The sequence below is a fragment of the Microtus pennsylvanicus genome, chromosome X, assembly GCF_037038515.1.
Source record: "Microtus pennsylvanicus isolate mMicPen1 chromosome X, mMicPen1.hap1, whole genome shotgun sequence".
Classification (NCBI taxonomy): domain Eukaryota; kingdom Metazoa; phylum Chordata; class Mammalia; order Rodentia; family Cricetidae; genus Microtus; species Microtus pennsylvanicus.
Window position 1 is genome coordinate 128,594,702 of NC_134601.1, and position 288,358 is coordinate 128,883,059.

The 288,358-nt window shown below is 41.3% G+C and overlaps 4 protein-coding genes, 1 long non-coding RNA gene, 1 other non-coding gene and 1 pseudogene across 15 annotated transcripts in view; 4 read left to right on the plus strand and 3 right to left on the minus strand.

The window, feature by feature from the left end:
* Positions 1–88,892: 88,892 nt before the first annotated feature.
* LOC142840932 (glutathione S-transferase A2 pseudogene) lies at positions 88,893–89,403 on the minus strand (annotated as a pseudogene).
* An 18,013-nt stretch (positions 89,404–107,416) lies between these two features.
* LOC142841220 (uncharacterized) lies at positions 107,417–118,806 on the plus strand. Of its 5 annotated transcripts, none has more exons than XM_075958032.1 (13): positions 107,417–107,753; positions 109,012–109,083; positions 109,369–110,523; positions 111,122–111,226; positions 111,335–111,398; positions 111,588–111,667; positions 112,121–112,212; positions 112,845–112,924; positions 113,016–113,058; positions 113,457–113,519; positions 113,977–114,091; positions 114,847–118,403; positions 118,579–118,806. In XM_075958032.1, exons 2-12 carry the CDS (start codon positions 109,039–109,041, stop codon positions 118,390–118,392), a joined length of 5,388 nt encoding a protein of 1,795 aa, XP_075814147.1. In that variant the 5' UTR covers positions 107,417–107,753; positions 109,012–109,038; the 3' UTR covers positions 118,393–118,403; positions 118,579–118,806. The 5 variants fall into 5 exon arrangements, with proteins under 5 accessions (XP_075814147.1, XP_075814145.1, XP_075814146.1 ...); XM_075958030.1 differs by having other exon boundaries at positions 107,417–107,666; XM_075958031.1 differs by having other exon boundaries at positions 107,418–107,666; positions 118,609–118,802.
* On the plus strand, positions 113,694–113,818 carry LOC142841899 (small nucleolar RNA SNORA11). The gene has a single exon (XR_012909140.1). It is a non-coding gene; the product is annotated as a small nucleolar RNA SNORA11 (small nucleolar RNA).
* Positions 118,807–120,570: 1,764 nt separating the features above from the next.
* On the minus strand, positions 120,571–185,124 carry Pfkfb1 (6-phosphofructo-2-kinase/fructose-2,6-biphosphatase 1). 6 transcript variants are annotated; one of them, XM_075958037.1, is made up of 14 exons: positions 180,282–181,110; positions 154,391–154,516; positions 149,242–149,335; positions 148,188–148,254; positions 147,170–147,244; positions 146,665–146,721; positions 143,793–143,914; positions 137,495–137,702; positions 132,361–132,507; positions 130,098–130,202; positions 125,585–125,714; positions 122,742–122,804; positions 121,565–121,629; positions 120,571–120,927 (listed from the first exon to the last, which is right to left on the minus strand). In XM_075958037.1, exons 1-14 carry the CDS (start codon positions 180,370–180,372, stop codon positions 120,910–120,912), a joined length of 1,368 nt encoding a protein of 455 aa, XP_075814152.1. In that variant the 5' UTR covers positions 180,373–181,110; the 3' UTR covers positions 120,571–120,909. The 6 variants fall into 6 exon arrangements, 5 of the variants coding, with proteins under 5 accessions (XP_075814152.1, XP_075814154.1, XP_075814151.1 ...); XM_075958039.1 differs by lacking the exons at positions 120,571–120,927; positions 180,282–181,110 and adding exons at positions 120,934–121,235; positions 185,007–185,124; XM_075958036.1 differs by lacking the exon at positions 120,571–120,927 and adding an exon at positions 120,934–121,235 and having other exon boundaries at positions 180,282–181,109.
* A 6-nt stretch (positions 185,125–185,130) lies between these two features.
* On the plus strand, positions 185,131–201,380 carry Apex2 (apurinic/apyrimidinic endodeoxyribonuclease 2). Its single transcript, XM_075958035.1, has 7 exons — positions 185,131–185,268; positions 186,840–187,200; positions 187,803–187,886; positions 188,737–188,917; positions 189,485–189,631; positions 190,488–190,557; positions 200,219–201,380. Exons 2-7 carry the CDS (start codon positions 187,047–187,049, stop codon positions 201,125–201,127), a joined length of 1,545 nt encoding a protein of 514 aa, XP_075814150.1. The 5' UTR covers positions 185,131–185,268; positions 186,840–187,046; the 3' UTR covers positions 201,128–201,380.
* Positions 201,381–202,244: 864 nt separating this feature from the next.
* On the minus strand, positions 202,245–226,509 carry Alas2 (5'-aminolevulinate synthase 2). Its single transcript, XM_075958094.1, has 11 exons — positions 226,423–226,509; positions 221,428–221,623; positions 220,130–220,252; positions 219,122–219,232; positions 215,814–216,036; positions 214,861–215,045; positions 212,145–212,324; positions 208,331–208,495; positions 207,081–207,349; positions 205,506–205,668; positions 202,245–202,533 (listed from the first exon to the last, which is right to left on the minus strand). Exons 2-11 carry the CDS (start codon positions 221,606–221,608, stop codon positions 202,370–202,372), a joined length of 1,764 nt encoding a protein of 587 aa, XP_075814209.1. The 5' UTR covers positions 221,609–221,623; positions 226,423–226,509; the 3' UTR covers positions 202,245–202,369.
* A 61,192-nt stretch (positions 226,510–287,701) lies between these two features.
* Positions 287,702–288,358, plus strand: part of LOC142841224 (uncharacterized) — a 14,507-nt gene continuing 13,850 nt past the window's right edge. Inside the window, exon 1 of the long non-coding RNA XR_012909033.1 lies at positions 287,702–287,811. This is a non-coding gene — a long non-coding RNA (uncharacterized LOC142841224). The remainder of the gene's footprint in view (positions 287,812–288,358) is intronic.

Below are 288,358 nucleotides of genomic sequence, written 5' to 3' on the forward strand. Positions count from 1 at the left end.
ATGAGTATATGAGGTAGAAAAGGACCAGTGTGTCGGGAGGGGGGGTCTATGATTAGGAATCTTAAGTCCAAGAATGGGGCACCAAGCTAAATAAACATCCATGGTGGCTGCTGTATGTCTGATGGCATTCTAGGTGTTGGGGGGGGGGGAAGAGTATGGAGAGAACTTTAGCTTAGTCACACAGGATAGTTGTATGCAAGAATATGATGACTTGGAGGCCAGGATATTAGTTGAGCTATCCATATGGGAGTCAAATCATCTGTAGAGTAGCAAGAGTGCAGATGAAGGGGACCACTATGAACCAGGGAACCCAAAATCCTCTCCTGTAATTAAAGGTGGTCTCTGCCATTGCTCACTAAGGGCTAGTGGAGATTGACTTGAGTGAATGTGGGAAGAGTCTTGCCCTTTTCTTTGTGGGAAAACTTACCATCTCTAATTCCTATGATAGATCCTCAGTCACTGAGAAACTCTTGTGGGTAAGGGGACCCTTGTAATCGTCACCTCTTCCATTCTACATAAAATTAAAGCAACATTTATTGCTTAGGAAGAATGATTGGGGGAAAAGAAACCAACTACAAAACACCAGGCAGAGAGGAACCAGTCTTACCTATATGGCCATCACTTCAGATCTACTTTCACTCCCGGGGAGGTCTGCACTAGAAGCAGGTCCTTCTATTGGGGTACAAGGCATGGTCTTCTCAGAAGGCTGGATGGTACCTATGATCTGCAGTTGGAGTCAGCCTTGGCATCCGAGGAAGGAGTCAGTGGATACTGTGTCAAAGGTTCTTTCATATGTAAAAATGGGGACTAGCAGATAATGGGAGCACTGAAGAACTCCAGGACTATGGGTCTAATAAGACTGGACTTTAAAGAACTTGACAAAGCTATGACTGAGTGAGTGTGAAGAATCTGCCCTTGCTATGTGTCCTCCACAGGGTACTGAGCTTGTAGGGTTCCCCACTTCTCAGGAAACTTAGGGTTGGCTCTTTTCCAAATGTCAGGCCTTGAAGGCAGGTGGGATAGGAAGAAAAACATCATCCCTGGCAAGCAAGGTTCTAGCATGGAAGAGGATATGGCAGAGAAAATGACAGAAGACCTTGTTTTGGTCACCTTTTCAGCCTAGATGCCATTATTGTAAGAAGTGGACACTGCAGTTTCTAGTCCTTCCTTTAGGGCATCATTAGTTAAATCCAAATTCTACATTATATCCTGTATTTTCTCCCTGGCTACGAGTAGGAAGAGCTCTTTGAACAATTTCACCTTCTAAAAAGCCTGCAGATATTGATAGTGGATTGTAATATTGTGACATAATTATGATTCATGTATAAAGAAAAAGTAAGCATGGCCTGCAGTCCCAGCTTAGGAGTCTGAGGTAGGAGGACTGTAAGTTCAAGAGCTGCCTGGTTTACAGAGTGAGTTCACGGCCAGCCTGGGCAAATTACTGAGAACCTGTCTTCAATAAGAAGTGAGAAGAGGAGAGAATGTAGCTCAGTGGGCAGAGTGCTTGCCTACCGTTGTAGCAAAAGCTACAAGGCCTTTGCTTCAACCCCCAGCGCCACTTTAAAAAATCCAACAGAAGGTTAATAATGATTAGATAAATGTTTTAAGCGAAAAAGTAAACGTGAGTGACAACTCGTAGAGAAATTATACATAACAACTATTGTTGCACTGGGGCAATTTGTACACTAGTTGATGAACAAGCATGGAGTTGTATGAAGAGAGCTGTTTGTAAGTTGGTAGGACATCAATATTCCCACACAGCCCGTTTTGAGAGAGTTGTTCGCTTACTACTCAAAAGATCGACAGGCAAAGCAGTTAGAACTCTGCCTGGTACACAACATGCGCCCCTTGAAGTATTCTGTTCCAATATCATCATCACGGTTCTCCCAATATTCTCCCTATTTTCTGGCCCTCTATCGTGACTCAACTGTCATTGATTAGGGTGTCTGACCAGGTTGCTTTCTTGTTTGTTTTGTGTTAGTTTTTGAGATGGCGTCTCAAGTAGCCCAGGATGGCCTCGAACACCCCTACGTAGCTTAGACTGGTCTTAAATTCCGTATACTTTTGCCTCTGACACCCTCTAATGTGCTGGGGTGACAGGGTACTTTCCAGATAAATAGACCAGGCAGATGTGCGTTCCCCAGACGGATTGCTCCTTTGTGCTTCCTAGCAGGGTCACATTGAGCAGGGCTGTGACAGCTCAAACCCCAGCTGGGTCCTCCTTGTCATGTTTCATCTACAAACCATGTTCCCAGCTTCTTTTCTCCTAGAAGTTAGTTGTCAGGAGTTCTGAACTAGGCCCTAGGGGTGAGCTACACAATGAAGGGCACACGTAGGTGTTAACAGGGAAGCATGAGCCTAGTGTAATTCACAAGCACATTCAGGGCCTACTCCACTCCCATATGCGCCACTTCTCTCTGGTCACGGTCACTGCCTGCCACATTTATGTTCGATGGATTACAGAACAAAATTTGTATGTGCTGTCTATAGTGCATGGTCACTTGGGGGCCCCTGCATTAGGCATTTGAAATATACTAGGATCCAGTCATTTAAATTGGTTAGGTAATTTTCAGGTTAATTTCAAACAAAACAGTTACGTGAAGAGAGCATGAACTCTGGGAGCCCAGAGGGGGATCTGCTCTCCTGCATACAGGGTATTATTAAGCAAAGGTGGCATGTGCTAGGAACATCTACACAAATTCACACAGGCACTGATTTGTGTAAAGTCACAGTCGGCGCTGCTTACCTGAGAACTCTACAGATGAAGATGATTGGCTTTTGAAATGAGGGGCAGTGGGAATGGCTCTGTGGGTAAAGCGCTTGCTGTCTAAGTGTGAGATCTTCACTTAGGAGCCTTAATGTCCACACAAAAACCCTAATGGGTATGAGAACCCGCCTGTAACCCCGATGCTTCAAGAGGCAGACACAGAAGATCCTCTGAGTGAGCTGGCCATCTAGCTGAATCGGTAAACGCTGGGTTCAGGAAGAGACCTGGAGCAGTAAATAAAGGAGAGAGCAACTGAAGAACACACCTGTCATCAACCTCTGGCTCCCGCACATGCACCGCCACACATGTGAATGGACATGGATGCCCATTCCACATACATGAAAGACAGAAAGCAGGCCTGGTACACTGTGCTGAGGAGTGTAAATTGAAGGTTTAGGTCTGGTGTGTACACACATGCACACATTTGTATGTACAAGAGGTACTCATATACTCATATGGACATGGCCAGCCATCAAACGGAAGAATGAGTTGCATAGGCAGGGCAGGGTTGGCTCCAGTGAAGAGACCGGGAGAGGTAGACTGATGCATCAAGTTGTTTCTTTACCTGCTTGAGAGAGTGGGAGAGCTGAGAATCAAGTCAGAGGATACCTCCAGGAGAGACCTCCAGCGTGGGAGATGCAGAAGGCTAGCATAGGCAGGGCTTCAGAGGGCAGTTCAAGACGGGACATCTCCCACCTACCCAGCAGAAGTGCCCAGGTCAAGCAAGAAGCCTTGGTTTTCAGTCTTGCATCTGATGCCATGTGCTGGTCATGAGACCTGGGGCTGCTCTCTGCTCCTCCGTGGCTCAGCTTCCTCCTCCATAAATGATGAAAGTTATTCCCAGTTCACATTGCCATTGTCAATCAAATGGGCTCACACACGTGGAAGCTGATCGTGCCATGACTGCGTATAGGTGTCTGATAAAAGACAATAAGGGCAACGAATGCCTTTCCTGCAAGCCATTCCCAACCTGTGCCACACAGACAGAGGCTTTTCAAGCAATATGTATCCTCACAAGCCCAGGCAAAGGAACAGATGCTGAAAACTGAATGTCTTTATGAAACTAGTACCTAAAGTTTATGTTACTGAACTGGGCTGGGGGAAAGGCATACTCATGACATAAGAGAATCAGAAACAGAACAAAAAAGGAAGAGATGTCCAAAGGCCAGTGACCTCTGGGATAAGGAACGAATAGGGAGGACTTCCTGAATGACTAGATCTTGGAGCAGGATCAGGGCCTTGGAAGGAATGGAGTGAGCAAGAGGCAGGAGGGTGAGGACAGTGGGGTTTCTCAAATGAGTTAGGCGGCAGCATCAACACTGAGTCATGAAGAAGAGGGATTCAGGCTGAGATCCAAAGGTCACTTATCTATGTACTTGACAGTTACCAGCTAACAGAGGGACCAAAGAGGACAGCAAGGTGGGCATGGCCTAAGGGCAGAGTGGTGAGGATGATGAGGAGAAACATCCAGTAGGGGAAGGGTGGTCACTGTGATGGAGCTTGAGAAGAAGTCAGATTTGTGAAGCCGTGGAGCACCATATGACAGGTCTTGCAGAAGCAGTAGGTATATGGGAGCCTACAATGGCACTCCTAACACTGTAATGACCAATGTCCAGGAAAAGCTTTTTAAACATTTGTTATTATTTAGCTATATATTTTGTTTTTGTTTTTTCGAGACAGGATTTCTTTGTGTAGCTTTGGAGCATGTCCTGGAACTCGCTCTATAGACCAGCCTTGAGCTCACAGAGGTCCGCTTGCCTCTGCCTCCCAAGTAAAGGGATTAGAGGCATGTGCCATCAATGCCCAGCCCATGAACACTTTTTACCACAACATGGGGGCACCTGTCTTAAGAATTTCCATATGAAACCACTTCAAAGAAACTTGAATTTTCAACCAAGCTGGGGTATCACTGGACCAATATAAGCATTTCCCTGGGAGTTCAGTAGACAGAAACAGGGAAATTACATAATTCAAGAGGCTAGCTACCCTGGCAAAGATTTTAAGCACAGATCCGACTGATGGGAGCCTGCTCAGCCAGAAACACAACATGGTGTCCTTGGTGCAAGTTGGGTTCCAAGCCAAGATGGACTTTGTCATTAAGACAGAGCCATGTGATCAAGGCTTCAGTTTGTTGATCTGTCGAATGAAAGAGACAACTATGACCCAAGACCACAAGAAGAGGTTTATTTTCCAGGGCTGAGAATGCATCCTAGGGGCGTGTTGATGCAGGAGGTCATTCTCCCACAGAGCTACTCCCTAAGACCCACTGCAAAATGCGGGCCAATCCTCCCTCCACGGGATTTAATGAATGCTGGCCATGGTGCTATCCTTCAGTTCCATTGGACACTCAAGGAGGTCCAGGTGTACTTCCAACTGTCCTGCCCATGAGCTCACATCTGACCCTCCAGTAACCCCTTCTGATCAAAGAGCTACTGTCCCCTCTATGCTGTTCCTAAGGAGACTGGAGCTCAGAAAAAGAACAAGTGGAGGAGAAAGGGAACAAGTGGCCCTGGGCAAACAGGCCACTATCAGGGACCTGGGCCCATGGGCCAGCTGAGTCTGACAGCCTGAATGCTTAAGCCCCAGCTATAAATGGCAGCTCCCTCCCCCTTCTCCTTAAAGGTTAAAACAGAGGATAGAAGTAGTCCTGTGGGGATAAAACAAAACAAAGAGCCCTGGAAGGAAGGAAGCCCAGGGAATGTATGTGAGCAGGCTTCTCAGAGCATGGGGGCTCGGTTTGCCCCTAAGCTTCCTGACAGCTGTAGCAGGAAGGAGGGGGGGCAGAAGTCCCAAGTCTCCATTTTCTGGAGAAAAGTAGACATTTCTAAATGGACACTTGTCTTGAAAGAAAATTCCAGAGGAGTTGATCTTGCAGTTGGTTCAGAGAACGTCCAGAAGCAAAAGGCAGAAGTGATTTCAGGAGACCCTACAAGGCTCATTCACATGGTGATTCTCATTCACATGGTGATTCTCATCCATATGGTGGCAGGGGCAGAGGGAGAAGAAGAGCCAGGCCATTGTGTCCCAGAGGAGATCCCTGTTAGCCTGCCCTGTCTCACAGCAGGAAGGACAGGAGAGGAGCCCAGCCCTACCACTGTGTCTGTCTCTGTCCTCCCCACCCACTACACTGTCCCTCTAGAGGAGGACACTGAGATCCTGGTGGAGCTGGGGACAAGAGAGTCCTCCAGAGACAGGACTTGGGTTGGGTGCAAAGTGAGGCATGGAGGTTATGAGTGAAGGACAGACCCTCCACCTCCAGTGCTGGACCTGAGGGAGGGCTGGGTCTGGCGGGCAGGGTGTGATGAGTGGGAAGGGCAGGAGCTGGCCTCAGGGCTTGTGACAGAGTGGCAATGGGGAGCTGGAAGGGCAGGCTAGGCAACTGGAGCAGCTGCGGGAGCGAGGGATGGCCTCTCCACACTCCCCACACATTGCCCCTCTCACTGCACCCCTTCCATGGCTTTTCTCTCCACTGAGCCCTCCATGCCACCTCAATGCCCATGCAGGTGAGGGTGACTTGCCCCCATCTACCAGGATACAGAGGGCGGAGACCTGTGTCCTCATCACCTTCTCCCCAACACTGCAAGACCAGTCTGCCTTCTCCAGCTCAGGCATCATGGCTGACTTCACGGTCCACTATGATGTGGTCATGGAGGACATCATTGGAGACGTGCAGGTACATGGACCTGGGACATGCAGAGTTCTTTGGTAAGTAGTCACTCGGGTCATGGTCTGGGCTACAGGAAATGTCCCTCTGAGCCTTACAAGGTACCTGTGAGAGCCAGTCATCAGGGACAAGGTGAGTGACTTCATTCCTTGGGAATCCTGGAAGCAGGCCACAGGGACAGAGAACTGGAGGACTTGAAGCAGGGTCCGAATGGACACCTGTAGCTGTGTCCTTCATTAGCCAGCTCAGAAGCAGGCGAGGCATTGCTGAGTATTCGGCCTTCCATGCTTTCTGTAGCTCCCAGATTGTCCTGTTGTCCTTGGCTTTCTTGTGTGGTTGGCTTCGGAACACTTGTTCCCCATCATGAGGCCCTTTCCTGCACAGGAAGTGTGTCAACTCTGAGCCTGCACACCCCTGGAGAGAGGGGAGCTCCGGTGTTACAGCTGACCAGGGCAGCAGCCCTGACCCAAGACCTCACCCTTTCCCCACCCCGGGCTTGTTGGTGAGGTTGGCCAGTGACTGAGAAGTCAGTTCCCGAGGCCTTTCCTGCCTTTCCTCCTTCCAAGCACAACCCTACCCTGCTGAAAGGTTCCAGGCCACCAAGCACCTTTCTCTACCACTACCTGAGCCAGTCCCGCAGAGCACAGGAGCAATGATTTGCTCAGGCTCACTGCTGCCCTGGGTGGGATTCCTCTACATCCTTGACTACTCATCATCTGCTTCTCCACCCTGAGTCCCTGGTAAACTCCTTCCTATCTATATCCACTCCAGATCTCAGCATCTCCATCCCCTCCTCATGTCACCATCTCCATCCCCTCCTCATCTCACCATCTCCATCCCTCCTCATCTCAGCATCTCCATCCCCTTCACATCTCAGCATCTCCATCCCCTCCTCATCTCACCATCTCCATCCCCTCCTCATCTCACCATCTCCATCCCTTCCTCATGTCAGCATCTGCATCCCCTCCTCATCTCACCATCTCCATCCCCTCCTCATCTCACCATCTCCATCCCTTCCTCATGTCAGCATCTGCATCCCCTCCTCATCTCACCATCTCCATTCCTCCTCATCTCAGCATCTCCATCCCCTCCTCATCTCACCATCTCCATCCCTTCCTCATGTCAGCATCTCCATCCCCTCCTCATCTCACCATCTCCATCCCCTCCTCATCTCACCATCTCCATCCCCTTCACATCTCAGCACCTCCACCCCTTCTCATCTGATAATCTCCATTTTCTCCTCATATGATAATCTCCATCTGCTCCACATCTCACCCACAGTTGAACTCCTTCACCCCATACAGTACAGGGGACAATCCTGTTCCTTCATCCCTCTCTTGATACCCTGCAGCAGAACTACTCCAGCCTAGGGCCCAACTCATTGGTACTGGACACTCAGAAATGTTTGGACTGAACTCCCTATCTCTCTCTTGGCTAGCTCCTGATAGTGTAACAGACAGATCCATGTTGATATCAGAGATAAATACCTTGTAGGTGCCATGTTATTCTGTGTTCCCAGGCCTGGAGGCTCAGGACAGTCTCAGAACAATCACAGTTCTAGGCTAAAATGAGCAGATCTTGCTCAGAGTACAGGAAAAGCCTCAAGGGTGGGGTGGGGCATGAGAGCAGATGCAGGCTATGGTAGAGTCACATATGGAGACTCATGGAAGTCATGACTGTTGCAAAGAGGCAGGGATGGAAGGACTCCATTAAGACCAGGAATCTGACAAAGGTCAGTCTCCACTGTATGTCTCGAGTGCCCGGATCCAAATTCGAAGGGCCTGCTCAGAGCTACCTGTCCCCAGCAGCTTCTTTCACTCTCTTAAGCTTTCCCTGTGCGGGAAACTATCTGGAAAACTTTGGAGAGCTGTATTGACTGGGCTGGGGATGAAGAAACCCAGAGAAATAGCTCTGAAGAGGTGGTCTGTGATAGCAGGAGAGAGCTCAGGGTCTCAGAATCCCGAGGTTACAGGTGGGCAGCACATCAGTGAGGTGAGGTCTGCTCAGAGCCCAAAGGCATCTACTGGCTGGAAACCAGATTGTCCCAGGTGCCTTTGGTGTCAGAAGCATGAGTCCAGGGAGGGAGTAGCACATGCTGTGGGTTCAGCAGGAATGAATTATTGGTAGGGAACTGTTGAGGCTACCCATGTCTTCATCCTAGAATGCTCCCAGTGGGAAAGAAGCTGGTTAGCAGTCTGAGGGCAACTGGGAGCAAGGGCTCGTGTCAGTGTGTGGAAAACACTCACTTGCCCACACTCTGGGACCTAGTGAGCTGCATGCTGGGAGAGCAGTTGACACAGAGATGAGTGGTTGGACTCATGCAGGGTCCATGGCTAGAAGGCATGGCCCTCATCGGGAGGCATGTGACTTCCCACAGTCCAGGTGGGCTGTGCAAGTACTTATGACCCGGTGCCCTTCAGAGTTCTCAGGGGCTGGGAGCATGGCCTGGTTGACGAAAAGGGCTGTGGGAGTTGCTGGGCACTTTGTTGCTCCCAGGCTACAAGCTGGCCGCAGAGATCTGCTTAGAAGGCAGGCCAGCATGGTGGGCACACAATCATACCCCATGTATGCCAGGTACATGGGAGCCCCCAAGGATTCTGCCCTGGTGCCTGTGAATTAATTCAGAGGCAAGGATGGAGGGGCAAATATTTTCCTCTTCCCATTATCCTGTCCTCTGGAAAAGAAGGGAGCTCCCAGGCTGACTGAAGGAAGACGGGAGCAAATCCTGCTTTCCCTTGGAGGCCTCAAGCCTTAGGCAGAGCTGTAGGCTCAGGGATTGCTCAGACCCGACCCCTAGGCAGCCTAGGCCTCCCTGGCTGGAGAGGACACTGGTCCTGAGGGGCCTCCAGGCCCATCTCCTTCCCTTCCCATCCACTGACCCAGCCCCCAGGCTCTGCAGAGGGAAAGATGGAGTGTGGGGGCAGGGGGCAGGCAGCCAATCACATCAGGACAGCCCAAGGCATCTGTACCTGGTGCTAACCAATCCCCTCTGCACAGACAGCTCTGCTGGCCTCTGCTTCCTCCTCCCTCCCTGCTCTGCCCAGCAACAGCAGAAAGGAGTGTTTAGGAGGAGAAGGAGGCCCTGCAAGCTCCCAACCCTTGGCAGCAATGAGCTGGGCCCCCGGCTCACTGTGTTGAGGGAGGTTAAAACAATACTTTCCGTTCCTGGAGCCCAGACAAACGTCCCCGGGGACTCTCAAGCCTGTGCAAGTCCGGCTGTCTCAGGGACGGGAACTCACATGGTACAGAGATGCTGACCCTCGTAGGCCTGGGCCCCAAGCTTGTCTTCTCCTCTCTGCTGCTCTGGACAAGGCCTGGGACGAAGGGCTCAAGAGCAGAGGCTCAGTTCTGGCATGCAGACCAAGGTTGAGCCAACTGACAACCAGGGAGAGGGAGCTGGCCTGGGAAGGAGAGAGCAGGGTGTTATGCAGGAGGTTGAGGGGCCTTATCTGGCCTAGCTTTCACCCTTCTTCTTGGCTCCTTTCTTTTTGTCCAGATCTATGGTGGCTATTTCATTCACTACTTTGCCCCCAGAGGCCTCCCGCCAGTGGAGAAGAATGTGGTATTTGTTATAGATATCAGCGGCTCCATGTTTGGAACTAAGTTGCAGCAGGTAACAAGATTTCCCCTGCGTCCTCTGAAATTCATAACTGTCTCCCCTTTTTTTTTTTAATTTTTTTATTGATAAAAGGAGGATAAAGAAAAGAAAAAAAAAACAAATTTCCACCTCCTCCCACCAGCCTCCCATTTCCCTCCCCCTCCTCCCACTCTTCTCCCCCTCCTCCCACTCTTCTCCCCCTCCTCCCACCCCTCTCCCCTTCCCCCCACTCCTCTCCCCCTCCCTTTCCAGTCCAGAGAGCTGTCAGGGTTCCCTGCCCTGTGGTACGTCCTAGGTCCTCCCCCCTCCATCCATATCTAGGAAGGTGAACATCCAGACTGGCTAGGCTCCCACCAAGCCAGCACAATACTGACGAATATATTGCATACCATCCTAGAACTTGCATCTGGCGATGGATGGAGATAGAGACAGAGACCCACACTGGAGCACTGGACTGAGCTCCCAAGGTCCCAATGAGGAGCAGAAGGAGTGAGAACATGAGCAAAGATGTCGGGACCACGAGGAGTGCACCCACCCACTGAGACAGTGGAGATGATCTACTGCGAGCTCACCAAGGCCAGCTGGACTGTTACCAGAAAAAGCATGGGATAAAACTGGACTCTCGGAACATGGCGAACAATGAGGGCTGATGAGACGCCAAGGACAATGGCACGCGGTTTTGATCCTGTCTCCCCTTTTGATAGCTTCCAATGACTGTTGGTTCTCCTTTTTTAAACACCTGGTGCTCTTTTTCTGAATCGGGGTTTCTTGTACTAGCCCAGGCTGCCCTCAATCTCATTATGTAGCTGAGGATGACCTTGAAATTTCATCCTCTGGCCTCCGCATTCTAAGTGCTGGAATTATAGGGTGCACAACCATGCCCAGTTTATGTGCTGCTGTGATCGAATATTGGGCTGTTCTATTCACTGCTGTGCCCTTTGAGGCCTCTGGCTCCTGTAAAAGAATGTGATGTTTCTTAGAGATGTGAGTGGTTCCATGTTCAGAACTAAGTTAAAGCAAGTGATTTGTGTCCTGTTCGTGTTTCTTAGTTCATGCATTAGACAGCACAGAAAAATACCTGGCTAGGACAGTGGGACTCTGAACCAGGTGTCTTCCTTTCTCCCAATCCTGGGTTTTATGTGTCCCCTCTCAAGCCCTGATGCTTTACATGATAGGAAGACTATAGTTCGTCAGCCACAAAATCCTAGTACAGCGATCTCTAGGCTGGACACTATGCAGAGCCTCATCCATTTGGTCCAGTCTCGGTTTTGTCCTCAGTTCACAGATTACCCAAGCTTGAGTGTTCTGCCATCACAGGCTTCTCTTCCAGTGCAACCTTAGTTATGAAGACTGTGATTCTTCCTGAGGACATGGGTTTTGGTACCTTTATTTTTTTTTAATCTCCAGATTTAATGGTTTGCTCTGCTACCATTATTGTGCTAATAGCTGTAGAGTTCCGGGGCCATAAGCTTCAATATATTTGCTATCATATCTGCTACCCTTGAGTTAGCCAATTAGACCACAGATCAAAGACAACTGCACTCCATTGCCTCCTTTTTGTAGTGTTCCTGGTGTGATGTTACAAATCACGATGCTTGTATCCCTAGATAGAAATTTCAAGTGTCCTGAGACACTAATCCTTGATACTGTAAAACTTTTGGGTTCAGAGTCCTTGAGATATAAAGAAAATGTTCTTTTTAGCAGAGTAAACTAAGCTGTGGGAAGCAATGGTCAGAATCCAGGAAGGCAATGCCCAACTCAGGCCCTCTCTAGCCTCCGTTTCCTACTTGAACAGTTCAGGGGTCTGAAGCACTGGTGAAGGTCTTATCTCAGAGTCACTAGCTCCCTAAACAGCTGAGGCCTAACCACGGAATTACTTCCTGTCCCCACAAGCTGGCATAGCACATCAAGTGGGCTCTTGTGACTAGCTTAAAGAGCTATAATTCTTGGGCCTTATTTAAGAAACAATTCTGGGGATGGAAAGATGGGAGAGTTCAAAGTCCATGCTGGCCTTGTGGAGGGCAGGAATTCTGTTCCAAGCATCCGTGTAAGGTGGCTCCTAAGTATCCATTCTCCCAGCTCCAGGAAATCCAGCACTCTTTTCTGGCGCTGTGCCCACATCTACATCCACACACAAGTACACATAAATTTGCATGGAAATGTTTCAAAGCATCAGTCATTAGGGAAGGGCAAAATCAAAGGTTTATATGAACCAACAGACGCTGAAGTGAGTTTTAGCTTCTGACCCCTATAACTACTACCAAATGTGTGTAACTCCTAGCCAAAGCAGGACAGGGCCTCGCATTAATAGTCTGTTTTCCACATTTTCGTTGGTCTGATGCATTAGGTCTGCTTTGGCTGTAAAATTATGAAGGCATGCTGAAAGGAATGAGACCCCCCCCGCCATATAGAGATAAATATGGCAATATCAGCATTCTTCAAAAAGTGAAAGAGCTTGGGATTTTCAGAGCAAGAATTTATTTTATCTTCATAAAATAAAGCGAACAAAAACATGTCTGACAATCTTCCACATGAAAGTATTATCATCAGTTTGTAACCTTTGTCTATTCTGTCAGAGCTAGGCATTTTTTAAATTCAGGGTGCTATGCCATTTATTGTCTGTAAGTCATTACTCTTAGTATTTCAGACATATAAGTTTACCAACCTATTTAAATATTACTAACATGATCATAGCTAACTTATAAATGTATAATTAACACATAATTTCATCACTTTCCCCCTTTCCTTTCCTCCCAAGTCCCCTCCTTCCAAATCCCTCTATGTTCCTGGCCTCACTCTCAAGTTGATAGCCTCCTTTTCTCTGATTATTATCTTTATATGTATGTTTGTAACAATTCGTAGAAACATACATGTATAAGTACTCACAAATATTTAAACTCAGCCTGCTGAGTCTGTTCTTGTTTTTTACATATATGTGTTGCAGGCTGACCACTTCATCTTGGATAATCAATCCCTAGGAGAGGTTAATGCTCCCTCTCTCAGTAGCCATCAGCTGCCTGTAGTTCTTTGTCTAGGGGTGGGACCCAGTGAGGTTTTCCCCTTTAGTGTCTTTCCCTTTTAGCATCTCTCTTGATATGGCTATTGTTCCAGTCTTGTTTGTGCAGCCATTCCTAGGAGAAACTGTTTCACAGTAGACTTTCTGGTGTTCTACCTCTTTCAATCTTTTTCACCCCTCTTCTAAAATATTCCAGGTCATCCTTGTAGGAGCTAGGATTCAGATGTATCTACTGGGACTGGGGTCCTCGCATTCCAATGATCTGTGCCTTATGTCCAGTTATAATTTTTATGATGATTTCCATTTTATGTAAAGAAAGGCTTCTTTGAAGAGGGGTGATAGTTATACTTATCAGTGGGTATAAGAATAAGATTTATTTAGAATGTAGTAAGAAGCGTACTGGTTAGCAACGTAGCGGTAGTAGATTCTCTTCTACGATTCTCTACCTTACTAGCCCTGGGAAGTTAGTTAGGCTCCAGTACCAGGCATGTTTTCCCTTCTCTTCAGTGGGCTTTAAGGCCAATTAGACATCTGTTGGGGAGCAGCAACATGGAAGTGCTGCTATTGCTCCTTTATAGATAGGTCTTCTCTGGTGGTCACTGGAGCAACAGCTGTGTAGGCGTAACATGAATAATAAAAACCCAGAGATAGATATAGGGCTTAAAGTTGAAGATCAGAGAAGCAGAGCAGTAAGCCACTAGAGAGACCTTTTACCTGTCTCAAGTCTTCAAACTGAATCCTTAGACTCCACACTTCAGTGAGTTCCTGTCTCTTCCCTTTTATATTCCTCTCTCCACCCAGCCGCATCGCTCCTGTCTCCACTTCCCTAGTGCTGGGATTAAAGGTGTGTGACTCCAAACACTGGGATGAAAAGTGTGAGCCACCACCTGTATCTGTTTCTGGATCAATCTTGTGTAGCCCAGGGAACTCACAGAGATCTATCTGCCTGTCTCCTGAGTCCTGGGATTAAAGGGTGCGTCACCACTGTTTGGCCTCTAGTGGCTTAACTCTGCACTCTGATCTTCAGGCAAGCTTTATTTATTAAAACACAAATAAAATACCACTACAGGTAGGACTATTAATTGATTCCCTCTCTTGGCAGCTTGCATGGTACTTTCTGGTGCCATGAAAGGCAGACCTCAGGAAGAGGCTTTTACATTAGAAGCAGGAAGGAGGCTTTCACAATAGATCAATCTCGAATAATCGAGTCCTGTGTCCTAAGTGCAGCATTTTTAGCAATAGGGACTTAAGAGTCTACCTCTTAGAGACAGTCAAAGGCAAGAGCCATAGTCTACATTGTTTGTGAGTCAATTGCATCTTGACAAACTATTCTAAATGAAGTTTCTCATCCTTGGTATTGGAGTTTTTGTTAGTGTATGGTTCTTGGGGGAACATTGTCAGCTCTAGTATATATATATGCGCATGCACACACTTCTATGCGTTGTGTATAATTTTAGGTAAACATAAAATAAGATTCCCAATTTGGACCTCCTCCATTCCCAGTGACTTTAATCAAAATAGCAGCATATATAATTAACATGTAGAAATCAGTAGCTTTTCTACATGTCAATAACAGACATGATGAAAAAGAAGTTAGGGGAAAATCCCATTCATAACAAAAAATAAAATAAAATAAAATAGGAACAAACCTAAACTAAAGAAATGACAGACTTTTACAATGAGAATTCTCAGACAATGAATAAAGAAATAGAAGAAAACACTAGAAGATGAAAAAACTGTAGTATTAATACCGTGAAATGGCCATATTACCAAAAATGATCTACAGATTCAATGCAAGTTCTCTCACAATCACAGTAGAATTTTATTCTTTCTTACCATCTACTGCATTTGGGTTTGGTTTGTTCTTGTTTTTCCAAATTTTTGAGTTTTGAGATGAGGTCAGTTATTTGTACTTTTCTGATTTCTTCTTTGTCTCAGTCATTATTCAATAATGTGTTGTTTAATCTTCACAAGTTTGTGTTATTACTAGAGATTCATTTGCTGTTGCCTTTAAGCTTTATTGTATTGTGGTCAAACAGGGTATATGGAGTTATTCCAATTGTCTGAGTTTGTTAAGATTTTCTTTTTTTTTTTTTTTGATTTTCGAGACAGGGTTTCTCTGTAGCTTTTGGTTCCTGTCCTGGAACTAGCTCTTGTAGACCAGGCTGGCCTCGAACTCCCAGAGATCCGCCTGCCTCTGCCTCCCGAGTGCTGGGATTAAAAGCATGCGCCACCACCGCCCGGCTGTTAAGATTTTCTTTGTGCTTAACTGTGGATCTCTGCATCTGCTTCCATCAGTTACTGAATGAAGGTTCTATGATGACATTTAAGGTGGTCATCAATCTGATTATAGGGGAAGGCCAGTTCAGGCACCCTCTGCACTATTGCTTAGGGTCTTAGCTGGGGTCATCCTTTTTGGTCCTGCATCAAAGTGAGGAGCCAGACTTGTTGAGTCCCCCATGGGAGTGCTGAGAAATGGATGGGTGGTGGAGTGGGGGGAAGTGGGGTGGGGAGAGGAAGGAGGGGAGGGAGAACTGGAATTGGTATGTTAAGTGAGAAAAGATTTTTTTTTAAAAAAACAAAAGATTTCCTTTGTGTCTCAGTATGTGGTCTATTTTAGAGAAGCTTATTTGGTGTTCCTGTGAAATACTCTATAGATAACTGTTAGTTCCACTTGATGTCATTTAATTATGATATTTTTGTTTATTTTCTGTTCAGAAAATAAACATCTATTAGAGAAAGAGGAGTATTGAAATCACCCACTCTTATTGAGTTGGAGTTAATCTGTGTCTCTGAGTTCAGTAGTGCAATTTTTATGAAATTGGGTGCACCAAAGTTTGGTGCATGTATATTTAGGATTGTAATGTTTTGTGGGTTAATTGTTTGTTTATTAAAATGAGGCATCCCTTAAAAAAATCTTTTGATTAGTTTTATTAGAAGTCTCTTTTGTCTGACACCAGAATAAAGACACCTTTGTTTATTTCCTGTGCCCATTTGCTTGGGATAGTTTGTTGTTTTAACCATTTTTTTCTCTTTTTTTGCAGGTTGTATTTGTGTATTTAAGAATATATATATATACACATATGCACATGTATATACATATATAATACAACAGCAATAAAAAAGAGGCCATGAATTTGAGAGAGAGCAAGGGGATGCATATTAAAGGGCTTGGCAGGGGGGAGAAGAAATGATATAATTACATTATAATGTCAAAAATTATTTTTAAAAATGTATATTGTTTATCCTTGTATTTTCAGCATTAATTTAAGGTTGTGAGTTTGAAGGTAAGATGAGTTTCTTGTAGAAGATAGAAATAAGGATTTTGTTTATTTTTGTTTTTCTTGAGCTATATATTTTTCTCCACTCTCCTCCCTTCCTTCCTCCTCCCCTTCTACCCTCTTCCATGATCCCCATGCTCCCAACTTACTCAGGAGATCTCATCTTTTTCTATTTCTTATGTAGATTAGATCCACATATGTCTCTCTTAGGGTCGTTTTTGTTATCAAGGTTCTCTGTGATTGTGAATTGTAGTATGGTTTTCCCTTTGCTTTATGTATAAAAGCCACTTATGAGTGAGTACATATGATATTTGTCTTTCTGGGTCTGGGTTACCTCACTCAATATGATGTTTTCTACATCCATCCATTTGTTCACAAATTTCAAGATGTCATTATATTTTTCTGCTGTGTAAATGGACCACATCTTCTTTATCCATTCTTCAGTCGAAGGAGCATTTAGGTTGTTTCCAGGTTCTGACTATGACAAATAATGCTGCTATGAACATAGTCGAACACATGTCTTTCTGGTATGATTGCTCATCTGTTGGGTATATACCCAAAAGTGGTATTGCTGGGTCTTAAGGTAGGTTGTTTCCTAATTTTCTGAGAAATCACCATACTGATTTTCAAAGCAACTGTACCATTTTGCATTCCCACCAGCAATGGAGGAGTGTTTCCTTTACTCCATATCCTCTCCAGCATAAGTTCGTCATCGGTGTTTTTTATCTTGGCCATTTTTACAGGTGTAACATGGAATCTCAGAGTTGTTTTGATTTGCTCTGATGGCTAAGGATGTTGAGCATTTTCTTAAGTGTCTTTCAGACATTTGAGATTTGTCTGTTGAGAGGTCTCTGTTTAGGTCTTTACACCATTTTTTTTATTGGATTATTTGTCCTTTTGATGGCCAATTTCTTGAGTTCTTTGTTTATTTTGGAGATTAGACCTCTGTCCGATGTGGGGTTGGTGAAGATCTTTTCCCATTCTGTAGGCTGTCATTTTGTCTTGTTGACTGTGTCCTTTGCTTTACAGAAGTTTCTCAGTTTCAGGAGGTCCCATTTCTTAATTGTTTCTCAGTGTCTGTGCTGCTGGGGTTATAATTAGGAAGTGGTCTACTGTACCAGTGCATTCAAGTGTACTTCCCAGTTTCTCTGCTATGAGGTTCAGTGTGGTTAGTTTTATGTTGAGGTCTTTGATCCATTTGGACTTGAGTTTTGTGCATGGTGATACATATGGATCTATTTTCATTCTTCTGCATGTTGATATCCAGTTATGCCAGCACCATTGGTTGAATATGATTTCTTTTTCCATTTTATATTTTTTTGCTTCTTTGTGAAAAATTAGGTATTTTTAGGTGTGTATGTTGCTATCCAGATCTTGAATTCGGTTTCATTGGTCCTCCTGTCTGTTCTTATGCCAATACCAGGCTGTTTCCCATACTGTAGCTTTGTATTAGAGTTTGAAGTCAGGGGGTGTGATGCCTCTAGAAGTTCCTTTATTGTACAGGATTGTTTTGGTTATCCTGTTTTTTGTTTGTTTGTTTTTGTTTTTTCTTTTCCATATGAAGTTGAGTATTATTCTTTTGCTGGGCTTTTGATGGACATTGCATTGAATCTGTAGATTGCAGGACTTTATTTCTTAACTCATTCGACTAACCTTTGTCCTTCAATTCAGGAATTGAGACCATTAATATTTATAGTTATTATTGAAAAGTGTATTGACAGTAGTCATTTGGTTGTTGTTTTTCTGCTTGTTTTCTTATTCGTATTTTGTGCTTCAGTGGTTACAGATTCATTTGCTTCTATAATCTTAGCTATCCTTATTCCTCTTTTGGTCCAGTGTATTGATTCCAGCATTCTCTAAAGGGTTGGATTGATGAAGACAAATTCTTTCATAGCTTCTTTATATCATGGAAAGTTTTTCTTTTTATCTTCAACTATGGCAGATGCTGTGCTGAGTACAGTAGCCTAGGTTGACACCCATACCCTTTCAGAACTTGTATATTGCTTCAGGCTCTCCAGAAGTTTAAATTTCTCATTGAAAAATCAGCTATTATTCCTATAGGTTTTTCCTATATATGTGCTTTTTAGTTTTTCTCTCAAAGCTTTCAATATTCTTTCCTTGTTCTGTATACCTATTTTGTATTTTAACTATTGTGTGGATTATTTGTATTAGTGATTAACTCTGAGTTACCAAAATGTATTGGTGTTAGATTAAGGAAAGAAATAAAAGCTCTTCTTGGAATTCTTACAAGCAAGACCAGATTTGAATTCTTTACTTCATGCTCTCTGTGAAGTCCCATCTTCAGTCTGTACATGAATCTGAACCTGTGCCTACCTGAAGAAGGCTGTCTTGGGAATCATATCTGCGTCTTCTGTTTATGTGTGTTTGTTCCTAACAAGAGGTTTCAGTCTTTATTTATTGAAGAGCACAGAAAGTATCACATGGGGGAAGGAATGGGATCATTTACAGAATTCTTTAACAGTTTTACAAGGGATTAAGTCACTGGCTCTAACTAATCCCAGCTGATAAAGACATTAAACATTATTGTTGATCAACCGATATCCACAAATTGTTGCTTTCAGCCTTTAGGGCAGATTTTAGGAAGTTGTTTTCAACTTCTGTATTTGCTGCTTTCAGAAAGTGACACACATGCATTACTCTGGGTCAGGGGCATGAAAAAAAGTAAGTAAATAACTTAAGATTGTAGCTAGGCATTGCCTTAGGTTGTAAAAGTTGATTACATGGGAAATCCAAGGCAAATAAGGTCGGTTGTTAAAGGCAGGTTAAACAAACAGGGAGAGTACACAGGATAGCAGTCTTAAGTGACCTCAAGGTGTATCATTAACTTCGGCTGTGAGGTCCAGCAAAAGTTCTAGTCTGTTAGAATATAAGAGATATTTTTATCATAATGTATCACCACAAACTGTAATATGGGAAGCTTCTTTTTCTGTTCCTGTCTATTTTGTGTTCTGGATGCTTCTTGTATCTGAATGGGTGTATCTTTCCTTAGTTTGTGAAAACTTTCTTCTATAATACCATTAACCTGGGGTTCTTTTTATTCTTTTTTAAAAAATATTTATTTATTTATTTATTATGTACACAATATTCTGTCTGTGTGTATGTCTGCAGGCCAGAAGAGGGCACCAGACCTCATTACAGATGGTTGTGAGCCACCACGTGGTTGCCGGGAATTGAACTCAGAACCTTTGGAAGAGCAGGCAATGCTCTTAACCACTGAGCCATCTCTCCAGCCCTCTTCTTTTTATTCTACATGTACAGTTTGAAGGTTTGGTCTTTTCATGGTATCCGATAGTTTCTGCATGTTTATGTGTTTAATTTCTTTTTTCATATCCTTTTATCGAATGGTCCAAATTCCTCTACTTTATTTTCAAGTCTTGATATTCTAGTTTTTACTTGATCCATTTTCCTGGGATGGCTTTCCCCAGAGTTTTCTAATTTGATTACTATTTGGGGGGGGGTTCACTTTTGTTTCAGTTTGAATTCTCTTCAATTTTTAAAATCTTCATTAAAGTCAGTTTTTAAAATCTGATTTTGTCATTTGATCTATATACACACATACATACATACACACACACACACACACATATTTCCCTGGCCCTCACTCAAGCATTATTTCTGACCTAATTGGTCATGACTTCTTAAAATTGCATGCATTCTTTATTAAGTTTATGATTAAAGTCTGTGTCCTGAAGTTCATCTAGGTAATTCTAATTGAGAATGTGTCTGTAGAAGTAGTGGGTTGGCAGGAGGAGCATATTGCCTTGTCTTTTCATTTTTGTGCTTTTGCAGTGGGACCTGGCTATGTGGTCTTCTTTCCTTGGTTGTGTGTCTCATGTGAGAGTCCAGCCTGCCTCAGGCTGGGCCACTGTAGGAGTGGCATGATCAGAGATAGACTTGAAAGTGTAAGGATGGTGAGGGCAAGCTTGGCTCTAGGTTATTTTCAGTATCTGGAGCAGGCATCTGTCTCTGCATTCACAGATTTTCTTGCAGAAGAAAGTTTCTCTTATGAAGAATGAAAGTACAATTTGTCTAGGTATAAACATAAATATATAGAAGATAGCTTGGAAATTTAGCTAAACTATAATTGTACATACCTCCTAGGACTTAAGACCTCTTTAGTCATGGGATCCCCTCTTGTGAATTTAACCTCAAAACCACTCAGAGTGCTTGATTGCTCCCTTAACTGTCATGTCGCTATTGCACCAATGGGCACATCTTGCCTGGTAGGCCTGTATTATAGTCCACAGAATTCTCATTTGGATAAGACCACTGGATGCATTTACTCTCTTAGCAGACTACATAGCCTGTACTGTTTTGGGAGCCACTGGGGCTCTTGACTTAGAACTCACAAGGAGGCATCCTGAAGCTGGCACTGAAATTTATTTCTTTTAGGCAGGGAAGAAATAGATTCTGTTATCTGATCCAATCAGCCAGTCTGTGTATTTTGATAGGGTAATTGAGACCATTGATATTCAGACTTATTATAGAAAGGTGTGTCATATTGTTCCTGTTATATCATTGATTGTTTAATGTTTGTTATTTTCTTAGTCCTCATTTGCTTAACAACTTTCTTAGAATATTTCTGGCCTACCTACATTGAGTGGGTATTTGAATATGTACTACCTCAGCTTGGCTAGTTTTGGATCAGCTAGGTAATGTTTCAAGTTTAGTCAAGAAAATACTCAGTACAGATTTATGAGTGGGGTTACTGCACTGGTCCCTGTTCACCTAGTGAGTGTGTCCAATCTCTTACTTCACTAGCAGGCATGCTGTGTGAGATGTCCAGGGTCAGTAAAGCATGGGTTCTGACATGAGTAAGAGGAGTTCCAGTGGGGTATTTTGCTTAGAGTCATGGAGGTTGAAGTGCCATGGACCATCAAGGGAATAATATTGATCTGGGGAGCAGACAAGTGATGTGGGAGTGTCATATATCAATCTTTTGATTTCATTGGTTAAGTAATAAACAAACTGCTTGGGCTCATAGCTTAGAACATAGGTGGGTGGAGTAAACAGAATAGACTGCTGGGAGGAAGAGGAAGTGAGCTCAGAGACGTCATGAGACCGGTACTCACAGATTATTAGAGATGGGTTGATCCAGATATCAGAATTAGCCAGTAAGGGCTAGAGCTAAAGGGCCAAGCAGTGTTTAAAAGAATACAGTTTCCGTGTAATTATTTCGGATAAAGTTAGCCATGCGGGCGGCTGGGTGGCGGGACACAGCCCCGCCACTCTTATTACTACAAATGGCACCCAGACGTGTGGACAACTGAATCCACAGAAAGCCTGAAAAAGCTTGGGAAAGAGTAAAGCATGTTTTATTGATAGCAGCGATTTCTCGGGTCTGCTCTGCTTGCTAGAGGCAAGCAAGCGCTCTCATCTAAGAGAGGCTTCCTGACTCAGCTTTAGCTGCAAAACCCTGCAGCTCATTAAGAGGTCCTGCCACGAAACACTTAAATGGTGTTGACGAAAAGCTGAATGCATGCTTTTCGGTTTTCAGCCGTAGCAGGAAAAAAAGCTGCCCCGTTTAAAAATGCCGGCTTTCTGGGCTGTCCTGCCAGGGCAAACTCTGACTCTTTTACGCAGGCGGTTCGTGCAGTTTGCAAGCACAGGCTACTGAAGCTCGCTTGCTGGCAGGGACATTGAAACACTGTAGACTTGTGGCACTGAAAGTGTGTGGTCTCTGACCTAGGGAACAGGTAGCACTCCATGGGATCCTGCATTTGGACTGAGGTGGGAGCTGGAAAGCTGGACATTGGTGGGGTTGTGTGGTGTAGGAAGTTTTTCTGTCTATGTGTTACTTTCATTGGCCAAATAAAGAGACTGCCTTGGCCTTTTGATGGGGCAAAACTTAGATAGGTGTGGAAAAGAGAACTGAATGCTTGGAAGAAGGCAGGCAGAGAGAGCTGCCCACCATGAAGCTGCTAGGTCAGACATGCTGAACCTTTCCCAGTAAGCCACTGTCTCGTGGTGACATACAGATTATTAGAAATGGGTTGAATCAAGATGTGAGCATTAGCTAATAAGAGTCTAGAGCTAATGGGCCAGGCAGTAATTTAATTAATACAATTTCCGTGTGGTTATTTTGGGGGGTTAAGCTAGCTGGGTGGTGGGATGCAGCCCGCTCCCCCAGACTACAGTTGTGGTCTCTGACCTGGAGAGTGTGATCTTTTCAATATGTTAAATTTGATTTCTTGGTATCTTATTGAGTTTTTTTGTTGAGTTTATGTTCATCAATTACATTTGCCTATAGTTTTGATGTTGTTGTTGTTATATCTTTACCTCATATATCCAGCCCTGATTCTATTCTTATACAGTGATCTTTTGTAGTATTTGGTGGTATTTTATAATATTAAAAATGAGAAAAGATCTGATATTGATTCTCTGTGTTTTAAAATATCTACAATAGAGCCAGTGAGATTTCTCATTAAAGGCACTTATACACCAAGCCTCAAGATCCAAGTTTGATCCCCAGAAATCACATGGTGGAAGGAAAGATCCAATTTCAAAGAAATGTCCTCTTACCTCCATATGTGTGCTGTAGGCCATGCATGTATACATGTGTGCACACATATATAAGCATAAATATAAATGAATACAACTCCTAATGGCATGATATTTTAGCTCATATAGTTTTCCTTCTTCTTTAGGGTGTGGTAAACATGAATACAAGAATCAGTGCTTTTGCTTTTCTTGCTAAGGAAATTGTCAAAAGTGATTGATAAGGTTTTTATAGTATAGCTTAAGGACATACTTTTCCTCTAGTTTTTGCTTTCAAACAAAATTTTCCAATTACAGATCATGTGATAGTTACTTGGGTCTCTTCAGAGAATTTATCCTGTTGTACAGGAACTATTTAATTCTGAACAAGGACTATATCTATATGTGTAGATGTGTAGATGGCTTATGACTATGATAATGAATTACACTTATATTTCCTATGCTATCTATGCTACACTGGGATACTATTTCTTATGTGGACATATGAACATATACTGGTCTATGAACCCTATCATACCTTTCTTATTCAGAGGAGGGTAGAATCTTTTAGATATCTAAACTCTAAACTTTTTAGTGGGTAATATAGCCTTCTAAAGGATGTTTAAAAGCTTCCAGAGTGAAGCTAGCACATATTATTTAGGAAAACTTTTAGGATTCATGACTCATTCTCTTTTGTGTATACTCCCCAAATTGTAATTCCCACACTGGACTAATACAAATCAAAGAGGGGCTCAAACCTTCCTACTAAGAGTACTGTAAGATATAACTAATACCATGTCTGCTCTTGCAGCTCAACAAATTCACATAATTATATGGTCATATAGCTCTTTATTCTCAAATGAAGCAGCCAAGAAGGAATTTGATCTGTGTCAAATCCTTTTTATTATATCTCTATAAAACTTCCTAGTAAAGTAGGACAATCTGTGAGCAGGTGAGGAGAGAAAAAGATGGGATCTCTAAATTAGAGATGGATTCTGTGGCAATTTGTATTGCCTATATTTTGTAATTTAGGTACATGATATAGAAACCAATGACAAAGTCTAATGGTTTTGTTTCCAATGGTTCTTTTACCAATAGCAGCCTACAGATTTGGTACAATCTTTGTAGAATTCTAGTGACATTCTTGTAGAACAACAACAAAAAAAACCCTTAAAATTCATATGTAAACTCCAAATACCCCCAAAAGCTCAAAGTAATCCTAAGCAAAAAGGACAATGCTGAAAGTAGCACAATATCTAAGTTCAAACCAAACTACAGATCCATAGAAACAAAGACACATTGTATTGGCACTAAAATACATAGTCAAGTTAACTAGAACTAGAAGGCCAGGAAATAATTGCACACAGCTACATCTTTCCAATTTTTGATACAGGTGCTGTTTTAGCTAGTGATAAGAAATGCTGTGATAAGACACCATGACGAAAGAAACTAGGAGAGGAGAGGGTTAATTCAGCTTATGCTTCCACATCACAGTTCATCATCAAAAAAAGTCAAGACAGAAACCCAAACAGCAGGATCCTGGAAGTAGGAGCCAATGCAGAAGCCATGGAATGGTGCTGTTTAATGGCTTGCTCCCCATGGCTTGCTCAGGCTGCTTTCTTTTTTCTTTTTTGTTTTAGTTTTAAACTGATTGGCCCATTAGCTCAGTCTTAACTCTTATAACTTATATAGCCCATTATTAGCTCATTATTCTTATCTGTGTTAGCCATGTGACTCAGTACTTTATTCAGCGGGGCAGTCACATCTTGCTTCTTCTGTGGTCAGGTCAGGACTCTGCTCAGGCTGCTTTCTTATAGAGCCCAGGATCACCAGGCCAGGGATGACACCACCCATAATGGGCTAGGCCTTCCCATATCAATCACCAGTAAGAAAATGGTCTATGTACTTGCTGATATCTCTATCTTATAGAGGCATTTTCTCAACTGAGGCTCCCTCTTCTCTGATGACTTTGGTTGTGCAAGTTGACATCAAACTAGCCAGTACAGGCATCAAAACTTCATTCTGGAAAAAGACAGCTTCAGCAAATGTTTCTGACAAAACTGGCAATTTACATGCCAAACAATGAAATCGCATTCTTATATCTCAATTAAAAAAGAATCAAAGACCTTAATATAAAAGCCCAACCAGCGAAACTGCTGGTCTAAAACAGGTAAACACCCCAAGATGTAGGCATGGGATCCCATAGAACACTCCAGCCTGGGAAGCAGGTAGGCTGACCGCAGGACTTCGCCTCTCCTTGAAAATCTTCACTTCCCCTTTTGCTCCTCCAAACATAACCCCCCAGTCTCATCCCCAGCTTTATAGCAGACCACCTGCTGCAGCCTCCTTTACCCTCTACCCCATCTCCAGTGCTCATGAAGATCTTCCCTTCCAAACATACTTTGACCTACTCATTGCTTTATCCTAGACTACAACTCCAGTAGGCATTCTCTAGGAACCCTCCAGCCAAGCCTGCCAGAGAAGCAAGTTGGCCAGCAAAGCAGGTAGGGAGCTTCAGCTCTCCACTTTCCCTCCTTTCCTCCATAGCTAATCCTCCAGTCTCACCCTCAGCTCTGTAGCAGACTACCTGCTGTTCTTTCTCCTCAGACTCTGCTCCCATTTCCAGGGGACGAAACAGATCCTGGTGGAGCACCCTGATTTCCCCCCTCCTGTGGACTCCCTCAACCAGCCCCTCAAAGCCTATCCCGATTTCTAAGTGTCAATTCTTCAAACCTAAGAACACATTTTATTAGGAACCTCCAGAAGCCACACCTATCAAGATCCCAGATGAATTTCTTACCAGGTGACCCACAGCCATCACACCCTCTGAAAATCAGAGAAGAAACAGACACCAAGGAAGAAAACACCACCCAACAAAGACAAAACCACATATCAGCCCCTAGAATCACAACCTTCCCAAACCCAGATGCCCAGATACCAGCATAAACACACAATTAATAACAGCCAGGACAATATGTCTATACTAGAGCTCAGGATCCCTTCTACTGGAGACTCTGAGTATTTCAACATAGCTGAAACATGAAACGAAGACTGTAAAATACCCTTTATGCATATTATAGTGGTCCTTAAAGAAGAAATGAATGAATTTCTAAAAGAAATCTATGAAAATACAAACAGTGGGAGAAATGAATAAAACTATTCAAGACCTGAAAGTGGAACTAGAATCAACAAAGAAAATTCAAATTGAAGAAAATATGGAAATGAAAAAATTAGGAACTTGAGCAGGAACCACAGGGATAAGCTTCACCAACAGAATGCAAGAGATGAAAGAGGGAGTCTCAGGCACTGAAGGCATGATAGACAAAATGGATACTTCAGCCAAAGAAAATATTATATATAAAAAAATCTTGGGGAAAACATCCAGGAAATCTGGGACACAAAAAGACCAAATTTGAGAATAATGGGAATACAGGAAGGAGAAGAAACCCAGGTCAAAGGCCCAGAAATGATTTTTAACAAAATCATAAAAGAAAGTTTTTCTAACCTAAAGAAGGAGGTACCAAAATAGACTGGACCAAAAAAGAAAGTTCCCTCAGCACATAGTAATCAAAGCTTGAAATGTACAGAACAAAGAAAGAATATTAAAAACTTCAAAGGAAAAAGACCAAATAAACATATAAAGGTAGATCTATTAGAATTACACCTGACTTCTCAATGGAAACTCTAAAAGCTAGAAATGGCCTGGACAGATGTGCTGCAGACTTTGAGAGACCACAGATGCCAACCAGCCCAGACTACTACAGCAAGAAAACATTTCAATCACAATAGATGGAGAAAATAAGACATCGCATGAAAAAAGCAAATTTAAACGATATCTGTCTACAAATCCAGCCCTACAGAAGGCAACAGAAGGAAAATTTCAACCTTAGGATCATTATATCCAAGAAAACACAAGGAATAAATAACCCATCCCCCCCTCACACACACACACTACCAACACCACCACCACAAATAACTGAAATCAATAAACACTGTTCATTGATAGCAATAGTCTCAATTTCCCAATAAAAAGGCACAGACTAACAGAATGGTGGCATCCAAGAAACACACCTTAACCTCAAAGATAGGCATCACCTCAGGGCAAAAGATTGGAAAAAGATATTTAAAACAAATGAACCTGGGGTACAGGCTGGTGTAGCCATTTTATTGTCTGATGAAATAAAATTCAAACAAAAACTAATCAGAAGAGATAGAAAAGGACTGATTCTTATCAAAGGGAAAATCCACCAAGAGAACGTTGCAATTCTTAACACCTATGCCCAAACATAAGGGCACCCAAGTTAATGAAAGAAACACTACTACAGCTTAAGTCTCATATTGACCCTCACACACTGATAGTGGGGGACTTCAATACCCTGCTATTGCCAATAGACAGGTCATGTACACAAAACTAAATAAACAGAGAAATGCTGGAGCAAAATGCTTTTATAAACTAAATGGACCTAACAGATATCTTACAGAACAAACATCCAAATACAAAAGAACATAACTTCTATTCAGCACCTCATGGAACTATCTTCAAATTTGACCACATTCTCTGTCACAAAGCAAGTCTCAATAGATAAGAAAATTGGAAATAACTCCCTGCATCCTACCAGACCATCACAGATTAAAACTTCATATAAACAACAGAAACAACAGAAAGCTTACAAGCTCATGGAAACCAAACTACTCTACTGAATGAAAAAATGGGTCAAGACAGAAATTAGAAAAGAAATTAAATATTTTCTATAATTAAATGCAAATGAATAGACAAACTTACTCAAACTTATGGGGCACAATGAAGGCTGTTCTAAGAGGTAAATTCATAACACTAAGTACCTACATAAAATATTGGAGAGATTTCATAATAGAAAATTAACAGCATACAAGAAATAACAGTTCTACATTTAAAGAAGAATTAATGCCAATACTCCTTAAATTATTCCACAAAATTTAAACAGGAGGAACATTGCCTAATTCTTTTTAATAGGCCACAATTACCTTGACACCTAAACCATATAAAGATCCAACAAATAAGAAATTATAGACCAACTTTCCTTATGAATATAGATACAAAAGTTCTCAATAAAATAAATTCAAACTGAATCTAAGAACACACCAAAAAGATCATTCTCCATGATCAAGTAGGCTTCATGCCAAAGATGCAGGAATGGCTCAACATATGTAATTCTGCACTGAAACCATCTGGGTTTTTGTTGTTGTTGTTGTTTTTTGAGAGGATTTTGATAACAGCTTCTACTTCCTTGCAGATTATAAGTCTATTTAAATTGTTCACTTGGTCTTGATTAATTTTGGTGTGTGGTACCTATACAGAAAATTGTCCATGTCTTTTACATTTTCCAATTTTCTGGAGTACAGGTTTTAGTAGTACAACCTAATGATTCTCTGGATTTCCTTGGTGTCTGTTATTATGCCCCCTTTTCACTTTTGATTTTATTAATTTGAATGTTCTTTCTCTCTCTGCCTTTTGATTAGTTTGGATAAGGGCTTGTCAGTCTTGTTGATTTTCTCAAAGAACCAGCTCTTTGTTTCATTGATTCTTTGGATTGTTTTCTTTGTTTCTATTTTATTAATTTCAGCCCTCAATTTGATTATTCCCTGTCATCTACTCCTCCTGGGTGAGTCTGCTTATTTTTTTTGTTCTAGAACTTTCAGGTTTGGCATTAAGTTGGTAGTATAAGACTTCTCCACTTTATTTATGTAGACACTTAGTGCTATGAACTTTCCCCTTAGCACTGCTTCCATAATGTCCCATAGGTTTGGATATGCTGTACCTTCATTTTCATTAAATTCTAGGAAATCTTTAATTTATTTCTTTATTTCTTTCTTTATCCAGGGGTGGTTTCAATAGTTCACTGTTCAATTTCCATAAGTTTGTAGGCTTTCTGAAATTAGTGTTGTTGTTAAATTCTAACTTTAAACCATGGGGATATGATAAGATCCAGGGGGTTATTCCACTTTTTTTGGTATCTGTTGAGTTTTGCTTTGTTACTGAGTATGTGGTCAGTTTTAGAGAAGGCTCCATGAGGTGCTGAGAAGAATGTATATTCTTTTGTGTTTGGGTAAAATGTTCTGTAGATGTCTCTTAAGTGCATTTGAGTCATGACATCTGTTAGCTCTCTTATTTTTCTGTTAAATTTTGGTCTGATTGACCTGTCCATTGGAGAGAGTATGGTGTTGAAGTCTCCTACTATTAGTGTGTGGGGTTTGATGTGTGATTTAAGCTTTATTAATGTTTCTTTGACATGTTGCTTTTGTATTTGGGGCATAGATATTCATGATTGAGACTTCATCTTGATGGATTATTCTTCTGATGAGTATAAAATGTCCTCCTCCAAAGAAGGGAAACACACACACTACAACCAAAAAATAACAGGAATTAACAACCACTGGTCATTAATATCTCTTAATATCAACGGACTCAGTTCACCTATAAAAAAATCACAGGCTAAGAGAATGGATATGAAAACAGGATTCAGCCTTCTTTTATATACAAGAAACACACCTCAACCTCAAAGACAGACATTACCTCAGAGTAAAGGGTTAGGAAAAGGTTTTCCAATCAAATGTACCTAAGAAACAAGCGGATGTGGCTATCCTAATATCTAACAAAATAGACTTCAAACTAAAATCAATCAGAAGAGATGGAGAAAAGGACAATTTTTACCTTCCATGGAAAGAAAAGAGTCTAGGATAGCCAAAGCAATGCTTAATAATAAAAGAATTGCTGGAGGTATCACTATATCTAATTTCAAGTTGAACTATAGAGCTATTATAATTAAAACAGCAAGTATTGGCACAAAATAGGTTTATAAATCGGATCAAATTGAAGATATAAACAGAAATGCACTCACCAATGGACTCCTGATTTTTTTATAAAGGAGCAAAAAAAATGGACAATGGCAAAAAGACAACATCTTCAACAACTTCAGCTGGTCAAAGTTGATGACTACATGTAAAAGAATCCAAATAGACCCATACATATCATCCTGAACACAACTCAATTTCTGTTGGATCAAAAACCTTAACATAAACCAGGTACACTGAACCTTAAAGATGAGAAAGGGGGAATAGCCTTGAACTTATTGGCACCGGAAAAGGCTTCTGAACAGAACATCATTGGCACTGGTAATAATAAACAATTAATAAATGGGACTTCATGATATTGAAAAGATTCTGCATGGCAAAGGATACTGTCATTCAGACAAAGCAAATGCAGAGAAGGTGCCACTAAGGAGTGGGCAGGGGATTGAGAGAGGAGGACAAAACAAACAAATAATGCAAAAAGCATGTGTGAAATTATCATAATAAAACTGATTATTTTGTATACTAATCCATAATAAACAAAAATAATTTTATTTCTGATCATTTCCTATTTTGCAGTTAGCTGATTTATACTATCCAAAGTCTTAAATGCTATACACATCTGCTGTTATGTCAGAATAGCCAATAAATAATCTTCCAATAACAGGAGCAGGAAAGACTAACCTTGAAACAACTACAAGTGACATTCAGGAGATATCCTTCTTATCTTAATTAACCAAATCTTGGCAGTGGTGAAATCTGCATACCGTAGATTAATGTCCTACAGTCTGACTTTGTCCTTCAATGAAAGTGGAAAAAAGCCAGAAGGAAGAGAGCAGCTACTGACATCCAGTAACTGTTCTGGATCTAAGGCCACATTGTTCTCTTACTAGACATAAATAATTCTGCTAAGTTTTGACTCTACTTTGATATTATAATAAAATGAGACCTAGCTTATAAGTAACAGAAATGTGCTTTCCACTGTTCTGGTGACTGTAAATCCTGACAGGAAGGTACTGGAAGATTTGATATCTAGCAATGGCATGCTTACTGGTTTGTAGGTGGTCATCTTTTTGCTGTGTCCTTACATTGCAAAAAGGCCAAGAAGAATTACCGGGTGTATTATATGTAAGGAAACACATTCCATTCACAAAGGCCCTATGCTTATGAGCTAATTACCTCCCAAATACATAACCTAAGTTGCCATGTTGGGAATTAGGATTGTAACATACAAATTTTAGGGAACACAGATATTCAGTTCAGGACAAAAATACTGTTACAAGCTTATGTATGCTATAGAAAATCCTACAGCCAGTAACCTTTAAGTTACCCTCCAACTTGGGCAAGGTTTCTTATACTGTTTATGCCGATGTAAAGTGTACATCTGCTCTCTTTTCCAGCTGCAGGATTCAGTTTCTGTTCTCCGTTCCAGCAGAGGATTCTGATTTGTGAGTCTACCCCTAAAAAAATAACCCTCAATTATTTTCAATTCTGAGCTAGTGTGGAATTTCTTTTAAGTGTCCATCTTCATCTGGCACCCATGTGGATTCGAATGCCACACCTACCAGGTGGACAGCCTAAAGGCCTAACACGTCCATGGCCCAGAAAGTCTCCCTTCTTGGCTTGCTTGTACCTAAGCAGCTGTTTGTAGAACTCCCACCACAGCAGAGCTTACTGCATGCGGCGACTTGGAAATTTCCCAAGCTCATGCATGGCCCCCCACTGCCATATTCCCTGATGCGGTTCCCTGGCATGGTTCCTTGCCACGTGGTAACTTGTGCAGCTTTTGGTTTGTGCTCCCTTCCCATGAATTCTGTGTTTCTTGCTCTGTGTATTTCTTATTATTTAACCAGTACCAAGGCAGGAAACTTAAGTGGCTCAGAACCATTCCTATCACCACCGGTTGCATCACTGCTAGACACAATTCTGCAACCACGACACCTGCTGGACAATAAAGATTATTACACATAAACCAATTTACCGGCTCTCATAACTGGTAATTAATAAATCAATATGGCAAACTACATTAATATTGAAACCTTTAGTAACTTTTTTTGCTAATACTATTGATTGTATTCTGCAAGGCTTATATGGTTATGGTGATACTTCCATTTATTGGATATCGGGACTCAGTTTTTTCATCATATTATATCCTTAAAAAAGAATGTGACACTTTTAGGAATGATACAGTCTTTATAGACTAATAATGAACAGCTATTTGACAAGATTAATACCATAAAAAATAAAAGTTACCTGAAAAAATTAATATATTAAAAAGGGTAACATTAATTTGACAGACAAAATTGAATCTATGTCTACAGGTACTGAGAAATTATCTGAAAGAATTCATAGTGTTGAATTTGACAATCAAAATTTGTTTAAAAGTTATGATAGGTTAGCAGATAGAGTATCTCTCCAGGATGGCAATCTGCGTGCTATCCAAAAAAATGTCCAAGGATGAGGTGTTATTTTTAAAGGAGAAAATTCAGACCTTAGAATCACATATGCAGAATGAGGACCAGGTACCTCAATGAAATCACTAGAAATATGTACAGGCCAGGAGATTCAGGCTTTACAAAAAACAATAGTAAAAAGATTTGAAATGATTGAGGAAATTATTGGAACTGATGAAATTCAGTAAGCTGTCATAACTTATGGCTTGCATTCCACATTTGTTAGGGAGATGATAAAGGCATTTTAGCATTAAGGTGACACCACATGACTGGCTTCAGTTAGCTTCAGCAGTCCTGGATGGCAGGTCTCAATTGATGCTTAATTGTTACATCAGGGAAGAAGCTAAAATCTTAGAACAACAGGAAAAAGCAAAATGACTTGAGAATTCCCAAGATCAAATTTTTGGTGAGGGCACTTATGCTGACCCACAGGTTTAAGCTCTTTACGATGAACAAATCTTGTCCCTACGCCAAAAAGCAGACTTAAATGCTTGGGATAGAATTCAGGAACTAGGAAAACTAATTAAATCATATACCAGGATTAAACAGGGGCAGAGAGAAACTTTAGTGAGTTTTTACAAAGATTAACTAAGGCTGTACAAAGAGGAGTAACAGACCCAGATGCTAGATGAGTACATATTGAATCTCTGGCTTTTGAAAATGCCAACTTAGAATGCAAAAGATACTTGGGCCTTTAAAGGTTAGATTGGCACCTATGGATAAATAGATCCTGCATACAATGAATATTGAGACATTTGACTATAATACTGAATCTTGGGTAGGAGAAGCAATTTCCAAAGGAATGAAGAGACATCAAAATGCCAAACGTTTTAACTGTGGTAGAATAGAACATCTGAGATGGGACTGTAGACAAGGAATAATATCTCCTCTGGGAATGGCAAGAATAGGAGGACTCAGCCTTCAAGTATATGTAGAAGGTGTGGCAAATGCCAACATTGGACCCATAAAAGCAGATCAACAAAAGACAGACAAGGCAACTCAATACCATCAGGAAACTCATTGAGGGGCCTCTCACAGGCCCTCAAATCACAAGTGGCCCAGTCAATCCCAGTCACAGTGGAGGACATGTCTCACCAGGAAAATTAAAAAATCCAGAGCCTTCTTTTGAAAACCATACTGTTCTGGACAATGGACTAAACATGGATGATAAATCAAAAATTCCGATAGGAAATAGGAAATGTGTATTCTGTCAGACTTCTATAAATGATCAAAGACCAAAGCTAAGAGTGCATATAAATGGCATTGTAATTGTTGGCTTGGTAGACACAGGTGTGGTCGTATCATTACTCCAGAATCTTGGCATCCAAATTGGCCTCTTCAAGAGGCAGATGTTCAATTACAGGAACTGGAACCATATCTCAAGTTAAACAAAACATGAGATGGGTTGACTGCAGAGGGTCAGAAGGTCAGAGAGAGAAGCTAAGGCCATAAGTGACTAATATTGCAGTAAATTTATGGGGTTGTGACCCACTGCAGCAATGGAATACCTATAATAACATTCCTGAAGTCCCAGGAACTCATAATTCTGGGACGGATATTATAAGGTGCTATACACAAAGGTCACCAGCCATTCAGGCTGTACAAGAACACAAAGCAACTAGCAAACTTTTAGAGGTACCAACATCCCTACCTTTAAAAAGGTTAAATGAGAAACCAATTTAGGTTAAGCAATGGCCTCTAGCTGAAGAAAAGCTGCAGGCTTTAGAACAACTGGTAAAAGAGCAAATATATACTTGCCATATTGAAGAATCAACTAGCCCTTGAAATTCTCCTGCATCTGTTGTTAAAAAGAAATCTGTTAAATAGAGAATGGTGACATATCTAAGAGCTGTCAATAAGGTTATTCAACCTATGGGCCCTCTACAATTTGGAATTCTCTGCCTTCTCTATTACACAAAGAATGGCCTCTTATGCTTATTGATTTTATAGATTGTTTCTTAAATATACCTTTACAAGAAAAGGACAGAGAAAACATTGCCTTCACTTATAATAATTATATATATAATTGCTTACTTATAACAATTCTCAGCCTGCTATGAGATATCAATGAAGTATCCTCCCACAAGGAATGCTCAATAGCCCCCCTCTGTGCCAATACATTGTAAGTCGGCCATTGAAAATAATATGTAAGCAATTTCCTAAGTCTATAATTTACCACTACATGGATGGCATTTTGCTATCTGATTCAAACATAGATACTTTAGAAAGAATGTTCAAAGAAGTAAAGAAAGTTTTGCCTAGAGACGCACAGAGGTGGAGCGGTGGCCAGACGCACAGAGGCGGAGCGGCGGCCAGACGCACAGAGGCGGAGCGGCGGCCAGACGCGGCGGAGCGACACCGCATTCAGGAAGAGGCTTTGGGAGACCAGCGCGGCAGCAGACGCAAGCGACAGGGTCAGGCGTGCAATAAGGAGAGCAGATTGCCCTACTACAATCAAATCAAAGAGGTAGGCCTTTGTTTAGCCGGGTCACTGGCAAACGGGGAGCCTGGTCCTGTCCTGAAGACCCATCGGAGGGGTGAGAGGGTTCTTGGCCGGCGGCAGGAACCAGGAAACAGAGCGAGGGCATTTTGTAAGCGGAGCCCTGGGCCAGCAGGGAAACCTGATCCGGTTTTTAAAACACCCATTAGAGAGGATTAATAGGAGGAGATGGGCAGACGCCAAGGCAAGAACTCACCCAATAATCTGAAAAACAACATGAAAACACCAGAACCCAAGGATCTTACAACAGAAGTATTTGAACAATCTAACACAGAAGAAGTGGAAAAAATTGACTTTATGAACGCAATAGAGTCCCTTAAACAACATGTAAAAAATGCCCTTATAGAAATGGATGAGAAGTATAACAAAAAGTTTGAAGAAATGAGTAAATATGTACATGATACCCTGGGAAACCAAGATAAAACGATCAAACAGGTAATGGAAACAGTTCAAGAATTGAAAACTGAAATGAAGGCAAGGAAGAAAATACAAACCGAGGACCAGCCGGATATGGAAAATCTAGGTCAACGAGCAGAGTCTACAGAAACAAGCATAATCAATAGAATACAAGAGATAGAAGAAAGAATCTCAGATGCTGAGGACACCATAGAGAAAATAAATGAACAGATCAAAGAAAACAGCAAAGCCAACAAATTCTCAACACAAAACATTCAGGAAAAATGGGACACAATAAAAAAAACCAAACTTAAGAATAATAGGAATAGAAGAAGGAGAAGAGTCACAGCTCAAAGGCCCAAAAAATATATTCAACAAAATTATGGAAGAAAACTTTCCCAACTTAAAGAAAGATATTCATTTAAATATTCAAGAAGCATACAGAACACCAAACAGACTGGATCAAAGAAAAACATCTCCTCGCCATATAATAATCAAAACACAAAATATACAGGTTAAAGAAAGAATATTAAGAGCTGCAAAGGAAAAAGGGCAAGTAACTTATAAAGGTAAACCGATCAGACTTACACCTGACTTCTCTATGGAAACTATGAAAGCCAGAAGGTCCTGGATAGATGTACTGCAGAAGCTAAGAGACCATGGATGCAAACCCAAACTACTATACCCAGCCAAGCTATCGTTCATTATCAATGGAGAAAACAAGACATTCCAGGATAAGAATAAATTTAAACAATACGTAGCCACAAATCCAGCCCTACAGAAAATAATAGAAGGAAAATCACAACCCAAGGAATCCAACACTGCCAACACTGCCTACAATAACCCAGGCATCTAGTGACCCTTCACCAGCACATCTCAAAGAAGGGAGACACACAATCTCTACTACCAAAAGCAATAAAAATAACCGGAGTAAACAACCACTGGTCATTAATATCACTTAATATTAATGGGCTCAATTCATCTATAAAAAGGCACAGTCTAAAAGATTGGATACGAAAACAGGATCCAACATTCTGCTGTTTGCAAGAAACACATCTCAACCACAAAGACAGGCACCTACTCAGAGTAAAGGGTTGGGAAAAGGTGTTTCAAGCAAATGGTCCTAAGAAAAAAGCATGTGTGGCCATATTAATTTCTAACAAAACTGACTTCAAACTAAAATCAATCAGAAGAGACCGAGATGGTCACTTTATACTCATAACAGGAACAATTCATCAGGATGACGTCTCAATTCTGAATATCTACGCCCCCAATATAAAAGCACCTACTTATGTAACAGAAATATTACTAGAACTCAAAGCAGACATCAAACCACACACACTAGTAGTAGGAGACTTCAACACACCTCTCTCTCCAAGGGACAGGTCAATCAGACAGAAACCTAATAGAGAATTAAGGGAATTATTGGAGGTAATGAAGCAAATGGACTTAACAGACATCTATAGAACATTCCACCCAAATAGGAAAGAATATACCTTCTTCTCTGCAGCTCATGGAACCTTCTCAAAAATTGACCACATACTTGGAAACAAAGGAAACCTCCACAGATACAAAAAAATATCAGTGTCCACCTGTGTCCTATCTGATCACCACGGATTAAAGTTAGAAGGCAACAAAAATGCTACCCACAGAAAGCCGACAAACTCATGGAAACTGAACAGTCAACTACTGAACCACACCTGGGTCAAGGAAGAAATTAAGAAAGAAATTAAAGTCTTCCTTGAATTTAATGAAAATAAAGAGACAACATACTCAAACCTATGGGACACAATGAAAGCAGTGCTAAGAGGAAAGTTCATAGCACTAAGTACCTACTTAAAGAAAACGGAGAATGCATACATTGGGGACTTAACAACACACCTGAAAGCTCTAGAAAAAAAAGAAGCAGACTCGCCCAGGAGAAGTAGAAGACTGGAAATAATAAAACTGAGGGCCGAAATCAACAAAATAGAAACACAGAAAACAGTCCAAAGAATCAATGAAACAAAAAGCTGGTTCTTGGAGAAAGTCAACAAGATCAACAAACCCCTATCCAAACTAGTCAAATGGCAGAGAGAAAATTTGCAAATTAATAAGATCAGAAATGAAAAGGGGGACATAACCACAAACACAGAGGAAATTCAGAGAGTCATTAGATCTTACTACAAAAGCTTGTATGCCACTAAACTGGAAAAGGTAAAAGAAATGGACACTTTTTTAGATAAATACCATTTACCAAAATTAAACCAGGACCAGGTGAACAATCTAAACAGACCTGTCAGTCGCGAAGAACTAGAAGCTGTTATCAAAAACCTCCCTACCAAAAAAAGCCCAGGGCCAGATGGTTTCAATGCGGAATTCTACCAGAACTTCCAAGAAGACCTAATACCTATACTCCTCAATGTATTCCACAATATAGAAACAGAAGGGTCATTACCAAACTCCTTCTATGAAGCTACAGTTACTTTGATACCAAAACCACACAAAGACTCAACCAGGAAAGAGAATTACAGGCCAATCTCACTCATGAACATCGACGCAAAAATCCTCAACAAAATACTGGCAAACCGAATCCAAGAACACATTAGAAAAATTATCCATTATGATCAAGTAGGCTTCATCCCAGAGATGCAGGGCTGGTTCAACATACGAAAATCTATCAATGTAATCCACCATATAAATAAACTGAAAGAAAAAAATCATATGATCATTTCATTAGATGCTGAAAAAGCATTCGACAAAATTCAACACCCCTTTATGATAAAGGTCTTGGAGAGAATAGGGAAACAAGGATCCTACCTAAATATAATAAAAGCTATTTACAGCAAGCCAACAGCTAACATTAAATTGAACGGAGAAAAACTCAAAGCCATCCCACTAAAATCAGGAACACGACAAGGATGTCCACTCTCTCCATACCTCTTCAATATAGTGCTTGAAGTTCTAGCAATAGCAATAAGACAACATAAGGAGATCAAGGGGATTTGTATTGGAAAGGAAGAAGTTAAGCTTTCGTTATTTGCAGATGATATGATAGTATACATAAGTGACCCCAAAAATTCTACCAAAGAACTCCTACAGCTGATAAACACCTTTAGTAATGTGGCAGGATACAAGATCAACTCCAAAAAAATCAGTTGCCTTCCTTTACACTAAGGATAAGGAAGCAGAGAGGGAAATCAGAGAAGCATCACCTTTCACGATAGCCACAAATAGCATAAAATATCTTGGGGTATCCCTGACCAAGGAAGTGAAAGACCTATTCGACAAGAACTATAAGTCTTTGAAGAAAGAAATTGAAGAAGACACCAGAAAATGGAAGGACCTCCCTTGCTCTTGGATTGGGAGGATCAACATAGTAAAAATGGCAATTCTACCAAAAGCAATCTATAGATTCAATGCAATCCCCATCAAAATCCCATCAAAATTCTTCACAGATCTGGAGAAGACAATAATCAACTTTATATGGAGGAACAAAAAAACCCAGGATAGCCAGAACAATCTTATACAATAAAGGATTGTCTGGAGGCATTACCATCCCTGACTTCAAACTCTATTATAGAGCTACAGTATTGAAAACAGCCTGGTATTGGCATAAAAACAGAGAAGTCTACCAATGGAATCGAATAGAAGACCCTGACTTTAACCCACAAACCTATGAGCACCTGATTTTCGATAAAGGAGCTAAAAGTATACAATGGAAAAAAGACAGCATTTTCAACAAATTGTGCTGGCAAAACTGGATGTCAATCTGTAAAAGAATGAAAATAGATCCATATCTATCACCATGCACAAAACTCAAGTCCAAATGGATTAAAGACCTAAATATCAGTCCGAACACACTGAACCTGATAGAAGAGGAAGTGGGAAGTACTCTACAGCACATGGGCACAGGAGACCACTTCCTACGTATAACCCCAGCAGCACAGACACTAAGGACATCATTGAATAAATGGGACCTCCTGAGGCTGAGAAGCTTCTGTAAAGCAAAGGACACTGTCACTAAGACAAAAAAGGCAACCCACTTACTGGGAGAAGATTTTCACCAACCCCGCAACTGACAAAGGTCTGATCTCCAAAATATATAAAGAAATCAAGAAACTAGACCGTAAAAGGCTAATCAATCCAATTATAAAATGGGGCACTGAGCTGAACAGAGAATTCTCAACAGAAGAACTTCAAATGGCCAAAAGACACTTAAGGTCATGCTCAACTTCCCTAGCGATCAGGGAAATGCAAATCAAGACAACTTTAAGATACCATCTTACACCTGTCAGAATGGCTAAAATAAAAAACACCAATGATAGCCTTTGCTGGAGAGGTTGTGGAGAAAGGGGGACACTCACCCATTGCTGGTGGGAATGCAAACTTGTGCAACCACTCTGGAAAGCAGTGTTTCGGTTTCTCAGGAAATTCGGAATCAACCTACCCCTGGATCCAGCAATACCACTCTTGGGAATATACCCAAGAGAGGCCCTATCATACAACAAAAGTATATGCTCAACTATGTTCATGGCAGCATTGTTTGTAATAGCCAGAACCTGGAAACAACCTAGATGCCCTTCAACGGAAGAATGGATGAAGAAAGTATGGAATATATACATATTAGAGTATTACTCAGCAGTAAAAAACAAGGACTTCTTGAATTTTGCATACAAATGGATGGAAATAGAAAACACTATCCTGAGTGAGGTAAGCCAGACCCAAAAAGAGGAACATGGGATGTACTCACTCATATTTGGTTTCTAGCCATAAATAAAGGACAATGAGCTTATAATGCATGTTCCTAGAGAAGCTAAGTAAGAAGGTGAACCCAAAGACAAACACATAGTCATCCTCATGAATATTAACCTTCATCAGGCGATGAAAGGAGACAGAGACAGAGGAGCACGGGACAGAAATCTCAAGGTCCAAATCAGGAGCAGAAGGAGACGGAGCACGAGCAAGGACCTCAGGACTGCGAGGGGTGCACCCACACACTGAGACAATGGGGATGTTCTATCGGGAACTCACCAAGGCCAGCTGGCCTGGGTCTGAAAAAGCATGGGATAAATCCGGACTAGCTGAACATAGAGGACAATGAGGAATACTGAGAACTCAGGAACAATCGCAGTGGATTTTTGATCCTACTGCACGTACTGGCTTTGGGGGAGCCTAGGCAGTTTGGATGCTCACCTTAGGAGACCTGGATAGAGGTGGGCGGTCCTTGGGCTTCCCACAGGTCAGAGAACCCTGATTGCTCTTCGAGCAGATGAGGGAGGGTGACTTGATGGGGGAGGGGGAGGGAAATGGGAGGCGGTTGCGGGGAGGAGGCAGAAATCCTTAATAAATAAATAAATTAAAAAAATAAAATAAAATAAAAAAAAGAAAGTTTTGCCTAAATAGAGATTATAAATTGCTCCTGAAAAAAATACAGAGAGGAGATTCTGTCAGTTACCTAGGTTATAAAATAGGTTTACAGAAAATTAGAACACAAAAGGCACAAATTGGGAGAACTGGTTGCAGACTCTTAATGACTTTCAAAGATTGTTAGGAGACATTTCCAGTCTACAACCAGCTGTTGGGATAACACCAGATCTAATAATTCATTTAAACAAAACCTTAGATGGTGATAAAGCCTTGAATAGTCCTAGAGAATTAACAGCTGAATTAGAAAAGAAATTGACAATTGTTGAGGAGAAATTATAGGAGGCATATGTGGATAGGGTGAATCCAAATCTTAATTGTATTCTAGTCATGTTGCCTTCCAGAATTTTTTCTTGTCTTGTTTCATTTTTTTATTTTCTTTTTTATTAGATTTTTTAAAAAAATATACCAATCCAAATTCCCACTCCTTCCCCTCATCCCTTTCCCTTTTCACACCCTCCTACCCCATCTTCCTCTAATCTTAAGAGAGAGTAAGGCACTTCACTTTGTGGAAGGTCTAAGGCCCTCCCCACTACATCTAGGCTGAGCAAGATATACCCTTTCCAGAATTTCTCCTACAGGAATTTTAATGCAGAGGGACGATATTATCTTAGAATGGTCCTTTTTCTCACATAGATCAAGGAAAAAATTAAAAACTTATGTGGAAAAGTCTCTGAATTAATTATAGAAGATAAATTGAGACTTCATCAACAAGCAGGTATAGACACAGCAGATATTATAGTGCCTTCACTATTGATGAAATAAAAAGTTATGGGAAGACAATGAACCATGGCAAAGAGCTTGTGCTGATTTTTTTGAGAAATTAATAGCAATTATCCCAAAGCAATAGACTTATCCTTATAATGAGAACTTCTTGGATTCTTCCCCAAACTGTTCGTGATGCTCCATTAACTGGAGCCTAGACATTTTATACCAATGCAAATAAATCAGGGAAGGCAGGTTACAAATCAGAAGAATTAAGTAAGGTGGAACAAAGCCCTTATAATTCTGTCTAGAAAGCAGAATTATAATTCTGTCCAGAAATCAGAATTATATGTTATTCTCATGGTGCTAAGGGATTTTAAAGAACCTCTCAATATAGTTACTGATTCACAATATGCAGAAAGTTGTCTTTCATATTGAAACCGCTGAATTTATACCAGATGATGCAGAACTGACTTCATTATTTACCCAAGGTGCAAGACATAATTAGGAATAGGCTTTGTCCTACATACATAACACACATCCGATCCCATACAGGTCTGCCAGGTCCTCTAGCACAGGTAATGCAGAAATTGATCAATTATTGATTGGACGCATGTTTCAGGCCTCAATATTTCATAAAAGACATCATGTCAATCAATAGTAAAGGTTTAAAAAAGAGTTTTCTATTACATGCAACAAGCTAAGGAGATTATAGAGAAATGTCATATTTGCTCTTTCTAAAACCAAACATCATTGCCTGCAGGGACTAACCCAAAGGATACTCAAAGGAATAAAATCTGGCAGATGGATGTGTTCCATTTTGCAGAATTTGGAAAATTAAAATATGTACACCACACCATTGACATTTATTCATGTTTTCAGTGGGCAACTGCTTTAAGCTCAGAAAAGACTGATTCAGTTATCACACATTTATTAGATGTTATAGCCATCATCGGTATACCTGCACAAATAAAGTCCAGCACATGTCTCTAAGAAAATGAAACAGATTTTTACTTATTATAATCTAAAGCATATTACAGGTATACCACACAATCCTACAGGACAGGCAGTCAAAGTAAGATCAAATCGAAGTATAAAAAATATGTTAAACAAACAGAAAGGGATGGAAAATACCCCCAGAAATAGATTACATAATGCTTTATTAACCTTGGATTTTCTTAACACTAACAATAAAGGGACAAGAGCAGCAGAGAGACAATGGATAATAGAAAAGTCTTCTGAATTAAATAGCCAGTGTATTTCTAGGATGTGTTGGCCTCACAATGGAAGTCAGGAGATGTGCTACGTTGGGGAAGGGGTTTTGCTCTTGTTTCCACAGGAGAAGAAAAACTATGGATACCATCAAAATTAATAAAGATTTGTCTTGAAAAAGAGAAAGCTCTTGAGAAAGAGAAATGACAGCTCATCCACAACAGTGACAACCATACAAGCAGTAAGGAAAGCATATGGGGTTGGGCAGGGCTCTGCTCTTATCTTTACAGAAAAAATACACATTTTCAAAAATTCAAGTGACCCTTGATGTTTGAATGCTGATAAATGAAAAAATAACTATCCACTAAGGATCATCGAGAAAAAGGAATTCGACTTATGAGGTTCAGGTAAATGATACACATACATTTAAACACACACACACACACACACACACACACACACACACACACACGAATATATAGAGTTGGCTTTGGAGTTGTACACTGACACTGTGGTTAAATAAAAATTCAGAGTTTCTGTCTCATGTCAGGAGCCATGATATGGGACAGAAAGAAAAAATAATTTAGAAAAAAATTTTACTTTTTTTATACCTATTTTTGTCTCTATCGTGCCTTTTCTTGAATATATATGTCTGTATATGTATATATAAATAATGTTTAAGTTTTCCACAATGAACAATGAATGTTCCTGCAGTAATCTTTGAAGTTTCCAGAAAGAAGATGAGGCCCCACAGCAACGACTCCACCTGGTTGATATGGCATCATGATGCTGATAGCGCTATTATAAGACTTGTTTTGAGTACCAGTTGCTCAAGATGGTTCCAACTTGGCTAGCTGAAATGGTATACCTTTTTTTTACAACATTCTGGCCAGGACTCCAGATAGGAACCTCAGAAAACCCCTACCAAATACTCAGAGACTATTTGCAATTATTCCAGACAGTAATCTTGGAACTTAACCATCATTTTACTTTCACAGGATCCCATAGAAAGAACATCGCCCCCCTGACAGCTGGAAGTAATTCTGTAAGACTATGTCCCTCTCGCAACAAAGTTTGTCCTCAGGGTTAGGAACATCATTTAGGGGTTGATTATAATTGGTATGGGGTTGGGGCTTGGAGGGAAATTATATAGGCTCAAGGATCTCCTTGCAAAAGGTGGGGGGATTGAATGGGATAATAATAATAATAGTGAGTAATAGGGTGAATACTTGTGAGTTATTATTTATAGGCAACTTACGTTGGTGTAGATTCTTGTATATTGATACAAACTTAAATTATATTGAATATGTTCCTATTTTTGTCCACAATATTTGTATACCTAGGAAAAGTTATTTTTGTTATATTGTATGTATGGATGCTTCTACCTCTGCTTAAGATATTTTGTATATTGATACAATTTTAGAATATATTTATCATATTCCAATGTACATTTCTACCTCTGATCAAGATACTTATACATCATTTACATTTTGAGGTCATGGTCCTCATTTGTTGCACAGTTGTTTATTGTATAATCTTTTAATATGAAGTCTTAGTCTTTAAGTTATATAGGTATTAAGATTTATAAATCAATAGTCATCTATGTTTGTCATACTTATATTTAGACTAATCATGTTCTTTAAATACATAGAGATTGTATTCTGCATAGATAAGTAATGTTCAACCACTTCAAAGAACTGTAGAATATGACGTTTAAATAACTTAGGGGTCTGTTTACATGACACACAATTGCTCCTGGCAGCACCTATATATTCCTGACAGAATGCTGAGCACCAAAGACGCTCGCCTTGGAGCTTGTTTTCTTCTTGGCAAAATTGGCCTTTGGGTAAGGAACTGCCCATGCTTCAATCACTGACAAGGTACATGGTATCCAGAAATGGATAAGCAGGACTGTCAAATCTTGCCAAGACAGGGTAAGACGATTTTGAAAAATTTCCTGCCTCTGAAAATCGTCTGTCAGTTATCCTAGGCCTTAGCCAAAGTTGGTTGCTTCGACGTTGCAAATGAGACTTTGGGTGATTGCCCAGGTAGCCAGTTGTCTCTGTCATTTGTTGCACATTTTGGAAGTTGTTTGATTACACTTCCTTCTTACTCAAGTAATAATATTTCCCTTCTCGGATCTTCAATGAGTTTGGAGACTAGATAGTTGTAGTTACTTTCCTCTCATGATTTGGCCAAGTCATTTATTTATTTATTTATTTATTTATTTATTTATTTATCCTAAGTTATTTATTATACAAGACTGAAACTCTTTAGGATAGGATAATTATTGAATATATTTGTTCTTATTGCATATACTTTTGTATTAGGCTTAGAGTGCTTTTATTTTAACAAAAGAGGGAGGTGACGTAGCAAAACCTACAACCAGTAGCCTTTAAGTTACCCACCCACTTGGTTGTGGCCTCATACTATTTATGCCAATGTAAAGCGTGCTTCCAGCCTCTTTTCCGGCTGCGGGATTCGGTTGCTGTTCTCCGTTCCAGCAGAGAATATTGATTTGTGAGTCTACCCCTAAATAAATAGCCCTCTATTATTCTGAATTCTGAGATAGTGTGGCATTTCTTTTAAGCATCCATCTTTACATGTATTTCCAGATAGACTCACAGTTACAAACATAAATGCATACATACGCCAGGGAATTAAGTGAAAGGTAGAAGCATAAAATAAAACAGAAATCTATGGAACTATGCTGACAAACTAAACAAGTGAGGCCATAGAGGCTAAGGGAAAGCTTTTTTGCTTTAGTAAACTGTTGATTAATAAATGTAGGCTAATAATGAAATTAGAAAATTACTGTTTGGAACATACCATGATTTTAAATGAACGGATCATCAATGGATACTAAAATAATTAGATAAAAAGTTGATGATCACCAAGATTTTATATGTTCAAACAACTTCACAAAACATACTTACACAGTTGAGACTGGCAGGTTAGAAGGGAGAAAGGAGGCAGACATACTAACAAAACAATCAACGCTACTAATGGTACAAACGTGTTCCTCTTGAAAATGTACTGAGGGCACAGCATTGCTTATGTGATAGATACTCCAGCAGAACGTGAACCTACTTGCACATAAGCAAATAATCAAGTGAAAATTATTTGTGTCCCCCAACAAAGAAAGCCTCGTGTGGCTATAATGAAGATGGAACCTCAAAAGAAGTAAATAAGGCTAAATGGTACCAATCATTGGAAGGTCCTGATTTAATAAGCTCACAGTCCTAACAAAATGAAATACCAGAGAACTCTCTTCTCTCTCTCTGTTCATGTGCATATGTGTGTGTGTGTCTGTCTGTCTGCTTGTCTGTCTTAGTCAGCGTTCTAGTGCTGTGAATAGACACCATGACCAAGTCAACTCTTAGAAAATAAATCATTTAGTTGAGGCTGTCTTATAGTTTCAGAAGATTAGTCCATTGTCCTCATGGAAGGAGCCAGGAGGCATGCAGGCAGACACTGGAGCAATGGCTGAGAGTGCTACATTAGGACCTGCAGGCAGGAGGAAGAAAGAGAGTTAGGCCTGGTTTGGACTTTTGAAAACCTCAAAGCTCTCCTCCAGTGACACCCTTCTCCCAACAAGACCACACCTTTCAAATAGTGCCACTCCCTGGTGACCAAGTATTCAAATGTATGAGCCTGTGGGAGGTCATTCTCATCCAAACCACCATGCTGTCTGATTCTCTCTTTTTGAAACAGAAAGAGAGAGACAGACAGAGAGAGAGAGAGAGAGAGAGAGAGAGAGAGAGAGAGAGAGAGAGAGAGAGAGAAAGAGAGAGAGCACAGCACATGAGTGGAGAATATTTCAAGGTAATTTCACCAGAGAACACAAGGACACTCTTTAAAGCCTAATAGAAAGTCTATATTGCTGATGAGCAGGATGAGCAGCTTCATGGGGAACTTGCCCCAAATCATGCAGCCCTGAGCTTTACTGTCTTTTATGCACAAAACCCACATCATGGTTGACACACTTTGGATGGCAAGAACAGTTAGCAAGAAACAAGACTACAGAAGCAATAAAGCAATGTGAAGTTATTGCATTTCGAGTCTTTCCTGGATCCCAAACTGTGGAATAGGTCTTTGATGGATTAGGTCTTTGCTCCTGTTTTGGCCGATGTTGGAGCCCACATGCTGGGTTCTCAGGTCAGAATGGTGCCTCTGACATGGTGCCAGTTGTGCTCAGGTCTCAGGGCAAGAAGGCAAATTCTGGAAAACAGTTCCTCCTTCCATCATGTGGGTCCTGGGGATCAAAATCATGTCATCAAACTGGGTGCCAGGCTTTATCTGCTTGTGCCATCTTCCCAGTCCAAGACATGTGGTTTCTATTCACACTTAGATCTCAGATCTGTTTGGGATTTATTCTTGTGCCAGTTAGTTTTCCACTTGACACAAACTAGGGTCACCTGAGAAGAGGGAATTTCAATTAAGGAATTGCCTCCATCAGACTGCCCTATGGGCATAACTGAACAGCTCTCTCTCACTGGGTGTTGTTTTAACTTTGGCACAGTGGTTGTGCCTTCGTCTACTGCTTTCGGTTCCTGCAGGCACTGGTGCTGCTGCTGCTGCTAAAGGTAGCTTTAACTAAATCTCTATCATTCTATTTACAAATAAAACTCGAGATTCAAAGACTGGGCTGAAAATTTGCTAGCTCAGAGTGTTTGAGTAGAACCTATCTAATCCTCTCTTCTTACTGGCATCTCCCCAAGAGAGTATCTTTCTATTCTACCAAACAAAAAAAATCATCGTCACTCGAAATCTTTCCCTTGTGATCTCGATCTCTCTCTCTCTCTCTCTCTCTCTCTCTCTCTCTCTCTCTCTCTCTCTCTCTCTCTCTCTCTCTCCCTTCCAAATGCCCTCTGAGCTTTCATGATTACTTTCTGAAACTAGTGTTGTTAACCTCCTAAGCCAAGGTTAATTTTATTTAATTAATGCAAATGCAAATTTAGGGTTCAAAGTGTGATCGAATATCATCCAACAATTGGGGGCTGAGGAGGAGATGACCTAAGGTAGTCATCAGTCCACAAGATGGGATGCCACAGTAGTACCAATCTGCCGCCAGGAACCTGGGAAGTTCCTGGAAAGTTGCTGGTCCCTATTTCATGATGAAAGCTTGAAATCAATGGTTCTGTTGTCATTGATGGAATCAGCAGTGTCAGCAACCAGACACATCAACTCAGAGGCAAGACAGAGTGCCAAATGAGCAAAAGATGGACATAGACTTCCATCAGAATAACCTTTTTATCTGGCCTCCTGCCAGAAGGTGCTGCCCTTAATCTGGGGTTGGGGGCTTCCCACATAATCAGGACCACTCTTCAGGTGCAGCTCCCAACTCAGGTGATGCTAATTTGTGGCAAGCTGACATTAAAACCAACCATAATACTAGGTCAATCCTTCTTCATGGTGTGGAAAATGGATTTAGCTTTGTTTTCCCCCAACACATTCAGTCTGAATATTATTTACAAAAACAGTTGTGCAGAAGTAACTTGTTTGTATGTGCACTAAATTTCTATATGTGCTTGCATCTTTCTCTGAACTTGCTAGTCTATGTTTTGCTTTTTGTCTCATGTGTCAGTAGCACAAGGCTTTATTTTCTTAAGTAGTATATGACTCAATTTGAAGAGTTTTATAGTATTTTAAGATGTCTTGTATGATTTGTAGTTCTCATTCTCTCCCTTCTCTTTTCTGACCAAAAGTGTGTTCTGAATGCATATCACTTTTCACCAATTGCAAGCAGAAAAGTCGAATGTTTAGCCACATTAAGTCAGTTATGATCTGTGTTTTATATATATATATATATATATATATATATTTAAATAACTTTTTTCATTTATTTTACATACCAACCGTGGTTTCCCATCCCTCCTCTCCTCCTGTCCCATGATCTGTATTTTAATTTGAGTGGAGGTGGATTTACATCTTTTTAAACTTTATTCTCAACAACAGGTAATGGGACCAATGGCTTATTCATTATCACAAAGCACCTGGAAATTTTGAGGATCTAGCTCAAAATGAAAACTGGAAGATTCCTTCTTTAAAATCATAGATAATGTCAAGACCGCCAACGGTAATGCTGTAAAGCACTAGGAGGCATTTCTAAGTCTGGAGCCAGACCTGTGCAAATGTGTGGCTCATACACCTAGGAAACTGCCCTGGTTATCTGTGATAGGAAGAAATCATTCCTTTTCTTTGTCTTCTGACTAACGGATTTACATCTTTACAGTGTTTGGTTGTTCAATATAGGAAAAGAGCGTCATTGATGAGGTCATTGCATTAATATTCAGGATGATGTATGATAAACAACAGAATTTAATTTCTCACAATTTTGGGGTCTAGAAAGTCCAAGATCAAAATTCTGATAAATTTTGTACCCGATGGGAGCTTGGTTTCTGGCTCACTGTGACTTCTTGTGTTGGAAGGGTAAAGGAAAACTTCTAGACTATGTAAAGACAGAATCTCAAACACCCACTACTATACTCATTGATCAAAGACCTTTCCACAGGCCCCAGCTCCTAAGAACATCACCTCAAGGGGAAATATTTATTTTTTTCTGGTTGAAAAAGATTTTTTATACAATATATTTTGATCACGATTTCCCCTCTTCAATCTCCTTCCAGATCTTTTGCACATCCCCATTCACCAAACTTGACACCCCTTCTTTCTCTTTCTTTAGAAAACAGAGGCAAGTAAAACAAAAACCACAAATTAAAACACACAAAGAGAAAGCACAAGAAACACACACACAGAGTCCACAAGAATACAAAATAGGAAAACGTAATATGCAAGCAAATGATCAGTAAGATAAAATTGCCCAAACAATGAAATATGAAAGAAAAAGTCTATAAAAATACCTTCGGGTTCATTTAGTGGTGGCCATCTACTACTAGATATGGAGCCTGCCTTAAGTGTGATTTATGTGCCCAGTGAGACTCCATTTGAGAAAACTAATTTTTCCTTTGCAAGTGGTGTCAACTCGAGAAAAGTTCCCATCTTAGAGTAGGAGCCTGTGTCCACTTCTTCCTGTCAGTTCTGAGACTTGTGAGGAACTATTTCAACAGATGAATTTTGGAAGGACACAGACACCAAGACAACAGTAGTGTTTCAACTATTCTATTGTGTACCTTGAACAGGAAATATAAGATTTGGGTTCTATCATGGGAAATCAAGATTTATAATACACAACATGAATAGGGCATTAAAATGCTTAAATTACTCCAGGTAATGAAGATTTACCAATTTAAAAATTCGTAGGTAAAATTTATCCCAGCCTAATATTGGAACCATACATAACATTATCCATTTACTTGGAAGACAATATAAGTGCTTCATAGAAGTTATGCTGGCACAATTAGAAAGCCATTTGAGGTTCAAAGCTATCTGTACGTTGGCCCCATGGATCATGGCATATTGGAAAGAGACAGCACAGAATGGGGTGCAGATTTTGCCTTTGTTATTAATTTTTTGTTCTTAGAGCTGGTGTAAATTGCATTTCTGTCTACAAAGGAAAAGACATCCGAAAGGATCACTGGGAAAACAAGCAACAATATCTGCAAAGCATTTGGCTGTAGCCAAAGAAAGACAGCAGAACACAATCCGAGCATCTACTTAGCATGTGCTTTCTGTGAACTAGGTCCTGGGCAAATGCTTTACACAGATGGTCTCATTAAAACCCTGTAATTGCTTTCCTGTATGAATATGTCTAGTTTCCCCAGAAATAAAATTCTGAATCCTTTCTTTGTGTAGTACATGTATTGAATATAATTTGCATGTTCTCTTTATCCGTTTCAGATAATAAAGATTTCTCCACTCAAAAAAAGGAAAGTAGACCAGTTGAAAAGTGGGTGCGTGTCCCACCTGCCAGATGGACTGTCACCACCCTCTGTGTTTTGTTCCCCCAAGACCCAGTCTGCCACCCAGCCCTCCCTCATCATCATCCTCCCTGTGGCCATCTCTTCCTCACAGCTCTGGCAAACTCCAAAGGCCCAGGTACACTTCATAGCAGTTGGAAGAAAAGGTGAGTGACCTGCCTCCCAGCTGAGCTGGGCTACTCACCAGACCCTGATCTTCAGGGCATTTCCTGAGGTTGTTCCTTTCGTCCACAGCCCTGGAAGCTTTCCTAGAGACCAGGCTGTTCCTAGGCACCCCAGGTAAGACACAGCACACTGCCCTCTAACACTCCTTAAAGTCTGTCCCAAAACCCCAGATTGTACCTTCTCCCCTGGGCTCCATATTCCTGCTTACAACATTAGAAGAAGATTGGCCACACTGGATGCCACATCAGATCTAGGGACCCAAGGTAAGACACCACCTACCATCTGCTAACATTCCTTAAAGCCTGCCCAACATCTCCCAACAACACCCACTCTCCTAGGCTCCATACCCTAGCTTACAATCCCATCAGCTGTAGAGCCCCAGAGGTCAGGCTGTTCCTAGGGACCTCAGGTAAAACACTGCCCACTACCATTTATTAAAGCCCGCTCAATAACTCAACCCAACACTGCACCCCCTCCCCTGGGCTCCATATTTTTATCTACAACTTTAGATAAAGACTTTGGCTTTACCAGAGGCCAGGTTATATCTAGGACTCAAGGAGGTTGATTATAAATGGTTAATGGTCACAGTCAGTATCTTTCTCTTTTTTTATTTTATTATTTTTTATTGGAAAAAAAGTTTATACAGTATATTTTGATAATTTTTCCCTTCCCCAAACTCTTCCCAGATCCCTCCCACCTCCCTAATCAAGAAACTAGACCGTAAAAGGCTAATCAACCCAATTATAAAATGGGGCACTGAGCTGAACAGAGAATTCTCAACAGAAGAACTTCAAATGGCCAAAAGACACTTAAGGTCATGCTCAACTTCCCTAGCGATCAGGGAAATGCAAATCAAGACAACTTTAAGATACCATCTTACACCTGTCAGAATGGCTAAAATAAAAAACACCAATGATAGCCTTTGCTGGAGAGGTTGTGGAGAAAGGGGGACACTCACCCATTGCTGGTGGGAATGCAAACTTGTGCAACCACTCTGGAAAGCAGTGTTTCGGTTTCTCAGGAAATTCGGAATCAACCTACCCCTGGATCCAGCAATACCACTCTTGGGAACATACCCAAGAGAGGCCCTATCATACAACAAAAGTATATGCTCAACTATGTTCATGGCAGCATTGTTTGTAATAGCCAGAACCTGGAAACAACCTAGATGCCCTTCAACGGAAGAATGGATGAAGAAAGTATGGAATATATACATATTAGAGTATTACTCAGCAGTAAAAAACAAGGACTTCTTGAATTTTGCATACAAATGGATGGAAATAGAAAACACTATCCTGAGTGAGGTAAGCCAGACCCAAAAAGAGGAACATGGGATGTACTCACTCATATTTGGTTTCTAGCCATAAATAAAGGACATTGAGCTTATAATGCATGTTCCTAGAGAAGCTAAATAAGAAGGTGAACCCAAAGAAAAACACATAGACATCCTCCTGGGTATTAACCTTCATCAGGCGATGAAAGGAGACAGAGACAGAGTCCCACATTGGAGCACCAGACTACAACCCCAAGGTCCAAATCAGGAGCAAAAGGAGAGAGAGCACGAGCAAGGAACACAGGGCCATGAGGAATGCACCCACACACTGAGACAATGGGGATGTTCTATCGGGAACTCACCAAGGCCAGCTGGCCTGGGTCTGAAAAAGCATGGGATAAATCTGGACTAGTAAGTATCTTTCTAAAGAAAAAAAAATGTGATATAGAAATGATGTGATATAGAAATATGATGTGGGAGTGTCATATATCAATCTGTTGATTTCATTGGCTAAGCAATAAAGAAACTGCTAGGCCCATTTGATAGGCCCACCCTTAGGTGGGTGGAGTAGACAGAACAAAACGCTGGGAGGAAGAGGAAGTGAGGTCAGACTCCGCAGCTCTCCTCTCCGGAGCAGACGCTTCAGAGAGACGCCATGCTACCTGCTCCAGGGAAGACGCACGCTATGAAGCTCCGACCCAGGATGGACTTAGGCTGGAATCTTCCCGGTAAGACCGGTGCTATACAGATGATAAGAAATGGGCTAGTCCAGGTGGGAGAGTTAGCCTAGAAGATGCTAGGTAGAAATGAGCCAAGCAGTGTTCAAATGAATACAGTGTCCGTGTAATTATTTCGGGGCATAAGCTAGCCGAGCAGGTGGCTGGGGTGTTGGGGACGCAGCCCCGCCGCCGCCCCCTATTACTACAGAAATACATTGGCAAGAACTTTGGTCTATTGATACAAATTTAAAGTCAATATTGTTATATGTATATTTCTACTCCAGTTTAAGGTATTATATTTATACAGCTCATTTAAAATGCAATGTATAAATTAAAATTATGTATTAATAGATAGCCACATATAAACTTTTAGTTAAGTTAGTTAAGTTTTCTAGATATACAGAGATAATTACAGTTAGATAGATAACCTTCAGCACTTCAAAGACCTACAGAATATGGCATTTAAAGTGTTTTAAGAAATTACACTCTTCTCAACAATGAGACATGTCTGCTTCTGGCAGCACCAATTACTTCAGAGAGGTTGATGGGCATCAAAGACACTTGTTATGGAATTTGTGTTTATGTGACAAGGCTTGCCATTTGAGCAAAAAACTGCTCTAACCTAGACTGCTTGATGGTATGCGATATAAACTGGACATGCAGGACACACAGAAAAGTGACTGCTGAACTTTCCAAAAGACAGGATGGTCCTTTCGGGTTCCCCCTTCACAGAAGAAACTGTTAGACATTCTGCAGAACATAGAAGAAAACAACTGATGAAATTTGCCAGTATAAGTCAGAAAAGATCTTCAAATTTACTGATACCCTGAAAAGTCTGCAGATATTATGGGCCTAAAGGCTGAAGGTGAATGTCCCAAACTTACAAAACAACTTTGGGTTACTGGTCAGGCAGCAAGATGTGTTGGTCATTTCTAGAATGTTGGAAATTGCATAAAATGCATTTCCTGTTTACTTGGGTAATATTATATCCTTCTGTGGTCTTTGATGGAGTTGAAGACAGATAGTTATAGTTTTGCTTAGTTATGATAAAAGATAAATTAGATATAAAACTTTAGACTCAAAAGATAGGATAAATGATAGACTATTTTTCTTTTTATATTGATTTTATTGAGCTATTCATTTTTCTCTGCTCCCCTACCTGCCTCTCCCCACCCCTTCAACCCTCTCCCAAAGTCCCCATGCTCCCAGTTTACTCAGGAGATCTTGTCTTTTTCTACTTCCCATGTAGATTAGATCCATGTATGTCTCTCTTAGGGTCCTCATTGTTGTCTAGGTTCTCTGGGATTATGATTTATAGGCTGGATTTCTTTCTTTTATGTGTAAAACCACTTATAAGTGAGTACATGTGTTAATTGTCTTTCTGTGTCTGGGTTACCTCTACTCAAAATGATGTTTTCTAGCTCCATTCATTAGTCTACACATTTCAAGATGTCATTTTTTTCTGCTGTATGGTACCCCATTGTGCAAATGTACCACATTTTCCTTATACATTCTTTAGCTGAGGGGCATTTAGGTTGTTTCCAGGTTCTGACTGTAACAAACAATGCTGCTATGAACATAGTTGAGCACATGTCCTTGGGGTACGGTTGAGCATCCTTTGGATATATACCCAAAAGTGGTATTACTGGGTCTTGAGGAAGGTTGTTTCCTAATTTTCTGAGAAATCACCACACTGGCATCCAAAGGGGCTGTGCCAGCTTGCATTCCCACCAACAATGCAGAAGTGTTCCTTTTTCCCCACAACCTCTCCAGCAGAAAAAGTCATCAGTGTTTTTGATCTTGGCCATTCTTTTTTTTTTCCTTTTTTTTGTTATCTTTTTTTTATTGAGAAAATGAGAAAAAAAAACAAGTTTCCACCTCCTCCCAGCCTCCCATTTCCCTCCCCCTCCTCCCACCCTTCTCCCCCTCCTCCCACCCTTCTCCCCCTCCCCCCACTCCTTTCCCCCTCCCTTTCGAGTCCAAAGAGCTGTCAGGGTTCCCTGCCCTGTGGTAAGTCCTAGGTCCTCCCCCCTCCGTCCATATCTAGGAAGGTGAACATCCAAACTGGGTAGGCTCCCACAAAGCCAGCACATTACGTAGGATCAAAACCCCTTGCCATTGTCCTTGGCGTCTCATCAGCTCTCATTGTTCGCCATGTTCAGAGAGTCCAGTTTTTATCCCATGCTTTTTCAGTCACAGTCCAGCTGGCCTTGGGAGCTCCCAATATATCAGCTCCGCTGTCTCAGTGGGTGGGTGCACCCCTCGTGGTCCGGACTTCTTTGCTCTTGTTCTCGCTCCTTCTGCTCCTCATTGGGACCTTGGGAGCTCAGTCCAGTGCTCCAGTGTGGGTCTCTGTCTCTATCTCCATCCTTCACCAGATGAAGGTTCTATGATGATATGCAAGATATTCGTCAGTATTGCTATAGGATAGGGTCATTTCAGGTTGCCTATCCCCAGCTGCCCAAGGAATTAACTGGGGACCTTGGCTTGGGCACCTGGGAGCCATTCTAGGTTCAAATCTCTTGCCAACCCTAAGGTGGCTCCCTTAACTAAGAATTGTGCTTCCGTGCTCCCCTATCCAACCTTCCTTTATCCCAATCCTGCTTTTTCTCCAAGTTCCCCCTTCCTCCCCTTCTACCTTTTCTCTCCCCATCTCCCCTTACCCCCATCCCACCCCACCCGCAAGATCTCAATTTTCTCTCCGGCAGCTTTGTCTATTTCCCATAGCCAAGAGGATAGCTATATGTTTTTCCTTTGGTTCACCTTCTTACTTAGCTTCTTTAGGATCACCAATTGTAGGCTCCGTGTCCCTTATTTATGGCTAGAAACCAATTATGAGTGAGTACATCCCATTTTCATCTTTTTGGGTCTGGGTTACCTCACTCAGGATAGTGTTTTCTATTTCCATCCATTTGCATGCAAAATTCAAGAAGTCATTGTTTTTTACCGCAGCATAGTACTCTAATGTGTAGATATTCCACACTTTCTTCATCCATTCTTCCATTGAAGGGTATCTAGGTTGTTTCCAGGTTCTGGCTATTACAAATAATGCGGCTATGAACATAGTTGAACAAATGCCCTTGTCATATGATAGGGCATCTCTTGGGTATATTCCCAGGAGTGGTATTGCTGGGTCCAGGGGTAGGTTGATCCCAAATTTCCTGAGAAACCGAAACACTGATTTCCAGAGTGGTTGCACAAGATTGCATTCCCACCAGCAATGGATGAGGGTACCCCGTCCTCCACAGCCTCTCCAGCAAAGGCTATCATTGGAGTTTTTTATTTTAGCCATTCTGACAGGTGTAAGATGGTATCTCAAAGTTGTTTTGATTTGCATTTCCCTGATCGCTAAGGAGGTTGAGCATGACCTTAAGTGTCTTTTGGCCATTTGAACTTCCTCTGCTGAGAATTCTCTGTTCAGATCAGTGCCCCATTTTTTAATTGGGTTAATTAGCATTTTAAAGTCTAGTTTCCTGAGTTCTCTATATATTTTGGAGATCAGACCTTTGTCTGTTGTGGGGTTGGTGAAGATCTTCTCCCAGTCAGTAGGTTGCCTTTTTGTCTTGGTGACAGTGTCCTTTGCTTTACAGAAGCTTCTCAGTTTTAGTAGGTCCCATTTATTCAATGTTGCCCTTAATGTCTGAGCTGTTGGGGTTATACATAGGAAGCGATCTCCTGTGCCCATCTGATGTAGGGTACTTCCCACTTTCTCTTCTATCAGGTTCAATGTGTTCTGACTGATAGTGAGGTCTTTAATCCATTCGGACTTGAGTTTTGTGCATGGTGATAGATATGGGTCTATTTTCATTCTTCTACAGGTTGACGTCCAGTTATGCCAGCACCATTTGTTGAAGATATTTTCATTCTTCCATTGTATACTTTTGCCTCCTTTATCAAAAATGAGGTGTTCATAGGTTTGTGGGTTAAAATTCGGGTCTTCTATACGATTCCATTGGTCGACTTCTCTGTTTTTATACCAGTACCACACTGTTTTCATCACTGTAGCTCTGTAATAGAGTTTGAAGTCAGGGATGGTAATGCCTCCAGACAATCCTTTATTGTATAGGATTGTTTTGGCTATCCTGGGTTTTTTGTTTTTCCATATAAAGTTGATTGTTGTCCTCTCAAGATCTGTGAAGAATTTTGATGGGACCTTAATGGGGATTGCATCGAATCTATAAATCGCCTTTGGTAGAATTGCCATTTTTACTATGTTGATCCTCCCAATCCAAGAGCAAAGGAGGTTCTTCCATTTTCTGGTATACTCCTCAGTTTCTTTCTTCAATGCCTTAAAGTTCTTGTCAAATAGATCTTTCACTTCCTTGGTTAGAGTTACCCCAAGATATTTTATGCTGTTTGTGGCTATCGTGAAAGGTGAAGCTTCTCTGATTTCCCTCTCTGCTTCCATATCCTTTGTGTATAATAGTGCGACTGATTTTTTGGAGTTGATCTTGTATCCTGCCACATTACTAAAGCTGTTTATCAGCTGTAAAAGTTCTTTGGTGGAGTTTTGGGGGTCGCTTATGTACACTATCATATCATCTGCAAATAACGAAAGTTTAACTTCTTCCTTTCCAATTCGAATCCCCTTGATCCCCTTATGTTGTCTTATTGCTATTGCTAGAACTTCAAGCACTATATTGAAGAGGTATGGCGAGAGTGGACAGCCTTGTCGTGTTCCTGAGTTTAATGGGATGGCTTTGAGTTTCTCTCCATTTAATTTGATGTTAGCTGTCGGCTTTCTGTATATAGCTTTTATTATATTTAGGTATGACCCTTGTATCCCTAATCTCTCCAATACTTTTATCATAAAGGGATGTGGAATTTTGTCAAACGCTTTTTCAGCATCTAATGAAATGATCATATGGTCTTTTTCTTTCAGTTTATTTATATGATGGATTACATTGATAGATTTTCGTATGTTGAACCAACCCTGCATCCCTGGGATGAAGCCTACTTGATCATAATGGATAATTTTTCTAATGTGTTCTTGGATTCAGTTTGCCAGTATTTTGTTGAGGATTTTTGCATCGATGTTCATGAGTGAGATTGGTCTATAATTCTCTTTCTTGGTTGAGTCTTTGTGCGGTTTTGGTATCAGAGTAACTGTAGCTTCATAAAAGGAATTTGGCAGTGCCTCTTCTGTTTCTATATTGTGGAATACATTGGGGAGTATAGGTATTAGGTCTTCTTGGAAGTTCTGGTAGAATTCCGCATTGAAACCATCTGGCCCTGGGCTTTTTTTGGTAGGGTGTTTTTTGATAACCTCTTCTAATTCTTCGCGACTAACAGGTCTATTTAGATTGTTCACCTGGTCCTGATTTAACTTTGGTAAATGATATTTATCTAAGAAAGTATCCATTTCCTTTACATTTTCCAGTTTTGTGGCATATAGGCTTTTGTAGTAAGATCTAATGATTCTCTGAATTTCCTCTGTGTCTGTGGTTATGTCCCCCTTTTCATTTCTGATCTTATTAATTTGCAAACTCTCTCTCTGCCGTTTGATTAGTTTGGATAGGGGTTTGTCAATCTTGTTGATTTTCTCCAGGAACCAGCTTTTTGTTTCATTGATTCTTTGGATTGTTCTCTGTGTTTCTTTTTTTTTTAAATTGATTTTTTTTAATATTTATTTATTTATTATGTATACAATATTCTGTGCTTGCAGGCCAGAAGAGGGCACCAGACCTCATTACAGATGGTTGTGAGCCACCATGTGGTTGCTGGGAATTGAACTCCGGACCTTTGGAAGAGCAGGCAATGCTCTTAACCTCTGAGCCATCTCTCCAGCCCCTGTTCTCTGTGTTTCTATTTTATTGATTTCAGCCATCAGTTTGATTATTTCCAGTCTCCTACTCCTCCTAGGTGAGTCTGCTTCTTTTTTTTCTAGAGCTTTCAGGTGGGCTGTTAAGTCTCCAATGTGAGCTTTCTCTGTTTTGTTTAAGTGGGCACTTAGTGCTATGAACTTTCCTCTTAGGACTGCTTTCATAGTGTCCCATAAGTTTGAGTATGTTGTTTCTTTATTTTCATTGAATTCCAGGAAGACTTTAATTTCTTTCTTTATTTCTTCCTTAATCCAGGTATGGTTCAGTAGTTGGCTGTTCAGTTTCCATGACTTTGTAGGCTTTCCGGGGGTAGGATTATTGTTGAATTCTAACTTTAATCCATGGTGATCTGATAAGACACAGGTGGTTAGTAATATTTTTTTGTAACTGTGGATGTTTGCTTTGTTACCGACTATGTGGTTGATTTTCGAGAAAGTTCCATGAGCTGCAGAGAAGAAGGTGTATTCTTTCCTATTTGGGTGGAATGTTCTATAGATGTCTGTTAAGTCCATTTGCTTCATTACTTCCATTAATTCTCTTATTTCTCTGTTAGGTTTCTGTCTGATTGACCTGTCCATTGGTGAGAGAGGAGTGTTGAAGTCTCCTACTATTAGTGTGTGCGGTTTGATGGCTGCCTTGAATTTTAGCAATGTTTCTTTTATGTACGTGGGTGCTTTTATATTAGGGGCATAGATGTTCCGGATTGAGACTTCATCCTGATGAACTGTTCCTGTTATGAATATAAAATGCCCCTCTCCATCTCTTCTGATTGATTTAAGTTTGAAGTCAACTTTGTTAGAGATTAGTATGGCCACACCTGCTTGTTTCTTAGGTCCATTTGCTTGATAGGCCTTTTCCCAACCCTTTACTCTGAGTAGGTGCCTGTCTTTGTGGTTGAGGTGTGTTTCTTGTAAACAGCAGAATGTTAGATCCTGTTTTCTTATCCAATCTCTTAGCCTGTGCCTTTTTATAGGTGAGTTGAGTCCATTGACATTAAGTGATATTAATGACCAGTGGTTGTTAACTCCGGTCATTTTTTTTTAGTCGTAGAGTTTGTGTGTTTCCCTTCTTTGGTTTGTGTTGATAAAGGGTCTCTAGATGTCTGAGTTATTGTGGTCATTGTTGGACTCCTTGGTTATTGATTTTCCTTCTATTACTTTCTGTAAGGCTGGATTTGTGGCTGCATATTGTTTGAATTTGTTTTTATCCTGGAAAATTTTATTTTCTCCATTTATAGTGAACGAAAGTTTGGCTGGGTATAGTAATCTGGGCTTGCATCCATGGTCTCTCAGTTTCTGCAGTACATCTATCCAGGACCTTCTGGCTTTCATGGTTTCCATGGAAAAGTCAGGTGTAAGTCTGATAGGTTTACCTTTGTAAGCAATTTGGCCTTTTTCCTTTGCCGCTCTTAATATTTTTTCCTTATTCTGTATGCTTTGTGTTTTGATAATTATATGGTGAGGGGATGTTTTTTTTTTTTGATCCATCCTATTCGGTGTTCTGTATGCTTCTTGCACCTTCATAGGTATATCTTTCTTTAGGTTGGGAAAGTTTTCTTCTATAATTTTATTAAGTATATTTTCTGGACCATTGAGCTGCACTTCTTCTCCTTCTTCCACTCCTATTATTCTTAGGTTTGGTCTTTTTATTGTGTCCCATATTTCCTGAATGTTTTGTGATGAGAGTTTGTTGGACTTGCTGTTTTCTTTGATCAGTGTGTTTATTTTCTCTATGGTATCTTCAGAATCTGAGAGTCTTTCTTCTATCTCTTGTATTCTGCTGGTTATGCTTGTTTCTGTAGTCTCTATTCATTTACCTAGATTTTCCATGTCCAGCCGGCCCTCTGTTTGTGTTTTCTTCTTTGCCTCCATTTCAGTTTTCAAGTCTTGAACTGTTTCCATTATCTGTTTGATTGTTTTTCCTTGGTTTTCTAGGGCATCATTCACTGATTTATTCAATTCTTCAAACTTTCTGTTATATTTCTCATCCATTTCTATAAGGGCGTTTTTTACATGCTGTTTAAGGGCGTCAATCACTTTCATGAAGTCAATCTTTTCTCCTTCTTGATTAAGGTGTTCATGTCCTTCTGTTGTGAGGTCGCTGGTTTCTGGTGGCTTCATGTTGCTTTTCAGTTTGTTGGGCAAATTCTTGCCTTGGCGTCTGCCCATCTCTTCTTCCAAATGCTCCCTTATGGATCTTCTTTTACCAGATCAGGTCCTTGCCTACCCAACGCGGCCTCCCCAATGTTGGCTCTCCTGGCACCAAGGGATCAGGTCTCCGTGCCCAACACTGGCTCATCTAGCTGGGAGAGATCAGGCCTCCGTGCTGGTTGGGCAGCTCGCAAACAAAGCGCCTACCCTGCTTGGTGCAGGCAGGCCACAGAAACAAAGGAACTGCAGCCTGCCCGGGCTCCCCGAGTACTGGGACCCAGCGCCCAATGCCATGCGCCAAGAGAGGGCGGTGGGGACTAAGTGATCTTGGCCATTCTTACAGGTGTAAGATGGAATCTCAGAATTGTTTTGATTTGCATCTCTTTGATGGCTAAGGGTGTTGAACATTTCCGTAAGTGTCTTTCAGCCATTTTAGATTCCTCTGTTGAAAGTTCTCTGCATACAGCTGTACTCCATTTTTTATTGGATTATTTGTTCTTTTGATGATCAATTTCTTGAATTCTTTGTATATTTTGGAGATCAGACCTCTCTCTGTTCAATGTGGGGTTGGTGAAAATCTTTTCCCATTCTGTAGGCTGCTGTTTTGTCTTATTGACTGTGTCCTTTGCTTTACAGAAGCTTTTCAGTTTCAGGAGGTCCTATTTATTGTTTCTCTCAGTGTCTGCGCTACAGGAGTTATATTTAGGAAGCAGTCTCCTGTGCCAAAGCCCTCAAGTGTACTTTCCATTTTCTCTTGTATGAGGTTCAGTGTGACTGGCTTTATGTTGAGGTCTTTGATCCATTTGGACTTGAGTTTTGTGCATGGTGATAGATATGGGGTCTATTTTCATTTTTCGACATGTTGATACCCAATTATGCCAGCAACACTTGTTATATATGTTTTCTTTTTTCCATTTGATATTTTTTGCTTCTTTGTCAAAAATCAGGTATTTGAAGATGTGTGGTTTAATATCCGGATCTTCAGTTCTGTTCCATTGGTCCTCCTGTCTGTTTTTATGCCAGTACCAGGCTGATTTCAGTACTGTAGCTCTGTAGTAGAGTTTGAAGTCAGGGACTGTGATGCCTCCAGAAATTCTTTTATTGTACAGAATTGTTTTGGCTGTCCTGGATTTTTTGCTTTTCCATATGAAGTTGAGTACTGTTCTTTCGAGGACTGTGAAGAATTTTGCTGGGCTTTGATGGGAATTGCATTGAATCTGTAGATTGCTTTTGGTAAGATTGTCATTTTTACTATGTTAATTTTATCTACACAAGAGCATGGAAAATCTTCCCATTTTATAGTGTCTTCTTCAATTTCTTTCTTCAAAGGTTTAAAGTTCTTGTCATACAAGTCTTCCAATTGTTTGGTTAGAGTTACTCCAAGATATTTTATGCTATTTGTGGCTATTGTTAAGGGTTATGTTTCTGTATTTTCTTTCTCAGCCCATTTATCATCTGTGTACAGGAGGGCCACTGATTTTTTTGAGTTAATCTTATATCCTGATACATTACTGAAAGTGTTTATGAGTTGTAGAAGTTCCTTGGTAGAATTTTTGGGGTTGCCTATGTAAACTATCATATCATCAGCAAATAGTGATAATTTCACTTCATCTTTTCTGATTTGTACCTCCTTGATCTTCTTTTGTTGTTTTATTGCTCTAGCCTGGGCCTCAAGAACTATATTGAATAGATATGGAGAGAGTGGACAACCTTGTCTTGTTCCTGATTTCAGTGGGATCACTGGGAGATTCTCTACATTTTGTTTGATGTTGGCTGTTGGCTTGCTGTATATTGCCTTAATTATGTTTAGGTATGTTTCTTCTATCCCTGCTCTCTCCAAAACCTTTATCATGAAGGGAATGTTGTATTTTGTTGAAAGCTTTTTCAGTACCTAATAAGATGATCATGTGGTTTTTATTTTTCAGTTTGTTTATATGGTGGATTACGTTGACAGATTTTCGTATGTTGTACTATCCCTGCATCTCTGGGATGGAGCTGACTTGATCATGGTGGATGATGGTTCTCATGTGTTCTTGGATTCTATTTGCCAGCATTTTATTTAGTATTTTTGCATCAATGTTCATGAGTGAGATTTGTCTGTGATTCTCTTTCTTAGTAATGTCTTTCTGTGGTGTGGGTATAAGGGTAATTGTAGCCTCATAAAAAGAGTTTGGCATTGTTTCTTCTATTTCTATTGTGTGGAACAATTTGAGGAGTATTGGTATTAGTTCTTCTTTGAAAATCTTGTAGAATTCTGAGCTGAAATCATCTGGTCCTGGCTTTTTTATTTATTTTTTTGTTTGGGAGACTTTTGATGACTGTTTCTATTCCTTCAGCAGTTATAGGTCTGTTTAGTTTGCTTATCTTGTGTTGTCCACTTCCTTTAAGTTTTCCAATTTTATGGAGTACAGGTTTTTGAAATATGACCTTATGATTCTCTGTATTTCCTCTGTGTCTGTTGTTATGTCCCCCTTTTCATTTCTGATTTTGTTAATTTGGATATTCTTTCTCTGCCATTTGGTTAGTTTGGGTAAAGGTTTGTCTATTTTGTTGATTTTTTCCAAGAACCAACTCTTTGTCTCATTGATTCTTTGTGTTGTTTTCTTTGTTTTTATTTTTTTTATTTCAGCTCTCAATTTGATTATTTCCTGCTGTATAGTTCTCTTGGGTGAGTTTGCTTCTTTTTGTTCTAAAGTTTACAAATGTTCTGTTAATTTACTAGTGTGGAATTTTCCCAGCTTCTTTATGTAGGCATTTAATGCTATGAACTTTCCTCTTGCCACTACTTTCATTGTGTTCCATACATTTAGGTATGTTGTGTGATTATTTTCATTGGCCCATTGATGATTATTCTGATAGGTCTCCCTTTATATGTTACTTGGCCTTTTCCTTTGCATTTCTTAATATTCTTTCTTTATTCTGTATGTTTAGTGTTTTGAGTATTATGTGACCAGTGAACTTTTTTTTTTGATCCAGCCTATTTGGTGTCCTGTACGCTTCATGTGTGCCCCGACCTGCAGAGGACCTGGCCCAGGCCTACTCCCTCAGAGATCCCAGACTCATGCCTGGACCTGCAGAGATCTCTGGTTCCTACCTACTCCCTTTGATGTCCCAGACTGAGGCCCAGACCCACAGATGTCCTGGCTCAGGCCTACTCCCTCAGAGGTCCCAGACTCATGCCTAGACCTGCAGAGATCTTTGGTTCCTGCCTACTCCCTCGGAGGTCCTAGACTCATGCCAAGACCCACAGGGGTCCTGGCTCAGGTCCGCTCTCTCAAAAGTCCCAGATTCATGCCCAGACCAGCAGTGGTCTCTGACCTCTGACTCTGGCCACTTACTCAGAGGTTGCTCCCCTGTACCTGCTCCTATTGAGTTTGCTGTCTTGGGTCTGCTCTGGTCCAGGTTCAGGATGGCTATTTTCACAGTGTTATCCTGCCAATCCATGGTCATGGGAGGGCTTTCTGACTTTTGGTTGCTTGATTTTTGCTTCTTCTGAGTCCTAAACTTTTCATTATACAAGTCTTTGACTTACTTGCTTAGACTTACTGGAAGATTTTTTCGAAGGGTGAGAGCTATTGTGAATGACATTGTTTTCCTGATTTCTTTCACAGTATGCTTGTCTTTTGTCTTTAGGAAGGCTACAGATTAATGTGAGTTCATTTTGTATCCTACTATTTCTCTGAATGTGTTTATTGGTGTAGGAGATTTCTGGACTCTTTGGGGTCTTTCATGTATAGAATAATGTAGCATGACTAATAAAAACCCAGAGAGACATATTGGTGTTCAAACTGAAGATCAGAAAAGCAATGTAGCCAAGCCACTAGAGAGATCTTACCTATACCAAGGCTCAGACAAACAACTGGAGATCCTGAAATGCTCTCCACCAACCTCAGACTCCAAACTCCACTGAGTTCCTGTCTCTTCCCCTTTATATTCCTTTCTCTGCGCAGCCATATCATGCTTGTCTCCACCTTCCTAGTGCTGGGATTAAATGCATGTGATCCCAAGTGGGGAAGTGCCTTTGTATGAGCTCTGGTTCTCTTTTAGACAGATTCAATTTTGTGTATCCCAGGATAGCCTTGAACTGACAGAGATCCATCTGCCTCTGTCTTACAAGTCCTGGGATTAAAGGTGTATGCCACCACTCCATGGCCTGTGTGGCTGACTGGTATGACTGATTTGCCCTCTGATGTAGTATGGAGAGCATGGGGCACCTTTGTTCCATCCCACCCAGCTAGCTTACATCCAAAATAATCGTACAGAAATTGTATTAATTAAATTACTGCCTGGCCCATTATCTCTATCCTCTCACATCTTGATTAACCCATTTCTATTAAATCTGTGTATAACCACATGACTGTGGCTTACCGGCAAGATTCTAACCTACATTTATCTCAGGCTGGAGATTCATGGCATCTGCCACTCTGCCCTTCTTCCCAGAATTCTGTTCTGTCTTCCCCATCTTCCTGAGATCTGCCCTATCAATTAGGCCAAGGCAGTTTCTTTAATCAACCAATGGAAAACAGCACAAATACAGAAGGACCTCCTACATCATTTTCCCTTTTCTGTTTAAACAAAAAGAAAGGCTTTAACATAGTAAAATTACATATAACAGTTATCAAGCAAGAATTACAATTACAATATTTATATCACCTTTATATTTTATCATAACTAAGGAAAACTATAACTATCTATTCTTCAACTCCATCAAAGACCCCAGAAGGATATAATATTACCTAAGTAAACAAGAAATAAGCAACTTCCAAAACTCTAGAAATGACAGAGGCATCTCGCTTCCTGGACAGTCACCCAAAGTTCTTCTGTACCATTGGGGCATCCATCTTCAGCCTACAGGTCCATAGTATCCAGCAGACATTTCCATGAAGCAGGAAATTTTAAGGACAGTTCAGTCACTTTTTTTTGTATCCTGCAGAATGTCTTATAGACTCTTTCATGAAGCAGGCACCCCAAAGAACCATCTCACCTTTAGGCAAGTTCAGCAGTCCTCTCTCTGTGGGTTCTTCATGTCCAGTTTATGCAACAGTCCAGGCAAGAGCAGTTTCTTGCCCAAATGGCTAGCAAACTCTATAAGGAGCCTCTTCGATGCCCATCTTCCTCTGGAAGTAGATTGGTGCTGCCAGGAGTAGACATATCTCATTGTCATGAAAAGTCCTAAGTTATTAAACATTTTAAATGCCATATTCTGTAGTCTTTGAAAGATATGAAGAATGCCTATCTAACTGAAATATATCTCTATAAATCTAAAAAAATCTAACTAACATGACTATAAGCTTGACTATTGTCAATGATTATCCATTAACAACCTATATTTCCTAATTATACATTACATTTTTAAATGAGCTACACAATCACAATACCTTAATCAAGATCAAAAATACATATACATATAACAAAATTGACCTTAAACTTGTATCAATAAATCAAGATTTATACCAATGCAAATTATTTATATATATCACTCTGATCTTCAAGCAAGCTTTATTTATTAAAATACAAATAATATACCACTATATTTCCCTTTTGTCTAAAATAAAAAAGCTTATAACTAATATAAGAAAAACTATATACAATAAGTACAATAACTATATACAATATATACAGGCAATAAATGCATCAACAATGTCTAGTCCATTTGCATTTGACAAATTCAGAGAAAATATTCCATATATATCCTATCTTGGTGAGTCCAAAGTATTTTATCTAATTTACTTTTTATCATAACTTGCTTTCTGTGTCTGGTAAACAAGGAAAACTATAACAATCTGATCTTAAACTCCCTCAGAGAACCAAGAAGGAAATAACATTAACTAAGTAAAGAGGAAGTGCAACCAAGAGAATTCAAAAAAAAATATATCTTTGTTTGACCTTGAAAACATACCTAATGTGACTACACGTTCAATTATAATAGGTGATTAGCTATTAACCACTGCATTTTCTTATTATCCTAAACAGTTTGTAAAAAAAATTTTCAAGGGCTAGAAATTTGTATTACATTGTTAAATGAATTGTATAGGTACAATACCTTGAACAAGAATAGAAATATACGTACAGTATGTTCTAACAAAAGTAATCTCAAATTTGCTTCAGTATACAAAATTTGTATATAATATACAAACATACAATTCAATTTAAAACTAGTAGTTGCTTTTTAAAAAGTAGACTCAATAATCTAACTTTTTATCTTATCACATCTATATCCACCTTTTCCTTTTCAGAATCGATTCAATGATGTGCTTTTATTCTATCATATCTATATCCCCCCTTTGTTCTTTTCAAAACAAGAACCTTGAATCTAATTTCCTTTGTTCAACTTTCCTCCCCATAATCAATAACAACTTGTAACCAATCCCTCGAAACGATGACAAATATCCATAACCCAATGAATGACAAAAACTACCCACCCCACCTCTTGGGAAATGTGGGCATCATATATTTAAATTTACTTCCTGCTGTCTGGGAGTGATGGTATCTTTATGGGATCCTAAAAAGGAAAATTTGGGTTAATTTTTAGGTCCTTTGAGAGGTAGCTGTATCATTTGTTGTCCACTCTCTACGTAGTGGGAAGGTACAAGGTTTGTCTCAAATCCTGGCTAGAGGGGACTGTGAGGTTGGATCATCTCAGCTAGCTATTTCAAAACTGTTCTGAGCAATTTGTTGTCCAAAAACCCATCTTTAGGTCATATTTTTCAGCTTAGTGGCATTATCACTGTCCTGGAGGAATCATCATTGTGCAGACTTCAAAGTTGCCGTAAAACATGCTTATGGTTTTCTGCAGAAAACTGATGGAGACTCTAACTAGAAATCATGTACAGGAAGGTAGAAGAAACCTTTTTCTAGAATTAGTACTCTATATGACCATTAATATCATGACAAAAATTTAGAATGTATGTGTGTCTGTGTGTGTGAGAGAATATGTGTGTGTGTGTGTCTTAATCTTATAAAAGTTATTCCTTAAGTAAAGTTTTTAGCAGACCAAGAGGCAAGTGGTCGTCATCCAGCTGGGCACCCCACTCTCTAGTCCCTCCATACCAGGGTAAAAACCTGGGCCCCTCTCCCACCTGCCTCAGCTTCTCTAGTCAGCCAGCAGGCAAGCTTCCTACAAGTAGGCTGCTTCAACAACCCCCATTGATCAGATCCTGTAAGCTACAAGGCCCACTATATCCCCAAACCCACCCATCCCCTGTCACCTCAGGGCTGACATTGATCATCATAGTGGTCTGAATGAGAATGACCCTCATAGGCTCATATGTTTAAATAATTGGTTCCCAGTTAATGGAACTGTTTGGGAAGGATTAGGAGGTGTGTCCCCATTGTAGTATGTGTGGCCTTGTTGGAGCAAGTACGTCAATGAGTATAGGCTTTGAGGATTCAAAAGTCCAGGCCATCCCCAGTCTTTCTTTCATACTTGAGTTTGAGGATGAGGATGTAAGCTCTTGACTACTGCAGCATTGCCATGTCTCATGCTTCCCTCCATGATGGTCATGGATTGACTCTCTGAAATGTAAGCAAGGCCCCAATTCAGTGCTTTCTTCTATAAGTTCCTTTGGTTATGGTGTCTGTTCACAGTAATAGAACAGTAGCTAAGGCAATCATGATTAATTATTTTCTCATGTGTTTTTGAATTGGGTTTGCAAGTAATTTATTAAGAAGGGGTTGTGGGGTAAAGGAAACACTCTTGCATTACTGGTGGGAGTACAAGCTGGTACAGCCCCTTTGGATGTCAGTGCAGCGATTTCCCAGAAAATTAGGAAACCACCTTTCTCAAGACCCAGTAATACCACTTTTGGGTATATATCCAAAGGATGCTCAATCGTGCCACAATGATATGTACTCAACTATGTTCATAGTAGCTTTGTTTGTCATAGCCAAAACCTGGAAACTATCTAAATGCCCTTTGACTGAAGAATGGATAAGGAAAATGTGGTACATTTACACAACGGAGTACAACACATCCAAAAAACAACAACAACAACAAAAAAAAAAAACCAACATCTTGAACTTTGCAGGCAAATGGATGGAGCTAGAAAACATCATTTTGAGTGAGGTAACCCAGACCCAGAAAGACAGTTATCACACGCATTCACTCATAAGTGGTTTTTAAACATAAAGCAAACCAGCCTATAAATCACAATCTCAGAGAACTTAGACAACAATGAGGACCCTAAGAGATCTAATCAACATGGGAAGTAGAAAAAGACAAGATCTCCTGAGTAAATTGGGAGCATGGGGACCTTGGGGAAGGGTTGAAGGGGAGGGGAGAGGCAGGGAGAGAAAAATGTAGAGCTCAATAATATCAATAAAATAAAAAAGGAACATTTTCATTCATTTTTAACAGAGATACTGACCCATAATTTCTCTTTTGTGTTGGGTCTTTGTCTTGTTTTGGTATCAGGGTGAAACTGGCTTCATAAAAATAAAGTAGAAACATTATATTTTTTCTATTTTGTGGAATAATTTACAGAGTATTAGTGTTAGTTCTCTGAAGGTCTGGTAGAATTCTGTGCTGGATCTATCTGGCTCTGTGACTTGTTTTCATTGGAAGCTTTTAAATTACTTCTTTTATTACATTGGGTGTTATAGGCCTATTCAAATTATTTATTTCATCTTGATTTAGCTTTGATTGGCCATATAAATCTAGAAGTTTATCAATTTCTTTTATATTTTCCAGTTTGGTTTGGCAGAACATAGATTTTAAAGTGTGTCCTTATGACTCTTTTAATTTCTACAGTGTCTGTTGCGATACCACTCCTTTTGTCTTTAATATTATAAATTTGGATCCTCTTCCTCTTTCTTTTGACTAATTTGGTTAAAGGTTTGACAAACTTGTTAATATTTTCAAAGAATGAACTCTATCCAATTGATTCCTTGTACTTTTTTAAAAAATAATTTCAACCTTTATTTTGGTTATCTGTTCCTATCTACTTTGGGGAGCATTGTTTTCTCTTATTTTTCCAAGGCCTCGGGTGCATTATTTATTTATTTATTTATCTAAGATCCTTGAATCGTTTTGAAGCAGCACTTAGTCATATGAGAAAAGTTTATAGCAGTGTTTTCATTGTGATTTTGGTATGTTGAATTTTCATTCTTTCAATTCTTATAAAATTCTTGATTTGATTATTGACCCAGTTATTATTCAGTAGTGTGTTATTTAGTTTGCATGAGTTTGTCTTCTCTCTGTAGATCTTGTTGCTGTTAAAATTCAGCTCTATTCAATTGTGATCAGTTAAAATGGAAGATGTGATTACAATTTTCCTATATTTGTTGCTTTATGTTCTAAATATTTGGTTTATTTTGGAGAAAGGTCCATGGGCTAGTGAGAAGCACTTCAATACTTGGGTGAAATTTTCTATACATAACTGTTAAGTCCACTTGATAATTCTAGGGTGTCTGCGTATTTCTGGATTACCTATCTACTGTTGAGACAGGATTACTGAAATCACTATCATTGTGCTGGGACCAATCTTAGGCTGACTTCCTTATTTCATTAATCTCTTTGTCTTTTTTTGACTATGGTTATGTTCATGCTTTTGAATTCATTAAGATTAGGGATCATTACCATGGGATTTGCATTTTTGGAAGGTGATATATTTCTTTGGTTGTGTGTGTATGTGTGTGTGTGTTTTAAATTTATGTATTGGAATTTGTGCTTTCAAGTTAGTTTGCTGCTTGACTTTTTATTTCCTTTCCATTAAAGTCATCTTTGTTCTTTTGGTAGAGGTGTTTAGGATGAGACTAATAAATAGTATGGTTGAAAATTGTACTTCTGTCTGGTAATTGGGGATACAGCTGCTATTCTGACCTGTTTCTCTGCTACAGCCTGATGTCATCAGTAATTTGGTCAAGAAGCCCTGGAATAAGTTTCTCCTGGCATTGTAGACTGATTCTGGGTCTCAACACTGGATAGGGAACTGGAGAGTTCCATCTGAGCAACTAGCAGGGCACTAGGACGCTGGGTCATGATGGCTGGAAGGTCCATGGTGGAGATTAGGCTGTGATGAGGTGAGTCCTGGAGGGAGGATGAAGAGCCCAGAGGTGGGTGTCCTTGGATAGCAGTCAAGGGACTTGGCCACCCAAATGAAGGGTGGCAGAGATTGAGAGTACTGGAGCCTACCTAGGCCTACAACATGTGTGGTGACGATAGAGCCCCTGATAGCAAGTGAGTCTGGTATAAGGAGAGTTCCAGAAGGAGGGAGACCAGCTGAGATGCTAGTGTATCTGGCAAATAGCAAAGGACTTGGGTAACCCAAATGGAGGGTGCCATGGAAGGGGAGTGCTGGGAATCAGGAATATGCTCTCAGTTACTGCCACCTCGGTCTCTGCCACATGTGGTGGCCCCCTGAATAATTTAATTGAGCACAATAGTCGTAGCATTTCCCCTAGGTTGGTACATATCTCCCTTTAGTTGTGAGTACTTTTCTGCTTGCTGTGAAAGTATACTTGTTCAAAGCAACTTAAAGGATGAAGGGTTTCTTTTGACTTACAGGCCATCAGGGCTATGAAAGCAGCTCTTGGTGGCAGCAAGAGTGTGAAGGGCTGGTCAACTGTGTATGCAGAGAGGAAATGTTGCAAGGAACCGCTTGTTCATTCCTGCCACCTAGAACGGAAATAACCACACAGAAAATGTATTAATTAAAACATTGCTTGGCCCATTAGCTCTAGCTTCTTATTGGCTAACTCACCAATTAACTTACATCTCAATTTAACCCATTTCTATTAATCTGTATATCACCATGAGGTAGTGGCCTACCAGCAAAGTTTCAGCACGTCTATCTCCGCTGCCAGCTCCATGACTCTCTCTGACTCAGCCCTTCTTTCTCCCAGGATTCAGTCCAGCCCTCCTTACCTAAATTCTATCCTATCAGGCCAAGACAGTTTCTTTATTCATTAACCAATAAAAGCAACATATAGACAGAAGGAATTCACATGCCAAGCAAACAAAGAGGAGAATTCCATACAATATTGTATCCCCAACAAAAAAAGTACAACTAGGATTCCAGTTTCTGAAGGTGTGCAGCAATTAGCAATTTGGGGTGACGGCTATCCCAACAAATATGAGGCAATATTTCATTGTGGTTTTGATTTGTATTGCTCTGTGGTGATTTTGAGCATCTCTTTGCATATTTGTGGGTCATTTCTATGTCTCTATAAATAAATGTCCATTCAAATCCCTAGCCCATTAAGATTTACAGTATGACATTGTTTTGCTTCTGAATTATAGGAGGTGTACTTGAGTGTTAAATATACCGTGTCAGTTCTGGTTCAGTTCTCACTGACTGATACTTCTCTTCATTATCTGTCAAATACTCTTTTATTTTTGGATAAGCTGACATTTGGGTGCTGATACCATTTTTTGCTGTGGGTATAATTTATCTTTATCCTGGAACAAAGTTAATGAGGAAATAAATGCTTAATTATTTGAACTTACCTCATCTGTTACTCATTTTTGAAGATATTTTTCTTCTGCTTTCTAATAACTGAGATCTTCAAACCTGTTGTTCCATTAATTGTGACCTTTGAGGGCTTCATTCAAGTGGTAAAATATGTCAAATTATTGCTCTTTCATCTTTTCCAGAAGCAATACCATTAACAAATATTCTTAAGCCCTGAGATATAAACCCAACACCTTGGACCCTTCTTATTAAAATGTAAAAGCTAAGGGTAGAAACTATTCTATAAGGATAAAACAAAACAAAGAGCCCTGGAAGGAAGGAAGCCCAGGGAATGTATGTGAGCAGGCTTCTCAGAGCATGGGGGCTCGGTTTGCCCCTAAGCTTCCTGACAGCTGTAGCAGGAAGGAGGGGGAGCAGAAGTCCCAAGTCTCCATTTTCTGGAGAAAAGTAGACATTTCTAAATGGACACTTGTCTTGAAAGAAAATTCCAGAGGAGTTGATCTTGCAGTTGGTTCAGAGAACGTCCAGAAGCAAAAGGCAGAAGTGATTTCAGGAGACCCTACAAGGCTCATTCACATGGTGATTCTCATTCACATGGTGATTCTCATCCATATGGTGGCAGGGGCAGAGGGAGAAGAAGAGCCAGGCCATTGTGTCCCAGAGGAGATCCCTGCTAGCCTGCCCTGTCTCACAGCAGGAAGGACAGGAGAGGAGCCCAGCCTGGCCACTGTGTCTGTCTCTGTCCTCCCCACCCACTACACTGTCCCTCTAGAGGAGGACACTGAGACCTGGTGGAGCTGGGGACAAGAGAGTCCTCCAGAGACAGGACTTGGGTTGGGTGCAAAGTGAGGCATGGAGTTTATGAGTGAAGGACAGACCCTCCACCTCCAGTGCTGGACCTGAGGGAGGGCTGGGTCTGGCGGGCAGGGTGTGATGAGTGGGAAGGGCAGGAGCTGGCCTCAGGGCTTGTGACAGAGTGGCAATGGGGAGCTGGAAGGGCAGGCTAGGCAACTGGAGCAGCTGCGGGAGCGAGGGATGGCCTCTCCACACTCCCCACACATTGCCCCTCTCACTGCCCCCCTTCCATGGCTTTTCTCTCCACTGAGCCCTCCATGCCACCTCAATGCCCATGCAGGTGAGGGTGACTTGCCCCCATCTACCAGGATACAGAGGGCGGAGACCTGTGTCCTCATCACCTTCTCCCCAACACTGCAAGACCAGTCTGCCTTCTCCAGCTCAGGCATCATGGCTGACTTCACGGTCCACTATGATGTGGTCATGGAGGACATCATTGGAGACGTGCAGGTACCTGGACCTGGGACATGCAGAGTTCTTTGGTAAATAGTCACTCGGGTCAGGGTCATGGTCTGGGCTACAAGAAATGTCCCTCTGAGCTTTACAAGGTACCTGTGAGAGCCAGTCATCAGGGACAAGGTGAGTGACTTCATTCCTTGGGAATCCTGTAAGCAGGCCACAGGGAAGGAGAACTGGAGGACTTGAAGCAGGGTCCGAATGGACAACTTTAGCTGTGTCCTTCATTAGCCAGCTCAGAAGCAGGCAAGGCATTGCTGAGTATTCGGCCTTCCATGCTTTCTGTAGCTCCCAGATTGTCCTGTTGTCCTTGGCTTTCTTGTGTGGTTGGCTTCTGAACACTTGTTCCCCATCATGAGGCCCTTTCCTGCACAGGAAGTGTGTCAACTCTGAGCCTGCACACCCCTGGAGAGAGGGGAGCTCCGGTGTTACAGCTGAGCAGGGCAGCAGCCCTGACCCAAGACCTCACCCTTTCCCCACCCCGGACTTGCTGGTGAGGTTGGCCAGTGACTGAGAAGTCAGTTCCCGAGGCCTTTCCTGCCTTTCCTCCTTCCAAGCACAACCCTACCCTGCTGAAAGGTTCCAGGCCACCAAGCACCTTTCTCTACCACTACCTGAGCCAGTCCCGCAGAGCACAGGAGCAATGATTTGCTCAGGCTCACTGCTGCCCTGGGTGGGATTCCTCTACATCCTTGACTACTCATCATCTGCTTCTCCACCCTGAGTCCCTGGTAAACTCCTTCCTATCTATATCCACTCCAGATCTCAGCATCTCCATCCCCTCCTCATCTCAGCATCTCCATCCCCTCCTCATCTCAGCATCTCCACCCCTCCTCATCTGATAATCTCCATCTTCTCCTCATATGATAATCTCCATCCCCTCCTCATCTTAGTGTCTACAACCCCTCCACATCTCAGCATCTCCATCCCCTCCTCATCTTAGCATCTCCATCCCCTCCTCATCTCACCATCTCCATCCCCTCCTCTTCTCACTGTCTCCATCCCCTACTCTTCTCACCGTCTCCATCACCTCCTCATCTCATCTTCTCCCCAACACTGCAAGACCACTCTGCCTTCTCCAGCTCAGGCATCATGGCTGACTTCATGGTCCACTATGCAGGAGGCAACAAGCAGTGATCAGGGTTCAAATTCTCGCCATCTTACACACTATTCCTCTTGCTGTCTCTATCTCTGACTTTATAAAAACCTAGACATCAAAACAAAACAGCTGTACTTCTTAACAGGATATCATCTAATGTTTCAGTATGCACACATCCTACAATTCTTAATATTTACATCATTCATTTGTCATTTCTTCATGATGAAAATTTCAAAATTGTCTTTCCTTTTTTATTTTTTATTTTTACTTAAAAATTTCCACCTCCTCCCTCCTCCTATTTCCCTCCCTCTCCCCCCATCCCCTTCTCCCTCCCTCTCCAGTCTAAAGAGCAGTCAGGGTTCCCTGCCCTGTGGGAAGTCCAAGGTCCTCCCCCCTACATCCAGGTCTAGGAAGGTGAGCATCCAAACAGACTAGGCTCCCACAAAGCCAGTACATGCAGTAGGATCAAAACCCAGTGCCATTGTCCTTGGCTTCTCAGTCAGCCCTCCTTGTCCGATATGTTCAGAGAGTTTGGTTTGATCATATCCTCCATCAGTCACAGTCTAGCTTGCTTTGGTGAGCTCCCATTAGATCAGCCCCACCGTCTCAGTGGGTGGGTACACCCCTTGCGGTCCTGACTTCCTTGCTCATGCTCTCCCTCCTTCTCCTCCTCATTTGGACCTTGGGAGGTCAGTCCAGTGCTCTAATGTGGGTCTCTGTCTCTAGCTTAGAAATGTCTAGTGTATTGTTATTTCTGTCACCCACCATGCTCCCTGCTCTAGTCTACCTATGTGTTAAGACTCCCTGTGCTCCACACTCCCATTCCTTGTCTTTTTGGGTTTTTTTTTAGGGTTTCTCTGTAGCTTTACAGCCTAATATGGATCTCACTCTGTAGACCAGGCTGGCCTTGAACCCATGGAGATCTGCCTTCCTCTGCCTCCCGAGTGCTGGGATTAACGGTGTGCACCACCACTGCCCAGGTTCCTTTCCTTATCTTTTGTGCCTATTGAGTCCTCCTTTCTCATTCACTCGAAGCACCACTGCATAGAGGTGAAGATGACAGGCTCCCATCTAGGAGGACTTGGGGAGGGTGGACGAAGCCTATATTTATATCAGCTACCATTTACTACTTCAAGCCTAGTGGTTTCACCAAATGAGGCATTTTGGAAAACTTAAGGTCCATCATTGGAGATGTGCAGTTGAGGAGACCTGGAGAAATAGTGAGGGAATGGGCTCTGGAATTGATATTCCTTCTCTGTTCCCTAGCTACATAAGTGTAGCCAAGTTCCATAGTCTGCTAAGGCCTCTAAATTCACAGGTGATTAGAATGTTTAACATGAAAAGCCAAAATATCAAGTCACATTTGTACTAAACAAGATGTAATTTAAGCTTCATGTTACTGAATGGGATGAAGAATGTTGCCAATGATGACAACATGTTCCACTTTGGGAGGAATTATAGAAACATAAGGGCCAAATTACTGCCACAAGGAACATTAGAATAGGAAGTAGGAACATGCATTTATTGTAGACATTTACATTCTGTTATATCAAAACAGAGACATCTAGCAGGAAAAAATAAAAGAATTGAATTAACCTTGATGGGTGAAGTATAAATATATAATTACATCTTTATAATAAAGACATTGAGTTTTCTTTACATGAACCTAAAAACATGTTCTTGAACAATCCCTGAGCTTTCACAATCTGTCTGGCCTCTGCTTTCTAATTTGGAAACCTCAGGATTAGTTGAACTTAGATTCTTGCTCTTGATGAGCTAACCATATTTGAGAAGCAGATATGGAAGAAGTGAAGGGAATATTTGATGTGGATGACACTAAGACATCAACACTAATGGAATACAAAGGAGAAATTCTACATATGCTAAAGGTGAGACACCATAGACGGGGTAACAAAAAGTGCCTCGTTTTCATTTGATGGACATGATTCTTCAAGGATGGTTCTAGTCAGAGAGGACAGGATATGGAGAAACACCCACATACAGAGGACCATGAAACAACATGGCAAATGGACAGAAACCTTACACCCCTCAACACTGAACAGAGTATACTGCCACCAGGTGGCTGGAAGAGTTAGTTTACTCTCGGGCAGATATGATTATTCAACTTAGAAATATTTGGGCTTCACCCCTGACACTGCCTGGAATGCCAGGACCCAGAGGCTGGATGGCATGGAGACCTAGGGTAGAACCAAACACGATCGAAAAAATATCAACACAGTGATGCCTAACAATATTCTGCTCTACTCATGGAGTGGTGCGTAGCCCAATTGTCATCAGAGAGGCATCACACAACAACTGATAGAAACAGATGCAGAGACCCGCAGTCAACATTAGGCCGAACTCAAGGAATCCTGCAGAAGAGGGAGAGGAAGGATTGTGTGAGCCAGAGGGGTCAAGGACATTACAAGAAAACCCCAGAAACAACTAACCTGGCTCATAGGAACTCTCAGAGTCTGAACCAACAACCAGTGGGCAAGCATAGGACCAACTGAAGCCCTTTACTTATATGTGACAGTTGTAGCTTGGTGTTTTTGTGGGACTCCTAACATGGGAGCACGGGCTGTCACTGACCCTTTTTCTGGTTTTTATTTTTTGGGGGGGGGGGGGAGGGGAGACCTATTCCTCATACTGAGTTGCCAAGCCCAGTCTTAGCACAAGGGGAGGTGCTGAGTCCTACTCCAACTTTACATGCCATGTTTTGTTGATATCCATGGGAGGCCTGCCCTTTTCTGAACAGAAACAGAGGGAAAAAAGTGGGTGGGAGACAGAGGGGAAGTGGGGAGGAGGGAGGGAGGAAAACTGTGATTGAGATGTAAAATAAATATTTTTGTTAAAAAAAAAGAAAATAGAAATGTTTGGGCTTTTCCATTTACAACCATTTGTAAACTTACCTATATCAACACCATTTCTAAACTTACCTGCGTTAACAGTACAGAATCAGACCCACCACTTTAAAGGTATAAGATGCACTTTGTTTCTAATGTTTATCCTTTCTTTCACTATCACATTCGGTGGTAGACACTTAATTTTATTTACTTGATGACCCCTTCCCCTTTTGACCCTCTGCTGTTCATATATAAAATTGGGAGCAGAAGTGTGGAGTTGGGGATCTAATATTTCAAGTTCTGTATCTACCAACACTCCATCATTGAGATATGTTCTTCTTCTGTGGCTTTTGGTCGCTTTTTATGCTAGTCTCTCATGTATCTTTGTTTTCCAATCATGGACCAGTTTCCTTTCCTAGGAAATATGCCATTGTCTATATGGTGCTCTCAACTACAGGAAATACGAATAGGTCTATTTGCCTAAATCCTACACAGACAATTCTTTACTCTTGTAAAATATGATGCAACAGGATTTTGGAACCTTGCCAGATACTTGGGGGGGGGGCAAAGTGGGGGAGAGGCTGTATTTTATTCTCTTTTCTGATTTTCAGACCAATATGTGAGCTTGACATCTCAGCCTAGGTTTTACCAAGGTTATCGTTTCTTCAGAATCCAGTGACACATAAACATTTTTTGTAGTTAAGACTTCCTGATCTCTCTCTCTCTCTCTCTCTCTCTCTCTCTCTCTCTCTCTCTCTCTCTCTCTCTCTCCTCTCTGTCTGTCTCTGTTTCTCTCTCCATATATATGTGTGTGTGCACGCAGTTTTGATATGCTGAAAATTAGTAAGGATTAAATTATTTTAGTTTATGTTTCTACTTCCTATCATTTTTCTAAATCTAAATGGTTCTTGGCTTCTTTGCTAAAATGTGGTTTAAATGTATATCTCCCTTCTTAAACTGAAGAAAGTTAGTTAATCCAATCTTCAAGGAAAAATGTCTGGCTGTATGGGGGAATGCCCACTGAGGATCAAGGCTTTACAGAACCAGTAGTCAAGAATTTGCTTAGCTGTTTTCTTCCTTTCTCTGCAGCAACCTGGCTGAGATATAGAAAAGGCAGAATACACTCAGAATAGGGATATATTCCATAGAGCTATGTGTCAGAGTGGGACAGAAAGAAAGCAAAAGAGAGGTGTGGATGTGGAGAGTGCGAGGAGCTGCTGAGCACAGAATTACCACTAAATTCCAGGCCATGCATGTGAGGCCTCGGGAGAGGCTGGGACAATGGACGGGCACTGAGTCCTTCCAGGGAAGTGAGGGGTTCCAGACAAAAGATCTAGAGGGGAGCTAGCTGAGGGACCAGTTTGTGACTGGGCTGTTTGGGGGGCATTTCTAAGGTCTGTGGGGAATACTGCTAAAATTACTGTGCTGAAGACAGAACACAATAATATATGTTTATCTTCAGAACAATAAGCCATTTCAGATTCAAGCTGTTTGTTATTTATACGGACAATAAACGGCAGCATAATAAAACATGCCAATTCCCCACAGCTCTTGTCTCATACATTAAGAAGAATGACATCACCACAAAGGAGGTCACATTGTGACAACACAAACCGTGGCATACCCCAGGACTGAGGAGGCAATTCTATACTTCAGCTACCCAGTGTTCTTCATTACAGTTCTGAAGAAGGTAATGCCAGACGCTCCACACCTTATCAGAACCAGGAGAGAAACAAGTATCTCCTGCACAGCCTCTCGGGAGAGTCAGGAAAGCGAGGGGAAATGGTTTTGTTCCATGCACCTCACAGGCCTCCCATCAGTTCATATTTAGGAAGGATGCTATTCAACCACGACTTGGATTAAATAAAGTTAGATAGATATGTGGTATATAGGTTTGAGGCCAGTCTGAGCTTCAAAAGGAGCCCCCACTTCAAACACCTACAATTTAAGACTTTGCTTATATGAAAGAATATCAGAGTGCCACGGCAGAGACTCCTGCCTACTGTCCTTCCATCTCTGAGGAAGGAAAAAGTAGGCTCTAGCACTGGAGTCACAGAGTGACTGAGGGCAGGGAAGAAGATGGAGTACTTTCCCAAGGTAGGATTTCAGGCCTCAGACTCAACACTGCACGCTAGCCTCAGCTCTCAGTCAGCCGTGGACTCCCTGGCTGAGTAGGTAGTGGTCCTCAAAGGCGGCAGGGGTGGTAGTGGCTGCTGGCCCTTCCCCTTCCCTCTGCTGCCCTAACCCTCTGGCTCTGCACAGGGAGAGATGGAGGGGGGTGAGGGACGAGCAACCAGTCACATCAGGAGAGCCCAAGGCATCCACACTTGACACAACCAATCCCCTCAGCACAGACAGCAGCTCATCTGCCTTTGCTGCCTCCCCCACCCCTGAGCTGCCCAGGAACTGCAGGAAGTGGAAGATGGAATCTCTGCAGGCTCCTAGCCCCTGCTAAAGAAGGGAGCTGTACTCAAGGCTTATATTTTTCTTTTCAGTAAGTCTTGCTGTGTAACCCAGCCTGTTCTTCAACTCACAATCTTTGGCCTTAGTTTCCTGAGTAGAATTACAGGCATATGCCACTATGCATGGCTTCCAAGCTCATTGCTTGACAGAAAGATTGTGTAGTGCTCAGAGCCCAAGATCACTGTGGTTACATATTCATGGAGACACTCATGTGTTCTTGACTCTAATATCTTGTAGGGGGGACTAAGTAGTGGGGAGAGTGAAGTATAAAGGAACATTTATTCATTCAAAGTCCATTACCCTCAACTTAGCTGGAGAGACAGGAGTCTAAAATTGGAGAGGACCACATTTTCCATGTATAGCCCCTGCCTTGCCTCAGAGAACGACGATCCTTCTCCCCACCACTGTGGTGACCTTACTCTCATTTCACCATTACAGATCCAACCTGGGTTTGTAATAGCGAACATGTGGTATCAAAGGACAAGAAAAGCCAGGAGTTGGTGGCACACGCCTTTAACCCCAGCACTCAAGAGGCAGAGGCAGGCAGATCTCTGAGTTCAAGGCCAGCCTGGGCTACAGAGTGAGTTCCAGGACAGCCAGGGCTACACAGAGAAGCCCTGCCTTAAAAAACAAACAAAAAGGACAAGACAGCCATACAGGGCCTGATACAATGTTTTGTTTTTAAGTTGGCACCACCAGACTAGAAGGGATAATAAAATCTCTTGTGACCCAGAGATGGCCCCTAGAAAAGTACTTAGCTTTGGGGAAACAAACTTCCTAGTCCTGGATACAGGACTAGGAAAAAGTACCTTGGGATAAAGAAGAAAATGACACCACGTAAAGGTTCTGTGGACATGGCCTCTGTGCAGGAGGGACCCAAAGATATAGTGATTATTTTTGCATGAGAAAAAGCCTGTCTTGTTGTCAGGCCACAAAAGGGCTAAAAAACGGAGACATTCTGTAGAGGAATCCCTTGCCAGCCTTTGGATGCACTGTGTACAAATAGGAGAAGAACTGAGAGGAAGCAGAACCTCTCCCTGAGGTCTGTGATAGCAGCACTGAGGCTTACTCACTGATTTCAGTGCAGACTGGACCTAGATCCCCCCTGCAAGAGAAAGCAAGATAGGGACACTCTAGTCAGGGATTGCTGGGGATTTTATAACCATATTGTCAAAACTACACATCTCTGGGGCTAGAGGCTCAGCAGTTGAGAAAACTTGTTCTTGTAGAGGACCTGGGTTCAGTTCCCAGCACTCCCATACTTCCCACAACTGTCAATAACTCCAGTTCGAGGACGCTTGCTCCCCTGACTTCCATGGGCACCAGGCACCCATGTGGTGGTGCACAGACATACATGCAAGACACTCATACAGATAGAACAAATAAATCTAACAACAACAACAACAAAACCTCAGCTTTTCTGGAAACTGAGAAACAAGCTACTGTGGAGTTGAGCTAAACCCATGAGCATGTTGGGAAAATGGCTTTAACTAGATTTGGAACTGACTCAGATCATACAAGGGAATGATATAATTTTGGCGTAGTTCATCTGGGGCCAATGCATGTTCAAGTGCTGCTAAATGAATTGCAGGAAGAGATGTGTTAAGTACGTGTAACACTTCTCTTGCTTCTCGATGGTATTCCAAATGGGGAGAATTCACAATTATAATAGCACTAGATGGATAAGTGCGCCACTGAGAGCCTGCTTTGCTCCTCCAGCCCAGTCACACGGCATCAGTAGAACAGGTTAGGAAAGCCAAGAAATGGAAGATAACAGGGAGGCATATCTCAGTCCATGGGAAAGTGCAGCAGAGGTAGTAATTTCTAATTCCAACTGTGCTCTGTCTCCCTCACAGAATAATGGACTCGATAACAGAATTGAGAATCACAATGAAGGGAATGCTATTCTTTGTACAGAGAATAAGGAGAAACTAGGAGTGTTGGCTCACAGATAAGCTTCTAGTCTGAACAAAGAACGGAAGTCCTTTTAAGAGCAAGGGGTTGGAAGGAAACACCCAGGAATTTACAAGGTTGACCCCAGCTAAGACTCCTAGAAATAGTGGATAGGTAGCCTGAACTGGCCATCTCCTGTGACCAGGGAAAACTTCCAGTGGGTGGACTGGAACACCAAGCCGGACACACAACCTCTGGCCTACAGTCTATACTGCCTATGGGATGTGCTGGGGTAAAGGTGGTGCAGAGATTGTGGGAGTGGCCAACCAATGACTGGCACAGCTTGAGACCCATGCCACAAAAGTAAGTCCATTCCCTACACTGCCTGAATTACCAGGACCCAGAAACTGGATGGATAGAACCACACACGATTGGAGAAAAAAATGTCAGCGTAATGATGCCAAACAATATTCTGCTATACTCATAGATTGGTGACTACCCAGTTGCCATCAGAGAGCCTTCGTCCAGCAACTGATGTAAACAGATGCAGAGACCCACAGCCAAACATTAGGCTGAGCTTAATAGAGGGATGAAGGATTGTAGAAGCCAGAGGAGGTCAAGTATATCACAAGAAAGCCCACAGAAACAACAAACCTGGGGTCCTAGGAGCTCACAGAGTCTGAACTGACAACCAAGGAGTCTGCACGGGACTGAGGTAGACCCTCTACTTATATGTGACAGTTGTGTAGCTTGGTCTACTTGTAAGACTCCTAACAGTGGAAGCAGGGACTGTCCCTAATGCTTTGGCTGGCTTTTGGGACCCTATTCCTCATACTGGGTCACCTTGCCTAGTCTTAAAGCAGAGAGGGGTACTTAATCTTACTGCATCTTGATATGCCATGTTTTGTTGATATCCATGGGAGGCCTGTCCTTTTCTGAATAGAAATAGAGAAAGAGTAGATGGAGGGAGATGGGGGGAGGAAATGGGAGCAGAGGAAGCTGTGGTTGAGATGTAAAACAAATAAATTTAATAAAAATGAGTTATAAACCAGAGCAAGGGGTTGGTAATACGGGAGAAGGTTATACACGACTTCTTCATGGAAGGAGTGACTAGACGGTCACTTTGGCATTTTTCATGTCTCAAGTTCATTTCGTCTGGTCCAATCCAGCATCTGGTTTGCAGCAGCAGCAGACACAGCCCCAAATGTCTGTTTGGCTGGCTAGGTATTGTCAGAAACAAAACATGGTTAGCAAAAGGAATTGTCTGTCAGGGTTTGAGAGGATGTTTTCTAGTGATAACGGAGACAAACAAACTTAAGAAAATGATTATACAGACTGCACGAACTACCTTTCCACTTGTATCAGTCATTCTCAATGAGCCATTTAAGCTCCCAGTGTCAGTGACTAACGAGTATACGATTAAGTGATGACAATACCATGTGGCCAGAAGCCTATGGTGCTCCTGGGGTACTGGACACAGAACTTGTCATACATGACCACATTATGTACCCATTTAGCATTGCACAAGATATAGTAATTGATCTGCAATTCAGAACCGGGCCCCCAAACCAAGATGCAGTCATTCCAGAACACAAAGCCTGAAAGTCTGACAAATGTTAGACTAACAGAACAAAGCCAAGTGAGAAGGGGGGTAGGGACACATATGCAAAGGTACAAGACCTAGCCACTTACGGAAAATGGGGTAGCTATTTACAGCCTACGCTTTGGTTTTGTGGTGCTGAAGATGGAACCCATGGCCTCAAATATGCTAAGCAAATGCTTTACGTTGAGCCACACCCCAGCCTCCCTGCCTCTTGAAGATACTATTCGCGTCTACACTGACTTCTGCAGATAACATTTAGTGGTATGTTGCTGCCATCTCTGTGGACTGGGGTTTCTGTCCCACCAGGTCCCTCAGTCATTCATTCCCAAAGAAACACACAGAGGTCTACATTAATTATAAACTGATTGGCCTAGTAACTCGGGCTTCTTATTAACTCTTATAATTTATATTAGCCCATAATTCTTGCCTGTGTTAGCCACGTGGCTTGGTACCTTTTTTGTCGAGACAGTCACATCTTGCTTCCTCTGCGTCTGGGTGATGGCTGCAGACTGAATCTTTTCTCTTCCTGGAATTCTTCTGTTCTGCTTGCCTTGCCTCTACTTCCTGTCTGGTCACCCGGCCCATATTTTCTGCCTGGCTATGGGACAATCAGCGTTTATTAAAAATAATACAAGTAACAGGATAAAAGACCATTGTCCTGCAGCACTTCCCCCCGCTTTTAAAAAAACACACAAGAACTCTGAATCTGATATCCATTGTTTAGCTTTTCTCCTGACCATTATCCATAACAACTTGTAACCAACATTCTAAACAAAGGCAAACATCCATAATCCATTTTTTGAGAATGTGGGCATAGTTTTCCAGGATACTTCCTGCTTATTGGGGTTGCTAGTAATCTTATGGAGACCTAAAGAAAATTTTCAATTATGGTCAAGTCCTGAATGGAATATTCTGTGACGTTTGATCATCCCAGCCAGCAGTCTTGAAACTGTTCTGGATGCAGAACTCAGAGGAATCTCCAACAGAGGTCCTCTGAAATCTTGGATCATCTGGACCATCTGCTCCTATTGGAGATTCTTCAGGGGGTCTTCCTTGGTTAACCCTGATTTTTCTTAGCCCAGAATGAATCCACACAGCCTCTCATTTCCTGTGGAAACAAAATCAAAACTTCTTCTCCAAAGTAGCATACATTTTGACTTAAATTTTGAAGTTAAGGCATTTTCAAAATACATATGTTAGATTAATCAGCAGCTGTTGTAATCAAATGTCTTTTAGCAGCTGTTGCTTCTTCCTCAGTCATCAAACAATTCAAAGACAACACAATAACATACAGTATCCAGACTCTCTGTATTTTCCATCTTTACGTGACTTTATTTTAAACTCAATTTCTTCTATTTTTATTTTTAATTTTTGACTTTTTGAGACAGGGTTTCTCGGTTTATCTTTGGCTGTTCTGGAACTCACTCTGTAGACCAGGCTGTCCTTGAACTCACAGAGATCTGCCTGCCTCCCAAGTGCTGGGATTAAAGGTGTGTGCCAGCACACCTTGAGCTCACAGAAATCTGCCTGCTTCTGCCTCCCAACTGTTGGGATTAAAGGTGTGTGCCACCACACCCAACTACTCTCTTTCTTTCTTCTTTATTTTAAGGACTTTATCCTTTTTCTTTTCTCTCCCAAGTCCACATATATTTTTAAACACACTGTAAACCATTTAGAGGTTTTCTTCATCTTTGAATCTATCTTTAGTGTATATCTCTCTTTTTTTGACCACATGAGTCTTTAATTTGCTAAGCGATATGGCTAGGATTAAAGTTGTGGTTTTGACGGCTGAATTCAACTCATTTCTTAGCTTTCTGAGAGTCTAGCCTCATGGCAGAAGTATTGACCAGAGCCATATTTATTGCCACACTCTATGGAGTTTCAAGGTCCCTGCCACCACCGAGAAGCATGCTATCAGCTAGTTAAAAACACCATTTAAGTGTTTGGTGGTAGGGCCTCTTAAAGGAGCTGCGAGGTTTTTGCTTCTAAAGCTGAGTCAGGAAGTCTCTCTTAAATGAGATACACTTACCTCTAGCAAACAGAGCAAACCTGAGAAATTGCTGCTACCAAGAAGCCATGCTTAACGCTGTTATTTTGTGTCTGGAATTACTTCCCAAGCTCTCTCAGGTTTTCTGTGGATGCATTTGTCCACACATTGGGCACCACTTGTTGACAGAGGTTTCTGTCCTGCCTGATCCTGCAGCCATTTTGTCCCAAAGAAACACAGAGAGGTCTACATTAATTATAGACTGGTTGGCCTAGTAGCTCAGGTTTCTTATTAACTAATTCTTACAGCCTACATCTTAACCCATTATTCTTGTCTGTGTTAGCCAGGTGGTTTGGTACCTCTTATCAGCGAGGCATAGTCATCTGCATCCTCTGCATCTGGGTGACAACTGCAGACTGACTCTTTCCTCTTCCCAGAATTGTCCTATTCTCATTGTCCCGCCTCTACTTCCTGCCTGGCTGCCCCACTTATACTTCCTGCCTGGCTACTGACCAATCAGCATTTTATTAAACAAGTACAAGAAACAAATCTTTACATGGTAAAACCACTGTCCTACAGCACATCTCCATGTGATTAACAAATGTATATGATAGTATCTGGTGAGTCTTAAATTATGTTACATATTGGAAATGTTCTAAACATAATATCAGACTTTGGTACTGCCTTTATAGCAAAAACTGGTCAAAAGAAAGAAGGACCATAGATATAATTTTTATTGCTTTTATTGAGCTATATTTTTTCTCCTCTCTCCTTCCTTCCTCCCCCTCCCTTTCTGCCCTCTCCCATGATCTCCACATTCCCAATTTACTCAGGAGACCTTGTATTTTTCTATTTCCCATGTATATTAGATAAAAAATTATATAGACTGTGTGCGTGTGCATGGGTGTGTGTGTGTGCACATGAGTGTAGTGCACTCTGAGGCCAGAAGAGGATAATGGCTTCCCTGGGTCTGGAGTTAAATACAGTCGCAAGATATCTGACATGGATGCTGGGAACTGAACTCTGGTTCCTTATAAGGGCAACAAAAGTCTTAACCACTGACCCATTCCTCCAGATCTAAGGTAAACTCTTAAAATAGAAAAATCAAATCTTGAGGATGACGATGGCATATCAGTGTAACATAAATTCCATATAAGCAGTTAGGTTTGTGACCCAATAGGGTGCATGCACTTAAACTGAATGTTTAATTATGAGGTTGGTCAGAGTGAAAAGGTCCTGACTACTTTTAGGTAATGAATTGCTTTTCTAGGTTTTTCCCTGCCATATCTGCCCATGTGTAAAACAGCCATTGGAATTTACAAACAGGCACAAGTTATGAACAGGTAGGTGATTTTTCTAATTTCAACACATATTAATATTATATATTAATAGGGGTTCTATGTGATATTTGACAATTCACATAATGCACACTTATCAAATCTGGTGTTTATCAACCATATGCCTACCTTCCTAATCTCTACTGAGGGCCATTCTACAATAGGATATTTGCCTTCTTGTTTCTGACTTGTTTAATAAAACTTAATGTTTTCCAGTTTCATTCTCTTACAGCTAATGTATCTATAGTATATCTATATGATCATGTTTTTCTTTATCCATTCATCCAGACATGATCACATTTCTCTCTACCCATTCATCCAAACACCTAGATTGATGCCATTGTCTTAGTTATTGTGAATAGTGCTGGAATAAACATACAGATATCACCTTATAGGATCATTTGGAGAATACTTATTAGTTCTTATAATAAAAACAAAATAGATAATACATTGTATTTTACTCCAGTGTATTATTCATATATAAATAGAAAAAATAAGCTTAACATTTCTAAACAAAATGGCCACTAACTTTTATACAATACCAACTTCATAAAAGAAACTAAGATATTTTTCTAAAGTTGATTGCATAGCTAAATTTTTCCCCAAATAAAACTATATACATATATACAAATTGTATGCATGTAAATAAATTTTAATGTTTTATTTATTCTCTGATAATTTCACATAATATATTTTTATCATAGTCCATTCTCTCCCCAGCTCCTCCCAGGTCCTGTACTATGCATTAGTCAAGATTCTCTAGAGGAACAGAATTACTGAGGCACACAGGGTTAACATCACAGAATTGGGAAGATTACAAAAAGCAATGAAGTGATTACTATAGGGTCTAGTCGTATGGCTCGTGTGAATGTAGAAAGAGAAAAGTATCCATGAATAACAATAAGAGAATGTTTCTTTAACTTGGGGTGATGGAGGGTCCATTTATGAGTTCATAAATGTTTGCACCATTAGCTAGAGGAGTATAGCTGGTTTTTTTTTTTTTGTCTGACCCTGAGTCATTTACTTTAGGCACACTTAAGCGCAGCACAATTTGGTGAAAAAAAATTCCTGGTGATAAACTTAATCCCCTGAGCACAATAAAGCATAAGATATGGCTACATCAAAACTCTTTGTAAAATACATGTGGCATCTTCCCTAAACATGGGTTCTATAGATTGACAAGCTCATGATAAGCGTCTGGTTGAGGCTCTGGTGTAGTCTTTGATACACAGATAGCTCAAAGGTCACCAGGCTGTTAACTACATTGGTTCCCAGGCTCCTGGGTGGGAAACAGTTCGTGGATCCCTCTCTTTGAAGGGACAAAGGGGTCCCTTTGAGGGCTGTGTGTTTAGCGTTCCTGGTTCCTCAGGGCTTATCTGTGAGCATAAGGGGCTCTGTGCCTCCCACAGCTGGGGTAGGGGCTGGACTTGTGTGCACGATTCACATCCTGGCCTGAGCTGGAGGCTGACGACAGTGGAAGTGGAGCTCACCAGAATACACCAGGGCGATGGTGTGGAGCCCAGGCTAGATCTGAGGAAGGGGGAAGGTATGCAGAGAGTAGGATTAGGAAGACCCTCCAGGCTAGACCTCAACAGAAGTTGTGCAGGACAGGACTGGGCCTGGATATTTAATGTTGCATATAAAGGATGAAGTCATTGGATCCCAGTGGTGGGAAGGAAAGAATATTGTTTTGCATTATTTGAGACAGGGCACCACTACTCTGTATCTCTGACTATCCTAGAATTCACTATGCAGACCAGGCTGGACTCTAACTCACAGAGATCCATGTAGCTCTGCCTTCCAAGTGCTGGGATTAAAGTTGTGTGTCACCGCACCTGGTTGAAGATAGAAAAATATTTCAAAGATATTTTCTGTTGTTATTTTGTTTGAATGTGTATTTTCCCTCTCTTTTATTGTTACTATGAAAATATTTTAAATTGTTATTTTATGTGTTGAGGTGTTTTGCCTACAGGTATGTATGTGTGTCGCGGGTGTCCAGTGACCACAGAGGAGAACATCAGGTTCTTTGGAGCTGGGGTTACAGATAATCATGAGATGTCATGTAGATGCTGGGCCCTAACCTGGGTCTTCTGTAAGAGCAACAGTGGGTATTGCCTCTGAGCCTGCTCTCCAGATTTGCTCCCATTATTTAAATTTTGTCTTCTCTTTTCTTCATTACTTTTTCCTTTTTGAAAATTTGTTTCACTAACTACCTAATGCCTGTCCCCAACTCCTGCTCCTGAGGAGCAAACTTGCAGTCTTTAAAAAAAAATCCCCAGTTTTCTTTTCGTTTCTTCCACTTGAAAAATAATCTTACTTTAAAAATTTTGGTCTATTATTCTACATTGATGTTAGTTGCTCCTTTTCTTTAGCTAGTGTTTCTTTTATTTAGTTTTTTCCTTTGTTTTTACAAGTTTTGTTTTTATTTGTAGCGATGATTGTTTGCTGACCTCTTCAAATGTGATGCACACAATCCCAGTGCAGTAATTGATCACATGAGATACACATACCATGTGTTCATCCTTATTATCTCACAACAGCCAGGACCCACACTAGCTTCTCATTTTTGCAAAACATCAAAGACTGGTGTCTGTGGCCTCCATCAATTCAACTTTACTTAATCTTGAAAGCCTTCTTTGCCTTTTCAATTATTTTCTCATCATAGGGAGGCTTTCTCTGGGTGCCAGGCTGTAGGAACTTCTTCACAATGGGCAGGCTGCTGATTCTGCTCTTCAGGGCCTTCAGCAGGAGAAAGGAGTCAGAAGGCTGGAGTCAAGCTGTTCAACATAGGGAAGAAGTTCCAGCAGGTGAATGTCCACCCTGGTCAGCCTGTTGCCAACAAAAGCTCTTCAAGACTTTTTCATAGGCAGGCAAGTACCGTGTTTTGGTCCTGTCTTTTGTCAAGGAAATCTTGGCTTCTTTTTCATCTGGTGGACATAGTGCCAGCTGCATGGTCATTTCAGTCAGATCTAAAATACCCTCTGTATACAAGTCAACCGGGGCTCTCTCCTTTGCGTCCGTCCCATAGAGGTTGTATTTGGTGGCAATGTAGTTAAGAATTGCTCTGCTCTGTACCAGTATCATCCCATCAGTCTCCACCATGGGCAGTTGCTAAAACATCAAACACCCATCTTTAATTAACTCTTCCAAATCTTCTGAAGTTTCCAGATACTTCTATTCAAACTCCACCCCTGCAGTAGCCAGGAGTCACTTTATGCACTCCATTCTGCCCCTGGGCATTGAAGTAGTCCAGCCATGGCTGCAACTGTGGTTTCACTAACTGTGAGAGTACAGTCTTCCTCTCTACTCAGCGCCCCAACTCCTCCTCCTGAGGAGCATGTTACTAGGTACATCTCTGGCTCTTTGCTCTCTCCACCTCCAGTCATCCATAAGGACTACATGTTCTCATCATCATAATTTGCCTCACTTCAAGTCTAAAAGAAATAGAGCCATCTGACAATGGAATAAAGCCATTGAAAACACGAGTCAAAATAAATGTTTTAGCCATTGAGTTGTTTTTCTCCAGTGTTTTGTCACAAATGAGACAGGAAGATTTTAAGAGCCAGAGGAGGGTAGGACTGGAGTGAAATAGTGTCTTCATTGTGCTCAGGAACTCACAGCGGCTAAGGTAGTTTGCACAAGACCTGTACAAGATCAAGGCAATCAACTCAGGAACTCACAGCGGCTAAGGTAGTTTGCACAAGACCTGTACAAGATCAAGGCAATCAACTCAGGAACTCACAGCGGCTAAGGTAGTTTGCACAAGACCTGTACAAGATCAAGGCAATCAACTCAGGAACTCACAGCGGCTAAGGTAGTTTGCACAAGACCTGTACAAGATCAAGGCAATCAACTCAGGAACTCACAGCGGCTAAGGTAGTTTGCACAAGACCTGTACAAGATCAAGGCAATCAACTCAGGAACTCACAGCGGCTAAGGTAGTTTGCACAAGACCTGTACAAGATCAAGGCAATCAACTCAGGAACTCACAGCGGCTAAGGTAGTTTGCACAAGACCTGTACAAGATCAAGGCAATCAACTCAGGAACTCACAGCGGCTAAGGTAGTTTGCACAAGACCTGTACAAGATCAAGGCAATCAACTCAGGAACTCACAGCGGCTAAGGTAGTTTGCACAAGACCTGTACAAGATCAAGGCAATCAACTCAGGAACTCACAGCGGCTAAGGTAGTTTGCACAGGACCTGTACAAGATCAAGGCAATCAACTCAGGAACTCACAGCGGCTAAGGTAGTTTGCACAAGACCTGTACAAGATCAAGGCAATCAACTCAGGAACTCACAGCGGCTAAGGTAGTTTGCACAGGACCTGTACAAGATCAAGGCAATCAACTCAGGAACTCACAGCGGCTAAGGTAGTTTGCACAGGACCTGTACAAGATCAAGGCAATCAACTCAGGAACTCACAGCGGCTAAGGTAGTTTGCACAGGACCTGTACAAGATCAAGGCAATCAACTCAGGAACTCACAGCGGCTAAGGTAGTTTGCACAGGACCTGTACAAGATCAAGGCAATCAACTCAGGAACTCACAGCGGCTAAGGTAGTTTGCACAGGACCTGTACAAGATCAAGGCAATCAACTCAGGAACTCACAGCGGCTAAGGTAGTTTGCACAAGACCTGTACAAGATCAAGGCAATCAACATTCTAGCATGGGGAGGGAAGGGAGCCTCCTCTCACAGCTGAAGGGATATTGATAGTTAATGGCCTCTGGGGAAGGGAGAGTCTGTTCTCTTTGAGGGGCCTTACACCTGTGAGTAGGTGCATAAATTGGACTTAATTTTCTTAAGAAGAGTGTGAGAAATCAGGGGCAGATAGGGGAGGAGCTGTGGGGAGGAGAAAGAGGTAAATAAGATCAAAATATATTCTGTGAAATTCTCAAAGGATTAATAAAACATTATATTACACAGTCATTTAACCCCAGCACTCAAGAGGCAAGGGCAGATGGATCTCTGTGAGGTCAAGACTAACCTGATCTATATTTAGAGAGCTTCAGGCCAGCTAGGGCAATATAGTGGGACTCTGTTTCAAACACAAATAACAACTATCTCATTAATACAGTTAGTTACCCACAGGTTAGCATCTGTCAAAGAAAAAAATAACTCAATACTAACTTTCAAAAGGGATTAACCTCTATATAAAACAACAGAACACTGAATTTCAAAACATTGATATTGTATCTTTAGCTGTATGCTGTTGTCAGATACTTTTGTTTATTTGCATAACATTTATTGTAAAGTCTTTAGAATAATAACAAAAATCATATTGCAAAGGAGGGCTTTGATCAAGATAGGAAGTAAGCAATTTATAATACTTCTTGCTGTGCCTAGGTGACATATGCAGCAATCTTGGCTCTGATTTAAGAGCTTGCCTCTGACTATTGGCCAAGTAGACCTGAGTGTCCTAAGGAGGGATCTAAGGGATCTAATCTAGTTACCCTATGTGTGTGTATGTGTGTGTGTGTGTGTGTGTGTGTGTGTGTGTGTGTGCATAAGAACAATGGAAGAAAAAGAGGCCATGAATTTGAGTAAGGGAGTTGGTACATGATAGGGGTTGGAAGAAAGGGGGAAATGATGTAATTACATTATAATCTCAAAAAATATACTTAAATTTAGGAAAATAACACATAGTGCTTTTTTTAATGTATCTGAATGATTAAGAACACAGGCCTGTTGGCCTGTCTCATCCCTGAGGGGTCCCAGCTCAGCTCTGGCTACCCTGGGCTCTCTGCTGTACATATTCAAGACTAGTTTTTATTCCTTGTGAAGATGATATACTATTTTTGTTAAGCGTGTCTGTATTTATGTGTGAGGAGCTGCTGGCTTGCTGTGCGCGTGCACATGGAGAGCTGGTGCCCAGAGACTGACAGCCTGATGCTCCCTCCCTGCCCTTGCCTGGGGAAGCCCATTGGGGGTCCTGGCTTCTGAGGAGCACCTGTCCCTCCCCTCCCCTCCCCCTACACTTGTTCCAGCTCTTTGAAATAGTTTGTGTGAAGGTGAAAGTGCAGTTCAGTAATAAACGGTGTCGACTCCGTGGGGGAAAGAAAAGAACACAGGCCTGTGGGGATAGAGAAATGAGTGGCTCAGCAGTACAAAACTATGTACCATTTTTGTACAGGACCTGAGTTTAGTTTCCAGCAGCCACGTCAGGCAGCTCACAACCACCTATAATTCTGAGTGCAAGGGATCTGACACCCTCTTCCGGCCTCCAAAGGCACTATATTCATATATGTGTGAATGCATGCAGTCACGCACATGTGTGCACATGTATACACACACATTCAAATAAAATCATTAAAAATGTGGCTAGGACTTACTCAAAAGCTGGACCTTCTGTTTGCTGAATGTATAATTTTAGGCTAATCAAATTTAACAACATCTTTAAGTTGCAGCAAAAGTATCTTTTATAAGATTGAATTTCAAAGTGATAATCTATGTGAAAAGTGAACTTACTTTACCTGAAACAAATTTGTATCAATATTTAGTTCAGTATTATAATTTTTCATGGTACAAATTTGTCAGTGTGGTGGTTTTTTTTAACTCTTTATTTATTAAAGATTTCTGTCTCTTCCCCGCCACCGCCTCCCATTTCCCTCCCTCAACCAACTCCCCCTCCCTCCTCAGCCTAAAGAGCAATCAGGGTTCCCTGCCCTGTGGGAAGTCCAAGGACCACCCACCTCCATCCAGGTCTAGTAAGGTGAGCATCCAAACTGCCTAGGCTTTCACAAAGCCAGTACGTGCAGTAGGATCAAAAACCCATTGCCATTGTTCTTGAGTTCTCAGTAGTCCTCATTGTCCGCTATGTTCAGCGAGTCCGGTTTTATCCCAGGCTTTTTCAGACCCAGTCCAGCTGGCCTTGGTGAGTTTGGGATAGAACATCTCCATTGTCTCAGTGTGTGGGTGCACCCATCCCGGTCCTGAGTTCCTTGCCTGTGCTCTCTCTCCTTCTGCTCCTGATTTGGACCTTGAGATTTCTGTCCGGTGCTCCATTGTGGGTCTCTGTCTCTGTCTCCTTTCCTAGCCTGATGAAGGTTAATATTTAATCTAGCACTTGGGATGCAGAGACAGGTAGATTTCTATACATTCAAGGCCCACCTGATCTACACGGTAAGTTTTAGGACTACACACTGAAGATTTTGTCTCAAAACAAAACAAACAATTCAAAGCACAATCTTAAAGCGATTATGCTAGCAAAGGTTAGTTTGGAGGACCGTGCTAAAATGGTTAAGAGTGAATAAATTTATCATAATAGTTGGGTGAGCAATATTCCAGTTTCCCAGACGCTTGCCTGATTTTGAGTACTAAGAGCCATATATCCCAGGAGTCTGTCTAGATAGAATGGGATGTAGATGGCAATCATACCTCTAATGCACGTTTCTAGCTGGAATTGTTGTTTACTAATATTATTTCCATGTCTATAATTTTTATTTGTGATTTCTTCTTTTCCTTTATTGAAAAAATTCATACAACATATTCTGACCCCAGTTTTCCCTCCTCTAACTATTTCCAGTTCCACCTCAACTCCCTATGCATCCAACTCCATGCCCTTTCTTTCTTGATGTCTATAATTTTTAATGGAGCAACTTCTGAATCAATTTTCAAAACACATAAAACTCTCAGTGTGTTTACTTCAAGAATGTAAATATTTATCTTGTTGGAATGAGATAATGAAGTGTCTGAGGCTGAATATTTTTTTTTACCAACCTCATTTAATTCTGAGTATCTTGTATAAGTCACACAAGAAAAGGATTTTGCCTATAGCTTAGTCTAGGTTGAATGTCTCTAAGAATACAAGATGAAGAATGATCTATAAAGATTTTCATAAGGTCATATCACATGCCACAGAACTCAGGCTTATAAACTGATCAGCTGAACTCTCAAGTTGGTTTCTCAACACTGGTGTGTCTCATAGTCTGTGATATAATTATCTGCCCCTTTTTGTTTTGATATTATTTTTAGGATACAGGACCATGTGTATACTGAGTTGGTACCTTTAGGTCTTTTTCCTACCACTGTCTATGTAGTTAATAAATCATAAATCTAAAAGTAGTTAATGCAATATGTTGGTCAAATAAGTCAGACTTTGCTTTGGCTCTTGTCTTATGTCTGCTTGAGAAGATATCTTTAAGAAGCCTTCTGTTTTCTTTATCATTTTTATGACAGTACTAAAGGATTAGGGGCAGCTGGTTCTTTATCACATTACATTCTAGCACAAATCTGCAGATGGCTCTTTTATGTTCTGGCCCTGGACTGCTAGGAATGCATGTTTATGTTTTAGTAAAATGTAACACATTTGAAACCTTTTAGTGCCTCCAGAACAACTGATCTCCTTGTGAGAAAGTTGGGTAACAGAGAAACCCATTCATCTCACAAGGACTCTGTGAGACAATATTCAGTGACTGAAAAATATTTCATAGTAAAATTATAATAAAAACATTTGTATAATTTATAAACTAGAAGTAATTCTATGCCTAATTCCTTGATAGAAATTTGTTTTTATGCATCCAATATAACAAGAACATTATAGCAGTATTATTTTAGAATAGCAGAAAGAAACGTTCACTAACAGAATGCACATAAAGTATGTAGTGTCTCCATATAATATGAATTTTAATTCTTATTTTGCTGATTTCAGTATTCAAATCCCTATGAGTATTTAAAATGAAGAACATGTATGTGAGGGAAGATTACCCTAGCTTGAAATTTCTGTAATTTTAAAAATACTTCATATTTTGGAAGGAGTTCAGATTTACAGGAAATTTGCAAAGATAGTACAGATAATTCCTGTACACCCTTCATTAAATTGTGACTAACGTCACTACTTTGTATCAGCAGGACACATTTATGAAAACTAAGAAACCAACATGTGTATATATTCTATGGTGTTATGAAAGAAAATTATTCCCAAAGGAAGTAACACTAATAGGAGGTGGGCCTTGTTGAAGTAGGTGTGGTCTTGTTGGAGGAAGTGTGTCGTTGTGGGAGTGGGCTTTGAGATCTCATATATGCTCAAGCCACATCCAGTGAGACAGACCAGTTCCTGCTGCTTGTGAGTCAAGATGTAAGAACTCTCAGCTCCTTCCCCAGCACTGTCTGCTTTGTCTCCCACCATAATAATGAACTGTAAGTAAGCCACCACAGTTAAATGTTTTCCTTTATAGGAGCTGCCATGGTCCTGGTGTCTCTTCACAGGAATGGAAACCCTAAGACATAGCCCTAATTAAATTCTAGCCTTTTGTTTTTACCTACTAGTGTATTTTTCATGTTTTAGAATCCAAACGGGGTAGGTTGATCCCGAATTCAGGAAGCCATATTGTATTTGTTAGATGTGTCTCCCAGTTTCCTTATGTCTGTAACTGTCTTTCATTGTTGCTCATGATACTGACAATTAGGAAGAGTACTAGACTTATAACTAGAGTTATGAGGAGTTTGTTGACTGTCCTTCAATTTGGGTTTATTTGGTTTCTTTCTTGGTTAATTAAACTATGGCTAAGAGGCACATCATATTGGAAGTGAATAGAAGCTGCACGATATTAGTGGTGTTAGCCTTGTTCACTAGCTTGTGGTACCATTTGTTTAGTTTATGCAATGGAAAGTTATTATTTTCCTCTTTTGGTGCATTCTTTTTTAGAATGATCTCACTACACGCAACCCAAATTGAAAATGTGGAGGTGGGATTAGCACCATCTCTTGTAAGAGGAAATCTGCATATTTTACTCGAAATTCTTCGCCAAGAAGGGCTTCTACATTTAGGCATTCAATTATTCCTATTGGTAAGGACATGTGGCTGTTTAAAACTTTGTGTTTTATATTGTTTTATAATCTAATACTGTATCATTTACTTTCTCACCAAGCAATCTTGTAGATAGACTGTAGTGTTATTTTGACATAACCCTTTCTGCACTTATAGTTTGGGTGGTAGAGGAAAGTATTTTAAATGGTTTTATTGAGATTTAAGTCACATTTTATTTGATTCACAATTTGAAGCATATAAATGAGCCCGTGGTTTACAGTGTGTTCACCAAGTTGTGCAAATATCAGTACTATCAATTTTAGAACATTTCCATCACCCAAGAAATACACTTTGTAACCAATAGTAGCCATTTCCAATTTTTCTCCCTCTTCTTATCTATTTTTCCCACCTTAACCCTGACAAAAATAATCACTTATTTACATTTTGTCTGTTCAGATGCATTGTTTATATATATTTCCCTGATCTGAAATTTTCAATTTTTTCTATAACTGTAATGCATATTCTTTGATCAACATATCTTTCCCAATCATATAACTCTTTAAAAACCATCATTCTGTACCATCTTAATAGAACTGCTAATTTAGTTTCCATATGAGTCACATTATGTAGTAGTTACCTTTTTGTACTTGGCTAATTTCATCTAATATAACATCTTCCATGTTCACCTATGGAAATGACAGAATTTTGTTTTATTTCATGTTAATATATGTATGTATTTATACAAGTGTACACACATATACATATTCCCTTATCTATTCATCTATTGTTAAATACCTAAATTAATTCTCTGCCTTGGCTATTGTGAATTGCACTGTAAAGCACATGGGAGCATGGGTATCTCTTCAACATGCTGACTTCGTTTTCTTTGGAAATACAAACAATAGTAGAAGTAATAGGTTATACAGTAGTTCTAGTTTTAATTATGTAAGGAACCTCCATATTTGTTGCTCATGATACTATGCAGAGTTACAATCCCATTAACAGACTATGAGAGTTCTTTTACTCCACTTCATTGCTAGAATTTTTTAAAAGTGCCATTGAAATAAGTATGGGATGAAAACTTATTCTGGTTTAATTTCCCTGACGATGAGGGATATTCAACATTTTATTACATACCTGTTTGCCATTTGTGTGTTCTCATTTCAGAAATGTCTATTCAGATCTATTGGCCAATTTAATATAGTTGTTTGGTTTCTTGCTTTTGAGTTGTTTGAGTTCATTATATATTGTTGAAATTAACCCCCAATCAGATGTATAGTTGGGAAATTCTGTCTTCCATTTCTAAGGTTGTGTCTTCACTCTGTTAATTGCTTCCTTTGCTGAACAGAACTTTTTCTGTTTCAAGTATTTACACCTGTCTATTCGTCTTTTTGTATATTCTTTAGAGGAAATTTCCCCCCTCCAAAGTCATTATTTAGACAAACAGCACAGACCATTCTATCATCTTTTCTTCTAGTAATTTCAGCCTTTAACCCATTTTGAGTTGTTTTCTCTATATGATAGTAAATGTGTCTAATTCACTATTCTCTGTGTAGATGTCCAGCTTTCCAAAGCACTCAGGCTGTTACTTGGTTACCTTTAGGTATGACTAGTTATACATCTTGTTAATGTCATTTCCTTGGTGCATTTTTGTTCTCTTATTGTTTTATTCTTCTTTTTAAAAGGTTTATAAAGCAAAACAGCTCAGCCAGTAAAAGTGCTTGCTGCTAACCCTGATCACCTGAGTTTGAGCCTACATTGTGGAAGGAAAGAACCAAGAACCAACTGCCACAAGTTGTTCTCCAATATCTATATACACACAAGCTGTGGTACACACACACACACACACACACACACACACACACACACGCACGCACACACACAAATTAAAAAATTCTTACATTAGTTATCAAAGTAACAGTTTCCTATGACATTTTTATACATATGTAGGCTTGTTAATTCCCCTGCTAGTTTCCCACCATTTTGCTGGCCCCTTCCATTCCCACATGTATCCATCTGGCCCCAATCATCCTCCCTGCACTTTCGTATTTTATGTGCTCTATGATCCGTCCCATCACATCCTCTTACAGTTTCTTTTTCCAGCCACATGATACCCTTCCTAGATTCCTAGTCTTTTCTTATATTTTCCCACCTAGAAACACATATTTAATAACTGGAAACTAGGACCCACATGTGAGAGACAATATGGAGTAGCTTTACTTGTCGTTCTGAGCCTGAGTTGCCTCACATAATGAAATGTTTTTCAGTTCCACTGATTTTTTTGAAAATTTCAGTTTTTATAGATAAATAAAATTCTATTATGTATATGTACCACATTTTCATTGTTCACTCATCTGTGCGAGACCAGCTTTGACAAGTATACCACTTACCAGGGTAGGAACATGGGAATTAGAAAATAAATAAAGAGAACAAAGATGTGAGTGAAAATAATAAAACAGAAGCATAGATAGTACCGGGAGGGAGTTCCAGCGAACACTGAATTCCACCCACATTTATTTTTCCATACATTTCTATACTCTGATACAAAAGGGGAAGAAGACAAAAGACTGCTTTGACATGATAGAAAGGACAACCAGAACAGTTACTTGCTTCAATACACAAGACATCAAGTCATTAATTCATGAGAAAAGCATCCTGTTGTTTAGGCAGTGAACCCACCCTAGACTACACATCCTGAAGGCAGCTGCTCCCTAGATCAAACCACCTATTCCAAAAGAAAGAGCAGAAGTATGCTTGAATTCTCTGACCTTTGGTCAGGGTAGAAAGGATACACCTCTATGGGCCATCTTAATGTCCAAAATACCAAGTAACCACACCTAGGTCATGGTATGTAGCCACACTTATTGTTAACAACTTTGAGCAAGCTGAAACTGTGTCACCTTCAGACAAGGTGAAAAAGGCTCACATTTTTGGGCCTCCATACTCATCTGTTTATGGACACCTAAATTTAATTCTATTTCCTTGTAACTAGGAAAAAAGTAGCAACAACTATGGGTGTGCAAGTATCTCTGTGCTAAGACAGAGTTCTTTGGGTCGAGAAACTGTTAACTGAATGAACAGCAGCCTAGAGAATGGTAGAAAAATTATGCCACTTTCCCCTCAGGCAAGGGGTTAATATCTAGACTACATAAAGAACTTTAAAAATTAAACATATACACACAAACAACCGCCAGGTAATAAAAAGGGGCCAATGTGTTGAACAGTTATCAAAAGAAGAAATACAAATAGCTAGTAGATATTTTTAAGTGTTCAACATCTTTAGCCATTAAAAAATGAAAATTAAAACTACTTTGAGATTTCATCTCACCCTGGTCAGAATGACTATAGTCAAGAAATTGACAACAAATGCTGAAGGGTGTGAGAAAAGGGGAATCCTTATACGTTGTTACTGGGAGTATAAGCTGTTATAGTCACTACAAAAACCAGGGTGAAAACACCTTCAAACGTAAAACTATTGCCTTCCCAATCAATACTTCCTCCCACACCATATCTAACTTGTCCACCAAGCCAGATCCTGCACTTCCTTCTCCAAGGTCTAAACTGATTCTGCCTGACCTATCCATGTACCCTCCAACCCGCCAGATCTAGCCCAGGTCTCATATTTAGTGCCCTGGCCTCATTAGGTCACCCCTGCCTTCACCGTAGCCAATATTTAGGCTTTGGCCAGGACTCACCCTATTTATTCCCCCAACTCACAGGCCCCTATCATGCACATACAACTTATCAACCCACATCTATTACCACCAGCCCAGTCCCCTCTGTATACCTGACTTCATTCTACTTGAGCCATTTCCAACCTAGAGGCCCAACATACCTACAAATTCTCTCTTCTGCAATAACCTTCTCTGTGCATATCAGATATAGAACTAACAACAAAAGTCCACATGCCCAGATCTCCTCACAAAAATACAAGCAATATGAAATGCCAAGCCAGTTTCACCTTTCTAAAACCTACCAATCCCTTAGAGAGTTTTTGGTCACTGGGAACTATCTAGACTAATATCAGGACAACAGAATGTAAAAGAACAATCATAAACTTCATCAAATAATTTGGGAGTTTAAAGAAGAGGTAAGGAAACATCACAATAAAATCAAGGAGAAACTGAGCTCCCAAGGTCCCAATGAGGAGCAGAAGGAGGGAGAACATGAACAAAGAAGTCGGGACCACGAGGGGTGCACCCACCCACTGAGACAGTGGAGCTGATCTATTGGGAGCTCACCAAGGCCAGCTGGACTGTGACTGAAAAAGCACGAGTTAAAACTGGACTCTCTGAACATGGCGAACAATGAGGGCTGATGAAAAGCCAAGGACAATGGCACGGGGTTTTGATCCTACGCAATGTGCTGGCTTTGTGGGAACCTAGCCAATTTGGATGTTCACCTTCCTAGATATGGACGGAGGGGGGAGGACCTAGGACTTACCACAGGGCAGGGAACCCTGACTGCTCTTTGGACTGGAGAGGGAGGGGGAGAGGAGTGGGAGGAGGGGGAGAAGGGTGGGAGGAGGGGGAGGGAAATGGGAGGTTGGGAGGAGGTGGAAACTTGTTTTTTTTTCTTCCTTTTCTCAATAAAAAAAAAAATCAAGGAGAAAGAGCCGAAGGAGAACAAACATAAGGCTGACGGACACGATGAAGACAATCCAGGACTTGAGAAAAGAATTCAATAAAAAGATACAAACATTGACGAGGACTCAAGCTGAAATTGAAAAACCCAATAATATAACTAGAAAATGCAAAGAAAGCCTTGAAAGTAGAATGCATCAAGCAGAAGATAGACTATCAGGACTCAAGTACAAGATCTAGACCAAGTAAACAAGCAATATGAAAAGTTTTTGAAAACACAGGAAAGGAACATATAGGAAATGTAGGAAACCATAAAAAGAACAAACCATCAAATTAAAGGCATACACGAGGCAGGAGAATCACAAGTCAATGGAATAGAACAAATCTTCAACAAGATCTTAGAAAAAAACTTTCTAATTTTGGATAAACATATTCTTACAGATACAAGAGGCACATAAAGCACAAAATAGCCAAGACTAAAAAAAATTTCCCATGGCATATCATAGGTAAAACAGTAAGTATACAAAACAAAGAAACTGTATTGAAGGCTGCAAGAGAAAAATCACAAGTTACATATAAAAGAAACCCATCAGACTAACTGTTGCCTTCTGAATGGAAACTTTGAAAGCTTCAAGAGCATGGAACAATAGATTACAAGTCCTAAAAGATTATGACAGCTGGCCTAGACTGATATACCTAACAAAATAATCTACTATAATTGGAGAAAAGAAAATTTTCTGTGAAATAAACAGCCTAAGAAATATATATCCAACAAACAAAACCTAAAAAAATACAGCAAGCAATATTTTGTGTTAAAGAGAGGAAATGAGCATAACCAAGAGAAAGATAGTCAAAGCCATAACTACTAAAACACAAAGTACCACTGAAAATACAACACTACCAAAAATCAACATGATAACCAAAATTAACACAAACATATAAATAATAACTTTAAACATCAACAGCAAAAGCAATCTACAGATTCAATGCAATCCCTGTCAAAATTACAACACAATTCTTCACAGACCTTGAAAGAACAATTCTCAGCTTCATATGGAGAAACAAACAAACAAACAAAAATAAAAAACAGGATAGCTAAACAATCATGAATAATAAAATAATTTCCAGATTTATCACTATCCCTAATTGGAAGTTGTACTATAGAGCTCTAGTAATAAAAACAGCATAATATTGGTATTAAAAAACAGACATGCTGATCAATGGAATCGAATTGAAGACCCAGGCATAAATCCAAATATATATGGGCATCAGATTTTTGATAAACAATACAGAAATATACACTGGAAAAACACAACAGTCAAACTGGATGTCTGAATGTAGAAGAATGCAAATAAGTCCATATTTATCACCCTGCATATAACTCAAGTCCAACTGGGTCAGAGACCTCTACATAAGAACAGATACACTGAACCTGATAGAAGAGAAAGTGGGGAATAGCCTTGTACTCTTTGACACAGTAGAAGACTTTCTGAACAGAACACTGTTAGCACAGGCACTAAGATCAACAAATAATAAATTGGACCTCATGAAACTGAAAAGCTTCTGCATGGCAAAGGTAAATGTCATGTGTGTAGGGTAAAAAGAGACAGCCAAAAAAAACCTACCCTGGCTCTGAAACCAGAAGCAGTGAAAGAAATCCACCCTGGTCTTGAAACCAGAACCAGTGAAAAAAACCTACTCTGAGTTGGTGAAAGAAACACACTTTAGCCCTGAAACCAGAACCAAAGAAACACTTTGGCTATGGAACCAGAGTCAGTGAAAGTAAGATACCCTGACCCTAAAAGTAGAGCCAAAAGGCTAAAAAGGGGCAGTGAAGGAAACAGTTTGGCCCTAAAACCAGAGCCAAATCTGCCCCTGACCAACTGAGCATGAAATCACCCAATCCCTGAACATGAAATCTAGCCAGTCTGAGCTTGTCCTATATCAAGGTGATTGAAATTCTACCAATTCTCACCCTGAAAACCTCCACTCTGGAAAAGCTCTGCCTCTTAAGAAGCTCTATAAAAGCCCTGTGCCTGTTCTGCTTGCTGCTGCCTCTTTCCACTCTGGCAGAGGCAGGCCCCCCCTCTTGGATTCTTCCCTCCTAAATCCCTTGAATGAGGTTTGGGTGAAGACCTTCTTTCGCTGGAATGGAGTGGAGCAGAGAAGTAACAACTTTTCCCTGGAGCAGGCGTGGAGCAGAGCACAGCAGAGCAGGATGTAAAAGTTTTCCAGAGGAAACCTCTGGGGGAACTGAGCAGAATTTTAACAACTTTACTGGGGAAACTCTCCGCTGCAGGGTCAGCCATTGTTACATTGAGGAAACCTTTTCCTGGAGCAGAACTGTAAATTGCTGAGCTTCCAGCGACTTTGTGGTATTTTTTGGCTCATGATTACCAGGATCCCTTTCCATCCGAGCTGTAATGCTTACAATTTGAACAAAACAGCAGCCTATAGAATGGGAAAAGACTTTTAGCAACTCCACTTCCAATAGAGGACTAATATCCAAAAAACATAAAGAACTCAAGAAACTACATATAAAAAATACAAACAATCCAATTTAAAAATGGGGAACAGAGAACCAAAGTAAAAAGTACTGTATAGACCTAAGCAGAGAATTTTAATAGAGGAATCTCAAATGGGTGAGAAGCACTTAAAGAAATGTTCAACATCCTCAGCCATCAGGGAAATGCAAATCAAAAAGACTCTGAGATTTCATTTGTCAGACTGTCTAAGATAACCACAACGCATAACTTATGCTGGCTAGGATGTGGAGTAAGGGAAACACTCTTCCATTGCTGGTGGGAGTAAAAACTTATATAGCTACTATGGAAATTAATATAGTGGTTCCTCAGAAAGTTGAAAATTGATCTACCTCAAGATACAGCTATACCATTCCTGGGTATATACTCCAAAGAGACTCCATCTTACCACAAGGACACTTACTCAACCATGTTCATTCTAGCTTTATTCATAATATCCAGAAACTGGAAACAACTTAAGATATCCTTCAACTGAAGAATAAATTTAAAAAATGTGGTACATTTACATAATGAAGTATTACTTAGCTGTTAAAAATGACACCATGAATCTGGGTGGTGGTGATGCATGCCTTTAATCCCAGCACTTGGGAGGCAGAGGCAGGCAGATCTCTGTGAGTTCAAGACCAGCCTGGGCTACAAAGTGAGTACCAGGACAAGGCTCCAAAGTTATACAGAGAAATCCTGTCTTGAACCCACCCCCAAAAAATGACATCATAAATTTTTTAAAAATATTTATTTATTTATTTATTATGTATACAATATTCTGTTTGTGTGTCTGCCTGCAGGCCAGAAGAGGGCACCAGACCCCATTACAGATGGTTGTGAGCCACCATGTGGTTGCTGGGAATTGAACTCAGGACCTTTGGAAGAGCAGGCAATGCTCTTAACCTCTGAGCCATCTCTCTAGCCCCAGACATCATAAAATTTGCAGGCAAATTAAAAACAATCGTCTGTAATGAGGTAACCCAGACCCAGAGAGACAAATTTGGTACGTACTCACTTATAAGTGGATATTAGCTGTAAATAAATGATAACCAAGCTACAATCCATAGATTCAGAAAGGTTAGGTAACAAGGAGGGGTCTAGGGGTGATTCAAGGATCTCTCTGGGAGGGAGAAATAGATTTTGTGAGCAAACTGAGGGCAGATGGGGACAGGAACAACAGGTAGGGGGGTTGGCATGGAAGCAGAGAGTGCAGGGAGAGCCAGCTGCAATTGAGGAGGCATTTAGTGGGTGTGGAAATCCCGTGCAGTGGAAACTTCCTGAAATTTATGAAGATGATCCTAAAAAGGACTCCTAGTAATGGGGGATACAGAGTTGCAACTGGCCATCTCCTGCTGCCAGGCGAGGCTTCCAGTGGCAGAACTAGGTTGCAGTCAATTGAGTTGTTGGCCAAAGGGGTCCCCTGGAAATTCCCAAACAACCCAGGCTGTCGCTAAAACAAGGGATTGCTCTCTGCAAATAAACAGCGGGGCCTCATTGCTGAGGACAACACACACACAGCTCATTGAACTTGGAGATGATGAGCTGGTCCATAATATATGAAGCCCTCACCACTTGGTTCTAGTTACTCCTAGGTGTAGAAAGGTATTCTTCAGGCTACCAAAATAGAAACATCAACACCAACCCAGATACAAAATCTTCCGCCTATGATCTGTCCTGCCTGGAAAATATGCTAGGGCAATGGTAGCAAAGAACATGTGGTAGTAGCCACCCAATGTCTAATTTGATCTAAGGTCTACTCCATGAGAAGGAACCCACATCCAACACTGCTTGGGTTCCAAGAACCAGAGACTAGATAATCCAGAGACTTATGGTAAAATCAAACACTACTGATCAAAAATAATTAATGAAATGATCCCTAATGATAATCTACTATACTCAGAGATAAGTGCCTTATCCAGTCATCAGCAGAGAGGCTTCCTCTGGCAGCCGATGGGAACAGATGCAGAGACCCACAGCCAGACATTATGCAGAGAGTTTAAGTTGAATGTTTTCACTGTATCCCTCCCCCCAGAGCTCAGGGAATCCCATGGAAGAGAAGGCTAAAGATTATAAGAGCCACAGGGAATGGAAGACACCAGCAAAATAAGGTTCACTGAATCAACTAAGCAAGGTACATATGAGCTCATAGAGACTAGAGCAGCAAGCCTAATGCCTGCACGGGTCTGCACCAGGTCCTCTGGCTATAGCTATTAGTTTAGGAATTTTTATGGACTCACTCCCGAGTGTGTGAAGGAATCTGATCCTTGTAACTGCAACTGGAGTCTTTTCCTTTTGTTGGCTTGCTGTGTCCAGTTTTAATGTGATGATTTTGGTTTTATCTTGTTATATTTTATTTGCTATGTTTGGTTGCTATCTCTTAAAAGCCCATTCTTTTGTAATGAGAGACAGAAATGGGGTGGATCCAGAGATAAGGGAAAGTCAGGAGGAACTGGGTGGAGGGAGGAGAAACTATAAACAGAATATATTGTATGGTAAAAAAAAATCTATTTTCAACAAAAGAGCAAAACAGGAAAACAATAAAGAAATGTACTACCTAGAGGACAGTATATTTATAGGGTTTCCTTTGCCCTCATTCTTATAGTCTCCAGTCAATCATTTGCCCAAATATATTAAGGTAAATTGTCCCCTTTTTCACCTTTTCCAACATTACTTAGGTGCTTTCAATTTTCTTTTTTCATCATAAAAGTGTGTAATTGCAGGATACTTTTGTAATAAAGTTATATTTATCTGTCACAGACTTCATGTGACCAAGGGATCACTGTATGTTGTGACTAATTTCGCTGTATATATTAAAGTTCACATTTTGTGGTGTACAGTTCTATGTGTTTTGACAAATCCTCTCTTAGTTTTGTTAAGACTTGTTTTGTGGTCCTACTTAGGGTCTGTGCTGGAGAGTGCTGCATGTATATTTGAGAAGAATGTGTATTCTGCAGTTGTTGCTTGGAAAGTTCTGTAGGTGCCTGTTAAGTTCATTTTGCCTAAAGTGAAATTCAAGCCCATCTTTTCTTTACTAGTTTTCCATCCAGATAATCCCTACATCACTGGAACACGGGTATTGAAGTTCTTTACTATTCTTTTACTGTGCTCTATCCCCCCATTCATTATTAATATGGTTTCATATATCCAGGGTCAATATATATGTTGAATTCATATATATTTGTCATTTTATATGGTCTTTATGAATTTTCTCTTATTATATAGTTTTTTAATGTAGGACCTCAATATATAACCATGGCTAGGCTCTGAACTCAGAGATCTGCCTGTCTCTGCCTCTATAATCCAGTCTGTAATGTCATTCTTTTTATAATATGTCATTTTAGTTTTTGACTTAATGTCTTTTTTATCTGACATAATTATCTCTACTCACTTTGGCATAGTTGAATGAAAAAGTGAATATCACAAAACGTTTCTTGCACTGGGGAGTAGTGCACTATATCACAAGAGACAGCCTAAATCCTTGCTCAGTGCATCAGTAAAAGAAGAACATGGAAAAAAAATAAGACATGTATATTTGGGTGTGTCTATCTAATACAAATGTACAAGTGTGCATATATGCATTATATATATGCATTTTATGTATCTAATTTTTTATTTATAGTCTCACTGTAGAAGGCTATATTTGAACTCAAGATCCTTCCACATCTCCCTCCCAAGTAGTTCTGGAATTACATCAGTGCTTTGTTAAATACCCATTCCAATATTTTTCAAATAATTTGCTTTTTAAAAGGCAACAATGCAATTATTTTGAGATAAATTGAAACATTCAGGGATTTTTATTACATTTTTATTTGTAATAAGTAAAGTGTGTGTGTGCATGCACGTATGTGTTTGTGCGCAAGCAGGGCTGTGAGGACAACTTGTGGGAGTAAGGTTTCTCCCTCCACCATGTGGGTTCATGGACTAGACTTCAAGTCCTCAGGCTGAGTGGCAAGTGCTTTTAGCCGCGGAACCATCTGACCGGCACCAGTTGATTTTTCTTACATTTACTTTAAATATATAAGTGTATATATATGAAATATATGTTTAATTTATTATATTTAGATTATTTGGGAGCATCCTGCTAATGTTTAGAGACTCTAGATATCTTAATCTGGTTTTATTTGAAAGTCAGCAATGGATGTGATTTAATCCTCTGTTCTCACAGTGTATCACGCCATGTAATTAGTGTTGTCGGGACAGGCGTGGGAGCTCTGAAGTCATTCTCTTCAGGAGAAACAGAAAAATCAAAAAGAAACAGGGACACAGAATGGGGAACGGAGAAATGAAATGGAAAATAGGTGTGATGCTGAACAAGAGGTAGTAAACAGAAAAGAGGAGCTACACGGAGGAGATCGGGAAGTCGTTAAGCAGAGAGGGGGTGGGGCAGGCCGGTAGGGACAGAGACCCCCCTCTGGAGGCGGAAAGAGGCAGGACCACTTCCGGCCAGGCGGTGCGGGGGTAACAAGCTCAGACCTGAGGAGAGGCTTGGAGAGAGCAGACGTCCTCTGGACTCACGAGGGCGAGGTGAGCTGAGGTGGCTAGCTTTGGTAAAGACCCTGTGGGGCCTTAAAGGCTGCAGCTTCGGGGTGACTGGCTTCACACAACCTTAAGGTTTGAAGAAAACCTGCCGGGGTTTGGGATCTAGCGGCTTCGGTGTGGTGGGTTTAGAGGTGCCGGAACCCAGTTCTAACGGTAGAAAGGCGGGGGCGGGATCTCTGGGCTAAGGGAAGGTCTGGACTCAGTTTGGCGATGGGAAGAAGGGATGCGGACCTGTTTGGGGTTGTGTAAAGGAAACGTTGAGAAATCGTTCTGGCTGTAGTAAAAAGGAAGGAGGACCGAGTTCAGGAGGGAGGTAAGGGACGGAATTAACGGATTAAGCCGAAGAAAGGGGGCCGGACCCCCTCTGGGCTACGGAAAGGATGGATCGGATCGGGACTAAGAAAGGAGCGGCAGAATCCTTTTTAAACGGCCCAAGTATCAGACTTGGAAGGGAGAAAGGGCGGGCTAGGATCCGGTTAGCACTGGTTTGAAAGGGAGAATGACCTGGTAGGGTTAGGGAGCTGGGAATCCACGAAGGGTAACCCTGTTGGATTTGGGGGTGGGGTATCCATATTGCAGAAAGGGCGGGGCTGGGCCGTTGCAGACGTGGACCGAGGTGGGGGGGCAGTGTCGGCGGAGGCGACTGCAGCGTGGGGGGAGGGGGCTTGCGGAGGGGTGGGAGGTGCGGAGGACTGCGGAATCACAGCGAGGGTGAGTGGCTGACAAGCGGCGCGGCAGCAGAGGAATGGCGGGGGGGGGGAGCTTCTGGGGGGGAGTGGGGAGAGGGGGCGGCGCAAAATGGCCCTGCAGAGCCTGAGCCATTCTGAGGGGGAAAGGGTGGGCTGAGAAATGGTGTAGTTAGGGGGAGGCGGCGGGTGGGACCGAGATGTTCTGTAGCTCACGGGGAGGGGGCATAAGTGGAAATGAGATGGTTAGAGATGGTCCTGTCCACCAAGGCGCATGCGTACTGAGGGCCCTGAGGACCAGGCTCATTTGGGAAACCTGTGATCCTGCTTGCGTGCGTTTTGTGTGTGTGTGTGTGTGTGTGTGTGTGTGTGTGTGTGTTCGTGTGTTCTGTGCGCATGCGCACTGTCAGGTTGCGGTGTGGTAGAGGGTGTATTCAGGTGTAGGTCGTAGAACTGATTTGCCATCTTGGAAGTGAAAGATACCGGAGCTCGGAAACGAGATGCCCTGGGCTTCTAGATAGGCAAACCCAGAAAGGTCTGGGGTCCAAAATTAGGTAAATTCTTTTCCCCTTCAGATTTAGCAAGACATCGGATGAATCTCCCTGATCCCTTATTTTCCTCTAACTCAGCCCTATTTCTTTCAGGCTCAGCTATTACAGTCTCTCAGGAAGATGGATAGAAGAAATGACTATGGTTTTCGGGTGCCCACATTCCAGGTGAGACCTCTCTGCATTCTTACCAGGCCATCTACCCTCCGCCAAATTCACTTACCTCTCTGGAGTCCACTACCATGGTGTGGTTTTATAATTCCCTACCTAGCCTGTCTCAATCTTACTTTGCATGGTGCTGGGAAGAGGGAAACCTGCCTGACTCTGTCTCCTGCTCCCTGTTTGTTTCCCCACACCCTTTCAATCAAACTGTTTAGGAACGGGGGCCACTGTAAAGAGGGGTGGTTGTAGGGAGGCCAGATGTTCCATAGGATCATAATCCTAAGTATGTAGGGCCCTCTGCCTCCCCCTGGGAGCCTAGGGCTTCCTTTCTCTCCAGATGTACAGACTGAGGGCACAGAGAAGGACAATGTCCTGCTGATGCATACCCTGTTGTCAGCATCCAAGGACCCACCGATTGCCAGCCGGCCTAAGAAAAGCAAGACCAAGAAGACTTCTATTAAAGCTATCACTAAGACCACACCCACTCCCCCTCAGGTTCCATCTGCCAATGACATTGCTAGCAACAAGCCTAAAGTAACTCTGCAGGCTTTAAACCTACCAATGTTCACCCAGATCAGCCAGGTTTCTGCTACAACTGAGGCAGCCAATATCCAGGCTTCAGTTACTGCTCAAACCAAGAAAGCCAAGACAAAGAGAGTTACTCCCAAGGTATCTCTAACTGGCACTGAGGATGTCACTACACAGCTCAAGTCGCCTTTACAGGCCCTAAACCTGCCAGTTACCTCACCAACTCTCCAGTCTCCAGTTGCCAATGAGTCAGCTAATTCCCTGGCCTTGATAGCTGTCAGCAAACCCAAGAAAGCTTCTAAGGCAAAGAAGGCTGCCAATAAGACCATACCTAGTGCCACTGAGATCTCACTGGCTTCGACTGCCACCCACACAGCCACTACCCAAGGCCAAATTGCCAAGGAGACAGCTAGTATCCAGTCCTCAGCAGCCACTATCAGAACCAAGAAAATTTCCAAAGCTAAGAGGACAACTGCTAAGCCCATGAATGCTGACACTGAGTATGGAGAGCCCTCAAATGCTATTGAGGGAGCTAGCAGACAGATTGAGGCTTCAACTGTAGTTCTAAGGCCCAAAAAGCCCAAGGGGAAGAAGGTTGCCAATAAAGGCCCAAATTCTGCTTCTGAGCTCTCCGAGGCTCCACCTGCCCTTCAAATGGTCCCAAACCATGCCCTATCAGTGACTGTACGGATCAGGAGAGGGTCTAGGGCTCGAAAGGCTGCCACTAAGACTCGGGCAACTGAAAGCCAGGCTCAAATCAATGAACAAGGAGCTCAGGCCAAGATGGCTACCTCTCAGGCCAGCATAAGTGCCCTTGAGACTCAGGTTGCTGCTGCTGTTCAGGCCTTGGCAGATGACTACCTGGCTCAGTTGAGTTTGGAGCCCACAACCAGAACCCGGGGCAAGAGGAACCGGAAGGTAAGATCTGTGATATTATCCTTAACTTTGTGCTGCTTTCTTACTCATATACTAGGTTGTTCATTTGTCTTATGTTTCTTGAGTCATTTAACTTCAGGAGTGACCATGTGTTCATATAGGCTATAGGATATGCTGAGAATATGATACACTTTTGTTTGCTCATGGATTGGTAGGGAAATGCATTTGTGAATTTAGTCAAGACCTATTTGTAACTCACATTATATTTACCCAGATTATATGTGGATTTCTTGAGAACTCTTACTATTTGGGACTTAAGTACTAGTTTTACAGATAAGAAAGTCCTGGAATGAAGTGATCTGTCTAAGGCCTGTAGCTAGCAGAGTATGGTGGTGGCCAAAGAAAAGGGAAAACCCCCAGGCCATGTCCTTGGTTGGCTTGTGCCCTGGAAGGTGAAATAAACTGTTACCTAGAAGCCAGGGAAAGAAAAGTTTGGGACTCAGGATAGCCAGGGTTAGGGCCACACCCCTCTGTAGGGGAGATTCCAGGCCCACCCACTAGACTCTAGGGGGACTTTTTGAAAGAAACAACAATCTCTTTCATTTGGTAACTCCACACTTTTTTTTTACCATTGATAAAGTCTAAGCATCCCAATGGAGAAGAAAGAACTGGGGGCAGTTTCAGGCGGATCCCATGGGGCCGGAGGCCTCCACCACCCCGAGATGTGGCCATTTTGCAGGAAAGGGTAAGAATTCAATCTGCTCAGGTCCTGTTTTTCTTTCTTTTCATTCTCTGATATTCTCCCAAGTGTTTCGCCACTGTACTGATACCTCCCCAACTGTTACTCTTTTAGGCAAATAAGTTGGTGAAATATCTGTTGGTTAAGGACCAGACAAAGATCCCCATCAAGCGTTCAGGTAGTCTTCTTGAGCTCTTCTTCACCATTCTTTCCCCATGGCCTGTGAGGAACTATTTCCTTATCACCTCCTTTCGTACCGCATCAGCTGCCACACTCCTATTTCACTATAGCTACCCTAACCACACAGGGCTGGGGAAAGTCATCTGACCTGTACAGTTTAGCATCTTCTGTCTCCCCTTTCTTGTAGACATGCTGAAGGATGTCATCCAAGAATATGATGAGTATTTTCCAGAGATCATTGAACGAGCAAGCTATGCTTTGGAGAAGGTAAAGTGGCAGCCCTGGGGGTGGGTGCACTGGGGAAACCTTAAACAGAGGAAAGGTATATTATCATCCTCCTGGGGGGAAGAACAGAGACCTAATACATTGCCATCACTGTGCAAATGAGCACACAGTGGCCTAGGGAGGGGCAGCCACTGATCACAAGTCACTGGTGGAAACACAGCCAGTACTGAAGCTATGTAGCTGAGCTCTGGCTTCTGTCTGCTGCTGGATATACCATCTCATGTATTGCGGTTGCTCACCTCTCTGTCTCCCCAAATGCCCACAGACACTATGGATGACTACTATGTTTTTTATATGGTGTGCTTTGTACTGAACTATATGCTTTACATGCATTTTCTCTCATACAAAACCCTTACTTTTCTCAGAATGCCCAACATGCTAATTGATACCTAAGATATATTTTGCAATCTCACAGGTTATTCTTTTACTTGGCAGATGTTTCGAGTCAACCTGAAGGAAATTGATAAGCAAAGTAGCTTGTATATTCTTATCAGCACTCAGGAGTCCTCTGCAGGCATACTGGGAACGTAAGCTGGGACAGTGCTAGGGTGGGAAGGGGCTTCTGCTTCCTCTTAGAAGCTCAGGAAAGGTGGTCTAAACGCCCATGTCCCAGCTCCCACACATGGCTGGATCCCTGTGAGCAGTAGTGGTGCACAAGGGTTTCAGAGCCTGGAGTGGCCATTGCTGCTGTCAGGTTTGCTTGCTAACAAGCTCCCAGGAAATCAGCGTATTGTTACTTATCTCTTCTACGGAGTGCCTGGCCTGGCTGTGGAAGTCCCTCAAAGGGGGGAGGGACTTCTGGTGTGGACCATGATGCTTGAGAGCAGGAGTGTCACTAGGGTTCCATCTAGAACTTCTCAGAGCCAGGGAAATTGGGAGAGAAAGAAAAGACTCCTGTTGGCTGAGCTTCCATGTGGTGGACAGGGCTTCTTTCATGTCCTGCTAACCTTGGGTAGGGATAGTATATGGTTTCCCATTTTACTGGAGACCTTGGCTCAAGAGTGAAAGCACCTTCCATTGGGTCTTTGATAGCTGGGACCATAGGGTAAGGTGAATTCTCAGTATCTGGGGAATCTAGGAGAGGCTGGCCTAATGAGCTGTGTTGTATAGGTGATGACTCATGGTCCTAAATTTTCTCTTTGTCCGGTATTTCTTTTAGGACCAAGGACACACCCAAGCTGGGTCTCCTCATGGTGATTCTGAGTGTCATTTTCATGAATGGCAACAAGGCCAGTGAGGGTGAGTGGCTGGGCATGCAGCTGAATAGGTGGCTGTTGTCTGAATTCCAGGTGCTCATTTTCTGCCCTTGTCTCCTTGCCTCCTCTTGCAGCTGTCATCTGGGAGGTGCTGCGCAAGCTGGGGCTGCGTCCTGGGTATGATTGGGCTCTCTCAGTGCTTGCTGTCCATGTTGTCTTTTGGCAAGAGAGGACGGTCCCAGGATTGCATCAACCTGGTGGTCTGGTGGAGCACAGGGTGGGGGTGGGGGATTTATTACCTGGATGAATGAATGAAATGGTTCTGAACTCTGCTTCTTTTCTCATTTATGTCTTCTGTCTGTTCTGAGATGAGGTGTAAGGTGGACCTTCGGGCATCCCTGACAAAGTGCCATCTGGTCTCCACTGTTTTCTTCTAGTGGCCGTATACTCACTACTGTCTTCACTTGGTTGAGACTGCCTCATTGGCTATAGAATCTGCTCCATGTTGGGAAATACCTCTACCTTCATCTGAGTTGTTCTGCTCTGTATTCACTGATTATTTTTTCCTTTGCTAGGGTAAGACATTCACTCTTTGGAGAAGTGAGGAAACTCATCACAGATGAATTCGTGAAGCAGAAGTAAGTAGTGTTTAAGGCTTTGTGTAGCTCTGAAGTGCTCTGGGTGTGGTTATCTGGTTCAAAAATTATATCATACCTTTCTTACACTCTTTGTAGATAGATAGGCATTCTGTGACCTAGACCCAAGTCCTATCTACAATTCTTGTGGCCAAGCCCCATTAGGACCCTTGCAGTCGGGTGTACTCATAGCAGGGTCCCAAAATGGTCAATCTATTAACAGCACACCCAAATGGAATCTGGGGTTAGTCTTTATAGGAGACAAAACACATCTGTCTTCTGTAGTGTCATGTTCTGTATATGTATCACTATGGCTTTGCATGGAAGCCATGTTTGTATGGGAATGAGTCTGGGTCTGGATTCTAGGTGTTTGTTAAGAGGAAATTCCTTCATCTGAGGCCTAGTGGTTAAACAGTAGTTTTGCTTGTTTAGAAGCAAGTTTCATTTTCTTTTCTCTGAGGTATCTGGAATACAAGAGGGTCCCCAACAGCAGACCACCTGAATATGAATTCTTCTGGGGCCTGCGGTCTTACCACGAGACTAGCAAGATGAAAGTCCTGAAATTTGCATGCAAGGTAATGAACTTCCTGATCTTGGTACATTAAGGGAATAGGATGCTCCACGCTGAGGCAGGCTGTGTGTATTTAGACAAGTATGGGACAACATATGGTTTGTATATAAAAATCTAAAGCCTCAACAATGTCCCAGATATATATTGCAAGACATACATCTTTGTTTAGTTAAGTTTTACATTCTATCAGTTCGTTCAGACTGCCATTAAAAATGTTATTAATAGCTAGAGGTCTTAAGATAACAGAAATCGATATACTCAGTTCTGGAGATAAAATCCCTAGATCAACATCTAGTACAGTTTCTGGTGCAGGGTCTTTCTGACTTACAGAGGCTTTTTCTGAATCTTCACATAGCATATGGCAAGCTTGAGTTCATTTTCATGTCAGTCCTATTTGATCAAGGCCTTACTCATTTAAGGTATACCCATAAAAGTCCCTATCTGAAAATACAGTCATGATTAGGGGTTGGATATTCAACATAAGAATTCTGGGGAAATACACTCAGCCCATAACATGCTTGGTTTCTTATACTTTCCCATATTACAAATGGGGACATTTAGGTTCAGGGATATAAAGTAACTTGTTGAAGGACATAACTTGTATGCCTCAGTTATCCGGGCTGAAGTTTGATATCAAGACTTACTCATTAGAACTCTAGAAAGATGCCTTTTTTAATTTACCGCTATTAGTTATAGTGGGTTCTTCACACATAAGTATAAGGGCTATTTTTCTTCTAATAATTATAATTTCCATTTTAGGTACAGAAGAAAGATCCTAAAGACTGGGCCGCTCAGTACCGGGAGGCAGTAGAGATGGACGTTCAGGCTGCAGCTGTGGCTGTGGCTGAGGCTGAGGCCAGGGCTGAGGCAAGAGCCCAAATGGGGATTGGAGAGGAAGCTGTGGCTGGGCCCTGGAATTGGGATGACATGGATATTGACTGCTTAACAAGGGAAGAGTTGGGTGATGATACTCAAGCCTGGAGCAGATTTTCCTTTGAAATTGATTCCAGAGCCCAAGAAAATGCAGATCCTACCAACAATGTCAACTTCAACCAAGGAGCTAGTACTAGAAATAGCTTCAGTGATGGTGCTAGTATTAGCTTTGGTGGCATACCCAACCCCAGTGGTGGCTTTGGTGGCATACCCAATTCTAACAGTGGCTTTGGTGGCATACCCAACTCTAATGGTGGCTTTGGAGGCATACCCAACTCCAGTGGTGGCTTTGGAGGCATACCCAACTCCAGTGGTGGCTTTGGTGGCATACCCAACTCCAGTGGTGGCTTTGGTGGCATACCCAACTCTAATGGTGGCTTTGGTGGCATACCCAACCCCAATGGTGGCTTTGGTGGCAGAAATGGCATTACCTTTGGTAGTTCACCCAATACCTCTGCCAACTTCAGCAGTGCAGCAAGCATTAGCTTTGGAGACACATCCATCACTAGCACTAGTTTCAGTGGTGGAGCCAGCATTAGCTTCAGTGGTACAGCCAGTACTAGTGCCACTTTCTGTGACACAGCAAGCATTAGCTTTGGTGGTGCACCCAGCACCAGCACTAGCTTCAGCAGTGGAGCCAGCATTAGCTTTGGTGGTGCACCCAGCACCAGCACTAGCTTCAGCAGTGGAGCCAGCATTAGCTTTGGTGGTGCACCCAGCACCAGCACTAGCTTCAGCAGCACCGCCAGCATTAGCTTTGGTGGTTCGCCCAGCACTAGCACAAGTTTCAGCAGCACCGCCAGCATTAGCTTTGGTGGTGCACCCAGCATTAGCAGTAGTTTCAGTGGTGGATCCAGCATTAGCTTTGGTAGTTCTCCTACCACCAGTACCAGTTTCAGTGGTGGAGCCAGTATTAGTTTTGGTGGTGCACCTTGTACGAGTGCCAGTTTCAATGGTGGAACCAGCTGTGGCTTTGGAGGCACACTTAGTAGTACAGCTGGCTTTGGTGGTGCACTCAGCACAAGCACCAGCTTTGGCAGTGCACCTGCCACAAGCACTGTCTTCAGTGGTGCAGTTAGCACCACTACTGGCTTTGGAGGCACACTTAGCACGAGTGTCTGCTTTGGTAGCTCCCCCTGCTCTGGTATCGGCTTTGGAGGCACACTCAGTACCAGTATCTGCTTTGGGAGTTCTCCTAGCACCAATACTGGTTTTGGCGGTACACTCAGCACCAGTGTTTCCTTTGGTGCTTCTTCTAGCACCAGCTCTGACTTTGGTGGCACAGTAAGCACTAGTGTCAGCTTTGGTGGCTCTTCTGGCACCAGTGCTGGCTTTGGCGGTACACTCAACAGCAGTACCAGCTTTGGTGGTGCCATCAGCACCAGTGCTGGCTTTGGCAATGCACTCAACAGCAGTGCCAGCTTTGGTGGTGCCATAAGTACTGGCTTTGGTGGTGCACTCAACAGCAGTGCCAGCTTTGGCGGTGCCATCAACACCAGCACCGGCTTTGGCAATGCACTCAACAGCAGTGCCAGCTTTGGTAGTGTACTCAATGGCAGTTCTGGCTTTGGCGGTGCCATCAGCACCAGTGCCAGCTTTGGTAATGCACTTAATAGTAATGCTGACTTTGGCAGTGCCATCAGCACCAGTACCAGCTTTAGTGGTGCACTTAATAGTAATGCTGACTTTGGCAGTGCCATCAGTACCAGTGCCAGCTTTAGTGGTGCACTCAGTGGCAGTACTGGCTTTGGCAGTGCCATCAGTACCAGTGCCAGCTTTGATGGTGCACTTAGTAACAGTGCTGGCTTTGGCAGTGCCATCAGTACCAGTGCCAGCTTTGGTGGGGCACTCAATAACAGTGCTGGCTTTGGCAGTGCCATCAGTACCAGTGCCAGCTTTGATGGTGCACTCAATAACAGTGCTGGCTTTGGCGGTGCTATCAGTACCAGTGCCAGCTTTGATAGTGTGCTCAGTAACAGCGCTGGCTTTGGCGGTGCTATCAGTACCAGTGCCAGCTTTGGTGGTGCTCTTAGTAACAGTGCTGGCTTTGGCAGTGCCATCAGTACTAGTGCCAGCTTTGGTGGGGCACTCAATAACAGTGCTGGCTTTGGTAGTGCCATCAGCACCAGTTCCAGCTTTGGCGGTGCACTCAGCACCAACCCTGACTTTGGTGGTGCATTCAGTACCAGTGTTGGCTTTGGTGGGGCACTTAGTACCACTGACTTTGGTAGTACCCATAGCAACAGCCTTAGCTTTGGTAGTGCTCCCACTACCAGTGCCAGCTTTGGTGGTTCTCAAAGTACTAACCTCTGTTTTGGTGGAGCACCTAGCACCAGTCTCTGTTTTGGCAGTGCATCTAACACCAACCTATGCTTTGGAGGCTCTTCCAGCACCAACTCCTGCTTTAGTGGTGCTACCAGTGCCAATTACAGTGAGGGCCACAGCACCAGTGCCATTTTCAGTTTTGGGAATGGGCTAAGTACCAGTGCTGGCTTTGGAAACGGATTAGGCACCAGTGCTGGCTTTGGCAGCAGCCTAGGTACCAGCAGTGGCTTTGGTGGAAGCTTAGGCCCCAGTGCTAGCTTCAATGGTGGCCTGGGCACCAGCACTGGGTTTGGTGGTGGATTAGGCACCAGCAATGATTTTGGTGGTGGACTAAGTCCTAATGCTGACTTCAGTGGGGGACTGGGTACCAGTGCTGGCTTCAATGGTGGACTAAACACTAGCACTGGTTTTGGTGGTGGACTGGGCACTAGTGCTGGTTTTGGTGATGGACTTGGCAGCAACACTGGCTTTGGTGGTGGACTGGTCACTAATGATGGCTTTGCTGGTGACCTGAGTACCAATAATGGTTTTGGTGGCACACTTGGCACTGGTTCAGGCTTTAGTGTAAGCCTCAGCACTGGCGATGGCTTTGGCAGTGGGCCTAATGCCAGCTTCGACAGAGGACTGAATACCATCATTGGCTTTGGCAGTGATTCCAACACCAGCAGTGGCTTTACTGGTGAAACCAGCACCGGCTCCAGCTTCAGTAATGGACCCAGTTCTATTGTTGGCTTTAGTGGTGGACCAAGCACTGGTGCTGGCTTCTGCAATGCACCAAGCACTGGTGGCTTTGGTGGTGGACCAAGTACAGGAGCTGGCTTTGGCGGACCAAGCACTGGAGGTGGCTTCGGAGGACCAAGCACTGCAGCTGGCTTTGGTGGTGGACTGAGCACCAATACTGGCTTCGGTGGTGGTGGACTGAGCAGCAGTGCTGGCTTCGGTGGTGGACTGAACACCAGTGCTGGATTCAACGGTGGACCAAGCACCGGTACTGGCTTTGGTGGTGGAGCCACTAACCTCGGTGCCTGTGGCTTCTCTTACGGCTAGTGAAGTTTCAGGTAAGTGCAATATTCCCATAGCCAGGATCTGTGGGGATAGCTATAATAGTTGGGAGATACTAGAAGAAAACCTAAGCTGGGGGGGGGGGGCGGCAAGTGAGAAAAAAGGAAATAAAAGGAAATGGGTTTTGTGCTAACATGTGTTTCTGGGTATTTTGCTTTGTTTGTTTTTCAGGTTTCTTATGTTTGTTACCCATGTTTACAGGTAACACTAACGCAGCAGTACTTCCCATGGAGCCAATGTGCAGCTTTGGAATCTTTGTCCACACAGCAGCCTAACCAGCTACAACCCATTAGCTGAGTGAAACACTAAGAAAAATCTGCTGTTCCTGCTTTGTGTTTGCTTCTTGTGTTGTTGTCATATTTTGGTATCAAGAGTTACATTAAATTTGCCAAAGGAATCTGAGTTTATTCCATCTTTTAATATGGCTAGATGCGATGTCTGGGGTTTGTAGAACAACTAGAGTTAAGCTTAACTTTTTGGGGACTGTGGGGATCCAGCTAAAAGGCAGATATTTCTAAGGGTCAGAGAGCTCTGGGAAAGTGTGCTTGAGCAGATATGAAAGGGGGAAGCCTAAGATAGAATGAAACAGAAAGAGCTGTGGATAGTAAATTCACACTAACTTGGGGCAACTGTGTAAGAATAGAGGGATAAGAAGGAAAGGAACTAGGAGTTGACATGGGAGCAAGAGGACATTCTCTTGGGATAAAAAAGAAAAATAAGTATGGACTGTAGGACCAAAGTCAAATGTGAGGCAGAGGATTGATATGGAAGAGTCAGGAATTGACTGAAGTAGTATGAGACAGTGGAAAGGGACAGGGTGCCAGAAAATAGAGGGTGATCCTGACTTTGAACAGGATTCAAGGACAGCTGTGGAAGTAGATCTGTTTCAAGCAGTGATCGCCAACCCTAGTAGATCATAGAAAAAAAGGTATGGATGATTCAAGGTTTGGATCTAACTGGGTGGTTGTACTAAAAGAACTAGGAAACAAAGCAGCAAAGTTATGAGTCTCTTTATCATATGGACACTAGCACCTGGCTCACAATGGTTAGTGTATACATTGTGGCTGAAGAGGAGTTCCAAGTTGGTAAGGGATAGAAGAATATTGAGAAATAAAGAACTAGGAGAAAATAGAGGCCTCAAAAGGAACGTACTGATGAACAAGGGTAGATATTGTTCATGTAGGAAATACTACATAAATGCCTGTGGTGTGGAGGCATACTGCTCAAGTCTCAAGGATGATAAAATTTTACAGACTTGAATGAACAGTAAGCTTCCAGGCAATAAGTTAGCCCAGAGAGAGGATCCTAGGGAAGCTAAACAAGAAGGTGAACCCAAAGAAAAACATATAGTCATCCTCCTGGATATTGGAAGTAGACAAGATTGCCAGGCAAAAGTTGGGAACACGGGGGTGGGGGTAAGGGAAGATGGGGAGAGAGAAGAGAGAAGGGGAGGATGGGGAGAGCTTGGGGGAATGGGATGGTTGGGATGGAGGAAGGGTGGATATGGGAGCAGGGAAGTAGATATCTTAATTAAGGGAGCCATTTTAGGGTTGGCAAGAGACTTGGCTCTAGAGGGGTTCCCAGGTATCCAAGGAGATGTCCCCAGCTTGTTCCTTGGGTAGCTGAGGAGAGGGCGCCTGAACTGGCCTCATCCTATAGCCACACTGATGAATATCTTACATATCACCATAGAACCTTCATCTGGCGATGGATGGAGATAGAGACAGAGACCCACATTGGAGCATTGGACTGAGCTCCCAAGGTCCAAATGAGGAACAGGAGGGAGAACATGAGCAAGGAAGTCAGGACCGCGAGGGGTGCTCCCACCCACTGAGACGGTGGGGCTGATCTAATGGGAGCTCACCAAGGCCAGCTGGACTGGGACTGATGGAGCATGGGATCAAACCGGACTCTCTGAATGTGGCTGACAATGAGGGCTGACCGAGACGCCAAGGACAATGGCACTGTGTTTTGATTCTACTGCATGTACTGGCTTTATGGGAGCCTAGTCTGTTTGGATGTTCACCTTCCTAGACCTGGATGGAAGGGGGAGGACCTTGGACTTCCCACAGGGCAGGGCACCCTGACTGTTCTTTGGACTGGAGAGGGAGGGGGAGTAGGGGGAGGGGGAGGAAATGGGAGGAGGTGGAAATTTTTAATAAAAAAAAATAAAACATAATCACTAAGTTGAGGGAGTCACATCCCTGGGAGGGAGGGTGTTGATGGCATCATTAACATAGGCAATGAAATTACTCAGGATGGTAGCAAGAGTTGGAGACTGAAGCTTTTAGTCCAGGTACTGGATTCTTCTTGAGTATAACAATGAATACATCCTGTCCTCATGTACCACGAGGAACAAAACTAACAGGAACTCACAGGACCTATTTTTTCCATGTTTGAGAGTGCTACCCCAGGACTCTTCGATCTCAGATGTCCTCACCCATTCTTCAACAGCACCAGAGTTGGGTCAGAACCAAGATCTTGAGAACAATGGGAGAAGCCTTATAGCATCTTCCTGTCCTATAGGCAGGAATACATGTCTTTATTGATCAGGAAATAGTTATTTAAAAAGAGCTTTATCCATGAATAAGTAGGTTCCTTAGTTTGAGCTAGGAACTGAGACCTGTTTGGGAGCTGCTATGGATTTCTTCACTGGAGGTAGGGCACTCTCAGGCCAAAGCCAGAGTCTGCTTAGGGAGAACAAGGACAGCAATTCCTACAGGAGAAAATCAATGAGGACAGAGGCAATCTGATCACTTGGAAATGGCTCAGTAATGGGCAGGGACAGTGTCCAGTGCTTCCTCAGGTTCACGGGTGATGTCCACATTCTAAGGAGAGAGCCCAGGGTTAGTAGGAAGTATAGAATCCCAGTTCTTCCCTGTCTCTTGACCTCACTGCCAGGCATCCCTCTGAGCAGGGCATGGGTCCTGGTTGTCTTCTTAGGCATGCCTGGGGAATCAGTCAGAGGCCTGTTTAGCAAGAATTGTCACATCCCTGAGTCTCTATGGGCCTGGACTATGGTTTTTGCCACTTCTGAGTGCTGGTTGATTTGAAACACCTGGGATGTCTGGGGCTGGAGCTAGCCTTTTCATGTGCGAGGGTACTTTCAGTGTATACCACGTTAAAAGCCCGCTTGGATACAGAGCACCCAACCTACCTCAGGCTTGTCCCGGTGTGTGTTCACAGCCTCCACATTCAGGTAGATGGACTCTATTCTGCAGCCTCAGAAAAAAATAACTCATATATCTACAAGCACTCAGGATAAGATTTGGTCTTCCATGAGGTATTATTTCCCCTTTCCCATCATCACAGGTCCATACTCTCCAGACCAGTAGTTCTCAACCTAAAGGTCACAATCCTTTGGGGGGTTGCATATCAGTATCCTGAATATCAGATATTTACACTATGAGTCACAATAGTAGCAAAATTACAATTAAGTGGCAATGAAAATAAATTTATGGTTGAGTCACCACAACATGAGGAAGGTTGAGAACCACTACTCTAGATTATACCTCTCCTGAAGGTAGGGGAGCTGTAGGATGTGTGGGAAAGATTCCAGGCCCAAAAGCCCTAAAGTCAACAGTCATCTTCCCAGAGTGTCTATTTGCTCAGTTTCAATTGCTTGGTTGTATATGGTGAAAGAAATGAGAGGAGATGATCTTTGTGACCTATAAGACAGTAGTCTAATCTATATATGATTGACAGAGGGCTGAGGGTACTCCAAGCCATGCTAAGTGGAAGAGTCCTAGGCTATAGTTCTGGGTACTCAAACCCAGGCAAGGTTTATTCAGAAGATACCTCTAGCAATACTAGAGGTGTGATTACTGGAAAGTTCTAGGGAGCCTGAAGAAGAAGGGCCTGGGGCTAACAGGAGCTCCAGTGTTCAATGGTGACCCCTTCAGCAAAATTCCTGTAGGCTATCATATCACAGGTTCCAGTTGGTTCCTTTATCCTGTTCACACCCTGGACTACATTTGAATCTATCCTTTCCCTGCTTATGAACCTTTCATAAGTAACTAATGCCCCCATTCTTTAATATGTCCCCAACGTATAATTTTCCTAAGGTATCTATTGGGTACACCTCTGCTCAACACAAATAGAACAATGTTCTATACTCACTGCCCAGGCAGAGACAAACAGAGCCAGGTTCTAGATTTGGATGCTAGCTTAGCTTTTTCCTCTTAGCCTACGGTCACCAGCTGCACCTCTACCAGGACATCCTGCCAGCCACCTAGGGACCTCACCCAGGAACCTCCTAGAGCTCCCTGGTAGACACTGGAGGCATACCCCTGGCTTTTATGTGTTTTTCCTTAAATGAAAGTGGATCTACTTACCATAAGCCACAGGTGTGAGTTTGAGCACTGTGTGCAGAGGACACTTGAGATAGGGCAGCTCATCTGGAAAGGAGGAAGCAGCAGCTCTGAGAGATGCAGTACTGAGCAGAGGACAACATGCAGGCTTGCTGGGTGCTCCTACTTCTACCTCAGCTTTCCACTTGGGTCCCAGCACAGACTTAGAGCTGGTATTCTCTATGGTGGGTAGTCACAAGAGCAAGCTAAGTAGGGCAAAAGAGAGCAACCTAGTTGCCTGGAAACAGGGGCAAGACAGTCTTGGGAAAGTGGACAGAGTGTGAGTCCCATGGGAGGGCTAAGTACCCACCTAGAGGCCTCAACTCTACTCAGAATGAGCAGGAAAAAGAAAAGCTTCCTCCTGCTCCAGGCCAACTTTCCACAGACCCTACACCCGCACCCCTAACTTTCCTAAATACTACTTCCATGGCAGAGGCACATGTGGTATTTGTCTATTACACTCTTTCTTCCAAATCAGGCAGCAACCCCACACCTCCCATCTGTCTGTCTCTCTGTGTGTGTGTGTGTGTGTGTGTGTGTGTGTGTGTGTGTGTGTGTGTGTGTATGATTCTTACAACTTCTTTATGGACAAGAACTGATTGATTCACTAGTTTCCTGTTATTGATGATTATGCAGGAAGTGACTCTGAATGTTTATGTACAATTTCCTGTCAAGACCAGTGTTTCTACTTTTCAGACAGATGGAAAGGAAGAATAATCTAGCTCATTTTATAGATAAGGAAATGGGCTTCAAGGGGAAATGTACCATGGCTAGGAAGTGGCAGCTGAGGGCCTCAAACTTAGGGTACTCTGAAGACAAGATGCCTACTCTGCCCTTGCAGTTTGTAGCTACCACCACGGAGGGACTCACAGAGTACTGGGATGTACACCTTTGGGGGCACTTTATCTTGATATCCACCTCACCACTCTCCAGGCTGCACTACATATCCTTACTTCCTTTATTTAGCTGGAACACCATTACTTGTAATGACTTCTTGTCCCTTAGGTTAATTGTAGGCTTTGAAGGCATGCTACCATACTCCCAACCTCCTGACATATATCAAGATGGGTCATTTTCCTGGAAATCCATTCTGTTCCTCTCCACTGTCAATCATTATAATTAAGTTCTGGGTCAATGACTTTTTTGTATGTATGACCACACTATACCCTCATTGATGCCCTGGGTCCTGTCCACTGTCACTTTCTATATGAAGAAACAGGGCTGGAGAACAGAAGTAACTTGTCTACAGTCTCTGACCTAGCTCTGCCACTGTTTCTTCTCTCTCTGGCCCTCAGTGTTCCCATTTTACAGAACAAGTTAGATTACCTACAAACCACAGGTGCCCTAGCCCTGCAGTTCTGTAGGTATGCATTCTAGCTCATGTAATTTCTCTGGGCATGCTTTCATCACTCTCCTGAATACTAAGGGTAACACTATCTGCCTAGTCCTGAATAACCTTGCTCCTAGGGGAAGTTGTGAGCAGCTAGAATGGTCTGTGTGTGAAAGATGGTAAGAAATGGAGACTTTAGAAAGTGACTACAAGGCCCCTGTGTATATTTGAGAGGGGAAAGCCTCTGACAGACATCTGGGATTAACTTCTATCCCATGAATTTGGGAAAATCATTTCACTGCCCCAAGCCTTGGTTTTCTTATCTGAGCAATGGGAATAGTTCCTGCCCCACAATCTCAAAATTCTAAGACTGAAAAGACCTCCATCACATAGTCCATCACCTATTTCAAGTGGAGACATTTTCAAGTGGGGATATTGAAGATCAGGTAGAGAATATGACTTATCCAATGTCAAACTCTCAAGTTCCCTGGATTTCAATCTTGAATTATCCCATATTTTATATATTCTTTATTTTGAAATTAGCATACAGAATTTAATCAAGAGTTTGGGACACTATAGGCATTAAATAGTATTTAGCATTGCTCCCAAACAGCTTCAAAATATCCTGGAAATGCCAACACTTCAGCATCTACATTAGAAATGGATTGCCATATGAAGGTAGTGCCAGGCCACCGGAGAAATAGATGTAGTGTGTGTGTGTGTGTATATATATATATAACTTCTGTATATACATATGTATGGCAGCATATGTAGTCTATATATATATATGCATGGTTGTATATGAAATCTCTTTGTGTATATATGGCAACATAGGAAGTTTTTGTATATATATGTATATATATTAAGTATATGTATATATATACATACATACATATGAAGCCTGTGTACATATGAATGACAGCATAGCATAAGTAGTCTGTTTTTATATATGTATGGCAGTATATAAGTCTGTGAGTACATACTTTCATAAATACAGGACACAGATGTTTTTAAAGATAAGTTATAACTTGAAAAAAATTAAATTATAGACATTGCTATCTTGGAGAAATTATTCTGATAGCAAGTGCACAGGTCTCACATCAACTGAGGTCAGAATGCTTCAGAGATATACTGGCTCAGTATGTGAAGCTGTGGCAGACTATGATGTTTTTCAATATGCAGGTTCTACAGATTAGCTAAGAGAATACTAATAATGGCAATAATCCATAAATGTATCATCTGTTCTAGGATTCTTAACATGTTTATTTCAACTTTACCATTAATTCTCTCCATTTTATAGTTGAGAAAACAGGCTGAGGGGGCTAACAGTACTTACTGAAGGTAGCACAGACACATGAAACAAGTTTGAGCCTAGATATCCTTGTTTTAAATATTGTGCTTTTAACCACTAAGATATAAACTTCTAATTTGCTGACATCAGCATCCCACATCATATCCAGCTGTTTACACCAGGAACAGAGAGGGAGGGGTGTGTTACCTGAACTTTTATCCAGGAAGTATGCCAGGAGGCACCGCATGACAGCCTGGTGACAGATCACCAGTACATTTTCTTGTCGTTCTAGCTCCATTATAACTGGCTCAAGACGCTGAACCAGATCCTCATAGGACTAAACAAAAGACAAATACTTGGTAAGAAGCGGGGATGGGGTGAAGCACATTCACCCAGAGAAGAAAACTTGGTTTGGGAGCCAGTTGAATTGTTGACCCAACAGAATGACTAAGGCAAATCCCTTGTTTCTTGGGATTTTAGTTTCTTATCTGTTAAATGAACCAATCAATAAGTGTGGGATAAAAGACAACACTATAACCCCCACTATAAAGTATATACTTAACTGTATATCTGAAATTTCAAAAAATAAGGAAAATTTTGACCTGTAGTATTCCAAAATGAAAAGTTTTTTAAAAATTGGGTATAGATGCCACAACTAGACTAGGACATTTGGCAATCTCATTAACCAAGAAGCTGGTATTTCAGAAACCTTATAGAAATAGGAGTTAAACTGGGAGTTGGGACTCAACATAAATCTGAGACTCTCCGAGAACAAATCCTTACACCCTAAGTCGAAGTTTAAAATAGAAAAAGTCAATCCACAGGAAAAAGGGAAACAGTAAGAAAATATATCCGCCCCTCTGATTCTGATGGAAAAACATGAAAAGCTTCCTGTAACAATTATCTTAAAAGGCTGATGGCATAAAGAACACGTAGAAAGAAAGAGAAAAAAGGAAGGGAAGGGAGGGGAGGGAAGGGGAGGCAAGAAAGAAAGAAAAGAAAGAAAGAAAGAAAAAGAAAGAGGAGGGAAAGTGGAGGAATGTTGAAGAGAGGGGAAGAGAGTGGAAAGGAAAAGGGGGACTAAAGAAATATAAAGGAGTGGAGGGAAGAGTGGGGAGGTGGGGAGAAGAAAAGGGGAGAAAGGAGAGAAGAGGAGACGAGACAAAAGGAGAGGAGGGGAAAGAGATGAAGGGCAGAGAGGGGAGGAGGGGTGGGAGGGGAAATCAAGTAATATCTAGACATAGGTGAGTTAAGCTTAAAGGTAACAAAGATATAAAAGCTTCTCACTTAACCAATGACCAAAGAAACAATAATGAAACTGAAAAAAAACCTTAACCATAGTGAAACAATAAAACAATGAGATAAATAGATTTAAAGTGCTAGGAAAATGACAGTCCAACTGAGAGTTTTATATGCAACCAATTATCATCGAGGATTGAGGATGCACCCCCAAGATAGTTTTAGATAAAAGGAAAGGTGAGAGTACTAATGACAGATTTTCATTAGAGAAACTGTAGACAAGATGGAAAAATGAAATGAGATAGAAACAAGAATAATCAAAGGATCAGTAAACATTTAATTAAATGACTAAATGTAACAATAACAACAACAATGCCAGTAATAGTTCATTTGGGAGTTAAGAGATTAAGGCTATGTGAAAATATAAAACATGTAAGTTAGGATAGGAAGCAACTGCAGCTTGAAAGATCTTATACTATTTAGGGGCATAGCAGAGACATTGATTTTTAGACCTTGTTAGTCATGTATATTAAAGTACTAAATGTTCCTATTCTAGTTTCACCTTTGTATCTCCATAACACTGTATTTTATTTCTTCTTCCTTGGGAAGGGTAAAGGAGGGAATATGTATGGTAAGGGATAACTAACTCTAAAGGTCTTTTGAAAAACCACATAGAAACCTTTTTACTGTAAAAGCTTCCTAAAATATACACATACATGAAAGGAATTTAAACAGAATCACCATATAATAAGGGAGACAGTGTCCCATTTAAACATCTTACGTTATCAAGTAAAACCTCCAGTCCTATGAATGGGTTACATCTGTTGAATCACTGATCAAAGGGGTCCCACAGAATCCCACAAAACATTGCAGGCTATTGGTTTTTCTCTGCAATTTGATAGTAAGGCCCTATTTCTGAAGACACAACTTACTATGTCATCAGATGTAGAGAAGTTCAGTTGGTGTTCAACTAAGCTTACCCCTACTGACTAGCATTAATGGTGCTGGAAGGTACTCTGCACAATACCAAAGGAGAATGGGTGACCATCAATATCACTCAGCTACAAAACCTGTGACTTGTAACAGTGACCTGCCTGCAAGATATACTAGTGCACTTATGGCACAAACCTTATGGGAATAACAAACCACTTTTTAATTGGATTTAATGCTAATTCTATGAGATGGAATCTATACTCGACACTGCTAAAGTGTCCGAGACCCTGCGACTAGATAGGTCATTGGCCTATGGGAAAATCAAGTATTCTGTTGAAGGAGCATAACTATAAAATGACTCCTAATGACATATTGCTATACCTGTAGACTAGTGCCTCACTCAACTCTCATCAGAGAAATTTCTTCTTGTAGTAGATGAAGGTAAATACAGACCCATAACTAGACATTGTGTGGGGTTGAAAGACTTTGGAACACTCAGTCATCAGTGGGATATCTTTATTAAACCCCTCACTTCAAGGCTTAAGGGATCTTATATTGAAGAGGGGTCAGAGAGATTGTAAGAGTCAAGGGTGATAGATGACTTTCAAAAAACAGTGTCTCCCAGACATAATAAGACTGATACACATATGAATCTATGGCAGCACGCACAAGACCTACATAGATTCAAGTAGTCAGGGTTTCAGCACTGAGAGAGGGAAGTAGACATAGGGTCCAACCCCTAACTAGGAAGCTATCTGCAATTGACACCTGCTGGCAAAGGGAAAATGAATTTTCTCCAGTGTATAGTCAAGCACACTTCAGAGCAGAACCTATGCCCAAGAGTAGTTGGCCAATGCAAAATTAACTCCATGTTTTGTTTTGTTTTTGTGAGCATTCTGTTTTGTTTTGGCATTTTCTGTCTTACTGGATTTTTGTTTGTTTTAATTTTCATTTTTTTGGTTTTTTGTGGGTTTTTCTGAAAGAGACAGAGAGAGAGAGAAAGAAAGAAAGAGAGAGAGAGAGAGAACAACATAAAGTTGGGTAAGTGGAGGATCTAGGAGGGGAAAACATAATCAAAATATGTTATATAAAAATAATTTAAAAAAGAAATATAAAAAGTTAAAGTTCAAGTTGATTGTATAACAATACACAACAAATTATTCTGAGTTATTTTAAAGTACAATATTTTGACCTCATACCCTTAGTGGGATATCTTCAAAAACAGAAAGAACCATGATGAATTTTTAAAGTAAAGCGTAACCTCCACAAGAATCTGGAAACAGATTATAACACATATTGATGAAAAACTCAACCCTAAGGAAAGCAAGAGAAAAATAAAGTAAGCATAGAAAGTTAAAGACAATAGAAATAAATGTTAAAAAGTCAGTAATAGCAATAAAATATATACAGCAGGCTTAGCATTCAAAAGACATCTTTCAGTTTGAATTAAAAACAACAAAATCCAACTATAAACTGCATATAAGAGACATAAATAAAACAAAAGTACCCAAAGAAGTTGAAAGTGAATAAATAAAGATGAACTAAGAAAAAGGTTAGAAGATACCATGTAGAGCTAGATTTGGGTTAGGAAAATGGTATTATTAAGGAAAAAAGTTAAGTCATTCTCACTACAATATGCATAATTCAGTGAGAAGACAACATTGCTTTTAATTTGTATGCATCTAATAATACAACCTAAAATAAATATAAAGGAAATGGGAGCAAATTAACATTAACTTAATAAAGTCCCTTCTGAGAATGAAGATGAAAATATTAAAATGATTTGTGACTGAACATAACACTCTACTGTTTTATCTTCCCAGATGTCCATATTTTCAGATAACTGTTCATAGGGTTTTGGATCAAAGATAAGAGTATGACTAATAAATACATTAAAATGCAGAACTGGCTAAGTAGAGGCTGGATTGAAAGCAATCAGCACTCATCTCACAGAGACAGGAAAATTATGGCCTGGCTCATATGGTAGCCAAGAAGTTGATAAACTAATAGCTTTTGTTCCTTGCCAACTTCTGAAAGAGCTTGTAACTTTAGGCAAGTTGGCAATAAAATATTACAGAATTAGAGTATATTGGGCTATTTTAATTTGTCCAGTGAGAAAATGACAAATACAAGGCATTGGATAAAGAGTGTTCTTCTAAAAGTACATAGTGCCTATAAGTAGGCAAACATGTAGCTTTTAAAAAAGAGGAGTAGCAGGTCATAGCACCTATCACTCAACCTGATGACCTGAGTTTGATCCTTTGGATCACATGGTAGAAGGAGAGAACAGAGTTCCATGGGTTGTTCTCTGACCAGCATGTGGGGCTTGGCATGCATGCATGCATGCACACACTGAATGAATAAATAAATATTTTTTTAAAGAAGAGGAATGGCTTGCCTAACAGCCAAGGATCAGATAATCAAGTACTTTGACAGGTAGCAGCTATTGAAAACATGTTTTTCCTTGTTTCTAAAGCTACTTAGGAAACTCTGGCAGTTGGAATACAGGGGAAGAGTCCTAGGAGTTCGGCCACCCCTTCAACTTTACCTCTCCCTTGGGATAGCGGTAACGATATTTATCCTGGTCTCGTAGTGCAAATTCTTCAGGGTAGTGTTCCTGGATTTCTTCATAGGTCATCTCCTCACAGACACCCTATTAAAAATTATTTGTGAACAATATATTTACCACATAGCGTTTTCATACAATTCAGAGACCAATGATTATAGAATAATATAACATGTGGGTTTCTGTCAAAGTAGCTCTTGAGTTGTTCCTGTTGCCTGTGGTGCATTATGTGTGTGTGTGTGTGTGTGTGTGTGTGTGTGTACAAAAGAATGGGTGTGTTCAGACTCAATATATGATATTTTCCTATGATTGCCTCAATAGTTCTAGATGTGTATATTACATATAAGTATATATAAAATAAGGACTTACTACTGTGTTTGTAAGCATGTGGAGCATGCTTATTATTTGTGCCATTGTGTGATATCTTGATCACATTTTGACAATAAAGTTAACTTTGAACCAGAGGGTGGAGCTAGCCACTAGCTGACCAAAATTAACCATAGAGGTTTTGGATTGAGGGCAGAGAGGAGATAGGAAATAGTAAGGTAGGGCTGAGAGAGAATCTCAAGCCCTCTGGTTTGAAGATTGGAAGAGAAAGGAGGTGACTGGTGGCTTCTCTGATTCCCTGATCATTCAAGTTCCTACCCCATATCCGACTCCTGATTTTTTATTGATAAAGAATAATTAGATAAACTCATCAGTGTGATTGAGATATGTTCAAAGCCTTGTGTTTGCATGTATATTTTATATCTAATTTTGCATATGTTGTACACTTGTATTCTCTGTGTGTATGTACAGAGTGTATAAGTATCTGAGACTAAGCCCATGTGGGTTACTCTGTAGTATCTGTCTTCCTGTGTATTGGTGACATATATCCGCGAATGTGTACATTCTACATTATGTTTCTGCAATATCATTTGTATATTTATGTCTATGTCTGAAGTCTGTGAATGTGGGTAATATGCCTGAAACTATGTATTAGTACTGTGTACATGTCAAATGGTTTGCTCATCTGGTCTATATTCAATACATATATGTATATGATGTACCTATATTTATTTCTAGAACTGTGTGCATATATGTTGCAGATATGATTGACAGGAGAGGGTTGCTGTGACTGTAAAGTGCATGTGTGTAGCGGTAAGCATACTTGTGGCTGGTATCTGAAACTCTGTATGCAAGTATATAAGACAGTGCGACTCACCCATTGGAGAGCCTTTCTTATCCTTCCTGTCCTGCCCTCTATTTTAATATCTCTTGGAAAAATCTATCCACAGATACTTCCTAAGGTAAAAACTAGGAAATTTTTTAATGGTTTCAGAGTGGGCCTAGGAAGACAAATTCTGAGAGCTTCCAAGTCTACCGAGAAATCCCCATAGGCAAGGCTACTGGTGCTGGTGGTAAAAAGAGATGTTGTTTTTGACATTTCCTTCAAAGTGTGTGAGTTTTAATTAAACCCTGCTTGTTTGGTGCCTGGGGTCATCAGACTCTGGCTCTTGTCTTTTTGACTATCAGGCTTCCTTCAGGGGCATGGAATAGAACATTTACAAATTATAAACAGCTTTGCAGTGTCAGGCTTTCTGAATGAACATTACTCATAGGAAAGAAAGGACACAAAGATCCTTTTAGACTGTTTTAAGCTTCTGTTCTGAGGCTTATTGTGAGGCCCTTTGCCTATGGAAATGATCATTGCCTTCTTATTTTAACTGTAGGCAACATGCTTAACGTCTCTGAGTTTTATTTTCCTCATCTGCAAAATGCAGAAATTAACAACAACCTTATAGAAATTGTCTAGTTTGGTTTTTATTGCTGCAATAAACCATGACCAAAAACATCTTAGGTAGGATGACAATCCATCATTAAAGGAAGTCAGGACAAGAAGCATGGAGGAAACATGATTACTTGCTTACTTTTAGGTTCACATTAAGACACCTTTCTTACACAGCCCAGATCTACCTGCCGACATATAGTACTGCCTACAGTGAGCTTGTCTGCCTATATAAATTAAAAATTTGTGAAAATGCCCCATAGACATTCTTATAGGTCAATCCAATGCTTAATTTCACAAGATCTTCAAGACACAGAATACTCTCTTATACATGGTTGCTTGACAAAAACAAAACAAAACAAAACAAAATGTAAGGTTTAATGAACTAATTAGGTTCCCTGGAACAGAGGTAACCACGAGATAATCTTAGAATTACCATCTCCCTATAAGCTAGGATATTAACCCTTTCCATCTTACCGCATCAATCTCATTCAGGGCTTTCCACTGTTCATAGGGGACACCTAGGGCCTCAGCAGTCTGAATGGTCCTCTTCATATGACTGGTCCACACCTTCAGGTTGCTGATGCCTTGAGACTGAATGAAGTTGGCCAGGGCAAAGGCATACTAGGGATACAAAGAAGAGGAAGGAAAAAGGAGGTGATAAGGGAAAGACCAAGGGAGCCATAAGAACAGGTTCAAATCTCTCATGAATGGTGAAGTACTAAAGGAACAAAAAGAAAATGAGGATTAAATTTATATAAAGATAAACCTGGGATTATACCTCAGAGGTAGAACATTTACCTAACAGATATTGAGGTGCTGGGTTCTATTCATAGCACCACAAAAATTACATAAAGACATACTCTTGAAAAGGTGGGATACAGAGAGGTTTATCAAAGGATATAAAGTTACACTTAGGAGAATAAGTTCTGATGTTCCAATGCACAATAGATAGGGTGTCTATCATTAAAAGTTGGTGCTGTATATTTTAAAACCCTTAGAAGATTTTGAATGTTCTCATCACACACAATGTTAAACATATAAGATGATGGGCTACAACTCATAAACACCTCCAGTAATGTATCAGGATACAAGATTAACTAAAAAAAATCAGTAGCCTTCCTTTACATGGATGATAAACGGGCTGAGAAAAAAATCAGAAAAACATCACACTTCACAATAGCCACAAATAACATAAAATATTTTAAGGTAACTCTAACCAAAAACGTGAAAGACCTGTATGACAAGAACTTTAAAATTTTGAGGAAAGAAATTGAAGAAGACACCAGAAAATGGAAAGATCTCCCATGCTCTTGGGAGGGAGAATTAACATGGTAAAAATGGCAATTTTACCAAAAGCAATCTACAGATTCAATGCAATACCCATCAAAAAATCCCAGCAAAATTCTTTACAGACTTTGAAAGAACAATACTCAACTTCATATAGAAAAACAAACAAACAAACAAAAACAGGATAGCCAAAACAATCCAATGCAACAAAAGAACTTCTGGAGGCATAGAGCTACAGTAATGAAAACAGCTTAGTAATGGCATAAAAACAGAAAGGAGGACCAATGGAACCAAACAGAAGACCTGGATATCAATCCACACCTCTTCGAACACCTGATTTTTGACAAAGAAGCTAAAATTATACAATGTAAGAAAGAAAGCATCTTTAACAAATGGTGCTGGCATAACTGGATGTCAACCTGTAGAAGAATGAAAATAGATCCATATCTATCACCATGCACAAAACTCAAGTCCAAATGGATTAAAGACCTCAATATAAATCCGACCACACTGAACCTGATAGAAGAGAAAGTGGGAAGTAGCCCGCAATACATGGGCACAGGAGACCACTTCCTACGTATAAGCCCAGTAGCACAGACAATAAGAGCAACATTGAATAAATGCGACCTCCTGAAACTGAGAAGCTTCTGTAAGGCAAATGGCACAGTCAACAAGACAAAATGGCAACCTACAGAATGGGAAAAGATCTTCACCAACACCACATTGGACAGAGGGCTGATCTCCAAAACATAGAAAGAACTTAAGAAACTTGACATCAAAAGAATAAATAATCCAATAAAACTGTGGCTACAGATCTAAACAGAATTCCCAACAGAAGAATTTCAAATGGCTGAATGGCACATAAGGAAATTCTCAACATCGTTATCCACCAGAGAAATGTAAATCAAAACAACTTGGAAATTCCATCTTACACCTGTCAGAATGGCCAAGAACAAAAGTACTAATGACCACATATTCTGGAAAGAATGTGGGGTAAGGAGAATGCTCCTCCATTGCTGGTGGGAGTGCAAACTTGAACAGCCGCTTTGCAAATCAGTATGGTGATTTCTCAGAAAGGAAACAATCTCCTTCAAGACCGAACAATACCTTTGTTGGGTATTTACCCAAAGGATGCTCAATCTTACTACAAGGACATGTGCTCAACTATGTTCACAGCAGCATTATTTGTATTAGCAGAACCTGGAAAGAACACAAATCCCCCTCAATTGAAGAATGGATAAGGAAAATGAGGTACATTTACACAATGGAGTACTACATAGCAGGAAAAAAATGACATCTTGAAATATGCAGGCAAATGGATGGCTCTAGAAAACATCATACTGAGTGAGGTAACCCAGACCCAGAAAGACAAATATCATATGTACTCACTCATATGTGTCTTCTAGACATAAAGCAAACAAAAAAGAACCAACCTAAAGTTCACAACCCCAGACAACCTAGACAACAAAGAGGACACTATGAGAGACATACATGAATCTAATCTTCATAGGAAGAAGAAAAAGACAGGTCTTCTGAGTAAATTGGAAACATGGGGGTCATGGGAGAGGGTAGAAGGGGAGGGAGAGGAAGGAAAGGGAGCAGAGAAAAATATACAGTTCAATAAAAACATAAACAACAAAATAATCATTAAAACAACAAAATTAACATTTATTTCCCTCAAAAAAAGATGGACCAATATACAATTAGCATGGAAATAGTAAATTATATCTAACAAATATGTGCAATTATAAAATGTCAAAAATAAAATTCATATCCTACCCTGAACCACTAAGGATGAAAGAAAGAGAAAAAGAGTATCTATGTTGATATTTGCTCACTGAATCCCCTACTAGATAGATCATTCATTCAAACAGGCCCACCTCTAACATACGTTGAGCCTAAGAACAAATGGATCCACCCCCATGGTCTGTATTCTTTCTCCTTCCATTTCTGATGACATGTAGCACTTCTAGGTATCTTCACTACATGTATGAAGTTAATCAAAGCACATCACCAAGTTCTGATTATGCTCCATCTCCAGTGGTCCTCTTCTACAGAGTAACCTCAGGGCTACACTGGGCCTAAAAGTTAATATTCCTGTGACCATGGCCTGACCTCATGTGGAAACTATCAGATGGGTGCATACAGGCACTGAATCAGATTATCAGGCCATCAGAGAGGGGTTCCAAGGCTAGAAGTGCCCAGTTTGTGGCCTGGAAGTATGGACTGAAGGATCTGAAAGACAGTTCTCTGATGCTTTGAATTCCTATTGCTAGAATGGGGATCCTGGTACCCAGTTAAAGGTCATTTGCACAAGCACTGAGTATTTATGGCCCTATTTTGGATGCTGAAATGTTAATGCTATCCAGATCCAGCCACTCAGAGAGAGAGAGAACAATGGCAGTGCAGAAGGGAACCACAAAAGGTCATGAGAGCCCTATGAACAGGGTGTTATTAACCAAACATGGCATGTCCTATCTGCACAAATGGACACAGGCACAAATTTGTATGATAGAAGCAAGTCAGCAGTCAGTGTTCATGGGTAGAAGCCCTTGCCTAAGAGAGTAACAGAAAGGTAAATCCCAACAGCTTACACAGTGCCCATCTCTGATGTCATATCATACCTATAAAATGCAAACACCATGCACTTATCCAGCCTTGTCTCTGAGCTGTGTGGAAAGCAAACTATTTCCTGGTACATATTAAGTACTAGTTAACTGAAAGCTCTAGAGATTGGGGTGGCTGACTTTTAAAACCAGGCCTGGTGCAGTGGGCTGACGAATGTGAAGGTTAGGATCTGATGCGTGCTGATATATACATATTTGTGTGTGCAGGCGGTACTCATGATTTCATGGTTACTCTTTCAATGGACTCTTAGCTGTGCAAGTAAGAAAGAGTAGCTATAGCCAAGAAGTCCTGGAGATGAAAAAAATACCTCAAGTGATCTCAGTCTCTGTTCTAGAGAGCATGAGAGGTAAGAGTCAGGTCAGAGGCAACCAACCTCCAGAGGGAAACTTCCAGTCCATAGGGATCAGAAAGGTTCTCTGAGGACAGGGCTTCAGGGGCAGTCCTAGTTTGGGATATCTCCCTCCTATCCAGCAGGGGTACTGAGGCAAGGTAGGAAGGCCTGGTTTTCAATCCTGCCTATGTTATCTTTTACTGACCATATGACCTGAAGCTGCTCTCTGTCTCTGTTGCTCAGCTTCCTTACCCATAAACAATGACAGTTATGCTCAGTTCACACTGCTGATGTCATTCAAAAAAATAGACGTGGAAGTGGATGGTACTGTGGCTGTGCATAGGTGTCCAATAAAAGACAGTAAGGGCTTGTAGAGTTGACTCAGTATTTAAGAGCACTGACGGTTTTGGTTCCCAGCACCCATATGATGACTCACAACAAGCTATAACTCCAGGGGATCTTATGCCCTCTTCTGGTCCTTGTGAACACCAAACATACACACAACGCACAGACACACATGCAGGCAACACACATACACATAAAATAAAAGCAAATAAAACTAAAAAAAAGACATTAAGAACCAGGAATACCTCTCCTACACTTCATTTTCTATCTATGTTATCCCTAAGTGATTTTCTCCAGCAACATATGTGCTAACAAGCCTGGGTAAAGGACCAGAAGCTGGGAAGTAAATCCAGAACCCAGAATGGAAAGGTTACTATATCAGGCAAAAAACAGGGACAGTCATGACTTGAAAGAGTCAGTGATAGACCAGAATGAGGAGAGATATTCCCAAAGGCCAGTGACTCATGGGATAAGGAACGAATAGGGAGGACTTCCTGAATGACTAGATCTTGGAGCAGGATCAGGGCCTTGGAAGGAATGGAGTGAGCAAGAGGCAGGAGGGTGAGGACAGTGGGGTTTCTCAAATGAGTTAGGCGGCAGCATCAACACTGAGTCATGAAGAAGAGGGATTCAGGCTGAGATCCAAAGGTCACTTATCTATGTACTTGACAGTTACCAGCTAACAGAGGGACCAAAGAGGACAGCAAGCTGGGCATGGGCAAAGGGCAGAGTGGTGAGGATGATGAAGGGAGACATCCAGTAGGGGAAGGGTGATGGAGCTTGAGAAGCAGCTATATTTAGGAAACCTTGGAGGATCATGTTACTGATCTTGCAGAAGCAGTATGCATATGAGAACCATTCAATATCTGTGACAGGACTCAGTGACTAATATTGGAAGAGACTGATCGATCATAATTTGATCCTTTTCCACTGAGGGATACTTCTTAAAATCCAGTCACTGGCCATCCCACCTGGGTTAGCCTAGTCTACCCACCTGAGTCTTTGGAGCTAACTTACCTGCTTGCCTCGAGCTGAGAGGCCAGAGTCACCTCCAATGCGGCCTCTGAGGTTCAGCTCACTCTCACCATGCCGGCATAGGTAGATGGATCGGGGAGTGACATGGATGTTCATGAGGTAGTAGGCTGTGCGGCTCTGAACATGGTCCTGCACTCGATTTACCATGTAGCGTGTGCCCACGTCGAAGATCTTGATGTAGGACAGGTGGCTGGGCCAGACCCAAGGAGAAGCAAACATCTTAGGTGCTGATGGGAGGGAGGGTTGATCCCAAGAGAAATTCCTAACCACACATCCTGCTCCCAATCCTCCTCTGGAGTTTGGCTCCTACCTAACAAGATGTTATACCTAGTCTTGCTCTTGGTATATATTCTAGAGATTTTGTTCCTGACAGCCCCAGGGACCTAATTACTGTGGGCTACCATCTCCTTTCTTCAGCTTGAATCAACTTTTTCCCTTTCCCAATCACAATGCAATTGGCTAAGATTCTTCTCTATAGTCTACACCTGCAATTCACAAGTACTTTTATCTGAATTAAGGCACTGTGCTTTGGGTAGAGGATATCTGCCCTTTAGGAACTCTTAGAACAGTCAGAAACATATACTTGTATACATGAATAATATTCAGCATTCCTGTCACAACAGCACAGTATGCCAAGTATTGGTGTGAAGGGATACAGAAATAGTACAGAACATCATTAGCAAACTTGTGGTCCTGGCCCCAAGTTCCTGGTAGTTCCCTTAGTTATGCGCGCAGCTCTAGTAACAATAGACTGAGTACTAATCAAATACATCAACCTGTCTCTGAAGGAGCTGGGAGGCAGGGGCAGGATAACAACAGCTTGGAAGATTAGAACCATGAAGTAAGACTTCTACAGCTCCTGGAACAGCCCTAAATCCTCTAGTTGACTGTAAGGAGCTAAGAGAGCTCCATGGGAAGAGGTGTGGGAACTAGAGTCATAGGGTGACATAAGCAACCCAGGACCCTTAAGCTGTTGATGGTTTTGGTTTCAGAGAGCCTCTTCCTTGATCTTCCTAGAAAAGGCCTTTACATTTACAGCCTCATCCTTCACAACTCTGGGTCCATGTACAGTGGATCCCAAAGGACACTTGAATTTGTTGGATATTGAATATTTTCCGTCTATCCTGCTGAGACTGGGAGATTTTAAGATGCACAAATCTTCACAGCCATTATTCAGAGTAGAGGTCATCACGTAGAAAGTTGAAGCACACAGAGAAGCAATTTTCCACAGAATGTGTCTCACTCCAGTGAGCTCTGATGTGATTTTGTTGCCTGGATATTGCCTGTACCAAATACCAGACTCTCTGTAATTCGAAGGGAACTTTCAAATTCCATAGCTTTGTCTGTTATCCTAAATGATTTTACAGGCTGTCTGGAGTTGAACTCATCATACAGCACCATACCTAACCCATGGTATTTTAATTCCTGTATTGCTGGTATACTTGGAATATTCTCTGTAGTCCTCTCCTCTTTTCATACTAAGAACTAATTAGGCCAGCTGTCTCAAAGTACTTTTCATTTTGCTTGAAATGATGTACCTTGCTGATTTCCAAATCTTTCCTATCTTTCAAAAGCTAGGACATTTACTCTCTCCAAGAAATCTTAGATTTAGAGCTATATAAGTTTATTTATAATTGCTCAATAACAAATTATTATAAAAGTTTCACGTTCATCTCTCAAATTATGTAATTTAAAATAAAATATATAAACTATACTAATGAGAAGGTCCTGGTTTTATTTTTCTACTTTTTCATGTTGCTGCTTTTAAATACTAATTGTCAAAAAGTTGTAGGAAAGTTTTTTTCTTATTTTTGAAAGATCCAACATTGCTTGCCTACTGAATAATCCAGTTCTTACAAGCATTCTTGCTTAAAGGTGGGCCAAGTTCCATGCTCTGAGTTCCTTCAGTCATCTGGTTTACTGATCCCAAAACTGGAGTCAACTGTGTATACATCACCTTCTCCAAATTACTGGGCATTCTAGCAAAACATGAATAGCCTTGCCTCTTTGGCCTCCTTAGGCAGTACTAAGGCTGGCCATGACGCATAAGCTATAAATTTCTTTTTTTTAATTAATTAATTTATTTATTTATTAAAGATTTCTGCCTCCTCCCCGCTACCGCCTCCCATTTCCCTCCCCTCCCCCAATCAAGTCCCCCTCCCTCATCAGCTCAAAGAGCAATCAGGGTTCCCTGGCGTGTAGGAAGTCCAAGGACCACCCACCTCCATCCAGGTCTAGTATATAAATTTCTATTAAATAAATAAATTTATAAAATAATTAGATGGAAGCAGATGTAGAGATTCACAGCTAAGCACTGGGCTGAACTCCCGGAGTCCAGGCAAAGAGATAGATGGGTGATAATATGAGCAAAGGGGTCAAGATCATGATAGGGAAAGAGCTGACCTGAGCTAGTGGGAGGTCACTGAACCTGGACTGACAGCTGGAGAGCCTGCACAGGACTGAACTGGGCCCTCTGAATGTGGGTGACAGTTGTATGGCTTGGGCAGTTTGTGGGTCCACTAGCAGTGGAAGCAGTATTTATCCCTAAGAGCATGAATTGGCTCTTTGGAGCCTATTCCCTATAAAGGGATACCTTACTCAGCCTAGATACAGGGGGAGGGCCTTGGTCCTGCTTCAATGTGATGTGACAGACTTTCTTGACTACCAAAGGAATGCCTCAACCACTCTGTGGAGTGGATTAGAGGTGGGATGGTGTGGGGAAGCAGGAGGAGGGACAGAAGAGGAACTGTGGTTGGCATATAAAATGAAAAAGATTTATTTTTTTAAAAAGAAAAAAGGTGATGTTTCTCTAATTTCCCTCGTAGCTTCTTTATCATTTGTATATAGGAGGGCTACTGATTTTTTTGAGTTGATCTTGTATCCTGCTACATTACTGAAGGTATCTATCAGCTGTAGGAGTTCTCTTGTAGTGTTTTTGGGGTCACTTATGTATACTATCATATCATCTGCAAATAACAAAAGTTTGACTTCTTCCCTTCCAATAGAATATCCTTTTGTTGTCTTATTGCTATAGCCAGAACTTCAAGAACTATGTTGAAGCGATATGGAGAGAGTGGACAGCCTTGTATTGTTCCTGATTTTAGTGGAATCCTTTATCATTTCTCTCCATTTAATTTGACATTGGCTGTCGGCTTCCTGTATATTGTTTTTATTATATTTAGATATGTTCGTTGTATCCCTGTTCTCTCCAAGACCAACGGCCAAAAGATACTTATGGAAATATTCAACATCCTTAGCCATCAGGGAAATGTAAGTCAAAACAACTCTGAGATACCATCTTACACCTGTCAGAATGGCTAAGATCAAAAACACCAATGATAGCCTATGCTGGAGAGGTTGTGGGGTAAAGGGAGCACTCATACTGTTTCTGGTGGGAATGCAAACTTGTACAACCACTTTGGAAATCAGTATGGCGGTTTCTCAGAAAATTGGGAATCAACCTATCTCAGGAGACAGCAATACCACTCTTGGGCATATACCCAAAAGATGTTCAATCATACTACAAAGGCAATTGTTTAACTATGTTCATTGCAACATTATTTGTAATAGCCAGAACCTGGAAACAACCTAGATGCCCCTCGACTGAAAGAATGGATAAAGAAAATGTGACACGTATACACATTAGAGTACTACTCAGCAGTGAAAAAATAATGACATCTTGAATTTCCATGCAGACGGCTGGAATTAGAAAACACTATCCTGAGTGAGGTAACCCAGAATCAAAAAGATGAATACGATATGTACTCACTTATAAGTGGATACTAGACATAAACAAAGGACATTGGGCCTATAGTTCATGATCCTAGAGAAGTTAAATAATAAGGTGAACCCAAAGAAACGCATACATTGATCTACCCAGAAAGTCAAAACGGGCAAGATTCCCTGACAAAATTGGGAGCATGGAGGTGGGGGAGAAGGGAGGGTGGAAGGAGAAAAGGAGGGGAGAAGGGGAGGGGTGAGGCGGGAGAAGGGGAGGGTGAGGAGAACTTGAGGGAATGCGATAATTGAGAAGGAGGAAGAACAGAGATGAGAGCAAGGAAAGAGATATCTTGATTGAGGGAGCCATTATAGGGCTAGCAAGAAACGTGGCTCTAGAGAAATTCCCCGGAACCCACAAGGATGACCCCAGCTAAAACCCTAAGCAATTGAGGAGAGGGGGCCTGATCTTGACTTGCCATGTAGTCAGACTGATGAATATCTTAAATGTCACCATAGAACCTTCATCCAGCAACTGATGAAAACAGAGGCAGAGACCTACATCAGAGCACTGGACTGAGCTCCCAAAGTCCAGTTGAAGAGTGGGAGGAATAAGAATATGAGCAAAGAGGTCAAGACCATGATGGGTTCACCCACTGAAATAGTCTATCTGAGCTGATGGGAGCTAACCAACTCCAGTCAGACTGGGAAGGAACAAGCATAGGAGGACCAAACTAGATCCGCTGAATATGGCTGATATTTGCATTGCTGGGGAAGACTGAGGGGCCACTGGCAGTGGCACCAGGATTTATCCCTACTGCATGTACTGGCTTTTGGGGAACCTATTCTCTTTGGATGGATACCTTGCTCAGCCTAGATATAGTAGGGAGGGCCTTAAACCTTCCCCAAAGCAATGTGCCTTACCCTCTCTGAGGATTGGATGGGGGTGGGGTCGGAAGGTGTGTGGAGGGACTGGGAGGAGGGGAGGGAGTGGGAACTTGGATTGGTATGTATAATGAAAAACAGATAGTCTGTTTTCTTTTTAAAAAATAAAAAAGAAAAAAGTATTTTTATTAAAATAATTAAAACTGGCCTTCTATATCTATCTTCTTCAGGCTCAATGAGCTCATCAAAAGAATAACAAAAAAAAAAGAATAACAGAAACAAACAAAACTCAACAGTGCCCCTCTAGGTGTCTAAACTCAGGTCTATTGGTTTTCTTAATGTCATTCTTTCCCTTCAGCCCCCTTCCTGCAAGATCCTTCCATCATATCTTCCATCATATGCCATTATCCCACATAATGTCACTGTGGAATCTGAAAAAGTCACTTTTTCTCAAGCAGAAACAACCTAGTTCCATTGCTTGTCTTCCTGAAAGAAACATGTATATGTTTGGTCAGGGAGTATGCACAGTGGGCAATCTGCAAAATTATACACGAAGGCTATGTGCCTTTTGCACTGAATTTTTAAGTCCCATTTGATATTTCTTGTGATTCAAGGATGTGAAGGGTTAAATCAGGCTACAATTTGGTAAATACAGGCTTCATTCAGTATAGACTGTGTTGCTGACTCAGACAAGCTTTTGACCTGATCAATCCGTGCTTGTCAGTTTCCCGAACTGTGAAATAACAATACCCATTTTCTTGCATTTCTAGTGGAGAAGACTGAAAGGATGCATTTAAACTTCTTAGGGTAATAATGACCAGTTACAGCCCTTTTACTCTTCAAACTTGGGTCTCAAAGAGTATGGGTAGCCGAAGTCTGTTTTCATTAGAACCCATTTTGAAAGAGAGCAAGTTTCTTTGAACATTTTACAACTAAACTCACATCTGCTTTACACTGCCAGCCAATACTTCTCTATCTGTAGCTAGTATTATGCAAGAAAATCTTATTTTATAGCTTTATAGGTCTTTTCATATGTTGAGTCTCTGTAAAAGTCACCGAAGGACAGAATCCATCTCATTTGACTCTATTTACACCTTCTGCAGGTAAAGTTTCCAAAGACTTGCTGATTGAAGAAATCCATGAGGGGTATGAGAGGAGAAACAATAGGAGACAATACATGGTTAGACTTCTAATGCCACATATGACTTATGGTGGAAGCTTGGGTAGTAGCTTCAGCTTCCTAAGATTCGGTTTCCTCTTTTGGGAATTTTGGAAATTTAGGATATCAGCTCTACCACAGCCTCCTTTATGGAAGTACTATAAGGATGTGATAGAAGAAAGAAGGCGAATCTGTTTAGATACTATGGTGACATTCATGTGAATAGTATTTCTGCAATAGCAACACAATAGCCACAGAATGGAGGCATTTGTTTTCAGGGAGCAAAGACCAAATCTGTGTCTATTGCATAAGAAGGCACTACTTTAGTCAACTTATGAATACTTTCCATAGCAAAGAATCACTGTCTCGTGGAAAACTGGACTGGAGGGGGTCATAAAGATATATCAAGTCCCACTTCTGATATTATGGATAGGAAAGTTAAGGCCCCCCAAAGGTGGACATTTTCTTAGGTCCCATAAGACATCAAAACTTGACTTTGGGTTGTTGTTAGGCTCTTACCTGTCCAATTCTTCATCCAAAGGTTGGTAGTTAATCTCATAGCACTCAATTCTCTTAAGAAAGTCTTCCAAAACCTTTTCTTTGTCACAGTCTATGTAATCAGGGCTGCCAAGTTTCACTTGCTGTGAGAAGGTGGGAAGAAGATAAATGTGGGGAAATAGAGACTCTGACATTGTATTTGGAAAGGGCCCTTATAGACAACTGACTACCATACACCACATTACAAAGGCAGGGAACTTAGAGTTTGAACAAGGGTTTTGCCCAAGTCAAAATTAGGCAACCAAAGAGGAGCTGGGCTATATTTTACAATGTGTTTACTCCCAGTGCACATATTGCTTAACGCCATCTATAAGAGACCAGGAAAACTGTGATGAGGAATAAGAATGAGCTATTTTGACTTTATATCATAGAGACTTTCATGTATTTACTCACTGCTGAGAAAACAGGCATGTTGTCATTGGCTTTTATAAGACTGGCATCTCTTAGTCCTCCAATATCCACCTTTTCTTCTTTTTCTCCCCATTCCTCCACTTAATCACTTGAACCTACATGGAATCTCACTTGCTAGCAGAAACTAAGCTTCTCTAATCTTTTTTCTAAATAGACAATCTCTTTTGCCTATGTTCACTACAGCTTTGTGACTGATTGCTGGTAGCCAGAAAGATATTTTCTTAAATTTCAGTTCATTATTATTTTATTATTATGTGCATGTACATGTGTATGATATTGTGTTGGGAGACATATGCAGGTCACAGTGAGTATGAGGACAACTTTGTGGAGTCAGTTCTCTCCTTCCACATTTATATGAGTTCTGAGGATTGAACTCAGGTCATCAAGCTTGTGACTGAATCATCTCACTAGTCCCAGAAGAATATTTCATTCATTTATTTATTATTTCTCCAACAAGGATATTTATAACACACACATTTGACAATGGGACTCTCCTCTTTAAACTCCTTCACCATTTCCAAGTGTCTTTTAGGACAAAGTATGAGCTATTTTAGCAAATTAGATCATGACAAGTCCAATTGCCTTTTCACTACCATCCCTTATTGCTCTCATATTTGGACACTCATTTTGCCTTTTCAGATCCAAAATACTGATAGTTCCCTGGATATATTATATTTAGTGTATTTTATTCCCCATTTAAATTCTTTACTGTAGAGAGATGCGTGGAGCCACACCTGATAATCAGCTCCTAATATTGGCTAAGGCCTGATCACTCAATGATTGTCAGCTGCTTGCATATGCGTGAACCTATGGGCAGTGCCCACTTGGCAATCCGGGGTTGGCGGCCCGTGCCTTTTTAAGGGCTGGGAGAGGTTTTGCCCAGAGAGAGAGAGAAAGAGATACAATTGTAAAAAAGGTCCTGAATAAACTGCTAGCAGGAAGAGCTCCGGTGTTGCATCATCCTTGCTGGTCGAGGTAGAGCCGCGACAGTTTACCTGCAAAAACTCCTATGCATTCAACAGGATATTGCTGTTACCTCCACTTGGAGGTCTTCCATGGCATTTCCCCGCACATGCAAGATTGACCCTTAACACTGTGTTCTTACAACCTTCTCTTTCCCTTTACCTCATCTCCAATCTTAAGGGATATATATATATATATATATATATATATATATATATATATATATATATATATGTCCCTGTCCCTCACTAGACTGTGAGTTCAAGAAAAGGGCTTTCATTGTTTCTATATCTTTAATGCCCACATTAGCTATTCAGGTGTACAGTTTCTCCTGAATCAATAAATGGATGGATAATTGGATGGATGAAGAGGAAAAAGATTTGAGCATGCTAAATATCCCAAGAGATAAAAATAAGAGCAATGTGTAGAAGTTACAGGGAGACAAATTTCACTTTGATTAGGCTACACTTTTTAAAAAGACAATGACTATTTGTTACTATAGGTATGGACAGAAATATAGACAAATACTTAGCTGAGATTTTAAGTGGTTGGTGAAAGGTTGAAAGAGATGGTCTTTAAGGTCTCTTATGCTCCTAAGCACCAGTAATTTAAGGGACAGAGAACAACAAAGGTTTATGAGTCTAATTCTAGTTAATAGGCTAAAAGCAATGATTATGATGTGAAATGTGGGGCACAATACAGAATATTGACTTTTGAGAAAGACAGCCACGCCAGGTTGCATTCCTACTTCTATCTGTACCAGATCTGTACCAGTCTTGCCAATTTAACTCTTTGAGCCTCAGTTTCTCTTCTAAACAAACATGCAGGTTTGTTGGGAAAAAAAGAAGTCAAGCTTAGTGTTCGATGCATTCTAAGAGCTCTATATATGCTGTTTTCATCTAACTTTATGGGAACACTGTGGCAAGCAAGGGAGTGCTTCTTAGTCAAAGTAGGAGGAGCATCTCAGAGAGGAAGGCTTTAAGTTTATAGTTGTCTTTTAGGAATGATCCAAGCCTAAGACAGAATAAGGAAGATTGAGGGTTGGGGAGATGACTTAGTGGTAATGAGCTTGCCACACAAGTATGAGAACCTAAGTCTGGATCCCCCAAACCCACATGAAGCTGATGTGGTGGTGTGCATTTGTAATCACAGAGTTCCTATTGTGAAATGAGAAGTGGAGACAGGGGGATGTTTTAAAAGCTTGCCGGCAGGCTAGCTTGGAAAATGCAACAGAGAACAATAAGAGACCCTATCTCAAATAAGGTGGAAGGTGAGGACTAACATGTGAAATTATCTTCTGATCTCCACATACACACTATGGCATGTGCATTTCACATTTCATACACAAACACACACACAATATATGTGTGCATATATGCACATACACACATGTAGATTTAAGATGTAAATTAAATTAAGACTTACTTTTAAAAGAATAAGGAAGAGCGGTGTTCCTTACCTTGATGTTTTCTGCAATGACGTCAGGGTCATTACAAATAGACTCAATAAAAAAGACCTAGAAGAGAAAAAGAGCTTTCTAGCAGAGCATTATGTTTTTGGGGGGCCACATCAAGAAACAAGCACAACCATTCTTGATATCCCTGAGTCATCCTTAGCGACATTTCTAAAAACAATGCTTTTATACAATGGTGCTTTCAGGATTCTGACTCCTATGAGGCAGCTTGGCTCTAATTGAACTGCCCCAGATTTCGGCTGGGTTTTGGATCTTACATGTTTCTCAAGACTCCTTCATCATTGCCACCTCACTATCCCCAGTATCAGCCTGTTGGTAACCAGCTTCCATTGCCTGACCAGGCATGTCTGTTTTGTTCTTCTCTGCTGTTTCTCAATTTACCCTGGAAAGCTGGATATTGAGCCTACGGTGTTCAAACTGGCTGCTCTAAGTGCCCTACTTTGTATTTCTTTGTAATCTGCTCTAAGTAAGCATGGATGTGTTACTCTACCTTGTAACCATGTTCTTTAGCAAACTGCAGAATCAATGATCGTCGTTCTCTGGTAGTGTTGGTGGCATCAAAAACCTAGAGACATTTAATAAGATTTATTAATCTTAATCTAGTGTTGATATAATACCAGTCTTCATTCACCATTGTTCCAAGTGGAGGGCTTCCAGAAGGGGACAGAACTTAAAGAAAGTTTTCAAGAAAAAGAAGGGTTTGGAATTGGCCTGTATTACTTTCAAAAGCATTCACTGAGCCCTTACTGTCTGCTCAGAAATATCCTCCACCCTATGAATGTAATAAAGCATGAGAAAGCTTGGAAATTTTTCTTAGGATCATGTTACAGGTCAAGTAACAGGCCTAGAAGAAAGATTGCTCTGATAACAGCCATGAATTGCTGATAGAACAATAATAGAGCTGCTACTCCAGATGAAGCCTGCCCTTCCTAAAGCCTTAGAAAAGTTCAGAAACAGGAAAAATTCTCTATCCTTAGCATTCACATTTTTGAGAATCTCTAACCCAAGGAATTAAGACATAAAATTGTAAATCACTCTCTACAAAAAGAAAATACAACAAAAGACATGCTTCACAGCTTATGTTCCACAGTGTATGAAGTTCATGAAGTTGTATAGACCTTGGGTCTTGTTATTTTTGTATGGTATGTTTATAATTGTTTGTAAGGATTTTAATAAAAAAGTTTATAACATTTTGAAAAAAGAAAGGAAAGAAATGTTTGTACTTCAGTCTTAAATATTTATACTGCTAAATCTTGAGGACAAATCAATGAAGCATGGGGCTTAAGAGTATGGATTCTGCAAATATTGCACCACCCTGGAAAATAAGTTAATCTTTTGTGATCTAAAATAGAGAATAAATGACGACAATCTCATGGGACAATGTGAATTAAATTATTAATATAAACAAAGTACTTAGAATAATGTATGGCATAAATAAATGCTTAGTACATATTATCTATTTTCCATAATGACAGATAGCCTGAGGGGGGAAATGGGAGATTATTTACCGCAACGTGACCTTCCTCACAGCTAAGATATTTATGGACGTCCTTTAGGGCTGCCAGAGCACACTGCCTGAAAAACAGAAAGAAGCAGACAATCTCTATTCCCAGGATGAGTTCCTCTTACCACTGTTCTCTTATGAACCATCTCTCATATGCTTTATAGTAAATTATTCATCTGTTGAACATATACACAGCATCCTTTGTTGTAGGCATCATGTTAAGTATAGAGAGGTTATAGTTCAAACTGGCTCTGTGTGTACAGCTTAAGGGCATATAAAAGACATGTACAAGAAAAACTGAGCAATAAAAGCATCCTAGTTTTAGGACTCTAACTGTGTGCTAATGGAGCTCAAGCTGAATTGGTTGATGGACACAGTTAAGGACTAGGAATATGGTCTTTGAGTTAAAATGACTTTCTGGCCTAGGCAACATTGTAAACATGGGTATGAAAGAGATAATGTACTTAGGCTTTCAGCAAAATACCATCTCTTTACTAGTTACTCGTTATGGGGTTCTATAAAGAAGACATGGATAAAAAGCTGAGAGCCAGGTTGCACCTAGAAGTACTTACAGCCACATAGGTAAAAGAGTTTAAGAGTTGAAATGATGACACTGCAGAGAGTAAGGAGGGCTGAGCTCCTGAAACACTGAATCTCAATGCTAGAGTAAGACATCTCTATCTTCTCGTACCAGAAATGGAAAACTGTAAATGCTTCTTGATAGGGAATGACTATGATTAGAGCAGACTTCAAGTAGGTTGACAAAAAGGCTGGACAAGGCGGTATTCAACTCATGGCCTAGGGTAACTATGAAATGTGGCCAAACACAAATTGTAAACTTACCTAAAACACTGAGACTTTTTGCATTTTTCCTATTCATAACTTGACTGAGTAATTCTCAAGCATGAAGACTGTAGATGACCACACTATGTTGAAACGTCAAAAGTTTGAATAGCCACAGAAGAGCGGACTACCCTCTCCTACTCCCCTAGTAGGATATGAAGAAAGGTCCCTCTTAGTCAAAGGGCACCACAGGTTCTTAAATGTTGAGCACTTACTTCCTGATAAGTTGAGCCTCCATGTTGTCTGGGAGAAAGAATTCATAGTTCCTGTAGCTCACTGCCTCTCGTCGATACTGGCCTAAATTAAACACTGAAAACAGGAAACCCTAGTGAAGAGGGTGAGAAGATTGTAGTGGCCAGAAATATGTTCTTGCTGAAAGGAACCTCAGAGGTAGAAGGCATAATTTATAGGAAATTGTACATATAAAAGTAAAGTATACATATAAAGCTTCAAATTATGGGTACCAACTGATTTACTCCCTCATATTAATCCTGCAAAGTAGGGTTAACTATTTCACCTTTACAAATGAGGAAATTAAAGCTCAGAGGTACAAAATGGCTTCCAAGTTAATAACTGGCAAACTAGAATTCAAACACAAGTCTGTTTGATTCTAAACTATTTTATTTTATCATAAATTCCAACCCTTTAAATGTCCTATTCAGTAGAGAAGATAAAGAAATGGTCAAAACAAGAGTGAATTGATAGCATATACAGACTGGGTCTCCTGATTTCTAGCTACCAAGGTTATTTTACCATTTTATGTCATAAGGGAAAATCTAAATGTAAATCTCTCAAAAGCACTTTCCTACTTGTAATGAGGGAAAAAAGAGAAGACTGAAGAAAGAGATAAACAGTCAAAGAAACCATATTTCATTAATTCATTCATCTAAGAAATAACTTTAGGATATAGTGGTGGATGGAATAAAAGTGGCTCTTGTAGGCTCATAAATTTGATTGCTATATTTGATTGCTTAGTCATCAGGGAGTGGCACTATTTGAGACAGATAAAGAGGTATGGCATTATAGGAGGAGGTGTGGCCTTTCTGGATGAAGTGTGTCACCAGGGGTGCGCTTTGAGGTTTCAGAAGCCTATGCTAAGCCTATAGTCACTCTCTCTTCCACCAGCCTGTGGATCCAAATGTAGAACTCTCAGGTACTTTTTCAGGTCATGTCTGCCTGCATGCCACCATGCTCCCTTACATGATGATAATGGACTAAGCCTCTGAAACTGTAAGCCAGCCCCAATTAAATGTTTTCCTTTATAAGGAAATAGAACAGTGACAAAGACAGAAGTTGGTATCAGGTAGCATTGCTGTGACCGACCTGACCATGCTGTTTGTTGGAGGAATATGGGAGACTTTGGGACTTTGAACTAGAAAAGTGGGTATGATGTTTTAAGAAAGACCTAGGACCATCCTAGTAGGAACATGGAAGGCAGTGCTAAGGGCGATTTAAACTGTGGGGGCCCAGCTCAAGTTACAGAGGGGAAGATAAATAACAAGTGACCTAGAAACCATTCTCGTCATATTATGGCAAAGAAATGTGGCTACTTTTTGCCTTGTACTAAAAATCTGCCTCAAACTAAACTGAAGAATTTTAGATTAACGGCACCAGTAGAGATTTCAAGGTAGACTAATAATAACTGTGTCACGTAGTTATTAGTAATCAGTCTTATATAGATCTATAATGAAAAGGAGCAAGCTGAGCAAGGAAAATCACAAAATGTAGTTTGAGGAGAAAAGGGACACCAGGAAGTATAATGGAGAGCTAAGTGATGCTCAAGGAGATTAAAAGTTCAAAGAAAAGCCTGGTAGTAAACGGAATGAAGGGACTGGTGACCTCAGGAAAAGGCCCCACACCAAGATAAGATTCCAACTTGTGAAGAGGAATTAACGAAAAGCTTAAGTAGTGAAGAAAGCTAATGAAAATGTATTTGAACGAGGGGGTCATCTTCCGGCCCCAGCAAGCAGAAAGACTTGGCAGCTTTGGCCATGTGGTTTTGGCTTTGGAGTCCAGGATACAAGAAAGGGGTTATGGGATTTCCCTCTGTGGCTAAGGAAAGTAGCTGAGGCTAGGAGTGTGGTAGTAGAATCCCTGCATGGAAGTCTGAGAGGCCATTGTGTAGAAGCTGTAAAGGTTAAGTCTGGGTTGTACTCCAGACCCCAAGATGTTGTTGATGCCAGCGTTGTAGGATACCTGCCAAGGAGAACTGCAGACAAGGTGTGGAAGCAGGCCAACAGAGAGAAGGGTGTTATAGTCAACAGGAGCTGGAGATCTGAAGAACACCTGGACATTAGACATGTCGATACAGAATTTGGAGCTTGCTTTGCTGAATTTTAGTCTTACTTTGGTCCAGTATTTCCTCACTATGCTCCCTTTTCTTTCTTTCGGAATGGTAAAGTATATTCTGGTAAAGTATGTTAGAATTATATGATCTGCTTTTTTAAATTTTGATTTGACATGGAGTTAATGTTAAGAGATTGCCATGAGTCTCAGAAGTCTTTGAATTTTGGACTTTTAAACAGTGTTGAGATTGTAATACATTATGGGGACTTTTGAAGTTGGATTGAATGCATTTTTGTATTATTATATGTCTACAAGGCTATGGGGACCAGTGTATGGAATGTGGTGATATGAATAAGAATAGGTCCCATAAGCTCACATATCTGAATGTTTAGTCATCAGGGAGTGGCATTAGGCACTACTTGAGATGGATTAGGAACTGTGGTTTTGTTGGAGTAGGTATGGCCTTGTTGGAAAAAGTGTTACTGAGGTGGGCTTTGAGGGTTCAAAACCTAAGCCAGGCCCAGTGTCTCTCTCTATCTCTGTGCCTGTGGATCAAAATGTAGAACTCTCAGCTACTTTTCCATAGCCATGTCTGCCTGTATGCTGACATGCTTCCTGCCATGATGATAATGAACTAAGCCTCTGAAACTATAAGCAAGTCCCCAATTAAATAATTTCTCTTATAAAAGTTGTCATGGGCATTGTGTCTCTTCACAGCAATAGAACTAAGTCAGATACCTACTCTATAAAGTGAGATACGACTTCTGGGACACATGCATAAACATACACGCATATAGATTTTTGTGATAGGGCTCTCAAGAAGTTCATAAACTACAAAGTCAGACAGCAACCAAATCAGGTAACAGTGGAGCGCCTACAGAGTCCTTTAAGTGCTCCAATAGAGACAATATTGAACTAAGCAGAAGAGTGGGGGTGAAGGAAAAAGTTACATTTTGGGTTAGCTTGGAGTATCTTAGAGAAAGCAAAATTTGAACAAGTCCTTTCAGAATAGGTATCTTTTACTAGTGAGTATGAGGGTGAGGGTGGGAAGCAAGGGCACTGTAGGTAGACTACAAGTACGCAGACACTCCTTGAACAAAGGTATAATATCTGCAGGAAGCAAAGTATGTTTTGGAGAAAGGGGTAAACCACTGTGGCTGGGGCTTGAAAGGCTAGAATAAGTCAGCTGTGGGTGGGTCTTGAAATAAAGGGGCTTGGTTCAAAACTTCAGACCAAGGAGACCCTTAGAGACTATAGGTATAAAGTTGAATAAACAGAATAAAAGTGGGATCAAGACAGAGACACATCTGCTACTATGCCATGTGCTTCTTAATCTGGTAGAAGCTTCTCAGGCTTGCAGTTCTGTAAAGAGGGGCTCTTTCCTGCCTTCTTTGCCTCGACAAATGTTCCCTTCTTTCCACAGGACCCATCTCAGACATATTCTTACCCATGAAGGTTTTGACATCTTGCAGTCAACAATTCTCCCTGTGAGCACCCTCAGAATATTGTCTGAGTCCTAGTCCACCCTAGGACTTGTGATGTACAACATTTAGAGTTAGAATTCTTCCAGGAAAGGCCTCGATTCTCATTCAATTTTATTTCTTTCCTAATGCTTGGCATGGGCTTTAGCACTTGGGAAACTTTAGTGAATTAATTAGAGAAAGTAGATAAAGGGCAAGGAAGGATAAATGGAGTTGGGTGGGGAAGAGAAGATTTGGCACCAGGTGTAACTTGGTAGCAGAATATATGCTTTGTTTATTATAAACAAAGCTCTGGGTTCAATCCCTTGCTGTGGGACAATGCTCTTGTACACTGTAAAGATTTGTTACTCATATTGGTTTAATAAAATGCTGATAGGCCAGTAGCCAGGCAGGAAGTATAAGCAAGGCAACCAAACAAGGAGAATTATGGGAAGAGAAAAGCAGAGAATAAGTCACTTGTCAGACACAGAGGAAGCAAGAGGAGAATGTTGCTCTGAGAAAGGTATCAAGACATGTGGCTAAATACAGATAAGAACTATGGGTTAATTTAAGTTGTAAGAACTAGTTAATAATAAGCCTGAGCTAATAGACCAAACAGTTTATAATTAACATAAGCCTCTGTGTGCTTCTTTGGGACTGAATGGCTGTGGGACTGGGAGAGACAGAAACTTCCACTTACAATCCCTTACACACAAAAAAGAGGAGAATTAGAAGATTTGATGGGAATGAGGGAAGGGGGATTGGATGGAATGGAGTAGATGCAATGTTGGGTTGAACAAGACAAAGGATTAGAGAGAAATAATGGATGGATGGATGGAGAGAGAGGGAGAGGGAGAGGGAGAGGGAGAGGGAGAGGGAGAGGGAGAGAGAGAGAGAGAGAGAGAGAGAGAGAGAGAGAGAGAGAGAGAGAACAGGGTCCCTTTATCTTCCCTTCAATACAGCCATGCCTTAGACCTAGCAGAGAATGTCAGATTTGAAATTAATCATACCCTGTTTCTGTGTCCAGAGGTATGAAAAAAGAGGGTATTTCACCTTTTTGGCCTTATTTTCTGAAATATGAAATAGTGAAAAATTATAATGATAAAAATAGTGTTATTGGGGCCTGGAGAAATGGCTCAATGGTTAAGAGTACTGACTGCTTGCTCTTCCAGATAACCCAGGTTTAATTCCTAGCACTGACATGGCAGCTCACAACTGTCTCTAACTCAAGCTCCAGGGGCCCCAACAACCATGCAAAACACTAATGAACATAAAAAAATAGTGTTATTGATGAGACAACGTAGTTGTGATGAAAAGTCCTTGCAGTACTCAGAGGACTGGTTTGAGTTTGTGAGCCTTCTTATGAGCCTATTTAGGCTTAATACTGGTTGTTTTATACCTAAAACCCAGCATGGCATTAGGCACAGAACATAGTCTCATGAAATGATATAATATGTAAGACCATTGTGACAGTGGTAACAGCAGTAGTAGAAGGTCTAATCCTAGAAACAGGGGTGTGCAGCATTTTCTGTACTGAAAGGTTTGGCCTTCTACTTTCCTCAGTTTTCAGTTGGTGGCCTGTGGTGGGGATATATAGTAAATTATTTTTGAGACATACCTTTAGTTGGTGTTCCTATCCAGTTGAGATATCGTGTGAGCTTCGTTGAGATGTAGGTCTTGCCTCGAGCTGGTAAACCCACCATGATCATCATTGTGGGGGAATTGGTGAACTGCGGTATGGATGCTGGAAGACAGAGAGATCTTCAAAAGCTTATCCCTACACTTAGAGGCTTTTCTGCCATTAGCTTAGAGATATAGGGTTGGAAACCACACTACTTCCAACATTATGAGAGAAAGGGAGGAGGTTAAATGGGCATCCCATCTTTTCTTAGACTCATCAGAAAATTGAGGTTGCAGTGCAGATAGCCAATTTAAACTTGTAAGAACAGGGATCTGCAGAGTGCAATAGAACTCAGGTATTTCTTAGTTTATACAGACACTACTGAACAACATACAAACTCATAAAAAGGTCCAGATAAAAATGACTACTGAATTGCTAAAGCTGGTTGTGGGCCAATGTGATGTTCATAAGGACTACAAACAGATAGCTTTCCATATTTTTCAATTTTCCCCCAGCTGCTAGTAGAGAAGATTGAGAAAAATCCTGGGAAAAGTATTGAAATTTTTGGCTTGGGGAGGTAAACAGAAAAATAACCATTGCTCAAATTCTGTCCAGAAAATTTGCTCAATTTTCCTGTAGAAAAAGCCTTACTATTCCAAGGGAAAGGCAACAGGAACTGTATCTTGAAAGTACTGGTGGTAACTTACTGCACCTGGCAGCCAATCCCGATCAATCTATCCCCTTCTCTCCTGGAACTCAGGCCAAAGCAATTTACCTTCTCTCACCTGGGAGGGAAAACATTTCAATCTGCAGGAGGGGAGACAAAAGTTAAGGGCACTGATGCAAACTCTATGAAGTGGGAAGAAATACAGAAAATGTACCTGCTAAGCATGGTGCTAGGTCTACTTATTACCTTTGGAGGACAAGAACAATTGTGATGGTCACACTGCCAATAATACACAGGTCAACCTGCCAAGGACTGAGACTTAATAACATAGAAATCTTACTTCCCCATTCTTCACTACCAAACTAAATAACTTCCTTGAAAATAGTAGTGAAGGGCATCTCTTGGGTATATTTGAGGGCAGCTTTCAAGAGTCAGCTCTTTCCTTCCACCTCAGGTCACGGGTCTGCCCCATGAGCATCTCTACTCCCTGAGTCATCTCACCAGCTCTCAGATCATACACAGGAAGCCGGTTACGGCATTGCTCACCTGTAACCCAGCAGCAAAAGTATATGCTCAACTATGTTCTTAGCAGCATTGATTTTTTTATTTTTTTGGTTTTTCGAGAAAGGGTTTCTCTGTGGCTTTGGAGCCTGTCCTGAAACTAGCTCTGTAGACCAGGCTGGTCTTGAACTCACAGAGATCCGCCCGCCTCTGCCTCGCCAGTGCTGGGATTAAAGGCGTGCGCCACCATTGTCCGGCAGCAGCATTGTTTGTAATAGCCAGAACCTGGAAACAACCTAGATGCCCTTCAATGGAAGAATGGATGAAGAAAGTATGGAATATATACATATTAGAGTACTACTCAGCAGTAAAAAACAATGACTTCTTGAATTTTGCATGCAAATGGATGAAAATAGAAAACACTATCCTGAGTGAGGTAAGCAAGACCCAAAAAGAGGAACATGGGATGTACTCACTCATAATTGGTTTCTAGCCATAAATAAAGGACATTGAGCCTATAATTCATGATCCTAGAGAAGCTAAATAAGAAGGTGAACCTAAAGAAAAACATATAGTCAGTCATCCTCCTGGGTGTTAACCTTCATCAGGCGATGAAAGGAGACAGAGTCCCACATTGGAGCACCAGACTGAAATCCCAAGGTCCCAATCAGGAGCAGAAGGAGAGAGAGCACGAACAAGGAACTCAGGACCGCAAGGGGTGCACACACACACTAAGACAATGGGGATGTTCTATCGGGAACTCACCAAGGCCAGCTGGACTGGGTCTGAAAAAGCATGGGATAAAACCGGACTCGCTGAACATAGCGAACAATGAGGACTGCTGAGAACTCAAGAACAATGGTACTTGGTTTTGATCCTACTGCATGTACTGGCTTTATGGGAGCCTAAACTGTTTGGATGATCACCTTACTAGACCTGGAAGGAGGTGGGAGGTCCTTGGACTTCCCACAGGGCAGGGAACCCTGACTGCTCTTTGGGCTGATGAGGGAGGGGGAGTTGATTGGGGGAGAGGGAGGGAAATGGGAGGTGGTGGCAGGGAGGAGGCAGAAATCTTAAATAAATAAATAAATAAATAAATGAAGAAAGAAAGAAAGAAAGAAAGAAAGAAAGAAAGAAAGAAAGAAAAAAGAAAATAGTAGTGAAGGGGCTGGAGAGACGGTTCAGCAGCTAAGAGCACTTGCTGCCAATTCCAGCCAGACAGGGAAGGAACCAACATAGGACCAAACTAGTCTCTCTGATTGTGGGTGACAGTTATATGGCTGGGGCAGACTGTGGGGCCACTGGCAGTGGCACCAGGATTTATCCCTACTGCTTTTACTGACTTTTTGGGAACCTATTCTCTTTGGATGGATACCTTGCTCAGCCTCGATATAGTAGTATGGAGGGCCTTGGACCTTCTTCCAAAGCAATATACCTTACCTTCTCTGAGGAGTTGGTGGGGGGTGAGGTGGGGAGAAAGATGGAGGAAATTGGAGGAGGGGAGGGAGTGTGAACTGGGATTGGTATGTAAAATGAAAAACATAGTTTGTTTTCTTTTTAAAAAATTAAAATAAACAAATGGAAAAAAGAGCACTTGCTTCTCTTGCAGAAGACCCAGGTTCAGTTCCTAGCAACCACATGTCAGCTGAAAACCACCTGTACGTAATTCCAGTTCCCGGGAATCTGTTGCCTTTTGCTCACCTTTGCTGACCTCCACAAGCACATACACATGCAGCAAAGCACTCATACACATAAAATGCTTAAAGAAATCTAAAAAAAATCCAAGATGAAATAGTAGAGAAATGTATCTTTATGAGATACAAGAGATGTACTGTCTGTTGGGAGCATCACAAATGGGGAAGAATCAAGACCAAGCAAAAAGTTTGAAGAGAGAGAGAAAGCATCAGAAACAGACTTAGTTATGACATGGGTGCTGGAATTCTCAGACTAGGGATTTAAACTGGCTATGACTATTGTGTTAAATGCTTTATTTGAACTGTAATCACACATGATGAGATAGCTATCTACCACTGATTTACTAAACCAGCATAATCTCTAAAAATAATCTAAACACTTGTCTTTATACTCACATATAAGTACAGTCCTCTCTCTTCATCAAGGAAACTTCTCTTTGCAACATACTGACACCACTACAGAAAATCACAACCAATCAAAATGCAGAGTTATAGAGCCCAGTCCCAATGAATACTGCTACAGCCAAGGCTCAGGAAACAATGAAGAACAGAAACATTGCAAGCAGAAAGAATATAACAGCCAGAGAATCTGTGGTTTGCAGTGAGATTGTGTCTCCTAGTAATTTCAGGTGGTATACTCATGAAGTCTCACCAGCATGACTGAATAAACATGAGCTGAACAATGATAACAATAAACCTGCCAAAGCACAATGAGGAAAGACTACAAGGCTTCAAGCCTACCAAAGAATTAAATAGAGACAACTAAGGAATGCTGAGAGCAGAAGCAATATAGTCTTACCAAAGGAAGAGTACATCAACTGGTAATTCAATGCCAAATGGTCAGTTCTGAAAACACACGTATGAGTAAAATCATATGGACTGAAAAGGTTGCACAGAAAAATATATATGTATATACATATGTACATATAACAAGAATCAGTGAAAAAAGAGGCTATGAATTTGAAGGAGAGTGGGAAGGATATATGAGAGGATTTGGAGGGAGGAAAGGGAACGGGCAATTTTGTATTTATAATATCAAAAATAAAAGAAAAACACAGAAGACCACAAAACTATGGGACCTTAATAAAGAGTACAATAATGTGCTTAGAAGAGGCAGAAGAAATACTTCGAAGACACAATGGACTAAAGTTCCCGAAATTAGTGACTGACACAAAACCAGAGCTCTAAGAAGCATAGAAAACTCTTAAGTACTTTGTGTGTGTGTGTGTGTGTGTGTGTCTGCATGAATGTAAAGAACCATATGGAAACATATACAATTAGAGACAATTAGTATAAAAATAAAATCTTGAAAGCAGTCTGAAAAGAGTGTAAATAGGGACCATATTCCCTACAGAGACACAAGAATTATACTACTTTTTCCTACTGCCCCTTTCAGTCTTATAACCCAGCTCCACTCCTCTGTGACACCAGCAGACCTGCAAAACTACTCTCTGCCAGGGTCCTCAGTGGCTACAGTAGTCTGCAACTCAGGTACACTGGGTTTATTATCCTTCTGTCCTCTCCAGACTTACTCTTAGTCCTCCTGCAATCTGCTTACAAGAGCCCCTATTCACAGCTCACCTTCATCCCCTGGAAACTCTACCATTGGTATAGACCCAGGATGCCCCTAGTTCTTTTTGGCCACTCCTTTCAAACTTTCCTTCTAGCCTATCTTTATTCTTTTGTGATACCTACTGACCCCCATAAACATCTCTACCAGGGACTCCACAGCTACTACACTTGGCTAGGACCCAAAGTAGGCAGCAGCAACCAATGGATGAACCACTCACCCAATACTGACAATACTAAATATTTAAGCCAAGAAATACTTCAAACATCATGACTCTAGCTGCTTAAAACCCAACACAAAATGACAAACATGAACAGCCAAGATAATATGCCTTCTCCAGAAGCCAGCAACCCTTATTGCAACATGTCCTGAGAAAAGCAACTTAGCTGAAACACAAGACAAAGATTTCAAAATAAGAATTGTAAATATTTTCAAGGACCTTAGTGGGCATGAATAAATGCCTAACAAAGACCATGAACACTTCAAGATATGAAAGCAGAATTTAACGCACACACACAAAATAGAATCACTAAAGAAAACTCAAACTGAAGTAAAACTGGAAATAAAAAATTCTGGCTGTCAAACAAAAAACTCTGAGTTAAGCCTCACCAACAGATTAAAATACATAGAAGAGAATTTCAAGTATTGAAGATAAGGTAGAAGAAATGGATAGATTAGTCAAAGAAAATGTTAAGTCTAAAAAGTTCTAGGCAAAAAATATGCAGAAATATGGGACATCATGAAAAGAACAAACCTACAACTAATAGGGAGAAGAAACTAGGTCAAAGACAAAGAAAATAGTTTAAAAAAACATGAAAGAAAAGTTTCCCAATCAAATGAAAGCGATGCCTACTAAGTTACAAGAAGCATATAGATCATCAAATATACAGAACAAGAAAAGAAATTTCTCATGACACATAAAAATCAAAACACTAAATATACAGGACAAAGAAAGGATATTAAAAGCTGCAAGGAAAAAACACCAAGTAATATATAAAGGCAGAGCTATTAGAATAGTCCCTAACTTTTCAATGGAAACTCTGAAAGTCAGAAAAGCCTGGACTCATGTTCTACAAGCTCTGAGAGACCACAGATGTCAGCCTAGAGCACAATATCTATCAACACTATCAATCACAATAGATGGAGGAAGAAAAACATTAAAAATAAAACCAAATTTAAGTAGTATATATCAACAAGAAAGTACTTGGGATGTACTCACTCATAATTGGTTTCTAGCCATAAATAAGGGTCATGGAGTCTACAATAGGTGAATCTAAAGAAGCTAAGTAAGAAGGGGAACCTAAGGAAAAACATATAGTTATCCTCTTGGCTAAGGGAAGTAGACAAAGTTGCCGGGGAGAAAATTGGGATCTTGGGGGTGGGCTGGGATGGGGGTAAGGGGAGATGGGGAGAGAAATGTTAGAAGGGAAGGAGGTGGGGCCTTGGGGAAACAGGAGGATTGGGATAAAGGAAGGTTGGACAGGGGAGCACGGAACCACAATTCTTAGTTAAGGGAGCCACTTTAGGGTTGGCAAGAGACCTGACCCTAGAGGGGCTCCCAGGTGCCCAAGCCGAGGTCCCCAGTTAGTTCCTTGGGCAGCTGAGGATAGGGAACCTGAAATGACCCTATCCTAGAGCAATACTGACGAATATCTTGCATATCATCATAGAACCTTCATCTGGCGATGGATGGAGATAGAGACAGAGACCCACACTGGAGCACTGGACTGAGCTCCCAAGGTCCCAATGAGGAGCAGAAGGAGGGAGAACATGAGCAAAGAAGTCGGGACCACGAGGGGTGCACCCACCCACTGAGACAGTGGAGCTGATCTATTGGGAGCTCACCAAGGCCAGCTGGACTGTGACTGAAAAAGCATGGGATAAAACTGGACTCTCTGAACATGACGAACAATGAGGGCTGATGAGACGCAAAGGACAATGGCACGAGAATTTAAATCTTAATAGGTCAACTACAGTCAAGAAGAAAACAATCAATAAGTAATCCTAAAACAGTAAATCAAAATGGAGGGAATCCACATCACAGCAACAAAATAAGAGAAATCAATAATCACTGAGTTACAATATTAGTGGTCCCAATTACCCAATAAAAAGACAAAACTAACCAATTTCATTCTAAAACAAGATCAAGCATTAGGCTACATCCAAGAAACACATCTTGTCATCAAGGAGTGGCATTACCTTAGAATAAAGAATGGAAAAAAGTATTTCAAGCAAATTGACCCAAGAAGCAAGCTATTTTAAGATCTGACAAAATGACTTCTAAACAAAAGTAATCAGAAGATAGGAAAGGATACTACACACTTATTAAAGAAATATCTACAAAGAGGATAATTCTAAAAATTAATGTTCCAAACACAAGGACATTCAAGTTCATAAAAACAAACCAAAAACCAAACCAAACCAAACCAAAAACACCACCACAGCTAAAACCACATATTGACCCCAATACAGTGATAGTGGGTGAGTTCTGTTGGGCTTCATGGGGCCCAGGTGTGAGGCCCAGTGTAACTTCCTGAGCCTAACTTGAGTTTGGTGAGGCCTAGTGTATCTTCCTGAGCCTGGCTCAAGTTTGGAGACCTATCTCTGGCTACCTGGCCTAAATATGCCTCTGCCCAGCCACCGCTAGTGTGGCAGAATATTATTGGCCCTTATTCCTTACTCTACCTCAACCCATACCAACCCTATATAAGTTCCTGCCTGATAACATTAAATGAGATCCTGTTTCAGTGGGTGTGTTTCTCCCTGGTGGCCAGGGGAGGGGGCAGGGCTGGGTCATTCAACACTCACCATCCAGCTCAGCCCCAGGGAGAGTCTGGCTGGTTTGACTGTGCCCCTGCTCTGTCTGCCAGAGAATCCACCAACTTCAATACTCCCTTCTCATCAAAAGGTAGATTATTCATACATAAATTAACAGAGAAACAATTAAGTTACATAATGTCATAAATCCAATGGACATAACAGGCATCTACAGAATATTCCACACAAACTCCAAAGAATAAAATTTCTTCTCAGAAGCTCATGGAAATTTCTTAAAACTGAACACATATAAGAACACAAACCAAATCTCAATAGATGTAAGAATGACACTCTGCATAGTATCTGACCACATTGGTTTAAAATAAGATATCAATATAACAGAAATATCAGAAAGCATACGAATTCATGGAAACTGAATGAAAATTGAATCAAGACAGAAAAATAGCCTGAGAACACAGGCCCTTCCATTCAGGGAAAGAGGTAAGCTAAATGCAGACCTTCATCTCTCCTGCTCCTCTAGACGTAATCCACCAGCCTCATCTCCATCTTTGCAGCAGAAAACCTGCTGCAACCTCCCCCAACCCATCCCCATCTACAGTGGATCCCACAAATCTTCCTCTCCTAACCTCCCTCAATCAATATATTACTTTATTCCAGCCCCCAAATCCAGCAGGCACCCTCTGGGAACCCACAGGTCACCCTGACCATGGAAGCAGGTAGGTTGACAGCAGATCTTCACCTCTCCCTTCATTCCTCCAAATCCAATCCCCCAGTCTCATCCCCAGCTCTGGAACAGATCCTCTGCTGGGGCCTCTCTACACTCATTCCCAGGGGACTTACTAAGCAGATCCTAGTGGAGCACCCTGCTTTCCTCTCTATTTAGAAGACACTCCACCACCTCAGCCCATGCCCATTCCTAAGTCATAGGTCCTAATACACAGAAACACATTTTACCTGGAACCCCCAGTGCCAACACCTATCAGGACCCCAAAAGATTTTCCTACAGGCACCACACAGCTGCCAGACTCTCCAATGAACAGGAGAGGGAAACATAAAACAAGGAACAAAACACCCATTAACAAGGACAAGAACAGATATCAGCATCCAAAATTACAATCTTTCTAATCTCAGATGCCTAGACACAGCATAAAAATACAATCAAGAACAGCCGAAACAATATGTCTTCTCCATTAAAGCCCAGGAATCCCACCACAGTTGAGTATTCCAACATAGTTAGAGCACAAGTAAAAGACCTTAAAACAGCCTTTATACACATTATAGAGGTTTTACAGAGGGAAGGAGTAAATCCCCCAAAGAAACCAATGAAAACACAAGCAGTGGAAGAAAATGAATAAAACTGTCCAAGACCTTAAAGTGGAAAATAGAATCAATAAAGAAAACCCAAGCTGGAGGAAATCTGGAAAAGAAAATGTTATGTGCTCAAACAGAAACCATAAAGGCAAGCTTCACCCACCAACAGAATAGAAGACATGGAAGAGAAAATCTGGGGCACTAAAGACATGATATAAGAAATGGATACCTCGGTCAAAGAAGTAAAATATAAAAAACGTCTTAGCACAAAACATCCAGAGAATCTGGAACACACACACACACACAAAAAAAAATCTAAGAATAACAGAATAGAGAAAGGAGAAGAGATTCAGGTCAAAGGCACAGAAAATATTTTCAACAAAATCATGGAAGAAAATTTCCCTAACCTACAGATGGAGTTTTCTATAAAAGTAAATATAATATGCAGAACACCAAATAGATTGGGCCAGAAAAGGAAGTTCCTTCAGAACAAAACAATCAAAACATTAAATGCACAGAACAAAGAAAGAATATTAAAAGCTACAAGTGAAAAAGACCAAGTAACATATAAAAGCAGATCTATTAGAATTGCACCTGACATTTCAGTGTAGACTTTAAAAGCCAGAAGGGTCTAAAAAGATATTCTGCAGACTCTAAGAGATCACAGATGAGAGTCTAGACTATTACACCCAGGAAAACTTCCAGTCACCATAGATGTAGAAAATAAAAAAATTCATAAAAAATTTAAGCAGTATTTATCTACAAATTCTACAGAAGATGCTAGAAGGTAAACTTCAACCTAAGAGGGTAACTTCATCCAAGAAAACAGATGTAATAAATAATCCCAGATCAGCAAATCAAAAGAGAGGAAGCATGTGAACACACACACACCACCAGCACCCCCACCCCCATCGCAAATAACAGAAATAAATAAAAAAATTATTGGTCAATGATATCTCTCAGCACCAATGATCTCAATTTCCTAGTAAAATGACACAGACTGCCAGAATAGATGTGAAAATAGGTCCATCCTGCTGCATCAAAGAAACACATCTTAATATCAAGGACAGACATCACTTCATGGCAAAGGATTGGAAAAATATATTCCAAGCAAATGGACCTAATAAACAAGCTGCGGTAGGCATTTTAATATCTGAAAAAAGAAACTTCAAAACAATATCAATCTAAAGAGATAGGGAAACACACTATATACTAATCAAAGGAAAAAAAAATCTACCTAGAGGACACTGCAATTCTTTTTTTTTTTTTCTTTTTTTTTTTTTGTTTGTTTTTTTGTTTTTCGAGACAGGGTTTCTCTGTGGTTTTGGAGCCTGTCCTGGAACTAGCTCTTGTAGATCAGGCTGGTCTCGAACTCAAAGAGATGCGCCTGCCTCAGTCTCCCAAGTGCTGGGATTAAAGGCGTGTGCCACCACCGCCCGGCTGACACTGCAATTCTTAAGAACTATGCAAACCAAACACAAGGTGACCCAAGTTTGAAAAAGAAACACATCTGCGCCTTACATCATATATTGATGCTCACACAGTGGGAGACATCAATATTCCACCGATGGCAATAGACAGGTCATCTAGACAAAACATAAGGCATAGATATGCTGAAACTAACTGACATCATAAATAAGATGGATATAAGAGATGTGTACAGAACATTTTATTGAAACACAAAAACTCTAACCAAGCAAGCAAAAGACTTCCATGATGAAAACTGCAAGTCAGTGAAGAAAGAAATTGCAGAAGATATCAAAATATGGAAAGATCTCTCATGATCATGTCACAGGATTAACATAGTAAAAACACCCATCCTACCCAAAACAATATACAAATTTGATGCAATCCCCATCAAAATTCCAACACAATTCTTTACAGACCAGGAAAGGACAATACTCAAATTCATATGGAAAAACAAAAAACCAAGGATAGCTAAAATAATCCTGAATTTAAAATAAAACAACAAGCCGGGCGGTGGTGGCGCACGCCTTTAATCCCAGCACTTGGGAGGCAGAGGCAGGCGGATCTCTGTGAGTTCGAGACCAGTCTGGTCTACAGAGCTAGTTCCAGGACAGGCTCCAAAACCACAGAGAAACCCTGTCTCGAAAAACCAAAAAAAAAAAAAAAAAAAAACCAAAAAAAAACAAAAAAAAAAAAAAACGAAACTGCTGCCGTTATCACCATCCCTGATTTCAAGTTGAACTAGAAAGCTATGGTAATAAAAAACAGCATGGTAGCCAGGCGGTGGTGGCACACGCCTTTAATCCCAGCACTCGGAAGGCAGAGGCAGGCGGATCTCTGTGAGTTCGAGGCCAGCCTGGTCTACAAGAGCTAGTTCCAGGACAGGAACCAAAAACTACTGAGAAACCCTGTCTCGAAAAATCCGAAAAAAAAAAAAAACCAGAAACAAAAACAAAAAAACTCCAGCATGGTGCTGGCATAAGAACAGACATGTTAATAAATGGAATCAAATTGAAGACCAGATATATGGACAACTGATTTTTGATAAAGGAGTCAGAAATACACACTGGAAAAAAGACAGCATCTTCAACATATAGTCCTAGTCAGACTGTATGTCAGCATATAGAAGAATGCAAATAGATCTGTATCTACCACCCTCCACAAAACAAACTCCAAACGGGTAAAAAATCTCATAAAACCAGATACACTGAACCTGATAGAAGAGAAAGTAGAAAATAGTCTTGAATTCATTGCCACAGGAAAAGACTTTCTGAACAGGAAGTAAGCACAGGCAATAAGACCAACAATTAATAAATGGACTTCATGAAACTAAAATGCTTTTGTGAACCTTTGCCTCATATGGTATTTCCTTGCTCAGCCTTAATATGAATGGAGGTACTCAGTCCTACTGCAACTTGATATGTCATGCTTCGTTGATATCCTTGGGATGCCTGCCCTTTTCTGAAGGGAAATGGAGGAAGAATGGATGGAAGAGAGGGGATGATTAGGAAGGGGAAACTGCAGGTAGGATATAATATATGAGAGAAGAATAAATTAAAAAATGGGTAACAGATCTAAACAGAGAACTCTCAATAGAGGAAACTCAAATGGCTGAGAAATACTTAAATGTTCAACATCCTTAGCCATCAGATAAATGCAAATCAAAACTACTTTGAGATTTCATCTTATACCTGTCAGAATGGCTAAGATCAATAATGCAAATGATAGCTCGTTCTGGAGAGGATGTGAAGCATGAGGATCAGGCATACATTCCTCGTGCGAGTGCAAAATCATATAACCACTATGGATGTAGCTTGAGCTTAGGAGATCTCAAAAACCACACTCACAGTGACGTACTTCTTTCAAGGCCATACCTACTCCAACAAAGCCACACCTCCTAATAGGGCCACTCCCTATCAGCTTATGGGGGTCAGTTACATTCATACTACCCAAAGGATGCTTTATCCTACCACAAGCGTACTTGCTCAGCCATGTTCATTGCTGCTCTATTCATAACAGCCAGAAATTTCAAACAACAGAAAATGTCAAAGAAGAATATGAAGATGTCAAAAGTTTACACAATGGCATATCACTCACACTTTTAAAAAAATGACATCATGAAATTTGCAGGGAAATGGATAGGACTAGAAAACTTCATCCTCAGTGAGATAACCGAAACAGTGAGATAAATATGGTATATATTCACTTATATATGGTTATTAGCTGTGAAGAAAATGATAACCAAGTTACAGTTCTAAAACAGCAGAGGATAGGTATAAAGTAAGAGACTAGAAGGAACACATCTCATTATGAAGGAGAAATATGATAGATAGTTATGGATGGATGGGGGTGTGTAGGGAAGGATACATTGGGGAGGGTGAAGGGCTTTAGGAGGGAATACAGACAGATAGCTAAAATAAAGAGGAATCTGAGGGGGTAGTATGGAAACCTAATACAATAGAAGCTTCCTAAAATACATACATATATAAAAGCAACCTAAAGGAAATACCCAAATAATAGGGGAGACAGAGTCCCAACTAGCCATCTCTGGTCATCAAATGAAGCTTCCAGTTCTGGGATTATGTTACATCTAATTGAGTTGTTGGCCAAAGAGAACCCATGGGAAACCCTAAACAACCCAGGCTGTTGACAAAACTCTATGTTGCTCTTCACAGACTGACATCAAGGTCCTAATGCTGAAGACAGGAATGCACTCTGCATGCTATAAAAAGAGAAACATAAACACCAAGCCAGTCACAAACACTTTGACCTACGATGCTGTCCTGCCTTCAAGACAGGCTAGTGCTATGGTGGCACAAAGCATATGGGAGTAACCAACCAAAAACTGATTTGACTTAGACCCACTCTATGAGATGGAACCCATACCTGACGTTGTTTTGGTGACTAAGAACCTGAAACTGAATAGCCCAGAGACTTAGGGTGAAACCAAATAATAATGATCTAAAAAAAAACATATAGTAATAAAATGACTCAATGATATTATGCTCTACTCACGGATCAGTGCCTTATACGGTCGTCATCAGAGAAGCTTCTCCTGCAGCACATGGGAACAAATACAAAGACCCACAGCCTGACATTATACACACCATGAAAGACCTCGGAACACTCACAAGCCCTGCATGGGTCCGTACCAGGTCTTCTGCACGTATGTTATGGCTTCCAAGTTAGTGTTTTTATGAGATTCTTGAGTGGGTGAATGAGTGGGTCCCTGAGTCATCTTCCTTCTCTTGGGTTTTTTCCTTCTTTTTGTTTATCTTGTCCAACTTCAATGCCATACTTTTTATGTTTCATTTTGTTATATATTTTTGAATGAATTAATGGGGGAGTGAAAACCTAACTACTAAGGGTAAAGGTTAACCACTGAACTGTCACTTATACCTGCTGGCAGAGGAAAAAAAAATCAATTTTCTCCAGTGGAGTGACACTGGGTCTATCAAACACTCAGGAAAGGCTCCATTTTCAGGAGTAGCTGACCAACATATAATGAATTCCATAGTTTTTGTTTGGTTGGGTTTGTGTGTGCTTTTATTTTGTTATGGTTTGGTGTTTTCTTTTATTTTGGGGTGTTGTTTTCTTGGTTTGAAGGCTTTGTTGTTGTATTGGATTTTGTTTATTTTAAGAGAAAGTAAAGCTATGTGGGGCCGGGCGGTGGTGGCGCACGCCTTTAATCCCAGCACTTGGGAGGCAGAGGCAGGCGGATCTCTGTGAGTTCGAGACCAGCCTGGTCTACAAAAGCTAGTTCCAGGACAGGCTCCAAAACCACAGAGAAACCCTGTCTCGAAAAACCAAAAAAAAAAAAAAAAAAAAAAAAGCTATGTGGGTAGGGATGGGGAGAGGATCTGAAAGGACTTGGTGAAGGGAAGGAATATGATCAAAATACATTTAAATTTAAAAATTGTTTTAAATAATATAAATACAATAATAAAAAAGACTGAAAAATCAAGAAGGAAATTTTTAAAATTTTAGAATTTAAAAAAAAATTAGTTTTTAAAAAATTTTAGAATGAGAATGAAAACATACCATGCACAAACCTAGGGAATAAAATGAAGGAATACCATAGAAACTCCCAAATACCACAGGCTATTGCCAAGGATATTGGTTACTCTCCATAACAAGATAGTACTTATGTAACTGAACACTGAAAGACTGAGCTGGTGTCCAATTAGAAACTTCACTCCTACTAACTTTCATGGTACCAGAAGGTACTTTACACATGATCAGAAGAGAAAAGTAATCATCAGTTATCACCCAGCTACAAATCTGTGACCCATAACAGAGACCTGTCTGCAAGGTACACTAGTCCAATAGTTGCACAAATGCTATGGGAACAACAAACGACTTTTCAATTGGATATTAGGCCCATTCCATTATATGGACTATATGACATTTCTACAGTTTCCAAGAACCTGAGACTAGATAGGTCATAGGTCTAGTAAAAAAACTAATAGTATTATTTTGCTAAAGGAGTATAGCCATAAAATAAGTCCTAATGACATATTGCTATACCCATAGAGCAGATCATCACTCAACCCTAATCAGAGAAGTTTATTCTTGCAGTAGATGGTAATTAACACAGAGACCCACAACTGGACATTATGCAGAATGTAAGAGACTTTAGGGCACTCAGTTCATTAAACGTCTACCCTCCAGCCTCAGGGATCTATGTGTAAGAGGAAGTAGAAAGATTCTAAGAGGCAGAGGTGGTGGGTGTTTTTCAGACACGACAAGACTGATTCACATAGGAACTTACAGACTGTGACAGTATGCACAAGACCCGCACAGGTTCAAACCAGACAAACTTCTGGCACTGGGATGGAGAAGTGGACAAATATTCCCACCCCTAACCAAGAAGCTATTTGCAGTTGATACCTGTAGGAAAAGGGAAAATCAGTTTTCTCCAAATAGAGTGTCAATGAGTTATATCAAGCACACTAGAGAGCAGGTCCAATGCCCAGGAGTAAGTGGGCCAAGAAAAAAAGGGATTGGATGGGGTTTTTATTTGTGTGTGTGTGTGTCTGTGTGTATGCATGTGCTATTTGTTTTATTTTTGTCTTATTTGTTTTCTTTTTGTCTGTTTAGATTTTTGCTTTTGTTGTTTTCCCCAGCTTTTTTTTTTTTGAGAAAGCACCTGAAGTTGGGGTGGGTTGGTGGAGGGATGGAAAGGACCTGGAAAGTTGAGGGGGGGAAGAATATGATCAGCATATATTGTATAAAAATAATTTTAAAGTTGGGCAGTGGTGACTCACACTTTTAATCCCAGCATTTGGGAGGCAAAGGCAGGCAGATCTCTATGAGTTCGAGGTCAGCCTGGTCTACAGAGCTAGTCCTACGATAGGGCTACACAGAGAACCCTATCTCAAAAAAAAAACCCCAAAACAAATAATTAATAATAACAATTGTAAAAATTAAAAATAAATAAATGTTAAAAATTGGGGGCTGGAGCAATTTATGGATCGATAGTTAAGAGTACTTGATGCTCTTGTAGAGACCAGGTTTTCAGGTCCTAGCACCCACACGGCAGTGCACAACCATTTGTTACTTCTGTTCCTGAAATTACAGCACCTTCTGGCCTGTGCAAACAGTGCGTGCACACAGATTTTATACATGCACTATATACATGCAGGAAAACACTCATAAGCATTAGTAAAATAAATTTAAAACATATTTTAAAATAGACTAAATATTTTAAAAATCCTTTATTCTAGCTTTTAAAAGATGCAATATATACTAGGGACATAACTGAGTAGTAAAGCACTTATTTGGCTACTACCTTCCAAGCCCATTTGATCCTCAGAATTGCAAAAATATATGTTGAAATAAAAATATGTAGTAATTACAGTATATAGTTCCACTAGTAGAACAGTACACTAGAATTCATTCATAACTAAGTATAATTTAATACCCATTAAGCAACCTTAAACCAATGCTATCTGCTTTTCTTTCTTCAGTCCCTGATAACCATCATTCTACTGTCAACTTCTACAGAAGCAATTTTATAAGATTCTGAATGAAATCATGTGAGCCTTGTTCTATTATAGTGGTTAGTTTCAGGAACCTCATAAATATGGGCAATTTTATTTAAAATTATTATTATTATTAACAATGTTTCTCTGTGTAGCACTGCCTGTCCTGGAACTTACTATATAGACAAGACTGACCTCAAACTCACAGAGATTCACAGCCATTAACTCATAAGAGCTGGAGTTAAAATGCATAAAGGTATGCATTGCCATGCCAGATATATTTTAAAAATTTAAGTGTCAAATATAATAAGAAAACATAAGAAAATAGAAAAACAAAAAATATGAAGAGGAAATGCAATGTATATATACTTAAAATGTACATATGGAAGCAAGACTGGGCAGAAGAAATATTTGAAGACATAATGAAGAAAAGTGAATATGTACTATGAATAGGAAATAACAAGAACAAATATAATGAACAGAAAATGCTTCACAAGATGGGAGAATTTTTCAGGGAAAGTTATGTGTATTTTGAAATAGGGTCTTGCTAGATACCACAGCCTGGCCTGAAACTCATGATACTCTTGCCTTAAACTCCTGAGTGCTGATTTTGCAGATGGGTACCCCAATGTTCACCAAGATGGTGAGTTTTAATCCAGGTATATCAGTAATGACTTTCAATATAAATTGCCTAAGAACATCAAAGACAGATATTCCAATACCAAATAAAGAAATAATATCCAACTATATGCTTTCTACAAAACACATATAGCCTGATCTTATTGTAATCTTCTTCTATCTATTATCTATCACTTACTAAAATATAAAATGCTAGGAATTGAACTTAAAGCAAGTACTCCATCACTGAGGTACATTCCAGCCTCCCTTGGGTTTTTATTTACTCTATATCTTTGTGTCTATAATGAAGGAAGCAACAACAAAGGCATTTCAGAAGTAGAAGTGGCCCGGAATAGGGCCTTATAGGAATCAAAAACCCTGTGTAATGAGAACATTTTTAGAGTTTGAAAGAGAACACAAGCAGACTTCATAGGAGTTTTCCCTTTTCCTCCTCCTTCTACATTGCTTCTAGAAGGAATACAACCATACTGTGAGTAGTTTCTGATCTGAACATAGTACAGAAAATAATAGCCTAAGAAACTGGAAAGCACTGAAAAGAAACAAAGAAAAATGAGGTTAATTATAACTTCTTAGTGTTTTGGTCCTAAATAGCATACCAAATCTGGAGCTCAATTATCTTTTAAGACTTCTATCCAAGAACCAAACAGGCCACTAGATGGTTTATGATATGAGATACACTGTAAAGATTTGTCACTCATATTGGTCTAATAAAATGCTGATTGGTCAGTAGCTAGGCAGGATGCATAGGTGGGACAACCAGAGTAGGAGAATTCTAGGAAGAGGAAATACAGAGAGTCAGTCACCAGTCAGATGGAGAGGAAGCAAGATGAGAATGCCTTACTAAGAAAAGGTACCAAGCCACATGGCTAAACATAGAAAAGAATTATGGGTGAATTTAAGTCATAAGAGCCAGTAAGTAATAATCCTAAGCTAATAGGTCAAAGAGTATATAATTAATATAAGCCTCTGTGTATTTCTTTGGGACTGAATGGCTGTGGGACCAGGTGGGACAGAAACTTCCGTCTACAAATGGTGCCCAAACGTTTGGAAAAAATTTCCACATAAAGCCTGAGAAAGCTTTTTTTTTTTTTAAAAAAAAAGAAGGATTCTATACAGACAAAAACAGAGACAAGTACAGCTTCTTGGTAACTGTTTTTTTCTCTGGTAAGCTCTGTTTACTGGCTGCAAGCAGAGGCATGGCTCCTTTAAGAGAAGCTTCCTGTAATATTGATTACAACTTGGAAAGATACAAGAGAGAGAAGAGACTTTCTCTGAAATATGACCAAAATGGAAGCTCAAAATAAGTCACTAAACAATTTTCTAATCTCTGGCAACTATAATTGTAACTAATTTCACAAAAAAAAAGAAATTAGATAATCTTGAACGACATCATAAAGAGAGCAGGGAGAGGCACTCAATCTATAAAAGAACAATGATGGAGATTTCCGAGGCTTATCAAAAGACAGAAGCCAGTGAAATACAATAAAAAACAATAAACTGTCAACCTAGAATTCCATGTTAAGCAATATGTTCTTAAAAATCAATTCAGTGTTAACAGGTCTGCTCTATAATCAATGCTGGAAGGTACTTTAGACAACTCTGAAGGCACTTTAGCTCTTTAGATTGATCTAAGAAATCTAGATCTATATAAAAAAGGAAAAGACTTGGAAAATGACTTAATAAAGGTAAAATATTTTGATTTGTTCATAGTTTTAATGATGGAAAACAGAATTGTATATTTTTAAATTGGGGCTATTCTAAAAGGCATATAGTAATGTATCACTAGTGCTATTATTTGCATTTTCCTGAAGACTACTCCCTTTGAACAGAGGACTTTTTTGTATGTGTATTAGTATGTGTATGTGTGTGCATGCGTATGTGTGTGGATGAGTATGCCCATGACGGTGCATACGGAAGCCAGAGGTCAATGTACTGGGTGATTGTAGCAGATGGATAAATGAAATGATAATGGCAAAGTCCCAAAAGTAAAGTCAGAAGAATTAGGAATCCTTGGGTAAAAGCTATCTATGTTATACATGAAGTGATATTTGAAGATAAACAATTTATTTGAAGATAACCTTAAATATTTAAATGTATGCTGTAAAGCCTAGGGCAAATGCTATGATTTGAAGATGTTGCTTTCAAAACTGATACACTGAAAGTGCATGGCTAGTGGGGTGGAATACTGAAATGAAAATATTTCTGAAATACCAAAGTCAGACAAAGATATCAGAAGAAAATTACAGACCAATATGTCACCTCAACAAAGTACTATTAAATTGGATCCAGAGAAGCATTAAACAATATTATATGTATATAATAATTAAAAATAACAATACAAATGTTCATGAGGATATGGAAAAACTGAAACCATCATATATTTATTTCTTTGAGAAACAAAATATGATAAAATCACATTTAAATGCAGTTTGGCAGACTATTCACTCAGATCATTTTAGACAGTTTCTATGATTTAGGAATTCCACACTTAAGTGAAATAAAAATTATGTCCATATAAAAATTTGTACAGGAATGTTTGTGACAGCATTATTCAGAGTAGACAAAAGTGGGAACAACCAAAATGCCAATCACTTTATGAATATATGAAATAAGTGGTATGTTCATACAGCAAGATAATAGTTGCCTATAACATGCTATAAACATGCTACAACATACATTAACCTTGAAAACATTATGCGCAACAAAACAGATCAAACACTAAAGGCCACAGTAGATGTGTCCATTTCTATGGAATGCCTCAAATAGACTCAGCCATTGAAGTGGAGAGTAGGTTAGTAGTTGCCAAGGGTGGAGGAAAGGCTGGAATGGAAAAGTACACTAAAAAGCATAAAGTTTCTTTTTCCTACAATGAGTTTTAAAATAACTAGTAGGGGGGCTGCAACACAAATAAACGATACATGTCTGAGATGAAGAATAGACTAATTTAATCTAATCATTCACACTGTATATGTATATTGAAATATGCTGTTTCCCACAAATGTGTAGTTATAAGTCCATTAAATCTGAAAATATTTTTATTCTTTGAGAATTTCATACACGAATACAATATACTTTTATTATATTCATTCCCTTGATCTTCCAATGCCCCAAGGTCCCTCCAATTTTTAAATACATATTTTAAGTGTTGTAGAATTAGTGATCATGGTTGTACAACTATATGAATACATTCAAAACCATTTTCTTATACACTTGAAGATGTTGAATTTTATGTTATATGAATTGTTTATCTATCAAAGAACAATTTCAATGTGTGTGATGGAACAGGCCTTTAATCCTAGGACTTGGAAAGGAGAAGCAGGTGGATCTCTGAAAGTTCGAGGTTAGCCTGGTCTCCATAATGAAATTCAGGACAGCCAAAACTACTTAATAGAGACTTTGTCTCAAACAAAATAAAACAATTTTTAATGATAGAGGGATTCCCAGGTGTCCACGGGGATGTCCCCAGCTAGGTCCTTGGACAGCAGAGGAGAGGGTACCTGACCGATCCTTGCCCCACTATCACGTTGATGATTATCTCCAATATCACCATAGAATCTTCATCCAGCAACAAATGGAGATAGAGACAGAGACCCTCATCGGCGCAATGGACTGAGCCCCCAAGGTCCAGTTGAAAGGCAGAAAGAGGGAGAAGATGAGTAAAGAAGTCAGGACCGTGACGGGTTGGTCCACCAACTGAGGTTGTGTGCCTGTTCTAATGGTAGCTCACCAAATCCAGCTGGACTGGGACTGAATGAGCATGTGATCAAACCGGACTCTCTGATTGTGGCTGACAATGGGGGCTGACTGAGAAGCCATTGATAAAGGCACTGGGACTCGTTTTTACATGTTCTGGCTTTTTGGGACCCTAGTCTATATGGATACACAGCTCCCTAGGCCTGGATGGAAGGGGGAGGGCCTTGGACTTCTCACAGGGCAGGGTTCCCTGCCCTCTCTCAAGCAGGGTGGGAGAGGGAAAAGTGGGTATGTGGGAGCAGGAGGGGATTGGGAGGAGGAAAGGAAGTGTAAATAATTGAATAGAAAAATAAAAAAAATAAAAGACTGCATAGTATCCAAATTATGTATGATTTAACATTTTGTAAAAACAAATAAACAAAAAATGCTTTATTTTTATTTTTCTAATAGAAATACTTACATTGATTCTGAATGAAATATCAAAATAGAAATAAACATTTCAAAATTCTTCAAAAATATAATAAATCTATATTTGTAAATAAAAAAAGAAAAATATATCGGGCAAACATTAAACTTAATACAACTGAGTATATATATATATATATTAATATCACAGGAAAATAAGATTGTAGGGTAATATGACAATAACTATTTGATATTCCCAAAGATAGAGCAGTGAAAAAAAGAAATAAAAAGGAAAGGAAAGGACATGACTGCTCCCAGGAATGATGGAGAAGAAAGTTTATTATAGAGATATGTGAGAGAGCATAGTCAGAGAGAGGGACATCAGGGAAAGTCCAGAGTGAACATAACCAGACTGAGTTGGGCCTTGTGGGGAGAAGAGAAAAGGCAGGGAGAGAAAAAGGGGGGGAATCAGGTGCAGAACCCAGGAGGCCAAAGGTACAAAAGGGCAAGTAATCAAAATGCCTGAATTATACAGGGAAGAGCCTCTGGGGGAAGGGCAGTCCAGACCCTGGGCCAGAGAGTTCAGGGCAGAGGGCGAGGTATGCCAGTCATATTCAGGAACAGGTAGGGACTGAGGGATGCTGGGAGAACCTGGCTGTCAGGTCCAGCTTTGATATGTTAAATAGGCACTTCAGCTCCTTGCCCCAGGTTTGAATCTTAACCAGCAGTCTAAATTTATGTGTAACTATCTAAATTTATTTATAACAAGCTGACAAATTGGCAAACTATTAGGAGACTTTGACCAATTATCCACAATGATAGGTAGCCCAAACACCAGTAGAATATTGGTACACTTCAACCATATTAACAAGCAAGATATTAACAAACAAAACCTAAGATAAACACAACACTAAGGTAAAATATACAATCTTTTCAAGTGCTTAGAGAATTGTCACCAAATGCTACATAAAGCATATATCAAGGCCCTGGGATCATACAAAGTTTGTTTTCTGGCAGGAATGGGATTTGAGTGGACATGGCAATGGCAGTGACCTATCTAAACAGAAGCTGGCTCAAGGGCTGGCACTAAGTAGAAGAGGTGTCCGGCTGCTTACGACAGTCAGGAGAGTCCTAGCAGTGCTGGAATAGACATTAAGGCAAGGGGGGGTAACTGGGTAAGTGTTAGACTTTGCAAATCTATGGCAGTATCTAATTATCAAGTGGTCTAAAAGACCTATGCATACATACAACACAAGCCAGGTTTAGTAGACCAATTGTAGATCAGAAAAGAAAAAAGCCTGAAAATAAATGAGATGACCATCTAAATCTGTTAGTTAAAAAAAAAATATTCAAAGAGAGCAAGACATGAATAGTTACTCGAAAGCAAATTAAACAAAAAGTAAAAGTAAAAGAAGAACAAACAAAAAATGAAGCTTAAGGAAACAAAGTCCAAAGCTGATTTTTTTTAATTTTAAAAAGAACCATACAACTTATAAACTGTTTACAAGATTTGTTAAGAGAGAAAAAAGACAAAGGTACAATAAAACAGTGTTGTTAGAGAATCTATTCTGTGAAAGTTTTCAAAAAAAAAATAAATGAATCTTAGAAAAAGAACATATAACAAAAACCAGACATTTTTAAAAGATATACATACAAACTTTAAATAAACTTGAAAACTTGTAAAATAGAAAATTCTAAGAAAATCATAACAGTAAGTATTAATACAAGTACAAGCAGGAAACAAAACAAACTCCATAACTTTCAAAGAAACTATAATAGTTAAAAGGTTTAAAAGACACACTAGGACTAGACTGTTTGATCTGGAAGTACTGCCAAATATTTGAGGAACAGACAGTTCTGGGACAAACCCTGTTAGAGATGGAGCAAAAGAAAATAGTTCGCATCTCACTGCATGATGTTAGTATAACCTTGACACCAAAACCAGAAAATGACAACATGAGAATAGACTCTCTTCTGAAGAAAATATGAAAGTACTGAACAAAATTTTGGTGAACTGGATTTAGAAGTACTTTTAAGTCCCAGGACTGCAAGATTAGTTCATAATAAGAAAAACCATGCAGCACAAAAAAAGCTAAAATTAAAATAATCATGCTGTATTTCAATAGACACAGAAAATACATCTCATAAATTTCAACATCAACTCACTATGTCATTAGGAATAATGAGATACCTTCTTAAGAGGTATCTGCCAAAAAAATATACATTCAATTATTCCATGGTCAAACTTTCAAAAACAGTCTCTTTAAAAGCAGTATCAAGATATGAATGTTCATTATTAACATACTTACAAAAACTACATTGTACTATGTGTGTGTTTATGTTTTGGAGGTAGGCTCTTAGCAATTAATATAAGAAAATACAAGCATTAACATAAGAAAAAAGGATATTTAAGAATCACAAGGATAAGGATTGCTGCGGAGAAATGAAAGCTGTAATTTGTATACAAATTGCCAAAGCTAATAAGCAAGTCTAGTAGGTTTGCCAATTTTTTTTGTTTGTTTTTTTTTGAGACAAGTTTTCTCTGTGTAGCTTTGGAGTCTGTCCTGGAACTTGCTCTTGTAGACCAGGCTGGCTTCAGACTCATAGAGATCAGCCTGCCTCTGCTTCCCAAGTGCTGAGATTAATGGCGTGGGCCACCACAGCCCGGCTGGTTCGTCAATTTTAAATTCATCATATACTACTATAAAGCACAACTTTTTACAAAAGTACTGTTTATACTAACAATAAAAATAAACAAGAAAAACTCTGATGTGCAAACCCTTCCTAGAAAAAATAATAAAACATCACTCCAAATAACATGAAAAAAGTCAAAATTTTTCAAGAGATATATTATGTTTAAGGAAAATTAAATAACACAAGATGGTTATTCTCCCCACATTGATTTATAGATTGAGTGTAATTCTAATCAAATCCTTAAAATATTGCCTCTCTGTGTGTATAACTTGAAAAGACGATTCCACAATTTATGGGGAAGAGCAGTTGGCCAAGAATAGTCAAGATATTCCATAAGAAGGGCAAGATGGAAATTTACTCTACCAAAATAAATGTTCACTGCACTACTGTTTAAAGCTAAAAATTTAAAAATTACCTAATGCTCATCAGTAGTAAGATAGATAAGCCACAAGATCGTCATAAAATGTAATAGTACACCGCAAGGAAAAATAAACAAGCTATGAATACACACAAAAATAATAATGAGTGGCTCGTATACATATAATATTGAGTAAGAAAGTGCAGCTATCCAAGCACTTTATACATGCTTATACATTTAAGAGTCAGAACAAAATGATTGATTCTATACTCCAAAGAGGATGCTATAAGCAAAGAGAGTCAAACCTTTCTCAGGTCAATACCTGCCTACCTAGCCTGGGAGGAAAGGCAGACATTGCCAAAGGCCCTGGCCACAAAATTCAGTTAATCATTAAGGAGTGTTGTGAAAACAGTGATGGTAAAAGTAAAAGTAAAAAGCCAAGAGATCATTGACAGAGCATCTGTCCTGGGCCAGGCTCAGGACTTCACACTGGGTATGATGGCGAATAAGAGGAGGCGACCATGTTTTTGTTTAATAACATTTCCTGAGTGCATGCTATGTGCTGGGCATTCTTCTAAGTACATTACCCATTTCAGCTTATCTCATCTTTGCAACAGCACTGCTATCACTATCAGTTTACAGGTGAGGCAACAGAAGCAAAAAGAGGCTTGTCTACATTAACAAACACAGGAGGTGGGACTCAAAGCTACACAGCCTTGCATCTGGTAAGTATTACTCTTATGAACAATTAAGGAATATGGTGCTCAGAATTAAAATAAACACATATTTTTCTGTTTTGTGCAGGATTTGTTCTTGTATTGTTTTTGAGATAGAGTTTCTGAGATACAGCTCTAGCTGGTTGAGAACTTAGAGTATAGCTAAGATTAGCTCTCAAACTTACAGCAATCCTCCTGAATCTGCCTCCTGAGTATTGGTCAGATTTCTCAGGAATATAAGGGGTTTCACTCTGGAAGACCTATCTAGCTATGCAGAATGGTTTCACTGCTTGTCAGCTAAACCCAAGAGGATCAAGAGTAGCTGGACAGGTAAGGGTGGAAGGAGCTTCTATCTTATACAAACTCCTATATTTCCAGATGAGTAATTAGAATTGCTGATGAAGATAACAATGGAGAACATGACATTGGGTTTTATCCTCCATTCTGCTTCCTCTATACATATCCAGCATCCTATGCACTAATCTAATATTGTACGTCTTCCTGGAACAGCTATGATGAAGTAATACCCACAGTATGTCTTAGGACTACTGTCGTCTAACATTGGGTCTAGTAGCTTCCTCCGCAGCTGCTTAAGCTGTCTGAATCCTGCAGTTCACAGATGTCTTATCTCTAGCCCCCTTCTGCACTCTCAAGCTGGGCTGGAAACACCTGGTTGCACAAGTATCTCGGTTATCTATGAGAAATGGCATACTTCAGTTTCAAAGCCTATTTCCAAGCTTTGCTTACTTTCCCTCAGCCTGTTCCTTAAAATTTCAAGTTGAATAATACACCAGTAGACTTGGCTTGGTGATACTGTCTTTTCCCTCAGCTCCTCAGAAAAGCAAGGCTATCTAAAAGTCAAGGCCAGGAAGGCATACAGGAGCCCAGTACTTAGTCTTCCCCAGCCCAGGCAGGTAGAGACTTATTTTTAAAAGGACGGTGAAAGCAGAAGGGCAATGCTGACATGGTAGTGTTGTGGACTCAGCACCTATCCTCCAAGACATGATGCCAGGAACCATCACCTTATTTCACCCTAGCATAAATTAAACAAAATCCATTTCCAGATCCTTCAGAAAAGAAGTCAAACTAAAATATTCTGAATAGTACTATATTAGAAGCTTCACATTCTAGAAAGAAGCATTCCAAACAAGCTCCCAATTCAAGGGGGAAAGCCCTTAGTCTGGGGTACCCATAGTTTAGGTGCTCTTTATCTAATCTTCATTCTTTGTTCTCTGCCTGCCTTTCTTTCTTACTTCCGTACCCTTTCTCATATTAGCCTCTTGTTATGTTCCAGCTATTTTATTCAATTGTTCATCTATTCCAACTATGTGAGGGCAGGAGTGGACAGAGAGCATCGTTTATTTTTCTAGACCCCCTACCACCACCACCCACAAATGTAAACCCCACTTACAGCCCCTTCGCCGTTGAAGCCTGCTGCTGCTGTGTGGAATCCAGATCTTCTGTAACCTGGTTTGAGTGAGTTCTCCCATCTCTTGAGCCATCTTAGACGTTGCAGCAATGACAACACTGACGACAAGGTATTGGACCTCACTACCTATGTTCCTAGCTGTCCTTTCTGATGTCGCAGCCACAGCAGTAGGTGGGCAGGGCTGGGCCAGGGAAATCACTGGGTTTCTGAGCCTCTCAAAGACTATCTACAGCTGCCTCTTTTCCTTCTGCTCCTGTATGTACAAGTTGGGACGTGGGTGCTGAAAGCCAGAGGCTAGGCAGAAGTCAGCAAAGGCCTCTGAACTCTAAGAGCTATGTACATAGAAGATAAGTTGGAGCCCAGCAAGGAGGGGAGCCAGCAAGACAGCCCAGGTCTGACCAGTTACTTCCCGCCAATGAAGACAGGACTAGTAGAGTATGCAAATAAAAAACCCAAAGATCATGTGCTTACATCCTGTGTGGTGTGGCATGACAAAGGTGATGGAGATAGGTCTCAGCTTTGAAATAAAAAAAAGCAGGCCTAATTACAATGTGAAGCTCCAACACAGATAGAGATTCACACCAGAATTACATGAACCCTCAAAACAAAACCACAAACATAATGGCCCTAATTCAAAATGCAATGTTTTGAGCTAGCAATTTAAGATCCAAACTGGAAGTAGACTTTCACTACCTCACTGCTCATCCTACTCAACAAGGCATTGCAAAAATTGTCCTTCCCTGGAGTTTGCTGCCTGCCTCTCCACAAGACCTCTCCCTCTTAAAATGAGCTGTCCGGGGCTCCTCAAAGAGATTGGCACTATCTGATCAACTTTATACTCTCTCCAGCCAAGGTTAAATAAATCAAGTAAATCTGACACCTTGGGAATAGGAGTGAATGCAGCCATTGCTGGGCAGAGAGCCGATATGTAAGCGCAGTTCACATGGCTGCCAATGGTATGAGATGACCCAGCAATAACGGCATCACAATCTAATCCAAACCCCAGCTAAAGCTCATCATGCCAAGTTGTTGGGATGGGGGCTTAGGAGAGTGGAAACTGCACTGAGCAAAGTATGCATGAGGGGCAAGAGACAATGACCTATATCTAAACAGCACAATTTCACATGCCAGAGCCACCTCATCCAGATGCCTCCCCTTTATTTGTCCCCACTCTTCTTGCCATTCCCCGGTTATTTTGAGACTTTTATCTGTAGAATTCATGCAACTGCACAGCTCGCCTGGAAGATGTCCAAGTGCCCTTTTACTCCATTCTCTGTAACCTTCCCACCCCCAACAAACCTCCAGTGATTGGGTATTAGGAAGCTCAACTTTCTTCCACTGAGCTGGACTATGCAAGGGCAGTCTCTCAGGAAAAGAAATCTCCAGGCCCTGCCCTCAAATGCTCTCAGCTCCACTCTGCCTTTTAAGAAGCTTCCTAAAATATCTTCTCAGAACTTTCTTCTATTCAAGGGTTAGATTCCCTCCAGTTGCTGTGTCTACATCATATAAGACTTTCAATACCAAAGTCTACCTAGGACAATGCACCTACTGTGGCAGTGGATCCCAACAGTTAAGAACAATGGAGTAAGAAGCCACACTGCCTGGGTGGAAACTCACTTTGCCCCATTGCTGGATCTAAGAAACTGGGCAGAAGGCTAACTTTTCAGAGACTTAGCTGTTTTTTGCTTTGTTTTGCTCTTTCATTTGGTATATAGGGAAAGAAAGTAGTGCCTTACTAGCCTTCACGGCTAGTAAAGAGCCAATATACTGATATACATGAAGAAACCTGGGAAATGTTGAATATATATTATTCAACATTGCTGTTCCATTTGTGAAGTAAATGAGTCGGTTCTTTCAAGTAATCTGTAAACTCTATCATAATATTACAACGCAGGATTAACATTTGCACCATGAAGAGTTCCTGAGAATCAATTAGAGATAAACTCATTTTCGGTTTCTGTTAACTATGTCTGGCATAGAATGTCAAATCCTACATGTTCTCACTTATTTGCAGAACCTAAAAGATGTTGGTAAGAAGCTGAGTATAGACTAGTGGGAAGAGGGGAAGAAAGAACAACTGTTGTGGGATTCGGGTAGAGAGCAGGACTAACTTCTGATGTTCTAAAGCTGTGCATCAGAAGGATAACAATAGTTGAAAGCAAGTAATTATACTTCTAAGTAGCTAGTAGAGAGGAGAAACGATAAATATTTGAGGTTATACCTATCCCAATTAATCATCGCACATTATATGCACGTATTAAAACATACAGTAGCACACAAGTATGTATAATTAGGTGTCGATTTAAAGTTAAAAAATAATCTCTTTCAGATTAGCAGAGAACTCCTAGAGTCTTAGAAACAGACTTTATAAAACACAAGTTTCTTAGCTCTAATAAGACACATAACTAGTGGAAGTCTATTTTAAAGATCTTACTAGTCTCTATGGTTTCAAATGTCCACAAAGCATCATTTCATTTATCTTACTTGTTCCTTTCAAACACCCACAGTCAAAACACAGGGAAATGGGTCTGAGGAAGGGACAGCTTGTCCAAGGTAATCTAACCAATCACATGAACATAACTTTTATGTTTATAAATTTGTCCTTATGACACTGCCAAGAATCAAGAAGATAATTTTAGTAGCAAGAAATCTGAGCTAGGTGGCTAGAAGGTCTCTGACAAGATCTGAAAGGGTAAAAGTCAGGGTCTGGGTTTGATAACCTAATTTAAACCTGTCGATGAAACTTTCCACCATTCTCAGCCCAGAAACAGAATAAAACAAGCCTTCTAGAAATGCCCCAGACTAGCATTCAAACCTCTGCTAAATCTGTCCCAACCTACCTATTCAGTCTGCTAACCCAACAGCATTTTCCTGTCTTTAAGCTTTTGCTTAGCCTGGAGCATCTTCTATTCTCATTGAGCTCTGTCGTGCTCGTCAAGATCTGTTGTAGTGTTTCCCTTCTCTGAAAGTCAGCCTTGGAGCCTTGAGAGAGGCTTTGCCCTTGATTCTCATATTGCATATGTATCTCTATGTGAGCAAGGCTTTCTCTTTTCCTAACTAGACTTTGGGCTCCTTGAAACTGGGGCCTGAATCCCTGTGATCTTCTAACTGTTCATCTCAGGCTCTGGTATGGAGGACAGTTATGCAGTGACTATGTTTACAGCCTACATCTCTCTGCTGCAGATGAGATACATACGGCGATAAGAAATCCCAGTTCACCATGGTAGGTTTAACACCTTTCAGGGAATGTGGGAGGGGGGCGGCGGTGATTTGTCTGAGGTAAAGAGGGACATCTAAGAAAGTTTTAAAATTTTGGGATGGAATAGAATAAATAAAATTATAAAATTCCCTCTAAGAAGGTTTAATGTATTGGTTATAGACAGAGTTTACTCAGCATCAGATTTACACTCAAGGCTAAAGGTTGAACCATAAATTTTAAAGTGGGACTATCTCTAGAGAAGAAAACTATAAAATGTGACTTTTGAAGACCCGTGGAGAGTGCTCTCACCTCCAAGTACAGAGTGTGGAGAGGAATCTCATTTAAAGCATCAGAACAGTTCGCATGGGCAATAAAATGATAAATGGAAAGCCAGGTTGTAGTGGCACATGCCTTTATTCCCAGTACTTGGGAGGCTGAGGCAGGTGGATCTCTGTGAGTTAGAGGCCAGCCTGGTCTACAGAGTTAGTACCAGGACAGGCTCCAAAGCTACACAAAGAAACTCTGTCTCGAAGAACAAAACAGCAACAACAACAACAATAACAATAATAATAATAAATGGGGTCTGGTTTTGGCAAGTGTTGAAATGTGTGGTTGTGAATGCATTTGCTACAGGCTAGAACGCTGACAGATGGTTGAGCACATGCTTATGGGTTAGATTCATGGATGAGCAGAGATCAGGACTTCTCTAATAGCAGCCACCCTGGCCCCCTACTATTTGCAGAATCACATCTGGTAAGCAAAGCTCACTGCATTCTAGTCATAGGAGTGGCTCTTCATTGACCATAGTCAGTCAGAAAGGAGCGCACTAGAGGGTTGTGGGTAGTACTACCTGGGGATGCCACATAAAAGCCAAGAGCACTAATCTCAGACACAGCATGAAAGTCCCGAAGTATCTCTCCAAAGAGTTCTGTATTCTGCCTCCCCAAACACCACCTTTTCTTGATCATCAGGCCAGACCTCTGTGGGAAGTAGGCTAGGGGCTTTAATTTATATTTTAGTAAGGTGCCTATTGACACCCAGAGAAACTAAGGAACTTATCAAAGTTTCATAGCAAATCAACCCTACTTTACACTCGAGAGGACAGGTCAGAGATAAAGTCTCTATTGTACACTGAATTAAAAAATATACTACATAGTTGGAAGCTAGTCTGGGAGGGTCACACAATCACAGCCAGTCTGGGATAAAGTTTCGGGCCAGCATGGGAAACATAGACACTGTTTCCAAAAATGAAAGAAAATAAAATGAAAATTGAAATTTCAAAGACAGTACGGGATTGCCCTTTAGGCTAGTGTCCTACAAAGTCAAGTACAACTGGATTTTAAAATAGTGAGCGATAGATTAGAATTACATTTCATCTTTTCCCAACTCTCCCATACCCTTTAATATAGCTCAATCAAACTCCTTTGCAAAGAAAACCTTCCCAAGAGCCTGAAGCAAGGATTTTGACCTGTGAAACACCTAGCTACTTTTCCTTTTTTCTCACCTACCTGTTCTCTTAGAGGCTTTTTCTTCCATCGCTAATTATCCAATGGCTCTCCTGCATTTACAGAGCCCCAAAGCAGGTCCAGTGGGTGGCATCAAATAGGAAACCCGGAGACATTCGTTGGTTCCTGGGAAGGCTGAGGAAGCGCCCTTGTTAAGGGGTGTGTGCAGTGTTGAAATATTAGCTGCTGTGGCTGCCAAAGAAGTTCCTGAGCCACCCACAGCCTTTTCTCTTCAGTCCAACCATGTGTTCACCTTGCCCCAAAGGTCAGTACTAATATTAACAAGTCACTGGAGAATGGGGAAATTAAATCAGCTATTGAGGTGAGCAAGAACTGGATTTCCTTGGGGCTGGGCTTCCTATATGACTTCAGTGCAGTCTGGGCAAAATCTGTTGCTTGAAAGCAATCTGGCAACACGAAGAAAAATGTTCATTTCCCTTGTCCTAGTTAACCCACTCTTGGGATTCAATCCTTAGCCAGCAACTCCCAAAGCATGGAAAAGCTCAAGGCACAGTCTTTTCTTAATTACAGAGCTATTTTCTGATGGCAATAACTAGTAACCTTTAAGTCCTCTGGGGGTGGGAAAGCAGCCACAGAGGATGATGGCTCTAAGACTGTGAAATTCTGAGGGTGTGTGTGCTCAAGCACAAATAACTGCAGCATTTTCAGTGAAAAATATTCGGGTGGGAAGTAATATTTTCCCCTCGAAATTGGGCTATGCCTGTTAATTGTTTCTGTGCGCTCAAAAAGAAGCCAAGAACCCATTGCTATTGCCCTGTTTATACCCATCTGCTAAATACCTATCCTCTTACCATATATGCTATGTCAGAGATGGCCACTGCATTCAGGCGTTGGCAATCTAGCGACTACAGAAATCATTGGGAGTTTGCATTGTGGTAAATACTAGGACAGAATGGACCACAGAGTGTAGGAGTGCCCACAGGAAAATACCTAAATGCAGGGGTGCGTGAACAGAAAATTTTAACTCAAAAAAAACCCAAAAAACCTCGATCGTTTACCTGAGTAAGAAGGGTTTAAATCTTGGCTCTACCACTTCTGTGAGACTGGGACGAATTTACTCAACTTCTACTTAGCTTCGGCGCCTTTTTCTGGTTTATCCTAAGAATGAAAGGACACAATGTAGACGGGAAAACCACAACTGCATACGGAGACAATACTGTTCTGAAGCTTAAATTTTTCCAGGCCTCAATTTTGCTCATCTGAGAAATGGAGCCAAATGCAAGTATGTGCTCTGTGTCATCCTTTACATGCTATGAGAACCAAGACAAATAAGGCTATACAGGGAGGATTTGAGGAAGTCTCCTGCCTCCAGGCTCAATAAAAACAGAGGTCATTCTCCTAAGCCTTACCGTAGTAGCTAGGTTCTTAATTAACTGCTCCATCTTCCAACTGAAAAAGTTCTCTATGCCATGGCCCAAAGGACACCAGGGGCTGAGGCCACTCAGCCACCGCCAGGGGCCGCCCACTTAAATTGGAGTTCTGCCTCGATGGGGGGCAGGGTTTTGGCTGAATTTGAATTCCCAGAGGCCCGCCCTTTGACAAAGTGACAAAATCCCATTTGTAAGTAACCTGACGCATCAAGGGGACTTTTGTGTCGAGAACAGCAGTCAGACTCGGGCGTCCAGGCCAGCATGCGGCCAGAATTTTCTTCTGGAGCCCAACCAGGGACGCGCTTCTCACCAGTCACTCTTCACAGGCTTTGGACTGGGTCTTGTTATGTAGCCCAGGCTGGCCATGAATTCATGACTGCCCGTGCCTCAGATTCCTGAGTACTGGGGTTATAAGCTTGTACGACCAAGCCCGGTTTTCCTACAGCTTCCACCTTAGTTCCGTCTCCCGCCTGTGAGAACTGAACTCGAAGCCCCGCCCTGCGTGCGTCCTGCCGTCGCGGAGGGGGCGGAGGGACCAGATGAGAACGCCTGCGCACACGCGCGTGGAAGGAGGAGCTCTAGCTCACTTCCGGGAGGTGGCCATGAATTTCCGCGCCTAAGCTTGCTTCGTGAAACGGGACAGTTTACCAAAATGTTGCGTGTGGTAAGCTGGAACATCAATGGGATCCGGAGTCCCCTGCAAGGGCTGACATGCCAGGGACCCAGCAACTGTCCCACAGCCTTGCGACGCATTTTGGACAAGTTGGATGCCGATGTTGTTTGTCTTCAGGAGACCAAAGTGACCAGTAAGCATTCGAGAATCCAGGATTTTTACCTTTTTTTCTTCTCCTGCTAACTTTCGCTTCCTGCTCCACCTCATTTCACGTTTCCGTTTATCGATACTTAGAATCCTGCCCTTATACCCACCCGAAAGTACTAATCCCTTTCCCGTTTAAACCCCCACCCCAGCTAGTGCCCTTAATTCCCACTCCTGTGCTGCTCTCCCAGTTGAAACCCTCGTGCACAGATTCCCGCCCATTCTACCGCCCCAACTCCGTGCCTTGAATTTTCTCCTTCCACGCCCCCGAGGCAGATTCCTTAGTTCTCCATCCCTGCTCCCATCTCAGTCCTCTAATTCCCACTGCCAGCATCCTTCCAGCAGTCCTCACATCACCTAGACCATAAGACTTAGCTCTGATTTCGCTCTCCTCAGTTTTTCCCGTCTAATTTGAATATCATTTCCCTCCCTGAGCTTTCCATGTTTCGAGCTCCTGTCATTGTAAACACTCCCTTCCCCCAGTTATGGCTCTGATGTACGCTAGTAATTAGCCTGTAACTGTTATTCTAGTCCTTCATGGGTCCATGGTGCTAGTTTTACCTCTGACTTTGTATTACATTTTTTTTCCAGGAGATGTACTGACAGAGCCCCTGGCTGTTGTTGAGGGCTATAACTCCTATTTCAGCTTCAGCCGCAGCCGTAGTGGCTATTCTGGTAAATGGGGTCTTCTGGGGGTATTTAACTTAGTGTTGGTGATGGGGCCAAGTAGCAGTGAAGTGTTTGGGTATTTAACGAGAAGGTAATATATTCCAACTTTTCATCTCCAGAGCTAAAGCTGCATAAAATCTGAGGTTACATTAATATTTATGTACCAGATTATCTTTTTGGCCCTCAGAAGTACAGTAAAAATTGGGTGAGCTCTGGAGCTGAACTGCTAGGGTTCAGGCCGTGGCTCACTTCCTAGCTGTGTGTTCGCTGGAAAGTTACTTTACCTTTGTATCTTAGGTTTCTTATCTAGAAAATGAGGTTAATGTTTACTTTCTAGGCTCTTACAAGGGTTTAGACATTTATGCATGTGTTAATACTAATAGCCAATATTTTATCAGCATTTGTCATGTATCTGTGTAATATACATTGTTGTTGTTCTTGTAAAGTAAAACATTCTGTGGCTTTTTTGGTTTCGGTTTTGTTTTTGTTTTTGTTTTTTTTTGGTTTTTTGAGACAGGGTTTCTCTGTAGCTTTGGAGCCTGTCCTGGCTCTGGCTTTGAAGATCAGACTGGCCTTGAACTCACAGAGATCCTCCTGCCTTTGCCTCCCAAGTGCTGGGATTAAACGCTTGTGCCACCACTGCCTGACCATTCTGTTGCTTTTTTTTTACATGAATCTGAGGCCTCAGGGTATGGGTTAGTTGCTTCAGATTTTTCAGAGCCATATAATGGCCCTTGAGTTACATTTAACAGAGATATCAAAAACTATTCCTTGTATGGGTACATTTGGAGTGGAACAGGCTGTACAGTAGTATTTTGGTTGCTGATCCCATTCTGAATACTCTATCTGTCCCCAGGTGTGGCTACGTTTTGTAAGGACAGTGCTACCCCAGTGGCTGCTGAAGAAGGCCTGAGTGGTGTGTTTGCCACCCAGAATGGGGATGTTGGCTGCTATGGAAACTTGGATGAGTTCACCCAAGAGGAACTCCGGGTTCTGGATAGTGAGGGCCGGGCCGTCCTTACCCAGCACAAGATCCGGTAATAGCCTGTATCTTCCTACTACAGACCATCTCTGGTTCTAGTCAGTATCCAGAATATAAGGTCCATCTTTTTTTTTTTTTTTGGTTTTTCGAGACAGGGTTTCTCTGTAGTTTTTTAGTAAGGTTCATCTTATAGGTATGCAGTTGCTATAGTTCACAAACTTTCCTTCCTAGACTCTAGTACTGGGTGGGCTAAGTGATCCTGGCAAATCATGCTTCTTTTTGAGCCTTGTGTTCCCCTCTCTACAGTGGGAGTACAGCTAATTGCCACAGGCTACTCAAAAGCTGCTTAGCCAGCATAGAACTCATTGCTCCAAATTGGATTCTTTTGGGGTATCTCATCTTCATGAAAGGCAGAATTATCCTCCAGTTTACCTGGACTCTTAAGCCCTCCTTACTTCACCCAGTGCCTATCCCCTAGACCTGCTCGTGCCTGCTTGCTTGTGTCTCCCTAACCCTTTTTCTTCTATCCCATGGGCAACCATTAAGTGGGAGCTGGATGGTGTAGCTGTGGACGGGGAGTCTTAGATCTGAACTCTTTGTGTGGGGGCTCTTTTCTTCGTAGCACTTTGGAAGGGAAGGAGAAGACCTTGACTCTCATCAATGTGTACTGTCCCCATGCGGATCCTGGGAGGCCTGAGCGGCTGACCTTCAAGATGCGTTTCTATCGCCTACTGCAGATCCGAGCAGAAGCACTCTTGGCAGCTGGCAGGTATTGTAAATCTAGGCAGCTGGGCTTGGTTGAGTTCATCTTGGTGACTCGCCTTGTGTCGTGCTCCATAAAAGGATATAGTATTTTGTCTTTGAGTTCCTTTACCTTCTAGTTTTGAACACTGTCGTGCTGACCTGAACAGGCCTTGCTGTCTTAAGAGCTGTGGGAACAGAGTAAAGTGACATGAACACTGTCTTTGTACTCCGAGCTCTTTGCTTACCATAAACCTCAAGGGCAGCTGTGGTCCGTGTTCTCTTTTTCCAAACACCTACCCCCAGAGAAGAGTTTTGAGGACAAAACGAGGCAAGAGTGGTAAAGTGCCTAGTTCCAAGGATGGACAGGAAAAAAGTAGGAGGAGCTGGGCGGTGGTGGTGCACGCCTTTATTCCCAGCACTCAGGAGGCAGAGGCAAGCGGATCTCTGTGAGTTCGAGGCCAGCCTGGACTATAAGAGCTAGTTCCAGGACAGGAACCAAAAGCTACGGAGAAACCCTGTATCGAAAAACCAAAAAAAAAAAAAAAAAAAAAAAAAGTGGGAGTAGGTTAAAGTAATCAAGGGGCACTTCCTCCAAGTGGTGTCTGAGCTCAGCTTTGAAGGACGAGAAGGATGGCATTAGATAGAGATCATTGAAGCATTCATATTATATGGAATAGTGTCAGCTTTGCTGCTCAGAATTCGGTTCCTCATGTGTGAGAAGTGTCCAGATGGGAGAATGGAAGAGGCGCACTGCTATGAGTATTTGGTAGCAAAAGCTCTAGGAGGAGGTTGCATCTCCAAGCTCTCAGACCTGGGGGTAAAGTACATGGGACTCCTCATTCTTGAATGTCCGGTTGACAACCCCACGTTGTGTTTTTCAGCCATGTGATAATCCTAGGGGACCTGAATACAGCTCATCGGCCCATTGACCACTGTGACGCAGGCAGTCTGGTAAGGCTCCCTCGAAACTCTAGGCCCCTCTCTGGTTCTGTTCCTTTAAGTATCCCATGTAGTACTGGGAGTTTGGCACCAAAGGTGCCTTTATGGAAAAACAGTGCTTGGTTTGAATGTATCCTTTTTTTATTCCGAAATTACATGTAAAATTGTACATATTTATGGAATATGATATAATATTTTGGCATGAATAATGGTCAAATGGGACAAATTGCCTAATCTGTCACCTCAAACATTTGTCATTCTGTATGGGCAAACAATGAAAACTTCTTTGAACTACAAGGTTTGAGATATGAAATAATTTATCATTAGCTCTTCCTATACTGTGGAACACTGCTAGGTCTTTATCTTCCTATCAAGCTGTTCACATTAAGCAGCTACTCTCTCCTTTTCTTCCTACCTCTCCTGGACTCTGGTAACAACTGCTCTACTCTGCTCCATGAAATCAACATTTTAGACTTCCATACATGAGTGACATCACAGGACATCTCTCTTTCTGGGCTTCCCTTGTTTTCATGTCTTTCAGTTCCATTCATTTGCTGCAAATATAGTATTTTTGGCAAAATAGTATTGTATTCTGTATGTGTATTCTATTTTCCTTTTGTTCATTAATGAATATGTAGGTTGCTAGTGTATTCTTTCTTCCTTTTCTTATATGAGCCTCTTATTCCCTATAGGCCAATGTTTCCTTAACCCTTAAGTGCATATTAGAGCAAACCTATCAATACCTTAATACTACACCAAAACAATGGAATCAGAATCTCTTAGGTGTAGACCCACAGTAATGGATTGTTTGAAAAGTCCTACAACAGACACAAGCTAGAGAAACACTACTTTAGAATTTATATGAAGTCTTCATCTTGACCATCTCATAGAAAACTGCTGTGCTACAAAAGCAAACTGCCTGTTTTCTCTGCTCTCATCCTATAATAACCAACAGAAGACTCCTGTGAGCTCAAAAGGGGTGGGGATTTCTCCTTGCCTCCAAGCAAGCGACAGCTTTGCATCTGTGCACATCAGCTAGTTGTCCTTTACTACTGTTCCGTTAACTTGGCCCATTAGCTCTAGCTCCTTATGGGCTAACTCTTATATGCCCCAAACATGGTCAGATCCCACAGGTTGAGGACTACTCTCCAAAACTGTCACTTCAGACCCAGTCACAGTTGGAACTTCTGAACTATAAATTGAGGTTCCCATGACCTCATCTGTGTGTTAATTTGCCAGAGCAAAGCAAGTACTCAGACAGCCACTCTAACTTAAGTCTAATGATTATCCATAAAGAATGTTTGAAATAATATAAATAGACAGATGAAGAAATACATGCAGAGGAACGTCTGGAAGGGCCATTTGTGCCAGCTTCCATTCCTGTGGAGTTGGGTGAGTCATTCTCCCAACACATGGATGAGTCTTCGTTTGTCTTGCACCTCTACATGTTGAGCTGTCCAGTTCTCTGAACCCTGCTTTTGGGTTTTATGGAAACTTCACTGCCTAAGTATGGGCTGAAAGTGGAATAGGGAAGCCCATCAAGGCCTGTGGCAGCTTTTCATCATTCCTTCCTCAATGGTTCAGGGATGGATCCTCTGGAATGAGGATCTTTTATTTTATTAAAAATAGATTTTTTTACACAATGTATTCTGATTATTGTTCCCTCCTTCATCTCCCAGCTCTTCTCCTCTTTCCCTATTCATGCAACTGTACACCTTCCTTACACACACACACACACACACACACACACACACACACACACAGGGAGAAAGCATAAAAACAAAATTGGAAAGCATAATATGTAAGCAAAAGGCCAGCAAAGAAAAAAAATGCTCAAATATCTATAAAAGTACCATCATGTTTGGTGTTGGCCGCCTACTGCTTGGCATGGAGCCTTCCCTTCAGTGTGGTTAACATATCCAGTGAGATTCTATTGTAGAAAACTGATTTTTCCTTTGTGAGCAGTTGTCTATTGTAGATTGCTTTGTGGTTAGCGATGATGTCCATTTCCTACTTTCAGTGCTGGAATACATGTGGCTTGGACCTGTGCAGGCCCTGTACAAACTGCCCCAGTCTCTGAGTTTGTGTGTGTGTGTGGCATTGTTTCCTTTCTGTCTCCTATGCCCCCTGGCTCTTTCAATTTTTCCTCTTTGTCCTCTGCATATCTCCCTGAGCTCTGAGGGGGAAGGGTTTGATGAAGATATCCTATTTAGGACTGAATGTTCCATGATCTGTCACTCCACACATTGTCCAGTTGTGGGTCTCTGTATTTGCTCCCATTTTCTTCAGGTGGAAGCTCCTCCGATGATAGCTCATCAAGGCACTAATGGGTATACAAGTCATTGTATTGCTATATTCCTTTAGCAGAACAATGGTATTTAGTTTTCCCCCAAGTCCCTGACTAGCCTCAGGTTCTTGGCCACCAGGGTAGTGTCAGACATGGGTAAATCCAATCAGAAAGTGGTGGCTTTCTCCCAGGACTTTTGTGCTACTATTACAGAAGAGTATATCGTGCATTCAGGTCACCATTGTTTATCAGTGGGTTTATATCTGAGTTGATAATTACCTTTGTCTTTTGGTAATGTGCAGAGTACTGGCTTTCGTAAGGCACCAGCTTAACTTTTCTGTGTTCAATGAGATATGTTTGTGTTGTCTTGACAATAGGGCTTTACCCTCGATTTGTAAAGAGCAATCAATAACCTTGGAAATAGCCTGAATTGTGTGAGGGTGTCCTTGGGGCTCATTTGGTCAACAATTCAATTATATGTAACCCATTCCTGGTACTGGAGGTTTCAATTCTTAGCAGGAGGTGTCTAGTTGGAGCTTGCTTGTCCATTATTTGGTGATTTCATTTATACGTCTTTCATTTATGAGTATATATTAATAAGCTTATACTGTAGTAGGTTTAATATGACAACTTGGATTGCCTTTAGCCTTAGCTGTCAATCAATGTATTCTTTCTTACCTTCCTCTTTTCTCCCTATCTCTATTTAATCCTCTTGCTTCGGCTCACACCCAACCCCACCTCCCACCCATCTCTCCATAACCATAACTGTATTCTATGTATTCTATTTCCACTTCCTTAGGAAATACTTCCATCCCTCCTAATCCCTTACTCTATAACTAGCGTGCCCATTGAAAGCTTAAAGACTAACATACACATATAAGTGAATATGTGCTGTATTTGTCTTTTTAGGTCTGGCTTACCTCACTCCAGATGATTTTTCTAGTTTCATCTATATAATTGTGGATTTTATGATTTTATTTTTAAATAGCTGAGTAATACTTCATTGTGTGAATGTATCACATTTTCATTATTTATTTGTCTGTTGATGGACACCTAGGCTCTTTCCAAATTTTGGATGTTATAAATTGAGCAGGAGTGAACATAGCATGGATGAGCAGTGTCTCTTGTAGGAGGAGGGCCCGCTTGTTCATCCCAGCTGCCTGGCTAGCTCAGCCCCGAAATAACCACACAGAAACTGTATTAATTGAATCATTGCTTGGCCCATTAGCTCTAACTTCTTATTGGCTAACTCTTATATTAATTTAACCCATTTCTATTAATTTGTGTATAGCCACATGGCAGTGGCTTACCGGGTAAAATTACCAGCGTCTGTTTCTGGCAGCTCCATGGCATTTCTCCAACTCTGCTTTCCTCCCAGAATTTAGTTTTGTCTTCACCGCCTACTTAAGTTCTGCCCTATCAACAGGCCAAGGCAATTTCTTTATTCATTAATGAAAACAACACATAGACAGAAGGGCCTCCTACATCAGTCTCTGGAGCAGGGTGTAGAGTACTTTGGGTATATTCCTGAGAGTGCTGTAGCTAGAGCTTGAGGTAGATCTATTCCCAACTTCCTGAGAAATTGCCACACTGATTGGGACAGTGATTGGTCAGGTTTGCACTCCCATCAGCAATAGAGGGATGAGTATTCCCTTTACTTCACATCCTATACAGTGTGAGCTATCATTTGTTTGATTCACCCTGACTATCCTGACTAGTGTAAGATAAAATCTCAGAATGGTTTTGGCTTGCATTTCCTTGATGACTAAGTATGTTAAAGATTTCTTGTGTTTTTCAGCCATTTGTATCTCATCTTTCTATTTAGGTCTGTACCCCATTTTTTAAATGGGTTATATTTTGTCCACTTATTTAATTCTTTATATGTTAAAGCTATTTGTCCTCTATGATATGTAGTTGGTGAAGATCTTTTCCCATTTTGTAAGCTGCCACTTTGTTAGAATAATGGTATCCGTACAGAGGCTTTTCATTCTGATGAGGACTTATTTATTGTTGTTTTTAGTACCTGTATTATCAGTGTTCTATTCAGAAAGTCTTCTCCTGAGCCATTGAGTTCAAGGCTATTCCCCACTTTCTCTTCTATCACATCCATGATTTCTGACCTTATATTAAGGTCTTTGATCCATTTGGAGTTGAGTTTTATGCTGGTCATTAAGTATGTATTGTATCTATTTGCATTCTTCTACCTGTAACCATCCAGTTTGACCAGCCCTGTTTGTGAAAGATGCTCTTTTTTTCTGGTATGTATATCTGGCTTCTTTATCAAAGATCAGATGCCCATAGGTGTTTGGACCTTCATTAGGTTCTTCCTTTCTATTCCATTAGTCAACATGGCTGTTTTTATGCCAATGCCATGCTGTTTTTATTACTATAGGTCTGTAGTACAATTTGAGATTGGGAATAAGGCAGTTGTAGCAAGGAGGAGGCAACTCATTGGTTCCTGGCTGCTTAGCCCCAAAATAACCACACAGATACTATATTAATTAAAGCACTGCTTGGCCCATTAACTCTAGCTTCTTATTGGCTAACTCTTACATGTGAATTTAACTCATTTCTAGTAATCTTTGTATCACCACGTGGCTGTGTCTTACCGGGTAAAGTTTCGTCCAGCTCCAGCAGGGCTACATGGCTTCGCTCTGACACTGCCTTTTTTCTCCCAGCATTTACATTAGTTTTCCCTGCCTAGCTCTGTTCTTTTGCCCCATCACAGGCCAAGATAGTTTCTTTATTCACTAACCAATAAAAGCAACACATAGAAGGACCTCCCACACTATTTCCCCTTTTCTATTTAAACAAAAAGGAAGGCTTTAACTTTAACATAGTAAAATTACATATAACAAAACAGGTATCAAGCAAGATTTACAGTTACAATATTTATAAACTACTTTCTATTTTTTAATTTTATCAAAGACTCCAGAAGGATATAATATTACCTAAGTTAATAGGAAATGCATTGTAAGCAACTTCCAAAACTCTAGAAATGATAGAGACATCTCGCTACCTGGACACTCACCCAAAGTTCTTCTGTAACATTGCAGGCACCCATCTTTAGTCTAGAGGTGCACAGTACCTGGCAGACATTTCCATGAAGCAGGAAATTTCAAAGACAGTTTCGCCTATTTTGGCAGTTTGTCAGTCACTTTCTTCTGTGTCTAGCAGACTCTTTTATGAAGCACAAACCCCAAAAAGATCATCTTACCTTTAGGCAAATTCAGCAGTCATTTTTATGTGGGTCCTGCATGTCCATTTCATCAAGCAGTCCAGGCAAGAGCAGTTTTTTTGCCCAAATGGCTAACCAACTCCATAAGAAGCCTCTTAGATGTCCATTTTCCTCTTGAAGTAATTGGTGCTGCCAGGAGCAGGTGTGTCTCATTGTCATGAAAAGTCCTAATTTCTTAAACATTTTAAATGTCATATTCTCTAGTTTTTGAAATATTTGAAGAATGCCTATCTTACCAAAAACAATCTACAGATTCAATGCACTCCCATCAAAATACCAACAATTAATTTTACAGAATTTATAAGGACAATATTCAGCCCTATAAGGAAATACAAAATACCCAGGATAGCTCAAACAATCATGAATAACAACAACAACAAAATACTGAAGGTATTGCCTGAAGAAGGTTGTTAATATATACTGTTTAATTTTGGTTTTATTATGGAATGTCTCTGCCTGTTGTGAGTACAAGTTTTGCTGAGTATAGTAGTCTGGGCTGGCATCCATGGTCCCTTAAGGTCTGCATAATGCTCGACCAGAACTTTCTGGCTTTTAGAGTTTCCCTGAGATGTCAGGTGTAATTGTAATAGGTCTGCCTTTATATGTTACTTGGTCTTTTTCCCTTACAACTTTCAATATCTTTCTTTGTTCTGTGTGTTTAGTGTTTTGGTTATTCCGTGCCAACTCTTTATTTAGGATAAGGAAATTTTCTTCTATGATTTTATTGAAAATACTTTCTGTTCCTTTGACCTGGATTTCTTCTCCTTTCTTTATTCCTATTATTCTTAGATTTGATCTTTTCTTAGTGTCCCAAATTTCCTGGATGTTTTGTGTCAGGAGTTTTTTAGATTTAACATTTTTTTGGTAGATGTGTCCATTTCTTCTATTGTCTCTTCAAAGCCTGAGAATCTCTCTTCCATCTCTTATATTCTGTTGGTGAGTCTTGCCTCTGAGGTTCCTGTTCAAGTTCCTAAATTTTTCATTTCCAGTTTTATCTCAGTTTGAGGTTTTTTTTTTTAGTGATTCTATTTCTTCTTTCAGGTTTTGAAGTATATTTATTATTTGATTCCACTGTGTTTTCACAGACTTCGCTAAGGGATTTATGCCTTCTTTAAGGTCCTTGGACGTAATTTATAATAGCTATTTTGAAGTCTTTGTTTTGTGTTCCAGGTATATTACATTTCTCAGGGGCTGCTATAGTAAGAGTTATTGAATTCTGGTGGAGCCACACTGCGTTTTTAAGTTGGTATCTAGGCATTGGGGATTAGGAAGATTGTAATTATAGGTGCTATTATCTGGTCTTGTCCTTTTTGGGTGAGTGTCCATTCCTTGGTTTCTGTTGCCATCGCTGGATCTTAGGAAAGTGTGATGGCTGTGCATTGCTTGATAGTGTTTGCTCAGGCACTCTGCCACAGTGTGCTGGGCTAGGAGAAAAGACTGAGAGCACCTTCAGGAAAGAACCAAGGGGATACTATTCACACCTAGAGATAGCATTCACAGGGAGTTGGGAGGTGTGGTGGGAAGAGGGGACCTATCAAATAGGTTGCAGTAAGGCAAAGAATGATTTAGAAAGGCAGGCATGAATGGGCTAGGTTGACCCTAGGCCTGAACCAAGAGTTGGAGTCACCAGTGGCTGGAGTTGAGGTAGGAGGAGGAGCACTCTCCACAGGTTGTTTCCGGGCTGAGGCTGAGAATGAAGAGATCGCAATAGAGGAACTACGCTGTGATTCAACTAATTGAATCCCTGCCATGTGTGGCCAGTGCAGTTTCCCAGTAGAAAGTGTTTTTAGGTATTGGGGACTAACATATAGGAAAGGGGTGATGAAAGGGTCTTCAGGAAGGAGGCAAACTGGGTCTGCTGCACGGTTTGGTGGAGTCCCTAGGGAACTGAAACAGAGTGGGAGGATCGGCCCCGGCAAATGTCTGCTACAGGGCAGAGGATGGAACCAGAAGAATTACAGTGGAGAACAGGAAGGAGGGCAAGATGATCCAGCTGCTTTCCAGATCAGTATGGACACTGGGCAACCAAATAGAAAGGGTCTCTAGGTATCAGCAGTTGACACAAAGGAGCAGTAGAGGGTTTGATAGGGTAGGGGTTTAGGGGTTCACGGAAAGTAGGCTTGGTGGTGGAGTCTACGGGGAGTAAAAGTAATGTGGGAGGACCATCTCCTGTAAGCATTCTGCCCCAGGGCTGTGGGTGAGTCTGAGGAATTGCAATGTAGGACAGGAAGGAGAGTGAAGATGGTCTACCTGCTTCCCGGGCCAGCATGGCACTGGGTTCCCAGGTGGAAAGTCTGGGGTGGGGGTCTAATGCCCTAACACAGACAAGGGTCAGACCAAGACTTTTCACTGGCTGTCAAAATGTGGGGAAGGGTTAGTTTATACGGTCCTCCCTGGGGAAAAAAAGTGGTAGTTTCTAAGATTTGCTGTGAGGTGGAATTATCATCTAGAAAGTATGGATGAAAACAAAAACTGTATATCAACATCCAAGGCGTGGTCAGTGTTGACATGGTACAGTCATCCCTGGAGGTGCTTCAGAAAGGGGGCATGGGAGGATTACTTGACTGGTGTTCAAGAGAGCCACGGAAACACAGGTGTGGCTCTTAGCAGAATTTGGTTAATGTGGCGGGGTGGCAGCATGGCAAAGATGATAAACCCTGCCAAGTGCGAGCTTCTCTCCAGAGCTGCTCTTCTTGTCCTTTTCTACCCCGTCCCCACAGCCGGCCACGTTATTGCGATTGCATTTTACGTCCTCATTGGCACCATGCTAGTTCCGGTAGCCATCACCTTTTACTTCATGGACAGTGGCAGTCTCACCCTACTAGAATCTTCAGTCTGGTGTTCCCTCGGGTCATTTAGATATTTTGCGCAAACCCATGACACAGCTGTTATTTCAGTTTGGCACTTCCTCTTCTGAAATTACTACCACATGGGCTTCACCTCTTGTTTCCAGATCATTTCCCCAGAGTAACAGCCTTTGTTACCAAGATCTACTCTGCCCCAGTGTCAGTTCTGCCACTAAACAGCTGCTCTGTGACTGTGTTATTGCACCAGATCAGTGGGTGTGTAAGTGGGCGAACTGGATAAATGCATGGGCAGGTGGATCGGGGATCAGACATGGATGCCTGAATCCCCCAAGCTCCAGAGGGAGGAGGGATGTCAGTGAGGACATTGACACATGAAATAAATCGATTGGCATGGAGTGGGGAATCTTAAAGAAAAAGTAGCATTCTTCCAACTCCTGATTTTGGCTTACTTCTCTCTAGAGGCACCACTTTTATTTATTGTGATGAGGTCTTACAATATACCCAGGGTGGCAGTCCTCCTGCCTCAGCCTCCTAAGTGCTGGAATTCCAGGTGTAACCAACATGCTTGGTTTTGTTTTTCAATCTTTTGTAAAGCATTTCTGGGAATTCCTTTGATTAAGCAAACAACAGACCTTCAGATGGGGCTTTTATGTCAGGGTAAGCATAATGTGGGATAGAGAAAGACAAACAGGAACTTCTCAAAAGATTTATTTTTATTTTAAATTATGTGTCTTATGGGGGTATCTGCACATAAGTATAGGTGTCTACAGAGGCCAAGGGACATTGGATTCCCTGGAATGATGGGGGCGGGGGGAGAGGGTTGAGATTTCTATATGGGTGCTGGTACCAAACTCAAGTCCTCTGCAAGAGAAGTACTCATTTTAACCACGGAGCCTTCTCTCCAACCCCAGGCTTTGATTTCTAACATTCTTTATTTAAAAGCTCATGCTTGTCAGAGATATGGTTCAGCTGTGAAGAGTGCGTGGTCCTCTTGCAGAGGACCTGGATTAGATTCCCAGCACCCACATGGCATCTCACAACTGTCTGTTACACCAGTTCCTGAGAACCTGGCAACCTGTTCTGGCCTCCATGGATACTGCATGCACATGGTGCACAGATATACAGGGAGGCAAAACACCCATTCATAAAATGAAACAAAGGAAGCAAAAAAAGAAAAGAAAATACACCAAAGCCTAGCTCTGCCTGGTCTGGACTGTATGGCATTGACCCAAGAATCTTTAGGACAACCAAATTTTATTCGTAAAATGAAGCAGTTTAGTCTAAATTTCTTCCTATTTTAAGGATCTAGTTTTGGCTTTTAATTCACTTTTCCTTCCCCAGGAGTGCTTTGAAGAGGACCCAGGACGTAAGTGGATGGATGGCTTGCTCAGTAGCCCAGGGATGGAGGCTGGATCCCACATAGGGCTTTTCATGGATAGCTACCGCTGGTTCCATCCAAAACAGGAGAGGGCCTTCACCTGCTGGTCAGTGGTCAGTGGTGCACGCCATCTCAACTATGGCTCTCGACTTGACTATGTATTAGGAGACAGGAGCTTGGTCATAGATATCTTCCAGTCCTCCTTCCTGCTCCCTGATGTGATGGGTTCTGACCACTGCCCTGTGGGAGCTGTCTTGAATGTGTCCTGTGTGCCAGCAAAACAGTGCCCAGCTCTGTGTACCCGCTTCCTCCCTGAGTTTGCAGGTACCCAGCTCAAGATTCTTCGCTTCCTAGTTCCTCTTGAACAAGAACCTGTACCAGTTCAGACAGTCCTGCAGCCCAGCCATCAAATCCAGGTACAGAAACACCCAAGCAAAGCTCGCATGCACTCAACCAGGCCTCGGAAAAGTCAAGGTGTCTCCCAAAGGAACCAGAAAAACCTGATGAGTTACTTCCAGCCTTCCTCTAGCCTTCCCCAGCCTTCTCCTGATGTGGGGCTACCTAGCCTGCCTCTGGTGGGCCCTCTTACAATCCCAAAGACTCCAGAAGAGGTGACAGTGGTGGAAGACAAAGTCAAGGTTTCAGAGGCCAAAAATGAGAAGGAAGTACGGACCTCCTTCTGGAAGTCTATGCTGAGTGGGCCCTCCCCTATGCCCCTTTGTGGAGGCCATAGGGAGCCATGTGTGATGCGTACTGTGAAGAAAGCAGGACCCAACTTGGGCCGCCAGTTCTACATGTGTGCTAGGCCACGAGGTCCTCCCAGTGACCCCTCTGCTCGTTGTAACTTTTTTCTCTGGAGCAGGCCCAGCTGAAACAACTGAGACCTAGGGATGTCTGGCATGGTTACCCCATGTACAGGGTCTGATGCCAGGTCCTTGTCTCTGAAATTGCCTTCTCCCTGAGGCTTCCTTTCTTTCTCTGCTTCTTCTTCTCTTATTTCCCTCTCTCCCTTCCTTTCTAATGCCTTCTTCCTCTTCTCACGTCTCTACAGGGAACTAATTTAAATCCCTTCTGCCCTTGCTGGACACTGTATTCATTCATAAATAAAGTCTTTGTTTTAATGTACCATGTTGAGTGGATATTTTGATGTAATCTAGAAAGTTGAGTCAGAGAGGCTCTCTCAGTACTAGTAGGCTTTCTGGCCTCCATACTGCCAAAGCAACAGAGGTAGCCAGAGGAGCCATGCTCCTGAGAGAGGCTGGTGAGCTCTGGGGATTATCTGCAGCTCTAAGGTCAGATCAGTGAGGAAGGTGGGTGTGGTGTGGGTTGTGTATACTTAAACAATAGCTTCCCAAGTAGTGTGTTCTTCAGCTGTGACAAATTGTCATTAGAGAGAAAAAAGGGGTGTTTCAGCCCTCAGAGTTACAGGGCCTGAGATACCATAAGTCTCAGGGAAGGTGACCACCTCAACCAGTAGGATTATTAGTTCCCTGCTGGGAACCTTGTGTAAAGACATTGTGTGCTATGGCTAAACATCTTCCTTCACCTTGAGAAAGGCTTGTAAATTCTATAACATAGTATTGGAAGAAAAGAGGATAGTGGATCATGAAAGACGTATGTTCCTTGTTCTGAAAGATTTCTTGGTTTGGGAAAGCCATTATTCCCAAAGAAGAACCCGTCTTTAGTTGAGACCCACTCTGCTTCTGACATCAGAGGCTACCTGGGGCTTAGCTTTTCAGGTGAACTAGTGAAGAGGGGAGCCCTGTATTTTTGTTGAAACCATTGAGAAAGCCATTTCGAGTCTGCTAAGGGGTTTGGCTCTTTGTACAGATTCCAGTACAGTTTAGAGGCATTTCTTTCCTCTTCCTAATTGTGGCTTTTCCTGGTCCAATCAACAAGTAATCTTTGCTTTCCTTGTGGGACTGGGGCTTGTCTGAGTGAGTCAGTATAGTACCGTTGCCTGTTCTTTGTTGACCAAAGGGCTATGGATGCTTCAGGTTGCTCTTTATTTTCAGAATCAAATCAGCTAGAAACACACAACAAAGCAGAGAGCAGGAAGAAGCCCAGCCCCAAATGGAGTGCAGGTGGCATGGGCATTCAAGGCAGCTGGCTTCTTAGGCATAGGTGGTAACATATTGGGGCCCCATGTTCCCAAAGTAGGATCTCTCCCACTCACTCATAAGCTCAAAGTGTACGGGACGATGACAGAAATTGCATGCAGCCGCAGACACATCCTGGAGGGGCAGCCCCACCTCAGTCCAGACTAGCAGCAACTTCTCTAAAAGGAGATAGAAGAGGGAAAGAATTAGTTAGACTTGGTCTACTAAAACCCTTGTTGCTCTGAATGCACCAAGATCTTGACTCCCTCAATCTTTGAGGGAACTTAGGTCCAGAAGTGGACTTATTTGTTTGCTTCAGTGTGACCCATTAATACTATCATTTGTCTGTTGATGCTGAGAAATATGCCTATGACAGGATTTAAAACCATGCTGTACTAACCTTTACCACTCCCTTCATGTAAGCCTAGTTAGAACATCCTAACCTGACAAAGGGGACACTAAAAGTAATCCTACTGTGGTATCGGTTTTGTGAGGTAAGGTGGGGGCTGCGTTCCTGAGCTGCATAGGGACCCCGAGGAGGGAATGTGACCCAACTGTAGGAAGTACTTAAGTTGTAGCCCTGGCGTCCATTTTAGCGCCCCCCCTTTTTTGCCCATCCCTTGTGGTACGGTCTGGTCTTCTGTTCTTAAACACCATCTGTGCTGATGGTTCCAGCTTTCCTAGAACTCTGCATCGGTTCCCAGACTTGTATATCCAGTAACATTTCTGCATCTCTACTTGGCTTCCTAGTAGCCATCTAACATCTAACAACATGGGCCCAACTGAACTGTTAATATCTCTGTCCTTCACAAGCCCCTTCTTCTCACTTTTTCTGCCACTTTATACCATCCGTCCACACCCATCTTGTTCCCCAAATAGAAAAGGGCTATTTCTGTCTTTGGGTATTGGCCTTAGCCTGTTCTCTGGGATGTCTGTTAGTTATTTACCCAGATAATCACAAACAGTACCATGTAGAAACCATTGAATGCCATACTAAGGAGCTTCAGCTTTGTTCTGTAATCCAGGGGTTTCTACAAATTTGGGGCTAAACATCCTTATTGGTATAAATGGTTTAGCAGGTACCCCCAATCTTTACTTATTTGTATATTATGTATATTTGTTGTGGCCATCTTGCATGTTAAGATATTTTCTTAGCTTATGGATCATCTTGGGCACCTTACCTTAGAGTCACTGATCCAGGGGCTTAGAAAATAGAACACCTGGCAATGGAGTGGTATTGTTGGGTTTTAGAAAAATCCCAAAGAGAAACAAGGAAAGGGGGGGGGGGATATGTTGATATATTTTCAAGAAACAACACCAGAGGAGGCAAACTGGGTTTGAAAGAAGTTAAAGAGAAGATGTGCAGGATTCAGGATGAGTTGACTATGGAATTGAGTAGCTACATCTCTCTTGCAAAAGGGAGCACTTGGAGCCCTAAGCACTGAGAGCTCCAGGACTAATCCCAGAGCTAGAGAAGAGTCTTAGCCATAGAAGCCCGGTAGCTATGACCTAGTGCCTATGTGACCATGGACCCGTAACTTTTTATACTTCAATTTGTACTTAATACACAATGAAAATTATAAAAGCATCTCTATCTTATGTATTAAGTGGGTTAATACATTTAAAACAGCGCTTGGCACATGGTTAGTAATAGATATTAAGCAGCTTTATTTGATGTTTTTAAATGAACGAATGGATTATCAGCACCTAATCATCTTCTTTAAAACAAGCTGACTATGCTCTGGACAGAATGACTTGTCAATACATGCCCTCTGCTTTCATATCTACTTAATTCTTTTATTCTAGAGTCTTGGCGTTATGTTCACATGTAGTTCAAGGTGGACCACAAAGGCTTGCTCACCTATAAATCCTTTCTAGTTTTCTTGTACTCCATAACCACTCAGCTCATCATATTAGAATAGCTGTGTCTATCTCCTCTGCCATTGATTGTCTATGGATATTTCATCAAGGAGACTTAGAATGAGCAACTGCTATGTGCCAGTTCTTAGGTCAAAAAATAGACCCTAGGGGCTGGAGAGATGGCTCAGTGGTTAAGAGCATTGCCTGCTCTTCCAAAGGTCCTGAGTTCAATTCGTAGCTCACAACCATCTGTAAAGAGGTCTGGTACCCTCTTCTGGCCTGCAGACATGCACACAGACAGAATATTGTATACTAAATAAATAAATATTTAAAAAAATAGACCCTACCAACATACATATAAGTAATATTATATGGAACCAACAGGTTACATTTAGGAATATATAAGTATTTTTGAAGGGAAGTAAGGAGTAGAACTTGGGAGGGTGTGCAGGGAGAAAATAGAAGGGAGAAACGTTGTAATTAAATTACAGTCTCAAAAATACACCCAAAAGAAATACAATAAACATTGGGTGAATACACCAAATTGTCATCTTTCAGGGTAAAACTCAAACTACTCAGCTCAGCGCTACCAGTCTCTAAACCTAGACCTTGTTTATGTTGTCTTTGTAGCTCTAGATTGACCCACCACTATCCTGCTCTCCTCCCTTCCCGCAGTTCCTGTTCTTAGTGGTTGCTTTTGAGACTTGGCCTCCCTAGTCCGTCCACTGGCCTTAAACTAGTTGTGGCCTTGAACCCCTGATCACTCTGCTTCTAACTCCAAAGTGCTGGGGTTTGTGCCGGCAAGCTCAGCTGTTACTGCTCTTCACATGTAGTGCCTCCGCCACTTCCTCCTTGCCTTTCTTTGTGTTCTTTCCTCCTCTGGGAATACCTCTTATCAACCCTCTTCTCTTGGTCCAAACCCACTCACCTAGTAAGGTTCAGCTTGGAAGTCCCTTCCCCCTAGGAAGGCTATCTTGAATCCTGAAGGTAGTTTAGTACCCTCCTCTGTGCTCCCACAACTTCCCCAGGTACTGTCTTTCTTAATGTTTGATCTCACCTGATAGCGTTGTTTGTATCCACTATTGTTTGTGTTTCTTCTCCCCAACCAGACTAGAACCCAGTGAGTCTATGTGCTGTTTCCCTTTCATTTGTGACCTTGGTGCAGAACCTGGTACACAATGAATGCTTCTAGAAACGTTTTCCAAATCAAGTGCAATCTAGCCTCTCAAGCTTCTTTGAATCCTGAGACTTAAGGGATAGGAAAGTATAGACACCCATGCTGAGAACTTACCCACAAAGTTTTCCATCATCTGTGGGCTGTGGTGGGGGGAGGGTGCCAAGCGCAGCAGCTCCTCGCCCCGGGGTACAGTTGGGTAGTTGATGGCCTGCACATAGATGCTGTGCTTGGAGAGCAGGAGATCACAGATCTTGCTGTTGAGTGCTGCATCGCCCACCTAGGCTCAAAATAAAGGCCTTTCAGTACCTCTCACCCTGAGCCACCACAGCACACTAGCTCTATGAAGGAGGAGGAGGAACCCAGATCAAGGAACAACCACTGAATTTGGGGTCAAGTTGTTTTTCTTAAAGGGCTGAGGCAGGGATGCCTCCGGAATCTCTCTCAAGGGGAGCCCAGAGCCAGCAATGCAATTTGAAGGAGGGATGGAGCTGGTGTCTTGTGTTGATACTATTTGTACAACAAACACATTGGTGAAATTGGAGTGGTCAGAAAGCCAGGGTACCTCTGAGCTGCTGTTACTAGGTTAATTTAAAAATTGCAGTTAAAGCCGGGCGATGGTGGTGCACGCCTTTAATCCTAGCACTCTGGAGGCAGAGGCAGGCGGATCTCTGTGAGTTTGAGACCGGCCTGGTCTACAAGAGCTAGTTCCAGGACAGGCTCCAAAGCCACAGAGAAACCCTGTCTCAAAAAACCAAAAAAAAAATTGCAGTTAAAGGGAGTGACTCCAGTTGGCCCTCTGTATATCTGTGTTCTTGGTTCAAGTATTCACCCAGCCTCAGCTTTGAAAAAAGAATGTCTTTAAGTCTCTCCTTGTTGATGTTTCCCAAATAATACAGTTTAATGGCTAAGTAGTTTTTGTTTGAATTTGGTTTTACTGGTGATCTAGCAATTAAATGTATTGTGGAAGGCTGAATAGATTCTATGGAAATGTAACACCGTTTTGTACAAACTGAGGAGAGCATTTCTGGATTTTGATACGGGCAGTGGGAGGTCCTTTATGGATACTGAGAGGTTGCTCCTCTCTCCTTCTCATCCCCAAAATTGTCATAAGAAGTGTCCTTCTTAGACCCTGATTTAACTGACTTACATAAATAGATGTCATTTAAGAAAGGAACAGCGGTTGATTTTAGAAGTAAGAAACATTTAAACACAGCTGGCAATCCAAAGTACCAGCTAGTTCTATGGCTGGTTTTGGGGTTTTGGTTTTTTACCTCAAACCGGAACAAATTGGTAGCCTTTACTGTGTGTTGTATGCTTCAACATTTTCTAGTCTATGTTTCCCTATCTTCAGTCTAAGTATAACCCACTAAACTGATTCCATGACCCACTAATAGTTTTTAATAAACAACTTGAAAAACACTAAAGTATAAGCTTATGATTTTGAGGATCAGAGCAATTTAGTAATAGCAAGGCAATGATTGATGAAAAAAGACAGGTTAATCTATAATAGCTAACTTTTCAAAACAGAGACCAAAGGTATAATAAGTCTCTGGTGTATGTGGCGGGGTGGGGGGTGGGGAGGCCATAAGAAAGCAAAGTGTTGATTGAAGGGGCAAAGTGGTTTACTGGAAATAGGAAGGCTTCAGGAACAGGAGGTGGGGAAGGCAGGGGGAATGATGGAATTCTCACCCTGATGGGGATGATGTGACTGGGACAGGGGATGACAGAAAACCCCCTGTCCATTAGTAGCTGGCGCATATGCTTGACGTTGCGCTGGTGTGCCCGCCTCAGGGCTTGCCCCTCCTCTCCCTTGAGTAGACGCACAGATTCTAGAGCCCCAGCGAGCACCATGGGAGGCAGGGAAGTGGTGAAGATGAAGCCTGCAGCATAGGAGCGCACCATGTCCACCAAGTCCCGAGTGCTGGCGATATAGCCACCAACGCAGCCAAAGGCCTTGCCTGCAAATGAGCAACAGAAGTTATGCACAGACCTGATGAGCAGTCCACAGAGGGGCAGACTAATGCCCCAGGTAACACAGGCAGGTAGACCAGAAGCTGGGCCTCCAGACTCCCTTCCCAGTACTCTGCCCATCTCTCCTGTGCATGGCAGAGTTGATAGTTCTGTGGTTCTGAGATAGGACTGCCACATACTGCCATATGCAGTGACTAGATAGGAAGGAACAGGGTGGGGACCTTTAGTTGGTTAGAGCCTGAAAAATAACTAAGATGAGACTTGGGGCTGGTGTTGGGAAGGAAAGACTTTTCTTCTTATTCTAGTTGGATCCAGCTGTCTGGTCCAGCTCAGGAGCCTTTTAGAAAATCTTTTCTAGACTTTCTCAGTGACTGTACAGTGGGATGGGGAAGAGATGACTTGGTAGGGCAAAGCTTGAGGTTATAAATTCTTTCCCAGCCACTCCTGTGGCTGTACACAGGAAGGAGAAATGGGTCTGGAGGGGGCACTTCTCTGGTCGCATGTAAGGGAGCCCCGAAGTGTTTGCTCACTGCTGACTAGTTTTATGTCAACATGACATAAGCAAGAGTCATCTGAGAAGAGGGACCCTCAACTGGGAAAATGCCTCCATAAGACTGGGCTTGTAGGCAAGTCTGTAGGGCATTTTCTTAATTAGTGATTGATGGACAGCCCTGTCCATTGTGGGTGAAACCATCCCAGGGCTGGTGGGCCTGGGTTCTATAAGAAAATAGGCTGAGCAAGCCACGAGGAGCAAACCAATAAGCAGCACCCCTCCATGGCCCCTGCATGAGCTCTTGCCTCCAGGTTTTCACCTGGTTTGAGTTCCTGCCTTGACTCGCCTCTTCCTGCCTTGACTTCTCTCAATGGGCTGTAATTCGGAATTTGTAAGCCAAATAAGCCCTTTTCTTTCCTAAGTTGCTTTTGGTCTTGCTATTTCATCGCAGCAATAGTAACCCTAAGACACTCACCAAGAGTTCCAGAGATGATGTCAAGCTTGTGCATGATTCCATCACGCTCCCCAATCCCTGCACCCCGGGTTCCATACAGTCCTACAGCATGGACTTCATCCACGAAGGTCAGGGCCCCATACTGGTGGGCCACATCACACAATTCCTCCAGAGGACAGATTGCACCTGAGAAAAGCCCAGGGAAAAAGAGTAGGAAATCATAACCCTTCCCTAGCTCCATTTCCTAGATGGAATTTTCTTCTCATTTAAGTTTACTTTGACTTAGAAAAAACGTGTTATAGCCGGGGAGGATGGTGTCTGCCCTCATTTGGGAGTATGCCAAGTATCAACCACTTGAACCCTAGCCATACCCCAGTCCTTCGTGTTTGTGTTCCGCCCCACCTCATGTATTTATCCATTCTGTCATCATTTTTACTTCATTTTGACAATGTTGTTTCTATCATTTTTAACCTCTCTGCTGCCCTCACCCCTTCTGGGCTTATCCATTGCTGTATAGAGTGGCAGTGGCCTGTATTATTCCTGTGTTTAACTTGACAATAGTCCATGTCTGCTCTAATTGACTGCAGTCCTCACCGCAGAGCCACTCACCCCCTTGGACAGCTACAGTTGATAACCCTTCAGCATTTTCTCCCCTGGCCCTCTTTGTTTCTGTCTTTGTGGGTTTCTGTCACTATCTTCTTTTTTTCTGTCCATGTTGGTTTCTGTTTTTCTGTCTCTGCCTTTCTTCTCTCCTACCTCTGCTCCTCACTTTCTCATCTCCTTACTTCCTCATCTTTTCCTCAGTGTGTTCCTTTCTACTTCAGGTTTTCTCTGGACCCTCATATTTCATTCCAAGTGTCTTTAGATTTCTGCTTCATTGAGTTTCTTGTGTCTCTGTGAATGTAGTTTTTCTCTGAGGAACCTCTCTCCTTCCAGTTCTGTCACAATGTACCAAATCAGAAGCTATCTCAAGTCTCTTCCATTTTCCCCTTCCTATTTACTGTTTCCATGCTATTTAGATGTCATCTAAATAGACTTTGTGGCCATTCTTAATATTCTAAGACCATACTTCTGCTCCCTTGAAATTGCTGATGTAAAGGAAGTTGGAATACAGAAGAAACTTTTTCAGATGGAAGCAGGGGCCCTGGGCCAGGATTAAAAAGTATAATGGGGGGGGGGAGGTAGCAAAGCATAAGGGACAACCAACAATAGGAGATGGAACTTGAGACAAGGCACTTCGATGATTCTTGTATCATTTCAGAAGCAGAAACCCACATCTAGAATTGACAGGATAGTCAGGTTCCATCAAAAAATGAGGAGCAGTTCATTTGCAAGTGTAAGTAGTGTGATTGCAGGCCATCAGAGAAATGCAAATCAAAACAACTCTGAGAGTCCATCTTACACTTGAAAGAATGGCCAAGATCAAAAACACTGATGACAACTTATGCTGGAAAGGATTGGGGTAAAGGGAACACTTCTGCATTGCTGGTGGGAGTGCAAACTGGTACAGTCCCTTTGGATATCAGTAAGGTGGTTTCTCAGAAAATTAGGAAATAACCTACCTCAAGACCCAGTAACACCACTTTGGGGTATATATACCCAAAGGATGCTCAATCATACCACAAGGACATGTGCTCAACTATGTTCTTAGCAACATTGTTTGTCATAGCCAGAAACTGAAAACAACCAAAATGCCCCTTGACTGAAGAATGGGTAAGGAAAATGTGGCACATTTACACAATGGAGTACTACACAGCAAAAAAAAAAAAAATGACATCTTAATTTGCAGGCAAATGGATGGATCTAGAAAACATCATATTGAGTGAGGTAACCCAGACCCAGAAAGACAAATATTATATGTACTCACTCATAAGTGACTTTTAGACATAAAGCAAAGAAATCCAGCCTATAATACACAATCCCAGAGAACCTAGACAACAATGAGGACATACATGGATCTAATCTACATGGGAAGTAGAAAAAGACAAGATCTCCTGAGTAAATTGAGGGCCATAGGAGAGGGTAAAAGGGGAGGGGAGCAGAGAAAAATGTATAGCTCAATAAAGAAAAACCTTGCATTAGGAGCTGGTGAAATGACAGTGCCTGCTGCACAGCCTGGTGACCTGATAGATTTGCAGAACCAAGATGAAGAGTGAACCAGCTTCACAAAGCTGCCCTCTGACCTCCACATGGGCACCCACATAAACATCATACACAATAGTAATAAATACATATTTTTAAAACTTGCTCAAGCTAATAGTTATGCTAGTATTCAAACATGGACTGTTTGTGAGTGATGTTTATAGTGCTGTGGTTATAGAAATCAGGAAATAGTGAGGATTCTCTCATTTCATTTGGAAAAGTGGCACCTTGACATGAAATGAGGACCTCTACCTTAAATAAATCCGGAAACAGATACCTAAAACACATAATTTCTGGTGCACAGAACCAGCAATAGACAGCTCTGGGCCTCATTTCAATTACAGTAAGAGAAGAGGTGAGAAGCTGGGCGGTGGTGGCGCACGCCTTTAATCTCAGCACTCAGGAGGCAGAGGCAGGCGGATCTCTGTGAGATCAAGGCCAGTCTGGACTACAAGAGCTAGTTCCAGGACAGGCTCCAAAGCTACAGAAAAACCCTGTCTCAAAAAAAAAGGAAGGAAGGAAGGAAAGAAGAGAATAAAGTCATTTATTTCTGTTAAAGTGTAGTAAATGGAATGACTGCCATTGCCTATAATTCTACAACCAGACATTTTACCCCGGAGAATATTGGGGCTCAGAGAGTTTCAAAATTCCCCAAGTTCATGCAGATAATATGTGTCAAAGATTGAATTTTAATCCAAATCTGTCCTACTTGAAAACCTATTTTGACTCCAGTGTTTCCTAGTGGACCATGGAATCCTCGGCAAGAGTTTGTAAAATTTGCCACTGTAGAGGACAGACACCGCCATGACTGACTTGCATATCATTCCTAATGGGAAGAGTGTCATGCAGGGAAATAAGAGTTATGTAGCCTAGTAAGAAAATAATCATTTTACCATCAAATTGGTGAAGCACTAAGACAAACTTTGATGTTCTGTGAGGACTTTGTTTCTTTGTATATTAGAATGTAATAGCTTGTACTATCCTTCCTCCCACAAGAAAACCCACAGAATCAACTAATCTGGCTCATAGGAACTCACAGAGACTGAACCCACAACCAGGAAGCCTGCATGGGACTGAGCTAGGGACTCTGCATATATGTGAAAGCAGTATAGTTTGGTCCTCTTGTGGGACTCCTAACAGGGGGAGCACGGGCTGTCCCTAATGCTTTGGCTGGCTTTTGGGAACCTGCTTTTCATACTGGGTTGCCTTGCCCAGCCTTAATACAAGGTGTTGGGGGTGTTTAGTTCTACAGCCACTTGATATACCATGCTTTGTTTCTTTCCATGGGAGGCCTGCTGCTTTCTAAACAGAAACAGAGGAGTGGATTGAAGGGTGCAGAGAGGGTAAAGAGGAGGGAATAGGAGGAGTGGAAGGGAGGAAGCTGCAGTTGGGATGTAAAATAAATAAATACATTTAATTAATAAAAAAGAATTTAATAGCTGCCTCTCCTTTTGCATTTCCTACCTGTATGACCTGTGACTCCTCTTGTTCATGTCTCAGTTTCCTCATCTAATAGTAATGATAATAATAGAACCCATTTCATAAAATCATCATGAGGATTTAGTGAATTAATACATGTAAACTATGAATAACTGAATAGCATACTAAACACCATATGTTAGTTGTTATTATCATCATGTCTTTGTGAGATATTAGTACTAGTAAACATGCACCCATACACATACATACATACCATCCATGGAATGGACAGTCTCAAAGGCCACAATTTTGGGTGTCTTGGGATCGGACTTCTCAAGAAGTTTCTTCAGGTGGTCTGGGTCATTGTGCCTGAAGACAAACTTGGCTACACCACTGTTGCGAATACCTTGGATCATGGAAGCATGATTGCCTGCATCTGAGTAGATCTCACACCCTGAGGAAGCAAATGTGTAATTGTTTTTTTTAAATGATTTATTTAACTTTATTATGTTCGTTGGTGTGAAGGTGTCAGATCTCGTGGAACTGCATTTTCAGACAGTTGTGAGCTGCCATGTGGGTGCTGGGAATTGAACCCGGGTCCTCTGAAAGAGCAGTCAGTGCTCTTAACCACTGAGCCATCTCTCCAGCCCCCAAATGTGTAATTGTTAAGCTTCTGTCTCATTCCTCCACTTTTACACTCCAGGTATGGCCTGGCAGGAGAAGAAAGACATGGACGCCTAGCTGTGGCCTCTGACTGTCTTGAGGGGAAAGAAAGTTCAGTTTCCCAGTAACTTTGAGTTTCACAATGACAGAGTTTAGTTCATTCTTCCTGACACTTGGAAAATCAAAGCTTGGAAAAGGATTAGCAGAGAATGCTTGTAGTCTCAGACCTTGCTACTAGACTCTCCCTGATCTAGATGACACTTCCCCCTTTTCCAGGTAGCTCCATCTGTTCATAATTACAGGGACAGATGCGTATCAGGTTTCACTGTGGGAATTGTATGATCATGAACAGTTCACAGCAAAAAGAGCAGACAGTGACCACGTTACTGTACAGGGCACACGCTAAGCAACACAAAAGGGTTTTCTCTATGACATGAATGCAGAGATTCTTACTGGGCTATACTGGGAGGCTAGGGATGGGTGAAATGTGGGAAAGGGATCTGTCTGTTCCATAGAACCCTCAGTTTTCACAGACATCAAAGAACTCTGGTCTTTAATAAAATAAGGGACAACTTCTATTTGAGAAAAATAAATCATGGTTTCTTCCAGGGCTTGACCTGTTTAGCTGGAAGTTTCTTGAGAGCAAAGTCCAAACCTTTTCATCCTTATATCCCTTGTTCCCAGTACAAGGTACATATAAAGCTATGGAAACATTTTTAGTGAGTGAATGCATAAACAAATGACTAATTTATAAGTTGAAATTTATCAAGTGGGAGAGTATGAGAGGCATGTCAAGAGATGACATCTTAGGATTTGGTTTAGTTAGAAGCTATGATGTGGAGTTTACATTTGATCCTAGGGGCAAGCGGGATCCATTAAAGAATTTTAAACAGGGAAAGGAGAAAGATAGATTTACATAAGGAAACATTGTTCTGAATGTAGGAAAAATAGACTATAGGAAAGAACAAACCAAGAAAACAATGTTGGTTAGACGAGAACGGTGGTAGTAGAGAAATGAAAAGGTGTCGAATTGTACTGGTTGAGGAGGAGTAAAGAATTGATCCCCCCCCAAGATGGTGACTTTATTTAGGGGTTTGGGATGACCTTAGAAGAAGTGTTCACAAAGTAGTGGTGACTTTTGAAGTGTGTAGTGAAGTAGCATACAGCAAGTCCAAACACTTATGCATTGTGCCTCTTATGGGCAGGAGAGAGACCGACTGGTAGATAGAGAGTGATGCGGAGCTTGAGGCAAGAGACTTAAACATATTGAAAGAGAGTAAGAGGCTGAAGATGTGGAGGGATCGAGGGACAGATGGATGGAGGTGGCGTGGGAAAGGGGACACACGCATGTGCATGTGCACATACATGGTCAGCAGTGGGGTGGAAGGAGAAGTTACTGGATAAATAGTGGGCAATGACCAGCGCACCAGTGGAAAAGACTAGTCAACAAGAAAAAGGGGCATGTCCTTTACTACTGTAGGAGGCAAAGAATGAGAGGAAAAGTGGAGGTGCATGTAAGTTGGCAGGTGCTTGTGGCTAGGAGTTGAGGATAATGCTATCTGGTGTTTTCTACTTTCAGTGTAGCAGGAGGTAAAGATGTCTGCTGAAAGGAGAGAAGAGACGGGGATCCGGCACAGTTGTCACAGACACTTGAAAAGCTCTGAGGAGAGGTTAAGGAATGTGACATTTTAGTGGCGCCTCTCTAAGGACTCATATAAGCCCTGGATTGGCATGGATGTAGAACATCGTGTCCATCTGAGATTCAGACTGATAGAAGGCATGTGAGGGGAAAGCGTGGACTAGAGAGTGGAAAGGGAGAAGATGGCTTCTACCACATAGTTGAAGGACTGCCTCTAGGCAAAAGGGAAGAAATATATTTCACAATGAAGGGAAACAATGAAGAAATGTTGGTGAACAGATAGGTTTATGGTTGCATGTCAATAAGTAAGGAAAGCTATTTGGTGGTTTCTGCATTATTTTTGTAAGACCTGAGTTATATATTAAGAGTCAAGGGTGGAGGTACAGGTTTTGCAGAAACGTTTTTAAAGCTCTGTGGAGACAAACGACTATGTGTATTAGAGATGGTAAATTTATGGTGTTACTGTTCTGTGAGGTCAGGCACTAGCTATTCCCTGATGCTGGCCGTCAATCTAGGTGTGGTAGGAGTGAAAGCAGAGGGATGTAATCATCCACTCCTAAGTATGCATGGCAGGTGAAAGGGAAGAGCAGAAGAAGCAAGTGAGCCCAAAATAGAGGGGGCAGCAAGTGAGACCGGATGCTCTAGTGCAGGACACCAGCCTCGAACAAATCTCAGGCCTTGCACTCACCTGGCAGAAGCTTGGCCAGTGTAAAGAGAGTAGAATCATTGGCCACAAAACAGGAGGAGAAGAGCAGGGCTGAGTCCTTCCGGTGCAGCTCAGCCAGCTCCTGTTCAAGTTCTACGTGGAACTTGCTGGTACCTGAGATATTGCGAGTACCACCAGCTCCAGCTCCATGATTCTTCAGGGTCTCCCTGACCCCAAGGAAACAGAAGACAAAGAAAAACAAAAACAAACCTTGTTAGGCACTGAGCGAATACGAAACCCTTCTTTAATGTGGTCAGTGTTAACTTAAGTAGTCCTGAGTGGGTCTCAACCTTCCTGATGCAGTTTCCTTTAATACAGTTCCTCATGTTGTGGTGATCCCCAACCATAAAATTATTTTTGCTGCTACATCATAACTGTAATTTTGCTACTGTTATAAATTACAATGTGAATATCTGGTATGTAGGATGGTCATAGGCAAACCCTGTGGAAGGGTTATTCAGGCCAAAAACGAGTCACGACCCGCAGGTTGAGAACTGCTGAAGTGGGGGAAAGAACGGGAAAGGTAGAGATGGAGGTAGAACTAGATACAGCTTGAGTGGTTTGGAAAAGCTAAAGGAAGCCCCCCCCCATTTCCCTCCCTCCCTCTTTTTCTCTCCTCTCTCTCTCTCTCTCTCTCTCTCTCTCTCTCTCTCTCTCTCTCTCTCTCTCTCTCCCACACACAGACACACCCCATTCTAGATCATAGACTCAGGGAGCCTTTTTTGGTTTCCATTATCATCCTGCACACCAGACATACAGTAGTTTAGAGAGTGATGTGTTGACTGACTGAGTTTGTATCTGAGGCATAGATAGATGTACTGGGAAGACCTTATACAAAAGAGATGCTGCTAGAACCAAGGTGTCCACTGCTCGCGTGGCTCCAGATCTTTAGATGTGCCCACCCCACAGCTCATAGTGCATACTCTGCTACTCACTGTATGGCCTGCAAGACACGAGGGTGCCTGCTGATGCCCAAATAGTCGTTACTACACCAGACAGAAACATCCTGTGAGGCCATAGATGCCTCAGAGAAGTGTTGGGCAAAGGGGTAGGCATCAGCCCAGCGATTCACAGTCTTAAACACACGGTAGGTGTGGTCCTGTTTCTTCTCCATGATCTTGTCTCTGAAAAATTGGTCATAACCAAAGACCTGGCTTCCTGCAGGAGTAGAAATAGAGAGAGGAATAATTCAACTCAACTCTCTTCCTGACTAGTCTTTATTTTACTCATGTTGATTTTGGGCTTTCTAATTCTCTTCCCATGTATTCATTTATTTGTTCAGCAGATGTCTTACTGGTTCTTTAACTTTTTTCTTCTGTTGTTTAATATGATATAAATGCCTGTGTATGTGCACACATCCAGGTGTGTTCATGTCAGGGTGCATTGTGGAATTCAGAGAACAGCCACAGGCATCAGTCTCTCTTCCCCCTTTGTTTGAGAGAGGGTCTCTTGTTCACTGTGGCATGCAGCAGACTAGCTGGCCCTTCCATTTCTGAGGATTTTCCTATCTCTCCCTTCCACCTCTCAATAGGGGCATGCTGAGATTATCTGCATTTGCTTGCCCGTGGGCTCTGGGTGCTCAAACTCAGGTTGTTGTTGTGCTTGCACAGCAAGCATTTTACCCACTGAGCTACCTCCCCAGCCCTGGCTCACACTAACTCTCTATTTCACTCAGCCATTCCTTTGCTAACTCACAGATTTAGTCAGGCTTTCCACTCAGCATGGCCTCACCTTTCTTTCCAGAGTTAGTGTGGAAGATGCCTTACAGGAGTTACTGCTTCAGTCTCAGAGAAAGGAATATTGCTAGGTCCGGTTTCTACTCATGTCTCTTCTCACCTGATAGCTATGTGACTCTGAACCAGCAAAGAATCCTCTTTACTGCAAAAATTAAACACCAGAAAACTCCCACAAATCTTCCAATTGGTAAATGGGCTGCTGAACTGAATGAAAAATGAACTGGATGAAAAAATTCAAATGGACACTAAATACTTCACATCCTTAGCCACCAGGGAAATGCAGATTTAAGCGGAGTTTCAATTCCATCTCGCTTCAGTCATAATGGCTATTGTCAGGAAAACAAATGATAACAAATTTTGATAAGTAGGCAAGCAAAGAGGAGCTCTTATACACCAAGGGTCAGAACCTAAGCTGGTTCAGCAACTATGGAAATCAGTATGAAAGTTCCTCGGAAAAATAACAGGGATTAGAGTGATGACTCTAGCTCATGCTGCATCAAGTGTTCAGCAACCACATCAAGTGCTTACAACTTCCTTTAACTTCAGCTCCAGGGGATCCGGTATATCTGGCTTCCAAGGGCATTATCACACATGTGCATGCAGAAGTAAATGCATGCATGCATGATTTTAAAACGATAAAAATAATACTTCAAAAGAATCAATTAAAAATAGGAATACTGTATGACATATCACTTCTAAGCATATACCCAAATGACTCTTAAGTCAGCATACTACAAAGATACTTGTACACCCATGTTTATAACTACACTATGCACAGTTGCTAGCAAACAGCCAGCCGTCAACAAATGACTGGATAATGAAGATGTGATAAATATAAAACAGTGTAATTTTGTGCAACTGTAAAAAATGAAGTCATGTTGGAAAATGGATATAGCTGAAAATCATTATGTTAATAAAAGCCAGACAGAATGACAAATGCTCCATATGTGCTTTCATATATACGTGGGACCTGAATTTAAAATTGTGTATTTAGTGTATACGTTTGTACATGTGTATTTGTAGGTCAAAAATTAGAAAGGGAACCATAGGTGGTAGAAGAGATCTTAAGGGAAGTAGGAAGTAGAGAAGGCAACAGAGGACATGTAACAGGAAAGCAAAAAGAAAGGGCTGACTGGTAAAGAAGGGGAATCAGGTGAAGGAGGAACACATGAGAATAAAATATAATAACATGTGTATGATAATGCCACGTGAAACTCATTACTTGGTATGCCAGCCAAAACAACTCAATTTTAAAAAATCTTTTTAAAAAAATCATCTTTTTTGTTTTAATGTACTCATATGTAGAATGGAGCTTAGAATTCTTTCCTTGCTTAGTTGTGAGAATCTAATGACAACACTAATATTTGGTATGTGGTAATAATACTGTCCTCAGAGGTCTACTAATAATAGTGGTTGTAATTAAAAATAGCTAGTGTTTTATTATATTATCATAGCCAGCATTAATGGATGCCTAATACATGTAGAACCTACTTCCAGGAACCATAAAGATGCTAACTCATTGATTTCTCACATCAACACTATATGGAAAGTTCTATTAGTATCTGTATTTTTGTTTGAAGGAACTAAGGCATAAAAAGATCAGCTAACTTGACCAAGGTCATGTAGCAATTAAATGCCCATCAAGTAAGTGACACATTGGTTCAAGTAATGAAAAAGTTAAAACCATGAATTTTCTTTGGGTATATTCATATGGCTATAAAACTAGCATGCAGCCTTAAGTGGAGGAATACAAAAGCATTAGCAACAACCTTAATTACAGGTTCTTGTTTAAATGAATAATGTCGTGTCTACACTATGGAACACAATTCAGCCATTAATGATCCTTATGCAGCTCTGTGTTGATGGCCATGAAGTAAGTAATAATTGATATGAGGTCGTATTCTTAAGTGAACAAAGCAGCGCAGTAAACTCTGGAGGTAATCGGGTCATAGTTCTGAAAAACCATGAGTATGATTAAGAGAGTGGATGGGAAATTCTCTCTGTCTCTGTCTCTCTATCTTATGTATGTGTAGCCATAGGAAGGTGTGTCTGGGAGAAAACACAACAAAAAGTTAATGGTAGATGATAATTTACTCTTTATTTCTCTGTATCTCTTAAAAATAATTCCTTATTCGTATACTAGAAAAATGAATCAATCCCACTATGAAAAATGGATATAAGAGGCAGAAAGGGTGAGAAACTTTGAGGGAAATATGGAAAAATAATGGAGGTAAGTTTAGTTTTTAATGAGACCTCATAACAAGCTAGGAATACTACATTGCTATAAGTGTAATTTATTTTTCCTTATAAACTATTGAGGTAAGTGTTTGAATGACGTGACTTAGTTACAAAATCCACAGATCCAGCAAGACCAGCACTAATGCATAATTTTAAAAATTTTTGGTTTAAGAAAATATTCCCATTTTCTTTTTTATCCTGTGTCATGCACCCTTTCAGTAGCTACTTCACTCTTCCCATGCCCGATCTTTCCATCTTGACAAACTCACCAGTCATATTGTTGTGAATCAGGTGTGTAATCGCCCCTTCAATCTGCTCTGGGTCCTGGAAACTAGGGAATGGTTGGCTTGGGATGCTTGAATCCAAGGAGCTCAGCAGGTCTACAAGGGAATAGGGAATTCATTGGCATGAAGAGAGGAAAAGAGATAGTATCTGTTGTCCTCTTTAGGTTCAGTGTAATGCATAGCTATAAAGTTTAGAAAGTAGAGACGCCTCCCGGGGAATGCTTCTGCAAAGTAAGCTTCCGCTCATCTCCTAGAATGTCTGGAAGCCTTCCTTAAGGGGATTCACTTCCCACTGAGAGTTGCCCTTGCATAAGGTAACCAGGAAATGCACCCTAGGCCCTGTACTTGAGAGATGGGTGTGTTTTAGTCTTCAGTTTTGAACATCATTAAATTTTAGTCTCTAACTTTTTTGTTCTTAGTGATAACTCAAAGTGACCTGTGAAAGATGCCAGTAGGATGGCCAGGTGTGAATTGTCTTGAGTGCTCTGTCTAGGTTGTTCTTGAACTCTCTATCCTTATAAAGAATAATTTGTTGAAAACAAAACTTTATTTGAATTCGTTTTAATAAAATTGATAATTCAAAATACTTTTCAGGGAAGAAAGGCTAATTAATTCACACTATGTCATGTGAAAACTAAAGGGTGTATCTATTCTCTACCCCTTTTCCTTCATACAAACCCAGACTCTCATAATATGGTCTTGCTAAACTTGGGATCCCAGTTCTTTGAAATCCACTTAGCTGCCTGGGAGAGAGGAGGGCCCATTTTAGACTGACAGCTAAAAGTTACGGGAGTTTGTAACTGTGTATGTGTTGAGGAAATACACTTCAGTGCATGGCCTAATCAACTGCCTCATATGACTCCCTGCAAAAGACTCAGACTGTCCATCATGGAATGTATACAGTCTTCCCTTGGATTTGCTTAGCCCAGAGTATGATAAAGTGGGATCAATCATTAGGAATAGAGGTTGGATAGGGTGAAGGTCGACTCCAACCTGTCTTGAAAGTCTTGACATCTTCTTGGACTTCTGGGGCTGCCTTCTGCACAATCTTGCTCTTCCCATCTTGGAGTTCTGACATCATGAAAGGACAATGGCTCTTGGCCCAAGACGGAGAGTCTACACAAAGGTAAGAGAGTAATTGGAGGTTCATTCCTTAGCCATACACTCTACTCAGCAATGATTACTGAGACTTACTGTATTCCAGAGCTCTAGCTCAGGCTATGATACAGATGAGAAGTTGAATGAATCTGGTCTTATTGCTGGCAGAGTTTCTAAGCAGGGAGAAGTAGCATACTCTGACAATACTTTGGAAATGGTGGGATGGGAGAAAGGACAGGACAAATGAAATCTAGAAGATCTAAGGGATGGGACTAAGAGGTGGTATTGGCTAGGCTAGGGGTCTAGGCAGGCTTTGCAGGAGCAAAAATGCCCAAATTCAGTGTTGAATGAGAAGGAGGAGAGGAGATAATAGTATAGGGGAAGGTCATATGTCACAAGCAAAGGCAAGGAATCATAGGACAAAAAATCAATTTGAGCAATTTTAACCTTTTAGCATGGGTGAAGTATAGTTTGTGTGCAAAGAACATGAAAATAAGACTCAATAGCAGCGGTTCTCAGCCTGTAGATCAGAACCCCTTTGGGTAATGAACGATCTTTTTACAGGAATGGCATAACAGGTATCCTGCATATTGGAAATTTATATTAGAATTCATTGGTCCTCTTGTGGAACTCATAACAGTGGGAGCAGGATCTGTCTCTGACTCTTTTACTGGTTTGGGGGACACTTCTCCCCATACTGGGTCGCCTTGCTCAGCCTTAATACATAGGGAGGTTCTTAGTCTTACTGCAACGTGATATGCCATGTTTTTGTTGATAGCCATGGAAGGCCTACCCTTTCCTGAACAGAAACAGAGGAAGAGTGGCTTGGGGCATGAGGACAGAGAGTTGTGTGGTGGGAGTGACTGGGAGGAGAGGAAGGATGGGAAACCATGGCCCAGATGTAAAATAAATAACAAATAAATTTATTAATAAAAACAATTTATAACAGCAACAAAATTATAGTTACAAAGAAGCAATAAAAATAATTTTATAATTGGGGGGGTTACCATAGCATGAGGAAAATTGAGAACCCCTGCTCTAGAAAGACACTGGCAGAAGACACAGCCAGAGTCTATTGTTTTGGGTCAATTCATTCTGTCTTGAACTCTCTAAGCTATTAAGTCATGATAATCAGACCTAGAACCTTGTCTTTATGACCCAGACATTCCCTTCTGCCAATAACCTCTTCTTACCTCCTCCAGCTTTGGTTGCTTTACGGTGGATTTGAGAACAAGTTGGTCCATGGGTGGCCAGGATGGGGCAGCGTCCAGTACCAAATAGGAACTGATAAGTCTTAGCCACTTTACCTAGGAAGCCTCGGGGGCCCCGAGAGAGCACTGGACAGGATTGTAGCAACACAGCTGCTGCCACCATCTTGAGCCCAGAGTCCTGTAGAAATTGTGGAAGAGAGGAGATTTTCATCATGAGGCCAAAAACCAGATAAGTCATGCCTGTGTTTAATTCTTTGCCTTTAGTTTCCCGTTCAAAGTTTGTTGCCTTCCTCAGAGGTCCTCTATTATCCTTCTCAGAAAACAATTGTAATGTTAAATATGAGGGAGAAATGAGAGACACCAGTAGATAAAGGGACAAGGGAGAGATTTCTAAATAGAGATCAGAAAACCCGGACTCTGACTTACTCTGACACCAGCTGCTTAGTGATTGTGAGGATCACCGATGTGCCTTTGTGAATGACATCTGACAGTCAACCTTTGACCAACACTTGAGGTCACTGTCTTTCTAAGGCTTTTATCCTCATCAGGGCATCATGGTGCACACCTTTAATCCCAGCACTTGGGAGGCAAAGGCAGGTGGATCTCTGTGAGATTGAGGCCAGCCTGCTACAAAGTGAGTTCTAGTACAACCAAGGCTACACAGAGAAACCCTATCTTACAAACAAAGACTATTATCCTCCACCAAATGAAAATTTGGCCTTTACTGCAAACAGATACTATTCACCAGAGCTCCTGGGGAGTGTCCTGCTTTGTCTTGAGAATGTTCTACCAGTGACAGAGAAAGAGATTGAAGCCAGCTGTCAACTTCAGGAGATCCAGGAAACAGGAAAGGGCAGGCATGTGCCGTATAGGCTGTGTACCACCAGGTTGATATTTTGATATGTTTGAATTTTCTCCTGACTTTTGGTTAGACATAGATAAAGGAGGCGATGAAAATAAGACCTAAGAAGGCTGAAAGACATAATCTGTGTGGATCAGAAAAGAGGACAGAAGCCAAGGTAGAGAAAGATAGGGGGAATCAATAGAAAAGACAGAACAAATGACATGTAACTGTCGGTGAGTATTGACTGAAATTTGGAGTAAGTTAATAACTATGATCTTAAATATAGAGAGAAGGTAAGAAGGGGACGAATCAAGACAACGTCAGAAAGATAAAGATAAAAGAAGAAAGAAAACAAAAGTGTGATGGTGGAGGAGGAAGATCAGAAACTGAGAAAGACTTCAAAGCTGGAAAGAAGGGAACAAGTTAGGTAGAGATAAAACAGCCGTGGAAAGGAAGACTGATACTGAAAGACAAGGCAAAGGATCATGAAAAATACAGAAGATAGGGAGAGGTAAAAAGACAAGAGAAAGAGAAACAGGGAATATACCAGTAGGGACAAACAGAGATACATAAGGGAAATTGTGTAGCCTAGAGTAATATATAAAGACTGAAAATTAAGCAGTACAGCAAAGAATCCATCAAGTGCAGAGTGGGACACCAAGATGAAAGGGGAGGGTTAGACAATAAAGACTTAGGGGACCATGACCCTACTGGGGGTGGTGGAAGAGAAACTGCTTGAAAAAGATAAGTAGATTTAAAAAAAATCAAAATATCAAGAGAGAGTGATAGGGGCAGAAGAGATGGCTCACTGGTTCAGAGTAAGTACTGTTCTTCCAAGTTAGATCTCCAGTACTCATGTAGTATGGCTCACAGTTGCCTGTCACTCCAGCTCCAGGAGATCTGATGTCTCTGGCTTCCATAGGCCTGGTACTCACATATACACACCTCTCCACAGAACCACACACATAAACATAATTTAAAATAGTAAATCTGTATTTAAAAAGGAAAGAGGTGGGTATAGGGGAGGAGGAAACATATAAAGAAGTAAGATTGAGAGAAAGAAAGACAGAGAGAACAAGAGTGAGAAACAGATTGGAAGAAATGGGCCAATTGTAGAGCCAGAATCAAAGGGTGGACAAGATAAATAATAATACAAAAGGGGAGATGTGAGAGAAAGTGGGACGACTTAGCCCCCAGCTCTGCCAAGAAAGCTACTGAGCACAGTGTACGAGCACCCTCAGTGTATAAAGCCTTATTATGGGAGGGACAAAGGAGTAGGAGGAATTCCTGGGCCTATCCTGTTGGTAACTTCTTTCATCTCCCTAATGTCCCAGAGCAATCACACACCTCTTACTTTACAAAGCAACCCAGTCATGTTATTCCATCTTAGAACATCCTCCTTCCCTGTCCCAGGCTGTCCCAGCAGCCTGAGTTAGTTTGTGGGCCTGTGCATATGGGCCCTCTAACAGCAAGAAGCAGACAGCTGATGGGAAGGATTAAATGAAAAAAACAAAAGCAACAAAAACCATGTGAACCCTTCAGCACAAAAAGTTTGATTTTCTTATTTAAATTCTGGTTTCCTAGCTTCTTTGTTCAGTGTTTTAGGGCAAGGCACTTCTCCTTTCTGGTTTTGGCTTTGATGAGTCGTCAAATGTGAGGTAATTATGTCTACATCAGTCCATTGATTGGATCCAGTGCCTACCTCATATCTAGTCTCCCTTCTGACTGCCTGCCCATGAATGTTAAAGCACTCAAGGCTGAGCCTGCAGACCAAAGATAAAGCCCCCAGAGTTTATCGCCTCAGGAGTCTGACCACTCCCTAAGATGAGCCCAGGGTGTGGGAGAGAAGAAGAACCCCTTCCTGGAATCACGTCTGAGCATCTGGCCAAGGCTGCCTCTGCCAATCTGTAGTGAGTCAAGATGGATAGCCCAGGTCCTTGCAAGTTCCTATGAACTTCTCTGACATCAACACTGACAACAACAGCAACAATATTGAAGTATATAGTAAGACGGAAGGCCCTTGAGACCAGAGGCAAAGCCTGCTCTGAAATGATGGGGGATGAAGACCTGTTTCCCATGTACAGAAACTGAAAAGGTCAAATATACTCATCATCTCTATGGAGCTATTCTAGTGAGGGTCCTGGGGAAAATACAGAGTACTTCTTGACATGGATTGAGTTCTTGAGTTACTATTGAGCTTGAGTTACACCTTCTCTTGTCTTTCCTGATCTTCCTGGGAATCATTATGACCCATAACTTTGTAGTGTGGTTATTTTGGGCTCTTTGTCTACTTCCGACACTACTTAATGGGAGAAGGGAATGGCTGAAGTTGAATGCAGGCAGCCTTTCAAGCAGTTGAGGGTATTAAGAACATAGACTCTTGGCTGGGCATTTTGACACGCAGGAAGCTGGGACAGCAGAATCCTGAAGCCCATGGCAGCCTGAGATGTATATTTCCAAGTCAGTCAAGAGTCAGTAGCAGATCTTTTCTCAGTAACAAACCTAAACTTTGGAGCCAAGGAGTTGCACCCTGACTATGTCAAGCCAAGTATGAAAAGCTGGAGATGAAATTTTTTTTCTCTTATTACAATTTACTGTGTGTGAACTTGGGTTCCCCCTGGCCTTCCCCACCCCTCACATACCTTCTGAACCTTCGTTTCTCTACAGACATTGTGTTAGATAGGAAATTTCATAATTTCCCCTCTGGTTCCGATATTCAAACATTAACCAAGCTCTTACTGTTGTAAATGCTCCAAATACAGTGATTTATTCATTTCTCAGGACAATGTTGTGAACCTGAGGCCCCCAAAGATCGAATGACTCACCCCGGTCAAAGACCTGGTAAGTGAAAAAGAGCAGGGTTTCAACTCAGCCAGTCTGGCTCAAGAGACCCCTAGCTTAGACAATGTAGATCCATGATCCAAACATCACATATTTTCTTAGCTGGGAGCTTGATGGGCTTGACTCTAGACACCAAGCCACTCTGCTACAGTAATACAAGCCCCTTTACTATGCATTTATCTTTTATGGCAAATGGCTTTCTTCAAATGTTCTAAAGTAGGATTTGAGGTACTATTGAACATTTATTAATTCCACCATTAAATGATTTTCACATCCTACTGCATAGAAGAGATTGTCTAAAACAAAATCAAAGAGATCGTGGTGAATTTTCAGGCCAGGTGGCATCCTTCCTTAAAGGTTTGTCCTGCATCTCTACACTTCTACAATTTTACGTCCATTTGCATTCCCATAGGCCGGAGAGGCCAGCCATGACTCCATCCCCTTGGAGAAGTCAGAAGCCACCCTTGCAGAGTTTCTTTCCCCTGGCTCCCATTACTTGTGGCCTGCTTTTAAGAATCATTTAAGTCTGGAGGAGAGAGAGCCTGTTACTTCTTCCAGGAGCTGGAAGCATCAGGCCTTACCTCCTCTCCATTTCCTACCGCTGGAAATCAGAAGAGAACAGAAACAGAAGAATTTAGATACCCAAGCCAAAACTAAGAGATTTGTGGAAACTGTGGACAGGTGCTCTTGCCACAGGATAAATGGCCTGCCTGGGGTCTCAGGGTGTATTAAGATGAGACAACACAAGTCTCTTGCCTTTCTGCACAATGACAGCATTCCTTTTCCAACCTCTTCCCTTTATTTCTGCTAATTATTCAGCCTCTTGATCCCTTCCATCTTGCATTAGCATTCTTAACCCCCTCCACCAAACCCTCCAGTTCTCCTTCCCTAGATCTGACCCCCCCACCCAAGGCTCTTGCACTCTGCTCTAGGCCAAGCGGACAGAAAAGAGTCAAATGGAGGGAGAGAAATTTGGAAGAAATGTTAAGATGCCTTCTAGAGAAACAGAGAAGAGACAAGAGAAACAGGAGACTAAGATACAGAGTTGAGGAAGGAGACAGGGAGGGGGAGGGGAGGGGTACAGACAAAAGTCCATTGAGGGAGAAGAGAGAGTATGAATGCCCGGTGAGTGAGTGATACCGAAAACTAATAGAGGAAAGAGAGGGCAGAGAGGAAAGCCCAAAACAGAAGCGACAGTTTCTGTTAAATTCCAAAGTCAGGTCTAGTCAGCCAAAGTCAACATGCAGTGGTGTGGGTGGGAGCCCAGAAAGAGGGCTGGAAGCAGCTCTTACCTGTTGCCCTGCACTGAGGACGAACCAAAGACGGTGAGTGCTGTGGCCCAGAAGGCAGAGTTTACCCCTGTCTCTGGCTCAGCCCCGCCCACCCCGCCTTCTGCCTTGGCCCTAAGGTTTCCTTGGCCTCTGCTAAAGATAAAAAACAGAGTAGCCTCCTTTCACTTATGCACTCCCCCTGTTCTGTCTTTTCCCTTTCTGTTTTCTTCTTTTCCCTCTGAGGTGGTCAAATTTAGTTATTTGATTTTGTGATCAGACCATCCATATAGAGCCAGGGCACCTTCAGCAGAATCAACCTGAATACCTCGACCAGAATACTAGCCCAGAAAGGCTAGTACACGTGCAGAGGGCCCTGAAGTCAGATCTAGAAAACACTTGCTCTTAAAGTTCTAAGCTGTCAGCCTCCATGGGAAGCTGTGTCAATTCAAAAGATGTATCCCTCCAATAAATGTGTGAACATTTGGCACAGTGCCTAGTCGGAGAAATAACAGCTAGTGTTGATTGCCATTACTTTATACCTCATGCTGTTAATTGCTTTACATTGATTACTTAGTCTCATACGAACCTTAAGACAGAGGCACTGTTATCTCTATGTTACAGATAAAGAAACTAAGGCTTGGGAGGGGAAGAAAACCTACTGATAATTAGCTGACTAGAGAGTATGTGGCCCAGCTACAAACTCAGAAAGTACAGTTAAAATTTTGGAGTTTTCTATTTTCTAGTACCTACTCCTTATCTCTTTTTCTCTCATTTCTTATTCTCCATTCCTTTCTCAAGCCTAGAGCAATGGGACTAAGTCATAACTGGTAATTTCATCTCTATGGCAAGTTGTTATCATTAATACTATATCTGCATAAATAAGATGATGGTCCACAAATTGCCATTTCCTTTATCCACATGGTCATATGCCGATAAACAATGGAGGTCTTTCCATGTGAATCCACTCTTTAGTGGAGCTGCAATATTAAGGAATCCAAAGGTATTATAATTCATTAAAACATTCCCTCACTAATGGAAATCTAGAACAGTCCTAGGAATTCCCTCTCTATATTAGGAATAATGTTCAAGTAAATTACTTTGACCATTTATGGAACTGTTCCTACTAAAAGAAAATTCCTGGGCCTATGAGATGGCTCAGCAGGGTGAAAGTGCTTGCTATGCAAGCCTGGGAACCTGAGTTCAATTCCTGGAACCATATGCAGTTGGAAGGAGAGTACCAACTCCACAAAGTTTCCTATGACCTTTACATGTGTTCTGTAGTTTCCCACCCCTGCCCCCTCACAAGAAATAAAATAAGTAAATAAAACTTTAATTTCTGGTATAAAGGCATAAAGAGATTTCAATTTTGATGCTGTCAGTTTGCCTTATCCATATAGTATGTTTCCCCACCAAGTGGTGAGAGCAGAGGGAGAGGGATACACACACATGTGCGGGATAATTCACCAATTCTATTGTCAAATGCATAAATCACTGTTAAAATTATAGGCACTGAAAGTGCCTATAATCTCTGTGTTGCTTTTGTTTCTTTTTTTTTGATTACTAATGGGATTGGACATCTTTTCACACATCTCTTGATGTACCTCATCTGAACTACTCAATTTGTTTTTTGCCCATTTGGGGATGAGTTGGCAGTATAAAGGTAGGTGTTCTGGAGTCAGACTCACCCACATTATTTTATGTTAGTGTGGTTCAGTAACTCCTTAATCCTTTTCTGTAAAATGGGACTACTGTAGCACATATATTCGATGATTGTTATAAAGGCATGTCACTCATGTTATTAGTTTTTTATAGGTTGTTAGCTATAACAGTCCTTTAAGTGGTATGTATATTGTCTTAATTAGGGTTTCTATTGTGATAAAATGCAGTAGCAACTTGGGGAGGAAAGAATTTATTTCATCTTACTGTCGATCACTGAGGGCAGCTAGGGAAGTAACTCAAGGCAGAAACTGACGCAGAGACTATGAAGGAGTGCTGATTACTGACTTGTACGGCATGGCTTGTTCAGCCTGCTTTCTTCTTTTTTTTAAATTTATTTATTTATTAAAGATTTCTGTCTCTTCCCCGCCACCGCCTCCCATTTCCCTCCCCCTCCCCCAATTAAGTCCCCCCCCAGCCCGAAAAGCAATCAGGGTTCCCTGCCCTGTGGGAGGTCCAAGGAACCCCCACCTCCATCCAGGTCTAGTAAGTTGAGCATCCAAACTGCCTAGGCCCCCACAAAGCCAGTGCGTGCAGTAGGATCAGAAACCCATTGCCATTGTTCTTGAGTTCTCAGTAGTCCTCATTGTCCGCTATGTTCAGCTAGTCCGGATTTATCCCATGCTTTTTCAGACCCAGTCCAGCTGGCCTTGGTGAGTTCCCGATAGAACATCCCCATTGTCTCAGTGTGTGGGTGCACCCCTCGCGGTCCTGAGTTCCTTGCTCATGCTCTCTCTCCTTCAGCTCCAGATTTGGACCTTGAGATTTCAGTCCTGTTCAGCCTGCTTTCTTATGGCACCAAAACCACCAGCTCAGGAATGGCACTGTCCACCCTGAGCTTCAGCTCCCATCAGTCATCAATCAGAAAATGTACCACAGGCTTTCCACAGGCCAGTCTGGAAGAAGCATTTTCTCAGTTGAGGTTCACTCTTTCAGAATTACTCTAGCTTATGTCAGATTGGCATAAAGCCAGCCAATACATCGATTAAAACTTTTTCTGTGCTCTTTGTTGCCCCATCTTGATTCAGTTATTAATTCATTAAATGTTTTTTCATTGCCAACCAACGTGACATTTGTGGTATTGGTGTGCTAAGTGCTGAAAATCCTGCCGCACAGAATTGGAAACTGTGGGTATACTGTGATATATTTAACCATCTTTTAACAATTGAAGATGGTTTCCAATTCTTCTGGAAGGTGTTTAAAATAGAGATACAGTAGACAGGTAAGATGGCTCAGTGGGTAAAGGTGCTGGACACCAAGTCTGACAACCTGAGTCCTATCCCTGATAATCGTATGGTAGAAAGAGCAAACCAGCTCCTGCAAATTACCCTCTCTCCTCCAAACATGTGCTGTGGCACACATGCTCTTCCCCTACACAAAATCGATCAGTTAGTCAATGTAATAAATAGAACTATAATAATTCCAACCTCCAGTGCTTTATCTAACTAACCTCTTGCTGCATTGTCTCTTGAGTTCAGATTATCACCCTTGAGAAACCCCCCCTAACCCACACAGGATATAGTTCCCATTTTGGGAACTATCTCCCCTTCCAGAGTTTATCACATCGTGTCCTAGTTGAATTGCTTTATGTCTTTTTCCCCAATCAGATGCTAAGCAACTTGAGAGGGCTCAAAATCACTAGCAAAAAGGTCTCAGAGAGGGGTTTGTTGTATTCATTTGCATCTTTTTCTAATCTTCTCAACCTATTCTGCCCATGCTCAGGGAAGAACTGGGAAGATAAAACCCACCCAGATTGGCATAGCTCCAGTGGTGAAGAGGAAGAATGCTAAGTGACCCAATGGGAGAAACTGGAGCTTCCCCGGCTATTGGGAAGGATGCTTAAGTTGAAACTAAGGTATTCTGTGGCAGGCTAAGAATGTGTTCTGTTGTAAGTAATTTATATACCTAATGAAATGTCTTAACAAGCCCAGTATGGTAATCACAGAACTCAGGAGACAAAGGCAGGAAGATCTCTCAGGATATCTAGTCCTGCATAGTAAAACCCTGTCTCATATAAGGATATCTTGGGCTAGAAAGATGGTTCTGTGGGTAAGAGCACTTAATACTCTCACAGAGGACCCAGATTAAATTCCCAGTACCCACATGGTAACTCAATACCTCCTTTATCCTCTTCCTGGTTCAGATGAGTACTCGAGAATGGGCGGCTTCTCCCTCTCCTCCCTTCCCTTCTCCTTGTTGTCCTCCTTCTCTGGTGGTTACATGATTCTCTGCTTCCCAAGAGATCAAGCTGTGTGTGGAACAGACCATGTTCCAGCCCCAGATCTCTATGTGCTAGGTGCTCAGGGACCGCTTCCCTAACTCCTTTCTACTGTTCCAGCTCTACTTGGATTAACTTGTTCTGTGCTTTTGTTGACGACTTACTTGCCTGAGAATTCCTCTAGAGTTACGATGCCATTCACGTCTGCATTTCTGGTATCAACCTGACAAAGAAGTAGCTATTCAGGTGATGTGAAGTCGAAGAGACTTTAGTGGGCTGGCTCTTTCAACTATTTATAGTGCACTTAGTTGCATGGCAGCGACTGTCATAGTATCGTCTGCATTTTAGATTATTTTTAGTATGACTTTTCCAGCAGCTTGTTAAAGCACAGTTTATAAACCATAAAGTAAACTCATGGTAGAGAAAGGGAGGTTTCAAGAGATGGGTTGTAGAAGACAATAGAACACATGAGATAATAGAGTGGAAGTAAAATATTGGGAGTAAATGAACACAGTGGGGAAACAGGAGGTCAGAGAGATGGGGGAGAAGGAGTGGAGAATCAATCAAAACAATGTATGAAAATGCCACGAGAAAACAGTTAGTTTATATACTAATTAAAAAACATAACTCATGTTAAATACACAATTCAATGATTATTTGTGTATTTACATAATTGCACGATCATTACCTGCAATGCACAAAGATTACTGTTGGTTTTTAAGAATGGTATTATTTGATTAAAGCATATGGATACTTTAGAAATTAAATTTGTTCTTTAACAACTTCATACACATATGCCATGCATTCTGTTCTGCTCTCAGCCCCTGTACTCTTATCTCCTTCCCTCCCCTGTGCACCCTTGCTTCACAACTAATCTCTTTCCCACATTCATGGGTTTTTGCTTTGTTTGCGTCCCTCTGGATATGAACTTCTTGAAGATTCTTATACATGTTATCAAGTATTTTTTAAAAGCTATAGCAGTTAATGATAGTATCAATAGTATATGACAAATCAGAGTTGAGAAAGATACATGGAGCTTTGTTGAGCATTCTGGTGGGTCAGGCTCACTATTATCTTTCTCTTTTATTGGCTGCAATGCCTACCCAGATTCTGGAGTGCATATGAGCAAGTAGTTGCTATCCTCATGATTCCTTATAATCCTGTTTCAAATGTACTATCGTTCCTTATTCTTGTGAACTTGATTTCTGGGTTAATTTAAATAATACACTTATTCTCCATCTATACTGTAAGATTTGATAGAGCAAGCCAGTAAAATGATTTGATACCCAGGCCATTTGGTAGTGGCAGTTAGGTCACTCTTTAGCAACTTTTTCTATGCTATTCTTGACTGTTTGTATCTTTACTTCTTTCCTTATCAATTTTTAGCAATTAATGTTCTTTAAGTGGTATAGAGTAATAATATTGGGAGTTCACTTTTGATATATGGTTAGGTATATATGAAATCTCAGAGTATAAAACTCCCACTCAAAGTGCTGTAAACATTTTTTCATGAGTATATAAACTTGGTTTTGGAGTTAAGGTGATTTATGACAGACTAAGAAAGGATACCTACTTTTATACATAATTTATATACCTAATAAAAGTATCAACCAGGCTTGGTAGCACACACCTATAATCCCAGCACTCAGGAGACAGAGGCAGGATCTTTGTGAGTTTGAGGCCAGCCTGGTCTACAAAATGGCATCCAGGACAGCCAGGACTGTTACACAGAGAAACCCTGTCTAGAAAAAAATCCCTCAAAAAAAAAAAAGCCAACAATCGACATAGCCCAGTATAGTGGCACAGGTCTTTCATCCCAGAATGTGTAAAGCAGAAGCCGGAAGATCTCTCTGAGTCCAAGGCCGGCCTGGTCTACATATCAAGCTTCAGGATAGATGGTGCTACATTATGAGATCATGTCTCATAAAAAATATTGGAGGCTAGAGAGATGGTTCAGTGGTTAAGGGCACTAGTTGCTCTTTTAGAGGACCCAGATTCAATTCCTACCACTCACATGATAGCTCAAGACCATCTGTAACTACAGTTCCAGGGGACCAATGCCTTCTTCTGACCTCCACAGATATTGTGCACACATGTAATATGCATACATACTTGTAGGCAAAACACCCATGCACATGAAATAAAAATAAATCTTAAAGTAAGTTTTAAAACTGTTACTATCAAGCCAGGGAGATAGCTTAGTGGGCAAAGGCATTAGTTGTGTAATTCTAATGACTGGAGTTTGATTCTTGGAGCCTGAAGCATGGTGAATAGAAGCCCAGAGACAGAAATTGGAGTTCAACCTGAAGGTCAGAAAAGCAAAACAGCCAGCCACTAGTTCTTACCTCTACCTTAGTCTGAAATGGTGATCCTGCCTCCAGGAACCTCAGAATGAGACTGAGACTGAGAGCTGTGTCCTTCCATTGTATGATCCTCTCTAGTTCTGGGATTAATGGCGTGCACAACTATCACCTAGTTTCTATGGCAAATTAGTGTGGCTACTGGGATTAAAGTTATGCATCATTGTGGCTACTGGGATTAAAGGGGTGTATCATTGCTGCTTGGTCTGTAAGACTGGCCAATGTGACTGTTTTACTTTTCTGATCCTCAAGCAAGCCTTATTTATTAAAATACAAATGAACTATCACTACAGGAGCCCTCATAAAGGCTGGATGCAGTGGTAGGCATCTGTAAACACAGCGTTCCTTCAGTGAAATGGGAGGTGGAAACTCAGAAGCCAGGTAGCCTAGATTATGCAGAATAGGACTGGATCTACTACTAATTTAGTCCCTTGATTTCTGTGTCTGCTTTGTACCAGCACCATGATGTTTTTATTATGCTAGGTCTATAATGGAACTTGAGTGCAGGTATGGTAATCCCTCAAATACAGCTATTGATATTTGAAAAATGCCAAAAATACAAACTGAAGGAAAGACTTTATCTCAACAAATGTTATGGCAAAGTCATGTCTATCGCTCCGTGCAAGAATCAACTCCAGCACCAGGTGTGGTGACATACTTTTAATCTCAGTACCTGGGAGGCAGAGGCAGGCAGAACTTGAGTTTGAGATCTGCCCAATCTCCATAGTGTAGTGCGTTCCAGGACTGAATAGAGAGATCCTGTCTCAGAAACGAAACAAGCAACTCCAAATGGATCGAAGACCTCAATGTGAAACCTGAAAGACTGTAATTTCTAGAAGAAAACATAGGGAGCACCCTATATAATATAGGTATAGGCGATGACTTTGGTCAGGAACTAAGGCCAACTGTTTATAAATGGGACTTCCTAAAACTGCAAAGCTTCTGTACTGCTAAGGAAACAGTTAGGTGATGAGGAAGCCCACAAAATGGGAGAGAATCTTTGCCAGCTCTACATCTGATAGAGGATTAGTATATATGTGGAACTAAAAAAAAAAAAACAACCAAAACTCTAAACTAAACACCAAAATAAACAAACGACCCAATTAGAAAGTAGGCTATGGGACCAAACAAAGAGTTCTTGAAAGGGGAAATAAAGATGTTTGGGAACTATCTATGAATGTATTCAGCATCCTTAACCATCAGAGATATGCAAATTAAAACAACATTGAGATTCCATCTTACCCTAATCAGAGTGGCTAAGACCAAGAAAACAACTAACAAATGTATGCAGGAATGTGTATGGGGGAGTGAACCCTCATTCACTGTTGGTGGAATTGCAAACTGTTGTAATACCTCTGAAAATCAATATGGAAAATTCTCACAACACTAAAAATAAATCTATATGACCCAGATATGCCACTTCTTGGCATATGCCCAAAGGACTTGACGTCCTGCTCCACAGATCCTTGCTTAGCCATGTCATTGTCACTTTATTCCCAATAACTGTGAAATGGAAACAGCCTAGATGTCCATTGACTAATTAATAAATAATCAAAATATACATATTCAGACTAGAATTCTATTTAGCTATAAGTGTTGTAATATGAGCGGCGGGGCTGCATCCCCAGCAACCCAGCCGCTTGCTAGCTTATGCCCGAAATAACAACACACAAACTGTATTCATTTAAACACTGCTTGGCCCATTTCTATCTAGCCTCTTCTAGGCTAATTCTGATATTCTGTAGTAATAGGAGCGGCGGGGCTGCGTCCCCAGCACCCAGGCTGCCTGCAAAGCTTATGCCCGAAATAACAACACACAAACTGTATTCATTTAAACACTGCTTGGCCCATTTCTATCTAGCCTCTTCTAGGCTAATTCTGATATCCCAATCAACCCATCTCTAATAAACTGTGTAGCTCCGGTCTTACTAGGAAAGATTCAGCATGTCTGACCTGGCGGCTTGCTTCATCGTGTGCGTCTGCCCAGGAGAGGGGAGCATGGCATCTCTGAGCTCACTTCCTCTTCCTCCCAGCATTCTGTTCTGTTTACTCCTCCCACCTATGTTTTAACCTATCAGGGCCAAGCAGTTTCTTTATTGCTTAACCAATGAAATCAACAGATTGATATATGACACTCCCACATCATATAAGGAAAAAATTAAATCATGAAATTTGCAGGTGAACAGATCTAATTGTAAAGTATTATAGTGAGTAAGGTGGCTCAGACAAACACTGTGTGTTCTCTTTTATTGTGCATCCTAGCTCCAAATCTTTAGATCTGAGTATATCTTTGAATAACTACAGAAGCCAGGGAAGTAGAAAGGGACCATAGGGGAGAGGGAGAAAGGGAACATTCAAGAAGGGGAGAGGAGGACATAGGTTCTATGAATCGAATTAGAGCATGCAAGATGATAATGTTCTTCACAGGAGCATGCACTATCTAACAAAATCCCCAGTGCCTAGCTGGGTAGTGGTGATGCACACCTTTAATCCCAGCACTCGGAAAGCAGAGACAGACAGATCTCTGTGAGTTCCAGACCATGCTGTTCTACAGAACAAGTTCCAGGCCAGCCAAGGCTGCAGAGTGAGACCCTGTCTTAAAAACAAACAAAGCAAAAGCCCAGTGCCAAGCAAGGGAAACCTCCCTTCAAGGTTGGTCATGGGGGTCCATGAGACCCGCAAAACAATATAGGTTATTGCCTTTGCCCTTGGCTGTCTCCCAGAACTTAGAGGTAATATTGCTGAAGAAACCATACGCTTGAATTATAGGACTTGGATGAAGTTGCTGCTGACCTAGACAAACTCTCATAGAATCAGAAGGTGCTATTGCAAGTGCCAAGGAAGAAAAGTAATTACAAGTCTAACTAGGTATAAAGTCTACAAACAACAATGACTGGCATGGCAAGACATCCCCAGTGGTCCAAATCACTGGACCCCAGTGGTCCGACAAGACATTGCCAGTGATGCATTGCTGGCACTTCTATCTTGGGCATAACCAACAGCTGTCTAATTTGACTTAAGACCTGCTCAGTAGGAGGCAACTCTGCCTGGTACTATAAACCTAGCCAACTACCTGCAGCTGGAGAGGCCATACACCCTAGAGGAAAACCGACTGCTACCACTTTCCTAAGCCCGTGTAATTTCTAACTGCAATCTAAATACTTATTCTCATGCCTACAGATAAATGTAGCTCTCACATGTTATCAAAAAAGCTTCTTTTGCATCAGATGGAGACCACTGCAGAAAGCCACCACTTGTCAAAATATAAAGAACAACTGGCCTCAGAGTGCCCATCCTCAATTGAAACATTTATAACACAGTCTCTAAACCCAAGGTTCAAGAAACAACAGAGCGTGGAAAGATTGTAAGAGCCAGAGGACCAGGATTCCTGCTCTGAGATAAGTGACTTCTATATATGACAGGGAAGCTGTACCCATGAAATCTCAATAATATGGTCTCATAAATAAGATCTGTATAGTGACCACTTCGGTCTGCATGCCAGCACAAATGGGGAGATTGGAATTTCACAAGCTCCTACCCCTAGCCGAAGAGCTACAGGCTGTCACTAGCTGCTAAGAAAGGGAGAATCAGTTTGTTCCAGAAGCAATCCCTCTGATGTTACCCAATCCCAAGTGGTCAGCCCTATATATATGACCAACATTAAAGGTCTCAGGTTTTATATATATGTGGGCTTGGGAGATGTGCATATATGCATGTGTGTGTGTATGATTATAACAAAAATAATTAAAGAAGAAAAGGTCTTGAACTTGAGAGTTAGTTGGGGCACATAGGAGAAGGTAGCATAAGGAGGTTGCGGTGAACATAATGGGCATGCAGTGTACTTGTGTATGAGATTCTCAAAAACGTCATAAAAAGTAAATGCATACATAGCGCACATCTGGATTGAACATCTGGACCGAAACATCTGGATTGAACATCTGGACCGAAACATCCGGATCACACATCTGGTCCAAACATCTGAATCGCACATCTGGACTGAACAACTGGGTCGAACATCTGGGTCGCACATCTGGCAAAAACCATCTGGATCACACGTCTGGGCCGCAACATCCAGACCGAACATCTGGAACGTGCATCTGGAACGCACATCTGGACAGCGCTAACATCTGGATCGACCATCTGGGTTAAACATCTGGAACACACATCTGGATCGAACATCTGGATCACACATCTGAAAATTAAAGATCATCGTTAGAGTCAGAAGTTTGAGTATGAGAAAGCATAGCAGAGACTTCTCTAATGGTACAATTTCCTGTCTCTCTTCTCTAAGTAGACAGAGAACTACTTCACCATGCCATTGTAATGGCAATCCCAGGGACCAGTCATGTCCATTGTGAATAGAGTTACTGATACATGAGGAGAAGGAAATAATGACTCTGTCTCACAAACCTAAATCCTCAGAACAGGTGTGGATTGAAGGCTGGAGGCTCCCTGGAAGATTATTTGTATGATTCTTGCATGGTCAGTCAGAGTTTGTGAAAAGTTTGTTGGTTTTAGATTATTCCCCCACAATATGAAAACCAAGTAACCCGAGTCTAATAAAATATAGTTCATATTAAAAAAAAAGTAAGTGAAGTTTTTAGAAAATCTTTTTTATTGAAAATATTTTTTTATAAAATATATTCTGATCATGGTTTATTCTCCCCCCCAACTCCTCCCATATACTCCCTACCTCCCTATTTATACAACTCCATGCCTGCATTCTAATCCCTCTCTATAGGAAATAAACAGGCAAAGAAAAGAAACCATAATAAAAAATAAAAAGCAGAAAACACACACTCCATAAAAACACAAATATGGAAACCATAATATACAAGCAAAAGACCAGTAAGGTAAAAAAAATGCCAAATCAAAGTGACATGAGACAAAAATATATCTATAAAAATATCATTGCTGGGCTACTCTTAATTGTGGGTTCAGTGAGACTCCATTGGAGAAAACAATTTTTCCTTTACAAGTGGTTGTCAATTGGAGATAATTTCTTGCTTAGGGAGGGAAGCTCACATCCACCTCCCCTTCTTAGTGCTGGGACCCCAACTGGCTTGAAATTGTGCAGGCCCTGTGAGTTCATATGTACATCAGTTGTGTTGTGTCTAGAGGGCATTGTTTCTTTGGCATCTTCCATCCCTTCTGACTCTTACTGTAGTTCTACCTCCTCTTCAACTGAACTCTCTGAGCCCTAAGGGGAGGGGTTTATTGAAGACATCTCCTTAGTGGAAACACTAAGTCCTATTCTTTGCCCACTGTCCAGTTGTGGATCCAGTTGTAGATTTTCCATCTACTACGAGAAGAAGGCAGCTTCTCTGATAATGGCTGAGTGAGACACTGATCTGTGAGTATAGATAGCAGAATTTCACTAGGAGTCATTTTATTGCTCTGTTCCTTTAGCAGAACAATAAATAGTATTTGGTTTTCTCCTAGGCGCATGGCCTATCTAGTACTAAGTTCTTGGCCACCCAAGTAGTAACAGGTATAGGTTCCATCTTGAGGAGTGGGCCTTAAAACCCAATCAGAGAGTGATTACTTCTCCCACATCTGTACCACTACTGCACCAGTACATCCTGCAGGCAGGTCACCATTGTAGATCACTGGATTTCTAGCTGGATTGGTGACTACCTTTCTCCTCTGATAGCATGCAGAGTACTTTCTAATACTACAAACTCTCATTAGTAGGGATGAAGGCTCTGGTTAGGTACCAGCTCAACTTCTCCAGGTTTAATGAGGTAGGAAGTATTGTCTTCAGCTATAGGACCTTACCATCATTTTGTGGAGAGCAACCAATTTCCTTGGCAATAGCCTGCATTGTTTGGAAGCTTCCGTGGGGACATTTGACCAACAACTCAATTAGATGTATTCTAATCTCAGAACTAGAAGCTTCATCTGAACCTTTTGCTCCCCATTTTTTGATTATTCCATTTATATTTCTTTCACTTATGTATAAATATTAAGAAGCTTCAGGGCTGGAGAGATAGCTCAGCAGTTAAGGGCACTAGCTGCTCTTCCAGAGGACCCAGGTTCAATTCTGAGCAATGGTAACTCATAACTGTCTGTAACTCTAGTTTCAGGAGATTTGACACCTTCACAAAGAAATAAATGCAGGCAAAACACCAATGCACATAAAATAAAAATAAGTAAACCATTAAAAATGAGGCTTCTTCTATAGTAGGTTTCCATGTGAAGAATTGTGTTGTTGGATTTTGGGTGGATATTGCATTGAATCTATAAATTGCTTTTAATAACCTAGTTATTTTACTATATTAATCCTGTCAATCCATGAGTGTGGAATGGTTTTCCGTCTTTTGATATCTTCAGTTTCTTTCTTCAAAGACTTGAAGTTTTACCATACAAATTTTTGACTTGATTGGTTAGTTACCCCAAAGATATTTTATATTACTTGAGGCCATTGTGAAGGGTATTGTTTCCCTAATTTCTTTCTCAGTCTATAGGAGGGCTACTGATTTTTGTGAGTTAATTTTGTATCCAGCCACATTGCTGAAAGTGTTTATCAGCTATAGGAGCTCCCTGGTGGGATTTTAGGGTTGATTATGTATAGTATCATACCATCCACATATAAAAATTCTTTAACTTCTTTCTTCCCAATTTGTATCTCCTTGATACTAAGTAAGTAGTATATTGAATAGCTATAAAGAGAGTGGACAACCTTGTTTTGTTCCTGATTTCAGTGGAATTGCATTGAGCATTTAATTTGATGTTGACTATGGGTTTGCTGTAAGATACCTTTAATATGTTTCAGTATGTCCACTATTTCTCTTATATCTTTTATCATGAAAGTCTGTTGGATTTTGTTAATGACCTGTTCTGTGTTTAATGAGATCATCATGTAGTTTTTGTCTTTTGGTTTATTTTTATGCATTACATTTTCAATTTATATGTATTGAATGATCTCAGCATCTCTGGGATGAAGCCTAATTGATCATGGTGGGTAATCATTTTGATGTGTTCTTGCATTTGGTTTGCAAATATTTTATTGAGTATTTTTGCCTCAATGGTCAAGAGGGAAACTGTTCTGTAATTCTCTTTGATGGCCCTTTACGTGTTTCAGTGCCAGGGTCCATGTGGTCCAGTAAAATGGATTGGGCAGTGTTCCCTCTGTTTCTAGTTTGTGGGAAAAAATTGAGGAATAATGACATTTTTCTCTGAAAGCCTGTTAGGCAGATTTTAACGACTGCTTCTATTTCACAAGGGGTTATAAGTCTATTTAAGTTGCTTATCTGCTCTTGATTTAACTTTAGCAAGTGGTATGTATCAAGAAAGTTATCCATTTCTTTTACATTTTCCAATTTGGTGGAGTACAGGTTTTTAAAATATGTCCTTATGATTCTGTTGCTTCCCTGGGTGTCTGTTGTTATGTTCACCTTTTTATTTCTAGTATTGTTAGGTTGGATATTTTCTCTCCACTTTTTAGTTAATGTGGATGTGAAAATCTTCCTGATTTTCTCAAAGAAGAAACTCTTCATTATTTGTATTTTTTGGCTCTTTGTTTTTATTTTATTGATTTCAGTCCTCAGTTTATTTCTTGCCATCTACTCCTCTTGGGTGTGACTTCTTCTTTTTGTTCTAGAGCTTTTAATTGTGCTGTTAAGCTACTAGTATGAGATGGTTCCATTTTTTATGTAGGTACTTAGTGCCATGAACTTGTCTTACCACTGCCTTCATTGTGTCTTATAAGTGTGGGTATGTTGTATATTCATTTTCATTCAATTACAGAAAGTCTTTAATTTCTTTTGGAACTTTTGTCTTGACCAATTTATCAGTAAGTAGTGAGTTGTTCAGTTTGCAAGAGTTTGTAATGTTTCTGTTGTTGTTGATATCCAGCTTTAATCCATGGTGGTCTGATAGGATGCAGGGTGTTATTTCGATTTTCTTGTATCTCTTAAGACTTGCTTTTAAGGTGAGCATCCAAACTGCCTAGGCTCCCACAAAGCCAGTACGTGCAGTAGGATCAAAAACCCATTGCCATTGTTCCTGAGTTCTCAGTATTCCTCATTGTCTGCTATGTTCAGCGAGTCCGGTTTTATCCCATGCTTTTTCAGACCCAGGCCAGCTGGCCTTGGTGAGTTCCCGAAAGAACATCCCCATTGTCTCAGTGTGTGGGTGCACCCCTCGCGGTCCTGAGTTCCTTGCTCCTGCTCCGTCTCCTTCTGCTCCTGATTTGGACCTTGGGCTTCCCACAGGTCAGGGAACCCTGATTGCTCTTCGAGCAGATGAGGGAGGGTGACTTGATCGGGGGAGGGGGAGGGAAATGGGAGGTGGTGGCGGGGAGGAGGCAGAAATCCTTAATAAATAAATAAATTAAAAAAATAAAAAAAAGAAACTAAAAAAAATGGGGATAAACACTGATACAGATTAGACTCCTCTGCGATCCAGCTGCTGTGCCCTGTCGTTGTGCCCAGGGGACCTGGGGTCCAACTACCAGACCTAGAAAGCAAAGAGCAGGAGACCTGGCTCCTTCAGCTTTTCAGCCAACACATATGCAGACAAGACCTCACCCTAGGGCTTGCTGCCCCAAAGGCCATTGGCTAACCGGATGGGACTCCTACAACAGGTTCCAGGATCGAACCCAGGTCTTTTGCTTGCGCAGTGAAGGTTCATTAATTGAGCCTCCTTGCTCCATCCCTGGAGGAATTCATATCCAGTTACCCTGGGGTTAAAATGATTTGTGAGTTTAGTTTGTAGGTTGGATCTTGACTCAGGAGTGTGTGTTTGGAACAATTTCGTCAGGTCAGTTGACACTCTAGTGGTTACAGCAATAAATTGTTCTGGTTTTCTTCAAAAAAAAAAAAAGAAAGAAAAAAAAAGACTTGCTTTGTGTCCAAGTATGTGGTAAAGTTGGAGAAAATTACATAAGGTACAGAGTAGAAGTTCTTTTGTATTTGGGCGAAATCTTCTATACATATCTGTTAGGTCATTTGGTTTATAATGGCAGTTATTCCCAGCTTATTTCGCTGTTTAGTTTTTTCCTGGATGACCTGTCTACTTGTGAGAGTCAGGTATTGAAGTCTTCCACTATTAAAGGGTGATGGTTATAAGCCTAATGTCCTTTAGTTATGGCTAGAAACCAAATATGAGTGAGTACATCCCATGTTCCTCTTTTTGGCTTATAATGCATGTTCCTAGAGAAGCGAAATAAGAAGGTGAACCCAAAGACAAACACATAGGCATCCTCATAAATATTAACCTTCATCAGGCGATGAAAGGAGACAGAGACAGAGGAGCACGGGACAGAAATCTCAAGGTCCAAATCAGGAGCAGAAGGAGACGGAGCACAAGCAAGGAACTCAGGACCGCGAGGGGTACACCCACAGACTGAGACAATGGGGATGTTCTATCGGGAACTCACCAAGGCCAGCTGGCCTGGGTCTGAAAAAGCATGGGATAAATCCGGACTGGCTGAATATAGAGGACAATGAGGAATACTGAGAACTCAAGAACAATCGCAGATGGTTTTTGATCCTACTGCACGTACTGGCTTTGGGGGAGCCTAGGCAGTTTGGATGCTCACCTTAGGAGACCTGGATAGAGGTGGGCAGTCCTTGGGCTTCCCACAGGTCAGGGAACCCTGATTGCTCTTCGAGCAGATTAGGGAGGGTGACTTGATCGGGGGAGGGGGAGGGAAATGGGAGGCGGGTGCGGGGAGGAGGCAGAAATCCTTAATAAATAAATAAATAAAAATAAAAAAAATTAAAAAAAAAATTATTGAAATGAAAAAAAAAAAGGGTGATGGTTAATACATGGTTTAAACTGTAGTAGTGTTTCCTTTACAAACTTGGGTGCCCTTGTATTTGTGGCAGATATATTAAAAATTAAAATGCCTCTTGGTAGATTTTTCTTTTTATGAATGTATAGTATCTTTCCCTATCTCTTCTGATTAGTTTTGATTTCAAGTCTATCTTGTCAGACATCAAAATGGCTTCACCATTTTGTTTCTCAGATCAATTTGCTTAAAATATTTTTTTCCCAACCCTTTACCCTGAGGTAATGTCTATCCTTGAAGTTAAGGTGTGTTTTGTGGATGCAACAAAAGGATGAATCCCGTTTTTACATCCATTCTGGTAGTCAGTGTCTTTTTATCAGGGAATTTGAGGCCATTTATGCTGAGAGATATCAATGACCAATGGCTTTTGATTTCTGTTATTTTGTTGTTGTTTTTTCTGTGTGTGTCTTTCTCTTCTTTTGACTTTGCTGGTTTGGGATTATTTAGTTCCTGTGTTTTCTTGGATGTAGTTCACCTTTTTAGGTTAGAGTTTTCTTTCTGTAGGGCTGGGTATATAGATAGAAATTGCTTAAATTTGACTTTATCATAGAATGTCTTATTTTTTTTATCTATGATGATTGAAAGTTTTGCTGGATATATTAGTCTGGGCTGGCATCTGTGGTCTCTTAGAGTGTGCAAAACATCTGTCCAGGCCCTTCTGGCTTTTAGAATCTCCATTGAAAAGTCAGGTGTAATTCTAATAGGTCTGTCTTTATATATTACTTGATCTTTTCCCCTTGCAGCTTTTAATGTTCTTTTTTTGTTCTGTACGTTTAGTGTTTTGATTATTATTTGCTGAGGGGACTTTTTTCTTGTTCAGTCTGGTTTTTTTTTCTGTATAATCCTTGTACTTTGATAGACATCTACTTCTTTTTAAGGTTAAGGAAATTTTCTGCTATGATTTTATTGAAAATATTTTCTGTGACTTTTACCTGGGTGTCTTCGTCCTCCTCTTAGATATTGTCTTTATAGTGTGTCTCAGATTTCCTTGATGTTTTGTGAGAGGAGTTTTTTTGGATTTAACATTTTCTTTGACTAGTATATCAATTTCTTCTAATGTGTCTTCAACACCTGAGATTCTCTCTTCCATCTCTTGAACTCTGTTCGTGAAGTGTGGTGAAATGTAATTATGTCTAACTTTAATAAAATGTAAAGCCTTTGTGTCTGGCTTGGAGAGAAATATTTCAGCAAAGCCTTTGTTATGTCTGGGTTAATCAGTGCAGGCTGAGAAATTGTTTTGGGACTTTAAATCTTGAAGAAATGCCTTTTTGGAAAGTCTGCACTTGGTGTTACTGCTACGTGAGAGCTTGCAGGTGCACCGACCCTTGTCCTAAGACACCCCTGGCAAATCTGGAGTTCTTACGTTTGATTATGGCCATAATCAAAACGGACTGAGATTTGTGTGGGTTGTCTGCTCTCGTGGGCAGCAAGAACAAGATGACTTTGTTAGTTGGAACCTTTCCCAGCCCCTATTAGCCTTACACATATTTGAATAAAGTAACTGGAGTGAACTAGCTGGGTGTTACTCTTTTCCAAGAAGGCTAAACCCCTCTGCTCTTTTGGCAAATGAAGACTTAACATCTTGGTGAGCTTTTTTATGTCCTGGGGCACCTGAGACAGACATCAAACAAGAGTGAAGCTGGCCTGCATGGTTCCTGTTTGAGCTCCTAAAGTTTTCACTTCCAGTTTCATCTTAGTTTGAGTTTTCTTTATTGATTCTAATTCCACTTGATGTCGTGAACAGTTTTCTTCATTTCCTCCCACTGTGTTTTCCTGGATTTCTTTAAGGGATTTATTTTTCTCTTTAAGGTGCTTTATCATATTCATAAAGGCTGTTTTTTGCATAATGATGTGACCTGTTTATTTAAAATGATTTCCCAATTTGCCCAATGATTTAGCAGGCTTTCTTTTACTTTCACCTCAATCAACATACTTTTGTATTTTATTTTAACCATGTATGCTATTTTGACATTTTATTAATACCAGATTTCAATATGTTGACCAATGAGTAGTACAGATTTCAATTAGACCCTTGGTAGCTATGGTCTCATTGCCGGATTCTTGGGATTTTGGTGATGATGACTGTTCCTTCAGGCCCTGTCTCCAGCCTACTGTAAGACTTAGGCAGCACACTTCTCCATTCAAGGCCTCTTTATTGTCTTCAAAATGTAAATGTAGATTTTTGTCTGTAGGTAAGTCCATGAGACTATGGCCCATCACTTTCATATACTTTCTTTTGTTTCTGTTCTTTGATGAACAGAGCCTAGTCTTGCTATGTAACCCCGGATGGTCTCAAGCCTCAGGTATTCCTCTTGCCTCGACCTCCAGTGCCATTCCAGGTGTGATCCATCACAAATGTTTTACTATCGCTTGCATTTTTCCTTCTTTTCAGTTTATTTTCTCTCGTTTGCTTTTATTCCATCTGTATTTGCTACTTCTTTACCTATAAAGCATAACTTTCCATACTCAAACAAACATGACTTTATTAAAATAAGCATGAACTCAAATGTGCTTTTTTAAATTGATTTTTATTGAGCTCTACATTTTTCTCTGCTCCCCTCCCTGGCTCTCCCTTCCCCCTTCAGCCCTCCCCCGGGGTCCCCTTATGCTCCCAATTTACTAAGGAGATCTTGTCTTTTTCTACTTTCTACTTCCCATGTAGATTAGATCTATGTAAGTCTCTCTTAGTGTCCTCACTGTTGTCTAAATTCTCTGGGATTGTGAACCCAAATATTCTTAATCTAATGCACTTAGATCAATAGATAAGACTGCTTTCCTTAAATTTTCATTGATTCCTACCTTTAAAAGCCAACCATAAAGTCATGCCTGAAAAATAAAGAATCTACAAGGACAAAATAGGCATTTCAAAGTCAAAAAATGCAATGATCTAATTTACTGTACAATTTATCAAAGTCAACAGAAGACATAAGAATAGCCAAATTCAAACATATCACTTACAACTTCTCCTAAATAATATCATTGAAGAACATGGATTTTCAGATATCTGTTCATCAGCTCCAAGAAAAAAATAGAGAGATATGCGGGACAGAATGGGAAGATAAGTTTTATCTTCCCAAATAAAACTACATGGGTATCAGGAACTCAAGATTAAAATTCTAAAGCAGAATTTTAGACATAACAATTTGTTGGCTCTGGGGATAAATCACAGTCATAGATAACATGGGGTTTAATCCCCAGTACCACTTCACGAAAGGGGGGATGACTTTTTCCTTTTTTGGACAGAAACAGGATAGGGCATTTCTCAATAAAAGTTTGCTAATTGTGTTAAGAAAAATTGGACATGCCCATTCCACCCAGAGACAAATGAGCTCTTCCCATAACACTGTCTCTAACATTACTAAAACAGTATGAATTATTTGGGTCAATTTCACATTTAAACTATTTTCAATGATTAGTGTATGCAGAATTATTGGGGCTGAGTTATTTAAAACTATTTGAATCATCATGATTGTATTTCCTTAGGCAAATCTGAGTGTCTGTTCTGACAGTGATGTGGTGAGAATACGTGAGACCCTTGAAGTCTTCCCTTTAAAAACATATAATCTGTGTGATGCAAAGAAGTAAGAAGCTCACATCTTACATCTTAACAAAGAGCTGTGTGCAAGCCTTACGAGGAAAAAACTAGTAACAACATGCACTGCCTGCTTTAGCACTGATACCCTACATAGGTTAAGAATGTAACATTAAGCGAAAAATGAAAACTATTGTCATTTTACCAAAGTAATAAAACAGAAAACGGAAGAAATGAGTCTGGTGTGGAGCCCAGAGATCCCATTGATTCTGAACCAAATTTTAATACAAAGGCATCTGCATACAACTTTCGTGACTGTTTCTTCTAGAAAGTTTCAAAACAGATGAGGCGAGCATGGCCTACCTCGTCAAAGACAAACATCCACATAACTAAAACTCCTGAAAAGTGCCTCAGCAGACTGCATCATTCCCCTGCTACTTGAGGTACGTAATAAGTGAGGGGAACTGAAAGTGACTTATTTGGCTTTTTGGGATCCTATTCTCTTTGGATGTATACCTTGCTCAACCTAGATGTAGTGGGGAGGGCTTTGGACTTTCCACAGGGCAGGGTGTCTTGCCCTCTCTAAAGATTGGATGGGGTGGAGGGAGGGTGTGCGGAGGGAGAGGAGGAGGAGGAAGTGGGTGTTTGGATTGGTATTTTTTTTAAATAATAAAAAAAGAAAATGACTCACTGTCTACATTCAGAGGCAAACGAGACAATGAATGTCTTTTCAAATCTAATACTTCATAATTAGAGAAAAGCAATCCTAAATATACTGTCTTTAAAATTCTAGAGTTAAGATAACCCCATTATCTTTAAATACTAAAAACACAATGGGCCTACACAAACTAGTTGTCTTTTGCTTCTGCATAAAGGCTGTTTTAAGGTCTTCCTTTAATGCTTCAGCTCTGTTGGAATATTTGGGGCCTGCTATAATAAGGTTGCTGGGCTCTTTTGGAGACATACTGTCCTGGATGTTATTGATTGTGTTTTCGTGCTGGTGTGTAGGCATCTGGGATTTCAAAGACTGTAATTCTAGGTGTGGAATGACCTTTGTTGAATGTTCTTGTCTTTGTTGTGTGGATGTTTCGTTCCTTGGTTTCTTTCTCCTTTCTGGTTCTTAGAAGAGTGGTGTAGCTGTGTGTGGCCTGTAAGAAAATTTTCTGGAGCTGGGCGATGGTGGCGCACGCCTTTAATCCCAGCACTCGGGAGGCAGAGGCAGGCGGATCTCTGGGAGTTAGAGACCAGCCTGGTCTACAGAGCTAGTTCCAGGACAGGCTCCAAAGCTACAGAGAAACCCTGTCTCGAAAAACAAAAAACAACAAAAAGGAAAAAGAAAATTTTCTGGGGCACTAATAGGTGTAGACTCTGGGGGTTCCAGGCAAAGTGTGTTTTGCACCCTGAGACTTAGTGATGGGCATGGACTTAGGTCGGTGGAGGAGCTTCACAAGAAGTAGGTGTTCCACCAGGTTCTGCTTAGTTTGTCCCCTGGTAATGAGGGAAGAGTGCTCCAAAGTTGGGGATGAGACTGGGGGACTGGCCTTGGAGGAATGGAGGAAGAGGTGACGTTCTGCATTAGCCTACTTGCTTCCCTCGTTAGAGTGGCCTGTGTGTTCCTAGGGGGGTGCCTGCTGGAGTTTGGGGCCGGAACAAAGCAATGTTGTGTGGAAGGAAGTTTGAAGATGGAGATGGAAGTGGAGGTGGGGGGGTGGGGGGAGGAAGCCTGCAGTAGTGTTCTTCTGCAGAGCTGGGGGCGAAACAGAGCCATTAGCCGTGGAGGAGCAGAGGGAGAGGTGAAGATCTGTAGTCAGCCTACCTGTTTTCCTGCCTGGTGGGGGGCCTGTGACTTACCAGGCAGTGCCTTCTGGAGTTGGGTTGGACCAAGGAAAGAGTTGGGAGAGGGAAGTTAGGAATGGAAGATCTAAGGGAATCCACTGGAGATGGGGGAAGGGAGGAGAGAGCCTGCAGCAGTGTTCTTGTGGGGAACTGGGCCTAAGACTAGGGGCTTGGATTTGGAAGAGCTGAGGAACAGGTAGGTGGGCACCTGAGGTTAGCCTGTTTCCCTGGCCAGTGTTGCCTGTGCCTTTACAGGGAGTGCCTGCTGGATTTGGAGACTGGAACAGAGCAATGACTTGGAGGAAAGAGGTTTGAAGTAGAAGATCTGTGAAATTCACCAGAAACGAGATGGGGGACGACTGCCACAGTTTTTCCCCCCTGCAGAGGTGAGGATGAGGCTGGGGGATTGAACTTGCAGAAATGGAAGGAGAGATGTAGATCTACAGTTAGCCTCCCTGCTTCCTTGGCAGAAGCATGTTTTCTTTCTCCATCCCATATTGAACTAGCAGGGGAAACCATATGAATACAAGAAAATGTTTCAAAGCACTTACTGTACTTCCGGAAACACAGCAGAGGACCCATGATATTTCAAATGGTGTTTAAAGCATGAATGTACCAGATAGTGAAGAAGGAAGGAGGTAGAGTATGTTATAGCAATACAATCAAAGTGATATGATTCGGGAGTCATGAGTTCCCTAGACGTTGAAGGGGAAAAAAAAGAGTTCATGATTGCCTGCTAATTCACTTTCTGGTGGGTGATTTGGTGGGTGATCTGGGCCCTTAGTTCTTCTGCATGTCATTACAGGTGAACAGTTGCTAAGAACTTGGTACCTGCTCTCCAACTGCCTGGATGAGACATTCAGGACTTAATCATTGCAGAACTTGCATTGTCCTTGCCGTAGTTTAGTCTTCATCATCTCTTCCCTCCCTACCACCTGTTGGTACCTTTCTAGCTCAGAAATCTGAACATGCAATCTGCTATAGATGCCTTCTCTAGTGGTCAGAAAACAACCTTTGTGAATTTTTTGGAGTTTCTTTAATCTTACCTGTTCTCCTGAGTCCACCTATACTTCTTTTTCTACTCTAAGTGTTTAACAGTTTCTTCCTCTTTTAAACAGTCATTGTGATTTGGTTTAGCTTATGGAATACTCTTTAATACTCAGTTGCGATGCTGTCTATCTAAGAGACTATTCTTGTTTACATGTCATACAGGCTGTGTCTCCTCTGTGCCTCCTGGGTTCTGTCTATGTACCTGCTGCTGCTGTTATTTTATTGTCCTTTTATTATTTCTTCTTTATATTAGTTCTTTCAGGATTTCACAAATATACTTTGTTTGCATTCACTGCCCTCTCCCAATGCCCTGCCCCGGATCATCCCCCCATAACCACCCATCTTTGTGTATTCTCTTTAAAAATGTCAAGTCTAAACTTCGCTACTCCTGTACTCTCAAATCCGTTGCCTTACAGTGAAACCTGGTTAACCCGCCCGAGGCCATACCATGGGCAGCCTGCCCTTTACTGAATGGAGACGAAGAGGTGGGTGGGAAGGGGTCAGATGGGAGACTGGAAGGGAGGGCAGGAGGAGAAGAGGGAGGAGGAAACTGTGGTCAGTTTGTTAAATAAATGAAAAAAATTAATTAAATAAATAAAAAGAAAACGGACAGTTTAATTATCCCCTCAGCTAGGGGTGGGACTTTGTGCCATCCCCCTCTCTATGCTGGGACTGTCTCTATGCTGTCTGTCTTGAGCTCGTGCAAGCCTTCTGCATGCTGTCACAGCTGCTTTGAGTTTGTATGTGAACTCAGTTATGTGAGTTCAGTTACCCTGGTATGTCTGGAAAACACTCGATCCTTGCAGCCATCTATCACCTCTGGTCCTTACAGTCTTTGTCCCATCAAACCCGTGCCTGTCCTCTTAAAAAACTTTGAGCTCTTCGAGAACCGGACTCTTGGGTTATTTGTCCTTTTTCGTATCCTTGGTCATCTAAATCATAGTAAGCATTCAACACATGTCTGTTAAAATAATGTCTATGAAAAGAGAATATAAAATGTTTGTGACAGTGGTTAGCTATCTGAGACTTAGCAGAGTTCACAGGGTTTTCTTAATCGGACCACTGCCTTAAAAGTACCAGGCTTAGAATTCTATCTTGAGTCCCTAGTACATGTGTTCCTACCCCTATTTTCTATGACTCTTGAGAACCCATTTCTAAGTTCTTAAATGCTCACTAATCTATTGTTATGTTTGTGTGTGTATATATATATATACATATATACATACATATATATATATATATATCTCCCATATAGAGAGTACTGACTTTTTACAATATTTTTGAAATTATAATTACATCATTTCTGCCTTCCCTTCTTCCAGTCCCTCCCATGAACCTCTGATCTCTGTCTCTGTCTCTCTCTCTCTCTCTCATTGTTCACACACATTTATATATGCCTAAATATATAAATACAACCTGATGAGCCCATATAATTTTACTTGAAGCTATGTTTTCAGGGATGACTAGTTGGTACTGGATAACTAATTGGTGTGTTCTTCCCTGGGGAAGACTATTTCTCCTGTTCTCAGCATTCATTAGTTGCCTGTAGATCTTTGCATAGAGCTGGGGTGCATGATCTTCTTCCCACTCCACTTTGGCATGTCTGTTGTTGTCCTGATTCCGCTCATGTTTAGGCAGCCATGTCACCTATCTCAATAAATGAGCCCATCATCCAAGCCTGGGTAAGAAACTTCCTGACTGTTTTACCAACTTTCACGTTTATTCTTGTCGAACATGCCAAAGAAATGTCTATGATGATCTCTGTGCCCTTGAAATTAATGGCTTCGTAGAGAAGAAAAGCAGTGCATAAAAATTATATACGTGTATATGATAATTGCTAAGAAGAAAAGCTTAGGATACAGTCAGCACAGGGCTAAAAACCGCCTAGCAAAGGCTGCATCCAGCGAAACTGGGAGTGATTTACAGAGTGCTGGATTCTGCACTAGCTTTACTCAGCAAACAGTAGAAACTTACTGTTCGCCACAAAGGAATGGGCACCCTGGCTTAAAGCCTGACCTATTCATAGCTTATTTATCGTGCTTACATTATACCCACTATTATTTTCAAAGAGAGTGTTCTAATAATAACAAAAAGTAGATAGTACAAGTTAAGATGCCCCCAAGAAACACATGAGGCTTGAACTAGTATGATTCATAGTATCGCTTCAATAGCTTACTTTATGGATTTTCTGGCCATTCATAAGCTTGCCCTTCTGATTAAGGCTCACCACAGTTCCCAGTTTTTCTATTACAGATTGCTGGTGCTTAATCGAGGCCTGAGGCCTTCCAGTGCACAGATACTGCTCAGAAAGGCTTCTGCATACCTAGGAAGTTTCTGAGTGTTATGAAGTTTGACCCTCAGGTAAGAGCCCCCCGAATACTGTGTTTGTAAGGTATGACTTGCTCCCCTCTCCCGGGCAGATGCGATAGCTCTGCTCTCTGAGGCACACTCGATGAAGCTCCGACCCAGGATGGACGTAGGCTAGAATCTCCCTGGTAAGCGCACCTCGGTGCTACATAGATTATTAGAAATGGGCTAGTCCAGGTGCGAGAGTTAGCCGAGAAGAGGCTAGATATAATGGGCCAAACAGTGTTTAAAAGAATACAGTGTCCGTGTAATTATTTCGGGGCATAAGCCAGCAGGTGGCTGGGGTGCCAGGGACGCAGCCCCGCCGCTCCAATTACAACAATGACTCCAGGATTGTTTCCTTTTTCTCTTTTAGCAAGATGAAATGTTCTTGCTCAATTATAGAACTTTTCACGATTATGATTTTTTAGTAGAGAATAAGAATTGAGTCCCAGCAGTTTCTATGACTTGCTGGGTAAAGCTAGTGCAGAATTCAGTACGCTAAGTCACTCCTAATTTTGCTGAACTTAGCCATTGTTAGATGTTCTTTGTTTTTGTGCAGGATTTAGGCACACAAATTGTGCTGTAGATGTGTATCAGATGGGACTGGCCGCCACACAGTCTCTGTTCTCTGCCTTTCAATCAGTTTTGGTTGTCAGTAATGGTCTCCAAATATGTTACATATCTGCATGCGATAACAATTAATGAAAAAAGAAGCCATGGATTTGAAAGAGCAAGGAGAGGGGTATTTGGTAGGGTTTGGAGGAAGGGAAAGGAAGGGTGAAATGATGTAATTATCATCTCAAAAATAAAAGGAAAACGGAGCTTCCTCCATAGGAACACAGGAGTCATTAGTTTGTGTACTTGAAAACCTTGGGTATTTTATTGTTTTTGCATGTTTGGTGTGTATGTATGTTCATATGTGTGTGCATGTGAAGTATAAAAAGTTAGAAAAGAACAATTATTAGATACTGATTTATTGGTTTATTTCATGATTTACTTAAAGCACTGCTTGTGCTGTCTATTTAAGAAGCCTGACTCCAGTTGCTCTCTGGAACAGAATGACCACCGGGAGATAGAGCCGAAACAATGGGCTGTTGCCATTAACAACATAAGCCTCTGTAAACTCCTGCTTGCCTGCTGCCCCACCTGGTCATTTTAGAGTAGAAAATGAGAATAGAAATCGGACCCAAGTATCAAAGCCTTTCAGAAGGTATCTTGGCTTTGGCCCACTGATGACACCTCCTCTCATCCACTCTCATTGGTGTCGGAGTGCTTATTCCAGAAAGATTCGTGTAACATATGCACACGTGTACAAGTGCACATGCACGTGCTTTCCCCCATTTGCTCATGAATGCGGGGGCCTGAAGTTCATGTTGGCTGTCTTCCTCAATTGCTCTTGCTCTCTGTTCACTGGGGCAGAACCTGAGGATTGAAACTACAGTTCAGCAAGTTAGCTGCTCTGACTTGCCCTGGGAAACCATCTATGCCTCCCAAGTGCTGACATTACAGACAGCCACTGGGACTGTTCTGCTTTTACTTGAGTCCTTGGGATCCTTGGGCAAAGCACTTTATCTATCAACTATCTCCCGAGCCCTGAAACCTTAACTTCTCTCTTCTCTTTCTTTTCTTTTTTGTTGTTGCTTTTTGAGACAAGTTCTCCTTATGTAGTCTTTTTTGTTTGTTCATTTTTTTTAGATACCAACCCAACTTCCCCTCCCTCCCCCTTCGTAGTTTACCCCACCCCCACCCCTCTCCCCACTATGCCCACTCCCACACTATCCACTCCTTCTCCACTGTTTCTCTTTATGTACAGGCAGGCCTCCCATGGATATCAGCTGGCCATGGTATATCAAGTTGCAGTGAGACTAGGCACCTCTTCTTCTCTTAAGGCTGGATGAGACAATCCAGTAGGAGGAATGGGTCCCCAAAGCAGGCAACACAGATACAGACAGCTCCCTGCTTTCACTGTTAGGAGTCCCACATGAACAACAAGTTACGTAAGTGTAACATATGTACAGAGAGCCCAGGTCAATCCCTTACAGGCTTCCTGGTTTTCGGTTTAGCCTCTATAAGCCCAGGTTAGTTGATTCTCTGGGTTTTGTTGTGATGCCCTTGAAACCACTGGATCCTACAATCCTTCCTCCATATCCTCCACAGGATTCCTAGGTCTGCCTATTGTTTGGCTGTGGGTCTCTGCATCTGCTCCCATCAGTTGCTGGCTGAAGCCTCTCTGATAACATTTGGGCTAGGTACCAGTCTATGAGTATAGCAGAATAGCATTAGGAATCATTTGAATGTTTTAGCATTCATGTTTGGTTCTATCCTAGGTCTCTGGGTATACTCCCTCTGGGTCCTGGTCCTTGGGGATGGGCTCCTTCTTAGGGTATGGATCTCCAGCTGTGCCAGTCAGTAGTTGGTCACTTCAACAATTTCTGTGCTATCTTTACTCCAGCACATCTTATAGACAGGACAAATTGTAGGACGAAAGGGTTTGTAACTGGGTTTGTGTCCCAATCCCTCCACTAGAAGTCTTGGCTGGTTAGAGGAGATGGCCAGTTCAGGCTCCATATCCCCCATTGCTAGGAGTCTTAGCTAGTGTCACCCTCATAGATTCCTGGGATTTCCATTGCTCTAGGTTTCTAGCTTGTCCCGCAGATGCCCCCAGATTTCAGTTTTTACCAGTACGCTATCTCTCCATCTTCCCCACACTTGATCTTTGTTTCCATCCCCGTTACCTCCTTACAGGCCTCTCACCTCCTCCACTGTCAATGTCCATTCTGTTTCTCTTTCACAGTGAGATTTATGCATCCCCCCTGCTGAGCCTTCCTTGTTATCTAGCTTCTCTGGGTGTGTGGGTTGTAACATGGTTATCTTTTGCTTTACATCTAATATCTAGTTATGAGTGAGTACATACCATGTTTATCTTTCTGGCTCTGGGTTACCTCACTCAGGATTATCTTTCTTAGTTCCATCCATTTGCCTGTAAAATTCCTGATATCATACTGAGTAATATTCCATTGTGTAAATGTACCAGATTTTCTTTATCCATTCCTTGATTGAGGGACATCTAGGTTGTTTCCAGGTTCTGGTTATTGCAAATAAAGCTGCTGTGAACATAGTGAAGCAAGTGTCCTTCTGATATGATGGAGTGTCCTTTGGAGTGGTATAGTTGGATTTTGAGGTAGATGAATTCCAAATTTTCTGAGAAACCACCATGTTGATTTCCAAAGTGGCTGTGCAAGTTTGTACTCTCACCAGCAGTGGGGGAGTGTTCCCCTTGCTCCACATTCTCTCCAGCATAAACTGTTGTTGTGACATCTTTTATTGCTTTATTAAAAAATAAAACTAGGATGTTAAATATTATGCAAATAAACTTGAGAAATCCATGGAAAACAGAGAAAGGATCCTCTGCTCTCTTCTCCACCTTCCCCACTCAAAAAGTTCCTCACATCTCCACTGGCCCCTCCTTCTTCCTCCTCTGTGTGTCCTTCTAGCTTCCTCTCAGCTGGCCAGAAAACTCTATGGTCCATTCCAGCCAGCTTAGTGTGGACTCCTCCCTTTGAACCAAGGTCTAACTCCATTGACTCAGAGCAGCAGCAACACACACAAATCAGCAACATTTTTCCCTTTTGTCTAAATAAAAAAGAATGGCTTTAACTTTAAAATAGTAAACTATATACAATAAGAACAATTACCAAGTAAGAAATACCTAGCTATTCTGACATGTGTAAGATAAATATCTGACAGGTGTGTGGATTAATATCTGGGCCTTCAATTCGATTCCATTGGTCAATCTCTCTGGGTTTTGTTTTGTTTTTGCTAATACCAGACTATTTTCATTACTGTAGCTCTATAATAGAGTAAGGGATGGTGATGCCTCTGGAAGTTCCTTTATTATACAGAATTGTTTTGGCTATCCTGGGCTTTTTGCTTTTCCATATGAAGTTGATTGTTGTTCTTTCAAGGTCTGTGAAGAATTGTGTTGGGATTTTGATGGGGATTGGATTGAATCTATAAGTTGCTTTTGGTAGGATTGTCATTTTTAATTTGTTAATCCTACATATCTAACAGCATGGGAGATCTTTCCATTTTCTGGTATCTTCAGTTTCTTTCTTCAAAGACTTAAAGTTCTTGTCATACAGGTCTTTCACTTCTTTGGTTAGTGTTACCACAAGATATTTTACGTTATTTTTGGATATTGTGAAGGATAATATTTCTCTGATTTATTTCTGAGCTTTTTTATCATTTGCATATTAGAGGGCTACTTTTTTATTGATCTTGTATCTTGCCACATTATTAAAGATATTTATCAGCTGCAGGAATTCCCTGGTAGAGTTTTTGGGCTCACTTATGTATACTATCATATCATCTTCAAGTAGCGATAGTTTAACTTCTTCCTTTCCAATTTGTATTCCCTTGATCTCCTTTTGTTGTCTTACTGCTCAAGCTAGAACTTCAAGAACTATGTTGAATAGATATGGAGAGAGTGGACAGCCTTGTCTTGTTCCTGATTTTAGTGGAATCACTTTGAGTTTCTCTCCATTTAATTTGATGTTGGCTGTCAGCTTGCCATATATTGCTTTTATTATGTTTAGATATATTCATTGTATCGCTGATTTTGCCAAGACCTTTATCATGAAGGGGTGTTGGATTTTGTTGAATACTTTTCAGCATCTAATGAGATGATCATATGGTTTTGTTCTATCAGTTTATTTATATGGTGTATCACATTGATAGATTTTGTGTGTGTGTGTGTGTGTGTGTGTGTGTGTGTGTGTGTGTGTGTTGAACCATCCCTGCAACTTGATCATGGTGGATAAGTTTTTTGATGTGCTCTTGGATTCGGTTTCCCAGTATTTTATTGAGTATTTTTGTTCATGAGTGAGTATCTATGTTCATGAGTAAGATTGTTCTGTAATTCTCTTTCTTGGTTAAGTCTTTGTGTCGTTTTGGTATTAGGGTAACTGTAGCACCATAAAAAGAATTTGGCAATGTTTCTTCTGTTTCTATTATGTGGAACAATTTGAGGAGTATAGATATTAGCTCTTCTTAGAAGATTTGGTAGAATTCTGCCCTGAACCATCTGGCGCTGGGCTTTTTTTTCATTGGGAGGCTTTTGATGACTGCTTATAATTCCTTGCAGGTAATAATAGGTCTATTTAAATTGTTCGCCTGGTCTGGATTTAATTTTTGTATGTCGTACCTATCCAGAAAATTATCCATTTCTTTTACATTTTCCAATTTTGTGGAGTACAGGTAATTTTGTAATATGCCTTAATGGTTCTCTGGATTTCCTCTGTGTCTTCTGTTATGTCCCCCCCCTTTTTTTAATTTTTTTTATTGATTAAAGGAGAATAAAGAAAAGAAAAAAAACAAATTTCCACCTCCTCCCAGCCTCCCATTTCCCTCCCCCTCCTCCCACTCTTCTCCCCCTCCTCCCACTCTTCTCCCCCTCCTCCCACCCCTCTCCCCTTCCCCCCACTCCCCACCCCCTCCCTCTCCAGTCCAAAGAGCAGTCAGGGTTCCCTGCCCTGTGGTAAGTCCTAGGTCCTCCTCCCTCCGTCCATATCTAGGAAGGTGAACATCCAGACTGGCCAGGCTCCCACCAAGCCAGCACATTGCGTAGGATCAAAACCGCGTGCCATTGTCCTTGGCGTCTCATCAGCCCTCATTGATCGCCATGTTCCGAGAGTCCAGTTTTATCCCATGATTTTTTGGTAACAGTCCAGCTGGCCTTGGTGAGCTCCCAGTAGATCAGCTCCACTGTCTCAGTGGGTGGGTGCACCCCTCGTGGTCCCGACATCTTTGCTCTTGTTCTCCCTCCTTCTGCTCCTCATTGGGACCTTGGGAGCTCAGTCCAGTGCTCCAGTGTGGGTCTCTGTCTCTATCTCCATCCATCGCCAGATGAAAGTTCTAGGATGATATGCAAGATATTCGTCCTTATTGCTCTAGGGTAAGGTCATTTCAGGTTCCCTATCCTCAGCTGCCCAAGGAACTAACTGGGGACCTCAGTTTGGGCACCTGGGAGCCCCTCAAGGGTCAAGTCTCCTGCCCACCCTAAAGTGGGTCCCTTAACTAAGAATTGTGGTTCCGTGCTCCCCTATCCAACCTTCCTTTATCCCGATCCTCCTGTTTCCCCAAGTCCCCCCTCCTTCCCTTCTACCTTTTCTCTCCCCATCTCCCCTTACCCCCATCCCACCCCACCCCCAAGATCCCACTTTTCTCCCCGGCAATTTTGTCTACTTCCCTTAGCCAAGAGGATAACTATATGTTTATCCATGTGTTCACCTTTTTACTTAGCTTCTTTAGATTCGCCTATTGTAGACTCCGTGACCCCTATTTATGGCTAGAAACCAATTATGAGTGAGTACATCCCATGTTCTTCTTTTTGGGTCTGGGATACCTCACTCAGGATAGTGTTTTCTATTTCCATCCATTTGCATGCAAAATTCGAGAAGTCATTGTTTTTTACCGCAGCGTAGTACTCTAGTGTGTATATATTCCATACTTTCTTCATCCATTCTTCCATTGAAGGGCATCTAGGTTGTTTCCAAGTTCTGGCTATTACAAATAATACTGCTATGAACATAGTTGAACAAATGCTTTTGACATGTGATAGAGCATCTCTTGGGTAAATTCCCAAGAGTGGTATTGCTGGGTCCAGGGGTAGGTTGATCCCAAATTTCCTGAGAAACCGAAACACTGACTTCCACAGTGGTTGTACAAGATTGCATTCCCACCAGCAATGGATGAGGGTACCCATTCCTCCACAGCCTCTCCAGCAAAGGCTATCCTTGGTGTTTTTGACTTTAGCCATTCTGACAGGTGTAAGATAATATCTCAAAGTTGTTTTGATTTGTATTTCCCTGATTGCTAAGGAAATTGAGCACAACCTTAAGTGTCTTTTGGCCATTTGAACTTCTTCTGTTGAGAATTCTCTGTTCAGTTCAGTGCCCCATTTTTTAATTGGGTTAATTAGCATTTTAAAGTCTAGCTTCTTGAGTTCTCTATATATTTTGGAGATCAGACCTTTGTCTGTTGCGGGGTTGGTGAAGATCTTCTCCCAGTCAGTAGGTTGCCTTTGTGTCTTAGTGACAGTGTCCTTTGCTTTACAGAAGCTTCTCAGTTTTAGTAGGTCCCATTTATTCAATGTTGCCCTTAATGTCTGTGCTTCTGGGGTTATACCTAAGAAGCGATCACCTGTGCCCATCTGTTGTAGGGTATTTCCCACTTTCTCTTCTATCAGATTCAGTGTTTTCGGGCTGATATTGAGGTCTTTAATCCATTTGGACTTGAGTTTTGTGCACGGTGATAGATATGGGTCTATTTTCATTCTTCTACAGGTTGACATCCAGTTGTGCCAGCACCATTTGTTGAAGATGCTTTCTTTCTTCCAATGTATACTTTTAGCTCCTTTATCGAAAATGAGGTGTTCATAGGTTTGTGGGATAAAGTCCGGGTCTTCTATACGATTCCATTGGTCGACTTCTCTGTTTTTATGCCAGTACCACCCTGTTTTCATTACTGTAGCTCTGTAATAGAGTTTGAAGTCAGGGATGGTAATGCCTCCAGATAATCCTTTATTGTATAGGATTGTTTTGGCTATCCTGGGTTTTTTGTTTTTCCATATAAAGTTGATTATTGTCCTCTCCAGATCTGTGAAGAATTTTGATGGGATCTTGATGGGGATTGCATTGAATCTATAAATTGCCTTAGGTAGAATTGCCATTTTTACTATGTTGATCCTCCCAATCCAAGAGCAAGGGATGTCCATCCATTTTTTGGTATCCTCTTCAATTTCTTTCTTCAATGCCTTAAAGTTCTTGTCAAATAGATCTTTCACTTCCTTGGTTAGATTTACCCCAAGATATTTTATGCTGTCTGTGGCTATCGTGAATGGAGAAGCTTCTCTGATTTCCCTCTCTGCTTCCATATCCTTTGTGTATAAGAGGGCGACTGATTTTTTTGGAGTTGATCTTGTATCCTGCCACATTACTAAAGCTGTTTATCAGCTGTAAAAGTTCTTTGGTGGAGTTTTGGGGGTCGCTTATGTACACTGTCATATCATCTGCGAATAACGAAAGTTTAACTTCTTCCTTTCCAATTCGAATCCCCTTGATCCCATTATGTTGTCTTATTGCTATTGCTAGAACTTCCAGCACTATATTGAAGAGGTATGGCAAAAGTGGACAGCCTTGTCATGTTCCTGAGTTAAGCGGGATGGCTTTGAGTTTCTCTCCGTTTAATTTGATGTTAGCTGTCGGCTTGCTGTATATAGCTTTTATTATATTTATGTATGACCCTTGTATCCCTAATCTCTCCAAGACTTTTAACATAAATGGATGCTGAATTTTGTCAAATGCTTTTTCAGCATCTAATGAAATGATCATATGGTTTTTTTCTTTCAGTTTATTTATATGCTGGATTACATTGATAGATTTTCGTATGTTGAACCAGCCCTGCATCTCAGGAATGAAGCCTACTTGATCATAATGGATAATTTTTCGGATGTGTTCTTGGATTCGGTTTGCCAGTATTTTGTTGAGGATTTTTGCGTCGATATTCATGAGTGAGATCGGCCTGTAATTCTCTTTCCTGGTTGAGTCTTTGTGTGGTTTTGGTATTAGAGTAACTGTAGCCTCATAAAAGGAATTTGGTAATGACCCTTCTGTTTCTATATTGTGGAGTACATTGAGGAGTATAGGTATTAGGTCTTCTTGGAAGTTCTGGTAGAATTCCGCATTGAAACCATCTGGCCCTGGGCTTTTTTTGGTAGGGAGGTTTTTGATAACAGCTTCTAGTTCTTCGCGACTGACAGGTCTGTTTAGATTTTTCCCCCTGTCCTGATTTAATTTTGGTAAATAGTATTTATCTAAAAAAGTGTCCATTTCTTTTACATTTTCCAGTTTAGTGGCATACAAGCTTTTGTAGTAAGATCTAATGACTCTCTGAATTTCCTCTGTGTTTGTGGTTATGTCCCCCTTTTCATTTCTGATCTTATTAATTTGCAAATTTTCTCTCTGCCGTTTGACTAGTTTGGATAGGGGTTTGTCAATCTTGTTGATTTTCTCCAGGAACCAGCTTCTTGATTCATTGATTCTTTGGATTGTTTTCTGTGTTTCTATTTTGTTGATTTCAGCCCTCAGTTTGATTATTTCCAGTCTTCTACTACTCCTAGGTGAGTCTGCTTCTTTTTTTTTCTAGAGCTTTCAGATGGGCTGTTAAGTCTCCAATATGTGCTTTCTCTGTTTTCTTTAAGTGGGCACTTAGTACTATGAACTTTCCTCTTAGGACTGCTTTCATTGTGTCCCATAAGTTCGAGTATGTTGTTTCTTTATTTTCATTGAATTCAAGGAAGACTTTAATTTCTTTCTTTATTTCTTCCTTAATGCAGGTATGGTTCAGTAGTTGACTGTTCAGTTTCCATGAGTTTGTAGGCTTTCTGGGGGTAGCATTGTTGTTGAATTCTAACTTTAATCCATGGTGGTCTGATAAGACACAGGTGGTTAGTAATATTTTTTTGTAGCTGTGTAAGTTAGCTTTGTTACCGAGTATGTGGTCAATTTTCGAGAAGGTTCCATGAGCTGCAGAGAAAAAGGTATATTCTTTCCTCTTTGGGTGGAATATTCTATAGATGTCTGTTAAGTCCATTTGCTTCATTACCTCCATTAATTCTCTAATTTCTCTGTTAGGTTTCTGTCTGATTGACCTGTCCATTGGTGAGAGAGGAGTGTTGAAGTCTCCTACTATTAGTGTGTGCGGTTTGATGGCTGCCTTGAATTTTAGCAATGTTTCTTTTACGTACGTGGGTGCTTTTATATTAGGGGCATAGATATTCAGGATTGAGACTTCTTCCTGATGAATTGTTCCTGTTATGAGTATAAAATGTCCCTCTCCATCTCTTCTGATTGATTTAAGTTTGAAGTCAACTTTGTTAGAAATTAGTATGGCCACACCTGCTTGTTTCTTAGGTCCATTTGCTTGGTAAGCCTTTTCCCAGTCCTTTACTCTGAGTAGGTGCCTGTCTTTGTGGTTGAGGTGTGTTTCTTGTAGACAGCAGAATGTTGGATCCTGTTTTCGTATCCAATCTCTTAGCCTGTGCCTTTTTATAGGTGAGTTGAGCCCATTGACATTAAGTGATATTAATGACCAGTGGTTGTTAACTCCGGTCACTTTTTTAGTAGTAGGGTTTGAATGTTTCCCTTCTTTGAGTTGCGCTGGTGAAGGGTCTCTAGATGTCTGAGTTATTGAGGTCTTTGTTGGACTCCTTGGTTAGTGATTTTCCTTCTATTATTTTCTGTAAGGCTGGATTTGTAGCTACGTATTGCTTAAATTTGTTTTTATCCTGGAAAATTTTGTTTTCTCCATTTATAGTGAACGAAAGCTTGGCTGGATATAGTAGTCTGGGCTTGCATCCATGGTCTCTGAGTTTTTGCAGTACATCTATCCAGGACCTTCTGGCTTTCATGGTTTCCATAGAGAAGTCAGGTGTAAGTCTGATAGGTTTACCTTTATAAGTAAGTTGGCCTTTTTCCTTTGCGGCTCTTAATATTCTTTCTTTATTCTGTATATTTTGTGTTTTGATTATTATATGGCGAGGGGATGTTTTTTTTTTTTGATCCAGCCTATTCGGTGTTCTGTATGCCTCTTGAAACTTCATAGGTACATCCTTCTTCAGGTTGGGAAAGTTTTCTTCTATAATTTTGTTAAATATATTTTCTGGACCGTTGAGCTGCACTTCTTCTCCTTCTTCTACTCCAATTATTCTTAGGTTTGGTCTTTTTATTGTGTCCCATATTTCCTGAATGTTTTGTGATGAGAGTTTGTTGGACTTGCTGTTTTCTTTGATCAGTGCGTTTATTTTCTCTATGTTATCCTCAGAATCTGAGAGTCTTTCTTCTATCTCTTGTATTCTGCTGGTTATGCTTGTTTCTGTAGTCTCTATTCGTTTACCTAGATTTTCCATGTCCAGCCGGCCCTCTGTTTGTGTTTTCTTCTTTGCCTCCATTTCAGTTTTCAAGTCATGAACTGTTTCCATTATCTGCTTGATTGTTTTTCCTTGGTTTCCTAGGGTATCATTCACTGATTTACTCAATTCCTCAAACTTTCTGTTATACTTCTCATCCATTTCTAAAAGGGCATTTTTTATATGCTGTTTAAGGGTGTCAATCACTTTCATGAAGTCAGTTTTTTCTCCTTCTTCTTGATTAAGGTGTTCATGTCCTCCTGTTGAGGCCGCTGGCTTCTGGTGGTTTCGTGTTGTTTTTCAGATTGTTGGGTGAATTCTTGCATTGGCGTCTCCCCATCTCTTCCTCCCAAAATTCTCCTATGGATCTTCTTTTACAGGATCAGGTCTTCTTGCCGACTGATGTACCTTCCCAGTGATGTCACTCCCCAGTGATGTTTCTCCTGGAGTCCAGTTCGGATCTCCTTGCTGTTTGGTTAGCTCGCAATCAAAGGGCCCACCCTGCTTGCTGCAGGCAGGCTATGGAGACAAAGGAGCTACTGCCTTCCCCTTTGCACTCACCTTCGGGTTCAGTCCCAGCACCCAGGCGGGCTGAGCAGGGAGGCGCTCTGCCGCCCAAGAAGGGAGGGATGGAGGGAGACAGGGGGTGGGGGGATCTGGATGTAAGCTGGATGGGATAGGAAGAGAGAGGAGGTAAGGGGCAGTATAGCCCCTGTAGAATGACCAGGAAGTGTAGGCGGGCTATTCCCGGGTGCCGCAGCACTCACTCACCACAATGATGTTTCACTAGGTGCCCTAATCGAAACTCCGTGCTGCTTGGTTCGCTCGCAGACAAAGGGCCCACCCTGCTTGCTGCAGGCAGGCTATGGGGAGAAAGGAGCTACCGAGCTCCCCTTTACCCTCCGCTTAGGGTTAGGACCCAGCGCCCAAGCAGGCAGAGCAGGGAGGCGCTCTGACACCAAGGAAGGGAGGGGGGGAGAGAAACAGGGGGTGGGGGGATCTGGATGTAAGCTGGATGGGATAGGAAGAGAGAGGAGGTACCGGGCAGTATAGTCCCTTTTATGTCCCCTTTTTATTTCTGATTTTGTTAATTTGGACATCCTCTCTCTGCCTTTTCATTAGTTTGAATAAGGGTTTGTTTATCTTGTTGATTTTTCTCAAAGAACCAGCTCTTTGTTTCATTGATTCTTTGTATTGTTTTCTTTGTTCCTATTTTATTAATTTCAGCCCTCAATTTGATTGTTTCCTTGTCATCTTCTCCTCCTGGGTGAGTCTGCTTCTTTTTGTTCTAGAGCTTTCAGGTGTGCTATTAAGTCACTAGTTTGAGATTTCTTCACTTTTTTTGAATTGTTTTTATTGAGCTATATATTTTTCTGCACTACCCTCCCTTCCTATCCTCTTACCCTCCCCCAAGGTCCCCATGTTCCTAATTTACTCAGGAGATCTTGTCTTTTTCTACTTCCCATGTACTTAGATCAATGTATGTCTCTCTTAAGGTCCTCATTGTTGTCTAGGTTCTCTGGGATTGTGAATTGTAGGCTGGTTTCCTTAGCGTAATGTCTAAAAGCCACTTATGTGAGTGAGTACATATGATACTTATCTTTCTGGGTCTGGGTTACCTCACTCAATATGATGTTTTCTAGATCAATCCGTTTACCCACAAATTTCAAGATGTCATTTTTTTTTCTGCTGTGTAAATGTACCACATTTTCCTTATCTATTCTTCGGTTGAGGGTCATTTTGGTTGTTTTCAGTTTCTGGCTCTGACAAACAATGCTGCTATGAACATAGTTGAGCACATGTCCTTGAGGTATGATTGAGCATCATTTGGGTATATACCCCAAAGTGGTATTGCTGGGTCTTGAGGAAGGTTGTTTTCTAATTTTCTAAGAAATCACCACACTGACGTCCAAAGGGGTTGTACCAGTTTGCATTCCCACCAGCAATGCAGAAGTGTTCCCTTTTCCCCACAACCTCTCCAGCATAAGTTGTCATCAGTGTTTTTGATCTTGGCCATTCTTACAGGTGTAAGATGGAATCTCAGAGTTGTTTTGATTTGCACTTCTTTGATGGCTAAGGATGTTGAACATTTCCTTAAGTGTCTTTCAACCATTTTAGATTCCTCTGTTGGGAGTTCACTGTTTAGGTCTGTACCCCATTTTTATTGGATTATGTGTTTTTTTGATGACCAATTTCTTAAGTTCTTTATATATTTTGGAGATCAGACCTCTGTCTGATATGGGGTTGGTGAAGATCTTTTCCCATTCTGTAGGCTGTCGCTTTGTTTTGTTGACTGTGTCCTTTCCTTTACAGAAGCTTTTTAGTTTCGGGAGGTCCCATTTATTAGTTGTTTCTCTCAATGTCTATGTTTATATTTAGGAAGTGATTCCTTGTGCCAATGCGTTCAAGTGTACTTCCCACTTTCTCGTCTATGAGGTTCAGTGTGGCTGGCTTTATGTTGAGGTCTTTGATCCATTTGGACTTGAGTTTTGTGCATGGTGATAGATATGGGTCTATTTTCATTCTTCTACATGTTGATATCCAGTTATGCCAGCACCATTCTCCACTTTCTTTATCTATGCATTTAGTGCTATGAGCATTCCTCTTAGCACTGATTTCATAGTGTCCATAGGTTTGGATACTCTGTGCCTTCAGTTTCGTTAATTTAAATTTAGAAGTCTTTAATTTCTTTATTTCTTTCCTTGCCTGCCTAAGGCACCTGATAGGTCTAATAAAAAAGCTAAATGGCCAATACCAATAGAGGAGGAGGTATTGACAGGATTTCTGGGCAGAGAGAGTAAGTAGGAGAAAGAATTTGAGACTCAGGGGAAGAAAAAGAAAAAAAAGACACCAGGGAGATTCCAAGGTCCAGCCAGCCAGACAAGAATGAAGCAGGAAAGTAGGACATACAGAATGAAAGAAAGGTAAAAAGTCCCGAGACAAAACATAGATGAAGAGAAACAGGTTAAGTTAAAAGAGGTAGTGTGGCAAGTCCTAGCTAAGGCCAACCAAGCTTAATTAATAATAAATTGTGTCTATGTCTTCATTTGGGAGCTGATTGGCAGCCCAAAGAAAATTCCAACTACAGACTTTGTCATGAAATATCTTTTTTCCTCCATCTATGATGATTGACACTTTTGCTGGGTATAGTAGTCTGGGCTGGTATCTGTGGTCTCTTGGAGTCTGCAAGAGATCAGTCCAGGACCTTCTGGCTTTCAGAGTCTCTGTTGAGAAGTCAGGTGTAATTCTAATATGTCTGTCTTCTTTCCTTGCAGCTTTTCATATTCTTTCTTTATTTTGCATTTTTAGTGTTTTGATTAAGTTACTCGGGAATTTTCTTTTCTGATCCAATGTGACTTCGTCAAGGAACAAAGCCTGAGAACAATATGAACAAGCTCTCTTTATGGCAAGACCCTGGAGTCACCCTGACCCAATTGGCAAAGCCTATGGACAGTTCACTGCATAATTCTGTTAATGACCCCAGGAGCATATTGCTATGTGCTCTCCTTTTGCTATCAAAGTCATATTGCTGGCTGTCTCTAATTTCAGTTTCTCAGAATTACAGATGAAATAGCTATTGCAAAAGGAACACTATCCCCTGAAGACTCTCCTCTGGGTGCACCAGAGGGAAGGCTGTTAAAAATAAAGAGTGGGCCTGATTCAGCCCCTAAAGCCTTTGATGTGTCAGGTGTGACCATGAATTCAGGCTTCTCAAGAACAGGATGCTGCCTTTCCAACATAGCCTGTGACTAACTGAAAGAGTCACAAAGGTTCATTGCATATTTGCATAACTGTTTTGGATAAAAAGATTTTAACCACAAGAGTCTTGGAGAAATGCTAATAAATAGATGATATCAGAAGTTAATGGGAACAGTCTAGAGGCAGGGAATGAAATAGAATCATAGAAACACACAGTTCTCTCATAGCTGTGCCAGTGCCCCCTAGAACTTAAGAGAGATGAACATGAGAACAAGGGATAAACAGCGCCAACTTTTAAGAGTAAATTTCCATGTTGCCTTTGGATAAATGGAAAAACCTGGTATGTCTCCATTAGAGCTATGGATCAAATAGGTAATGGTTACAGGTGGGAAAGTTGGAAGACAGGAGGAGAAAAAAACAGAGATACAAACTGGAAATTATTGTAGCCATTTTTAGAAACTTAAAGGAACAAATCTGATTGTAAAATGTTCCTGCAAAGCATTGAAATTGTACAAATAAATATAAGTCAAGCTATCCAGGGCCACTTATTTAAAACAGGTAGTCACAGTTTCTTTGTTGCACTGACTTCATCCATCTATCCCAGGTCAATGGACCTGTCTGGATATGGGCCTCCAGCACAATCTATCTGGTGTTCTGTAAGCTTTTTGTACCATTCTTTAAGGTTAGGAAAATTTTCTTCAGTGATTTTTTTTTTAGTATATTTTCGGCGTTTTTGTGCTGAGATTCTTCTCTTTCTGTTCCTATTATTCTTAGGTTTGGTCTTTTCATGGTATTCCAGATTTTCTGGATGTTTTGTGTTTGGAGTTTTTCCGGTTTTAATATTTTCTTTGATGAATCTGTTTCTTCTATTGTATCTTTAACACCTAAGATTCTCTCTTCCATCCCTTCCTGTTCACTTACCCAGATTTTTCATTTCCTGAATTCCTTCAGTTTGTGTTTTATTTATTTCTTCTTTTTCAATTTTCATGTCATGAATAGTTTCCTTCACCTGTGTGTTTGGTTTGTTCTTGGCTTTTTGGCATTCTTTAAGGGCTTTGTTGATATCATCTAATTTTTTGTCTTTTCCTCGATTTCTTTAAGGGAGTCTTTCATTTCCTCTTTAAGAAAGTCATAAAGTTGGTTTTAAGGTCATTTTCTTGTGTTTCAGCTGCAGTGGAATGTTCAGGTTTTGCTGTTGTAGGATAGCTGGACTCTGGTGATGCCATTTTGCCCTGGCTGTTGTTGATTGTATTTTACACTGATTTCTGAGTTTGCCTTTGTTCGGTGGGTGTTTTTTTTCCTTGGCTTCTATTTCCTCTTTGGTTTTCTCATCTTTGTGGACTGGATTTCTGGTGTCCAGCCTGATTCTGGTCTAGTTGGGAGTCTCTGTCCAAGTTGTCTGTTGTCCCTCTTGTGCTTAGTTTGTCCTTAGGCACAGGGAGTCTCTGTTCTCCTGATTAGTGTAGCCTACACCTAACAGCTGTGGCCTGATCACGTTGGTGTGGTTTATACCTGTTCTGACTGGTACTACTTGTACTTGTAGCATCAAACTTATGTATCATAATTTATTATAGACTGAATAGTCAGATGGATCTCTATGAGTTTGAGGCCAACCTGGTCCACATATCCAATCCCATGACTGCCATAACTGCATAGTGAGACACTTCCTGTCGTCCTAATGAAGAGGTAGCATGCAGAATGGGAAAAATGCTTACCAATTATATGTCTGTCAGAAAGTTAGTGTCTAGAATATACGAAGGACTCAAACAACAACCCAATTTCAAAATGGGGCATGAAACTAGAGTTCTCAAAAGATGAAATACAAGTAGGTGTATTTCAAAAATGTTCAATGCCCTTAATGTACTTAAAACTATTTTGAGATTTCATCTTACTCAAATTAGCATTGTTAATTTTTTATTTACAGTAAATGTTATATGGGTATGAGAAAGGGGAAAATACTTATTCGTTGCTGGTGGGAATGCAAACTTGTACAGTCACTATGGAAATCAGTGTGGAGGCTCTCCCAAAAGATAAAAATAGATTGGCCACATGATCCAGCTGTGCCACTCTTGGTCACATATCCAGAGGACTCTGTTCTGTCACAGACACTTCCTCATTCATGTTCATTGCTGCTCTAGTCACAAGAGTCAGGATATTGAAACAGCCTTGGTAGCTATCAATCGGTGAGCAGATAATGAAAATAGGGTACTTTTACATAATGGACTCTTACTCAACTGTTTAAAGAAATCATGAAATCTGCAGGTGAATGGATGGAGCTGGAAACAATCATTCTTAGTTAGCTATCCCAGCCCCAGAAAGACAAATACTGCATTTTCTCTCCTTTGTAGATGTTAGTATTGAATCTTTTGATATGTGTTCCTCATTTGCAATACCCGTAAAGATTAGAAAATTAGTAATGGGACATAAGTTGGGAGCAGTGGCTTTCAAGGGAGATGAGCTCAATGATATAAGTGGTTAAGTGGGAATAAACAAACAGGAATGATTAAAGTGGGTTTGGGGAAGGCAGAGTAGAGGAAGAAATATGGGTAGAGATAAATAATGTAAAGAGCCTTGGAAAAGGTCATATGAAAAACCACTGCTGTAGAAGGTATCACATATATATTGTGTATGTATACATATACATACATACATATATGTGTGTATATATGCTTAAAACAGAGTTATCTTGTAACGGGGTGATAACCCCCTTTCTAAACACTACAGGCTAACAAATAAAAACGCGAGTTACTTCTTTTAGAGTTGCTGTCCAATGAGGTCCCATAGACTCCCAAACATGTCAGGATATTGCCAATTCTCTTGCTTACCTTCCAGGACTGGATGATAAGTCCCTATTGATGAAGATGCCATAGACTTGAGTCAAAGAACATGGAGAAATCAATTTGCTAGTCTTCTCTTGGAAGCTTTAACTATACTGCCTAGCTTTCATAGTGCTGGAAGATGCCATGCTTCCTATTGGAGGAGAAAAATAATCAGCAAACTTCACAAAGCTGTGAACCCTGCAAGTTATTGTATAATTCCTTGCCTAGCAAGACATCCTTACCAGCTCAAGAGAGGCACAAGTATTGTAGTAATAATCAACCACTTCCTGATTAGATTTGAGGTCTGCTCCACAAGTTGAAGCCCATACCTGGCACCATTATCAAGGCCAAGAACCTGTGACTATACAGGTCTCAGGCCCAGGGGTGAACCTACTAGTGTTATTCCAGTAATGAGAAATAGTATTAATCAGATTCCTAATGATTTATTGGAAGGCCCATACATCAGTTCATCTCTCAACCCTCATCCGAGAAATTTACTTGTAGAAGATATACAACTGGTCACAGTGCAGAAAATAAGAGACTGCAGAATGTTCAGCTCTAAATGAAACCTAAGTACCACCAGCCTCCTCCCAAGGTGAGGGGATCACTGCAGAAGGGAGAAATACTGTAAAACCAGAGGTGGTGAATAACTACAAGGAAATTGTGATTCATGGACAAAAGTGAGACAGTTATACACAAGAATTCTGCAAGCACAATTCAGCCCTGCTGGCTGAGAAGCTATGGTAATTGATAGCACCTGCAAGAGAGAGAGACAGAGACAGTTTTCTTTACTGGTATGGCCTCTGGTAGGTCAACCAGGCTCCAATGGAAGGCCACACATCTAAGAATATATGGCCAACATAAATTGGACTTCGTGGCTGTGGTGGTTTGAAAGAAAATAGTCCCTACTATTAGGATGCAGGGCTTTGTTGGAGTAGGTGTGGCCTTATAGGAGAAAGGGTGTTGCTGTGGGATGGATGGGCTTTGAGGTCTCCTTTGCTCAAGCTACGCCCAGTGTGGTAGACAGTTCATTTCCTGTTGCCTGCAGATCGAGATGTAGACCTCTCAGCACCATGCCTGACTGCATGCCACCATGTTTGCCACCTCATGATGATACTGTAAGCTGGCCTTAATTAAATGTTTTCCTTCATAAAAAGTTGCTGTGGTCATGGTGTCTCTTCACAGCACTAGAAACCCTAACTAAGACAATGGGTTTTAAAGCAGGAGGACATAAAGTTGGATGGGTAGGGAAAGGGAGAGGATCTGGGAGGAGTTAGGGGAGTAGAAGTGGTTATTATCAAAATACGTGGTACAGAATTGTCAAAGAATTTACAAAAAGAATAAAATTTAAAAAGTAAGACTTATTTGTTGTATAGTTTTTATACATTTATTTGTGTGTGTACATGCACACTTACGTGCATGCACATGCATGTTATGATACATGTGTGTGGATGCCCATGGACAACTTTTGGGAGTTGGTTTTCTCTTCAACTACATGGATACCAGCTATCAAATTCAGGTTTTCAGGCCTGGAGTCAAGTGCATTCAGCCATCTCTCTGGCCCTCGTATTGCTATACAATACTGAAAATGCAGTTTATTTTGACTTTTTTTATTATTTAAAGAAATTACCGAGGGTGTAAATTAAGCTGAGTATAGACTCAAATGCTTTATTTAATTCTGCATGTTGTCGTTTGGGTTTTTTCATTGACACTGATTCAAATTAGTACAATTTTAAAATTTCATGTTTGGGAATGGTGAGGTGGCTGAGTGGATAAAGGCACTTGCTACCAAGTCTGAGGACCTGAATGTGGTCCCTAGGACACACATGGAGAGTGATTCTTGAAATTTGTCCTACACACACACACACACACCAGGTTCCTGCATACATGCATGCACTAAATAAATTTAAATGTAATATTAAAAAGCTTGTCATGTTTGTCCCAAGATACTATATGGAAAGTTGGTTGTTATTGTCTGTGGGTATGGATGGAGGTGGCTGATGTGGAGTACACTCTAGGGTCTCAGCATCAGAATAGGAATATGGAAATTGGGTCCCCTGAAAAGCAAAGTAGGGATATGTTTGGATTAGTATAGATGCCTGGGTCATTTGGAATTCTGGAGTGGGGAGGAAATTAGGGACACATTGTCAAGCTTTACCCTCACCCAAGCTTTCTTCTTTAAATCACTTTCTACAGGGTGGATATCAGTAATGTTATCTTTATCCTGCCTCTCCTCTGAGTCCTTATAGATTCTGAAACTAGGAGAACTTGGGGAGGGAAAGTACACATGAGAGAGGTGACAGAAGATGTGGAAATTCTGAAATCTAGGTCCCTCCAGGAATGAAACAGGAGAGACAGGTTTTCTTTACAGGTATGGTCTCAGGCCACACAGGAAAGAAAGAACATTTTCATAGTAGTAATTTATACCAATTATTACCACTCAGGTAGTATAAATTAATACCACTCAGGTAGTATAAATTACTACCTGAGTGCTTCCTATGGCAGCTAAGGATTAGATCCCAGAGACATAGAGCCATGAGAACAACATAGTTGGGGCTTGCTAGCATTGAGGCATATCCTAATAAGTTGGATTTGTTTTGTGTGTTTTGCTGAGACAAAATCTTGCTGTGTATCACGAATAGACCTGAAGTCATAATCCCCCCTTCTTCTTCCCAATTTCTACCTCCAAACATTTCCTGAGATGATAGTTGTGTACCATCATACCAAGATTTTAATTTTGTGTGTGGAGGTGGTGAGGCTGGTGGCAAGGTCTCACTATGTAGTCCAGGCTGGTCTTGAACTTGCACTCCTCATGCTTCCATCTCTCCAGTGCTGGGATTACAGTGGTACACCGTTATACCCAGCTAGAAAGTTGGATTTCTATGAAACCCTGTATGGATGTCATAAACACTGCAGAGAGGTCACTTGTGGAAGGGTTGGTGATGGACCTATAGGATTGGAAGGGTTGGTGATGGACCTAAAGGATTAGAAGGGTAGGGTGGGTTGTTTTCAAGTGAGATCGCATGCAAGGTTAGAGAAGATGGGGGCAGGGCTCCAGCATGAAGCTTCACTTCAGAGAACAAGGTTGTAGTAATAGGAGCGGCGGGGCTGCATCCCCAGCACCCCGGCAACCTGGCTAGCTTATGCCCTGAAATAACAACACACAAATTGTATTCTTTTAAACACTGCTTGGCCCTTTAGCTCTAGCCCTTACTGGCTAACTCTGATATCCCGATCAACCCATCTCTAATAATCTGTGAGCACCGGTCTTACCGCAACCCATCTCTAATAATCTGTGAGCACCGGTCTTACCGTCGGAGCTTCATCGTGTGTGTCTGCCCGGGAGCAGGGCATGGCGTCTCTCTGAGGTGTCTGCTCCCGAGAGGAGAGCTGTGGAGTCTCTCTGAGCTCACTTCCTCTTCCTCCCAGCGTTCTGTTCTGTTTATTCCTCCCACCTATCTTCTAACCAATGAGGACCAAGCAAGTTTCTTTTTATTTAACCAATGACCTTCCTCCATCACAAGGTTGTTTGATACAGCCTCAAATCGTAAGATTTTATAATTACCTAAAATACACAAGAATATATGTAAGTGTGTGTATGTGTGTGTGTATTAGAGAAAGTTAAGCTATTTTGCTCTCCACAAGAACCACAGACTAACAAATACCCCAGTGCCAAGCATAAGAAACCTCCTTTCAATTGGTTGACCAGAGTAGTCCAAGGGACTCTCAAAATAATGTAGATTATCAATGTAGCCCTTGGTTGCCTCTCAGGTTTTTAGGGTAGGCTCCTATTGCTGAAGACACGTAGGATACATGACTCAGATGACTTGAGTTGATTGTGACCTGAAAGCCTCTTTCCTGAGGTCTGGCTTCTACTGTTCCAGAAATTACTATGCAAGCTGCCAAGGAAGGGAAACAATTAAAGACACCCCCCACCCGGCTGCAACACCTAAGAACCAGGGCAGTTACTGGCATGGAAGGAGATGCATGAAGGTGTAATAAGTGCAACCCACACATCATTGGCAACCAACAGCTCTCTCACTGACTTAAGGGTCAGTCAACAGGAGAGAAACCATGCCTGGTACTGGAAACCTAGCCAACTTCCTAGGGCTAGTGAGGACATACATCTTTTTTTTTTTTATTGAGAAAAATAAAATTTCCGCCTCCTCCCAGACTCCCACTCCTCCCCCCCCCACTCCTCTCCCTGTCCCCCCACTCCTCTCCCTCTCCCTCTCAAGTCTGAAGAGCAGTCAGGGTTCCCTGCCCTGTGGAAAGTCCAAAGTCCTCCCCCCTCCATCCTGGTCTAGGAGAGTGAACATCCAAACTGGCTAGGCTCCCACGAAGCCAGAACATGAAGTAGGATCAAAACCTAGTGCCATTGTCTTTGGCTTCTCAGCAGCCCTCATTGTCCACCATATTCAGAGAGTCCGGTTTTATCCCCTGCTTTTTCAGTCACAGTCCAGCTGGCCTTGGTGAGCTCCCAATAGATCAGCCCCACTGTCTCCGTGGGTGGGTGCACCCCTCTTGGTCCTGACTTCCTTGCTCATCTTCTCCCTCCTTCTGTTCCTCATTGGGACTTTGGGAGCTCAGTCCAGTACTCCAGTGTGGGCCTCTGTCTCTATCTCCATCCATCACCAGATGAAGGTTCTATGGTGGTATGCAAGATATTCGTCAGTATTGCTATAGGCTAGGGTCATTTCAGGTTCCCTATCTTCAGCTGCCCAAGGAACTAACTGGGGACCTCGCCTTGGGCACCTGGAAGGCCCTCTAGGTCCAAGTCTCTTCCCAACCCTAAAATGGCTCCCTTAATTAAGATATGTGCTTCCCTGCTCCCCTATCCAACCTTCCTTTATCCCAATCATCCCGTTGCCCTAAGTTCTCCCCATCCTACCCTTCTCACTTTTCTCTCCCCATCTCCCCTTACCCCCATCCCACCCCACCCTTAAGATCCCGATTTTTTGCCTGGCAATCTTGTCTACTTCCCCTACCCAGGAGGATAGCTATATGTTTTTCTTTGGGTTCACCTTCTTATTTAGCTTCTTTAGGATATCCAATTATAGACTCACTGACCTTTATTTAAGGCTAGAAACCAATTATGAGTGAGTACATCCCATGTTTCTCTTTTTGGGTCTAGGTTACCTCACTCAGGATAGTATTTTCTATTTCCATCCATTTGCATGCAAAATTTGAGGAGTCATTGTTTTTTACCGCTGAGTAGTACTCTAATGTGTATATATTCCACACTTTCTTCATCCATTCTTCCATTGAAGGACATCTAGGTTGTTTCCAGGTTCTGGCTATTACAAATAATGCTGCTATGAACATAGTTGAACAAATGCCCTTGTCATATGATAGGGCATCTCTTGGGTATATTCCCAAGAGTGGTATTGCTGGGTCCAGGGGTAGGTTGATCCCGAATTTCCTGAGAAACTGAAACACTGCTTCCCAAAGTGGTTGCACAAGTTTGCATTCCCACCAGCAATGGATGAGGGAACCCCTTCCTCCACAACATCTCCAGCAGAGGCTATCATTGGTGGTTTTGATTTTAGCCAATCTGACAGGTGTAAGATGATATCTCAAAGTTGTTTTGATTTGCATTTCCCTGATTGCTAAGGAGGTTGAGCATGACCTTAAGTGTCTTTTGGCCATTTGAACTTCTTCTGTTGAGAATTCTCTGTTCAGATCAGTGCCCCATTTTTTAATTGGGTTAATTAGCATTTTAAAGTCTATTTTCTTGAGTTCTTTATATATTTTGGAGATCAGACCTTTGTCTGTTGCGGGGTTGGTGAAGATCTTCTCCCAGTCCGTGGGTTGCCTTTTTGTCTTAGTGACAGTGAGGACATAGATCTTAAAGGAGAATCTATTACCACCACTTTGCTAGAACAGCATAATTCTTAGTACATCTCAAATCTTATCCTGAACCCACAGTAAGTGTAGCCACCACCCCTCATCAAAGAAATCTCTCTCTACAGCAAATGGAGACCATCACAGAAAACCAGAACTAGACATAACGTGATGAGCTCAGTTTCCGTGTAATTATTTCAGGTAAGGCTAGGTGTGCGGAGCTGGGCAGGAACGCAGCCCATCGCGGCTTCTACAACACATCTCCATCATAGCTCCTGCATTTATGGATCGGGGAACATTAAGGAAGAGGGGCTAGAAAGATTCCAAGAGCCAGAATACTAGGAAGTCTGCTGTCAACCTCCTCTAGAAATGGCCACAAAACTGGAACAATGGCATTATCAGTGGCCATGTTATCATTCAAGGGGAAATTCGCAGGCTCCCACCCCTAGACAAAGAACTGCAGACAGCTAATGATTGCTTAGTGAAGGAGAATTAGCCTCGTAGGCGTGAGCCCTCTTATTTATTAGTTGTCCTAATGTAGCATGGTCAGCCTTGGAGCCATAAGCAACAACAAAGACAGACTCAGAAGGCTGTGTGTGTGTGTGTGTGTGTGTGTGTGTGTGTGTGTGTGTGTAAAACAAATATAATCAACAAAAAAGAGGCTATCAACTTGAGAATAGGAGTATGGAAAGGACTGGAGTGAGGAATGGGAGGGGGAAGGGATGTAATTCTATTTCAATTAAAACATTTTTTAAAAGAAATTAAGTTAAATTTTTTTAATCTTTGTATTTTTTAAAGTGTCTAAGCATTTCAATTATGTTTGCATAGGACTCTACTAGCTGACGAAATACAAATACCCATTAGTTAGACATTAGAAAGATCAATAATTTGATTATATTTTCTCATTTTAAGAGGATTTCTTGGGGAAGGTTTTGATACCAGGATTCATATTTTTGTTGTTTTTAAAGCTAAAAGAAATTATGGTTCCATTCTTAACTCTTTCTCCTCTGGCTCACTCCATGATGTGACCATTCTAGTAGGTTTTCATCAGACATGTGTGTGTGTGTGTGTGTGTGTGTGTGTGTGTGTGTGTACCCTTCAGAGTTCAATGAAGATGCAATAGTGGGATTCCCCAAAGCATGGTTTTAAAAAGCCACCACCCGGGGATTCCATGAGTCCTACCTGCCTCTGTCTCTTCTGTGGGTCATTCTCACCAACACTTATTTCAGTAAGATAGAAAGGGAAGATGCAGGAGAGCAAATTCAGGTGGTGGATCATGCTGATGACTAATCATAAGAAAAATATATCCCACCTAGTCTGTTTGGATGCTCACCTTCCTAGACCTGGGGTGGAGTGGGGAGGACCTTGGACTTCCCATGGGGCAGGGAACCCTGACTGCTCTTTGGACTGGAGAGGGAGGGGAAATGGGGGGAGGGGGAAGGAAATGGGAGGAGGGGGGAGGTGGAAATTTGTAATAATAATATAAAAATAAAAAAATTAAGAAAAGAAAAGAAAAAGAAAAATATATTTCAGAAATAGAGGTGGGGTGGCGTACAAGGGAAGACATCTGTTTTGCTGAGGATTTTACTAGTTAGGACCAAACTGATGCAGAGATGAAGGCAAAGATACATACAGGTGGACGTCAGTTCACTGGACCTCACCAGCCTTTGCTGATTTTTTTTTTGATGGCGGGGGTTGGGGATGACAATGACAGAGAAATAGACTGCAGTAAGAAGTGGGGGTGGGAGCACAGAAGAGATGACATTTTCTAGCCTGCTTTTTCTAGTCCTGTATTTTTTCTTTTCTCTCTCATGACCAGAAGTCTAGATAGGAAGCAGAGGTCGGTTACCAAGGAAACTGAAGCTCAGTGTGTTTTGATTGGTTAACTTTGAGATAACAACAAAATTGCTATTCAGAATGCAAGCTCTTATGGGGGATGGGCATTACGTATGTAGGCATCTATTAATCCTTGCAATTATTTTGCGTGCGCGTGCGAGCACACACACACACCCCACACACATGCAGTCACACACACAGTCACAGATGCATAAACAATAAGACCAGATTTTCCTCCAGGGTTAGTTGGGACTCTTCAGAAAGACCTTGAATTCTACCCCTGGTGCCTTCTATTCTTCCTGCTGGCCCTACACTGTTAACCGTTCACTGTGCTGCACACCTGATCCTGATGAAATCCTACTAGGACTGTCTCATCATGGAGTCAGCTAGAGGGGAAGGAGCTAAGGGCGGGAGCATATTTCTTTTAGCTTTAAAAACAAAGATATGAGCCCCAGCACTAAACCCTTCCCCAAGAAATCCTCTTAAAATGAGAAAATGTAACCAAAATATTGATCTTTCAGACATCTAATTAATAGGTATTGGTATTTGGTCAGCTAGCAGAGTTCTATGCAAATGGATTGAAATGCTTAAATACTTTGCCATTCCTTATACACTGCTACCCAAGTGTAACAAATAGTGATTGTACCCTCTGGGCTGCTGAAGGCTGTTACAGCTGTTTTTTTTTTCTTTCACTGTTTGAATGTTATATACAGAGCTTTAGACTTGTATCTGTATTTCTCAACACGGTTGAATATCTCTGTTAATAGTTTTTATTATGAAAACCCAAAAAGGTAGTTAGCCATGGCCTTATTCTGATGGGAAAATAATATATGTCAATTACTTTCTGATGTAAACATTGTCTGTATAAGAAACAATGTTCAATTTTGACAAACCCAGCCTTTGTATACTCTGAGATGACTTCAGAAAATTCTTACTGATGTCAAATGTGTTCTAATAATGTCATTTTCAGAGAATTTGGAGGTTAATGTGAAGCCTGCTTTAAAGTTTTGGGCAAAGAAGGTGTGTTCATATCTAACTACAGTGTCTTCTAAGATTGGGAACCTTGTCCTAGTAAACAAAAAGCTTAGATTAGGGGTGTGTGTGTGTGTGTGTGTGTGTGTGTGTATCAGTGTGTATGTGTGTGTGTCAAGAGGATAAGCTTATAGTGATTAAAATGTATTGTGCACCACCACTAGCTTTGCTAGAAGTTGCATTATTTTATGTGATATTATAATCATAAGAAGTTGTGTGTCTTCACTAAGTTGGCTCCTGCAAAGGAAATTACTTGTTTCTCTGATGCTAACTTCTTGTGAATGGCAACGTGAACAGAATAAGACCTCTCTGGTACTTGTAGTTATCATAGCCCTTCGTACTTCGGAGGAAATGCTGCTGGGAAATCAGTTTTCATGTATCAGGGTGAATTACCGTGCAGTACTTTCCCCACCAATCATCTGATATAGGTATTTGTCTTCCTCAGTTTACAAAGGAGGTATCACTTGAAAATAAGAAAGTCTTCCCATTCTGAAGTGTGCTTTGAAACCACACCTTCCCATGTCTGCCTGTCCAGCTCCTCCACATTCCTCTTGTAGTAGAATGTTAGTTTTTCCAAGACAGGGTTTTTCTATATAAAGAGTCCTGGCTGTCCTGGAACTAGCTCTGTAGACCAGGCTGGCATGGTCACAGAGATCCGCCTGCACCTGCCACCAGAGTGCTGGGATTAAAGGTGTGCGCCACCACCGCCTGGCATCATATCATAGTCCTATCATATCATCATAGTCCTATCATCATAGTCCTATCATATCACTGGATGTTGTATTCTTATGGAACTACCATCACATATGTGGTCTGCTGTTGAAAGAGATGTTCTTATGCAGTACATGAAATACAGATGTAAATTAACTGACCTGGGCCCAGCGGTTACATGCTCACTTCTTCATTCAGCTCTTTCATCACTGGTGGGGGGACGGGGAGTAGGTACTGAATGCCTAGAGGATTCATAAGTTAATTCAGATGAAAATCTAGGATATTGGTGTAGTGTCTTAGCCCACTGAGGATGCTGTAACAAAATATCACACAACAGATGTGGGTTAGACTTTTCATCACTGACAAGTAGCAGAGAACAACAGTTCGAAGCAAGATTTAGTTTGGCTCCCAGTTTGAGTCCGTGGCTTGTTCTGCGCTGTCGTGAGGCTGTGATCATCGAAAATACTGTAGTGGAGGAGCATGGTAGAGCAGAGCACCCCCTTGCATGGGAAGACATAGCCCTCAGAGACATTCCCCTTAGAGCATGCTTCTGGGTGGATACATCCACAGCTATGCATTGAACTTAAGGCCTCACGTGGTAGGCAAGTATTCAACCCAGAGCTATGTCCTCAGACCATTTTGTTGTCGTTTTTGAGACAGTGTCCAGGATGGCCTTGAACTTGTGGTCTTTCTGCCTTAGCCTCCCCCTATTTAGGATGACAGGCCTGAACTATGGGGTCCAGCTACTTCAAAACGTTTGAGGAAACCCCATACTGTTTCCCCTAATGACTATGCTAATTGACAGTCCCAGAATTTCTGTGCAAGACTTCACCTTTTTCGAATCCTCCTTAGCACTTGTTCTATCTTCTGTCTTTTGACCATGGCCTTTCTAACAAATAGGAATCTGTATCTCATGGCTTTAATTTGCTCCCCCTGATGATTAGTGATGCCCAGCATATTTTTATCCACATTAACAATCTGTAGGTCTTTGTTTTTACTTTTCTCCTCACTGTCTGCAAATCCCTGAGAAGATGTGAGCTGTGGGAAGAAGCATCTCCTTAGCCTCAGTTTATGACTCGTCTGTTACTGAGGGAAGATGTGAGTGCAGGATTGGTTTTGTGGCTGTCGTGGCAAGGTTGCCAGACTGTGTGCTTATAGCCCAGTGCATCGGGAAGGGAGGGGAGGAGGGGAGAGGGACTTGAGAGAGAGGGGAGGCAGGCAGGCAGGCAGGCAGACAGACAGACAGACAGAGAGATTCTTAGGACTGGGCTTATAATACTGAAGACCTGATCTCCAGTGAACCACTTCCTCCAGCAAGGCTCTGCCTTCTAAAGGCTCTACACTACAAATATCACCACCAGTTGGGGATTAATTGTGCAGACATGAGTCTGTAAGGTATGTTTCAAAATCAAACCCTAACAGTCTTCTCTGGAAAAATAATGATTCAAATCCTTTGCCTTCTTTTTTTTTTCTGCACTGGGAATTGAACCTAGGCTTCACACATGCTAAGTAAGTGATCTATCACTGAGCAATTAATGTGCCCTCAGGCCCCTTGGCTCACTTTTACTGGATTCTTTTTATCGCTATTGGATTGTCTAAATCCCTTAGATCTTTAGGATATTGATGCTGTTTATGGTATGGTATATGACAAATGTTCTCTATGAACATTGCTAATGGCAGTGATTGGGTTCTGAATGCTCTAACCTAGTCAATAAATAATTGATCGGGTTTATACTATGATGATATTAAGAGATGGGCATATTTGGAGGAGGTCGGATTCTTCGCTGCCCCTGTCCTGCCCTTGCCCTGCCCTGCCAGCCACCCCTACTACTTGGTTGCTGTGAGATAAGCAACTTTGCTCTGCCATATGCTCCCTGATAGTGTAGCCTGTTTCCACGCCGTGTTGATTCTTCATTTTTCAGAAACTCTTTGGTTTGGTGCAATTTCATTTGTATATTTTTTGCTCCTGTTGCCAGTGACTTGGCAAGAAATCTGCCAAACCAATGTCCAGAAGATTTTCTATGGTTTTCTTTTATTAGTTCAAGGTTCTAAGTGTGTTTAATTGATTTTGAGTTGGTTTTTGTAAATAGAGTGAGAAGGTACTTTAATTTCATTTTTCTTCATGCTTTCCCAATTTATGGTAGAGACTCTCCCTTTCTCATCTGTTCTGAGATGTGCAGATTTATTTCTGTATATGACACATACATATGGGGGTATTGGATATGACACATACATATGGGGGTATTGGGATTGAACCCAGTACCTTGTGTAACACTCTCCCACTAAATATTCAGCCCTCTTTTTACTTTTTTTTACCATGTATGCACACGTGTGTGTGTGTATGTGTGTGTGTGTGTGTGTGTGTGTGTGTGTAGATGGTAGCTGCCATTTTGGCTTTGCAAACACAGAATTTTAGGCTGGAACTGGCTTCATCCCATACAGGAGGTGCCATTTTGCCATGGAATAAAGGCAGAAAAGCATCCTAGATTCCCAGGGCTCAGGTATGTCCCCATGGGAATTGTTAATAAACAACAAAAAATAAGAAGCTGGATTTTCTTTCAGGCAAGGCTTGCTTGTTAATTCTATATAAATGTAGGTTAAAGTATAACGTGGATATCAAAATGAGTCTTAAAATTATACATAATTTTTAAAAATTATGTTTCTCCCATTTACTGTCTGGGTTCTCTGCTTTCCTGTGCCACTTTCTCTGACCCTTCATTATGTCTTCGTAATTATTTGTGCAGGAAGAATCACTTGTGTGTACACAACAAAGCCCTTCTAATGAACACATAAGAGTCTCAATGCATGATTGTGGGTGGATGAAAATTGATCTGCCATTCAGTTTGTATTATACTTGACATTTTCTCCCTCATGGCTTTGATAGATTCAGCTTCGGTTTCCCTGACAACAATCATTATCTTTTTATTTCAGCCTCTTAGCACTGAACAACAAAGAGGAAGGTAGGCTGTTACCTGATCCTGGTTGCCAAGCAAAGTGCCCCTGCCTGGCTGAATCACTCACTAGAGATGAGAAGCAGAGCTGTTACTAAGGCAACAGAATCATGGATCCATCCCCTCTGTGAGACAACCTTTCTTCATCTTCTTCCTCTCATATCAAGTAAGAAAGGGAGAACTCTGGGATAAAAGTACTGGTAGTGAACAATGAAACCATGAAATGATGCTTTTCTACATTTCAGTAATGGAGCAATTACTTTAGAATAACATTTAAATAGCAAAAAGTAATTTTCAAATGAAAAGTTCTTTATAAAACAGACGATGACTAATGTATACTTGAATGATAATGAGATATAATATAAAATCAGACTATGTTAAAAAAATGGTGACAATAGAAATGGAGAGACTGCTTTGACTTATCAAAATATCCAGTGGGGCATCATGGAAAGATAACGCCTGAGCCCCATCCTCCGAGATACTAATTAAGTACATATGGGATGTGGCTGTGGAATAAGTGCCAGCTGAAAATTCTGTGTGTGAAAGCCAAAATGACAGCTACTATCCAGAAGAAAAACCAGCCTTTAAGAGTGCTTTGGGGTAGACAGGCATTGGTGGCACACGCCTTTAATCCCAGCACTCGGGAGGCAGAGGCAGTTGGATCTCTGAGTGTGAGGCCAGCCTGGTCTACAAGAGCTAGTTACAGGGCATGCACAAAATAAATAAATAAATAAATAAATAAATAAATAAATAAATAAATAAATAAATAAATAAGTAAAAATGAATAAAATAAAAATAAATTAAAAAACCAACAGCAAAGAATTCTGTGGGGGTATCCACCAGAGAAGACTGCTTAGAAATGGGTTTAAGCCAATAGAAAATCCTGTGATTACACTGAGTGTTTAGGATCCTAGTGTAGCCCTGACCGTGAGAATTTACAAATAAGACGACATCCTGGGTTGACATACTGCAGCTAACAAGAACAGTTAGCCAGAAGCAGAACTACAGAAGCCAAAAAGCAAGTTAGTACATTCAGACACTTTCCCAGAACTATGGACTTTGATGGATTGGGTATTTGTTTTAGGTTTGGTAGGTGATGCTGTCTATGTTCTGCGTATTACAGCCTGAATGGTACTTTCATCATGGAGTCAGTTGTGCTAAGGTCTCTGGGCCTTCTAAGTCTGGGGTCCTGTAACATTCCCCACTGATCTTAGTGAATGAGTCAAATAATTGACTCATCCTGCTTGAAAGTGGTGGAGTTGGTCCTGAGGTCAATTAATTTTATTGAATATATAATTGATCATATAGTTTAAAATGCAGCCCCTGCTGTTAATCCAATAAAAATGAGAATTAAAGGCCCAGCCAGTGCTGAAAGTAGAGTAGTTAGGCAGGGAACTAAGAGAACAGACTGGTACCAATCTATGGTGGATTGAAGGATGCCCCCCAAAGGGAGTGGCACTACCAGGAGATGTGGCCTTGTTGGAGGAAGTGTGTGGAGGAATATGTGTTGCTGGTCTGTAGTCACACTAGCTAAAACCTTTCCTGTATCTGTTTTCCTTAGTTCCCAAGTTTCCAGTCCAGTCCTGGGGGCTGTGAGGGTTGGACCATGACCCTGTATTCATACCTATAGTGCAAAACACAAGACTCAGGAGAAGGTAGAGGGGCAGGGAATGGAAGGGCCTGGCCCCCATGAAACCTTAATTCTTCTGCTTTCTTGACCTGGGTGTGGTGGAACCGTGGTGCGATGCCAGCTCCCTTCACTGCCGTGGAGTGGAGAGAATCACCTTGTAGAGTCCTGTCCAGGAGAGTTTCCCTGCCCCTGTGGCTACTCGCTTGGCCCAGATGGTATCACCAGACTCCAACAAGGGGAAAGTGGTAGTGGACTCTGAGATCAATTGGCTCTCTCGGATGGTTCAGTGGAGAACTGGAGGGCCTGTAGTGACTTGAGAAAGGAATGGTTAAGGAAATTCTACCAACTGCTGCTCTCTGAGCCTGGGAAGCAGTGGGGAAGTCTTCCAAACATAGTCTCATAGTGGGTAAATCCCTCCCTATATGGGGTGCAGCAGGCTAAGCAAAGGAAGGCCTATCCATCCTTTGCTGAACTCTAAGGAGAGTTTTATTAGGGTTTCTTTTAATGCCCTGTTTATTTTTGTTAACCTGCCCAGAACTCTCAAGTTTATATGCACAATGAAGTTTTTAATCGATGTCTAAAGCTTTAGCTATTAATGGGGAGGTTTGGGCTATGAAAGCTACTCCACTGTCAGTCCCCATTGCGAGGGGGGTGCCAAATCAGGGACCGGTTCCTGGAGGAGCTTTTTAGCTACTATTTGGGCAGTTTCAGTCTGGGTGAGGAACACTTCTGTCTACCTGGAAAAAGTATAAAAAGATAAATAAAAGATAAAAACTAACAAGTACTTTTATCCTCCCGCAGTAGGCCCGATCTTGGTGAAGTCAGTTTCCCAGAGTTCTCTGGGTGTTGCTCTCTCAGTTGGACCCTTCCTGGGTAGGGGCTCTCTGTTTTGCATTCACTTGAGCGCAAAGCTGGCATCTGGCTGAGATGTCCCACACTAGGCTGTCCATAATAACACACTAACACACCTTGGTCTGAGCAACTCAGAAAGTTGTGTGGGTCCCGGATGAGTAGGCTGGTGGAGGTCGGTTACCAGAGTCCTGCCAGTTGTTTCTGGGAGAATGTTCTTTCTCTCTGGTGTCCTCCATCAACCTGTGGTTTGAACTGTCCATTTTTTTCTTAACCACAGTCTCAGGTAGCACTGAGTCAGGTGTTTTTCATCAGAATATCAATAGTTTGTTAGACAGCTAGGCCTGGCAGTGGAGGACAGCAATTCATAGGGAAACCAAATAGCCTGTAGGAAGGCCAAGATTTTCTAGTGTTCTTTTTTTCCAGCAGTGAGAAGCCCTTGTTCTCCAAAGATCATAAAAGCATAGTAACAGTCTGCGTATGTGGTGGTGACCTTTTTTTTTTTCCCATCCGAGAGCCTGGGTCAAATCAATCAGTTTTCTCTGTACTGTGGTACCTGGCTTGGGCCCAAATCAATTCAATTAAAGTAACTACTGTAGCTCCCACGTTCCTGCTTTCATCCTTCATCTCTTGGCAGTCATGGATGAGCACTTGGATCATCAGGAAGAGGATAACCCCATTCAGACTTGAGGGTGGTTCTGGAGTATGACCTGGTACTGGGTCGCACGGTCATTAGACAGGCAGTGTTCTGGTGCTCCTCAGAGGAGGGCCTCAACCGTGTCATGGGAAACTGCATCAGAGGCACTCTGCGAGGCTGGATTACCCTGACCACCCATTTTCATTGGTGTCTGGCCTCCTTGTTCTGAAAACACATGAATTTTCAAAGGTAGCATACATATCTGCATTAACACAATGTTAGGTTGCACACAGGCAGCCTAAGATGATTTTTTTGTTTTATATTTGAGCAAGTAAAATATATGTCACCTGCCTTGTAGTTTGGGGGTTATTTCTCTATGTCTGCAGCCAGGATTTTTGGGGGATTTCCCCCAATCAAATCTGATCTCTATCAACCTTGAATGAGTTCACAGCTTTTGGTTTTGTGTGGAAACAAAACCATAACCTTTTCCCCAACACAACATAGTTTTTACTTCGATTTTGAAGTCAAGACATTTTAAAAACATACAGGTTGGTCTAACTTAGTCGTTTTTCTAATCCAATGTCTCTCGGCAGCTATTATTCACTCATCAGCATTGAAAAAATTTAAAGTCAATACAATACCATGCAGGATCCAGACTACCTGTGCATTTCCCATCTCTACGTGGCTTTTTTATTATTTATAAATGATTTACATTTTCTATGACTGTCTTTACTCCTCTTCTTTTCGTTCTTAAGCCTATGCACATTTTTAGACCTCTTTAGTGGTTTTTTTTCCCTGTCTGGATCTGTCTTCCCTGAGCACTTGGAGCATCCTAGGATCACATGAGACACACTGTAAACTGCTATATCAACCATCTGTGCAGCTCAACTTAGCGCACAGCACCGGCACGCGGTGCTGATGCCAGGCTCCAGCCCACAGGGAGCAGCTGCTAGATGCACCTCTGTATGCCGCCAAGCACAAGCCTGCCTGAGAGACTGCAGGAGTAGGAAGCTACATCCAGCTCTGTGTCCAGAACTTCTCTTAACTTTCTCAGGTCCTATGTAGATATACATGGCCCGACATTGGGCATCATTCGTAGTCAATCTTTCTTTGTCCCAGCTGCCAGCTCCCAAAGCATGATGTTGAAACTCATTAATTATGAAAGCTCAGTCTTAGCTAGGCTTCTTTCTAACTAGCTCTTATAACTTCAATTAGCCCATTTTTATTTATTTGTTTTCTACCTCATGACTTTATTATCTCATCTCTGTAGTGCCCATCCTGTTTGCTCTGCACCTCCCTGGTGTTCCCACCTTCTGCTTAGCCTCCTCTCTTCCCCCGAAAATCTTGCCTAGCTATTGGCTGCTCAGCGTTTTATTAAACCAATCCAAGTGACACATCTTGACAATGTATAAAAAGATTATTCTACAACAGACATTCTTCTTTTTTTTTATACAATTCAAGCTTTAATAATAGCTTTATCTCTCATCCACTTACAAAATTCTTGAAGAGTTTGACATCTGGCTTTTGGAATCGATTAATCAGCACATCAGTGATTTGATATGAAATCTAATTCAGAATGTTGGATTGATGTTAAAAGATGAAACAATAGGGGCTGGAGAGATGGCTCAGAGGTTAAGAGCACTATCTGTTCTTCCACAGGTCCTGAGTTCAATTTCCAGTAACCATGATGACTCACAACTATCTGTAATGAGATCTGGTGCCCTCTTATGGCCTGTAGGCATACAAGCAGACACTGTATATATAATAAACAAATAAAGTCTTCTTTAAAATAACAGAACAAAACAAAACAACAACAACAAAAAACAATACTCCCCTAACATGGTGAGCCTAAGAAATACCTGCTACATGGGTCTGGTTGCTTGGCTGTGATTTTGTAGTCCTCCAAATAGGGACAATGAGAAAACTGAGAAGTTTTTGGAAGGAAAGTCTCTTGGGATGTTTGGCTTTGCTTCTGTCTAAGGCACAAGGAGGTGTGTGGGATTCTCCTTAACAGATATTCTTCTGACAGAAGGTAAGACACCAAAATTTTGCTGGCTATCTGTAAGTCTAACTGCACCTCATAATCAGAAGGTGATGGTGACTCTCGATTTGTACAAAAGGCCTCATCCCAATCTGTTGTTAAATATCTTTTGAGCTACCTCAAGTAACTGGGATCTACTTATACCTTTAAAGTTTTCATCTTTTATAACATTTTTAATATCTGGGATTCAACTGGCTGACAAAGGACATTTTTAGCAGCTGTCTTTAATCCTTCTAAAAAAGACCCTATCTGTATTGAAGGGTATTCTATCCAGACTGCATTGTCTAGCAGTGATCCCCTTGCCCAGCCTAGGGGTGATTTCCGCCCCCCCCCCTTTTTTTTAGAGAATGGTGAGTTTTGAGTTTTTCAATGATCCAGATTACTGGTTCAAATGGAGACATCAAACATGAAAGCGGAAGGAGTGAAACTTTCTTTTGTCCTTTGGACTCAGCCCAGGGGAACTGTTCCCCTTCCTTGGGACTTCTTAGGAGGGAATGTGTGCCTTGGGGGATCTATTTCCCTCTCCTTGTGTACATTCTGCTTAGATGGCAAAGTACCCTCAGAATGACAGGCCTGGCCCTTCATCACTTCCACCTGGGGGTCAGAACCAACCCTGACCCTGAGCAAGAGAGTCAAGTGATGAAACAAGTGAGCACTCCGTAAGCAGAGCACGCAGAACACGCAGAGCTTTGTTTTATTTTGTTCTCTCTGGGCAACCTAGCAGAGCCAAAAGGATTCGGCTTCCCAACAGGAGGGAACACAGGTCTTACACTGGGGGGAGGGAGTGTCTCACAGTAGAGAAAGCCACTGGATACAGGGAAGCAGAATTGACAGAAACACACACACACACATATGTGTGTGTGTATGTATGTATATATATATGTTTATATATACACATATATACATATATATGTGTGTATACACACACACACACACATATATATATATATAGAGAGAGAGAGAGAGAAAGAGAGAGAGAGAGAGAGAGAGAGAGAGAGAGAGAGAGAGAGTAAACACAAGCAGAGGTAGCCACAGTACATTCATACACCTGAACAGACAGAGGGATACAATGATGTGTTGTGGTATATTCCTTTACACTATGTGAAGATACATCACTGTGATTGGTTTAATAAAGAGCTGAATGCCCAATAGCTAGACACAAAGAGGTTAGGCGGGATGTCTGAGGACAGATAGGTCTGAGAGAAGAAAAAAGGAGAGTCACCAGCTGGATGCAGAGGGAGCAAAACATGCAGGAGGAGAGGAAAAAGCTGCAGGTCATGTGGCAACACATAGATGAATAGAGATGGGTTAATTTAAGTTATAAGAGTTAGTGAGACAAACCTAAGGTATAGATCATACATTCATACATAATAATAAGTCTCTGTGTCACTATTTGTTGACAGTCCCAATGAGAAAGTTCATCTACAGTGACATCTCACGTGGAACCCAGACACAGGATCAGTACTGTGTTGGACCTCTCTTATGTGTCCCAACAGAAGACACCTTAGCCAGATTCAGCTCCAGAGGTGACAGACCAGGTAACTTTCTAATTTATTTGGGGGGGGGGGTGTTAGACTCCTCTAAAGTATTAGACAGCAATTGATCAAAGTGAATCTTGGGGATGTAGAACTTAGGTTGTCTACCACCTAGGAGTCCCTAGACCAAAGCACTTTTCCCTGCTCTAAGGGGCTCTGAGATTCCTCCCCCGTGTCTCAAGGTTTCGTCTCTAGAGATCTCAGTTGAATCTCCAGAAAATGTTATAGGGTATCTACATACTGTGGAATAATCCTTTTGTACATTGTGAAGATTTGTCACTGTGATTGGTTTAATAAAGAAGGTGACTGACCAATAGATGAACAGGATAAAGTTAGGCAGGAGAGCCAGACTAGGAGAATGCTGGGAGGAAGAAGGGTGTAGTCAGAGGAGTTGCCAGCTAGGCACAGAGGGAACAGGAGATGAACATGCCATGCTAATAAAGGTACTGCCACGTGGCAGAGCATAAATAAGGAATATGGGTTAACTAAAAATGTAAGAGCTAATTAGTAGTAAATCTTAGCTATTGGCCAAGCATTTATAATTCATATT

Coding starts and splice junctions, on each gene's coding strand:
- Apex2 (XM_075958035.1), top strand. CDS start 187,047: ATGTTGCGTGTGGTAAGCTGGAACATCAATGGGATCCGGAGTCCCCTG. Junction 187,201..187,802: donor TCAGGAGACCAAAGTGACCA/GTAAGCATTCGA, acceptor TTTTTTTTCCAG/GAGATGTACTGACAGAGCCC. Junction 188,918..189,484: donor CTTACCCAGCACAAGATCCG/GTAATAGCCTGT, acceptor TTTTCTTCGTAG/CACTTTGGAAGGGAAGGAGA.
- Pfkfb1 (XM_075958036.1), bottom strand. CDS start 180,372: ATGGCTCAAGAGATGGGAGAACTCACTCAAACCAGGTTACAGAAGATC. Junction 125,715..130,097: donor ACCGCTATCCCAAGGGAGAG/GTAAAGTTGAAG, acceptor TCTTTTGTTTAG/TCCTATGAGGATCTGGTTCA. Junction 122,805..125,584: donor CTTCCTGGATAAAAGTTCAG/GTAACACACCCC, acceptor CCTCCTTTCCAG/ATGAGCTGCCCTATCTCAAG.
- Alas2 (XM_075958094.1), bottom strand. CDS start 221,608: ATGGTGGCAGCAGCTGTGTTGCTACAATCCTGTCCAGTGCTCTCTCGG. Junction 215,046..215,813: donor CGTGTCTTGCAGGCCATACA/GTGAGTAGCAGA, acceptor CCTTGGGGTCAG/GGAGACCCTGAAGAATCATG. Junction 207,350..208,330: donor CATCATCTCTGGAACTCTTG/GTGAGTGTCTTA, acceptor GCTCATTTGCAG/GCAAGGCCTTTGGCTGCGTT.
- LOC142841220 (XM_075958032.1), top strand. CDS start 109,039: ATGGATAGAAGAAATGACTATGGTTTTCGGGTGCCCACATTCCAG. Junction 111,668..112,120: donor CAAGCTATGCTTTGGAGAAG/GTAAAGTGGCAG, acceptor TTTACTTGGCAG/ATGTTTCGAGTCAACCTGAA. Junction 112,925..113,015: donor TGGCAACAAGGCCAGTGAGG/GTGAGTGGCTGG, acceptor CTCCTCTTGCAG/CTGTCATCTGGGAGGTGCTG.